The sequence below is a fragment of the Pristiophorus japonicus genome, chromosome 15, assembly GCF_044704955.1.
Source record: "Pristiophorus japonicus isolate sPriJap1 chromosome 15, sPriJap1.hap1, whole genome shotgun sequence".
NCBI classification, from domain to species: Eukaryota; Metazoa; Chordata; class Chondrichthyes; family Pristiophoridae; genus Pristiophorus; species Pristiophorus japonicus.
In genome coordinates this window covers 20,806,620-21,070,058 of record NC_091991.1, presented here as the reverse complement: position 1 = coordinate 21,070,058, position 263,439 = coordinate 20,806,620, and the positions used below count along the sequence as shown (strand labels likewise).

The 263,439-nt window shown below is 45.1% G+C and overlaps 1 protein-coding gene across 1 annotated transcript; it reads left to right on the top strand.

Annotated features, from left to right (window-relative positions):
- Window positions 1–39,977: 39,977 nt before the first annotated feature.
- On the top strand, window positions 39,978–205,378 carry LOC139281421 (thyrotropin-releasing hormone-degrading ectoenzyme-like). The gene is made up of 19 exons (XM_070901585.1): window positions 39,978–40,711; window positions 101,176–101,449; window positions 108,628–108,754; window positions 140,811–140,965; window positions 141,104–141,217; window positions 142,144–142,281; window positions 147,915–147,980; window positions 159,493–159,558; window positions 165,634–165,821; window positions 170,185–170,273; window positions 173,931–174,064; window positions 174,167–174,222; window positions 180,184–180,331; window positions 182,470–182,567; window positions 186,366–186,473; window positions 199,406–199,573; window positions 199,671–199,811; window positions 199,971–200,052; window positions 204,927–205,378. Exons 1-19 carry the CDS (start codon window positions 39,978–39,980, stop codon window positions 205,068–205,070), a joined length of 3,030 nt encoding a protein of 1,009 aa, XP_070757686.1. The 3' UTR covers window positions 205,071–205,378.
- Window positions 205,379–263,439: the final 58,061 nt, after the last annotated feature.

The window sequence follows — 263,439 nt, the reverse complement described above, 5'->3', positions numbered from 1 at the left end:
CTAGTGGTGCTACAGGACCAAGGCAAATTGGTCTGCCGGCCTCATTTGTTTATTAATGGTGAGCTGCAGGTGCCAGTTGCAGCCCCAGAGGCAGTCGGTCAAGGTAGCAATGAAAGTCTTGGGGTGGAGGTGATCGGCGGCGGGGGCGTGAGTGGTGGCTGACAGCGGTCCACAGAGTTAGCGTGGAGCTAGGTGGAGCACTCCTGCTCCACCCGGCTCTACAATAAGTAAAAAACATAAAACTACCTTTTCAGTGGCAGTCTCCCCGTCAGGACTGTTGGTTTGGCTGCCAAGCACCTGAACAAACTGATCGCAGCATGCACGGCATATATTATGGTCAGGCGCTATCTAATTTTGCAAAGTAGGCCTCAAAAAAGGCGTTAAATATGCATGTGCAAAGGGTCTAATGCTTGTTTCAGGCATTCTTCCTGGACGCCTATGAAAGAGCCTTTACCAATATGGCAAGTAGCACAGTGTCACCACGGAATGAATGAGTGCATTAGGCGCCCATTGTACAGCTGTAAAACGGGTGCAACATGATCTAATTTCTAGGCCGAGGGGGTTTACATTGTCCTTTATATTGTCCTTTGCATCCTTGAGCACACTCACAGAATTTTTCATAAATATATATGCAAGGTGATACATATTTTGAGGCTACTTGATGGGATAGAGGTTAGTGCGCGTTATTTCAAGGATAAAGCAGTCCTAATATGTCGCAGGTACTGAAGCTTTGAGCGAGTTATGTCAATCTGGCTAGCTCATGCTGTGAACAGCATATAAAGCCAGTTCCATACAGTCTCTATCTGGACAATGGGTATTTTGTGAATTTTTGGCAAACTGGAAATATGGAACTTTATTTCAGCCTAAGTTTGATTGTGAACTTTTTCAGTAGTGAGCCAAAATAATGGATCCTAGCACCATGGTACAGAAGGCCATTCAAGTTGGGGGAGTAAAAAGGAATGTAGTAGTGGTAGGGGACAGTATCGTTAGGAGGATAGGTACTGTTCTCTGCAGCCTACAGCATGAGTCCCAAAGGCTGTGTTGCCTTTACCAGGGCTAAGGACATTTCCCTGGGGCTGGGAAGGAACTTGGAGTGGGAGGGGAAATATCCAGTTGCCGTGATCCACGTAAGTATCAACGACATACGTAGGACTAAGAACGAGGTTCTGGCTAAGGAAGTATGAGTAGTTAGGGGCTAAATTAAAAAGCAGAACCACAAAGCTAATAATCTCCAGATTACTACCTGAGCCATGAGCAAATTGGCGTATGGTCAATAAGATAAGAGAGTTGAATGCATGGCTCAAAGATTGGTGTGGGAGAAATGGGTTTCAAATCATGGGCACTGGCACCAGTATTGGGGAAAGAGGGAGCTGTTCCGTTGGGATGGGTTTCACTTGAACCGTGCTGGGACAAGTGTCCTGGCGAATTGAATAACTAGAGCTATAAATAGGGCTTGGACAGGTTAGATGCAGGAAGAATGAAGAATGTTCCCGATGTTGGGGAAGTCCAGAACCAGGGGTCACAATCTAAGGATGAGGGGTAAGCCATTTAGGACCGAGATGAGGAGAAACTTCTTCACTCAGAGAGTTGTGAACCTATGGAATTCTCTACCACAGGAAGTTGTTGAGGCCAGTTCATTAGATATATTTAAAAGGGAGTTAGGTGTGGCCCTTACGGCTAAAGAGATCAAGGAGTATGGAGAGAAAGCAGGAATGGAGTATGAAGTTGTATGATCAGCCATGATCATATTGAACAGTGGTGCGGGCTCGAAGGGCCAAATGGCCTACTCCTGCAGTTATTTTCTATATTTCTATGTTTCTATGTTTAAACTAAATAATGGCGGGGAGGGTTAAAGTGAGGGGAAATTTAGAAAGTTAAAGGGAAAGGACAAGGAGTAGTGCAGGGTAGCGATATGGTTACTGATAACCAGAGTGTGACAGGAAGGGACAGGTACAAACATAAAATTGCACCAGCAAATAGGGTCAGAGTAGGGAAAAATGGTAAAAAGACAAAATTAAGGGCTCTTTATCTGAATGCACATGGCAGCACCTAACAAGATAGATGAATTGACGGCACAAATAGTTATAAATGGGTATGATCTGATAGCCATTGTAGAGATGTGGTTGCAAGGTGACCAAGGCTGGGAACTGAATATTCAGGGGTACTTGACATTTCGGAAGGATAGACAGAAAGGAAAAGGGGGTGGGGCAGCTCTGTTTAAAAAAAGGATGAAATCAGTATAGTAGTGAGAAATGATCTTGGCTCGGAAGATTAAGATGTAGAATCAGTTTGGGTGGAGATAAGAAATAGTTACGGAAAGAAGTCACTGGTAGGAGCAGTCTATAGGCCCCCTAACAGTAGCCACACTGTCGGGCAAAGTATAAGTCAAGAAATAACGGGGCTTGTAAGAGAGGTACTGCAATAATTGTGGGTGACTTTAATCTTCATATTTATTGGACCAATCAAATTGGCAAAGGTAGCCTTGAGGATGAGTTCATAGAGTGTATTAGGGACAATTTCTTAGAACAATATGTTGTGGAACCAACCAAGGAACAGGCTATTTTAGATCTGGCAATGTGTAATGAGACAGGATTAATTAATGATCTCATAGTAAAGGATCCTCTAGGGAAGAGTGATCATAACATGATAGAATTTCACGTTCAGTTTGAGGGTGAGAAAGTTGGGGCTAGAAATTGATCAACAGCCGCCACCACCCATTTACTTCCCCAAAAACTGCTAAGATTCTGCAATTAATGCCGGCAGGAAATTGATCAAAAAATGAGAAAAAAAACACATGGCGGGAAAATGGGCATTCCATGAGGATTCTCGGCGATAACCGGGATCCTGATGACATTAAGTCCGAGGCTAGAGTTGGGCCTAGGGAGGGGGGAAAACACAAAAAACATTAAAAAAAAAATAAAACATCGGAAAACATTCAAAGGAACCTTTTTAACTGAATCGCTGCAAAAGAATTTAAAAAAATACATTCACTTACCCTTTTTTTTGCAGGGTTTCATACCTACCGTCAATCGAAGAGCTGCTCTGACTGGCGTTTATTTTTTGAAGAAGTACGGATCACCGCTCCCACCAAACTCGGGCGGGAGCGGTTTCCCCAGCGTTGCCCGCCGGCAGTCTGTTCCCCAGCGGTATTTCGAAACCGCCGGCGTAAGGCCCTGATGAAATTCCCATGGATGAAACACCGCCCAAAACGAGGAAATACCGCCAAGGATCGCGATGGTAGGCTGATCAATTTCTAGCCCCATTGGGTCTGAAATTAGTGTCTGAAACCTGAATAAAGGCAATTACAGAGGTATGAAGACAGAGTTGGCTAAAGTGGACTGGGAAAATAGATTAAAAGGTAAGATGGTAGAAAATCAGTGGCAGACATTTAAGGAGATATTTCATCATTCTGAACAAAGATATATTCCATTGAGAAAGAAAGACTCTATGAAAAGGATAGAAGATCCCTGGCTAACTGAGGAAGTTAAAGATGGTATCAAGTTGAAAGAAAAGGCATACAATGTTGCGAAGATTAGTGGTAGGCCAGAAGATTGCGAACATTTTAGAAACCAGCAAAGGATGACCAAAAAATAATAAAGAGGAAGAAAATAGATATTGAGAGTAAATTAGCAAGAAATATAAAAACAGACAGTAAGAGCTTCTACAAGTATATAAAAAGGATGCGAGTAGCTAGAGTAAATGTTGGACCCTTAGAGGATGAGACTGGGGAATTAATAATGGGAAACAGGGAAATGGCAGAGACTTTGAACAAATATTTTTAATCCATCTCCATGGTAGAAAACACTAAGCATCCCAATAATAATAGAAAATCAGGGGGCAAAAGGGAGTGAGGAAATTAAAACAATCATTATCGCGGGAGAAAAAGTACTAGGCAATATAATGGGACTAAAGGCTGACAAGTCCCCTGGACCTGATGGCCTGCATCTTAGGGTCTTAAAAGAAGTGGCTGCAGAGATAGTGAATGCCTTGGTTGTAATCTACCAACATTCCCTAAATTCTGGAAAAGTCCCAGCGGATTGGAAAACAGCAAATGTAACGCCCCTATTTAAGAAAGGAGGGAGACAGAAAGCAAGAAACAGTTAGCCTAATGTCTGTCATTGGGAAAATGCTGGAATCCATTATTAAGGAAGTAGTAGCAAGATATTTAGAAAATCATAATACAATCAAGCAGAGTCAGCATGGTTTTATGAAAGGGAAATCATGTTTGACAAATTTATTAGAGTTCTTTGATGATGTAACAAGCAGGATGGATAAAGGGGAACCAGCAGATGTAGTGTATTTGGTTTTCCAAAAGGCATTCGATAAGGTGCCACATAAAAGGTTACTGCTCAAGATGAGAGCTCATGGTGTTGGGGGCAATATATTAGCATGGATAGAGGATTGGCTAACCAACAGAAAACAGAGATAAATTTGTCTTTTTCAGGTTGGCAAACTGTAACTAGTGGGGTGCCACAGGGATCAGTGCTGGGGTCTCAACTATTTACGATCTATATTAATGACTTGGATGAGGGGACTGAGTGCAATGTAACCAAATTTGCTGATGATACAAAGATGGGTGGGAAAGCAAGTTGTGAGGAGGACACAAAGAGCTGGATTTTGGGTCTTCTGCCGTCCCTCTTAGCTACCTGGAGGGGCGGCAGTGGCGGCAGAAAGCACTTATGCCCTGGCGACCAGCTTCCAGCGCACCACCAGGACATTCCAGTACAGATGGGGCACGGAGCAATACTGTCCGTAAGTGGCGAGCCAGTGTGCAACGCTGCTGGTTGTGACACGGGCTCGATTTCTGGTTGCCGTCTGACCCTTAGCGTTCCGTAGCGCAACCTGATGGAAACGCTTGTAAAAGCAGGCAGTCCGAGCTGTAGCGGCCACAATGAGGTAAGTAATGCCGACCTCAGGTAAGTGTGATTGTTTAAAACATTTTTTTTTTGCGATTTTCTTTTTTGTGGTGGTGTGAGCTAAGTATTCGGAATGGTTTTGGTGTATTTTTTCAGTTTTTTCCCCCCCCCCGGGAATCTGTTATGGCGCTCCGAGGCTGGCTGTTTAGCTCGGGCTTTTCCCTTTCTCAGCCGGCACAGCGCCCTAAAAGCAGCATGCAACGCTTCCCTTAGCATCCCGCTCCAGACTCCGGGCCCAGCTGATGAATTTTGCAGCGGTCGAGGAAAACTGTTTGCCGGCGCAAAATGTACCACTCCGCCTGGGACACTGCCCCAACTGAGGCGCAATTGAATTTCTCCCCCAATGAGTCTGCAAAGGGACATAGATAGATTAAATGAGTGGACAAAAAATTGGCAAATGGAGTATAACGTGGGAAAATGTGAGGTTATCTACTTTGGTAGGAAGAATAGAAAAGCAAAATATTATTCAAATGGAGAGAATGCTGCAGTACAGAGGGACCTGGGGGTCCTTGTGAATAAAACACAAAAAGTTAGCATGCAAATACAGCAAGTAATTAGGAAGGCAAATGGAATGTTGGCCTTTATTGCTAGGGGATTGGAGTATAAAAGTAGGGAAGTCCTGCTACAACTGTACAGGTTATTGGTAAGACCACACCTGGAGTACTGCATACAGTTTTGGTCTCCTTATTTAAGGAGGGATATACTTGCATTGGAGACAGCTTAGAGAAGGTTCACTAGGTTGATTCGTGGGATGAAGGGGTTGTCTTATGAGGAAAGGTTGAGCAGGTTGAGCATAGTTTCAGAATAAGAGGCTGCCCATTTAAGACGGAGAGAGAATTTCTTCTCTCAGAGAGTCGTGAATCTTTGGAATCCTCTACCCCAGAAAGCTGTGGAAGCTGAGTCACTGAATATATTCATATATAGACAGATTCTTGAACTATAGGGAGTCGAGGGTTATGGGGAACAGGCAGGGAAGTGGAGTTGGGACCAAGATCAGATCAGCCATTATCTTATTAAATGATGGAGCAGACTCGAGGGGCCAAATGGCCTACTCCTGCTCCTATTTCTTATGTTCTTATGTTTGCCAAACTTGTTTTGTATGAAGACAGTGCCCCTTTAACACAAGACAGAGGACAATGGAAGTGCTGACTGGGTTTATATGCCACGTGACTACCAATGGCAACTTGATTATCTAACCTAATAATAGCTAATAGATTCAAAAAACAAAAGAGATTTGAGCTAGAGATTACTGATGCGAGTACAGTCCCCACCATACTGTTTACTCCTGCTCTTATTTTCTTATGTTTTTATGTATATATCAACAGCTTTTCCTACTGCAATGCATTTGCAGACACAGACTAATGTTTAATTTTCTATGTCACAGACTAATGGTTAATTTTCCACATTTGCATTATTTTTACACAAGACAACTGCATACAGGAAGTGCAACATCACATGAGCTGAAGAATAGCTATTTTCTGATATAGGCACTAAAGTGATTAACATACACTGATGTATGAATGTGAATGATAATATATTACAATACAGCACGAAGGACAAACATGTCACAAAGTGTGCAACAATAACAACAACAACTTGCACTTATATAACATCTTTAACGTAAAAAAAACTTCCTATGGTGCTTCATAGAAGCCTAAGGAAAACAGATGCCAAATCAAAGGAGAGATTGCCAGTGGAGTACTCAAATCTTGGTCGATGAGGTGGGTTTTAAGAGGGCCTTAAAAGAGGAGAGTGAGGTAGAGAGCCGGAGGGGTTTAGGGAGGGAATTCCAGAGAGTGAGACCAAGTTGGCTGAAGCGTGACCATTAATGATGGGGCAAAGGGTCGGGAGAATGCATGAAAGGTTAGAGTCAGAGGAATGGAGAGTACAGGACTGGATGAGGTTACAGTGATAGGAAGGGGTGAGGCTAAGGAGGAATTTAAACATAAGGATAAGAATGTTAAGTTTGAGACGGGGGATTAGGAGTCAATATAGAGCAGCCAGATTGGATGTACCGAACGAGTATAAGTTGGTGTGAGACAGCAGAGTTTTGGATGAGTTGACATCTAAGCAGGGCCAAAAATGAAAGGCCAACCAGAACACCATTGATCTATGTCTGCTGTGTGAAATTAACATTTTATTAACAAAAAGTAATATACAATACACCTACGCAGCACACAATTTCAGGATTTATTTCACATTATACAGATATTAATCAGTGGGAGACAGATTCAAGTTTAAACTGCAGAATTAATGTGATTATTCAGTTATTTCGAGGGAACTGTAAAACTGTATGTTCCTGGCTTAATACTCTGAGGTGATGAAATATCTCAAGTGTGAGCTCCACATCTTGGCTGTATCTGGTTATATTTTCAGCCTGCCAATTTCTTTCTCTAAAATATTAACATCCCCCCTGATCACCATGCTACAATTCCTTGCAGCCACTTTTACAGGTCTAACTGGCACGCTATCTACTTGTTGACAGTGAGTTGGCAATCTTTGGCAGCTGCCATTTACTAGTTTGTTTGGCCCTATCAATACTATCTTTTATTTAACTTGCTTCTGCTATTTCTCCTTCTGCCATTAATTCCACTCTGCTGACATTACCCCTGATCAATAATGCTTAATTGAATAGATAGATCTACTTACGCAAAAGAAACTTTTCAATCCTGTTGGTGCCATCACTTGTCATTCTTCTGTACACCGTTGTGTTCTGCGATGCTAATAATGTAAATACTGTTGCTAGCTGTATGGATTATTTATCTACTTGTACAAGTGTAACAGTCTTTCAGCGACTTCAACATCTGGCAGCTGTGGCTCAGTGGGTAACACACTCGCCTCTGAGTCAGAAGGTTATGGGTTTACATCCCACTCCAGGGACTTGAACACAAAAATCTAGGCTGGCAGTGCTGAGGGAGTGCTGTTGGAGGTGCCGTCTTTTGGATGAGACGTTAAACTGAGGTCCCGTCTGCTCTCTCAGGTGGACGTAAAAGATCCTATGACACTATTTCAAAGAAGTGCAGGGGATTTATCCCCGGTGCCCTGGCCAATATTTATCTGTCAATCAACATCACAAAAACAGTTTATCTGGACATTATCACATTGCTATTTGTGGGAGCTTGCTGAGTGCAAATTGGCTGCCGCGTTTCCCACATTACAACAGTGACTACACTTCAAAAGTACTTCATTGACTGTAAAGCGCTTTGAGATGCCTGGTGGTCGTGAAAGGAGCTATATAAATGCAAGTCTTTTTTTTCTTTCTATCAGCTTATCCTGTTTGATCCTTTAAAAAATATATTTACTTGTATTTGCCTTTTAATCTTGAACAGCATTTTTTCTATCCGCTCAGCAATAATAAGCATTTATTCATTTGTATTTATTAATATAAATATCTTAGCACCTTTTCCTGCCAAATCCTGTTTACAAGAATTTCATCCCAATTACCGTATTCATGCTTTGAGCCAACAGCTTAGTTCCCCATCTGGTTATGTGCAGATTTTTGCTTCTTTTTCAGTTCCATTTTTCTGCCAGATGCTTGCCAGCTGTTTTTCAGGCCAAATCCCTCTTGTACATAATCATGTTAATAACCAGTGAAATCAATTATTCTGCTCAATATTTCCGTGCCTTTAAATATAACTGGAAGTGACCCAGATTTTGTCCCCTTTCAAACCTTTCTCATTAAACATATTCACTACATCTTTGCATTCTTTCTTTGGTTCCTTTGCATGTCTGTCCATGATAGCATTTTCCTCACTTGTAATACTAATACTAGATCGATGCACTGCTCCCCTCCATTACCTCTCAGGGTCGATATTCCTGATCTGACACACTGATGGCCCTTTGGGTATTGCGTGCGCTTGCAGTGCTTTAAGCAGACACTACAGTCTCATGTGAGGTCATGTCATTTAAATAATATAACAAGGCTCCTGGTATACAGTCCATTATCTGTTGGAAGCATGCAGGGACCAAGAAGCAGACTAAGCTCTACAAAGGCTGTTCTTCACAAGTAAAGGTCCCTGCTCCTGATGGGGAGAAATGGCTGTAGCAACCACTCCATTAAAATCAAGCAGCTTTGAAGATCCTGCTTCAGAAGGTCCTGCAGTGAAGGCAATAAATCGTCCGGTCCAGAGCAGAGCTCGGGCAACCTGCTGGAGGTAGCTTTTTCTTTGGAATTTGTTCTTAGCTTGTGGGTGACAGTGGCAAGCCCACATTTATTGCCATTCCCTAGTTGCCCTGAGGTAATTGAGAGGGTGTGGTGAATCAAGTATATGACATCATATAACTGAGCCCATGATCAGATCAGCCATGATCTTATCGGATGGCGGAGCAGGCTCGAGGGGCCGAATGGCCAACTCCTGCTCCTATTTCTTCTGTTCTTACGTTCAGCGCAACCAATGCCGCAGGGTTGCATTATCCAGTATGATGTGCATTTGGTGCTGCGCTGAGCTCAATGCCCAGTAATGTGGGGCACCAGTGCCCCAATGCGTATTAATCAACACCAAGGGAACTAACCAGTGCATTGCCAGTTAATGCTACCAGATAAAAAGCTGTATTAATATTAATCCTCAGCTCATTATCAAGCCCTATATTACAAGGGCTCATCTTGCAAAATCATCTCTTGCTATTAACAATACCTCTTTAGCCATATATGCTGCCAACATACTCTCATAACTTATCTCATTATGCTTATTTTGTACATTAATCTCTGTAATATTTATGCTTAACTTGGACTCATCTATCAAGGATTCTAGTATGCAGTACTGTGCACCTGTTAAAGGTTTCTAGTGCAGAATTTCTTTCAGTATGGTATACATAATTCCATTATTGAAACCTCAAAGAGATTCTGACATCCAGACAGGCTGTCCAGTCATTTTACCTCGACTTTGAAGTCAATCATAACCTGCTTGTGGAATTCTACTTTCTTGCTTGTATCAATTAACAACTTTCCAGTCTCTTCCATATCTACACTCTACTGCATCTGCATAAGACTGCGTGTAAATATCTCACATTCCTTACACTTGCCATTTCATTTTCTCATTATTATTTTAATAATTCTTTCCAGTCTTTAAATAAATTTGCACTTTAGATGTACTTTCATTCATTTGGTTTAAATCATCTGGTTTATTTCCCTTAATATTCCTTGTTCAGCTTTTGCTGTGATTGTTTCCTTAAATTCCAATTTTAGTTTCTGTTAAATGCTACTTTTATGATGGAAATCCTTAAATGCTAATATTAGATTCTTACTATTGATTGATAAAAGAGCTGGGCAACTATAAAGTTGCAGTTTGAAAACCTAAACAGTCATTGGAGTCAAAAAGGTTATTTTGATAAATGCTAACGCATATGGTAACCGAGTGGTTATGGTACTACACTAGCAGCCCAGATAATCATATGTGTAATATGTTGTAAAAGTGAATTCAGTATATCTTGTCTTTTGTGAGCTAGCACTCTGCTATGGAAGCTGTCAACAGGTTTACTAATGTCTTTCAGAAAAAGGTCCTGCCACTCCTAACCAGTCTGGCCTACATGTGACTCCCGTCCCACAAACATTTGACTCTTAATGCCTCAGGGGAACTAGAGAAGGGCCACAAATACTGTCTTGCCTGGCAAACGCAGCGATGTGTGGTGTGCTGAGAGTTGCAGCAAATGTCGACAGTTGAAGGCTGAAAGGAGCTGGATGCATAGAAGGCAAGTGCCGCAGTCAGCTTAACCTCGATGGCCAGTGCAGTCCTGCTGATGCTGGTAGGCTGCAGGTCTGCTTTTATGATCTGGCATATCTCACTGATTACGTATTTTCGGAAGTGCAGCCTTCTAACACACAGGTGCAGGTATGGGCGCTTTTCCCTGTAAATCCTTTGGGGGTAAGGCCTCCTCCTCCTCCTCCTCATCAGTCTGCGGCCTCTTTGATTGGGCTCATAATGCTCTTCAATGAACCTTCTTCCAACTCTATTCTGCATCGTATAAGCAGTCAGCAATATTGGCAGAGAAATTACAGGCCCCATTTCTTTTAATGTCCTAAAATGTCCATCGATATCTGTAAATATCCTCAAATAACCATAAATGTCCTTTAAATTAACCACAATGTGCTCAGATTCTCTCAAAAAAAAATCAAAACACCCTTTAAATGTACTCGCAAATAACTTTTAAGCTCTCAATAACTTCTTACAGCCTTTCCTCAAGATCCTCTGATTTTAAAAATGGTGTCCCTACCGCTGGGTTAGGCTCAGATAAGACCCAGGTATTCTGGGCGGTATTTTAGTCCGGCGGTAAAAATGGGCGATTTGATGAATTTACCGGCGGTGGTATTTTTGGGCATTGCACAAAAAATGACGTCAAAATAACTATTAAAAAAATGGGCGGGCGGTATTGTGTTCCGCCGGTGGTAATTGACTGATGAATTTACCACTGGCAATATTTGGGCGGTAAATGGGCAGTAATTTTGAGTTTGGCCGTCATTTCAGTGGTAAACTGTTTTCCAGCAGTAAATGGGTGGAAAGGTGATGAATTTCCAGCCCTGTATGTGCTAAAATATGTGACACACTTTGTGATTTGAGTTAGTATAGCAATCCGCAACTTACTGGGACTCTGCTCTCATATTTTATCCCAACATCTGTCATTTTTACTTCATTATAGTTCTGTTACCTAATACAGAAAAATAAAACAAAGAAAATCAACTGTACCGCACTCTTACACGCAACCTCTTGTAATTCTTTACATAACAGGTAATATTTCCTTGTAATCAACTGTTAATCATTTCTTAATAAGCTAGCAATTATTACATTATAATCATCAGTCCTTCAGTGCCACATAACAATGACACGCAATACAACAATCACCTTCTGCACTGACAAAAAAGCATGCACACAGCAGATGCTGCACTGAAGAAAACTGCACAATGGAATTCATGTTATATATATGACTGTGGCCTTGTAATTACATTGTGTGAATGTGATGCCATCTTTTGTCAGCACAATCAGAAAAAGGCCCAACTTTCAGAAGCTGCAAATGGCGTCCAAACACTCAAAGGGCTAATGTGTGCTGGTTTGTTACAGTGAAGGTACAAGTGACATAGTCCATGACATAGCCTCCCCCGCAACACGGCTCCTCCCCGCCCCCCCCCCACAACCCCGCTCTTATGTTTTTTTTCTCTTTGTCTCCCATGGCAGCTGGTCATTATTCCGCCATTCACACTCTATCTAGACAAACCTTTTTCTAACTTCTGCCATTACCATTTCAATTCAGCCCATCATCCCTTTTGTGTCTCTAATCTCTCCTGCCTTCCACCCTATCACAGTCCTTCCCTTTTGTTCTTTCTTCCCCTCCCCCTTTCAGTGGTCCTTAAGAATCTGTTCTTTTCGAACATTCGCCAGTTCTGACGAAGGGCCGTTGACCTGAAATGTTTTGTTTCTCTCTCCACTGATACTGCCTGACCCGCTGAGATTTCCAGCATTTCTGTTTTTATTTCAGGTTCCAGCATCGCAGTATTTTGCTTTTGTATTAGTCCGTGCTTTTGGTATTTTTCATGGCACTTCCCTCCTGTGATGTTAATTTGTTTAAATGAGTGTTCTTTGTGAATCTAATGATAGTAGGTTAGCAAGTTGACAAGTTTTTTAATTTTATACTGTTTAATACCTCCATTACAAAACAGACAAAGATATTGCATATAAATGCATTAAGTGCTCAGGTGCTCACTATTTGCATAATGAAATTTCAAGGTCTGTGAGTGAAATTGTGGAGTCAAATAATATCTATTAACTGGAGTTTCATTCTCACGGTCATAATGTCATCATCTGGATCCTTTGATCATTTCTCTATTGTGAATCATCGGTGAAGGGCCAAAGCCTATAGCGCAGGACATCATTGTGGTCATAAAAGAAAAGGCTAGGTAAATTTAGAAGTAATATCAGGTGTTATAAAAACAGAAAATGCTGGAAACCTCAGCAAGTCAGGCAGCATCTGTGGAGAGAAACAGAGTTTCTGTGACTAGAAGGCTGTTCCAGTGGGGATCCGCAGGGCTCAGTACTGGGTCCCTTGCTTTTTGTGGTATATATCAATAACTTGGACTTGAATGTAGGGGGTATGATTAAGAAGTTTGGAGATGATACTAAAATTGGCTGTGTGGTTGATAATGAAGAAGAAAGCTGTAGACTGCAGGAAGATATCCATGAAAGGTGGGCAGAACAGTGGCAAATGGAATTAAATCTGGGGAAGTGTGAGGTAATGCATTTGAAGAGGGCTAACAAGGCAAGGGGAATACACATTAAATGGTATGACACTGAGAAGTGCAGAGGAACAAAGGACCTTGGAGTGCATGTCCACAGATCCCTGAAGGTAGCAGGTCAGGTAGATAAGGTGGTTAAGAAGGCATATGGAATACTTGCCCTTATTCGCCGAGACATAGAATACAAGAGCAGGGAGGTTATGCTTAAACTGTATAAAACAGTAGTTAGGCCACAGCTGGAGTACTCTGTGCAGTTCTGGTCACCACATTACAGGAAAGATGTGATTGCACTGGAGAGGGTACAGAGGAGATGTACGAGGATGTTGCCTGGACTGGAGAATTTTAGCTATGAGGAAAGATTGAATAGGCTGGGGTTGCTTTCTTTGTAACAGAGGAGAGACCTTATTGAGGCATATAAAATTATGAGGGGCCTAGATAGAGTAGATAGGACGGACCTATTTTCCTTAGCAGAGGGGTCAACAACCAGGGGGCGTAGATTTAAAGTAGTTGGTAGAAGGTTTAGAGGGGATTTGAGCAAATATGGCTTCACCCAGAGGGGGTCTGGAACTCACTGAAAGGGTGGTAGAGGCAGAAACCCTCACCACATTAAAAAAATACTTGGATGTGCATTTGAAGTGCCGTAACCTACAGGGCTACGGACCAAGAGCTGAAAAGTGGGATTAGGCTGGATAGCTCTTTGTTGGCCGGTGTGGACAAAATGGGCTGAAATGGCCTCCTTCCATACTGTAAACTTCTATGATTAACGTTTCAGGTCTGTGACCATTCGTCAGAACTGGAAATGTTGGAGAAGTAACAGATTTTTAAGGAAGTGCTGGGGCAGTGAAAAGGGGGAGGGGAGGAAAGAACAAAAGAGAAGGTCTGTGATAGGGTGGAAGGCAGGAGAGATTTAAGATACAAAAAGTTAAGAAACAAAAGATGAGTCTAGTTGGGGTGTGAATGGCGGAATCATCATCAGCATGGGAAAGAGATTAAAAAGGGAGCGGGAGAGGTTTGTAAAGAAAAAGGAGGAAAGAGAAAAAAATATGGGCAGAGGTTATGGTCTGAAATTGTTGAACTCGATGTTGAGTCCAGAAGGCTGTAAAGTGTCTAAACGAAAGATGAGGTGCTGTTCTTCGAGCTTGCATTGAGCTTCATTGGAACAGTGTAGGAGGCCGAGGATGGAAATGTCGGAGTGAAAGTGGAGCGGGGAATTAAAGTGACAGGCGACCGGAAGCTCGAGGTCACGCTTACGGACTGAACAAAGGTGCCCTGCAAAGCGGTCACCCAATCTGCGTTTGGTCTCCTCAATGTAGAGGAGACCACATCGTGAGGAGCGAATACAGTATACCAAATTGAAAGATGTACAAGTTTCACCTGGAAGGAGTGTTTGGGGCCCTAGACACTGCGAAGAGAGGAGGTAAAAGGGCAGGTGTTGCATCTCCTGTGCTTGCACGGAAAGGTGCCGTGGGAAGGGGAGGGGGTGCTTGGGGTAACTGTGGAATGGACCAGGGTGTCGCAGAGGGAGCGGTCCCTTCGGAATGCTGAGAGGGGAGGGGAAGATGTGTTTGGTGGTGGAATCACGCTGGAGGTGGCGGAAATGGCGGAGGATGATCCATTGAACGTGGAGGTTGGTGGGGTGAAAGGTGAGGACAAGGGGAACCGTGTCATGGTCTGAGAGAAAGGGGAACAGGTGAGAGCAGAAGTGCAGGAAGCTCAACGCAAGCTCGAGGAACTGCACCTCATCATTTGTTTAGGCACTTTACAGCCTTCTGGACTCAACATCGAGTTCAACAATTTCAGACCATAACCTCTGCCCACATTATTTTTCTCTTTCCTCTTTTTTTTTTTACAAAGCCCCCCCTTTATTTCACTTTCCAATGGCAGTTTATGATGATTCCACCATTCACATCCCATTTAGACTCATCTTTTGTTTCTTAACTTGTCCCATTACCATCTCAGTTATGCCCATCATCCCTTTTGGTCTCTTAAATCTCTTCTGCCTTCCACCCTATCACAGACCTCCCTTTTGTTCTTTCCTCCCCTCCTCCTTTCACTGCCCCTGCACTTCCTTAAAAACCTGTTACATCTCAAACTTTTCCAGTTCTGACGAAGGGTCACAGACCTGAAACGTTAACTCTGTTTCTCTCCACAGATGCTGCCTGACCTGCTGAGATTTCCAGCATTTTCTGTTTTTATTTCAGATTCCAGCATCCGTAGTATTTTGCTTTTCAGGTAATTGCTTTAATCAAGTTTTATGTCTTAGAATCATACAGATCAGAAGGAGGCCCCTTTAGTCCATAGTGCTTGTGCCACCACTTATAAAGAGTTATCCAATTAATCCCACTACCCAGCTCTTTCCTTATAGCCCAGCACTTTTTTCCTTTTCACGTATGTATCCAATTCCTGATTTCTTTAGTCCACTGGCATAAAATATTTATTGCTGTGTATCGTGAACGTGCACTAATATGCTGAAAGTAACTGTAACCCCTTGATTGCCATTTTCCGGTTGGCTGTAAATTGACATAAACATTACAAACAGTGGATTTGATCCCTTTGGAATTTTGCAATAGCTACTTCCATCATCTTGATGCTACCCATCCAGGCCATGCTGGCATGAAACCAGACCATAGACATTTTGAACAGATTCTACAGTTACTGATACAGAATGGGTGTCAATTGTGTTCAGATGTTCTGTAAATCTATGTTAGGGAATACTGAATCTCTACTGGAGGACAACCATTGGTTGCTAGCTCACTGCATGAAATAATGAAAAGGTGCTCATTGCCAGAGCAGTTTATCATATTCTTCTAGCAAATAGTCTACACTGGCAAAACCCCAGTTTTGTTCGGATTGCCTTTTCTACCTTCTATGTTAAAAGCAAAGGTTCTAATAATACACAGATAAAACATTGATTTTTTTTTCCCCCTGGAAACTTTTAAACTTGTCAAACAGACCACAAAATCTGTTTGTCTTTTCTCCATGCCTCTTTAGAATGACCCCTTGAATACAAACAAGATAAATCAATTAAGCTATGTCAAATATAATCTGATTGATCTGCATGTACAAGCCTGCTCCATACTGATAGTTCGAGTTCAGGGTCAACTATCATTTCTCTGATATCTAGTTACAGCTGTGCATACTATCATTGAAAGTTCAATGTATTTATATTACCCAACACATGGGCGGGAATCTTACCGCTGCTAAGAGGGCGGGATCCGAGGCGGGTCGGGTGTCAAAATAAAAATGATTGACAGCAGATCTGGAGCCCGCCGCCACACTTGTTTCCCATGTGTTGCGTCTGTCAGCGCTGAACAGACCCGGCACCAAGTGACAGGGGAGGCAATTTAAATTATTAAGAGGTAGTTAAAAGCCAATTAAATACCATTTTGCCCTTTCAGATCCAAGGGTTTAATTATTTAATTCTCAAAGAGAAGAACTATCACTCATGTGACAATTAAAACTTGATTCTCTCATGACTTCAACATCAACAAATATTAATTTTGGTGCACTATACCTCAGTTAAGACATTTTCCTATTAAAAAAAAAATCTAAAATAACAGCTTCTGTTATAATTACTATCATGATCTATAGAAACAAAGATATTGTACAAGTCAGTGAAATAAATCCCGATATCACTGTTTGTCAGATCATGGGGCACAGTACCACTCGGTCGTATGAGTTGATTGTGAGAGCTTGCTGTCTGTTGATGATTGACATGCTACTCTTACAACAACAAGAAAAGGAAAGGAGTAAACTGTGAAAGGAAACAGCATAAAATCACTGTGAGAAATGTCACACGGAGCTGCACACTGGGGAACATGTTTAAAGCCAATAGTGCACCTGGAATTTAAGATAAAGTTCACCTGTGCTGCAGTACCAACACGTTATCTGTGCAGTCACTGCCCTAGCTTCTGATAAAGCAGCTTATTGTGTAGCAGGGTCACTATGTTTGACAGGAGAATATCTATTCGGTTATTGTCCTTTGATTGGGTGTAAGCACAGTTTGAAGAGGCAGATTTCAGCCAATCCAACATTTTTACAATTTTTCCCACCTCGATAAAGGGTGGCGGAATCTAGGAAGTGAAGGAAAATAGTCAAGTAAAGTGTTTAATCTATGTTGCTTAACTACAAAAAATGATAGATTAGATAGAATTACAAAAATGTTCATGTATTAATAGTAGCAAAAAGAGAATGAGGAAAGAACGAGAGGGACAAGCAGCAGCAGTTATTTTTAACACTACAATTTTCAACTCACACACTGTGATGCTGATCCAATCCTGATGTTCCAACTCAGCGCACATCTCTTTCTTGGTTCCACCCTGCCCCTACACTGTTAGCTCTGGAGACCCCCAAGGATTTATCTTTGGCCCCCTTCCTCTTCCTCATCTATATGACGACATCATTCTGAAGACATGGGGACAACTTCCACATATAAGCTATGACACCCAGTTCTATCTCTCCACCACCTCTCTTGATCACTCTGCTGCCTCTGTGTTGTCAAAACTGTTTGCTCGATATCCAGTCTTGGGTGAGCCACATGTTTTTCCAGTAAAACATTGGAAAAAATCGAAGCCATTTTCTTTCAGCACCGCCACAAACTCTGTACCCGCGACTCCGATTCCATTCACCTCTCCGATGTCTCAGATTGGACTGTTTGCTTCCTTGCCCTCCTTTTGAACCCCAAGCTGAGCTTCTGACCCTATATCCACTCCATCAGAAAAGACCACCGATTTCAACCTCCATAATATCTGCTGCTCAACCATGCCAGTGTCACCCCCAGACTCGACTATTCCAATACCATGCTTGATGGCCTCCTAACTTCCCAGCTCTGTAAACTTTAGCTATCCAGAAGTCTGCTGCAAAACATATCCTATCCCACATCAACTCCCACTCATCCACCATTCCTGATCTTCATTGCCTGCTGGTTTCCCAATGCCGCTACATTAAAATTCTCATCCTCATTGTTTAAATCCCTTCATGGCCTTGCCCCATATTATCTTTGTAACTACAGACCCTCCAGAACTTTCCATTTCTCTGACTCTTGTACACCCTCCCTCCCTTTGTCCTAGCATTGGCGACCTTGCCTTCAACCAATAACAACAACAACTTGTATTTATATAGCGCCTTTAATGTAGTAAAACGTTCCAAGGCGCTTCACAGGAGTGTGAAGAGACAAAAATTTGACACCGAGCCACATAAGAAGAAATTACGGCAGATGAGGGTCAAAGAGGTAGGTTTTATGGAGCGTCTTAAAGGAGGAAAGAGAGGTAGAGAGACGGAGAGCTTTAGGGAGGGAGTTCCAGAGCTTACAATCTAGGCAGCTGAAGGCTCTCACATATGTTGAGAGCATGGAGCCTAGATCCCTCCTTAAGCCCCTCCACCTTCCTCTCCACCTCTTTGAACAAGCTTTTGGTCATCCCTCTATGATCTTCTTCTTTGACTCGGTGTCCATTTTTGTCTGTCTATGACTGTGTGAAGTGCTTTACCAATTTTCTTTTACAGTAAAGGCACTATGTAAATGCATTTTGCTGTTGTTGCTACAATAACAAAGCTACTCACATTCGGGACAGTTTTATTACTGTAACACTAATGCAATACAACCAAAATAAACATATAAAAAAAAAACACTGTGAAAAACGTATAAGTAATATTTCTTCCCTTTTTCCTTATTCTTTCCTCTTCCACATTCAGTCTCCTAATTTTATTGTTTAACTAATTGATGAACTTAATTTTACATTTTATTTAACATCTTGCTTTAAAAAAACATGAAACACTTTATTTACCTGATTTCTGTGCCTCCTGCATTCCATTTAGAGATGGCTCATAGAAATTGGCCTCTGATTGGCCAAAAACCAACTCAGGTTTTAATCAGTCAAGGTTTAGACCATTGATGTGATCAGACGTATCATATACCCAGGTCGCCTTTTCAGACATAGTTTTTCAATGGAAAGTAGTAATTATCTTGTCTCCAGCCAGAGCAAGATAGTTCATTGGCAGTACTCCAAAGGTTAAAATTGTTTTTAAATTGGTTAATTTGTAGTATATTGCAGTTATAAATTGATTCCTGGAATCTCAGTAGGTTTATCACTAATAGTGCTTGTTTCGATGTCACTGCAGCTGAGCCACAAAATATGAAATATATCCTTGTAAAAGACTGTAACCGATGTGTTACCCTTTACACAGTGTAATGCAGAAGATGGGGTGTGGTATAATAAACTGTGATAAATCCCCATTTCTGTCATAAAACAGAGAAGAGTTCAAATTCAAATGTAAAACACTGACTGTTCTGTGACTGTGAAATGCTAAGTTTACCTGTAAACAGCATTGCAGAGTTAAGTTAATCTTTTTTTGCCATAACTGCACCATGGTAGGAGTTATTTCCAAAAATTATGTTTTTGGGGGCAAAATTGGAAGTGCCATAAAACTGCAATGTACATTTGGACATGACAAACAGCCCTGACTCAAGTACTACAATATCAGGCAAAATCACTTTACATCCACTCATGTATTGAGAAACGGCTGATCATATTATGCTTAAATGCACAATTCTGATTCTGATTCAAGTATAGTGAAAATGTTTCACATATTACATGCTCTGCACAAGTCTAGTTTTAAATCTTCATTCAATTTTAAATAAACCAATAGTGCACGATAGAAAGCAGGTCCTTTAAATTAACTATTCTTAAAGACAATCCTAACTATTGAATAGTAATGTGCTTTGGCTTGTTTATATCTCAATTCGAATGCCGAATGCACAATCCAAATGAACAATTCTTGCTAAATACAAATGTACTGATAAGAAAAAAAGATTAAAGTTATTAAAAATCATATTATAGTTAGGATAACATTTGATCACAATTTAATGAAAAAATATGATGCAAAAAATCAAGGGAGGAGAAATTGTGTAGTGCCCTGTTTGGGGCGGTAACTTTTATGGCTATGCGAGGGATTCCGACATAAGCTTCCGGTTTAGCGCTCCAGGAAGGACGTGTGGCGCGCTAAATCAAACCACAGCCCTTCCCATGGAGCGCTAAAGCCGGGAAGAGGCCTGGTAGCGGTGCACAATGTCGAGGGCGGAGTGGCTGGGAACGGAAGCTCCTACCCTCCCTTAAAGGGAAAGGTCATCGCTGCGGGCTCTGCAATGAAATTAGGTCCTTCGTCGCCGACGTCAGCCGCAATCCGTCACGATCAGCTGCAAGCACGCTAACAGAGTGCAGGGCTGATCGATCACGCCTGAAACAAATGCTCAAAAATGGACATTAGGCATTAGAAAAAATTTTTTTTACACGCAAAATAGCGCTCCCCAAGCGCGCAGCCTCCCGAACAACGCCTCCTGCAGCTGTCGGTGTTGTCGCCTGCCGATGCTGCAGGGGGCGGAACCGAGGGGGCAGGGTCCGGGTCCAGGGCGCGACCGGGGCGATGCGCAACATGACAGCATCACAATCTCCGGGCGCAGGAGATCGTGTCGCTAGGGGTTACCGCTGCCGCACCCCTCGACGGGAACTTCGCGGGCATCGGTACTCTCGTTGTACCCGGTCGCAACGATGGTAGTGCCCCATTATCGCATCCCAAAGGCGCTAACTGGAGGCGCAAAGGAGGCGAATTTCTAGGCCAAGATGTCAGAACATTGATTTTGAATGCTTTTGCCTAATTCTGTTCAGTTTACATGAATGTAGTTTTATCTTGCTGTGATTAATAGACTGTTAATCTGTATATGAGATTGTTTAAATAGTTAACTGTTGTGAACCTTTCATAATAACAATATAGTTAGCACTGACAAGTCACATGAGAGTCGTCATCATTCAAAGAGCAAACTGTTACATGTCCTCCACATACATACCTCTTCCTGGCTACCTTGCATGCTTTTAAAAACATCATTCTTTGGATGTAGCTGTCACTGGCAAGGCCAGCATTTATTGTCCATCCCTAATTACCTGGAAAGTTTGAAACAACTGAATGGCTTGTTGGGCTACTTTTTAAAAATTAATTCTCAGAATGTAGGCATTACTTGCCCAGCCTTAGTTACTCTAAGAAGATGGTGGTGAGTCGTCTTCTTGAATCACTGCAGTCCATGTGGTAACGATGATTCCACAGTGATGTTAGGTAGGGAGTGCCAGGATTCTGACCCAGTGACAATGAAGCAGGAGGATGGTGTGTGACTTGGTGGGTGTAAGAGAATTTGAATCTGACATTGAATATGGTTTGCAACTTATACCTTTTACTGTGTTCGACCAAGTTTGACACACTCATTGCTTCTAAGCAGTAGTCATACAGAGAAATAAACACTGCTTTTCCTCTGGTTAGAGGCCTAACCATCACTAAACCTTTCGTTCTCGTCTCTGATCTACGAATTGTGAAGGAATTGTCTTCCAGTGTTAAGTTTATTTCATAGTTTATAGTTTATAGTCAATTAACTAGAGGCATGGCAGGGCAGTTCAGTCCCATGGAGTGCACATCCTGTGGCATGTGGGAAGTCCTGCTTTGCGCAACCAGGACGACCATGTGTGCAGGAGGTGTCTCCAGCTGCAGCAACTTGAGCTCCGCGTTTTGGAGCTTGAGCGGCGGCTGGAGTCACTGCAGTGCATCCGCAAGACTGAGAATTTCATGGATAGCACGTTTCTAGAGGTGGTCACCCCGCAGCTAAAGTGTGTGCGGGCAGGGAGGAAGTGGGTGATCCCCAGACAGAAGAAGAGGACTAGGTAGGTAGGGCAGGAGTCCCATGAGTGCATCTCGCTCTCCAACCAGTATTATGTTCTGAGTATTGGTGAGGGCGATGGTGTCTCTGGGGCGTGCTGCCAGAGCCAAGTCCACGGCGCCACAGGTGGCTCAGCTGCACGGGGAGTGGGGGGGGGTGAGGGGGAGGAAGAAGAATAGGAGCGCAATTGTGGTCGGGGATTCGATTGTCAGGGGAGCAGACAGGCGTTTCTGCGGCCGCAGACTCCAGGATGGTATTGTAGTGTATTTGTTTTTTTTCACTCTACTTTGATTCTTAGACCTCGGAACTTATGGTGGGAGAAGGACAACACGTGACACAAAATGTTAGGCTAAACCCAGTGTTCATTTTATTACGCAACAAAAACCAACTAAAAACTACAGGGCTAGACTGCGAGAGAAATTGACTTAAGACATACAATCACCAGCCCTGGCTGTAGCTCCCGTAGGTTCGTGGTTCTTCTTCTGGCAGTTAACTGCAGCTTCCTTGTTCCTCTGTCTCTTTCTCCTGCTTCTGCTTAGCTGTTGCTTCTGTGTTTCTTCCTGCGTTCTCTGCCCTTCCTCCTTTAGCTGTTGTTTCTTCTGCTCTTCCTCCTGCATCTGTTTAGCTGTGTTCTCTTCCCTTGTTGCCTGTCTTTCTTACCTGTCTGTGTCCGTATATATCCAGGTTTTGAATAAGTTTCCCATTGTGACGAGATTCGATTTAACGATCCATTTAACTGTTTGGTGATGAGGTTGAATTGCTCCTGATTTGTGTGCAAAAGGTATTTCCACATGCTGAAATGCTGTTAGCCCAAAAATGTGCACCTTGTGGAGTGGGGCTGGGGGGTGGGGGGGGGGTCCTTTGTTGTTACAGACTTGATGTCTCCAATGGCTCTTTCCCTACCCTGGTTAATCAAGTTCAGGGCTTCATGTAACATTCTATTGTTGTTATGCATGAAGTCAGTTTCTGGTTCCTGTTCACAGGGTGTTCTTAATTGTCCAGTTTAATTCCAAAGCTTGTATCAATTTTTAGTTCATGGTCTGTGATTTTTTCCCCCTGAAGATTAGTAACCTTACAAAATCCCTACTTTTAATGTCTCTTATAATAAACTTAAGAGGCATTATTCTGGGTGACGTCTTCTTTTTCCACAAGCGTTTCTGGGTGATTGCAGCCTTCAGTCAAATCTCCCCATTACATTTTTTTATATACACAAAACACAATGTTTTTACAATACAGCAGTGTTTCTTACAGCAAAACCATATTTGGCCTTATTCTGACTTCGGTTTATAACGTTTTTATAAACACCAGCCTGGGTTTACTTCAATAAACTTTCCAGATTCCCTTTCCTCGTCCTTTCCTTTATTTTACAGGACAGGACAAGTTGATGCAACACTATTATCAACTGTACAATTACTAATGAATATGATACAATTCAAACTCAGGGAGAGATTTCAATATTAAGTCCCCGATCCCATCGTGGAGGGGCCATATTTCCTCGATTTCTCCCCTTACTTTATCATTCTCCTGGTGTAACGTGTAATAATGTTTGTGGGACAGCTCGATGTTCTTTAATAGTTCAGTCAGATGTTCGGGTAATGGCGGGATATCACATCCAAAACGCGATATGTATTCCTGGAGGTTCGGTAAAGTACCGTTGACTGTGATACTTATGTGTTTGTGGTCTGAAATAGGAATTATCCTTTCTTGTGCTACTTGTGTCTCTACTGGGGTTTGAAACAGAAGGTAGAATCCCTCACTGGACACCAAGTGTACCGGTGTATTCTATACCGACTTTCCCTGGTGGTGACACAAGTCCCGTTTCCCTTATACGCAACCTGTGGCGGGACATGGTCGTGAACCGTCACTTCCATGATGCAGCTTATAGGCTGCCCGTACTTGAATCCACATACCGGTTGGTCGAAAGGGTTCAGATGATAGGGGCACAATATCACATGTGTACCCCCTCTCTGGCATCCCTCCAGACTAGCACCGGTTATTGAGTCTCCCAATTTTACCACATACTGCGGGATTTTATGATGTTTCACATGTATCCCGTTCCGAATTACCCCAATGTTTTCCACTTGGTACACCAGTATGGGACGTTGTGACTGATCCAACACTGGTATTCGAAGCACTATCCCCATTATGGATCGTTTACTTTGACCACAGTTGACCGGGACTGGATACGCTTCAGAGGCGGACTGTAGCTGGCACAAATTCAGGGGGTTGTTATAGACACTCAATGCTTTTAGATGCTTGTTGCTGACCCACAATGGTACGTGGTGTAAGTGGTTTCCCTTAGGTGTTTTCGAAGCATCCCCACCTTACAATAGTTCTAACGCTGGAATTACTGTACTGAACAGATGAATGAGTCAGGGGTGGGTACCTTGGTCCGAGTGCCGACAATGCTTTTATTAAAGTTAAAACACACACCTGCACCCAGTAAAATCACACACACCCTGGTGTGTAAAACAAACAAATGCAGTACAATGCACAGTTTGGCCTGTCTAAACATGCTCCTAATGCGAAATACCCACATCTAAAACACCTCCCCTGAAAACCCCTAAGAATTTGGTTGGAAGAACGCATGATACCCCTTCACACCGTGGCTGTGATCTTAAAAGATGTGTGTGCAGAAATGATGCTCACCGATTCATTGGCTTACTCACTGCTTCTTCCGATGAAAAGATGTCTCTTCTGATTTCTTCTCTCCGTCCCATATGGAGGGTTGGACTCTTGTAGGGACGAAGCAGCGAGGCAAGAGAGAGAGCTGTGACCCACACGGCCACTTTTATATCCCAATACTGTCCGTCTTTTCGAGGCGAGACTTCCTGTGGGTGTGTCTTCTGCTTTTTTCTCAATAAAGTTCCGAGCAGTTTGGGCTTAATGGCTTTCTATTGTTCTGGTATCTCATCCAGGTAATGCCTCGATCACTGATCAGTTCACTTGACGAGTTCACATTGCTTATCAAAACACAATCCACTTGCTCATCATCTGCGATGAATTTCTTTAGCTTGGTCATTATCTTCCCAGAACCCCAGCCCATTATTCTAAGTCCAACATGGAGCAGCACCTGGGCCCCTCCCACAAACAACTTCCAGCTTTTTCTGCGGTGAGAAAAATATTGAAACACAAATCCTTGGGGATTTAAACGCAATGTCCAGATCCTTGGTGATTCAATGCTTACAGCCCTTACAGTGGCCTTGTGTTAAATCCTCTAAATTAATGCGTCCTTCATTTAACAACCTCTGTGCATGACACACACGTCATTCTGAGCAGCCTGATCTGACGCATTTCTACCCTCCTTGATTAAAGCATTGATGGTCTGAGCATTGGCCGTCCCCGTCACAGGTCCTTCTTCAGTTATTCACATATTTATCATCCTTAAATCAATTTAGCTAAGTCAAATTTTTAATTTCACAAAACCCTATGTCCAGCCTTTGTGATAATGTTACTGGAGTTCACACAGCACTGTCCCATCCAGGTCCAAGTCCAGTAACACCTTGAGGTCATTTCCATATTAAAAGGACCTCTCTCGGTAATTGACTGCTTGAAAGAAAAAGAACATCCATTGTGGCTTTTCTGTCAGCCCAATGGGTTAATTCATTAAGCTGATTTTCCCTTTCTGTTACTGAGGAAAAACATCCACTCAAATTCCAAACTTAAAATTTTCTTTAAAATTTTATAAATGCTCCGAATAATTATTAGACACTTGACAAAGTGTTGCTTTCTGCTTGTACAGAGTGTTAACCTTTTTTTGCATTTTAAAAGTTCGACAAACACGCATACTAATGCATGGCACCATGCATACCAGTAATGTATACATGACAATGGTTCTCTCTTTCATGCATAATAGCAGTACACACCCTTTTTCCTCCATTGGTCACAAATTCTGGAATTTGGTCGGAAAATTTTTAGTTTAAAATACCACATATATGTGATTGCCTCATGTCCGGAACGAGAGGTTTTTCACACAATTTAAACCAACCAGAATTCTACTATGGCTGTAATAAAAGTCTGTTTTTTAACAGGTTAATTAACCTCAATAGCTCCAAATTAATTCAAACCAATTTCAAACTAACCAGTGCCAGTTGAAAGAAACGATACAGACACACACATGTAAAGACAAGTTAAAAAGCATCCACTTGCTATTAACTTTACCATTCACACTGAAACATCATACACAATACATTTCATACTGATAGAGAATTCAAGCTCTGCAGCCTGGCTGCAGTTTTTGAGAAAACACAGACCGCATTGCATTAAGTCATCAATCAACTTGACATTTTAGGACCTTTGGGTAGCGAGCCAATTAAAGGTTAAAAGACTATCAAATGAGCCAATAAGGTCAAAGAAGGCGAGTTCTTTTCTGTAAATTGAACCAGGTATAAGTACAGCCATTTTAGCCATGCGGTCTCAGAAGGACAAAGGCCTGGCTTAAAGCCAAGAGCTTGTTGCTGCTGCCAGAATAAAGTTACATTAAAACTACAACCGGAGTTCGTATTTCATTGGAAATTAAGAGATCCAACACATACCTTTTCAAACATCCATAGTAGCAAATTCTATGTTTCAGTTTCTTAGATTCATAGAAATGCTATTCTATTTTTTTCCTTCTCTTAAACAAACGTTTACTACCGTAAACACAATGCTTCCGTGCCATGCTTTGTTCTTCCTTTTGGATCCCGCAGGGTCCTTCTGTTCACCTTGTTTCACCTTTCCCTGAGAACTCTTGCTGTCAGCTTTCAGATTTTTAAATCTGCTTTTGCAGCTACTGAGGATCTGCTTCAAGTTCACATCCCCCAACTCCGGGTTACCCCTCCAAAAATCCGCCCAGTGTCTATTAACATCCAGAGGACTATCAGTGGAGTTATTGGGGCCTATATCCCGGCTCAATGCTGCCAATTCGTCCTGATCACAGTTATTGATCGGTCCCGGTGGTCCCGGAGCTTCGGGAGCCGGCTGACCCTTACTATTCTGCGTCCCATCATTGGGCTCCTTTCTCTCCTCATCCTAATCTACCCCAACTTCCCCCGGTGTCATAAGACAAGCCATACCCCTGGCTCCGGATAATGCTAGGGTCAATTTATAGTTATCTTTTAACTGTTAGCTCTCTCTGCTAATCGGGAATTTTCTTCTCAGAGGACTTGCTCGTTGAACTTAGCCTCGGTAACCTGACACTGTAAATATTCTAAGTGATTCCGTGCTGTTTCTTCCTTCCTACCCTGGTCCTGCCTTTCTTTCTTGGAACTGGCTACCTCGTCTTTTAACCTTTTATTCTCCTCCTCCAGCTTTTCTACCTTTTCTCTTAACAGTTGTGCCTGTTTTTGCAGGCACATGAGCCAAACAGCCTTCTCTTTTGACCCTTTGTGGTTGCTGCTGACTGTCCATTCTGCCGCTTTTTCCTGTGGATCCCCAGAGTGCAGCATTTCCCATGCCCATGGCTTTGAAATGTCCAATTTGTTGCATATATATGCAGCTACCTTAGCCTCCATGGACTTTCTACGATTGCTCTTAGTCGCTGGCTCTACCTGCTGCGATGGGTCAATTTCCAGTGCCTCTGGCTGAGAAATTCACCCTGACTACCTTGGTGTCCCCTGAGACCACCTCGCAGTGACCTGCGGTTACTCAGGCTTCTCTCTTTGGCCACCCTATTTGACCCGAGACTACTCCGGTCTGTCAGAGACTGTTTCTCTCCTGGTCCCCTAGTCGCCTTTGAGTTCACCCTTGATATCACCCTGAGACCTCTGCTCGCAGATTACCTTTTGGCTTCTCTCCATGACTACACCAGTCAACCGGGATTACCCCAGCCTACCCAAGACTGTTTCCTTCCTCTGCTGGCTGCCCTAGCTTCCCCTGAGAAGATAACTTGCACAGACTACCTTAGCCGACCTTAGACATAACCAAGCCTCCCTTGGGGTTCTTGCCCTGGTTTTGTGTCCGTGATTCTATTCCCAATGCCGAGGTCCCTTCGTGGTCGCCATTCTGTAGGGTGTTTGTTTTTTTCACTCTACTCTGATCCTTTGACCTCAGAACTTATAGTGAAAAAAGGACAACACGTGACACAAAATTTTAGGCTTAACCCAGGATTCTCCAGTCCAGGCAACATTCTTGTAAATTTCCTCTGCACTCTTTCCAGCGCAATCACATCTTTCCTGTACTGTGATGAACAGAACTGCACACAGTAATCCGGCTGTGGCCTAACTAGTGTTTTATACAGTTCAAGCATAACCTCCTTGCTCTTGTAAGCATAACCTCCATGCCTCGACTAATAAAGGCAAGTATTCCATATGCCTTCTTAACCACCTTATCTACCTGGCCTGCTACCTTCAGGGATCTGTGGACCTGCACTCCAAGGTCCCTATGTTCCTCTACACTGTTCAATGTTGTACTTGAGAGAAATTGACTTAAGGCATACAATCACCAGCCCTGGCTGTAGCTCCCATAGGTTCGTGGGCCTTATTCTGGCAGTTAACTGCAGCTTCCTTGTTCCTCTGTCGCTTCCTCCTGCTCCTGCTTAGCTGTTGTTTCTGTGTTTCTTCCTGCGTTCTCTGCTCTTCCTCCTTTAGCTGTTGTTTCTTCTACTCTTCCTCCTGCATCTGTTTAGCTGTGTTCTCTTCCCTTGTTGCCTGTTTTTCTTGCCTGTCTGTGCCCGTATATATCCAGGTTTTGAATAAGTTTCCCATTGTGACGAGATTCGTTTTAATGATCCATTTAACTGTTTGAGGATGAGGTTGATTTGCTCCTGATTTGTGTGCAAAAGGTATTTCCATATGCTGAAATGCTGTTAGCCCAAAAATGTTCACCTTGTGGAGTGGGGGTGGGTTCCTTTGTTGTTACAGACTTGATGTCTCCAATGGCTCTTTCTCCACCCTGGTTAATCAAGTTCAGGGCTTCATGTAACATTCTATTGTTGTTATGAATGAAGTCAGTTTTTTTGGTTGCTGTTCACAGGGTGTTCTTAATTGTCCAGTTTAATTCCAAAGCTTGTATCAATTTTTAGTTTATGGTCTGTGTTTTTTTTCCCTGAAGATTAACAACCTTACAATATGTTGCCTTCCTGGTGCCAAGGTCAAGAATGTCACCGAGCAGCTGCAATATATTCAGGGGGGAGAGGGTGAACAGCCAGAGGTCATGGTCCCTATCGGTACCAATGACATAGGTAGAAAGAGGGATGAGGTCCTTCAGGTAGAGTTTACGGAGCTAGGAGAGAGTTTAAAAAGCAAAGGTAGTAATCCCCAGGTTACTGCTGGTGCCACATGCTAGTGAGTACAGAAATAGGAGGATAGAGAAGATGAATGCCTGGATGGAGAGATGATGCAGGTGGGAAGGCTTTAGATTCCTGAGGCATTGGGACCGTTTCTGGGGAGGTGGGACCTGTATAAGCCAAATAGGTTGCACCTCAACAGAGCCGGGACCAGTATCCTCATGGGAGGGTTTGCTAGTGCTGTTTGGGAAGGTTTAAATTAGCTTGGCAGGGGGATGGGAACCGGAAAATAGATTCAGTGGGGAGAGAAGCAAATCTGGAATTGGACAGCAGAAAAGTAGAAAGTGAATTTGGAAGACAGAGGAAACAAGGGCTGGAAAATAGACAACAAGGGAGTTTGACACCACTAAATGATATATACTTCAATGTAAGGAGTATAGGGAATAAGGCAGATGAGCTGAGAACACAGATAGACACTTGGCAGTATGATATTATAGCCATTGCTGAGACATGGCTGAAAGAAGGACAGGTATGGCAGCTCAACATTCCTGGTTGCAGGGTTTTCAGACGGGATAGAGAGGGAGGGGGTAAAAAAGGAGGGGGGGGCGGGGGTTGCAGTATTAATTAAAGAAACAATTACAACTGTGAGAAGGGATGATATGTTATAGGGGTTATCAAACGAGGCCACATGGGTTGAATTGAAGAACAAAACTGGGAGTGTACTATAGACCCCCAAACAGTCAGAGGGAGATAGAAGAACAAATATGTTGGTAAATTGTTGCAAAGTGCAAAAATTATAGAGCTGTAATAATGGGGCATTTCAACTACCCTTATATTAACTGGGAAAAAAGCAGTGTGAATGGTGCAGAGGGTGCAGAATTCCTAAAATGCATTCAGAAGAACTTCTTTAGCCAGTATGTAACAAACCCAACAAGGGAGGAGGGGCGGTTCTGGACTTGGTTTTGGGGAATGAAAAGAGGCAGGTGGAAGGGGTATCAGTGTGAGAGCATTTTAGTGCTAGTGATCATAATTCAGTAAGATTTAGGATAGTTATGGTAAAGGACAAAGGTGGACCAGGAAAAAAATGTTCTCAATTGGGGTAAAGCCAATTTTGCTGAGCTGAGATGGGATGTGGCCAAAGTGGACTGGAAATAGCTACGTGATGGTAAATCAGTGTCAGAGCAGTGGGAGGCATTCAAGGAGGAGATCCTGAGGGTACAGAGCAAGTATGTTCCTTTAAAAAAAAAGTGGGGCTAACAAACCTAGAGCCCCCTGGATGTTAAGGGACATACAGGGTAAGATAAACAAAAAAAGGGAAGCTTATGACAGATTCCGAGAACTCAACACTGCAGAGATTCTAGAGGAGTATAAGTGCAGAGGTGCAATTAAAAAAGATATCAGGAAAGCAAAGAGAGAGCATGAAAGAATGTTGGCAAGTAAAATCAGGGAAAACCCAAAGATGTTTTATAAATACATTAAGAGCAAGAGGATAACTAGAGAAAGAGTGGGGCCTATTAGAGAGCACAAAGGAAATCTGTGTGTGGAGGCAGAAGATGTGGGTATGATTCTTAATGAATACTTTGCATCTGTTTTCACAAAGGAGAAGGGCACTGCAGACTTTTCAATGAGGGAGGAGGAGTGTGAAATATTAGATGAGATAAACATAGTGAGAGAGGAAGTATTAAGGGACTTAGCAGCTTTGAAAGTCGATAAATCCCCAGGCTCAGATGAAATGTATCCCAGGCTGTTAAGAGAAGTAAAAGAGGAAATAGCAGAGGCTCTGACTATCATTTTCCAGTCCTCTCTGGCTATAGGTGTAGTGCCAGAGGATCGGAGGACTACTAATGTTGTACCTTTGTTGAAAAGGGGAGAAAGGGATAGACCGAATAATTACAGGCCAGTCAGCCTGACCTCAGTGGTGGGAAAATTATTGGAAAAAATCCTGAGGGACGGGATAAATCTTCATTTGGAAATACATGGATTAATCAAGGACAGTCAGCACGGATTTGTTCAGGGAAGTTCGTGTCTGACTAACTTGATTGAATTTTTCGAGGAAGTAACCAGTAGGATTGATGAGGGTAGTGTGTATGATGTAGTGTATATGGATTTTAACAAAGATTTTGATAAGTTCCACATGGTAGACTGGTCACGTAAGTAAAAGCCCATGGGCTCCAGGGCAAAGTGGCAAGTTGGATCCAAAATTGGCTCAGAAGCAGGAAGCAAATGGTTGATGGGTGTTTTTGTGACCGGAAGGCTGTATCCAGTGGGGTTCCGCAGGGCTCAGTGCTGGGTCCATTGCTTTTGTGGTATATATCAATGACTTGGACTTGAATGTTGGGAGTATGATTAAGAAGTTTGCAGATGAAACTAAAATAGGCTGTGTGGTTGATAATGAAGAAGAAAGTTGCGGACTGCAGGAAGATATCAATCTACTGGTCAGGTGGCAAATGGAATTCAATCCGGATAAGTGTGAGGTAATGCATTTAGGGAGGTCCAACAAGGCAAAGGAATACACATTAAATGGTACGACACTGAAAAGTGTAGAGAAACAAAGAGATCTTGGAGTACAGGTCCATAAATCCCTAAAGGTAGCAGGCCAGGTAGATAAGGTGGTTAAGGAGGCATATGGAATACTTGCCTTTATTAGTCGAGGCATGGAGATTATGCTTACAAGAGCAAGGAGGTTATGCTTGAACTGTATAAAACACTGTTTCGGCCACAGCTGGAGTAATGTGTGCAGTTCTGGTCACCGCATTACTGGAAAGGGTGCAGAGGAGATTTACAAGAATGTTGCCTGGACTGGAGAATTTTGGCTATGAGGAAAGATTGGAGATGCTGGGTCTGTTTTCTTTGGAACAGAGGAGGCTGAGGGGAGACCTGATTGAGGTCCATAAAATTATGAGGGGCCTGGATAGATAGGACATGTTTCCCTTGGCAGAGGGGTCAACAACCATGGGGCATAGATTTAAAGTAATTGCTGGAGGTTTAGAGGAGATATGAGGGGAAATGTCTTCACCCAGAGGGTGGTGGGAGTCTGGAACTCTGCCTGAAAGGGTGATAGAGGCAGAAAGCCTCACCACATTTAAAAAATATTTGGATGTGCACTTGAATGCCATAACCTACAGGGCTACAGAGCTGGAAAATGGGATTAGGCTGGATAGCTCTTGGTCGGCCGGCGCGGACACGATGGGTCGAAATGGCCTACTTCCGTGCTTGCACTGGAAAGGGTGCAGAGGAGATTTACAAGAATGTTGATGTAAATTTCTATGATTCTATGAAAGCTCAAGATCCTTTTAGGCCTCTAGTCACACACACTGTCCTAGATGATGCATTATGGTACAACAAGTTTGTTGTAAACAAGACCCCCAGAAAAGAGGTAGTTCCTACAAAACACCAGATACCAACTTGTGTACAATTAAGTATGTAACTAATCATAGCAGCAAATGCTGGAAATACTCATCGACCGGAAATGTTAACTCTTTGCCTTTCCCCACAGATGCTGCCTGACCTGCTGAGTGTTTCTATTCTATTCCTATTTCCAGAATCTGCAGTATTTTGCTTATGTAACTCATCATCCAGGCCCCTTTGTTCCATTTCCTATCTCTATCTCGGTCCATTGTATTGAAAAATGAAGTCATCAGGCATGAATCACATATCCTGCAGCTCAGCAGAAAATATACAGCACAGTCAGCTATATTGTACACTGATGCATCCTGGGAATGAACAATTTAACCATTTCATTATTTCTAGCTACAGTACAAATCCACAAGCTATATATAAGCCAAAAGAAAACAAAAACCTCAATCATATAAGATTAAACCAATTTCTAATCTGACATATATACGTATACACGAAAAGGGTATCTTACAACGGGGACTTGGGGTGATGATGTTCCCATGCATCTGCCACTATTGTTCTTCTAGATGCTGTAGGTCACGTGTTTGGGACGTGCTGCTGAAGAAGCCTTGGTGAATTGGTAAGTGCATCTTATAGGTCACTGCAGCCACAGTATGTTGGTGGTGGTGGATGTTTAGGCTAAGTGGATAAAATGCCAATCAAACCGACTGCTTTGTCCTGGATGGCATCGAGCTTTTTGAGTGTTGCTGCAACTGTACCCATCCAGGCACGTGGATATGGCAAGTCAGGAGGCAGACAACACACCACAGAATAAACAGCCTCTGACCTGCTCGAGTAGCCACAATATTTATGTGGTTGTACCAGTTGAGCTTCTGGTCAATGATGACCCTTAGGATGGTGGGGGACTTGGCAATGATAATGTCATTGAATGTGAATGGTAGGTGCTTAGACTCTCTCTTGCCTGGCACTTGTGTGTTGCAAGTATTACTTGCTACTAATCAGCTCAAGCCTGGATGTTGTCCAGATCTTATTGCATGTGGGTATGGACTGCTTCATTACCTGAGGAATTTTGAATGGAGATGCACACTGTGCAATCATCAATAAACAGCCCCACTTCTAAACTTATGATGGAGGGAAGGTCATTGATGAAGCAGCTGAAGCTGGATGGGCCTAGGAACTCCTGCAGTGATTTCCTGGAACTAAGATGATTGGCCTCCAACAACTACCAACCAACTTCAGAGGACAGTTGAGAGCCAACCAGATTGGTGTGGGACTGGAGTCACATTATAGGACAGGTAAGGGCAGCAGGTTTCCTTCCATAAAGGACCTTAGTGAACCAGTTGGGCTTTTATGACAATCTGACAATCAGGGTCGTCTTTCTTGATTATTTTAAGAACGGAATTCAAATTCTCAAACTGCTTTGGTGGGATTTAAACTCACATTCTCTGGATTATTAATTCACTAAGGTAACTACACCACCGTACCCATCCTCTGACTAACTGGAAACGGCATAATGTGTGCACAATACAAAATCATAGTTGGGATAGGGAATATGTGGGATGCGGCCATTCCGATAGATTCCTACTTTTTTGCTTTGCTGGTCCATTTAGAAATCTAAATGTCGGTCCGGTATAATAATCAGTTTTCTTAAGCAGGCATGGATTCTTGAGAGAACAGCAAACACTATTAGCAATGCAAAGCAAAGCTGAATCCCTGGTTACCTGATGCAACATCGAAGACACAGCCTTGAAGAAAATTGCATGGGTTCGAGTAAATATGTTACATTCATCATCATCATCATCATCATCATAAGCAGTCCCTCGAAATCGAGGAAGACTTGCTTCCACTCTAAAAGTGAGTTCTTAGGTGACTGTACAGTCCAACACGGGAATTACAGTCTCTGTCACAGGTGGGACAGACAGTCGTTGAAGGAAAGGGTGGGTGGGACTTCTGCTGCCTGCGCTTGCTTTCTGCATGCTCTCGCCGATGGGACTCGAGGTGCTCAGCCCCCTCCCGGATGCACTTCTTCCACTTAGGGCGGTCTTTGGCCAGGGACTCCCAGGTGTCAGTGGGGATGTTGCATTTTATCAAGGAGGTTTTGAGGGTGTCCTCTGCTCACCTGGGGCTCGCTTGCCATGTTGGAGTTCCGAGTAGAGCGCTTGCTTTGGGAGTCTTGTGTCAGCCATGCGAACAAGGTGGCCTGTCCAGCGGAACTGGTCGAGTGTGGTCAGTGCTTCGATGCAGGGGACGTTGGCCTGGTCGAGGACGCTAACATTGGTGCATCTGTCCTCCCAGGGGATTTGCAGGATCTTGCGGAGACATTGTTGGTGATATTTCTCTAGCGATTTGAGGTGTCTACTGTATATGGTCATACAGGAGGGCGGGTATCACTACAACCCTGAAGACCATGAACTTGGTGGCATATTTGAGGGCCTGATCTTCGAACGCTCCTTTCCTCAGGCGGCCGAAGGCTGTGCTGGCGCACTGGAGGCGGTGTTGAATCTCGGATCCATTACAGACCCAATCCACGCCCGGACCGTGGTCAAGCAGGGCTGTGTCATCGCGCCAACCCTCTTCTCAATCTTCCTCGCTGCAATGCTCCACCTCACACTCAACAAGCTCGCCGCTGGAGTGGAACTAAACTACAGAACCAGTGGGAACCTGTTCAACCTTTGTCGTCTCCAGGCCAGATCCAAGACCACCCCAACCTCTGTCGCCGAGCTACAGTACACGGACGATGCTTGCGTCTGCACACATTCAGAGACTGAACTCCAAGTCATAGTCAACATCTTCACTGAAGCATATGATAGCATGGGCCTTACACTAAACATCCGTAAGACAAAGGTTCTCCACCAACCTGACCCCGCCACACAGCACTGCCCCCCAGTCATCAAGATCCACGTTGTGGCCCTGGACAACGTGGACCACTTTCCATACCTCAGGAGCCTATTATCAACAAGGGCAGACGTTACGTTACTACAGAACTTGCAATATGGAAATGTTTTGCTGAAAGTAGCCCATAGACTGATTAGAAACACACAGTTTAGGAACATAGGAACAACAACATTAACAACTTGTATTTATATAGCGCCTTTAATGTGCTGAAATGTCCCAATGATTCACAGAAGGCACGGCCACCAACAGTTGAACAAGAATAGGCTATTCAGCCCCTCGAGCCTATTCCATCATTCAATGAGATCATGGCTGATCTGCAACCTAACTCCATGGGCTCGATTTTCCCCAAAGCATTTTTTTGGCGTATTGAAGAGGTCCGCCCGTTTTCTTGGGGCCCAAGAATGCCAACAAAAAAAATTCCAAGTTTCCCCGTTTGATTTCTTCATTTTGGCGCAGCCTAACCTGTCCTTTAGTTTTGGGGGCGGAGCTTTAATCTGCGGCAAAAAGATCGGGTTGCCATGGTAACCAGGGACACAATGTGGGCTGAGGCTGCAAAGTGAAACATACAGCCAGCTCCCAACACATTAAAATACATTGCATCAACTTAAAAATATGTTAAAATAGAATGCAGCAACTTATCTCCAATTATTAAAGTCCTCCCCCCTCCCGATGCCGGTGCTGATCTCCGCCCATATCCTAGGTCGAAGGGCCTCCCGGTCCGTTCTCCCAACTAAATGACCTGCAGTCTGCGCCCCCCCGCCCCCCCCCCCCCCCCCCGCCAACCAAGTGACCTACCGGTCCGCTCCACCCCTCCCTCAACCAAGTGACCTGGCGGTCTGCTCCGCCACCCCTAACCCTGGCTGAAGGGCCTCCCGGTCCGCTCCCCCGTCCCTATTCCAGGCCGAATGGTCACCTCCCTCCCGGTCCCCGCACCTAGCTATACCCGAAAGGCTCCCCACCCCACCGCCCTCTCTCCCCCTCTCTCTTACCTCTCCTGCTGCTGCTGTCCGGGCATCGGCTGCACTTATGTGCGCCGATTTCCTTAACTCTCCAAAGGGTTTTTCTGCAGAGGCCACATACACTGGCCTAAGCAGAACTGGAGTAACTCTGAGCTGGCCAAACTTGCTTAAATGGCCACAATTGGCATGGGTGGCAGGTTACGCCCCCTTTGGCTGAAAATAAAATGTATCAAAAAGAAATTATAAGTAACTGAGTTACGCTGGTGCAAATTGATTGGGGAAACTGTGGTTTTTCAACTTAGGCCAAAAAAAGCGGCCTGCTCCAAAAAAACGGCACAAATCACTGGGGAAATTTGAGTCCCATATACCCGCATTCAGCCCATCTCCCTTAAAATGATTGGTTAACAAAAATCTATCAATCTCAGATTTAAAATGAACAATTAATCTAGCATCAATTGCTGTTTGCTGAAGAGCGTTCCAAACTTCTACACACTTTGGGGCTGAAATTCACACCGCCAGAAAGCAGGGGCCAGGCTGCGGAGTCGAGCAGCCGCCAACTTCCGGTCCAATGGCCACCAGTGAAATTCACCTCGGGGATTTTTCTGGCGGTCCCCACTTCCTCCCCACTGCTGCCGACCGTCCTAAGTGCATCATCAAAGGGCGCACCGGCACCTCCTGCACCTCCATGGCACCCCCCCCCCCAGCAAAATTTAGCCGGAAAAATCATCGATCCGCTGCGCGGTGCCCCCGACAGCTTTTTCTATCGGTGCACCTTCCTTTCACTGTGTGAGCACGGCAGTGCGGCGGCCCATCGAGGGGAGGGCGCACTGCCGCGGCCGCCATGGTTTGTTTTTTTTTGCCGGCCGACTTCCCGATCGGCTGGGCAGTTATGGCCCCGGGTTCAGCTGGGCCACCAACAGGCAACCTGGCACCCCCCTCTTGGTTGCCAGGCCGCTGGCCCGACCGAAATCCTCCCTGGTGGCCCGCGCCTGAATAATCGCTGCCTCTCTCCCCTTTAAATGGGGGGAAGAGACATGGCGACGCACACGCGCACTGACATCATCACCGCTCTGCCGCGGACTGACTCCGTCCCGCCCTCACTGACGCCCCTCACCAGCACTTACCGCCGCACGTCCACTCCCATTATGACCGACTTGCGGACCGCTCCCCCAAAAAATCGCCAAAAGAACAGAAAATCGATCAAGAGTCTACCTCGTCGGACGCGAGGGTGAAAACACTTTGAAAATGGTAAGTGCGCCAGGTTTCTGGCGAGGGTGAATTTCTACCCCTTTGTGTGTAGAAGTGTTTCTTAATTTCACTCCTGAAAGGTCTGGCTCTAATGTTTAGACTGTGCCCTCTGGTCCTTGAATCCCCAACCAGCGGAAATAATTTCTCTCTATCTACCCTATCTGTTCCCCTAAATATCCTGAAAACTTCGATCAGATCACCCCTGATAACACTCGATACATTCTCCGTTGTTTTTGGTCAGCAACTTTGATTTATCATATCCCAGCCTTTTAGAGCTCAACATTTAGGTGTGCGAGGTGTGTTATTATACTAAATCATTTTTTGGTCCCGACGGCCGTGCAACTTCCATACGAGACTCTTGCTGCAGCGTGGGAGGAAAGAGTTGTGTCAAACCTTGGGTGTTTAGAGGCAGGACCGCCAGGTGGGGTCACTGGTGATAAACCTCACTCACTGACAGCGAGCCACTGTCAGAGCAGCAAGCAGAGAGAGAGAGTGCAGGAGCCTCGCCGACTAGCTCATACATAACCCGCACACAATTAACCCTTCAACATCCGTGTTGTGCGGAATCAATGCTTACACAGTGGCACATTAAAGAAGCACCAATAAAAGGGGCATCTCACGGACCCCGATTGGACCGTCACTCAACTCTCAGCATGGACCACTGTCACCAGCTCTGCTCTGTATAAGTGAAGGCTGGTGTGTTAGTCCTGTTGCTTTATAATCGTGGGAAACATCGCCACTATTGGCCGATTTGGCCATTTCTGAAGAAATTGCAAGTGTTGACTTGTTTTGGTTGTTTGACACGTTGCATTGAGTCATTTTGGAAGTTTAACAACTCATTTAGCCTTTATTAATGTAAGCGATTTCCGGGAGTGGGGTTGGAGGGAGAGTGTGTGTGTGTGTGTGTGTGTATTTCTCTCAAAATACAACAATTGCAGCCGATTTGTGATTGCAAGGACACATGGGGTGGGCGAGTGAGGCTGGTGACTGAGGGGGAAAGTGCCAATCCTGGCGGTAAATGTGGGGAAGGCTAGCTTGAGGCAGGCAAGTGACGCTGGCGGCTGGTTGAGTAGAGCCGCTGTAACTGCCTGTCAATCGTCCCCGGGCATTCTCCCCGGCACCGGCCAGCGCAGCGGTAACACGGAGCCAACTCCAGCAAAGGCAGGGTAGCGCAGCGAACCGGGAGCTCCCCCGCCTCAACCTGCTGCTCAACATCCAGGAACACATCTGCTCGCAGTCCTGCAGAGATCCCCAGGCAGCAAGGGTGAACGGGTCTGTTTCAGACTTTTTAAAAAAGTGGTGCATATTTTCCAAATATAAATGCATAATTTGCTCAGGGCTGTTTAAATATATGTTCTGGTGTTTGTTAAACAAATGGAAAAATTAATAAAGGGGGGAAGAGGGGTGTGGCCACATAATCTAGCACTGTCGACTGGTGTCAGAATCAGACTTGAGTCAGGACCCAGACAACACAAACGCATTTATCTTGGGACAACATCTCTTGCTTTCTGCTGCTTGCTTTGATTTATCTTGGCTGCTTGGGGAAGAAAGGTCACCGGAACGTGGCTAAACCAGTGTGTTAATCTGCACAGGGCTCTACAGCAGCAAGCAGGTTTTTTTTTAAACTGATTTTTCTTGCTATTATGATCTGTGTTCATGATGTGCTTTTGTGTGCATTTTAATCGGATAAGTTCCCATCGAGAGGGTGGTAGCCGCTCTTTGCAGAATTGCAAGTCGTTAGTATTCGTGCAACCATTTAGTATTTTCTTACAGTGATGCTTGTGGAACACAGTCTGAGAGAGGGCTGCTTGAGCCTGAAGTGAGAATCCATGATTTATTATTAAATGTAAAAATCATGTTGGCAGCAACCTGTGGCAAGACAGTTTGCCAAGACCCGAATATAATCTCTGCAGTTATCAGGGTCTTTTGCCTGATGTCCATACTCTAACTGAATCTCTCTTCTTTAACAGGCAGCAGAGGGAGAGATGTGACAGCGGTTGCTTTGGTGATCTGCACTTTTCTCAGGAGGGTTGTCCAGGGGTGTGGAGGACCATGGAATCTTGGTCATTCACCTTCGAACTTGTCAGCTCACAAAGGATGCTAACACAGTAGAAATAGTGATTTGCCACTGCCCACAGCAACAGCCAGAGCTCTTGCCGAAAGAGTATTCCTCTCCAATACTGAGCTGCAAATTTCTGAAAACATGAGCTTGCAGAAGTTGACAAGTGGAAGGTAATCTGCTGCCTGACAAACAGCCTCTCTTTAAATCGAGCGAATACAATCTCTTTTGCGTTGCAGATTTGCAGACCAATATTAAAGGCACAACCTCCAATGACAGAAGATTGGATTGTTTTCCCATTTGGAGCAAGGATCTGCTCTCCTTCAGTACATCGGAATTAGACTGGCAGCCAAGGAGGCACCTCGTTTACCATTTTCTTTTGTGTATCCTGCGCCTTTCTAAAGACTAGCAGTGGGGAGTGTGATGGCTTTAGAGGATAAACGAGACAAAAGCATGTCTTTCACGCAGATGGTAATAGAAGAGGACTCCCTGAGGAATGGACGGGGGCTGTCTGATCAGTGGGCTGACTCGGTGGTGGTTCGACCCAGGACCACTGAAAGGCACATCACCGTGCACAAAAAACTTGTACTGGGTTTTGCCATTTCCATCCTGGGTCTTATCATCATCACAATCATCGCAGTGCTCCTGAGTGTCAAGTTTGAGGAGTGTGCTAGCGATGGCAGCACCAGGGCAGGGAATGCCACTGTGTATAACGGGGGCAAGTTCAACCAGACTAGAGAGATCCTCGGCAACCCCACTCACAGTAAAACTGCAGGACAGCCATGGGCACAGCTAAGACTGCCCACTTCTGTAAAACCCTATCATTATGATCTGAACATAACCGCTTTCATGGACAACTTTACTTTCTCGGGCGAAGCCAGCATTCAGATACACTGCGTGAACTCTACCAAGTATATCGTGCTGCATGCAGACAAGCTGCCAGTTGAAGGGGCAGAGGTCACTGTTGCAAACAGCTCTGACCATCTCGGGATTAGAAGATACTTCCTATATCCGCAAAACCAAGTTTTAGTGATTATCTTGACCAGGGAGCTGAAGGCACAGAAACGTTACACTGTAAAAATAAAATACAGCTCCAATATAGCAGATGAGCTGCTGGGCTTCTTTCGGAGTTCCTATGTGACAAGTGGAGAGAGAAGGTAAGTTTACCGAAGGTTAAGTAGTTAATTACCATCTTGGCATATTAGAAAATAATAAACATGAGCAAAATATGAACCGAACTGTTGAGCAATTTCAGTGTGCTTTAGCTTATATAAAAAAGTGATTATCGTAACAGATGATTGCAAAATCCCAGAGAACTCAAAGTGCAGATGTAAGATATAAACAGACTCACAATAGCTTTGTGAGATACTGTATAATCTAGAATAGATCTTTAGCATCACACTTTTGCTCAGAGCCACTCGTGAGTTCTGGGTCGTTCAAGATTTGAAAAGGAAATTTTAGATTTATCGATTATCCTAAATAGCACTCCATTGGACTTTGAACTATTACTTTTAAACTATTTAAAGGTTACTTTAATTTGGAATTACTGTTATTAATATAAAGTGTGGTTTAATACTCTTTGTTAGCTGTTAGAAAGAGGCTCTCAACTCTGTGAGTATCTGGGCACCATGTGGAAAACCTCCCAAATTCTGGAGAAGTATTGTGCTTTAGTGGTGTTACACCAACTAGCTCATATCTGGGTCTGTTGTGGACCAATTGATAGCGATTGATTGCTATGACTAGTCAACAACTCCATTATTGTTGTATCATGCGACAACCAGAATGGTAGAAGGTGAACTAGATGGACCTTGATCTTGTCTCGTCTTGCAATTCCGATGTTCCTATGTATAGTTAGTTAACATAGTGCCAGCAGAGGCTGCTGTTACCATGCCTGCTTATATCACTGATGGTGGGAAAGCTGAACTCCATGGATCCCCAGAGTTCTGATTACTGGGCTCAGCCTCCTGAGTAATATTTCTAATGATTGAAAAGAATTAATGTTATAATCGGCTCTTTTCAGATATCAGAAATTGAATCATGATACATTTAAAAAAAAACTTTTAGAAGTAATGAAGTATGCTGTCTACAGGCTGTGAAGTGGAACACATTTGGAGCAACAGCAGCTCCTCCAGATTGTCTTGCTATTGGTGCCAGATTCTAATTTCTCAAAAAGTCAGCAGTATTATAGTGCACATTTGGCATTCGTGTTGGTGTGGACGATCAGGTCACACTAATGTCAAATGGACAGCGTAGCTATAAATTCATAATACTGTCTGAGGCCCATTTACAGCAGTGTGTCACAGAGCTACTATGAATTTTTAGGCAGTGTTAATAGAAAAACATGTTCAATTTTATTGGCATCTGATATGCAGATATAGGGCTCAATTTTCCCCAGTGATTTGTGCTGTTTTTTTGGCGTGCACCACTTTTTTTGGCGTAAGTTTAAAAAATTAAAGTTTCCCCAAGGAATGTGTTAATAATGGAACAAATAATGTAAATGATTCAGTTATATTTCAAAATATATTTTATTCAAAAGTTTAACAAACATATTCTTGTATCAAACTTTAAAGTTTTCACTTAAGATCACTTACAAACTTTAAGATCACTTACTAACTTTTAAACTTGTAAATTTACATAACTTACAAAAAACTTTTAATTTGAGAACAGTTACAATAATAATAATAACAACAACAACAACAGCAGCAGAGAAAGGCTGCACCCATCTCTCCTCCACCTTATTCTAAGACCGCTCGCTGCGCTTTGTCTTGGTGACTCCACCACCCCTGCCTGCAGGCAATGGCGCAGCGTTTCTCGGGTTGGTACCAAGCTTATTCTTTTGAACATCTTGATGGGGAGTGGGGAGGGGGGCAGCCGGTAATGTGGAGTCAGAGGCTGGTCTGGGGATTAGAGTGGAAGTGACAGTTGATTCTGTCAATGGGCGCGAGGTCTGGGTGTGTTCCCTTATTGCTGCAGCTAACTCCAACATTCCCTCCTTCATGTGCCCTGAAAGTGTCTCAACTACCTCCAACATTCCCTCCCTCATGTTCAGCAACAGTTTCTCACCTACCTGTGACATGCCCTCCCTCACGTTGAGCAAAAGTGTGTCAACTACCTGCAACATTCCCTCCCTCATGTTCACTGATCGTGTTTGAACTACCTGCGACATTCCCTCCCTCATGTTCACTGACAGCACATCAGCTACCTGCAACATTCCCTCCCTCATGTGCACCGACATTGTTTCTGCTGACTGAGATATTCCCTCCCTCATGTTCCCGGACAGTGCTCCCATTTTTCATGAGAGTGTTGTTACTTCTCCGACAGTCCCGATACCTTATCACCTACCCCACTGATGGTTTCCCGGAGTGATCGGGTAAGGTCAGTGCTCTCCGCACTCATTGTCATCATGTGAATCACATCTGTTAGATCCTGCACCTCAGGAGAGTGCATCAAGCTCTCCTTTCCCTCCTCACTCTGGGTGTGTCTCGCTGCACCCAACTGGGACCCGCAGCCTCGAATGGTGGGGTCCTGGGTGTGCCTTGCTGCATCCCACTGGGACTCGCAGCCTCAGACGGTGGGAAACTATGGAATGTCCCATCGACACCCAAACCACTACTCAGGGAAGGGGCTAGCACAATGGGCAGCACCTGCACCTCCTCCAAAGTGAGTAGAACAGTGGGGACTTCATCCATCCCCTCCCCCTCCCTCTCACTCCCATGCTCTTGGTCTGGAAGGTGGGATTGGAAGATGTTCTCTTCAGGCTCGTCCTCGTCTGAATCATATTCTGCATTGTCAGGGTTGGCCTCAAGTTCTGCAAAATATAACAGAACAGACAAATGGTTAGCAGCAGAGGAGGGAGCAGGGTGGCATGAGTAGACTCACACAGCGCAGGCAGCAGGCTGATTTGCAGGACCACGATGAATTATAGCACGTTGCATCAACCGAAGGGTAACTGCCGGAGACATCCCCATGAACCGAAGCATGGCTAGCCTGCGTAGTACTTAACATTTAGGAAAGTCAGACTGTGGAATTTGCAGGACTTATCCTCTCTCTCGAGTGAGGACCCAGCTTGTGCAGTGGTGGTTGCTTTTCTCCAGGCAGGACCCAGCAAAGCAGCGACCCTCTCTTCCAAGGATGTCAGTGGCTGCAGATTTGCAGGGCCTCCTCCTGTTTGAATTCTCTCTTGTTTGTTGTGTGCCACTTTCCTCTGCAAGAATGAAAATCTAACTTTTTAGAGAGGGTGTCTTTCTGCTGGGTGGGACATATACAGCTGGTCACATTTACAATTGCAATTGCATTGACAAATGAAAATATTATTTACACTAACTACTTGACCAAGGACCTGCCACTTCTTTTTGCACTGGCCTCCAGACCTCAGGGTCATCATCATAGGCAGTCCCTCGAAATCGAGGAAGACTTGCTTCCACTCTAAAAGTGAATTCTCAGGTGACTGAACAGTCCAATATGGGAATTCCAGTCTCTGTCACGGGTGGGGCAGACAGTGGTTGAAGGAAAGGGTGGGTGGGACTGGTTTGCCGCACGCTCCTTCCGCTACCTGCGCTTGTTTTCTGCATGCTCTTGGCGACGAGACTCGAGGTGCTCAGCGCCCTCCCGGATGCTCTTCCTCTACTTAGGGCGGTCTTTGGCCAGGGACCCCCAGGTGTCGGTGGGGATGTTTCATTTTATCAAGGAGGCTTTGAGGCTGTCCTCGAAACGTTTCCTCTGCCCACCTTGGGCTCGTTTGCCGTGTTGGAGTTGCGAGTAGAGCGCTTGCTTTGGGAGTCTTGTGTCAGGCATGCGAACAATGTGGCCCGCGCAACGGAGCTGGTCGCGTGTGGTCAGTGCTTCAATGCTTGGGATGGTGGCCTGATTGAGGACACTAATATTGGTGCGTCTGTCCTCCCAGGGGATTTGCAGGATCTTGTGGAGACATCATTGGTGGTATTTCTCCAGCGATTTGGGGTATCTACTGTATATGGTCCATGTCTCTGAGCCATACAGGAGGGCAGGCATCATTACAGCCCTGTAGACCATGAGCTTGGTGGCAGATTTGAGGGCCTGATCTTCAAACACTCTTTTCCTCAGGCAGCTGAAGGCTGCGCTGGTGCACTGGAGGCGGCGTTGAACCTCAGCGTTGATGTCTTCCCTTGCTGATAATAGGCTCCCAAGGTATGGAAAGTGGTCCATGTTGTCCAGGGCCGTGCCATGGATCTTGATGATTAGGGGGCAGTGCTGTGTGGCGGGGTCAGGTTGGTGGAGGACCTTTGTCTGACGGATGTTTAGTGTAAGGCCCATGCTTTCGTACACCTCAGTGAAGATGTTGACTATGACTTGGAGTTCAGTGTCTGAATGTACGCAAATGCAAATGTCGTCCGCGTACTGTAGCTCGATGTCAGAGGTTGGGAGAGTGTTGGATCTTGCCTGGAGACGATGAAGATTGAGCAGGTTCCCACTGGTTCTGTAGTTTAGTTCCACTCCAGCGGGGAGCTTGTTGAGTGTGAGGTGGAGCACTGTAGCGAGGAAGATCGAGAAAAGGGCTGGCGCGATGACGCAGCCCTGCTTGACCCTGGTCCGGACGTGGAATGGGTCTGTGATGGATCGGTTAGTCAGGATCACGGTTTGCATGTCGTCGTGGAGCAGGTGGAGGATGTTGATCAACTTTTGGGGGCAGCCGAAATGGAGGAAGACGCTCCATAGTTCCTCGCCATTGACAGTGTCACAGGCCTTTGTAAGGTCAAAGAAGGCCATGAACAAGGGTTGGTGCTGCTCCCTGTATTTTTCTTGCAGCTGTTGCGCCATAAAGATCATGTCCGTTGTATTCGGTAGTGGATGAAATCCGCACTGTGACTCCAGGAGGAGCTGCTCAGCCACAGGGAGAAGACGGTTGAGGAGGATTCTAGCGATGACTTTCCCAGTGGTTGATAACAGGGAGATTCCTCTGTAGTTGCCGCAGTCGGACTTGTCCCCTTTTTAAAAGATGGTCACGATTAATGCATCTCTGAGACCACCCGGCATGCTCTCCTCCTTCCAGATGAGAGAGATGTGGTCATGCATTCGTGCTAATAGTGCACTGGCCTCCAGACCTCGGGGTGGTCACCATTTCACAGTAATCTTGTGCAAGTTGGTTCCAGCGTTTCTTCATTTCTTTGGGTGAACTTTTATGTGACCTCTGTTGGTGTCCAGCTCCTGCCCTCAATCACAGTCACTAGTGCCTCCACTTCATCCTGTAAGAGATTCTTGGTCCTTGCGCCACGTTGCATCTTGTATTGCAGCTCCGATTTTTCCAATGATAATTACATTTCTCACACAGCACTCAAAGTTCTCACACACACAACTGCACGCCTATAGGAATCACGTCAAAAACGTCCCTTTATTCCCGCGCATAATTTTTTCAGTGCAGACATTAGGCTCCACCCCCGGAAGCTACAGGACGGGCTGCGCGGCACCAATTAAAAAAAATAGAGCAGAGAAACTTGCCACATTTATTTTTGGAGCAATTGTGGCCTAGAAAAACAGGTGTAACTCTGGCAATACGCCAAAAACAGCTTTGGGCAAAATTGAGCCCATAAAATCTGCTCTTGCTTCGAATCCAGCAGTGCTGTACAGCAAAGTGTCAGAGCAGAAAGATTGATGGCAGACTACTGGTTACATAAAAAGTATTGAGTTACCCATTTAAATGGTATGCAAATGAATTGTTGCCAAGTCCCAATTTGTTCAGTGACTTGACGCAGGTACAAGTACAGAATAGCCATGTGGTTATGTACAAGTTTTGGTAAATAAATTATCTGTCCATTTCAGAAAAACTCACATAACAAAATTCTATGTTGAGGAGAGGAAGAGAAAATAACTAGTGGAGGTCATGAGTGCAGTTATACTAATTCCTTTCACAAAGATTGCCCTGAGATTGATTCCTGCTCTGATCGACGGGATGAAAGTCTCCTTACTCTGCTGGCAGTAAGGCTTCTGTTTGAAATAGGTTTTGACAACCTCAACACATTTCCATGTGGATTCATACTGTAAAATTGTCCAGAATTTAACACTGATTAGTATTAAAAATATCACATTCTATGTTTAACTCAGATAGACTCTTTGACAAATTGAAAAATTCATACTGGCATTTCAGTGTTTAGTTTAAATAAGAAGCGATAACTGTAATATATAATTGCTTGGACAATGATGCTGAAACACAGAAAATCCCACAGTTAATGTGCATATCTTATTTAATAAATACACTCATCAGAAAGAAACGCTTTGCAAGGTACAATACCTTTTGAGGGAGAGCAGAATCAAGGGAGTTTTACTGTACATCTGATTATCGTACAGCTGAACTGGGAGTATGTGGTATTAATAAGATTTGCCAAAAATTGAAAAAGATTTCCATTCTCTACCCTCTGAGGCAAAGGATATAGCTTCCTGTCCCACTCCAGCATCTGGGGACATTATCTAGGTGGACACATCAATGCAATATCTAAGAAGATACCACTTCTTGAAGAAGAGTGAAGAGTTCTCTCTATGTTCTGGCCAACATTAATCCCTCAACCCACACCACCAAAACACATTAATTGATCACTCATCTTATTTTCTGTTTGTGGGATGTTGCTGTGTGCAAACTGGCTGTAGTGTCTGTCTATAAAACAACAGTGACTACACTTCAAAAAACCACCTCTTTGGTTGTGAAGCACTTTGGGCTGCCCTGAGGAGAACGAAGGCACTGCATAAATGGAACTTCTTTCCCTCAAGTGTGCAACATTGGCTTATATTTTCCTCTTTTCCACAGAATGGGTTATTGACCTACTTTAGTAATGGATGGATGCGCGAGTGTAGTGAAAACAACACTCACCTCTGATTGTTGGGGTATTTCCAAATTTGCCATTGTTAGGAGAAGTGAAGTGAGCAATGAGCACTCGCCTGTAATAATGAAGTGCTCATACTGTACTTGTTAAGCTGGCAAAGTGCCAGGTAGATGATTTAGATGTTTTCGTGAAGCTGTAGAATGCACAAAACTTGATGGCTGAGCAGCAGTGCAGAAGGTCCAAGACGGCCATATGAGGAAGATTAAGTAAAATGTATTTGTTTACAAAAAGAATGAATGAAAATCAAATGAATAAATTATAATCCCGTCCTTTTAGCTATAACTTCATTCATTTCAGAGTGTGAGCTGTTTCAGTGATTAGCTTTGCGGTTGGGTTGATACATTTGTTTGGAGTGGATGACAGCAAGGACTGGGTGGGATCTCCAATGACAGTGTGGTTGGGTTGTGCTATTTATAATAGGAGACATGTTAACAGTTGAGATGTGGCTGCATCCCAGCATCTTGCAGAGGTCTACACTGAGCACTATTTGTTCAAGCTTTGACACCTTGCTTATCCTCAGCATTGCTTACTGACCAGGTGTTAGTAAATAGGTAAACTTCCTTTAACACGCTAAGCAGATCAGTCCAAAACAAAGCAACGGTTTCTGTGCATCACTTCCTGTAACACCTAAGCACAGGATAAAAAATTAATAACCAAAAAATGGCTCATTTCTAACTCGGACCCATGTGTTAAAGTTGGTGCAGAGAAGCAAATATGCCCACTATTTTATCCTGTGGGAAAATCTTTATGTGTAAACATAGACCACATAGCTTTTTGGGATAAGTTCATTCGTAAGTACAAACTACAAATGTCTGTTCTGATAACATGTCTTACTTTCCACTCCTTGTTTTACCTCTGAACATTAATGGTATCTACATAGTGTGTGCTGGGCTCCTTGTTTTTTTGCCCATACTATTTTTGTCTCGTACAGTGGGCAGATTCTGTAGGTCTGATAATACAGCAACAGACACCCCTTTTTATTGAGCACAAAGGTTTGAAGTGTTCAATCTGAGGTGTTCAGTCTACCCAATGCAGCCAGTCAGCGTATAGTGCATTGACAGCAAGGCTCAATAAGGCAACATATTCTGTGCATTTCAGTGCCTATTTGGAAAGGACGTCGAAATGGAAACCTCACCTAAGAAAAATTATTTTTTCCTGAGTGACCTTCCACGAAGGCCACCCAGCTTATCTTTTGTTTTTGTGGACTTGTACCTTGAAGTACAATGTTCTGACAGCGCCATCACGATTGCAATTCCTCCGCCCCCTCACCCCCAAAGAAGTCCTGTCACAGAACTATCAGCCCTTTGTCAGCTGTTGGCTGTGGAAGTCCCACCCTTGTGAATAGAATCATAGAATCATAGAAATTTACAGCGCAGAAGGAGGCCATTTCGGACCATCGTGTCCGTGTTGGCCGACCAAGAGCTATCCAGCCTGATCCCAGTTTCCAGCTCTTGTTCCGTAACCCTGTAGATTACGGCACTTTAAGTGCACAGCCAAGTATTTTTTAAATGTGGTGAGGGTTTCTGCCTCTAGCATCCCTTTCAGGCAGTGAGTTCCAGACCCTCATCACCCTCTGGGTGAAGAAATTTCCCCTCAAGTCCGCTCTAATTACTATAAATCTATGCCGCCCCTAGTTGTTGACCCCTCTGCTAAGGGAAATAGGTCCTTCCTAGCCACTCTATCGAGCACTTGATGTTTTCCCAGCATGTCCTTTGCAACGAGCTGAGAGAAAAATGTAAGTGTAATAATAAGCTGACCTTTCATTATGTGCTGACATCAACTCAGTTTTGGATAGCTGCAATCGATTGCTCCTGGAGAGTGGTCCTGGTGCTGTGCAGAAGGCATCACATCATTGGTCCCTATGTGTAATTATGATCTGTGTTCATTCAAGCTTTTTCTTCCTGTAGTGTGCAGATCATTTTTAAAAGGAGGAATAGAAAACAATTGACTTCCAACCTCCATGGGGGTCAGAGGATTGGCTATTAACGAGATTTTTTCTGGTGGCGAGTTAATAAAACAAAAGTAAACCAAATAGAATAACTTGAATGGTGGAAATCTCAGCGGGTCAGGCAGCATTTTATTTCAGATTCCAGCATCCGCAGTATTTTGCTTTTGTAATAACATGAATGGGGTGCCCTCAATTTCTTCGACTCCTTTTTGTTAGCAGAATTCTAAAGTTGCTAGGGCATGCAAACCAGACATTTGTATGCCATTCCACGTTAGAATAGTGTACACCACGCACAGCGCTAAACAGATTTTCTTCACAGACCTATGTCAGGCATTCCCGGAGGTTCATCAATTCAGCAATCCCTTTTACATGCTAGACAAACGTTGAAATTGTTATTTGCATTTACTGTAACCAAAGTACTTAACTGGACTATTAAAGACATCACTCAATTAAGAACCGTCCCTTTCACTGTAATGGAAAATATTGTGGTTTTAGGTCAGTTCTCTAACAGTAATTACAGTCCCATTGTGCTATTTCACAAATAGCTTGAGGAATGAAATGGCATTAACCGTTACTTTAAAAGCATTAATTTTCACCAGAGATCAGTATATAGAAACATAGAAACATAGAAAATAGGTGCAGGAGTAGGCCATTTGACCCTTCGAGCCTACACCACCATTCAATAAGATCATGGCTGATCATTCCCTCAGTACCCCTTTCCTGCTTTCTCTCCATACCCCTTGATCCTTTTAGCCGTAAGGGCTATACCTAACTCCCTCTTGAATATATCCAATGGACTGGCATCAACAACTCTCTGCGGCAGGGAATTCCACAGGTTAACAACTCTCTGAGTGAAGAAGTTTCTCCTCATCTCAGTCCTAAATGACCTACCCCTTATCCTCAGACTGTGTCCCCTGGTTCTGGACTTCCCCAACATCGGGAACATTCTTCCCGCATCTAACCAGTCCAGTCCGGTCAGAATCTTATATGTTTCTATGAGATCCCCTCTCATCCTTCTAAACTCCAGTGAATAAAGGCCCAATTGATCCAGTCTCTCCTCATATGACAGTCCAGCCATCCCTGGAATCAGTCTGGTGAACTTTTGCAGCATTCCCTCAATAGCAAGAATGTCCTTCCTCAGATTAGGAGATCAAAACTGAACACAATATTCCAGGCGAGGCCTCACTAAGGCCCTGTACAATTGCAATAAGACCTCCCTGCTCCTATACTCAAGTCCCCAAGCTCTGAAGGCCAACATACCATTTGCCTTCTTCACCACCTGCTGTACCTGCATGCCAACTTTCAATGACTGATGAACCATGACACCCAGGTCTCGTTGCACCCTCCCCTTTTCCTAATCTGCCGCCATTCAGATAATATTCCGCCTTCGTCTTTTTGCCCCCAAAATGGATAACCTGACATTTATCCACATTATACTGCATCTGCCATGCATTTGCCCACTCACCTAACCCTGTCCAAGTCACCATGCAGCCTCTTAGCATCCTCCTCACAGCTCACACCACCATCTACTTTAGTGTCATCTGCAAACTTGGAGATATTACACTCAATTCCTTCATCTAAATCGTTTGATGTCTATTGTAAAAAGCTGGGGTCCTAGCACTGAGCCCTGCGGCACTCCACTAGTCACTGCCTGCCATTCTGAAAAGGACCCGTTTATCCCGAATCCCTGCTTCCTGTCTGCCAACCAGTTCTCTATCCACGTCAGCACATTACCCCCAATACCATGCGCTTTGATTTTGCACACCAATCTCTTGTGCGAGACCTTGTCAAAAGCCTTTTGAAAGTCCAATACACCACATCAACTGGTTCTCCCTTGTCAGCTCTGCTAGTTACACCCTCAAAGATTTCAGAAGATTAGTCAAGCATGATTTCCCTTTCATAAATCCATGCTGACTTGGACCGATCCTGTCACTGCTTTCCAAATGCGCTGCTATTTCTTCCTTAATGATTGATTCCAACATTTTCCCCACTACTGATGTCAGGCAAACCGGTCTATAATTACCCGTTTTCTCTCACTCCTTTTTTAAAAAGTGGTGTTACATTGGCTACCCTCCAGTCCATAGGAACTGATCCAGAGTCGATAGACTGTTGGAAAATGACCACCAATGCACCCACTATTTCTAGGGCCACTTCCTTAAGTACTCTGGGATGCAGACTATCAGGCCCCGGGATTTATCAGCCTTCAATCCCATAAATTTCCCGAACACAATTTACCGCCTAATAAGGATATCCTTCAGTTCCTCCTTCTCACCAGACCCACTGTCCCCTAGTACATTCGGAAGGTTATCTGTGTCTTCCTTCGTGAAGACAGAACTGAAGTATTTGTTCAATTGGTCTGCCATTTCTTTGTTCCCCATTATAAATTCACCTGAATCTGACTGCAAGGGACCTAGGTTAGTCTTCACGAATCTTTTTCTCTTCACATATTTATAGAAGCTTTTGGAGTCAGTTTTTATGTTCCTTGCAAGCTTCCTCTCGTACTCTATTTCCCCCCTCTTAATTAAACCCTTAGTCCTTCTCTGTTGAATTCTAAATTTCTCCCAGTCCTCAGGTTTGTTGCTTTTTTAGCGAATTTATATGCCTCTTCCTTGGTTTTAATACTATCCTTAATTTCCCTGGCTAGCCATGGTTGAGCCACCTTCCCAGTTTCATTTTTACTCTAGACAGGGATGTACAGTTGCTGAAGTTCATCCATGTGATCTTTAAATGTTTGCCATTGCTTATCCACCGTCAACCCTTTAAGTGTCCTTTGCCAGTCTATGCTAGCCAATTCACGCCTCATACCTCTTCATCAAGGGGCCTCGCACAACAAGATTGCTAATGAGTCCCTTCTCGTTACACACCACCCAGTCGAGGATGGCCAGCTCTCTAGTTGGTTCCTCGGCATATTGGTTTAGAAAACCATCCCTAATATACTCTAGGAAATCCTCTTCCACCGCATTGCTACCAGTTTGGTTAGCCCAATCGATATGTAGATTAAAGTCGCCTATGATAACTGCTGTACCTTTATTGCACGCATCCCTAATTTCTTGTTTGATGCAGTTCCCAACCTCACAACTACTGTTTGGTGGTCTGTACACAACTCCCACTAGCGTTTTCTGCCCTTTGGTATTCCGTAGCTCCACCCACACCGGTTCCACATCATCCAAGCTAATGTCCTTCCTTACTATTGCATTAATTTCCTCTTTAACCAGCAACGCCACCCCGCCTCCTTTTCCTCTCTGCCTATCCTTCCTAAATGTTGAATACCCCTGGATGTTGAGTTCCCAGCCTTGGTCACCCTGGAGCCATGTCTCCGTGATGCCAATTACATCATATCCATTAACTGCTATCTGCACAGTTAATTTGTCCACCTTATTCTGAATACTCCTTGCATTGAGGCACAGAGCCTTCAAGCTTGTCTTTTTAACACACTTCGCCCCTTTAGAATTTTGCTGTAATGTGGCCGTTTTTGTTTTTGGCTTGGGTTTTTCTGCCCTCCACTTCTACTATTCTCCTTTCTATCTTTTGTTTCTGCCTCCATTTTATTTCCCTCTGTCTCCCTGCATAGGTTCCCATCCCCCTGCCATGTAAGTTTAACTCCTCCCCAACAACACTAGCAAACACTCCCCCGAGGACATTGGTTCCGGTCCTGCCCAGGTACAGACCGTCTGGTTTGTACTGGTCCCACCTCCCCCAGAACCGGCTCCAATGTCCCAGGAATTTGAATCCCTCCGTTCTGCACCTCTCCTCAAACCACGTATTCTTCTGAGCTATCCTGCGATTCTTACTCTGACTAGCACGTGGCACTGGTAACAATCCTGAGATTACTACTTTTGAGGTCCTACTTTTTAATTTAGCTCCTAGCTCCCTAAATTCGTCTCGTAGGACCTCATCCCGTTTTTTACCTATATCGTTGGTACCTATGTGCACCACGACAACTGGCTGTTCACGCTCCCTTTTCAATGTGTCCTGCACCCTCTCCGAGACATCCTTGACCCTTGCAGTAGGGAGGCAACATACCATCCTGGAGTCTCGGTTGCGGCCGCAGAAACGCCTATCTATTCCCCTTACAATTAAATCCCCTATCACTATTGCGCTCCCACTCTTTTTCCTGCCCTCCTGTGCAGCAGAGCCACCCACGGTGCCATGAACTTGGCTGCTGCTGCTCCCTCCTGATGAGTCATCCCCCTCAACAGTACCCAAAGCGGTGTATCTGTTTTGCAGGGGGATGACCGCAGGGGACCTTCCTTGCACTGCTCTTCCTGCTGGTCACCCATTTACTATCTGGCTGAGTACCCTTTACCTGTGGTGAGACCAACTCGCTAAACATGCTATTCACGTCATTCTCAGCATCGTGGATGCTCCAGAGTGAATCCACCCGCAACTCCAGTGCTGTAATGCGGTCCGTCAGGAGCTGGAGGCGGAAACACTTCCCGCACACGTAGTCGTCAGGGACACCGGAAGCGTCCCTGACTTCCCACATAGTATATGGAGCTGTCCTGGATTCAGCTAGTAAATACACTGTTTAATGTAGGATTGAACATCTCAGTGATGTGTTATAAATAATTTATAATATATCATTTCTGTATATAACTACATTAGTAGTGGCTCTATGACTTTATGCAATTTTTCTATGTGTTTTTTTAAAGTAATTGATGGTCATGCAGATGAAAAACAGATGCTCCGTGTAAATTGCAGTTTGCTATATACAGAAACATTTGATGCTGTCATGTTTCAGGATTTTGTTCCAAACATTTTTCCACAGGAGAGATTGGGGGAAAAATCGAGTCACTTTTAAATGTTGATTTCCTAAAAGTAAAGGTTATTCATTTAAATTTGAAACCAAGCACTGAGATGATAGGTGGTTAAAATGCTATGAGCCAAGCTTTGATGTTGTTTCCCCATCAAATACAAAAAGGTAAGCAATTTGTTAGCCTGCATTGGCAGTCAATCAAGAAACACTTGACGCCCACTGTTTTGGGAAGCTCTGGATCTATCCTTTCCGGATAGGAAAAATCAGAGACAGAAAGAGGAGCCTAGATCGAGTGGATAGGACGGACCTATTTCCCTTAGCAGAGGGGTCAACAACCTGGGGGTATAGATTTAAAGTAATTGGGAGGAGGCTTAGAGGGGATTTGAAGGGAAATTTCTTCACCCAGAGGGTGGTGAGGGTCTGGAGCTCACTGCCTGAAAGGGTGGTAGAGGCAGAAACCCTCACCATATTTAAGAAGTACTTGGATGTGCACTTGAAGTGCCGTAACCTACAGGGCTACGGACCTAGAGCTGGAAAGTGCGATTAGGCTGGATTGCTCTTTGTTGGCCGGCGCAGACACGATGGGCTGAAACGGCCTCTTTCGGTGCTGTAAATTCTATAATTCTATGATTTAGGTCGTCAGTCAGGTTTTCAATACAGAAAGCAGCGAGCGTAACTGGTGGTCAGGCTCAGAAGGAGAATGCCGAAGGTCATTTGGGAGTTATTTTGTTCAAGTCAAGTCATGGGGGGAGCGTGGTATGCTCATTATTTTATTTTATTTTGCAAAGACAAGCTGTACTGATTAAAGTATGTGAGTGTGATCATATCTAAATGTTCACTTGCTATGAAATAAAACAGCTTAATGATTCGTATCTGGCCTCATCATACCAAGTTGTTTCTCAGTCAATCTTTGAAGAGATTGAAGAAGCACACTTGCAAAAGATACAGATATCCGGTTCAGATCACCAGAAGCTCTATTGTTACATGCTTGAGTTACACTATTACAAAAGTAGAGACTGTGCAGTGTAAGTTAACTCTGGCACATAGGCGTGGGATCTATGGACAGGAGCGACGGATGCGAGTGAACCAGCAATTTTTGGCATGGTTTTTGTGTCTTCCATTTTGCTTCGGTCTTCACAGTGGAAGACACAAAAACCATGCCAAAAATTGCTGGTCACGGGAATGTGGGAAGGGAGGACCTTGAGACAATCACTATCACTAGGGAGGTAGTGCTGGACAGGCTAATGGGACTCAAGGTAGATAAGTCCCCTGGTCCTGATGAAATGCATCCCAGGGTATTAAAAGAGATGGCAGAAGTTATAGCAGATGCATTCGTTATAATCTACCAAAATTCTCTGGACTCTGGGGAGGTACCAGCGGATTGGAAAGCAGCTAATGTAACGCCTCTGTTTAAAAAAGGGGGCAGACAAAAGGCAGGTAACTATAGGCCGGTTAGTTTAACATCTGCAGTGGGGAAAATGCTTGAAGCTATCATTAAGGAAGAAATAGCGGGACATCTAGAGGTGTACCGATGGATGTGGTGTATTTAGATTTCCAAAAGGCATTCGATAAGGTGCCACACTAAAGGTTACTGCAGAAGATAAAGGTACGCGGAGTCAGAGGAAATGTATTAGCATGGATCGAGAATTGGCTGGCTAACAGAAAGCAGAGAGTCGGGATAAATGGGTCCTTTTCGGGTTGGAAATCGGTGGTTAGTGGTGTGCCACAGGGATCGGTGCTGGGACCACAACTGTTTACAATATACATAGATGACCTGGAAGAGGGGACAGAGTGTAGTGTAACAAAATTTGCAGATGACAAAGATTAGTGGGAAAGCGGGTTGTGTAGAGGACACAGAAAGGCTGCAAAGAGATTTAGATAGGTTAAGTGAATGGGCTAAGGTTTGGCAGATAGAATACAATGTCGGAAAGTGTGAGGTCATCCACCTTGGGAAAAAAAACATTAAAAGGGAATATTATTTGAATGGGGAGAAATTACAACATGCTGCAGTGCAGAGGGACCTGGGGGTCCTTGTGCATGAAACTCTTTTAGAGTCCTTGTGCATGAATCCCAAAAAAAAGTTAGTTTGCAGGTGCAGCAGGTAATCAGGAAGGCGAATGGAATGTTGGCCTTCATTGCGAGAGGGATGGAGTACAAAAGCAAGGAGGTCCTGTTGCAACAGGGTATTGGTGAGGCCGCACCTGGAGTACTGCGTGCAGTTTTGGTCACCTTACTTAAGGAAGGATATACTAGCCTTGGAGGGGGTACAGAGACGATTCACTAGGTTGATTCCGGAGATGAGGGGGTTACCTTATGATGATAGATTGAGTAGACAGGGTCTTTACTCTTTGGAGTTCAGAAGGATGAGGGGTGATCTTATAGAAACATTTAAAATAATGAAAGGGATAGACAAGATAGAGGCAGAGAGGTTGTTTCCACTGGTCGGGGAGACTAGAACTAGGGGGCACAGCCTCAAAATACGGGGGAGCCAATTTAAAACCGAGTTGAGAAGGAATTTCTTCTCCCAGAGGGTTGTGAATCTGTGGAATTCTCTGCCCAAGGAAGCAGTTGAGGCTAGCTCATTGAATGTATTCAAATCACAGATAGATTTTTAACCAATAAAGGAATTAAGGGTTACGGGGAGCGGGCGGGTAAGTGGAGCTGAGTCCACGGCCAGATCAGCCATGATCTTGTTGAATGGCGGAGCAGGCTCGAGGGGCTAGATGGCCTACTCCTGTTCCTAATTCTAATGTTCTTATGTTCTTATGTAGAATATGTCTGTTGAAAGCCCCAAATTTGTAACAGATGCATACATGAGTATTACCCATGCTTATATTTTAATGCAATGGGCGCAGAGGTTCCAACAACATATTCATGTTGTGAGCATAAATACTAGCCAATAAGTATGTAAGAAAAAATCAATTGTTTGATGTTAATGACAACATTACGACACATTCCTGGTTGTGGCGGATTCTGTTCGGCGAGTGATTGGTGCAAAGTCTAGAAGTAGGCTAGTGTTTTTTTTGTATTGACTTAAATAAAAGGAATCTATCCCTAATTCTGCATTATAATAATACAATAGAAGTCTGTTAATGAGAACATCTCCATGACAACTCACCGTTCTTTGTGTCTGAATGCATCCATCGTCTTCATGAACAAGTTAAACACATGATACGATTGTATAAATTGTGTCAAAACACAGCGTCCCATCATTTATGCATGACAAAAATTGCTAATGACAACAAAACAAAACTATATAGACATCCCTAATTAGATCCCCTATTGTGAAAACGGAATATGCATTATAGCTTCTTTCCGTGTCAATAACAAATTGACATTTTCCATTTCAGGACTTCATTAATCATGTGCCTGTGTTCCTTTAGGTCAGTCTATTTATACAGCATGTAAAGTTAATTTGTAAGTCGCAACCATGGACCTGAAATTGCGGTCGGAGGCTTCCCGTGGGCGAATGCCTCCGATCCGCAAGAAAAGTATGCACTTACCTTGTGCCTCCGTATCTTCGGACTCTTGTGGTCCTGGGCTTAGAAGCGTACACCTGCGTAAAGGCCCACGTATCCCAGGGGCGCAGGCGGTTCACAAGCGTCCCTGGGATCATGTGTCCCGGCCCAACCAATCAAAAAGCGGGATTGCCATTATGTTTATGGGGATTCCATTTTGGTACGGAATCCCCATAAGCATAATAGGAATGACATAAAAAACACACTTTCACACAACCTAATTAAAAATAAATCACCACATGTTTAAAATGAATAAGAATACAATTTAATTAAAAATTTAAAACAAAAATTGAATTTTTTGAAAATTTATTAAAATATTTTTAAAGAAAGAATAGAAAGACTTACATTTATATCGTGCCGTTCACGACTATTGGACATCTCAAAATGCTTTACAGCCAATTAAGTACTTTTGAAGTATAGTCATTGTTCTAGGGCCCAATTTTGGCCATGACTTGCGTCAATTTCTTTGGAGTAAGCTGTTTTTTCTGGCGTAAGTTAAAAAATGCCATTTTCCCTCCAAACTTGCTCCAGAGTAAATCAGTTAGGTATGATTTTTTTTTAGTTCAGTTTTTTTTTCAAAAGGGGGCGTTCCCAGACACATACGCCAGTTTTGGCCATTTATGCCACTTTGGCCAGCAAAAACTTACTCCAAATCGACTTCGGTCAGCGTATGTGGCTAGCTCTGAAAAACCTTGCGGGCAGTTAAGAATTTGGCGCAGGTTAGTACATTTAAAGCAGCAAGACTTACAAAGCACTAAACAAACCACAAAAAGTAATAAGCAATCAATCGATAGCAAATAAAAAATAGAAGTCCTACCTTTATGCCAGAATCAAGTTATTTTTTTAAAGTCCCCCCCCTCCCCATCAAAACACTCTTTCTCCCCCCCCAAAAAAAACTCTCCTCCTCCCCCTCCCCCTCCCCGCTCCCGCCAATCATAACACTCAAGCACAACCATCAATAAATAAAAAATAAAACTGAAGTCCTACCTCGCCCGGGAAGTCAGCGGGCCGGCCGGTCGGTGCGGGAAGCCACTCGGCCGGGGATAGGGGCTGCGAGCATCGGGTCCTGCTCACAGCCCACAGGACACGCTGGGAGGGCAGGAGCATGCGCGCAGACGTCACTGCGCATGCGCGCAGCTGCCGGGAGTGCTTTCTGCGCTGGGCTGTTGCTCCGCTCCCCACTTCACAAGCTACGACACGCTGGGACACCGGAGAGTCGGCAGAGCGGGCAGGATGGGGCCCCTTTTTTCCGTCGCCGTTTCCAGCTCGCAAAGTCGCCGCATTTAAGGTAGGTGCGCCGAAAAAAGGGGTTGGGGAAAAATTGGGCCCGTAATGTGGGAAACGCGGCAGCCAACTTGCGCTCAGCAAGCACTCACAAACAGCAATGTGATAATGACCAGATAATCTGTTTTTTTGTTATGTTGATTGAGGGATAAATACTGGTCAGGAGACCGGGGATAACTCTCGGGTCTTCTTCGAAATAGTGCCATGGGATCTTTTACGTCCACCCGATAGAGCAGACAGGACCTCGGTTTAACGAAAGACAGCACCTCCGACAGTGCAGCACTCCCTCAGCACTGCACTGGAGTGTCAGCCTAGGTTTATACGCTCAAGTCTCTGGAGTGGGACTTGAACCCACAACCTTCAGAGTCAGAGGTGAGCGAGTGTGTTATCCACTGAGCCAAAACTGTGGGCCAAAAATGACCTAAACTAATTTTAAAGATTTTTGGATGTTTAAATAATTTAAAAAATATATTTTAATATTTATTTAAACCCTTAAGCTGGTAAAAGAGGGCTCTACGCCTGCTTTTACCTGTTGTAAGAGTTTTGTGGGCATTGGCTGGGCAGTAGTTAGCCCAACTCTCCGCCAGTGAATGTCCATTTCCTGCGCATACAGATAATCTGTCAAGCTGAAACTTGACAGATCGCAAGTTCCGGTTTCTCGCGCAACACATGCGGAAACCCGGAACGTGTGGGGCACTTACGAGTGTACATAGGGATACATAGGATATACGCACAGAAACAGGCCATTCGGCCCAACCAATCTATGCCAGTGTTTATGCTCCACTCGAGCCTCCTCCCGTATTTGCTCATCTAAATCTATCAGCATAACCCTCTATTTCCTTCTCCCTCATATGCTTATCTAACCGCCCCTTAAATGCATCTATACTATTCTCTTCAACCACTCCCTGTGGTAGCGAGTTCCACATTCTCACCACTCTCTGGGTAAAGAAGTTTCTTCTGAATTCCCTATTGAATTTCTTGGTGATAGAGTTTATTCATTGGAGTTTAGAAGGATGAGAGGGGATCTCATAGAAACATATAAAATTCTGACGGGACTGGACAGGTTAGATGCAGGAAGAATGTTCCCGATGTTGGGGAAGTCCAGAACCAGGGGACACAGTCTAAGGATAAGGGGTAGGCCATTTAGGACTGAGATGAAGAGAAACTTCTTCACTCAGAGAGTTGTTAACCTGTGGAATTCCCTGCCGCAGAGAGTTGTTGATGCCAGTTCGTTGGATATATTCAAGAGGGAGTTAGGTATGGCCCTTATGGCTAAAGGGATCAAGGGGTATGGAGAGAAATCGGGAAAGGGGTACTGAGGTGAATGATCAGCGATGATCTTATTGAATGGTGGTGCAGGCTCGAAGGGCCGAATGGCCTATTCCTGCACCTATTTTCTATGTTTCTATGACTATCTTATATTGATGGCCTCTAGTTTTGCTCTTTCCCACAACTAGAAGCCCTCTCGCTGTGACTATCAAAACCTTTCATGATTTTAAAGACCTCTATTACCCCTCAGCCTTCTCTTTTCAAGAGAAAGAGACACCGCCTGTTCATTCTTTCCTGATAGGTGTCCCTTCGCATTTCTATTATCATCCTTGTAAATCTTCTCTGCACCTTCTCCAGTGCCTCTATATTTTTTTAATAATATGTCGACTAGAATTGCACATAGTACTCCAAATGTGGTCTATACAAGGTTTGATACAAGTTTAGCATAACTTCATTGCTTTTCAACTCTATTCCTCTCGAAATAAACCTAGTGCTTGGTTTGCTTTTTTTAATGAGCTTGTTAACCTGTGTCGATACTTTCAGTGATTTGTGTATTTGTACTGAGATCCCTTTGCTCCTTGACCCCATTTAGATTCTTATTTTCCAAATAATAAGTGACATCCCTATTTTTCTTGCCAAAATATAATACCTCACACTTATCGGTGTTGAATTTCATTTGCCAATTATATGACCATTCTGCAAGTTTATTGATGTCCTCCTGTCATTTGTTGCAGTCCTCCTCAGTATTGACTATCCCCCCAATCTGGTGTTATCTGCAAATTTAGAAATTGTATTTTGGAATCCAAATTCTAAATCGTTAATATAAATTGTGAACAACAAGAAAAACAAAGACAAATAAAAGAGAAATAGCTATAAGTGTGGAAATCCTTAACAGTTACAACATTACTGTCAACTGATGTGGATCACACTAGGACTGGCATTGAAAGTGGCTCCAACATGTTCACGTGTCTGAAATGATGTGTCCCAGATTTTCTACTGTTACTAAAACCCAGCATGAAGAAGTAACAAATAAAATTAAAGTTAAAAACTGAGAATGGGGGTGAATATACAAAACAGAAACATAGAAACATCGAAAATAGGTGCAGGAGCAGGCCATTCGGCCCTTCTAGCTTGCACCGCCATTCAATGAGTTCATGGCTGAACATGCAACTTCAGTACCCCATTCCTGCTTTCTCACCATACCCCTTGATCCCCCTAGTAGTAAGGACTTCATCTAACTCCTTTTTGAATATATTTAGTGAATTGGCCTCAACAACTTTCTGTGGTAGAGAATTCCACAGGTTCACCACTCTCTGGGTGAAGAAATTCCTCCTCATCTCGGTCCTAAATGGCTTACCCCTTATCCTTAGACTGTGTCCCCTGGTTCTGGACTTCCCCAACATTGGGAACATTCTTCCTGCATCTAACCTGTCTAACCCCGTCAGAATTTTAAATGTTTCTATGAGGTCCCCTCTCATTCTTCTGAACTCCAGTGAATACAAGCCCAGTTGATCCAGTCTTTCTTGATAGGTCAGTCCCGCCATCCCGGGAATCAGTCTGGTGAACCTTCGCTGCACTCCCTCAATAGCAAGAATGTCCTTCCTCAGGTTAGGAGACCAAAACTGTACACAATACTCCAGGTGTGGCCTCACCATGGCCCTGTACAACTGTAGCAACACCTCCCTGCCCCTGTACTCAAATCCCCTCGCTATGAAGGCCAACATGCCATTTGCTTTCTTAACCGCCTGCTGTACCTGCATGCCAACCTTCAATGACTGATGTACCATGATACCCAGGTCTCTTTGCACCTCCCATTTTCCTAATCTGTCACCATTCAGATAATAGTCTGTCTCTCTGTTTTTACCACCAAAGTGAATAACCTCACATTTATCCACATTATACTTCATTTGCCATGCATTTGCCCACTCACCTAACCTATTCAAGTCGCTCTGCAGCCTCATAGCATCCTCCTCGCAGCTCACACTGCCACCCAACTTAGTGTCATCCGCAAATTTGGAGATACTACATTTAATCCCCTCGTCTAAATCATTAAGTACAATGTAAACAGCTGGGGCCCCAGCACAGAACCTTGCGGTACCCCACTAGTCACTGCCTGCCATTCTGAAAAGTCCCCATTTACTCCTACTCTTTGCTTCCTGTCTGACAACCAGTTCTCAATCCATGTCAGCACACTACCCCCAATCCCAATAGCTCAAGTCTTTTTGCCCTCAGTAGAGGCAAAATGCTGCTATGGATTCTGAAGTCCGTAGGTTCAGTAAGATCTCGATATGAATTCTAGGGTATTGTTTTTCTGTGTGGCTGATCACGTGTCTCAGCTGGCAAAGATAAGCAAATAGGCAGGTTAGATTTACATCCATGGTGCGAATTGCATTAGCATTAGTGAGTCAGAAGCGGTTGCTTCATTTGGCTTGGAAATGGACACTGGGACTGACAGCGGAGTGTTTGATATTGCCTCGAGTGTTGTTTTATACAGTTTAAAGATGGGCCTCTATTAAATATTATTAGTTGGCCAACAGGTAGTGGAAAAATGATATAGGATCAGTCCCTTGAAGCTTTCAGATGAATGTAACTATCAGGGAAAAATATGTGGGAAAATGGTTCCAGTTGAGAAGCTGTAATATATATGAATAATAAACATTATAAGATGCATAATATGTATGATAAAGATGTTATGAAACAGTATGTAGAGCTCAAGAACCAGTGTGAACATTTCGACATATTGCTTTGAGAGGAATTCAGCAGTATAAATTGGTTATTTTCTCTGTTCAGATTGAGAACTAAGTAACAAATGGAATGATAACGGCCTCGCAATTGGGGTTGTTTGCGGCTCCCGTTAAGCGCAAACGACTTTCCGCCAGGGCGTGGCGCAGAAAAACGACTCCCGCTAATTTCTGCGGGGGTTTAGTGGCAGGTGGTGACCGGTATCGCTCCGCTCCGCTGTGCCAGCAATAACAAAGTCATCACCGTGCGCAGCGCCCCGTTGTCGCCCTGGAACAAAAATTGGGGAGTAGCCCCTGAAGCTGCATCGGGCGTTGTTCAGGAATGGGGTACTGAAGTTGCATGTTCAGCCATGAACTCATTGAATGGCGGTGCAGGCTAGAAGGGCCGAATGGCCTACTCCTGCACCTATTTTCTATGTTTCTATGTTTCTATGCCAGCAACAGCTTCAGGGGATGTGAACCGGGCTGCAGACCACTCATGGGGTGATACTTAAATTGGAGGACGTGGCCATTTAATAAAAAAAATCTTCCGAGTTTCTTCTGCGCCCGTTTGGCACTTCAGTCACGGGGTCGGTGCCTCGATCGGTCAGCCCGTTACTCGGCCTGAGTGCCGGGCTGTTGGCACGGCACCCCAGCTCCCCGGTGGTCCAGGGAGGCCCGTTTCCTCACTGCAGAGTTTGCCGCTTGGGCCCTTTCCTTTAATGAAGTGGAGAGCCCCTCCTACGCGGTAGCGCTATACGACCCAATGCGTAGCACTGCGCCCCGCTCCCGACCCGTCTGCCTTACTACCGACCCAGGAAGGAAGTGGAGCATGATATTTTGTGCCCCACTTCCTTTCGGGGGCGGTAACCCCAATTTTTCGAGCGGGGCGGAACTGTTGCGCCTTCCGCAAAATGTCCCGCCTCCCGGATGTTACCCCCCCCCCCCCCCCCACAAACAGGGCGCATCGCAATTTAAACCCCAATGTGTTTAAATATTATCACTAGATAAGTAATCATGCGAATCATTATAAAATGTGTTTTTTTTACCATGGTAAATTACAATGGAAACATGGCAGTTTCATTACCATAATGAGAAGACCACTAGCACATTGCCTTGCACCGCTCGGTGTAGGTCAGAGGAAAAGTTGCTTTACAAGAACTAGGGCAGTACACTATGCAAAGCTTGACATGTTACTCTGCTGCTGAAGTATAGTTACGTGCTTCTTTAAGGCCGCAAGCTGTAATTGCTTTTCCTGGCTCAGATTGATTGGAAACTCATTAGTCGTAACAGATGCTCAGGTTAATTAGAGGTTAGACTTGCTTTTTAATACTGTTTTTTAAACGTGTCAGAGAAATTTGCATTTGTAACAGCATGATGCTTGAGGTGTGACAGACACCTTAGATACAGTGTTTTTATATATACTAGTAGATCCCTCCTGGCATTGTTCACAGTGAATCGCAGGGTACTATGGGGGAGCAATTCGACATGTTAGCACCCCCAGTTAGCACCTGGCAGGGGCGCTAACAGGGCGCTCAGGCAGTAGCGCCGCGGCGGGGCAAATCCCGTGCCGCACGGCAAATCCGTCGGCCTCGTAGCGCCAGCAATAACAGTTAGCGCCTGGGAACTTTTCGCCATGCAGATCGTGACGTCAGTGAGCATGCAGCGCTCGCTTGGCGCCCGATCTGCAAACTTCAGTAGCACCCTCGCCTTACTGCCTCACACCGACAGCGGCAGGCGGGGCGCTACTTAAAGGTAGGTGCCCCAGTACATCCGTTCCAAAGATCAGTTATGAGTGGCAGAGAGCGCCGGGTGTATCTGCAGCCAAATGAAGGCTGCTTAGTCCCCGGAGTGTTGTGGGCCGTCAAAGGACTTTGCATTTCATCCCACAGCATACTGCCGTCCTGCACTCCCTGAATCATTGGGGGCTGGTGTGTAGACTCCAGTGACCCTCCCCTTTGATGGCTGGAAGGCACCTTCGCCAATGCTCACTCCTGATTACACAACACTTTATATTCATTATCGCTTGGAGCCTAACCTACTCATCTACGCCATTAGCATCTGATTTTGCGCTCCCCTGTATTCTTTGAGCGCTGAATGTGAATTTAGTGGGCAGCGAGATTGATTAGTGCCTGGCGCTAAGTTTACAGTTTCTCAAAAGTTACCACCCCAACTGAGGCGATACCGAATTTCTATTGTTTTCTAATAACAAGAAAGTTATAGTATGTGATAGAGCGTAAATAGCAGGGCATGCAATGGCTTCTACTGTAAGTTAGACCTGCCCCTGCACCCTTCAGCTCGAAGCATTTCGCCCACTAAGTTGCTGGAAGTGTGAGGTGATAACTTTGCTTCGAGGGAAACGGGGCATCTGGGACTTGAGTGACTAGGGCAGCCAACAGGGTATCTTCTTAAAAAATCAGATTGAAGGATTGAGAAATTAACAGCGCAAGGACTGAGAAGGAAGTGTAAGTTAGAGTGGGTAAGTTCAGTACCAAATCAAGTACAAAAATAAATAAGGAGATAGAAAGAAAGATTGGAGTAAGAGGGAGAGAAAAAAAAAGACAGAAAGGAGAAGTAAAAAAAAAATTTAATTTAAGTTCTTTTTATATTTTTAAGATCTCCAACAATTAAAACCTGAAGGAATGCGTTTCTTGTAATGGTTAATTTTCAGTCCCAGCGCGATTGATTGGCAGTAGTTAACAGTTATCATGTTGTTAGAAGGTTACTCACGCTTGTGATGCCAAGACTCAATTTTCTGTGGCGAGTTTAGTTTGTATCTACTGCACAAATACAGCAACATTTGGATATTTGCATTTAACTGCGCATTTTCCGCTTGCCTGAAGTTGCTGTACCATTTACACATAAATATAGGCGAGTACCATTTACCTCAGTGTTATTTTGGCAGCACAATCTGGGCCATTATATCGTAAACCCGTTAACCAGTATGATTGAAATCATGGAATGAATAAGTTATTTGCAACTAATTGTGATGTTTTGTGAAATGGATGATGTTGCTGTGATGGATGAATGCTAGGTACACGTGTTAGCATCACACTTCATATGCCACATTTGGAATAAACCAGATTTGTCCAATACATTAATCACGTGTGGCTATTCGGAATCCAGATGTAGCTAATTGCCTTTCTGATTAGGGCATAAGTAATAGACACCGTTGTTGGGCATGTGATCTCAATATTCACATTCCCAAGGCATGTGCATGTGTACTTTAATCTATCTGTTGTTAAAATGGTGAGATAAAAAGTATTGTGTGTGTGCTTTTTGATCGTTGTGGGTGCTTTACTTCTTTCTTCACTGCTTATTGGCTATCTGCAAACATGATGTGCAACATGGGTGAAAACACTGGACTTCAGCACCCTGGAAACACCAACAACACTATATGGAGAGGGGGATGTCATCATGGTCAGCTTGAACTTAACCACTCCAGGCCAGTAGAACAAAGCATGCCAACCAACAATGTGCCGCTCTAACAGGGCTCTTGAAAAAAGAAGGCTGAGGAGTGTCCTAATAGAGGTCTCTAAAATTATGAAAAGTTTTCATTGAGTGGATACAGAGAGAATGTTTCCACTTCATAGAATCATAGAATCCTAGAATCCTAGAAGTTTACAGCACGGAAGAAGGCCATGTCGGCCAACAAGAGGCTATCCAGCCTAATCCCACTTTCCAGCTCTAGGTCCGTAACACTGCAGGTTACGGCACTTCAGGTGCATATCCCAGTACTTTTTAAATGTGGTGAGGGTTTCTGCCTCTACCATTCTTTCAGGCAGTGAGTTTCAGAGCCCCACTACCCTCTGGGTGAAGAAATTTTCCCTCAAATCCCCTCTAAACCGTCTACTTTAAATCTATGCCCCCTGGTTGTTGACCCCTCTGCTAAGGGAAATAGGCCCTTTCTGTCCACTATATCTAGGCCCCTCATAATTTTATACACCTCAAAGAGGTCTTCCCTCAGCCTCCTCTGTTCCAATGAAAACAAATCCAGCCTATCTAATCTGTCCTCGTTGCTTAGATTCTCCACTCTCGGCAACATCCTTGTAAATCTCCGCTGTACCTTCTCCAGTGCAATCACATCCTTCCTGTAATGCGGTGACCAGAATTGCAAGCAGTGCTCCAGCTGTGGCCGAACCAGTCATATTTACAGTTCAAGCATAACCCCCCTGCCCTTGTATTCTAAGCCTCGGCTAATAAAGGCAAGTATTCTGTATGCCTTCTTAACCACCTTATCTACCTGGCCCACTACTTTCAGGGATCTGTGGACATGCATTCGAAGGTCTCAGTATCCTACCATTTAATGTGTATTCCCTTTCCTTGTTAGTCCTCCCCGAGTGCATTACCTCACACTTCTCTGGATTAAATTCCATTTGCCACTGTTCTGCCCACCTGGCCAGTTGATTGACATCTTCCTGCAATCCGCAGCTTCTTCATTATCAACCACACGGCCGATTTTAGTATCATATGCAAACTTCTTAATCATACCTCCTATATTCAAGTCTAGCTCATTGATGTATATCACAAAAAGCAAGGGACCTAGTACTGAGCCCAGCTGAACCCCACTGGAAGCATCCTTCCAGTCGCAAAAACACCCCTTTGGCAGGAGAGCTTGGACACGTGTTATGCTCCTCTTGTAATATGTGGGAAGTCAGGGACACTTCCAGTGTCCCTGGCGACTACATGTGCGGGAAGTGCATCCGCCTGCAGCTCCTAACAGACCGCATTGCGGCACTGGAGCTGCGGGTGGATTTACTCTGGAGCATCCACGATGCGGAGAATGATGTGAATAGCACATTTAGTGAGTTGGTCTTACCGCAGGTAAAGGATACACAGCCAGATAGGGAATGGGTGACCAACAGAAGGTAGTGCAGAGGTCCCCTGTGGTCATCCCCCTGCAAAACATATACACCGCTCTGGGTACTGTTGAGGGGGATGACTCATCAGGGGAGAGCAGCAGCAGCCAAGTTCATGGCACCGTGGCTGGCTCTGCTGCACAGAAGGGCAGGAAAAAGAGTGGGAGAGCTATAGTGGTAGGGGATTCTATTGTAAGGGGAATAGATAGACGTTTTTGCGGCCACAACCGAGACTCCAGGATGGTATGTTGCCTCCCTGGTGCAAGGGTCAAGGATGTCTCGGAGCGGGTGCAGGACACGTTGAAAAGGGAGGGTGAGCAGCCAGTTGTCGTGGTGCATATAGGTACCAACGATATAGGTAAAAAACAGGATGAGGTCCTACGAGATAAATTTAGGGAGCTAGGAGCTAAATTAAACAGTAGGACCTCAAAAGTAGTAATCTCAGGATTGCTACCATGCCACGTGCTAGTCAGAGTAGGAATCGCAGGATAGCTCATATGAATACGTGGCTTGAGGAGAGGTGCAGAAGGGAGGGATTCAAATTCCTGGGACATTGGAACTGGTTCTGGGGGAGGTGGGACCATACAAACCGGACGGTCTGCACCTGGGCAGGACCGGAACCAATGTCCTCGGGGGGGAGTGTTTGCTAGTGTTGTTGGGGAGGAGTTAAACTAATATGGCAGGGGGATGGGCACCTGTGCAGGGAGACAGAGGGAAGTAGAATGGGGGCAAAAGCAAAAGATCGAAAGGAGCAAAGTAAAAGTGAAGGGCAGAGAAAACTAAGGCAAAAAGCAAAAAGGGCCATATTACAGCAAAATTCTAAACGGGCAAAGTGTGTTCGAAAGACAAGCCTGAAGGCTCTGTGCCTCAATGCGAGTAGTATTCGGAATAAGGTGGACGAATTAACTGCGCAGATAGCAGTTAATGGTTATGATGTAATTGGCATCACAGAGACATGGCTCCAGGGTGACCAAAGCTGGGAACTCAACATCCAAGGGTATTCAACATTTAGGAGGGATAGACAAAAAGGAAAAGGAGGCGGGGTGGCATTGCTGGTTAAAGAGGAAATTAATGCAATAGCATGGAAGGACATTAGCCTGGATGATGTGGAATCGGTATGGGTGGAGCTACGGAATACCAAAGGGCAGAAAATGCCAGTGGGAGTTGTGTACAGACCACCAAACAGTAGTAGTGAGGTTGGGAACAGCATCAAACAAAAAATAAGGGATGCGTGCAATAAGGGTATAGCAGTTATCATGGGTGACTTTAATCTACATATTGATTGGGCTAACCAAACTGGTAGCAATGCGGTGGAGGAGGATTTCTGGAGAGTATTAGGGATGATTTTCTAGACCAATATGTCGAGGAGCTAACTAGAGAGCTGGCCATCCTAGACTGGGTGATGTGTAATGAGAAAGGACTAATTAGCAATCTTGTTGTGTGAAGCCACTTAGAAACATAGAAACATAGAAAATAGGTGCAGGAGTAGGCCATTCGGCCCTTCTAGCCTGCACCGCCATTCAATGAATTCATGGCTGAACATGCAACTTCAGTACCCCCTTCCTGCTTTCTCGCCATACCCCTTGATCCCCCTAGTAGTAAGGACTTCATCTAACTCACTTTTGAATATATTTAGTGAATTGGCCTCAACTACTTTCTGTGGTAGAGAATTCCACAGGTTCACCACTCTCTGGATGAAGAAGTTTCTCCTCATCTCGGTCCTAAATGGCTTACCCATTATCCTTAGACTGTGATCCCTGGTTCTGGACTTCCCCAACATTGGGAACATTCTTCCTGCATCTAACCTTTCTAAACCCGTCAGAATTTTAAACGTTTCTATGAGGTCCCCTCTCATTCTTCTGAACTCCAGTGAATACAAGCCCAGTTGATCCAGTCTTTCTTGATAGGTCAGTCCCACCATCCCGGGAATCAGTCTGGTGAATCTTCGCTGCACTCCCTCAATAGCAAGAATGTCCTTCCTCAGGTTAGGAGACCAAAACTGTACACAATACTCTAAGTGTGGCCTCACCAAGGCCCTGTACAACTGTAGCAACACCTCCCTGCCCCTGTACTCAAATGCCCTCGCTATGAAGGCCAACATGCCATTTGCTTTCTTAACCGCCTGCTGTACCTGCATGCCAACCTTCAATGACTGATGTACCATGACACCCAGGTCTCTTTGCACCTCCCCTTTTCCTAATCTGTCACCATTCAGATAATAGTCTGTCTCTCTGTTTTTACCACCAAAGTGGATAACCTCACATTTATCCACATTATACTTCATCTGCCATGCATTTGCCCACTCACCAAACCTATCCAAGTCACTCTGCAACCTCATAGCATCCTCCTCGCAGCTCACACTGCCACCCAACTTAGTGTCATCCGCAAATTTGGAGATACTACATTTAATCCCCTCGTCTAAATCATTAATGTACAATGTAAACAGCTGGGGCCCCAGCACAGAACCTTGCGGTACCCCACTAGTCACTGCCTGCCATTCTGAAAAGTACCCATTTACTCCTACTCTTTGCTTCCTGTCTGACAAACAGTTCTCAATCCACATCAGCACACTACCCCCAATCCTATGTGCTTTAACTTTGCACATTAATCTCTTGTGTGGGACCTTGTCGAAAGCCTTCTGAAAGTCCAAATATACCACACCAACTGGTTCTCCCTTGTCCACTTTACTGGAAACATCCTCAAAAAATTCCAGAAGATTTGTCAAGCATGATTTCCCTTTCACAAATCCATGCTGACTTGGACCTATCATGTCACCTCTTTCCAAATGCGCTGCTATGACATCCTTAATAATTGATTCCATCATTTTACCCACTACTGAGGTCAGGCTGACCGGTCTATAATTCCGTTTTCTCTCTCCCTCCTTTTTTAAAAAGTGGGGTTACATGGCTACCCTCCATTCGATAGGAACTGATCCAGAGTCAATGGAATGTTGGAAAATGACTGTTAATGCATCCGCTATTTCCAAGGCCACCTCCTTAAGTACTCTGGGATGCAGTCCATCAGGCCCTGGGGATTTATCGGCCTTCAATCCCATCAATTTCCCCAACACAATTTCCCGACTAATAAAGATTTCCCTCAGTTCCTCCTCCTTACTAGACCTTCTGACCCCTTTTATATCCGGAGGGTTGTTTGTGTCCTCCTTAGTGAATACCGAACCAAAGTACTTGTTCAATTGGTCTGCCATTTCTTTGTTCCCCGTTATGACTTCCCCTGATTCTGACTGCAGGGGACCTACGTTTGTCTTTACTAACCTTTTTCTCTTTACATACCTATAGAAACTTTTGCAATCCGCCTTAATGTTGCCTGCAAGCTTCTTCTCGTACTCCATTTTCCCTGCCCTAATCAAACCCTTTGTCCTCCTCTGCTGAGTTCTAAATTTCTCCCAGTCCCCGGGTTCGCTGCTATTTCTGGCCAATTTGTATGCCACTTCCTTGGCTTTAATACTATACCTGATTTCCCTTCATAGCCACGGTTGAGCCACCTTCCCTTTTTTATTTTTACGACAGACAGGAATGTACAATTGTTGTAGTTCATCCATGCAGTCTCTAAATGTCTGCCATTGCCCATCCACAGTCAACCCCTTAAGTATCATTCGCCAATCTATCCTAGCCAATTCACGCCTCATACCTTCAAAGTTACCCTCCTTTAAGTTCTGGACCATGGTCTCTGAATTAACTTGGGGAAGAGTGACCATAATATAATAGAATTCTTTATTAAGATGGAGAGTGACACAACTAATTCAGAAACTAGGGTCCTGAACTTAAGGAAAGGAAACTTCGATGGTATGAGGTGTGAATTGGCTAGAATTGACTGTCAAATTATACCTAAAGGGTTGACGGTGGATAGGCAAAGGCAAACATTCAAAGATCACATGGATGAACTTCAACAATTGTACATCCCTGTCTGGTGCAAAAATAAAACGGGGAAAGTGGCTCAACAATGGCTAACAAAGGAAATTAAGGATAGTGTTAAATCCAAGGAAGAGGCATATAAATTGGCCAGAAAAAGCAGCAAACCTGAGAAATTAAAAATTCAGCAGAGGAAGACAAAGGATTTAATTAAGAGGGGGAAAATAGAGTACGAGAGGAAGCTTGCCAGGAACATAAAAACTGACTGCAAAAGCTTTTATAGATACGTGAAGAGAAAAAGATTAGTGAAGGATAGGTCCTTTGCAGTCGGATTCAGGTGAATTTATAATGGGGAACAAAGAAATGGCAGACCAATTGAACAAATACTTTGGTTCTGTCTTCACGAAGGAAGACACAAATAACCTTCCGGAAGTACTAGGGTCTAGTGAGAAGGAGGAACTGAAGGATATCCTTATTAGGCGGGAAATTGTGTTAGGAAAATTGATGGGATTGAAGGCCGATAAATTCCTGGGGCCTGATAGTCTGCATCCCAGAGTACTTAAGGAAGTGGCCCTAGAAATAGTGGGTGCATTGGTGATCATTTTCCAACAGTCTATCGACTCTGGATCAGTTCCTATGGACTGGAGGGTAGCTAACATAACACCACTGTTTAAAAAGGGAGGGAGAGAGAAAACGGGTAATTATAGAACGGTTAGCCTGACATCAGTAGTGGGGAAAATGTTGGAATCAATTATTAAGGATAAATAGCAGCGCATTTGGAAAGCAGTGACAGGATCGGTCCAAGTCAGCATGGATTTATGAAAGGGAAATCATGCTTGACAAATCTTCAGAAATTTTTTGAGGATGTAACTGGTAGAGTGGACAAGGGAGAACCAGTGGATGTGGTGTAGTTGGACTTTCAAAATCAAAGCACATGGTATTGGGGGTAATGTACTGAGGTGGATAGAAAACTGGTTGGCAGACAGGAAGCAGAGAGTCGTGATAAACGGGTCCTTTTCAGAATGGCAGACAGTCACTAGTGGAGTGCCGCAGGGCTCAGTGCTGGGACCCCAGCTCCTTACAATATACTTTAATGATTTTGACGAAGGAATTGAGTGTAATATCTCCAAGTTTGCAGATGACACTAAACTGGGTGGCAGTGTGAGCTGTGAGGAGGACGCCAAGAGGCTGCAGGGTGACTTGGACAGGTTAGGTGAGTGGTCAAATGCATGGCAAATGCAGTATAATGTGGATAAATGTGAGATTATCCAGTTTGGGGACAAAAACACGAAGGCAGAATATTATCTGAATGGCGGCAGATTAGGAAAAGGGGAGGTGCAACGAGACCTGGGTGTCATGGTTCATCAGTCATTGAAAGTTGGTATGCAGGTACAGCAGGCGGTGAAGAAGGCAAACAGCATGTTGGCCTTCATAGCTAGAAGATTTGAGTATCGGAGCAGGGAGGTCTTACTGCCGTTGTACAGGGCCTTGGTGAGGCATCACCCGGAATATTGTGTTCAGTTTTGGTCTCCTAATCTGAGGAAGGACGTTCTTGCTATTGTGGGAGTGCAGCGAAGGTTCACCAGACTGATTCCCGGGATGGCTGGACTGACATATGAGGAGAGACTGGATCAACTGGGCCTTTATACACTGGAGTTTAGAAGGATGAGAGGGGATCTCATAGAAACATATAAGATTCTGACGGGACTGGACAAGTTAGATGCAGGAAGAATGTTCCCGATGTTGGGGAAGTCCAGAACCGGGGACACAGTCTTAGGATAAGGGGCAGGCCATTTAGGACTGAGAAGAGGAGAAACTTGTTCACTCAGAGAGTTGTTGACCTGTGGAATTCCCTGCCGCAGAGAGTTGTTGATGCCAGTTCATTGGATATATTCAAGAGGGCCCTTACGGCTAGGGGGAAATCAAGGGGTATGGAGAGAAAGCAGGAAAGGGGTACTGAGGGAATGATTCGCCATTATCTTATTGAATGGTGGTGCAGGCTCGAAGGGCCGAATGGCCTACTCCTGCACCTATTTTCTATGTTTCTATGTTGTGTTTCTATGTTTGCTTCCTGCTCCTGAACCCATTTTGGATCCAACTTGCCATTTTGTCCTGGATCGCATGGCTTTTACCTTTGTTACCAGTCTACCATGTGGGACCTTATTAAAAGCTGTGCTAAAATCCATATACACTGCATCATATGCTTTGCCTTCATCGACCTTCCTGGTTACCTCCTCGAAAAATTCAATCAAGTTAGTCAGACACGACCTTCCCTTAACAAATCCATGACGACTGTCCTTGATTAATCTGTGTCTTTCTAAGTGAAGATTTATCCTGTCCTTCAGGATTCCTTCCAATAATTTTTCCTCCACTGAGGTTCGGCTGACTGTCCTGTAATCACTTGTGGGGAAGAGCATAACTAGAGGCTATCAATATAAGCTAGTCACTAAGAAATCCAATAGGGAATTCAGAAGAAATGTTTTTACCCAAAGAGTGGTGCGAATGTGGAACTCGCTGCCACAGGGAGTGGTTGAAGCCAATGCTATGGGTGGATTTAAGGGGAGGCTAGACAAGCATAAGAGGGAGAAGGGAATAGAGGGTTATGCTGATAGATTTAGATGAGGAAAGACGGGACGAGGTTCGAGGGGAGCATAAATCCCGGCATGGACTCGTTGAGCCGAGTAGCCTGTTTCTGTGCTGTATATCTTACGTAATCCCGTGTAATTCATTGCCAGAAATGTAATTCATTTGCTCGTCATGGCACAGGGCAAGCAGTATCCCACCACATTCTGGATGGGGAGCAATGCATCTCGTGTGAGTCATCATTCTCAAGAAACACTCTGAGGGAATTGAAGTACTGTTCACAGTGACTGGACAAAAATCGAGCAGCTACACTAAGATGTGCTGTGTGTGATACATTCATACTTAGTATTAGGAAAAGGGGAGGTGCAACGAGACCTGGGTGTCATGGTACATCAGTCATTGAAGGTTGGCATGCAGGTACAGCAGGCGGTTAAGAAAGCAAATGGCATGTTGGCCTTCATAGCGAGGGCATTTGAGTACAGCGGCAGGGAGGTGTTGCTACAGTTGGTGAGGCCACACCTGGAGTATTGTGCACAGTTTTGGTCTCCTAACTTGAGGAAGGACATATTTGCTATTGAGGGAGTGCAGCGAAGGTTCACCAGACTGATTCCCGGGATGGCGGGACTGATATATCAAGAAAGACTGGATCAACTGGGCTTGTATTCACTGGAGTTCAGAAGAATGAGAGGAGATCTCATAGAAACGTTTAAAATTCTGACGGGTTTAGACAGGTTAGATGCAGGAAGAATGTTCCCAACGTTGGGGAAGTCCAGAACCAGGGGTCACAGTCTAAGGATAAGGAGTAAGCCATTTAGGACCGAGATGAGGAGAAACTTCTTCACCCAGAGAGTGGTGAACCTGTGGAATTCTCTACCACAGAAAGTTGTTGAGGCCAATTCACTAAATATATTCAAAAAGGAGTTAGATGTAGTCCTTACTACTAAGGGGATCAAGGGGTATGGCGAGAAAGCAAGAATGGGGTACTGAAGTTGCATGTTCAGCCATGAACTCATTGAATGGCGGTGCAGGCTCGAAGGGCCGAATGGCCTACTCCTGCACCTATTTTCTATGTTTCTATACCAGAGTTTAAAACTTTGGTGAACGAGATAGAGTGAAAAGTTCACACTGAATGGTGGTAGATGTTAGTTAAAATAAGTATACAATTTAGATAGGTTTCTTTCGGAAGATAATATTTTGGGATGGTGTATTTGAGATATAAAATACGGTACGTGCAGCATGTTCCAGAGAAACTGGTGACTTTGATGCTATGGTTCGCAAATCTTTTCAGCACCGGCGGGTTTACCTCGCCCTATGCCCGAGTCTGTTGTAGACTAATTGATAGAGATCGACTGCCCTGAATTGTCGTCAGTTCATTATCATTGTATCATGTGACTACCAGAAGGCAGAAGGCAAACTGGATGGTCATTTTCCCTCCCGCATTTCCCATGTTCCTGTGTTCCAAAAGAAATCTTCCCAAGTGCATTTGCAATGGTGCTACACCAGGGCATCTTGAGGAATTCTTATCCCAATATTCTACCCTTGCTATCCCCAAGTTCTGGTCACATAAATTCAGACACTCTTCCTTTCGTAAAGCTTTGAAACACCTGCTCTAGCTTCTTTAATTTGGCTGAAACATCTATTATTATAAATATAATATTGGTTTAATTGTGGGAGCTTACTTCATATTCCATCCTGTACGTTTTGGACGAATGTGCATGGATGTTTCGTTGTACACTTAAGAGAAGTGCACTGTATCTTCAATGAAGTAAACAGGTCACTTTTCAAAAACTGTGTGAACAAACTATATTCGTATGAAGGTTACAATGATAGTTTCAAGGGGAACATCAAATGTAAAGTACTTCTCAGAAAAACAGTGTGAGAGGAGATACTCCTACTCTTGCCTGTCAACAAGCATCTGTATTGAAGTCTACCTTTTCAGTTCCTGTTAGCTGGAAAAGACTCGGGCCACGAAGTTCCTCGGACCCGCTCCTGCTCTGTCACCATATCTTCGGTGTAGGTGTGGTGGGATCCCGTTTACATGTATGAGCTTAGGTCCCGCTGCACCTCCGGTGAAGTTACGGGGGCAGAGCAGGAGCAGCTCCAAGGAATTTCCTGGCCTCCATCAGGTGGCCTACCTCGTGGACCCGCTCTCAACTGATTGCTACTACCGCCAGTGGGACTCCATACTCTTCCCAGTTTTAAGTTCTGATCTTGGCAGAATAATGCCAATAAAACCATTGAAACAAAAAGCAAAAATGTTAGAAATACACTATCATCATAGGCGGTCCCTCGGATGACTTGCTTCCACATGGGTTCACAGATTTTTCAATGAAGGACCCAGTATTCCAGTCCTGAACTCCAGTTGAAGGGGTGACAGATGCCTGTGCGTGGATTTTTTCAACATGTGGTGACTGTTGTACATTAGCCACCACACAGGCTTGACAGAGCTAGGCCTTTATCCAGTGGCAAGGGTTAACCAGGACGACTGGAGACCTGCTCTGCTGCACGGACCTAGTGCGCCCACATATTGCAGTGTGGGCTGGGCCCGTGCTGCCCCTGGGCCCTCGACTCTTCTGGACCCCGTACCCTCATTTGCCGCACCTCTGCCATGATCTTTTGCCGCTCCTCCGCCACAAACATTCTCGGCACCGCATATTCCTCATATACTGACCTATTGTCCACCCATCAATCACAGCAGCAACCCCCCGCGCCCGCTCACAGGGGCAAATATTAGAAATGTTAGAAATACACAGCAGAGCCGTCAACATGTAACGAGGGTTTACAGCAAGAATCTTCTGTTGTTCTTCCGAATGCTGATAATCTGGCTGTGCATTTCTAGCATTTTCTGTTATTTCCATTTGGTAACATTCCCAGTTTTTCTTTTCTCCTCTATTATTACAAAGTTCATTAATGGCCAACTTCTTCTCACAGATTTCTAGAGGGAGTTAATTTGTATTGTAAGTACTTCCCTCCAGAATAATATGCTGCTTTAAGATGGCTGCATTTTCATGACTAAATTTGCAAAGTATTATTGTAGAAATTGTTTTACTTTTATAAATCATTAATATCTAATCAATTGGCTTGCAGTCTGCAATTCTCCAACCAAAATGTGTTGGCTCCGAAATGATAAATGCCCAGTAGTTAGAAACATAGAAACATAGATAATAGGTGCAGGAGTAGGCCATTTGGCCCTTCGAGCCTGCACCACCATTCAATAAGATCATGGCTGATCATTCACCTCAGTACCCCTTTCCCGCTTTCTCTCCATACCCCTTGATCCCCTTAGCCGTAAGGGCCATATCTAACTCCCTCTTGAATATATCCAATGAACTGGCATCAACAATTCTCTGCAGCAGGGAATTCCACAGGTTAACAACTCTCTGAGTGAACAAGTTTCTCCTCATCTCAGTCCTAAATGGCTTACCCCTTATTCTTAGACTATGTCTCCTGGTTCTGGACTTCCCCAACATCGGGAACATTCTTCCTGCATCTAACCTGTCCAGTCCCATCAGAATTTTATATGTTTCTATGAGATCCCCCCTCATTCTTCTAAACTCCAGTGAATATAAGCCTAGTCGATCCAGTCTCTCCTCATATGTCAGTCCTGCTATCCGGGAATCAATCTGGTGAACCTTCGCTGCACTCCCTCAATAGCAAGAACGTCCTGCCTCAGATTAGGAGACCAAAACTGAACACAATATTCCAGGTGAGGCCTCACCAAAGCCCTGTACAACTGCAGTAAGACCTCCCTGCTCCTATACTCAAATCCCCTAGCTATGAAGGCCAACATGCCATTTGCCTTCTTTACCGCCTGCTGTACCTGCATGCCAACTTTCAATGACTGATGAACCATGACACCCAGGTCTTGTTGTACCTCCCCTTTTCCTAATCTACCGCCATTCAGATAATATTCTGCCTTCGTGTTTTAGCCCCCAAACTGGATAACCTAACATTTATCCCACATTATACTGCATTTGCCATGCATTTGCCCACTCACCTAACCTGTCCAAATCACCCTGCAGCCTCTTAGCATCCTCCTCACAGCTCACACCACCACCCAGTTTAGTGTCATAGTGTCGGGTTATAATATATTCGGGCCATTTTGGCTGCAAATTATTTCATAAGCTTGCAAGGATTATGATGTGCTTATCAATCTTTCCGTGCAAAGGCCTTAATGCTAGATAACGTGGAGCCCAGTGGGAAATAACATCAATGCTGTGATCTCAATTCAGGCTTTAGGTGAAGTTTATGGGTTGTGATCGACTGATAATCACGCCAAGGTGTTCAGTACAGAACTGTTTTTATTCATGACATATTTTCATGCTTTTTGCTGGGCGACCCCAACTTTGAACATTGCGGACTTCTATCCTGAGGTGAGGTGCCCAAAACTGAATGCAGTACTCCAGTTGGGCTCAGACCAAGGCTCTGTACAACTGAAGCATCACTTCCTCCCTATTGTCTACCAGTCCCCTTGAGATAAAGGCCAACATTCCATTAGCCATTTTAATTACTTTTTGTACCGGTGCATTAGCTCTTAATGAATTGTATACTTGGACACCCTAATCCCTTTGCACCGCCACAGTTCTTAATCCTTCGTCGCCAAGAGAATACTTTATTTGTACTGTATTTGTTGCTTTTTAATTCTTTGTTCAAATTCCCAGTGTTGTTTTGATAATTAATCACAGATAAACTCAGCAAATTAGCTGCCCAATTAGCATCCCTAAACATTTTCTGTTCTTGACTTGTAAATGAGATATTCCCTGCTCCTTGAATTCATTGCAGCCAATATTTCTTTGCTGGCTTGTCTCTGCTTTTCTGCCTCTTTCTTTCGCCCTCTGTCAAAATACAAACATTAAGAAATCCTGAAACAGCCCTTCAGGACACTAGGGTAAATAAGTCAAAACAGCGATTGTTGAGGGTAAATCAGACTACTTGGTCATCTCAATTTAGGGTTTTTTGATAATTGTACAAATACTAATTAATTCACCATTTCTTAAATAGATTTGAAAAGGAAGTCTGACAGGAAAATTACACATATTGGGCCCAAGTTTCGAGCCGCGCCTAGAACGGCGCAGTCCCGACCTGGATGCCCGTTTTTCGCGCCACAAAGTGCGCCTAAAAAAAACCTCCAGATTCTCCACCTTCCTGCAGGTCCTCTGGCCCTCGGCGCAGCGCAGCAGGAGCTGTAGGGGGCGGAGCCAGGTCCCTGCGCTGAAAACAGTGCCGGGACCTCTGCACATGCGCGCTACAGTGGCCGCGCAAGTGCAGTAGCTCCAGGCGCCCGAAACTGTGTGGGAGGGGCCCGAAGCACGCAGCCCCTAGCCCTGGCCCAATGGCCTCACTGGGGCTGCATGAATAAGGCTCCTCCCACGGCCAGCTCCTGCTTCCTCCTGACCCGACTCGACTCCCGCTCCCCCCCCGCCCCCCCGGACTGGATCCGACCTGACCTCCCTCCCGCCGACCTGACCTCCCTCTCCCTCCCTCCCCCCGACCCGAACCGACCTCCCTCCTACCACCCCCCCGACCCGACCCAATGCCACCTACCTGTAAATCTGGTGCTGGGGACGGGCCCTGCCCGAAGCCTCGGGCCCGGCCCGTTCAGCCTCCCTCCCCCTTCTCCTTTCCCCCCCCCCCCATCTCCTTTCCCTCCCCCATCTCCTTTCCCCCCCCATCTCCTTTCCCCCATCTCCATTCCCCCCCATCTCCTTTCCCCCCCCATCTCCTTTCCCCCCCATCTCCTTTCCCCCCCCATCTCCCCCCCTTCTCCCCCCTCCCCCTTCTCCCCCATCCCTCCCCCTTCTCCCCTTTCCCTCCCTCTGCTGCCCCCCTCTCACCCTCTACCTCCCTCCTCCCCCTCCCCTCGTTGTCAGAAACACAGACACTGACAGACAGAGAATGAGAGACACACAGACAGACAGACAGAGAGATAGAGACACTGACAGAGACACACTGAGGGGGGCATCCCAGCACACTGTTGGAGGGCTCCCGGTGCTGCAGTCGGTAAGTAGAAAATGTTTTATTTATTGATTTAAAAAAAAAAATTATTTCTTATTAATTTTTTTTGATTGATTTATTGGTTGATTTATTGATGTATTTATCATTTATTATTGATGATGGCTCTTTATTTGTAAAACTGAAGTGTTTAATGTTTGTAAACTTCCCTTTAAACCCTCCCTCCCCCATTCCCTACGCCTGATTTGTAACCTACGCCTGATTTTCTAAAGTGTAGACAAGGTTTTTTCGAGCGTACAAAAATCTTCACTTACTCCATTCTAAGTTAGTTTGGAGTAAGTTTTCACTGCCGAAACTTTGAAAACAGGCGTAAGTGGCCGGACACGCCCCCTTTTGAAAAAAAAATTCTGTTCCAAAGTGAAACTGTTCTAACTGACTAGAACTGGAGCAAACTAAATGACGAGAATTCCGATTTCTAAGATACTCCGTTCTACACCAGTTGCTCCTAAAAATCAGGAGCAAATCATGTGGAAACTTGGGGCCAATATTGGGGCCAAGTTTCGGCCTGAGTTGCTCCTATTTTTTTGAAGCAGCTGGTTTAGAATGGCTTGGCTCAGTTGTAGCATTCTCACTTTTTAGTCAGAAGGTTTAAGTCCCACTTCGGAAACCTGAGCATATAATCTAGGCTGACACGCCATTTCTGTACTGAGGCAATGGTGCATTGTTAGAGATGGTGTCTTTCAGATGAGACGTTTAACTGAGGCCCTGTCTCAGGTGGCCGTAATAGACCCATGACACTATTTTGAAGAAGAGCAGGATAGTTCTCCCAATCCTGACCAATATTTATCCTTCAACCAATATTCACAAAAAACCCCAAAGATTATCTGGTTAGTATGTCATTTCTGTTGGTGGGATCTTGCATGTGCAAACTGGTTGCCGTGTTTCCTACATTAAAACAGTCATCATCATCATAGGCAGTCCCTCGGAATCGAGGAAGACTTGCTTCCACTCCTCAAGTGAGTCCTTTGGTGGCTGAACAGTCCAATACGAGAGCCACAGACTCTGTCACAGGTGGGACAGACATTCGTCGGGGGAAGGGATGGGTGGGACTGGATTGCCGCTCGCTCCTTCCGCTGCCTGCACCTGACCTCTTCATGCTCTCGGCATTGAAATTCAAAGAGCTCAACGCCCTCCCGGATGTACTTTCTCCACCTTAGGCGGTCTTCGGCCAGGGACTCCCAGGTGTCCGTGATGATGTCGCACTTTACCAGGGAGGCTTTGAGGGTGTCCTTGTAACGTTTCCGTTGCCCACCTTTGGCCCGTTTGCCGTGAAGGAGCTCCGCATAGAACAATTGCTTAGGGAGCCTCGTGTCTGGCATGCGAACTATGTGGCCTGCCCAGCGAAGCTGATCGCGTGTGGTCAGTGCTTCAATGATAAGGATGTTAGCCTGGTCGAGGACTCTGATGTTGGATCGCTTGTCCTCCCAGGGGCTTTGCAGGATCATGCGGAGACATCGTTGGTGATATATCTCCAACGACTTGAGGTGTCTTCTGTACATCGTCCATGCCTCAGACCCATACAGGAGGGCGGGTATTACTACAGCCCTGTAGACCATGAGCTTGGTGGTAGATTTGAGGGCCTGGTCTTCAAACACTCTTTTCCTCAGGCGGCTAAAAGTTGTACTGGCGCACTGGAGGCAATGTTGAATCTCTGAATCAATGTCTGCCCTTGTTGATAAAAGGCTCCCGAGGTCTGGGAAGTGGTCCACGTTGTTGTGGGCAGCGCCGTGAATCTTGGTGATTAGAGGGCAGTGCTGTGCGGCGAGGACAGGCTGGTGGAGGGCCTTTGTCTTACAGATGTTAAGCGTAAGGCCCATGCTTTCATATGCCTCAGTGAATACATCGACTATATCTTGGAGTTCAGCCTCAGAATGTGCGCAGATGCAGGCGTCATCCGCGTACTGCAGCTCAACGACAGAGGTTGGGGTGATCTTGGACCTGGCTTGGAGGCAGCGCAGGTTAAACAGCTTCCCACTGGTTCTGTCGATTAGTTCCACTCCAGCGGGGAGCTTGTTGCCTGTGAGGTGGAGCATGGCAGCGAGGAAGATTGAGAAGAGGGTTGGAGCGATGACGCAGCCCTGTTTGACCCCGGTCCGGATGTGGATTAGGTCTGTAATGGAACCGCTGGTAAGGATCACGGCCTGCATGTCGTCGTGCAGCAGGCGAAGGATGTCGACAAACTTTTGGGGGCATCCAAAACGGAGGAGTATGCTCCATAAGCCCTCATGGTCGACAGTGTCAAAGGCCTTTGTAAGATCGAAACAGACCATGTATAAGGGCTGGCGCTGCTCCCTGCATTTTTCCTGAAGCTGTCACGCTGCAAAGGTCATGTCAGTTGTGCCCTGTAGGAGATGAAATCCGCACTGTGATTCCGGGAGGAGCTCCTCGGCCACAGGGAGAAGACGATTGAGGAGAAATCTAGCGACAACCTTCCCAGCGGCTGATAGCCGGGAGATTCCCCTGTAGTTGTCGCAGTCGGACTTCGGCTAGGCTAAAAACAGTGAATACATTTCAAAAGTGCTTCATTGGCTGTAAAGATTTTTGCGAGGTCCTGAGGTCATGAAAGGTGCTGTATACTTCTTCCTTTCTCTTTGTTTTTTGCTTTACACGTTATATTGAACAGACAGTGTGTCAATATTTGCAGGGTGCCCTTCGGGAGCGTGTTAATATTTGAAGGTCATCAGGCGCAATGCTCCCTTGAATTTCTTTTTGGCCCGCATGGCCCCTTTAACAGGCTGCGTGGCCCCTTTAACGGGCTGCGTGACCCCTTTAACAGGCTGCGTGGCCCCTTTAAAATTCCGGGTATACTGGGTTTTTCTATTTAACAGTCGGCTCACCGGCTGTGTGGAACCTTCAGAGAGAGACTTGGCCGCACAGCTTAAAGGGACTATTGGTCAGGAGTGTGTCAGTATTTGCAGGGGGTCCTTGGGAATCTGTTAATATTTGAAAGGGGTGGTCAGGAGTGTGCCACTATTGGCAGAGGGGGTCCTCAGGAGCGTACCAGTGTTTGTCGACAGAAACGTTTGAAACCACCGTTCTCAACTGTGCCATGCTGTGTTGAGGAATCCAACTGAAAGGCATTGTAGATTTTCAGTACCAGGAGAGCTCCATTTTTTCTTATTCTTACAGTTCATTTTATGGGAATTATGACATTGTTTTTGTTCTGGAGCTGTAGCATATAAAGCCGGAATTGTCCGGGGTGTCAGCGGGCAGGATCGGGTTGGGTGGGGAAGTGGGTTTTTTGACAATGGGTCGGGTCTCCACTTTCAGTCCGCCGCAATGCGCCTTTCTCAATGTCGGGTCTGTCAGCGCTGAGCAGACCTGACAGGCAGCAGCGAGCGACCCAATTAAACTCATTATAATGCCATAACCAGATCATTAACAGGATTTTTAAACTTACCTTTCCACTTTAACTCCATGGCCACGGGAACCATGCTGTTTGGGGACCACATCTGCCAATCTGAGGTGGGAGTTCAGTGGCCATTGCTCCAGCTGATTATTTGACAGCTTCAAATGTACAGTAAAATCTCGCACCTTCCTCAGCCATCAACTGTTTCTCAGTCAATTTTGAGCACAGATTCTGCTGGCTTTCCACTCTCTATCCGCTCTTAGCTCATTGGAAGAACTCTCTCAGCATTGTCAGAATGCTCCTGTCATCTCAATTTCACCTGCCATCTATTCCATCAAAATGGGTGCCCTTTGCACTGTCTCACCTTGGCCCTCAGAATCCCACCACGATCAGACCCAACACCAACATCACCAGGCATACCAGCAGCACCAAAACAACGCCAGCCTTCTCTGCAATCACCTGATGCTGCACAGTACACAGGGCATCAGCACCCGACCACATTGCTGCCCGGGAGGCCAGGGATAGCCTCACCATGGCCAGATTTACTTCACTTGATGCTGTACACCCTGGCTGCCACATGATGCGCCAAGTTGGCATCACCCCAAAACCAACACCATAACGCATCCTTACAATGTCCAAGCCATTCCTTTCACACTCACCACCATTGTGGGGGGTGGTTGGGGGGGGGGGGGGGGTTCAGTTATGTCACTGCAGCTCACTAAGCCATTTCCAAAGGTGCACACAAATCTGTCCAAGAACGCAACGTTTTGAAAATAAAGGTTTCAATGTTTGACAGCACATTACCAGAAACTTTACATAAACATTGGTTGAAACACCCAAGTGGCTACCCTTGTGTGTTGTTCGTTGGTATGATTGCACTAGGAATGAGGTTGAGTGTGAAGGGTGGCTCGTGAGGTGGGCTGTGATAAAAGAGAGAGGGGGATGGGTGGAGGTGCAAGGTAAGTTAGTGTGAGTAAGGATGTGCAGGAGTAGGGTAGGGAAGGCAGAGTGATGGGGCTGTGATGAGGGGCACAGGAGGATGAAGGCTTTGCAGTAACATTTCGTGATCTACTGAGATCATTGAAAGGTTTGTACCACTGCAGCCAGGTCCTCCTGACGACATCCCTGCTTGTGTCCTCCTGTGCAATGTGCAACCAGACTGTGTTGGTCTCCTGGGGAGGTATCTTCTGCCCATGGGTGCGCTGATTCCCTCCATAAGTATATGGGGGGAGTCATGGGAGAGCCTGGGTGCAGCCCTGCACCTCTGTGTTATTGTCAGTGTTTGCAGTATCTCAATGCTGTAGAACACTGACAGCACAAATGTCAAAATAAAGTTGGCCATGGTCTCTTTAAGGAAACTGGCTGCTGATGCGTCATGAAGTGATGTCACCAGACCCGATTCCACTAATTGGACTGGTGAATGAGCTGGACGGGCTTAACAACCTCTATCAAGGGAAAGTCATTTTGGGCAGGGGGATGGAGCCAGCAGTGGGGTCGGGACCTGCCACCGATGTCGCCCGCCCCAGACCCGCTGAGGTGAGCAAATTCCCGGCCCAAGTTTTACTTAAAATGTAGATTCAGAAGTAAAGCACACTGGTATGAAAGAACACAATTATTTTTAATAAATCAAAGGTTTCAAAAATCAGAGGGGCAAGGGGATTTCAGCGAAATTTCAGCCACATCATATTTTTTATATTAATTCTCTGGATGTGCGCGTTGCTGGCAAGGCTGCATTTTTTGCACGTCATCAGTTGCCCTACAGAAGGTGGTGGTGAACCTACTTCTTGAACCTCTGAGCAGAAAATAATATTGCTGTCAGTCTTTGAATGACCTGGACTGTGGACTTTGCAAATTGAAAGGAAGCCTGATTGACTGCAGAGAAGTGTTTGCACTGTGATCTGCGTCAATGGGAACTTTTCCCTGGTGGTTTTCATACGACTTTTTAAAATCACAGGCACAGCATGGCAAAACCTTTGTACGTTGAAATGTACCATTTTTGAAAATAAGGTTAAAGGGGAACTGTTTTCCACTCAATTGCCACATCATCTGTGTGTCTTCGTCAGTTCTTGCTGCTCCAATTCATGCTCTAAAGTAAATAATATTACTTAACTTTCTAGTGCTCGTCTCATACAATGAATTTGGGAGCGTAATGTCTGCCAGTTATTTTGAGTCGGCAATGTTTAACAAACAGAAATGTGTTGAAAAGCTGGATAATCAAGACTTTCTTTGCTGGCATAGCATGAACGATGAATGTTGTTGACAGCACTGGGAGATCTCTCTGCTCTTCGAGTACTGCTGAGGGATCTTTGATGTTCACCTGAAGTGGCAGACAGAATCTTGGTTTAATGTCTCATTTGTAAGGACTGAACTCATAGTTAGTGGCAGGCAAAAAGCACATGCTTTGTGCAGAACACCTGTGACAAAAGCAGAGTGTTTGATATAAGAACATAAGAATTAGGAGCAGGTGTAGACCCTTCAAGCCTGCTGCACCATTCAATAATTTCATGGCTGACCTTCGACCTCAACTCCACTTTCCCGCCCGATCCCCATAATCCCTTGATTTCCCTAGAGTAAAAATCTATCGACCTCAGCCTTGAGTATACTCAACGACTCAGCATCCACATCCCTTTGGGCAGAGCATTCCAAAGATTTCCAAATCTCTGAGTGAAGAAATTCCTCCTCATCTCAGTCTTAAATGTCTGACCCCTTATTCTGAGGCAATGTCCCCCAGTTCTAGACTCTCCAGCCAGGGGAAACAAACTCTCAGCATCTACCCTGTCAATCCCCCTCAATATCTTGCATGTTTCAATGAGATCATCTCTCATTCTTCTGAACTCCAGAGAGTACAGGCCCAATCTATTCAATCTCTCCTCAGAGGAAAACCCTCTCATCCCAGAGATCAGTCCCGTGTACCTTCGTTGCACCGCCTCTTATGAGTATGTCCTTCCTCAGATAAGGAAATCAAAACTGCACCAAAGCCCTGTACAATTGTAGTAGGATTTCCTTACTCTTGTACTCCAACCTACTTGCAATAAAGGCCAACATGCCATTTGCCATCCTAAGTGCTTACTGTAGCTGCATGCTAACTTTCTGGGGAAGCAATTGGGGTAGTTTGCACCTCCCATTAGAGTCCCCAGGGGGCGCTAACGGGGCGCAAATGACTTTTCGCTCCGGCATGACGCCGCTAAGGACTTCCCGCTAAATTCCGTGTAAGCTGAGCGTCGGTGGTAACCGGTAGCGTCCCGCTCCGCTGCACTGGCGATGACGATATCATCACCATGTGCAGCACCTCGTTTTTGCCCTGGAACATAAATTGGCCCACATCCCTTGAAGCTCCGGGTGATGACAGCGACAGCTTCAGGAGATGTGAACGGGGCGGCAGAAGGCTTTCAGGTTAAAGGGGAAGGTCAGTAAAAAATGTGCCGCAGAACTTGTCGCGACCCGTTGCTGCTTTGAACATGGTCCCATGCCGCGATCTGGCCGCCCTGCAATCCGTTTGAGTGCCAGGCTGGTAGCATGGCACCCCGCTCCCCGGTGGTCCAGCTAGGGCCCCACAGAATTGGCAGCTTGGCCCTCCCCTTTAATGAAGGGGAGAGCCCCTCCTACATAGCAACGCTACGCGGCCCAGTGCATAGCGCTGCCTCGCGGATGTTCCCGCCCCCCCCCCCCCCCCAAACTGGGCAAATGGAATTTTTCAGCCTCTGTGTTTTCTACATGAGGACACCTAAATCTCCCTGAACACCAACATATAGTTGTTTCTCACCATTTGAAAAAATATTGGAGCGGGAATGGCGGCACTTACGGGTACGTACGAGTTGCGCATGCGCCCATAGGGACCCCGCAAATTCTGGGTTTAGGCATGCGCAGAAACCCGGAACTTGGGATCTGTCAAGAATCCTCTTAACAGCTCGCATGCATCCGAAAGAAAAGAGCCTCCGCAGGCGGACCTTCTGCCTAGCGAATGCCCTTGAAACTCTTAGGCCTGTTTTAACAGCATACAAGTTTAAAAAGATGGAAAAATAACATTTTATCATGCATTTAATCATAAGGTATATTTATTTTTAGCCCTGTTAAAACATATAGGGGCCGTAATTCGATAGTTTACGCCACCCGTTAGTGCAAGGGAGGGCCACTAATGGGCTGCTAATGGGTCGCTAATGGGCCGCTAATGGGCCGCTAATGGCCGCTAATGGGCCACTAAGCACCGACTGCCATAGCCGCGTGCTGTCCTCGCCTCCCGAAAACTTCAATGGAGTGATGGGGGCGGCGTTAAGCGGTAGCGCTGCACATTCTAGCGCCACCCACGTGCTGACATCATCGAGCATGGAACGCACCCTGGACGGCGCCGCGGCGGCATTATTGAATTGGATCGCCTGCTTTACCGGCTGGCGCTGTTCCCGACAGGGAAAGCAGTCGGTACACCGGGGATCCCGAGCCGATATTGTCCGGAGAGCAAGGTAAGTTGTGAAATGAAATTTATTTAACTTTGATTCATTTATGGCAGCAATGGGGAAGTGTGGGTGTAGGTCATTGAACATTTTTTTTCTCATCTTCCGGCATCCGGCATCCTAGCGGCAGAAAATTGAGTGGGACTCCTGAGCTACTGCCCCATTGGCGCCTGAGGACGAGTGTGGAACACCCCTCTTAGCGCTCCACTCTTCTCTGGGGAAAACAACTGAATTTCGTAGTTTGAGGCGGTAAACACCACCCGGTGCTAACGTTAGCGGCTAGGCAGTGTCACCACCTCACTGCGGGCGGCAGCGAATTTCCATCCCTTAATTTTATTTTTCAAAAAATAAAATTTTTGTTTAAAATATTTAATTAAATGATATTTTAATTAATTTTAAATATGTAATTTTTAAACATTTATTTCATGTATTTTTTAAGTGCCCTCCATTTATACTTATGGGTGTTCTGTAAAAGTGTGAATGAGGATTCCTGTTATTGGTTGGATAAGCCCATGTGATCCTCGGAGCGTTTGTGAATCACATGCGCCCCTGGGACATGTGTGCCTCCAAGCAAGCCTACACCTGCAGGCCCAGGTGCGCAAGTTGCAGAACCTCCTGGACCTCTAGGTAAATCCGTAGATTTTTTGCAGTTTGGGAGCATCTGCCTGCGGGAAGCCTCCGACTTCAAATTTTGGACCAATGTGTTTTTCTATTCTTTCATCCAAATTGAATAACCTCACATTTCCCCACATTATACTCCATCTGCCACCTTATTGCCCACTCACTTAACCTGTCTATATCCCTTTGCAGGAGCTTTGGCTGCGATAACCCCAACCTCAGCGGGTCCAGTGTGGTGGGGTCAGTGGCAGGTCACGACCTCACTGCTGGCTCCAGCCCGCTCTGTGAAATTATGTTCCCGTGAATGCCCAGCGCGTTTCCCGGTCAGTTGAGGGAAGCGGGTCTGATGATGTCATTTGATGGTACGTCATCAGCCAGATTCCTTAAAGGGACCATGTCCAAATTTAGTTTGACAGTTGTGCTACCGGTGTTCTACAGCATTGAGGTGCTGCAAACACTGACAAGCACTGCACCCAGGCTCTCCCATGACTCTCTCATGATTCCCTCCATATGCAGCCTGGCTGCACATTGCACAGCAGGACACAAGCAGAGATGCCGCCAGGAGGACCAGGCTGCAGTGACACAAACTTTTCGATAATCTCAGTGGATCACGAAATGTTACTGCAAAGCCACACTCAACCTCCTCCTGCTGTGCCTCTCATCACACCCCCATCACTCTGCCTTCCCTACCCTACTCCGGCACATCCTTACTCACACCAACTTACTTTGCACCTGCACCCATCCCTCTCTATCTACATTATCAGTTCCCCATCTCATTAGCCACCCCTCACATTCGCCCTCATCCTGGTGCAATCATACCAACTAACAACACACAAGGGTAGACACTTAGGTCTTTTAGCCAATGATCATGTAAAGTTTCTGTTAATCTGCTGTCAAATATTAAATCCTTTATTTTCAACACTTTGTGTTTTTGGACAGATCTGTGTGCACCTTTGGAAGTGGTTTAGTGAGTTGCAATGAATGGTGAGAAATAATGGTACCCCCCGCAATGGTGATGAATGTGAAAGGAATGGCTTGGGCATTGTAAGGATGCTTTATGGTGCTGGTGTGGGGTGATGCCAACCTGGTGCATCATGTGGCAGCCAGGGTGTTACAGCATCAACTGAAGTAAATCTGGCCATGGTGAGGCCATCCCTGGCCTCCGCAGCAGCAATGTGGTCAGGTGCTGATGCCCTGTGTCCTGTGCAGCATCAGTTGATTGCGGAGAAGGTTGGTGTTGATGTTGGTGCTGCTGGTGTGCTTGGTACTGCTGGTGTTGGGGCTGATCATGGTGGGATTCTGAGGACCAAGGTGTGATAGTTTCAAGGGCACCGATATTAATGTAATAGAAACATAGAAACATACAGCGCAGAAGGAGGCCATTCTGGCCAATCATGTCCACGCCGGCCAACAAAGAGCCACACGGCCCTTGGTCAGCAGCCCTAAAGGTTACATATAAACTATGGACAATGATGGAAAGGCAAAGAGCACCCAGCCCAACCAATCCGCACCACAACTGCGACACCCTTTAGATGGCAGGTGAACTTGAGATGACAGAAGCGATCTGTCAATGGTGAGAGAGGTTGTTCCAATGAGATGACCTGCATAAAACTTAATCTGCCTTCCAAATGCAGGAAGCAACAACTTTTAATATTGGGAAGTGAACAGCTGTGACTTCATTGCTGTGGGAGCTTTTATGGCACATTTGCAGCTGTCAGGTATAGAAATGAATTCATGGTCACACAACTCCCGAAGTGATCCTGCGGACAACCTGGTAAAATGGTAAGATGAGCTCAAAATACTGTTGAAAGGGCTGTTAACCAGGTCATAATGACCTGACTTACCTCCCCCGTCGCTGCGCGTCGGGTCTGTTCAGGCCTGACAGACCCGACACCTGGGAAATTCACCATCCATCAGAGACAGTCCCTTGGAATCGAGGAAGACTTGCTTCTACTCTAAAAGTGAGTTCTCAGTTGACTGAAGAGTCCAATATGGGAATTACAGTCTCTGTCGCAGGTGGGACAGACAGTGGTTGAAGGAAAGGGTGGGTGGGGAGTCTGGTTTGCCGCACGCTCATTCCGCTCTCTGCGCTTGATTTCTGCATGTTCTTGGCGACGAGACTCGAGGTGCTCAGCGCCTTCCCGGGTGCTCTTCCTCCACTTAGGGCGATCTTTGGCCAGGGACCTCCCAGATGCTGGTGGGGATGTTCTGGGAAAGTAGCGTTCCCGACTCGCTATCAAAAAATGTTGTTTCCCAGCAAACCCGCCACCTAACGTACCGGCTGACACCCTCTCCCCCCACAAATTCCCCCCTTTGTTTCCTCATCACAGTTTACTTCCCCATCTAGCTTTGTATCGTTAGAAAACTTGAATACATTGCACTCGGTCCCCTCATCTATGTCATTAGTATAGATTGTGAATAGCTGGGGCCCCAGCACTGATCCTTGCGACACCCCACTAGTTACAGCCCGCCAACCCGAAAATGACCATTTATCCCTACTCTCTGTTTTATGCCCATTAACCAATCGTCTATCCCTTATTTAAGGAGGGATATACTTGCATTGGAGGCAGCTCAGAGAAAGTTCACGAGGTTGATTCCTGAGTTGAAGGGGTTGCCTTATGAAGAAAGGTTGAGCAGATTGGGCCTATACTCATCGGAGTTTCGAAGAATGAGAGGTGATCTTATTGAAACATATAAGATTCTGAGGGGGCTTGACAGGTTGGATGCAGAGAGGATGTTTCCTCTCGTGGGGGAATCTAGAACTAGGGGGCATAGTCTCAGAATAAGGGGTCGCCCATTTAAAATGGAAATGAGGAGGAATTTCTTCCCTAAGAGGGTTGTGAATCTTTGGAATTCTCTACCCCAGAGAGCTGTGGAGGCTGAGTCATTAAATAATTTTAAACTGGAGATCGACAGATTTTTGAAGGATAAGGGAGTCAAGGGTTATGGGGAGCGGGCAGGGATGTGGAATCGAGGCCAGGATCAGATCAGCCACAATCTTATTGAATGGCAGAGCAGGCTTGAGGGGCCAGATGGCCTCCTCCCTGTTCCTATTTCTTATGTTCTGATATATGCATGCTAATATATTGTCCTTAACCCCATGAGCCCTTATCTTGCAGAGCAACCTTTTACGTGGCACCTTATCGAATGCCTTTTGGAAATCCAAATATACTACATCCACTAACCCTGCTAGTTACATCTCAAAAAACTCTAATAAATTTGTTAAACACGATTTCCCTTTCATAAAACCACGTTGACTTTGCCTAATCATATTATCATTTTCTAAGTGCCCTTTTATCACTTCCTTGATAATGGATTCCAGCATTTTCCCGATGACTGATGTCAGGCTATCTAGTCTATAGTTCCCCGTTTTCTCTCTCCCTCCTTTCTTGAATAGCAGGGTTACGTTTGCTTCCAATCCGCTGGGACCGTTCCAGATTCTAGGGAATTTTGGAAGGTAACAACCAGGGCACCCACTATCTATGCAGCTACCTCTTTTAGAACCATGTTTATGAAACCACATTTATTTTATGAAACACATTTTTTCAGTATATAAATCCTGCATCTGGCTTATTCTAGATATCACGCACCAGTTGTCACACGTTAAATGTTGGACTTTATTACAGATACAAAACAATCTTTGAAAAAGAGAAAATCAATTCACTAAACTAGAGCCTGAAATTTACAAGCAGTTTGCTGACCTTTTATTCATCAAGATTTTTATTGGCGGCAGAGTTTGAAAGATGTATGTTGTTAACAGCACTGGGAAATCCCTCTGCACTTTGAGTAATGCTGGTCAGCTGAAGTGGCAGAACAGACCTCGGTTTAATATCTCGTTTGAGTGACAGAGCTGATGGTTTGTGACAGGCCAATATGTTATCCAGTATGTTAGTCACTAGCCACATGTGGCTAATTGGGAATCCAGATGTGGATAACTGTCTTGTTGATTAGTAATGGACAATATCAGGCATGTGATCTCAATATGCATTCGCATGGCATTTGCATGCATTCTTTAACCTTTTTGTGCGTTTGTTGATAAAATGGGAAGACAAAAAGCAGAACATCTGAACGTTTTATGATTATTGTGTGTGCTTTACTTCCTTGGTTGCTGCTTATTGGTTATTTGCTAAAGTGGTGTCTAACATGGGTGAAAACACTGGACTTCAGCACCATGGAAATGGCAGCAACACTGTATGGAGAGGGGAGCTGTCATCACTGCTACACTCATAATAAAGGATGAAACTGAGTACTGTGTACAATGAGCAAGTGTGACCTTAGCTCCTTTAATAAGACTCCAGAGTGCAGGTACCTCGTGGGTGGCCTGCTTATGTACCGTGCTCCCAAGGGATGCTGGGATCCCTTGGGACTCCAACAGGTATGCCCTCTGGTGGTCAGGTGTTAAACAGGTTACAAGGGGTTAAATACATAACATCACTCCCCCGTGAAGTCAACAATACACTTATTTACAAGGTGAGACGATCTGCGACTTTTCGCTCCCTTGTCGATCGTCTCGGTACAAATGCGGGTGTGGGTGAGTTGGTTACTTCTTCACTGGGCTGTTGGGCAGCCGGCCTTGCCGGGCTGCTGGGGATGCTGAGTTCGGCTTCGTGGTCAACCATGATGTCGGTTGCCACTTGTGTGTATGTTGGAGGGTCAAAGTTGGTGGTGTCTTCTTCAGGTTGTTCGTAGCTGTTGGTGAACCACAATTTGATTTGGTCCAAATGTTTTCTGTACGTTTGTCCGTTGGCCAATTTGATCTGAAACACCCTACTGTGACCATGCAAGCGAACCATTTGGGACCATGTCCATAATTGAGCACAAACATAGGATCATTGATCTCAATATCGCATGACAAATTTGCGCCGTCATGGTACACACTTTGTTGATGCTGCTTGCCCTCCACGTGATCATGGAGATCAGGGTGGACAAGAGAGAGCCTTGTTTTTAGCGCCCTTTTCATGAGCAGCTCGGCTGGGGGAACGCCAATGAGTGAGTGGGGTCTGGTGCGGTAACTGAGCAGCACTCGGTACAGCCAGGTCTGCAGGGAGCCTTCCGGCACACGTTTCAAGCTTTGCTTGATGGTCTGAACTGCCCGTTCTGCCTGGCCATTGGATGCGGGCTTGAATGGGACAGATGTGACGTGTTTGATCCCATTGCGGGTCATGAATTCCTTGAATTCAGCACTGCTGAAGCATGGTCCATTGTCGCTGATTGGACATCAGGCAAGCCATGCGTGGCAAACATGGCTTGTAGGCTTTCAATGGTGGCCGTGGACGTGCTTACAGACAACATCGCACATTCAATCCATTTTGAGTAAGCGTCCACGACAACCAAAAACATTTTGCCGAGAAATGGGCCCGCATAGTCCACGTGGATCCTTGACCACGGTTTGGAGGGCCATGGCCACAAACTTAGCGGTGCCTCTCTGGGTGCATTGCACAGCTGAGAGAAAGTGTTGCACTGGCGCACGCATGACTCTAAATCTGAGTCGATGTCACGCCACCACACATGGGATATGGCTATGTCTTTCATCATTACAATGCCTGGGTGGGTGCTGTGTAGTTCACATATAAACGTATCTCTGCCTTTCTTGGGCAAGACCAGGTGATTGCCCCACAACAGACAGTCCGCCTGCAGGGACATTTCGCCTTTGCGCCTGTGGAACGGCTTAATCGCCTCTTGCATCTCTGCTGGGACACTGGACCAGCTCCCATGGAGGACACAGTTTTTTTACCAAGGACAGTAAAGGATCCTGGCTGGTCCAGGTCCTGATCTGGTGGGCCGTAACGGGTGACTTCTCGTTCTCAAATGCCTCCATGACCATGAGCAAGTCCGCTGGCTGTGCCATTTCCACCCCGGTGGTGGGCAGTGACAGCCGACTGAGAGCATCTGTGCAGTTCTCTATGCCCGGTCTGTGGTGGATTACATAGTTGTATGCCGACAGCGTGAGCGCTCATCTTTGGATGAGGGCAGAGGCATTGGTGTTAATCCCTTTGCTCTCAGAGAACAGCGATATGAGCGACTTGTGGTCAGTTTCAAGCTCAAACTTGAGGCCAACTAAGTACTGGTGCATTTTTTTTACCCCGTAAATGAATGCCAGAGCCTCTTTTAAATCATGCTGTAGGTCCTTTTGGCCTTGGACAAACTCCTGGACGCATAAGCGACCGGTTGCAAGATCCTCGATTCGTTAGCCTGTTGTAACACACACCCGACTCCATATGACGACGCATCGCAAGCTAACACTAATCTTTTGCAAGGGTTATACAGGACAAGCAGTTTGTTTGAACACAACAGATTTCTGGCTTTCTTAAAGTCAGCCTCTTGTGAATTCCCCCATACCCAGTCACCTCCCTTGCACAGTAGCGCATGTAGGGGTTCTAGCAGGGTGCTTAACCCAGGTAGGAAATGACCAAAATAGTTAAGGAGTCCCAGGAACGATTGCAGCTCCGTCATGTTCTGTGGTCTCGTCGCGTTCATGATGGCCTCCGTCTTGGCGTCGGTGGGTCTGATGCCATCTGACGCGATTCTTCTTCTCAAGAACTCGACCTCCTGTGCCAGGAAAACACACTTTGAGCATTTCAACCTGAGCCCCACAAGATCCAACCGACTAAGAACCTCTTCCAGATTCTTCAAGTGCTCAATGGTGTCCCGACCTGTAACCAGTATGTCGTCCTGGAAAACCACGGTGTGAGGAACTGACTTTAGCATGCTCTCCATTGGAAGATTGCCGCGGCCGACCAAATCCCGAACGGGCACCGGTTATAGATGAATAGACCTTTGTGCGTGTTAATGCAGGTGAGGCCTTTCAAAGATTCCTCCAGCTCCTGCATCATGTAGGCCGAAGTCAGGTCCAGCTTGGCGAATGTCTTCCCTCCAGCCAGGTTCGCGAATAGGTCGTCTACCTTGGGTAGCGGGTACTGGTCCTGTAGCGAAAAACGGTTAATCGTTACTTTATAGTCCCCACAAATTCTAACCGTGCCTTTCTCTTTAAGTACCGGGACAATCGGACTAGCCCACTTGTTGAATTCCACCGGCGTGATGATGCCTTCTCGTTGCTGCCTGTCCAGCTCAATTTCCACTTTCTCGCGCATCATGTAGGGTACCACCCGTGCCTTGTGGTGGATGGGTTGCGTAACGGGAACCAAATGGATTTGCACTTTCACCTCTGAGAAGCTTCCAATGCCTGGCTCAAACAACGATGGGAACTTGCTCAGAACCTGGGCACATGAGGCGTTGTCGACGGACGAGAGCACTCGGATGTCGTCCCAGTTCCAGCGGATTTTTCTCAGCCAGCTTCTGCCAAACAATGTGGGGCCATCCCTTGGCACAATCCACAGCAGGAGTTCATGTACAGCTCTGTCGTAGGAGACTTTGACTTCTGCAATGCCAATTACAGGGATTAGTTCCTTGGTGTAAGTCCTTAATTTGGTGTGAATGGGGCTGAGCTTGGGCCTATGTGCCTTTTTGTCCCACAGCCTGTCGATGGCCTTTTTACTCATTATGGATTGACTTGCACCCATGTCCAGTTCCATAGATACTGGAATACCGTTCAGTTCAACTTTCAACATTATTAGTGGACATTTCGTGGTGAATGTGTGTACCCCGTACACGTCTGCCTCCTCGGTATAAGTCTCCAAGTTCAGCCTGATCCACAGTGGATCGATCTTCCTCTGCAACGTGGTGGTTTGCAGGGTTTGCAGCTCGCCTGTACATTCACTGGAGGTGTTACATTGTTCTGCAATCTTTGCACGCACAGTGCTTAAAGCGGCATTGATGGGGCTGACAATCACCTCCACAGTGTCAACAATGTGTTAACTGCTCGCATTAATGATTGATGGCGGACTCTGGGTCATCTGAGGTCGGGCAGCAGCAGTGTACGTTCTGCCGTGTATATTTCTGCTCGAAACTGACGTTACTTTATGCACAGTACTGGCCGAAACTTCGTTACTCTGCAAAATCCTGTTTGGTGTTGTTGCTGGTGGACATAAATGCCTGGGCTATCGTTATGGCTTTACTTAGATTCGGAGTTTCAACTGTCAACAGTTTGTGAAGGATTGTCTCATGGCTAATGCCCAGTACAAAAAGGTCTCTAAGCATTTGTTCGAGGAATCCCTCAAACTCACAATGTCCTGCGAGGCGCCTTAGTTCGGCAACATAGCTCGCCACTTCCTGGCCCTCCGATCGTTGACACGTGTAGAACCGATATCTCGCCATCAAAATGCTTTCCTTAGGATTTAGGTGCTCCCGGACCAGCGTACACAATTCTTCATAGGATTTCTCTGTTGGTTTTGCCGGAGCTAGGAGATTCTTCATGAGGCCATAGCATGTTGCCCCAAACAGACAGTTAGGAGGATCACCCTTCGTTTGGTAGCTTTCTCATTCCCTTCCAGCTCGTTGGCCATGAAGTATTGGTCGAGTCTCTCCACGAAGGCCTCCCAATCGTTCCCTTTGAGAACTTCTCCAGGATACGAACTGTTCTTTGCATTTTCACGCGGTTGTTCGTTACCTTGTCGCCAATTGGTACACTCATAATAAAGGATGAAACTGAGTACTGTGTACAATGAGCAAGTGTGACCTTAGCTCCTTTAATAAGACTCCAGAGTGCAGGTACCTCGTGGGTGGCCTGCTTATATACTGTGCTCCCAAGGGATGCTGGGATCCCTTGGGACTCCAACAGGTAGGCCCTCTGGTGGTAATGTAATACAGATTACAAGAGGTTAAATACATAACAACCACGGTCAGCTCGACCAATTGAAATAACCACTCCAGGTGAGCAGAAGAAATCAAACCCAGCCAATAACAAGTACCACCAACAGGCCTCGTCATTACAAAGGACAAGCAGCATCCAGTTGTGCTTTTGATGGAGAGCAGGGGTGAGTCAGGCACGTCTCGTTGTGCGAGTCAAGATCTCACCAATCGCGCTGAGGGAGTGAAAGTACTGCTCACAAGGGCTAGACAAGAACCTAGAAACTATACTAAAATGTGCTGTGTCTGATAAGTTCATTGCAGAATTCCAAATGTTGGTGGAATCGACTGCAAAATTTTGCATGAATGGTGTTAGATGTTTGTTAAGTCAGTATACACAGATGAAGTACATTAACCTCTATCGTGTGAATGTGTAAAGCATTTTCTATTATTATTGATGCATGTGGCTAAAATAGTGTTGCCGTAGTCACACCTGTGGCTAGTTAGTGATTTCTATTGGACAACACTGCTCTAACTGACCTCTGCTTTAATTCATTTCCAGCTACTATCAACTGAATTCCCACAAGGAGTACATGAGAAGTTGGCTTAAAGGGGCTGAAATTCCCTATCGCCCAAGTTGAGGGCTGCAACCTCTCCCGGGCCAGACATTCTGTGCCCGGCGCAGAAGTCCTGCTCCAGAAGCAAAATTTGGGTTACTGTCCTTCACATGAAGTGGAGCGCAATGTGAAGTGCACTCCACTTCCTTTTGGGGCAGGACCAGGGGCGCTGGCCGGGCTGGCCAGGCGCATCGCGGCCTCTCCACGGAGCGCTGACGTGTTTCACACCCCCCCCCCCCCCCACCCCTTGCGTTAAACCGGACGAATGCTGCGAGCTCTGCAGGCCCTTTTGAAGGCCTCCACTGGGCCACCAGGACTAAGGAGTGCCATGGCCACAGGCCGGCACCAACACGGAGTGTCGGGCTGCACGATCACGGCCCAGACCCCGCGAACGGAGCGGCGAACGGCCCGACCGGTAAGGGGGCGGGGTAAATAAAAGATTGCGCGCAGCACACCACACCTCCCCTGTAAGCTTTGCCCCGCGATGGGTGACTGGCCCAGGTCGCGACTTGCGAGGCTGGCGCGGGCATTGCCCACGATGGCCTCGCGGCGCGCTGGCCAGTTTTCGCCACAGGGCGGAAAGGGGTCACCGCGCACAACGATGACGTAATCGGCGGAGGCACGGAGGCTCGGGGCACTACCAGAGGGGCGCGGCACTAATGCATCCGCGCCTCTATTAACTCCCATGCAATTTTGCGGAAGTAGCTTTCGCCTCCCCCTTCCCCCTCCCCGCCGGGTGAGCTCGTTAGCGCTCCCCAGAAGTGTTAACGGGAGGCACACTACAGGGGCATCTTGGCCCCAAAGATTGAAGCCAGGCTAACAGCTTAACATCACAACTGAATGCTCTGCTCTTGGAGTACCCATGAACAACATTGCAGGAAAATTAAGAAATATATATATATATATATATATACAGGCAACTCTCGATTATCCGGGTCCCTCGGGGATTGGGCTATGCCTGGTAAATGATTGCTCCGTTAGAGCGGGTTGACATTATAAAGTTACAACTTCACTGAATAAATACTGTGCAATCAGCTACACACGGTAACAAGGCAGTTAAGTATGGACATTACCAGCATGCATGCAGGTGGCCTCGAGGAGGAAATTGTTTAGCTCCGGGGTTCCGGAGCGCGCTGTCTTCCCGGGCCAAAAGGACTCCGAATGCACCGGCCCGATGCCTTCCCAGGCCGAAAGGTCTCCGACGTCAGCGGCGGCCGCGAGAGACAGCGGCCGCAGCAACGCGCGCACACGGAATTTTAAATGCCGTTTCCCGCTGCATCCGTGTGCGGATAGTCGAGAGTTGCCTGTATAGGCATCATTTTAAAGCTGCAGTCCAAGTGATTCCTTGGAATCTATATTGGAAACCACCGATTTGCTTGTCTGAGCCAGTGCTTTGTAGCCTTATGTGCTGATTCCCATTTCAACCAACCAGAGAGATGTCATAAACAAACACTTTGACCTCAGAAGGCTGGGGAACCTCAGTCCACACCTTTTCGGAGTAGATAACAATAGTTACATTCCAATGGTCTAGCCATTTAGAAGAAACCGTTTCATCATCGAAAGGGGCTACTTTACCTCAAAGAAAGGACATCCATATATAATTCAGGAACAGCCTCACAGAGTCCCTCTTACCTATTGTGTAGAGGCACTTGGCGAGGGGTGGGAGTGGGGGGGGGGGGTTTAAAATGAACTCTGAGGGTATTCCCCCACACAACTTCTATCAGAAATGGTTATTCAGAAGCTGCTGAAAAGGATCACAAGGATTTCAGACCTTTCTATTTAATTTGGAAGTGTTTAATGCATCGTGTAAGTCTGGCTACTCTATTTGAAATATCGAGATTTTTCTTCCCCATTTTGATGTGTTATTTAACGAGCAAATAAATCTTTCCATGTAGTTTGTAGTTTTAGCCTGAACACATTGGCCTGACAGCATACTAATATTGTCCCTTTGGAAGAGGCAGAAGAATGTGATGCCATATTTTCGCGGGATCAGTATTAGAGGATGCGAAACCTCGTGGCATGTATAAGGGCATGGATTTGTTGAGGACACTTGGTCTGCTTATGGAAGCTGTCTTTCAGTTGGAGAACCACACACAATCTACTTATAGCAGTGTGGATGATCAAATTAGAGGTGGTAATGCAAGGTAGATGGGGTCAGTGGCTGACAGAAGAGCAGGTAAAATTCCCAGATTGTGCGTTGCCTGTGAACAGTGGAGAGTGAATCAATGCTCGTACATATGAAGAATTATTTTGAAGTTGAAGCTACCAGGATAATGACTGTAATGTAAAGAAATAACTATATTTAACTCAATAGACTGTGTTGAGAATTTGCAATTCGTTTCAATTCCAAGGCTCTAAGGAGGTCATAAAGAACTCTATGTTCTGCCAGCAGCAAGACAAGTACTCAATAATGTAAACAGAAACCTAGACAAGATGATTGTTTGTGGGACTATTGTCAAAACTAATAGACCAAGCCTTTGAAAAAAGTGCTTTTCTTCAATTAAATTCAAGATATCTCTATAAATCTTGGCTCATTATAGTACAGGTTGAACCTCCCTTATCCAGAACTCCCTTATCCGGAACCACCCCTCGTCCAGAACCATTCCCGGCCACCTGGTGGCGCATGCGCAGAACTCCGACATGAAAAATTGAACAAATTGGAGTCCTTCCTCACTGCCGACTCCCGCAGTCGCTGGCCTGACCCCGCAATCCACTGCCCCCCACCCCCCATGATCTCTCTGCCGCACTCCCAGCCCCAAGCTGGCCAGCGCCGATACCCCCTTGCTCAGTAGCTGTACCATCTAATTTAATGTGTCCACTCCTTGTCCGGAAAAATCCTTTATCCAGAACAGGCCCAGGTCCCAAGGGTTCCGGACAAGGGAGGTACTGCAATGCACTGCAAGTTTACTTGAGCCAGATATTCAAAGAGTATTCACATTTTCAGGTTTGGAAATGGTCCATTTTTAATGATTTAGTCTTGATAAGCTTTGAGTTTCAGTGCACCATTAGGACTCCCAAAACTCTCTTCAGAACTCTGATTAGAGTGTTAAATCAGCCTCTTTCCGAGTGCATATTTTTCATGCCATGTAAGTCAGTTTGTTTGTGATCTCTGACTCTAGAATCTGAACCTTTGACAATCTCTGTAGTCAATGCAATCTTTTAAAATAATTCTCAGCTTAATAGTACTTTTAAATCCTACACAAGGTACCTAATGAACTTCTTCCACTTTCTTCCAGGTACCTTGCAGTGACACAGTTTTCTCCTACACATGCCCGTAAGACCTTTCCATGCTTTGATGAACCGGTATACAAAGCAACATTTAAAATTGCCATCAAGCACCAAGAGACTTACTTGGCACTGTCGAACATGCCCGTTAATGCCACAATTCGCGAGGAAGAAGGATGGGTCACTGAGCAATTTGCAGAAACACCTCGAATGTCCACGTATTATCTGGCCTGGGCAATTTGCAACTTCACCTATAAGGAGACAGTTACCGACAGCGGCATTACTGTAAGTTCGCGTTTGCGCACCGACACTAGCATTGCAATAGAATTAGCATCGCCATAAAATGTCACAAAATGTCGTGGTATTTAGAGAGTAAAAGAAAAATTGACAAATGCTGAAAATCTGAAATAAAAGCACAAATAGGAAAAATATCCAGCATCGAAAAAGAAGAAAGGATTATATTTCATGGAGTTTGGGGCCGAAATTCAGTAACGCCCCGTTTGGTAACTGAGATGAGCCCAGTGAGGAAGTCCCGCCCCGGCCACGAAATTGGGGTTACCGGTCCCGTGAGGAAATGGAGCGCAATGTCACACGCTCCACTTCCTCTCGCGGGCAGGACCGGGGCGCTAAGCGTGGGAATTTTCCAGCGCTACGCGGAGCACTGGCGGGAGCACAGCGCCCTCCCCTTCCTTTAAAGGGGAGGGCACGTTGCGAGCTCTGCAATGGGGTGAGGGGCCACCACTTCTCCACCGGACGAGCGGGGTGCCGTGGCAGCTGCCCAGCACAGAAGTGGAGTGCTGGGCTGCAACATCGCGGCACGGAACCAATGAACTCAGCCATTGAGGAAAAAATGGCGCCACGCACCTCCCGTTTAATTTTCGCCCCGCGAGCGGAGGGCAGCGCGGTTCGCAACCCGCGAGGTTGGTGCGGACATTGCCCCGTGGCAGCCTCACGGGGCGCGACTGAAGTTCCGCTCCGGGGCAATAACGGGTGGCTGCGCACGCCGATGATGTCATCGGGACGCTGGTACAGCGTCCCGGGGCGTTACCGGTGGGAGTGGGGTGCTGCCGGTTTGCGGCTCCACTACCTTCCATGGAATTTCGCGATAGCGACTCCGTGCCCTGGGCGAGAAATTACCTGTGCGTTGTAGCGCCCCCCGGAGGCACCAACAGGAGGCGCAAACGATGAGAATTTCTCCCCCTTTGACCAAGGGTCTCCACTCAATCCACTGGCTTACTTATTCTCTTTTCAGCTGCTGATGAACCTGCTCTGTATTTCTATTTGTTACTGTCTTTCAGCTTAGTTTACTGTTGTTAATTTGTTATCAATTGTCGTTACTTGGAAAGAAAAAAAATCCCACATTGCGTCATTGGCCGGCTTTGATCTAATTTTATTTATTTTTTAGTCCCTTACACTTTTCTGATGTTTTGATGTTTGGGAGTTATGAATATTGGTCCTGAATTTCCTTGGACCTGCTCCTTCAGTGTACGTGTGGCAGAGTGAGCGATGCTGAGATCTGCCGCTCTACCCCACCAGAGCATTCAGGGTCAGGGCGGGGTCACCACATCGGTGGACAGGCGTTTCTGTCAGTATTGACGCATTGGGTGGCTGGGAAGTAGCTGCTTGAGGCTGCTGGCGAGCTCCACCTACAAGTGCTGACGGACCTGCAAATCGCCTTTATAGGAGGGCCAATCAGAGCGGGGACACACTGCGTTTCCAGGATGCCAGTAACTTGAGGGAGATACCAGTGGGCCCCACTTCTGCCCCTTGGCTGACCTGCATGCCTGGCTGTAGAAAGGCCAGGGCCAAGGAAGATCGGCTCAGTCCCCATTGACGTTAAGGACGTGTTCGAAGTGGATGGAAGTTTTGCTCCAGGTCACTGTACAAATGTGGAGGTTCTGTTCTTGTGAGTGGAGACCCAATGTTTCTGGACACCACAGATTTCCTTTCTCCGTTGGGCTCCTTGTGCCTAACTTTTTTCCAGGTATCTGCTGGTGAGTTCGAGGGCCTTTGCGCCCATTATGTATCTATCTATATAAGCATCTTGTGTAAAGCACATGTCTGTGGAGTGTCACATCTCAACGTTGTCATCATACCTCAAAGATTTCACACCTCAGTGTATGTATACTTAAGGCAAAAAACTAGAGAATGGCAGAAATTAAGACATAAACTAATGATACTGATTGACTGAAATATCCTATGGACTTAATGCAAGGTAATTATAAACCATTTCCGATCCCTAGATAGGTAGGAAAAGCTACCAATCAGTAACGAGCAATGACCATACAATCTCCCAATCAAATAATTCACATTTTAGTTCTAAGATCTGGAACCAGCAACTACCACAGAATGAGTCAATAAAATCACTCAAGCTATTTTTTTCAGACTGTGTTCCATTGCTTTTTTTTCATCAGGTCAGTCTGTAGCATGATTTAAAAAAAAACTAATGCTTTAAACACAAGAGCAGCGGTGTCCCTACAGAGTTCTAAAGCTATTTTAACATTCTAATTTCAATGGGATGGGGGATTGCAGCAACTTGATTAAAACACGGAGCAAAGTTGTGTAGACCAATCACTCACAAATATAAATTTTCATTTTCTATACAACAGGCAGATAAAAAATATATAGGAACACTCTGGGACCTAAAAGGGAAAGATTCTTTTTGGCATTTTCCTGCCTTAATTTTTTTGGCCCCCTGTCTTTCTGTGACTGACCAGTATGAGCAGCACAGGAACGGCCTGGGCTAAGTCTTTCTCCGAGCTCCCCTCTGGGTGGGGGAAATGCCCAGCAACTATTCCGCACACCTGCAATGGCACAGCTGGGATTGGAACGTTACCAAGGGAAAGATTTGCTTGGCAAGAGTTGTAGCGAAACAGTCAATCTTTTATGAGGAATTGGGTATTGATTTTGCTACATCTTTGCACAGAGGAAATGTTCCCACTACGTGAGGAATACAGTGGACGTGAACCGTATAGAGAATCATAGGAAGAGCAGCATGCAACTCAGCTTGAGCATTTTTCTGTGCTTGTAATCTGAATGGTTTGTTCCCTTCAGATGTAGCTGTGATACTGCACAGTACATTTAAAAAAAATAACATGGAAGTATCGTAATAGAAACATAGAAACAGAGAAAATAAGTGCAGGAGCAGGTCATTCGGCCCTTCGCGTCTGCACCACCATTCAATAAAATCATGGCTGATCATTCCCTCAGTACCCCTTTCCTGCTTTCTCTCCATACCCCTTGATCCCTTTAGCGGTAAGGGCCATATCTAACTCCCTCTTGAATATATCCAATGAACTGGCATCAACAACTCTCTGCGGTAGGGAATTCCACAGGTTAACAACTCTCTGAGTGAAGAAGTTTCTCCTCATCTCAGTCCTAAATGGCTTACCCCTTATCCTTAGATTGTGACCCCTGGTTCTGGACTTCCCCAACATCGGGAACATTCTTCCTGCATCTAATCTGTCTAGTTCCGTCAGAATTTCATATGTTTCTATGAGATCCCCTCTCATCCTTCTAAACTCCAGTGAATACAGGCCTAGTCGATCCAGTCTCTCCTCATATGTCAGTCCTACCATCCCGGGAATCAGTCTTGTGAACCTTCGCTGCACTCCCTCAATAGCAAGAACGTCCTTCCTCAGATTAGGAGACCAAAACTGAACACAATATTCCAGGTGAGGCCTCACCAAGGTCCTGTACAACTGCAGTAAGACCTCCCTGCTCCTATACTCAAATCCCCTAGCTATGAAGGCCAACATACCATTTGCCTTCTTCACCACCTGCTGTACCTGCATGCCAACTTTCAATGATTGATGAACCATGACACCCAGGTCTCGTTGCACCCTCCCCTTTTCCTAATCTGCCGCCATTCAGATAATATTCTGCCTTCGTGTTTTTGCCACCAAAGTGGATAACCTCACATTTATCCACAATATACTGCATCTGCCACTAGTTTGCGCACTCACCTAACCTGTCCAAGTCACCCTGCAGCCTTTTAGCATCCTCCTCACAGCTCACACCGCCACCCAGCTTAGTGTCATCAGCAAACTTGGAGATATTACACTCAATTCCTTCATCCAAATCATTAATATATATTGTAAATAGCTGGAGTCCCAGCACTGAGCCCTGTGGCACCCCACTAGTCACTGCCTGCCATTATGAAAAGGACCCATTTATCCCGATTCTCTGCTTCCTGTCTGCCAACCAGTTCGCTATCCACATCAGTACATTACCCCCAATACCATGTGCTTTAATTTTGCACACCAATCTCTTGTGTGAGACCTTGTCAAAAGCCTTTTGAAAGTCCAAATACACCACATCCACTGGTTCTCCCTTGTCCACTCTACTAGTTACATCCTCAAAAAATTCTAGAAGATCTGTCAAGCAGGATTTCCCTTTCATAAATCCATGCTGACTTGGACTGATCCTGTCACTGCTTTCCAAATGCGCTGCTATTTCATCTTTAATAATTGATTCCAACATTTTCCCCACTACTGATGTCAGGCTAACCGGTCTATAATTACCCGTTTTCTCTCTCCCTCTTTTCTTAAAAAGTGTTGTTACATTAGCTACCCTCCAGTCCATAGGAACTGATCTAGAGTCGATAGACCGTTGGAAAATGATCACCAATGCATCCATTATTTCTCGGGATACTTCCTTAAGTACTCTGGGATGCAGGCTATCAGGCCCCGGGGATTTATCGGCCTTCAATCCCATCAACTTCCCGAACACAATTTCCTGCCTATTAAGGATTTCCTTCAGTTCCGCTTTCTCACTAGATCCTTGGTCCCTTAGTATTTCCGGAAGGTTATTTGTGTCTTCCTTTGTGAAGACAGAACCAAAGTATTTGTTTAACTGGTCCGCCATTTCTTTGTTCCCCATTATAAATTTACCTGAATCTGACTGCAAGGGACCTACGTTTGTTTTCACTAATCTTTTTCTCTTCACATATCTATAGAAGCTTTTGCAGTCGGCTTTTATGTTCCCAACAAGCTTCCTCTCATACTCTGTTTTCCCCCTCCAACTAAATCCTTTGTCCTCCTCTGCTGTATTATAAATTTCTCCCAGTCCTCAGGTTTGCTGCTTTTTCTGGCCAATTTATATGCCTCTTCCTTGGCTTTAACACTATCCTTAAGTTCCCTTGTTAGCCACGGTTGAGCCACCTTCCCCGTTTTATTTTTACTCCATACAGGGATGTACAATTGTTGAAGTTCATCCATGTGATCTTTAAATATTTGCCATTGCCTATCCACGGTCAACCCTTTAAGTATCACTCGCCAGTCTATTCTCGCCAATTCACGTCTCATACCATCGAAGTTACCTTTCCTTAAGTTCAAGACCCTAGTCTCTGAATTAACTGTGTCACTCTCCATCTTAATAAAGAATTGTACCATATTATGGTCACTCTTCCCCAAGGGGCCTTGCACAACAAGATTGCTAATTAGTCCTTTCTCATTACACATCACCGAGTCTAGGATGGCCAGCCCTCTAGTTGGCTCCTCGAGTGTGGCAGTTTATTAGAAATCTACAAAAACTATTTTAAGATTTTTCAACTCAACTTTGGTGGAAATTGGAATTTATTTAGATAGGTCTATTAAGATGAACAGATTGGGCAATAGAAAAATATCACTCACATGGCACAAAATGGCAGGAGCTACACTTTAGCAAAAATATTCAATATTTTCCCTTGGTGACAATTTGTTCAGTAAAATCCATTGACTGAAAGAACTCTGCACTTGATCTACCCTGGTGAAGATTTAAGGTTTTGGATAAGCTCCGCTTCTGTTTCTGATACTAAGAGCAGTTATGTTGTTCAGTTCAGTGACACAGTAGTGTTAGTGTAACCTCATGTATGCTATTCTGCCTTATGTATAAGATATCCGGCTTCATACCCTATCTTGGACTATCTATCAGTCCTACGGAATATGCTTGTACTTCTTGAAACAACAACTGTGCAGCCAAATATTTTATCTTTAAAAAACAACATGGACTATACAAAAGCAAAATACTGCGGATGCTGGAAATCTGAAATAAAAACAAAATATTCTGGAAATACTCAGCAGGTCAGGCAGCATCTGTGGAGAGAGAAACAGAGTTAACATTTCAGGTCTGAACTGTTCTGACGAAGGGTCATTGACCTGAAACGTTAACTCTGCACAGATCCAACGCGGACTATATTTAGAATCCTTTCTTGCTGTGGAAATTTTTTTAAGTATTTATATTCCATAAAAATTTCCAATCTGAGGAGAAAAGGACAGCTGTATTCTGGTTTTATTTCTGCTATTTTCCCTGACATCAACAGGACAAGAAACCCAGTTTTTCTGGTGTTCAACTCACTTGACCATTTTTTCACCAATGCTCCCGCTCCACAGTTCATGCTACCTCTCTATCTCTGGTGCTGGAACAATCTGCTCATGGCACAAAAACATATTTTTGTTTTTATTGCTGCCCTTTAAGAAATAGGATGTGCACTGCTGCATGCAGAGTTTCTAAACACACATTCAGATAAAGCTAGTGTGCAGCAATTAGGTACTGGTAAGGATGCTGAGCTATTTTAATGGCTTTATAATATAATTGTCTGAATTTTCTGAGGTGATTGTAGAGGATAGTTTAATTGCAAACTTATTGAGAAATTCTGCAAGCTGCTCAATAAATATTGCATTAGAATTTAACAATACTGAATGGCTGACTTTGAGTTTATAGTATTAAAAATAAAACATTTCTACAGCGCATCTTCTAATAGAATGTATTAATAAACAAGTGGTAGTATACTGAAGAGGTTGGTCTGTATTCCTCAAGGTTCTTCCTAACTCTACCCAGGCTTCATGTGTTTTTCAATGTTGGATAAAGTTGTGAAATATTCAAACATACTGACAATACATACAATCCAGACTGACTGTTTGATATTTAGTGCAATGATTAGACACCACTGCCACAGTTCTGAATGAACCTTTAGGGTGGAAGAACAAATTCTGAATCAAGCTTGAGTTATGCCACGACCATTAGGTCAAACACAATACCATTTCCCTAATTCAACAGCAAATTACTGTTGTCCTATTTAAACTTCCAATCAATTTCTCATCTTTGTATTTTCACCAGTGCAATACTAGTTGGCAGTAGTGCAATTTTCTCCTTTCAGTTTATAGTACACTGTTTAATTTGAACTTGAAGCACTAGATGATAACCAGACCAGTTAACCAGACATTGGACAGACTTGCACTGCACTGACTCGATGTCAATATCCTGCTATCTCAAGTATTCACCTACATCATTCCATCTACGTATGTCTGTTTTACTGTGTATGGATGGATTAAGTCAACCTCGTTCGAGGGACCACCTATGATGATGATGATGGATGGATGGATAAGGAATGGTTTCATGTGGATTTGCATTTAGTTAGATTCAAATATTACTACAATACGACTGTTCTGAGTAATTTTACTAACTGATGTACTTCTCTTAAGGTGAGACTGTATGCCAGGCCGGATGCTATTCAACGAGGATCTGGAGACTATGCTTTAAATATAACAAAGAGGCTGCTGGAATTTTATGAAGATTACTTTAATGTCAGCTACTCTCTACCAAAATTAGGTAAGTTGTATAATTAAAAGGTTTTACATTTATGATACTAGAATTCGTAAAATGTATGTCTTTTAAAAGGCACGCTGTCACCAACTAAAAACCTCCAGCAAATATTCTTTCACCTGTAGTGATGCAAATCTGACTGGAATGTGTAACTGTATTACACAAATGTTATGATAGCACTTACGCAGTGTGTCATTCTGATGATGTTTAAATCTCCTGTCTTTCCAAGTGCCCAGAATCATCACAGGCAGTCCCTCGAAATCGAGGAAGACTTGCTTCCACTCTAAAAATAAGTTCTTAGGTGACTGAACAGTCCAATATGGGAATTACAGTCTCTGTCACAGGTGGGACAGACAGTGGTTGAAGGAAAGGGTGGGTGGGACAGGTTTGCTGCACGCTCCTTCCGCTGCCCGTGCCTGGTTTCTGCATGCTCTCAGCGATGAGACTCGAGGTGCTCAGCGCCCTCCCGGATGCACTTCCTCCACTTAAGGTGGTCTTTGGCCAGGGACTCCCAGGTGTCAGTGGGCAGAATATTCTCCCCTTGACAGGAGATTAGAGCTACAACAATTTATTCACTGATAGACCGTATGAATCTACAGATTGCTGGCCTCATATTTTTTCTGGGAAATTCATCTGTTTCTGTATTGAAGGTTTCTAATGAATGTATCTTTTGTAAAGTACTAAATCTTTTTAACCTTCAATTTTTTTCTTTGGAAGCTAGGGGAGAATTGTTATAGTTTTTGAGTGGTGCAGAATTACCCATTTGTCGATGGGTATTATGTTGTTGCAGCAATTGATAAGATACATGTATTTGTCTTTCATTACTTGAGAGAGAATTGAAAGAAAAGAGCGCAAGAGAATGCGAGTAGAAGAAGACAGCAAGAGATCGGGGAGTGAAAGAGAAAGAAGTAAAGGAGGATGAGGGAATGAGAGGTGAAAGAGGAAAGCCAGAAGTGAAAAAGAGAACACAAAGTGAAGCGAGAGAGTGAGAAGTAAAGGAAGGAAAGCGAGAAATGAGGAAAAGTGAGAAATGGAAGAGAGCGAGGAATATAAGAGAGCAAGGAAAAGTGAAGGAAAAAAATAAGTAGTGGTTGAGGAGAGAGCAAAGGAAGTAGAAACTTAGAAACGGGGTAGGCCGCTTGGAAAGAAAAAAAGAAATTGCATTTATATAGCGCCTTTCATGATTGCAGGAACCCTCAAAAGCACTTCCCAGCCAATGAAGTGTTTCTGAAGTGTATGACACTGTTATAAGTATTATAATGCAATACTAAGATGTCAGCCTTAATAGTTCGTCGAAATGTTAACAGTTGAAATACGATGTTCATAAATTGTTTAACTATTTCCTGTTGCAAATATATAAGGAAGAAAGAATCATTAGATAGTGGGATTTTATATTGTCCTTGGTACATCAAGCTCATGTGTACATATGCATGCTTGATAAATAGCTTAGGCAAGCTGAGGCTGAAAATAATGCAATATTGGGACATCAGGTTATTGTTTAAATGTAAGAACGTAAGACAAAGTAGCAGAATGCAGCAGCTCTTTTGTAAGCTCGCATGGTACACATACATGAGATGTCAACCACACTCGCCCTTTGCAATTGAGAGTGCGCAAAAGTTTTCAGATGATGAAATCTAGTTAAGCATTTGGATCTTCAAGCACATGAACTACAAATAGACTATTTCCCTTGCTTTATTTTCTGTTTCTTGCAAAAACAGTAACTCTGTTCCATTTGTTCAATTTAATGAATAGTCTAGTATAACATAAATCTGAGGTCATTGTGCATGCCAGTTAACTATTATAGGAGCATTATCATCTGTTTGGGTGCTTTTTCTGCACATACAGTTCCTGGAACAAATGGTAACCATCTGCACCACAGATTCCATCATATTTACCAGGAAAGCGTGAACCTTTGTGAAGCATTTTTTTTGATTAAATGCATTTATTTTGGAAACTTTAAAAAATATTTTTAATATTATTGTGCATAATAGTCTAAAGACTGAAGCAATTTCTGTTGTGGTAGACAATGGAGCAATAAAGTCAATAGCTAATGCCATCAAATATTGACGGATGCAAATATGCAGGAAGAATGTTCCCGATGTTGGGGAAGTCCAGAACCAGGGGTCACAGTCTAAGGATAAGGGGTAAGCCATTTAGGACCGAGATGAGGAGAAACTTCTTCACCCAGAGAGTTGTGGGCATGTGGAATTCTCTGCCACAGAAAGTTGTTGGGGTCACTTCATTAGATATATTCAAAAGGGAGTTAGATGTGGCCCTCATGGCTAAAGGGATCAAGGGGTATGGAGAGAGAGCAGGAATGGGGTACTGAGGTTAAATGATCAGCCATGATCATATTGAATGGTGGTGCAGGCTCGAAGTGCCGAATGGCCTGCTCCTGCACCTATTTTCTATGTTTCTATACTTCTATGAAATCAATAATTACATGCACCTTTCAACTTTTTGAATCAAAAGGAGTGGAAAATAACTATGGGAGCAAATTTCCAAGGTTCAGTATGTGTTACAAAATCCTAAATGTGTAAATAAATAATGTGTTTGCAATTTTGCTATAAATAGAGAACAGTGGAAATCTTCCCCCGACATACACAATTACGATACTAGATATTACTATTGGACATTTTGGGAGCTCTGACCATTTTTGTTTCATATTTTGAACCGTTTCCTCTCCTTATAAATCACCTTTCCCTCACGGGTGACATTAGTTTATTTTTCCTGCGGTTTCAATGTGTCATTATGCACCACGGGAGAAGTTTATTAAACTTATATTATTCTGTCAGTGTAATATTAGATTTTATGTTGAAGAAATTACATTTTGGACATCTGCCTGCTGGAGAAAGAATATGATGAAACTTGTTGCCGAGGCACAGGCACCATGGCCCAATTTCTTTTGATGGATCGAAGATTGATGTATGTTATTATTTCAGCTAAAAGTTACCATTGGTTAATTAATTAAATTCACCCACGTGACAGGGTCAGTTTCAAATATCTTAATTGGCAAAAGCTTGTTACTGTGGACTGCCTATTCCCTGGTGGAGCTGATGGCCAGACCAGCGACTCCCAGCTTTCTGCCAACGTTGCTTTTGAATTTGCTGCAAAAAATATACTAGAGTAATCAAGGCTTGCTCAATTTCTCCCTCCCTGAGAGGAAATATCTGACCTTTGTTCAGCTCATCCTTCCGATTGCATGGTCCAGATCAGAAACTCACCAAGTGAGGAATCACATCACAGATCTTTGTGACCCATTTGGTGCAGAGTTCTGGCACCTCACGGATAATGCCATTGTTCTACTGAATCAACATAAACCCTCACAATTTTGTTGGCCTAATTTGAAATTAAATCCATGATATAAGTAGCTTTTTGTGCTAAACTTATCACATGGAACACAATGTTACCGTCTAAATGCTTGGTGCCCAAATTATGGCCCATGGGTCACATGAGACTACAAGCCATGGCTGTTTGGCCCATCAAGCCCTGGCAGCTCATTCTCTATTTGGGAATTTAATTCTGAATTTGAAGGTTCCTCCTCTTTGAATTTTGCAGGAGGCTTGGGAAGTTTTTGTAAAATGCATACATCCTAAATCGGAACATCAATATTTGTTAGCTTGAGATATCTGCAAGGTAATGGGATCATTCAGTTGAGATTTATAGATGGACTAAAGACCTTGAAATTACTCAATGAAACAAAAAGCCACTGGAACTACACGAACCTGACAGGTGCATGTGATTACTGATGCTCCCTTTAAATAACATCCCTGCAGCCGGCTTCCTGGTGCTGCACCCCAGCTCTCCCTATTGGTGTTTACTCCAGGTGGTGAGGTAAGTGACTAAAAGCAATTTGGGAAATTGAGCGCTCAGTGAGCATTGCACACTCACTGATATCACGACCTCCTTGGCGTTGAGGTCCCCAGCGATAGCTTTTACAGGCAGTGCTACGGGGGGGCGCGGAGCTCAATTTGGTGTGTGGTGCTGGATTCGCCTTGCCTTGTTGGTTCTGGTTTCAAAGCTGCATTAGCGCCACCTACTGTCGCCATGGGTGACGCTAAGGGGACAAATTTTTCCCCCATTATGACTTATCACCCCACGATGCACAATTCTAATACAGCATGAATAATGGCCTTGTGGCATCAAGTTACCGAATGCCCATATATCCTCACAAACTTGTCTACAGTGAGAATTCTTTTGGCTGATATAGGATAGCATCAGTGTTAGTAACAGAGATTTTCTTGCCCAGACTGCCCACATTACTAACTAAAACAGGGAAGATAAGACAAAAATGAAGACATAGACAAAACAATGTATTTACAATATACATATTTTTTTAATATACTGGAGCAGGTAGTGAAATAGGGATTAATTCAGGTCTGACTATCTGCTTTTTGCTGCTTTTGGTTGATGAGATTTGAGATGTAGATGTTCTTAATATCTTCAATATAAGCACATTAGCCAGCAAATTATGCAGATCTATTTAAGGTGGTGGAATTGTGGTGGAGCAAGACTTCTGCCTACAGCTTTAACTTACAGCTGACCAGGTGCCAACTCCTGAGGAGTGAAAGTAGTTTAATAAGAAGCTAATATGAAGAAGTGAACCTGTAAAAATTAACTCCACAATGAGCCATTTTAAACAATTCCCAACTCTCCATGCAACTCATAGTGTAATTCATACCCATTGCACAATCTTCTCACTGAGTTCCAACAAATTTCTCAAATTGCTTTTGGAATTTTATTTTCATACTCCATTTTTTGCTCAGTAGGCGAATGTTTCTAATGCCCAAAATAAGTGTTTGAACAATATTTTATAAAAAATTCACAATTACACATTTTACAATACATGATTAAGTTCACCTACTAAATTGTCTTTTGTATCTTTTGATGCCTTTATTCAAGATTTTGCTTGAAGGCCTCAGCCTCTCCCAAAAGCCTGGATTGAATGGGGGAGATTTTTTTCTTCACAGCTGGGCAGTATTCTAGTGGGGTCGGTCGGTGCGCAGTCTTTATAGGACCAGCCTGATTTTCAATTCATTGAAATGAATGCTGCGGAGGGGGTCTTAGAGTCCTGAATTGTCGACTAACTGACTTTTGTTTCTCTACAGATGCTGCCTGAGTATTTCCAACTTTTTCTTAGTTTTGCTTTCAGATTTCCAGCTTCTGCAGCATTTTGCTTTTTGCGGTAGAGTTGGGGCGCTGGGGTGATAGGAAAAGGAGAGAGTGGAAGGGTGAAGGGGACATGATAGTGGCGAGGTGTGGGGTTAGCACAAGTGATTGGCGGAGGGAAGTACTGAGAAGGGAGCTGTCACATTTCGCACACAACACTACCCCAAGTGCACCCTCCATACCACCCCAAAAAGAAATGAAAAAGGCAGGCAGAGAACATAGAAATGGAGAGAAGCACAAGAGACTAGAAAGTCAGACATGAAACAGAAAAGGAGAGCAAACAGCAACACAGAGCCATCAGAGAGATTCTAAGAGAGTGATCATATTCTCTGACTTACCATGTGCAACATCGTGGCAGATCAATAAATAAATGATAACTTACTCTGAAATACACTTTCATTAGAAAAAATTCTGAGGGACAGGATAAATCTTCATTTAGAAAGACACGGATTAATCAAGGACAGTCAGCACGGATTTGTTAAGGGAAGGTCGTGTCTGACTAACTTGATTTAATTTTTTGAGGAGGTAACAAGGAGGGTCGATGAGGGTATTGTGTTTGATGTAATCTATATGGATTTTAGCAAAGCTTTTGATTATGTCCCAAATGGCAGACTGGTCATAAAAGTAAAAGCCCATGGGATCCAAGGCAAAATAACAAGTTGGATCCAAAATTGGCTCAGAGGCAGGAAGCAAAGCGTAAAGGTTGATGGGTGTTTTTGTGACTGGAAGGCTATTTCCAGTGGGGTTCCACAGGGCTCAGTGCTAAATCCCTTTCTTTTGTGGTATATGTCAATAATTTAGACTTGAATATAGGGGGTATGATTATGAAGTTTGCAGATGATACAAAAATTGGCTGTGTGGTTGATAATGAAGAAGAAAGCTGTAGACTGTTGGAAGATATCAATGAACTGGTCAGGTGGACAGAACAGTGGCAAATAGAATTCAATCATGCGAAGTGTGAGATAATGCATTTGGGGAGGGCTAACAAGGCAAGGGAATACACAATAAATGGTAGGACACTGAGATCTGTAGAGGAACAAAGGAACCTTGGAGTGCTAGTGCACAGATCCCTTAAGGTAGCAGGCCAGGTCAATAAAGTGGTTAAGAAGGCATACGGAATACTTGCCTTTATTAGCTGAGGCATAGAATACAAGAGCAAGGAGGTTATGCTTGAACTGAATAAAACACTAGTTTGGCTACAGCTAGAGTACTGTGTGCAGTTCTGGTCACCACATTAGAGGAAAAACGTGATTGCACTGGAGAGGGTACAGAGCAGATTTACGAGGATGTTGCCTGGACTGGAGAATTTAACTATGAGGAAAGATTGGATAGGCTGGGGTTGTTTTCTTTGGAACAGAGGAGGCTGAGGGGAGATCTTATTGAGGTTTATAAAATTATGAGGGACCTAGATAGAATAGATAGGAAGGACCTATTTCCTTTAGCAGAGGGATCAACAACTGGGGAGCATAGATTTAAAGTAATTGGCCGGAGGTTTAGAGGGGATTTGAGGGGAAATGTTTTCACCCAGAGGGTGGTGGGGGTCTGGAACTCACTGCCTAAAAGGGTGGTAGAGTCAGAAACCCTCACCACATTTAAAAAGTACTTGAATGTGCACGTGAAGTGCCGTAACCTACAAGGCTATGGAACAAGAGCTGGAAGGTGGGATTAGACTGGTTAGCTCTTTGTCGGCCGGCACGGACGCGATGGGTCGAAATGGCCTCCTTCCGTGCTATACATTTCTATGATTCTATGATTATTCTTTAAATAAAATCGATCTTGCTTGGAAACAGCTCTGTCTTGTTTCTGATGACAGCATGAAACATTTTGTACATTTTTAATATTCCTTTTAGCTGTCAGAAAGCTTTTGATTGCTAATCTGCATTGCCTTGGTAACGAGAATGGTTCATATTGTACTGCATTAGTTTTTATTTTATTCCTTGCATTGTGATTTGGATGCCCCACAGAGCACAGCTTTGATTATCACTCATGATGTAGATTAATGGGACTCCCTTGTGCTTCAAGCACTTATGAGCTATATAGACCCATTTCCAAGCTGCAGTGTAATCTGTGCGCTCCATGGGATATTTTATGCTGGCTTGTTTACATGTTTGATAGCATTCTGGCTGTAGATGAAATTACCCTCTAGGGTAAAACGCACTTTCAAAGCAAATGAATAAACTTGAGAGCACAGAGCGTCATTACACAGTTTGCCTCACAGTTGCATTTCTATTAATTACTTAATATTTGAACGAGTTCTACAGATCTGGAGGTTTGGGAAAGGCAAAGTTAATTATTGACTAAATTAAGGTGCAGATTAAATTAAACTATCCACATTTTATACTCGTTTGAACATTTCTGCTCACAGTCGTGACTAGGGGAAGATATACCCAGCTGTACATGAACAGATAGTAGAGTACATTATTATAGACAGACCACACTGCTAATTCACTAAGCACAATCATGAGGGGTCTAGACAGAGTAGATCGAGAGAAACTGTTTCCATTGGTGGAAGGATCGAGAACCAGAGGACATAGATTTAAGGTGATTGGCAGAAGAACCAAAGGCGACGTGAGGGAAAACTTTTTTACGCAGCATGGAAATTATGATGAACCTGTATAAAATACTGGTTTGGCCTCAACTGGAGTATTGTGTCCAATTCTGGGCACCACACTTTAGGAAGGATGTGAAGAGGCTTCAGAAAAAATTTACAAGAACGATTTCAGGGATGAGGGACTTCATTTACACGGATAGACTGGAGAAGCTGGGGTTGTTCTCCTTAGAGCAAAGAAAGATGAGAGGAGATTTGATAGAGGTGTTCAAAATCATGAGGGGTCTGGACAGAGTAGATCGAGAGAAACTGTTCCCATTGGTGGAAGGGTCGAGAACCAGAGGACACAGATTTAAGGTGATTGGCAAAAGAACCAAAGGCAACATGAGGAAAAACTGTTTTACGCAGCGAGTGGTTAGGGTCTGGATTGCACTGTCTGAAAGGGTGGTGGAGGCAGATACAATTGTGGCTTTCAAAAGGGAATTGGATAAGTACCTTAAGGAAAACCATTTGCAGGGCTACGGGGAAAGTGTGGAGGAGTGGGACTAAGTGCTCTTGCAGAGAGCCGACATGGGCTCGACCGGCCGAATGGCCTCCTTCTGTAATGGAAATGCTTCCAATGCATTTACATGACTAAAGATATTCAGTAACTGTTATATCTATAGTCAGCTTGTCTCAGTTTTTCCTTAATTTTTTTCTCACTCAATAATTAAAAGGATATTATCATCCCAAAGGGGTTGGGTGAGGTCAATGTGTTCAGGAGAGCCAGGAACACCTTGATGTAAACAAACAGAGCTTATTTTACAATATTTAATGCTGCATAACCTGAAGTATTACTTCTAATATTTTGATCTATATTTTTTTCCAGACATTAAATGGGTAGCAGCAGATATGATTAGTGATATAGCAACGTGATCATATCATGCATTATCTCTGGGCAGTCCTCTCTTTATAACCATGGTAAAGTGCATTGGTTAAGAACATAAGAACATAAGAATTAGGAGCAGGAGTAGGCCATTCGGCCCCTTGAGCCTGCTCCGCCATTCAATAAGGCCATGGCTGATCTACCTCAACTCCACTTTCTTGCACTATCCCCATATCCCTTGATTTCTTCAATATCCATAAATCTATCAATCTCTGTCCTGAATATACTCAACGACTGAGCCTCCACAGCCCTCTGGGATAGAGAATTCTAAAGATTCACCATCCTCTGAGTGGCAAAATTTCTCTTCATAGTCCTAAATGGCTGACACGTTATTCTGAGACTGTGACCCCTGGTTCTAGACATCCTAGCCAGGGGATCCTCCCTGCATCTATCCCTGTCAAGCTCTGTAAGAATGTTGTATGTTTCAATGAGATCATCTCCCATTCTTCTAAACTCTAGAGAATATAGGCCTAGTTACTCAATCTCTTCTCATAGGACAATCCCCCCATCCCAGGAACCAGTCTAGTGAACCTTCGTTGCACTCCCTCTACGGCAAGTATATCCTTCCTTAGGTAAGGAGCCCAAAACTGCAAAATACTCCAGGTGTAGTCTCACCAGGGCCCTGTATAATTGCAGTAAGACGTCTTTACTCTTGTACTCAAATCCTCTTGTAATAAAGGCCTACACACCATTTGCTTTTGCACTTGCTTGCTGTATCTGCATGTTAACTTTCAGTAATTCGTGTACAAGGAGACCCAGGTCCTTCTGAACAACAACATTTCCCAATCTCTCACCATTTAAAAACGACTCTGCTTTTCTATTTTCCCACCTAAGTGGATAACTTCACATTTCTCCACATTATATTCCATTTGTCATGTTCTTGCCCACTCACTTAACCTGTCTATATCCCCTTGAAGACACTTTGCATCCTCCTCACAACTTACATTCCCACCTAGCTTTGTATCATCAGCAAATGTGGATATACTACATTTGGTCCCCTCATCCAAATCATTGGTGTAGATTGTGAATAGCTGGGGTTGATACTTTAGCCCCTTTAAGGAGACTGAAGGGAACATCAGCAATTTTTCACTGTGTTCCGTGTCCATATAGTTCACTAAAACATTGCTTATTCATATTCATAAAATAATAATTTCTAACATTGAATTCCCAGAGGCTGCTTTTTCTGCTTTTCCATTCATTTTAAGGTGATAAATTGAGTTGACTTTTGCCCTTTACTGTAAATTGTCCAGCTCAAGGATGCTGTGGAAATTTGGGCGATGCTGTTCAAGCAGACAATTAGTACTGTCTCAGTAAAATTCCTTGATACCGATGCTATTTGGAGTCAGATTATAAATCTCGTGGGAGTTCACTTTACTGATCACTGGCTGTAAAATGTGTTAGAGATGCCAGAAGTGTAGTTTGACCCTTATGAAATCTGATCCTGCTTCTGAGCAGAATAATAAAGAATAATACTCCAGTTCTTACAGCTGTGAACTTATGCTTGTTTGTTAATGCGTAACAAATAATGATATTTTACTGACTATTTTACAAGGCCAGCTGAAGTGATGATGATTCTGCTAGATTGACGTATGCACCAAAGATTGTTTTTGCATTACGCCTGTAGCAAATGACCTGATTTCATATGCTAAAGAGCGTTTTCACCAGCAAAACACCAAAGGCAATATCCAGATCTAATATTTACTGATTGAGATTTTCCGTCTGACTTGTCCTAGCAACGTTTGCTCTGAAGTGACTATACGCGCTCATCTGTAAAGTTGTAGTTCCATTCCCCCTCTCAGCTTCAGACCTCCCACTGCCCTTACTGCCCTCTGTGCCTCTGCTCCATTCGCTCACCTGTCCCACTGCGGTTGTTTGTTATTGATGCTGAGATTCAGCATTGCTCTTTTTCCCTCTTCCTCCAATGAGAGAAAACAAGGGAATCATTGATCGTGGCTATCCCGGCCCGCACAGATTGGTGAAAAGGCTCTATTGACTACATGGGTATCATACTTTTATCAGAGCCTCTGATTCATAATTTTCGAGGCCTAGGTGGATAGGGATTTCACTGAGATTGAATTAGAGAAAACAATTGAAAGACAAGTTTAGTGCTTGTAATGTATTTTATCCCAGAAGGCCTTGCACAAAAACCAAGGACATGGCACCTTCTTTGCCAAGTCTGCTAATCAGAATGGCCGGAGAGGCTGTTCATTAGATCGATCATTTCTGAACCACTAGACTCTCAGCTGCCATATCACTGTGCCAATAGGGGTCATTTCAGGCCGCCTTCAGGCCTGAAATAGGCGCCATGCAATCGGAGTGCCACCCCAATCAGGATGCCTGAAGCTGGCTCAAAATTGGGCCTTGGGCCTTATTAACATTATTTGGGTAAGCTGCCAATGCCTGTGTTGTTCTACAGGTTTAATCTTGCTCTGGCTTTTCTAGCTAGGTCTGCAGTTTTTAAAGATAAGCACACAAGCACAAGCTGCCCCCTTTAACCTGATTCCATGCCATACCCTTATTTGGGTCTTAAGTGTACTTTTTACTTAAGTGTGCTTTTTACTCAAGTGTACTTTTTACCCCCTTACAATATGTTTATGGAGGGAGTCATAGAACGCAGTGGGCGGAAGAAACCTCCCCAGGACACCAGCGCAGCCTGGTTGCACATTGCACAGAGGGCACAAGCAGGGATGTCGCCAGGAGGAGCTGGCACAAACCTTTCAATTGTCTCAATAGGTCACAAAAAGTTACTACAAAATCACACTCAACCTCATCCTGCTGTGCCACTCATCACATCACCATCACTCTGCCTTCCTTACCCTACTCCTGCACATCCTTACTCACACCAACTTACCTTGCACCTCCACCCATCCCTCTCTCTCTATCTACATTATCAGTTCCCCATCTCATTAGCCACCCCTCACACTCGCCCTCATCCTACTGCAATCATACCAACTAACAACACACAAGGGTAGGCACTTGAGTCTTTTAGCCAAGGCTCATGTGAAGTTTCTGTTAATGTGTTGTCAAACATTGAAATCTTTATTTTCAACACTTTGCCTTCTTGGACAGATTTGTGTGCACCTTTGGAAATGGCTTAGTGAGTGCAGTGAATGGTGAGACATAATGGTACCCCCTGCAATGGTGATGAGTGTGAAAGGAATGGCTCGGGCATTGTAGGGATGCTTTATGGTGTTGGTTTGGATGGTGCTAACCTGGCACATCATGTGACAGCCAGGGTGTACAGCGTCAAGTGAAGTAAATCTGGCCATGGTAAGGCCATCCGTGGCCTCCCGGGCAGCAGCGTGGTCGGGTGCTGATGCCCTGTGTCCTGTGCAGGATTAGATGATTGTGGAGAAGGTTGGTGTTGTTGTTGGTGCTGCTGGTGTGCCTGGTGATGGTGTTGGGGCTGATTGTGATGGGATTCTGAGGACCAAGGTGAGATTTGTCCAAAGGCACCGATGCTGCTGGAATAGATGGCAGGTGATGTTTAGATGACAGAAGCGATCTGTCAGTGGTGAGAGAGGTTGTTCCAAAGAGGTGACAGTGGGCAGAGAGTATTCTCCAAACACTTCCAACCTTCCTAAAGCTGAAAAGTTTATTCCAAATCCTGAAGGCGCCAGCTTCTAACATTGGAAAGTGAGCAGCTGTGAAATGGTAGCTTTAATACCAGTTTTGCAGCTGCCACCTATTCTAGGCAACGGAGAGTTGTTGAAATCCCGACCTACTTACCTGACATGATCCCCGTGCGACACAAACCTCCAGAAATAGTTGGAAAAATGGTTAGTAGCTGATAAAATGCTGCTTGAATAACTTTAAACAGCTTCTTAAGTATTTCAATTGCCTGACCTGGCGCTTAGTGCTGGGACTGCCGAGCGCGGGCAGAGCTGCCACTTGGGAAACTTACCAGGAGGCAGGTTCAGAGCGGGATATTGCCCCGCTGTCAATCTTTTAGATTATCACAACGGACCTGCCTCCAAATCCGCCCTCTGAGTGCCGACAACATCCAGCCCTGAGCTTGTGAGAATTCCCCTGAAGTTAGCACAGTGGTTATGTTACCGTTCTAGTAATCCAGAGGCCTGGACCAATGATCCGGAGACATAGTAGCTGAGGAATTTAAATTCAGTTAAATAAATTTGGAATTGAAAAAAACTAGTATCAGTAAAGGTGATCATCAAACTACCGGATTGTCGTAAAAATCCATCTGGTTCACTAATGTCCTTCAGGGAAGGAAATCTGCCACCCTTATGTTGTCTGGCCTATATGTGACTCCAGACACACAGCAATGTGGTTGACTCTTAACTGCCCTCTGAAATGGCCCAGCACGCCTTCCTGAGGGCAAATAGGAACTGGCAATAAATGCCGGCCTCGCCGGCGATGCCCACATCCCGTGAATTAATTTTTTTTAAAGCAGGAGGAGGCAAGAGGTAGGAACAGCACGGAGGATAAGGGCCAGGAACGGCACAGGCCGGGGAGGCAGCTGAAGCTGTACTGAGCTTGGTCCATGGAGACTGTGCTGAAAACACGGACTATCTGAGTGAGGAGTGAACTGTTGGTGTCGTCAGGGGTCTGAATCTGCGATTGTTCAGGGGGTGAACTCTTAATGTCAACTGAAGCCACCAGGAGAAGCAGCGAGATGTATGTGTGCTCAAGCACGAATAACCAGACAGAAGAGCTGACTCGAGCTAAGGCTGAGGTAGATAGATTTTTGGACTCTAAGGAAATCAAGGGATATGGGCAGCAGACAGGAAAGTGGAGTTGAGGTCGAAGATCAGCCATGATATTATTAAATGGCGGAGCAGGCTTAAGGGGCCAAACTGCCTACTCCTGCTCCTATTTCTTAAGTTCTTAAGTTCTTACTGCTGTGATAATTGGGACTGGATGCATGGTGAAATACTGCCTTTTACAATAAATAATACTCATCCTTAAATTTCTGGTCATAACTTCTCCTGAATACTTACTTGGCAGATTAAGCATTACGATATAGGAAAGACTGTTATAGAACCAGCTAGAGGATTGTGGCATTGTTGCTGTTTGTACGTGCAGACATACTTTCAAAACTATCGATTGTAATGAATGGATGTTTGAATGTACAGTGAAAATATCTGTGAAATGCTGCCAGCACAAACAGTATGTTTGGGGACCAAAATAAAACAGGCTGCACGTAACCGTGCCCAGCTGAGGCACTTGAAACCATTAATTCTGCTACTACCTCACAGAAAGCCACTTTTATTTCCACACGTGCTCTTGATGTTTTCCATGTTGCCTCTGATCACAATAACACTTCCATGTACAACTCTAATTTGTTTGTCAAACTCCAAACAGTGATTGTGTATCGAGTTGCAGATGAATTCATTTCTGCCGTTCAGCAGTGAGCAGCGTTTATTTTAATTGGCTGTCTCGGGGACAGAGAGAGCTTGTGGTGTTCCAATTAGGTAATAAGAATGGTTACCGAGTGGCATTTCAGTGGAAAATATGAATAGATTGTCACTTAATAAATATCATCGATGCAAGCACTCGCAAAGGTCAAGCATTAGAGCTTCAGTTTGATCACTGGGATTGGTTTTCAAATGAGGGCTGAACATTTAATAAATTTGCATTAATGTTGATTACAGTGGTAGAGTGGTTTGATATTTTATATTGGAGTGAAAAACAACTAATTCGTCTGTGAGTAGTACTATATTCATTAGAATGTGATGTATTTTGTGCTTAAAAGCTTTAAATGGGAATATTTCTTAGAGGAATCATAGAAACATAGAAACATAGAAAATAGGTGCAGGAGTAGGCCATTCGGCCCTTCGAGCCTGCACCGCCATTCAATGAGTTCATGGCTGAACATGCAACTTCAGTACCCCATTCTTGCTTTCTCGCCATGCCCCTTGATCCCCCTAGTAGTAAGGACTACATCTAACTCCTTTTTGAATATATTTAGTGAATTGGCCTCAACAACTTTCTGTGGTAGAGAATTCTACAGGTTCACCACTCTTTGGGTGAAGAAGTTTCTCCTCATCTCGGTCATAAATGGCTTACCCCTTATCCTTAGACTGTGACCCCTGGTTCTGGACTTCCCCAACATTGGGAACATTCTTCCTGCATCTAACCTGTCTAAACCCATCAGAATTTTAAACGTTTCTATGAGATCCCCTCTCATTCTTCTGAACTCCACTGAATACAAGCCCAGTTGATCCAGTCTTTCTTGATAGGTCAGTCCCACCATCCCGGGAATCAGTCTGGTGAACCTTCGCTGCACTCCCTCAATAGCAAGAATGTCCTTCCTCAAGTTAGGAGACCAAAACTGTACACAATACTCCAGGTGTGGCCTCACCAAGGCCCTGTACAACTGTAGTAACACCTCCCTGCCCCTGTACTCAAATCCCCTTGCTATGAAGGCCAACATGCCATTTGCTTTCTTAACTGCCTGCTGTACCTGCATGCCAACCTTCAATGACTGATGTACCATGACACCCAGGTCTCGTTGCACCTTCCCTTTTCCTAATCTGTCACCATTCAGATAATAGTCTGTCTCTCTGTTTTTACCACCAAAGTGGATAACCTCACATTTATCCACATTATACTTCATCTGCCATGCATTTGCCCGCTCACCTAACCTATCCAAGTCACTCTGCAGCCTCATAGCATCCTCCTCGCAGCTCACACTGCCACCCAACTTAGTGTCATCCGCAAATTTGGAGATACTACATTTAATCCCCTTGTCTAAATCATTAATGTACAATGTAAACAGCTGAGGCCCCAGCACAGAACCTTGTGGTACCCCACTAGTCACTGCCTGCTATTCTGAAAAGTACCCATTTACTCCTACTCTTTGCTTCCTGTCTGCCAACCAGTTCTCAATCCATGCCAGCACACTACCCCCAATCCCATGTGCTTTAACTTTGCACATTAATCTCTTGTGTGGGACCTTGTCGAAAGCCTTCTGAAAGTCCAAATACACCACATCAACTGGTTCTCCCTTGTCCACTCTACTGGAAACATTCTCAAAAAATTCCAGAAGATTTGTCAAGCATGATTTCCCTTTCACAAATCCATGCTGACTTGGACCTATCATGTCACCTCTTTCCAAATGCGCTGCTATGACATCCTTAATAATTGATTCCATCATTTTACCCACTACCGATGTCAGGCTTCCATGTTTTCTCTCTCCCTCCTTTTTTAAAAAGTGGGGTTACATTGGCTACCCTCCACTCCATAGGAACTGATCCAGAGCCAATGGAATGTTAGACGTTTATGGCACAGAAGGAGGCCATTTGGCCCATTGTGTCTGTGCCGGTCGAAAAAGAGCTATCCAGCCTTATCCCACTTTCTAAGCCTGCTGATTATTGACCTCTCTGCTAACGGAAGCAGAGGCGAGGTGGTAGGTAATCAGAAGCTAAAGCATTGATTGCATGTAGCTGAAGGGAAAATCCTCGTGCAATCCTTCCTGAGCTTAGAAATGCAGTGTGCTGTGTGACTGAGGCTTACAGACCAGGGAACAGGTTTAATCCTGGTTCTGTGCTGAGATAATTGTGAGAGGTGTTTAGGGGCGGTGGGGGCACTATTGTTGGCCTCGGTGTCCCCTAGCCTGAGTCCTGATCTCTGTCAATTGATCCCTTGCTGGAAAGTGCGCATGTGGGCATCAAGTACAAATTCGTAGAGGATCGTGATGTCCCTCCCCATGGTTCAGTAGGCTGGCCGCACTCACTGTCTATTAAGAATGATCATCCAATTCCGGCCTCTTGCGTATCCACGATATTACTTGCTCCACCATTGGCTGGCGTGCTTTCAGCTGCCTTGCCTCTAAGCTCTAGACTTCCCTCCCTAAACCTCTCCGCCTCGCTACCTCTCTCCTCCATTAAGATGCTCCATAAACCTACCTCTTTGACCAAGCTTTTGGTCATCTGCCCTAATATTCCCATATGTGGTTTGCTGTCAAATTTTGTTTGATAATCGCTCCTGTGGAGAGCCTCGGGATGTTTTACGATGTTAAAGGCGCTATATAAATGCAAGTTGTTGAACTGGAAAGTTACTTTCCCCTATAATTACTGTAGCATGAGCCACTTAATTTTGGGGGGGGGGGGGAGTTGGGGAAAAGAAGAACACATTGCAGAGAGCTCTGTGAACTGTTAGAACATGGAATTGGGCCTGTAGTTGAAAAATGAAAAATTATGCAGAGCTAGGGGGAAAGAGTGGGGGAGTGGGACGAATTGGATAGCTCTTTCAAACAGGCACCATGGGCCGAATGGCTTCCTCCTGCGCTGCAAGATTGATATTGCTGCCTTCAAAAGGATGGAAATAGCGTCTGAGCTTCTCATTTCTCAGATTTCAAAATGTCGACATTTCCATGAAATCAGCAAGGAGGTGGCTTTGAACGCAATAGATGCTGATCTCGTTACGTTGGCTCAAACAGAAATGCAGGCAGCATATCCATATACAGAGTGGCACATTGGAGCTGATTGTGTCGCCTGATAGACTTTGTAGCTGTGATACTCTGACTATAATTGGCATTGGCATCTGCAAAGACCGCAGCAGCAAATTTAGAATCAGCTTCAGTGCTCGCTGTTAATATCAGGGTTTATGGGATGAAAGCCCTGATATTAAAAGTGAACAAGATGCAAATTACAGTTCAGCTGCACCTTGACTGATGCACAATGGACCTAGAGCACTAAGTTGTCCAATGCATCAGTAACATTAAGACATTTTATTTTGCATGCACTGCCTTTCCAGTTTGTGAAATAAAAGATGAAAATATTGGTGAGGAGGGGGCGTGAATGGTGGGGTGGTGACTGTAAAGTCCTGACCCTGCAGTACAGACTTACATGAGGCACATGCTGAAGTCAAGGTCACTCAGGACCTGCACCTTTATTTCACAGCTCTGGATTGCCACACTTGCCTGAGACCTGCCTTGAGATACCTGTGTGGGACAGGTATGCAGTTTCTCCTGCAAGTGCACCCCTGGTGGTAAAGGTTGCTTGTGGTTACAGGTCATATCTAATTATAGTCATGTATAGCATGGTAAGATACAGTTATATACAGTGGTGTGAGATACATGGCATCACCCTACCCCAAGGTCTTATTGTCTTTATAGATTCTGTCTCTCAGGTGGTCTACGCTCTCGCGTGGAGCGTCTTAGTTGTGGTTCAGTTGTTTGCCTTGGTGCCTGTTTTTCTTTTGGTGTGATTGCTGGTATCTCGCCTGGGCTGTCTGTTTCGTTCACTATGATTGCTGGTATCTCGCCTGGGCTGTCTGTTGAGACTGCCCTTTCCTCAGGTTGTTCCCTCTGTCTGTCCACCAGCTGTGGTGTGAGTTCCACATTGTAGTCTGCCTCTGGTTCTGCAGTGTTGTTGGTGAATCTACTTTTTACTTGGTCTACATGCCTCCGGCAGGTTTGTCCATTGTCCATTTGTACAACCAGTAGCCTGTTTCCTTCCTTGTCTGTTACTGTCCCTGCAAACCATTTGGGACCCCTGCCATAGTTTAGCACAAACACTTTGTCCCCTATCTCATTCCACCTCCCCCTCGAATTTCGGTCATGGTACTCAGTTAGCTTCCGGCGCTTTGCCTCAACAATTTCATGCATGTCTGGGAGGATTAACGAGACCCTAGTCTTTAAGGTCCGTTTCATCAATAGTTGCGTGGGGGAAACCCCAGACAACGAATGTGGACGAGATCTGTATGCCAGCAGCAGTCGTGACAGGCGGCTCTGCAGCGTGGGACCTTGGATTTTAAGCATGCCTTGTTTAATGATTTGCACTGCTCGCTCCGCCTGGCCATTGGAGGCCGGCTTGAACGGTGCCGTCTTAACGTGATTTATGCCATGCCAACTATACAATCTTGGAATTCTGCGCTGGTGACCAATATGTCAGGAATTCCGTGCGTTGCAAACATGGTTCTAAGGCTCTCCGCAGTGGTGGAGGTGGTGCTCAAGTTTAAAATGGTGCACTCGATCCACTTTGAAAATGCATCGACGACTACGAGGAACATTTTGCCCATGAATGGGCCCACATAGTCTACGTGCACCCGCGACCACGGTTTGGTGGGCCAGGGCCAGGGGCTCAAGGGGGCCTCCCTGGGGTCATTACTGAGTTGGGCACAAATGGTGCACCGTCGGACGCAGAGCTCCAAGTCCGCGTCAATGCCAGGCCACCAGACGTGGGATCTGGCTATGGCCTTCATGAGAACGATCCCCGGGTGCTCGTGGTGGAGCTCCCAGACAAACGCCTCTCTGCCTCGCAAAGACATGACTACTCAGCTGCCCCACATCAGGCAGTCTGCCTGTCGTGATAGTTCATGCATGCGTCTATGGAAAGGTTTGATCTCCTCGGGGCAGGCATCGCGAGCCTCTGCCCAGTCACCAGTTAAAACACATCTTTTGACTAAGGATAACGTGGGGTCGCTGGTCGTCCAGGCTCTGATTTGGCGAGCTGTCATGGGCGAACCTGTGGACTCAAAGGCATTGATTGCCATGACCATCTCACAGTCCTGTTCATCGGACCCTTCCATGGTCGCCAGGGGTAGCCTGCTAAGCGCGTCGGCACAGTTGTCTGTGCCTGGTCTGTGCCTTATTGTGTAGTCGTAAGACGCCAGCATGAGGGCCCACCATTGAATGCGCGCCGAGGCGTTGGCGTTTATTGCCTTGCTCTCGGATAGCAGGGTCGCGAGAGGTTTTTGGTCGGTTTCTAACACGAACTTGGCCCCGAAAAGGTACTGGTGCATCTTTTTGACACCATACACGCATGCGAGCGCCTCTTTCTCCACCATTCCGTACCCGCGCACCGCCCGCGAAAGTGACCTGGAGGCATAAGCAATGGATTGTAATTTACCCGCACCATTGACATGCTGTAAAACGCACCCGACCCCGTATGCTGATGCATCACATGTAAGAACTAGCTTTTTACCTGGGTCAAAAAAAGTCAAAACACTGTTGGAACATAGAAGGTTGCGTGCCTTATTGAAGGCGCGTTCTTGGGCGTCCCCCCAAAACCAATCGCACCCCTTTCTGAGTAGCATGTGGAGAGGCTCCAGCAGCGTGCTCAAGTTCTGCATAAAGTTCCCAAAGTAATTGAGAAGCCCGAGAAAGACGCGCCGTTCTGAGACATTCCGGGGACTGGGTGCCAGACGAATTGCTTCGGTTTTGGATTCTGTCAGTGGCAATCCTTCTGCCCAAAAATTCAACCTTGGGCGCGAGAAACAGACACTTGGATTTCTTAACTCTGAGGCCTACCTGATCCAATCGCTTTAGTAACTTCCTCCAAATTGCCGAGATGGGAGTCGGTGTTCCTGCCCGTGATGAGTATGTCGTCTTGAAACACAACCATCCCCGGGATGGACTTGAGCAGACTCTCCATGTTGCACTGGAATATAGCAGCTGCCGACCTGATGCCGAATGCCGATTGTACATGAAAAGACCTTGATGTGTGTTGATGGTGGTGAGTAGCTTAGACTCTTCGGTCAGTTCTTGCGTCATATACGCAGATGTGAGATCTACTTTTGAGAAAAGTTTTCCTCCAGCCAATGTGGCAAATAAGTCCTCCGCTCTGGGCAGCGGGTATTGGTCCTGTAGGGAGACTCTGTTTATGGTAGATTTGTAATCCCCACAGATTCGTACGGATCCATCAGGCTTCATGACTGGGACGATGGGACTTGCCCAGTCGCTAAATTCCACGGGTGAGATAATGCCTTCCCGCAGAAGCCGGTCCAGTTCATGTTCAATCTTTTCCCTCATCACATAGGGCACAGCTCTAGCCTTGTGATGGACCAGTCTAGCATCCTGTGTGATGTAGATTTTAACTTTAGCCCCTTTGAAGGTGCCCACACCTGGCTGAAAGAGATGTTCAAATCGACTTAGAACTGTTGAGCAGGAGGTCCGTTCCTCTGATGACATGGCATGAACATCATCCCATTTCCAATTTAGTTTTGCCAGCCAGCTTCTCCCGAACAATGCTGGGAGATCTCCAGGGACAACCCACAGGGGAAATCGGTTCACCGTCCCTTTGTGTGTGACTGAGAGCATGGCACTGCCAAGGACTGGGACGATTTCTTTGGTATAGGTCCTTAGTTTGGTGTCGACCCTTGTGAGTTTTGGTCTGTTGCTTTTGTGCGGCCACAGCTGTTCAAATTGTTGGACGCTCTTGAGAGATTGACTTGCTCCCGTGTCCAGTTCCATGTTGACAGGTATCCCGTTGAGTAGGACCCTCATCATTATTGGAGGCGTTTTGTTGTAAGAACAGTGGACATTGATCATGTTAACCCGCTGTACCTCGGTGTCCCGGGCACTGTCCCCACCGTCTTCTGGTCCGCTTTCCGAACCTTCCGATTCGTATACCAGCCGAGCTGCTGTTTTTCTGCACATGCGGGCCAGATGCCCTGTATAGTCGCAGTTTCTGCAAACGGCATGCTGAAATCGACACCCCCTTGATGAGTGCCTTCCCCCACATCTCCAGCACAGACCACTTCCATTGTTTCTGAAGGATGAGCTGCGTCTGGCCGATCTCTCTTCAGCTTCTCTCAGTTTGTAGTTGATTGCTCGCATTGTGGGTTGATGAGGCGTGAACGGCCGTTCATGTGGCCCTTGATGGCTTCTGGTGCTACTGCCTGCTGTTGAAGGCCTGCTCTCCTGCCTTTGTCTGTGTGTGGGGGTAGCGGCTTGTTTCACGCTGTGAACCTCTTGTTCCGATGTTTCGTTAGTTGTCGTACCCGAGGTATAGATCAACCTCGTTTCTTCTTCTCCTGCCAAGAATGTCTGTGCGACCAGTGCTGCTGCCTCTCGGGTCAAGTTCTTGGTCTCTATGAGCTTTTGGAATATGCCTGCATGGCCTATTCCTTCAATAAAAAAGTCTCTCAGTACTTCTCTCCTTAGTTCGTCGGAGAACTCACATAAACTAGCCAGCCTCCGAAGTTCCGTCACGAAGTCGGGTATGCTCTGGCCCGCACAGCGTTTGTAGTTGTAGAACCTGTGTCTGGCCATGTGTAGGCTGCTTGCTGGCTTCAGGTGGTCTCTTACCAGTGTGCCAAACTCTTCAAACGACTTGCTTGCTAGTTTCTCGGGTGCCAGCAGGTCCTTCGTTAAGGCGTATGTTTTTGAGCCACAGCTGGTCAAGAGATGGGCTCTTCTCTTGTCCACCTTATCGTCGCCTAACCAGTTTTTGGTTACAAAGCTTTGCTGGAGCCTTTCTATAAAGTCCTCCCAATTATCTCCAGCATTGTATTTCTCATCTGAGCCGTTGGTAGCCATTCTGTGGACTCTGTGATCCCGTAGCTCGTCGCCACTGTAAAGTCCTGACCCTGCAGTACAGACTTACACGAGGCACATGCTGAAGTCAAGGTCACTCAGGACCTGCACCTTTATTTCACAGCTCTGGAATGCCACACTTGCCTGAGACCTGCCTTTATATACCTGTGTGGAACAGGTATGCAGTGTCTCCTGCACGTGCACCCCTGGTGGTAAAGTATGCTTGTGGTTACAGGTCATATCTAGTTACAGTCATGTATAGCATGGTAAGATACAGTTATATACAGTGGTGTGAGACACATGACAGTGGTGGGAGGTGGGGGTGGGGGGGTGGGGGTGGGGATAAGGAGAGCAGACTTTGAACTTAACGTTGCTGTAAGCATCCATTCCTGGTGCCTTGGACGGAGCTACTGACATTGCGAAAAAAAAATTTAAAGTCACCAAGTCCATGAACCCAATATCTGAATACTTGAAATCGTGAAAGTAAACACGCTGCCATTTTGAAATGATAAAATACATTTTAAAAAGTAGCAAATGCACTGAGGAGTCATGGTGCCCAGCCAGCGCAATGCTGTAGCCCATCCAAAGAGAGCCGATGGCTGTTATGCATGAATGCTGTTACATTTGCTTTGCATAAGATACCTTTAGGCTGTTTACTCCAATGACAGTTTCTTGAGAGTTTGCCATGGCCAAACTTTGCTAGCAAATTTTAACGCTTAAATACATTGCAGTTGCACAGTGTATACTTAAAGATGTCTTCTACCCAGTTGCATCTTACTGAGAAATAATGACCTTTCAGTTTATTTTCCAGTTGACATGGCAACCATTGTTGCATTCATTGATTCATCTATACTTAGCTGCCTGTTTATAAAGGCTGACTTACAGCACTATGGATTAACTACCCAAATTACTGCAGTCAGAAGACCAAATCTACAAACTAATTTGCTTCCAATGCTACATATATAACTAGGAGTTTTTGAATTCATTATTGGGGTAATTTTGCGAGCCTGTGTGGGGCCTTGCTAGACAGGAGCTCAGGCTGCTTAACCAACCCCCGAGTGTATTTGACTTATCTCTGTCCAGTGAGGCTCTATGCCATAAATGGAACCTTTGCAAAATGTCCCCTTCCATGTAAGCGATGTGTAAAGATATCTGGTAGAATTTTCTACTTCGGCGGGGGTGTGTTGGATCGACCGTCCATTACGCACACTGACCGATCAACTCAATGGAAAGGAAAATTATGCAAGGTGTATAACGGCAGCCGATCTGATAGCGCCCGTTTTATATCCCGCTGAAGTTGAAAATTCACCATACTTTCTGGAAATCAGCATGTCTGCCTTTTTTATCATTCGTTCCTGGAATGTGGGCGTCGCTGGCAAGGCCAGCATTTACTGCCTGTCCCTAATTGCCCTTGAGAAGATGGTGGTGAGCCGCTTTCTTGAACCGCTGCAGTCCGTGTGGTGAAGGTACTCCCACAGTGCTGTGAGGGAGGGAGTTCCAGGTTTTTTACCCAGCGACGGTGAAGGCATGGCGATTATATGGTTGTTTTTGATCTAATATAAATGAATACACAATGGTCCTGAAAACAGACCACTAAATACTGGCATAGAAACGCCTAGCGCAGTCATCGGTAATCCCTCTCTGCTGTTTTAGCAGGGGGCATTAGCCTGTTTAAAAGGCATTATTTAATGGGGGAGAAATTCGGGAGCATCCTGTTTGGGGTGCTAACTTTTAAATGTTGAAAAGATTAGCAGCAGGCGCAAATCCTTTTCAACTTAAAAAAAATTCGGGGTTTGCACTCCGGGAAAGACATGGAGCGCAAAATCAACATCCTTCCTGGAGCGCAAAGGATGCAAGCGGGGCGGTAGGTGAGCAGCACTGAACACTGGGCCGTGCAGCACTGCTGCGTTCGGAGGCTCCTCCCCTCCCTTAAAGGGACGGGCCATCGCTGCGGGCTCTGCAAGGGAAACACGTGCCTGGTCCCTAACAGCAGCCAGGATCCGGCCCGATCAGCCCAATGCACTGCAGCAGAGTGCCAGGCTGGTCGATCGCTGGCAAAGACATCTCTTTAAAGAGCAAAGAGCAACAGCAGTTTTGAATCTTTTTCACACACCTCGGCCACCCTGTCTTTAAGCATCGCGCCCGAAGAGCTCGGCCTCCCGATCAACGGCCTCCTGCAGTTGACGGTGTTTTCGCCTGGCGATGCTGCAGGGGGTGGAACCGAAATTCGGGTCCGGGGCGCTAGCGGGACGATGCGCTCAGCGATGAACATCACGAGCTCTGGGCGAAGGAGATCAGCGTGCAACGTCATACCGCCACCGCAAACCTCCTGCCGAATTTAGCGACAGTCGTTCATTGCGCCGCGCCTGGTCGGTAAGTGGTTAGCGCCCCGTTATCGCTCCCCGGAGGCAAGAATGGGCGGCACTAAGGAGGCCAATTTCTAGGCCAATAAATGTCTCTACTAAAATAACGGAGAGAGAAATTTCAGACGAATGTGAATAAAGTTCATACATTATATCCCACAATATAATTTCAGATACAGGTCATTTCTTTAAACTGTAATTCTAATTTTGTCCTCCGCCCCAATGCCTGTCTCATTTTCTGACATCATTACAGATGAACGATGAAAGCACCTGCCCTATTTCCTGTCATTATCGCTCATTTATGCTGAATATCATACCAGTACAAAACTGGTTAGCTACTACCCTGAGCTCCCAGTGGTCAAGCTGTCTTTACTTTAAACAGCAACATTCACCACATAGTGCCAGCGAGATCGACGACTTCTTAACACTGTGACTGCCCTTTCTGACAACTAGCTTACTTAACTCTGGTTGCTAATCTACCGCTAGTACAAGGTGCTCCCTGAGTGAGATGATGAGCGGTGGATGGCTGGGATGGAATGCCCTGGAGCTTGAGATTTCTTTCATCTGGGGGAAGGGCTATCTCAGGGGAATCAGCGTCTATCAGCCTATCTTTTGCAATGCGAGTGGGGCCAGAGCCATGTCCGAAATTCCCTCATGTACAGGGAGATGGCTCAACACCACTCTCCAGAGAAATAGAGACATATGTGCCCACTCCTTGCAGCCTACTGGTGCTGGGCACAGGCTCAGGTTAGCTACTGGTCGGTTTCACTGTAGACTGAATAATTCCAACCAGGTCTTGGAAGCCTTGTGAATGTGTGGTATGCAGGCTGCATTTCAAGGCATTTGTTACATAAGAACATAAGAAATAGGAGCAGGAGTAGGCCATTTGGCCCCTCGAGCCTGCTCTGCCATTTAATAAGATCATGGCTGATCTGATCATGGGCTCAGCTCCACTTCCCTGCCCGCTCCCCATAACCCTTCACTCCCTTATTCAAACATTGGCAGCTGCCACGCTGGATGCCACCAGTGTCCTGAGAACTGTTCTTGGCGTCTTGACGCTGCAGAAATCTCCTGAGTTTTCACAGTCTCCAGGCTTTTCTGTAGGTCGTGGGAAACTTCCTACAATGTCTTGCGGAGGCGGATGGAGGAACTTTACCATTTGTCCATCATTTCAACCATCAGCATGGAAGCCCTCCCTATTGCCTGCACATGGCATTGTTGCTCCTTAATCATTGGCCTTCTGAAGTCTATGCCCCTGGAATCTGGGTCCCTAGGCTCCTCAGCTGAGGGCAGTCATTTTTCCAGCACCGATGGAGAAACAGTACTTGCCATCTTTTCCATTCCCCAGCTACTCATGTTCCCGAGTGTTCAGTGCCTCACCCGATGAAAACCCAGCTACTACCTCGCAAGTGGGTGCCTGTGCTGGTGTTTGTGCAGTAAGGTGCCATGATGAAGTTGTTGAGGAAGGGGTAGCAGGTTCCTCAGTGGTAGTGCCTGGGTGGTCATCATTGTGACCGGCCTTTTCCTGCAAGGACCCCTTTGTGGTGTCAAATGCGGAAGAGCTCCTTTTGCTGCACAATCAGTGACACTTCCCCTTGAAGAATTCGCAGCTGAGCATAAGGGATTGGCAATGCTTTGAGAAAAGACATAAAACTATGAGGAACATTTTCTAGCTTGTACCAATCTACTTTGCTACCCTGCCACCAACTCCACCCTCTCCCAGAGGCTCACCTGTCTGATTTATAGTGCTTCCTCGTCATGTGGTGCAGTTTTCAATCTTTTGACTAAAAGATAATATTAAATGTATGAGGGTGATGGCACTTTCCTCAATATGAGCCCATGTATCCCATGATGCTAAGATGTGGATGTGCATTTTCTCTTCAGCAATTGTCCTCCTGGCAAGATTTGTGAGTTGCCATGAATTTGTCAGTCAATTACCGCCAGCGGTAAACAATACCGGCTGCCCATTTTTTGATAGTTATTTTGACGGCATTTTTCGTGCAAGGCCCAAATACCGCCCAAAAATATCGTCGGCGGTAAATTCATCAAATCACCCATTTTTACCGCCGGACTAATGTACCGCCCAGAATACCTGGGTCTTACCTGATCCTAACCCAGCGGTAGGGACACCATTTTTAAAATCAGAGGATCTTGAGGAAAAGCTGTTAGAAATTATTGAGAGCTTAAAAGTTATCTGTGAGCACATTTAAAGGGAGTTTTGAATTTTTTTGAGAGAATCTGAGTACATTGTGGTTAATTTAAAGGACATTAATGATTATTTGAGGACATTTATGGATACTTAAGGACATTTCAGGACATTAAAAGGAATGGGACCTGTAATTTTTTTGCCAATATTGCTGACTACTTATACGATGCAGAATAGAGCTGGAAACAGAGTTTTGAAGAGCATTATAAGCCCAATCAAAGAGGTCGCAGGCTTATGAGGAGAAGGAGGCCTTAACCTCAAAGAATTTACATGGGAGAAGTGCTTATACCTGCCCCTGTCCGATACACAGTGCGTTAGAAGGCTGCGCTTTGAAAAAGAGTTGATCAATGAGATATGCCAGCTCATAAATGCAGACCTGCAGCCTAGCAGTCGAGGTGAAGGTGATTGCGGCATTTGCCTCCTATGCATCCGGCTCCTTTCAGGCATCAGCTGGCGACATATGCTGCATCTCACAGCATCATCATTATCATCATAGGCAGTCCCTCGAAATCGAGGAAGACTTGCTTCCACTCTAAAAGTGAGTTCTTAGGTGACTGTACAGTCCAATACAGGAATTACAGTCTCTGTCGCAGGTGGGACAGTCAGTGGTTGAAGGAAAGGGTGGGTGGGGAGTCTGGTTTGCCACACGCTCCTTCCGCTGTCTGTGTTTGGTTTCTGCACGCTCTCGGCGACGAGACTCGAGGTGCTCAGTGCCCTCCCCGGATTCTCTTCCCCCACTTTGAACGGTCTTGGGCCAGGGATTCTCAGGTGCCGGTGGGGACGTTACACTTCATCAAGGAGGCTTTGAGGGTGTCCTTGAAACATTTCCTCTGCCCTCCTGGGGCTCGCTTGCCGTGTCGAGGCTCCGAGAAGAGCGCTTGCTTTGGGAGTCTCGTGTCGGGCACGCGGACGATGTGGCCCGCCCAACGGAGCTGGTCGAGTGTGGTCAGTGCTTCGATGCTGGGGATGTTGGCCTGGTCAAGAACACTGACGTTGGTGCGTCTGTCCTCCCAGTGGATTTGCAGGATCTTGCGGAGGTAGCACTGGTGTGTACTGTATATGGTCCACGTCTCTGAGCCATACAGGAGGGTGGATATCACTACTGCCCTGTAGACCGTAACCTTGGAGCCAAATTTGAGGTCCTGGCCTTTTTAAACACTCTCTTCCTCAGGTGACCAAAGGCTAGGCTGGCGCATTGGAGGCGGTGTTGGACCTCATCGTCGACGTCTGCCCTTGCTGATAATAGGTTCCCGAGAAGCCGGGGAGAGGTGCACCGACGTGCAACGATGCGGATTGCGTTTGTGTTGTACTTTCGGCACTATCCTGATCCGTACGCCGCACCCAGAATACCGACACGTCAAACCTGATGGTACAGCCCTGCCTGCAGCGGTAAGCAGCGGTAAGTATGAAAACCTGTAAAATAGGTAAGTTGAAGTTTTCTTTAAAGCGATTCGATAGATAAGAGACTTGTAAATATTTTTGGAATGTTTTTTGGAATTTTTTTATTGTTTCCCCCCCGCCCCCCCCCCCCCCCCCCGCCCAAGCCTCTCTTGCAGCGCTCTGGGCCCTGGACTAAGTTTGGCGAAACTCGGGGTTTTCCGGCGTGAATCCTCGTGCCATGCCCCCTTACTGATGACGTCGACCTAAAACCTGAAAGTCCGCGCTAAAAACAGTAGCGCAGCGAAAATGGTAAGTTTCACCATTTTCGCCGAAAAACCGCGAAAGCCCTAAAATCCGGCCGCATATTTGTTTTGAACCTAAAATCTTGTCAAGAAAAGCCCACTCATTCAGCTCTTCTCACGTCACATAAGTTGATGTGGAAATCTGTCTCTCCCCAAAAAGCTGTTGAGGTGAAGCCAATTGAAAATTTCAAAACTTAGATTGATAGAATTTTGTTAGGCCAGCGTATTAAGCAATGTTGCACAGCCATGCAGTGATCTACAGGTCCCGCGCAGGCCGTTCAACAGTGTTATAATGGATAAAAACACACATGAATGGGGCCATGCAGCCCCTTAAGGAGGTTGAGAGGAGACCTCATTGAGGTGTACAAAATATTGAGGGGCCTGGACATAGTGGATAGTAAGGGCCTATTTCCATTGGTGGAAGGGTCTATTACGAGGGGGCATAGTTTTAAGGTGGTTGGTGGAAGGTTTAGAGGGGATTTGATGGGGGGGGGACCTTCTTTACACAGAGGGTTGTGGTGATCTGGAACTCGCTGCCTGGAAGAGTGGTGGATGCAGAAACCCTCACCACTTGAAGTGCAGTAACCTGCAGGGTTACGGACCTAGAGCTGGTAATTGGGATTAGACTGGATGACCTTTTGTTGGACGGCGCAGGGAATAGAATACGGCCAGGGTGATCTCCTGGACTAGTTTCGATCATCTGGATGGGTTGGAGAGGAATTTCCCCAGATTTTTGGCCTGGGTTTTTATCTGGCTTTTGCCTCTCCCAGGAGATCACGTGGCTTCGGTTGGGGTGGAGGGTAGAATGTTTCAGTATAAGGAGTGTAGCAGTTGTGTGAGGCAGACTGGTTGGGCTGGGTGCTCTTTGCCTTTGCGTCATTGTTCATAGGTTTATATGTAACCTTTAGGGCTGCTGACCGAGGGCCGTGCGGCTCTATGTCAGCCAGCACCGACGCGATGAGCCGGAATGGCCTCCTTCTGCGCTGTAAATTTCTATGTTTCTATGTTAAAGGGGTCGCGCACCCAAAAAAAATTAGCGGGAACATTGGCATTAAGTGTTATGGAGCCAAGGTAGGTAGATAGAGTTAAGATACAGATCAGCCATGATCTAATTTTATGGTGGAAGAGGCTCGAGGAGCCGTATGACTCATTCCTGTTCCTATGTTTCAAAAAGACCTGAACACTAAATGAGTGAATGAGCAGAATGTAACTTTTAAAATGTTCTACTTTCTGATGTTCTATGAATAAAAATAGCGAAACAGATGTTTTGAACTTTTTATTCACAAAATAGCATCTGAAGTGTGCAAGAAAGAAAGAAAATGCAGCAAGCAATTGGAAAGTCTGTAGATAAGAAAAAGCTTATTTACTTTCCTAACATTTTTCATGTATTATTTGTGACATTTTAATAACTGTCATGTCAACCAATTGCATTTTTAATTTATCTTTGACTTCAGCACTGAGTCGTACCGTGACTATATTGGAGTATGTGGGTGGATTAGCAAATTGCCTTAGCAATCAGAACACTTGCTGAAACAAAGTGCATCTAGGAGGCACCCACACAGCGTATGGGCTTAAAATTCCTCTTTTTATGAAAAATAGGCGATTGCCTGTTTTATCTCCATAATTGTGGCCTGCTGATGAAATTGCAGGAGTATATGGATATGGTGTTTGCAAATTATGGGGTTTCATACCCATGAAAGAGTTCCAACAATGAATTGCCAATGTACAATATTGTATGCTCACAAAATGCACAGGATATATTGCTATATTCCTGATGTAACAGCCTTTCCTGTGTCTAACTGCCTGGTAATAAATTTTCTCGGCAAGATTTCACTTTGGTGATGTGAAGTTGAAGTGTATTGATAGATCTGTATTGCCTGGAAATCCCTACTATCACTAAACACTTGTGCACAAGTATGTTTGCAGATGTGGGACCTTTACTTCCAGCATTTGATTTCACAGGAAACTGAAACCTGCTGTGGAGTGGTGGAAGAGTACCAATACCTTATTCCCACAATTCTTCACAAGTTGAGATCCTTATCTCGGTCATGCTTCTATGAGGTGGAGCAAACCAGAAGCACTTTTCCACGGGGGAAAGACAAACGACACAAAGCTATGTGCAGATAAGCGAGGCCATTTGACTCATGAAGGTCACTCTCCCATAGAAACCTATCATATCCTTTCCCCTACCATCATAGCATCTATCTGCTTCTTAAAAAAACTCCAGTATTTTGATGGCCTCCACTGCTGTAACCAAAAGTCTATTCGTGGTGTTCATCACTCTATGTGAAGAAGTGCTTCCTGACCCTTGCCCTGAGGCTGCCTGTTTGCAGTTTGTACCTATGTCCCTTTGTCGTACAGTCATAGGTAAACTTGCAATAGTGCTCAGGATTAACATTCTGTATTCTAATTAGCATCTTATATACCTCCATAAGGTCCTTCTCATTCAGCTACTTTCAAGGCTGAAGAGTCGGGAGGGGGGGTGGGAGGCGGGGAGGGGATGAGGATGGGGTGCGTTTTAACCAAACTTGTTGGTCAGGAAATCCACGGGATCGGGTGGAATACCAGTTTTACACCCAGTGCAATATTATTCTCAGTGTCAGCTGGGGCTCAGTGGGTAGCACACTCGCCTCTGAGTCAGAAGGTTGTGGGTTCATGTCCCATTCCAGGGACTTGAGCACATAAATCTAGGCTGACACTCCAGTGCAGTACCGAGGGAGTGCTGCACTGTTGGAGGTGTCGTCTTTCAGATGAGATGTTAAGCTAAGGCCCCGTCTGCTCTCTCAGGTGGATGTAATAGATTCTATGGCACTATTTCGAAGAAGAGCAGGGGAATTATCCCCTGTGTCCTGGCCAATATTTATCCCTCAATCAACATAACAAAAAACAGATTATCTGGTCATTATCACATTGCTGTTTGTGGGAGCTTGCTGTGCGCAAATTGGCTGCTGCGTTTCACACATTACAACAGTGACTACACTTCAAAAAGTACTTAGTTGACTGTAAAGTGCTTTGAGACATCCGGTAGTCGTGAAAGGCGCTATAGAAGTCTAAGTCTATCTTTTTCTCCACTAACATCTAGAGAATAAAATCGAGCAGGGTGTAAAACCAGTGTTGCAAACGATTCCTTTGGCTTCCTGATGGGCAAGTTAGGTTACAATTAGCATATGAGGGAGAAGGGAATAGAGGGTTATGCTGATAGTGTTAGATGAGGAATGGCAGGAGGAGGCTCGAGTGAAGCATAAACACCAGCATGGACTGGTTGGGCCGAATAGCCTGTTCCTGTGCCGTATATTCTTTAAAAATTGCCGCCCAAGGTCCTTCTCACTTGAAAATCAGAGCAAAGTGATCATCTGATAACTCTCGTGCACCTCCCAGTAAATGGTTTCATAATCGAGTTGGCAGAGGTTTGGGAGTGGTGTTAGGTATGTGGCACAGATAAACTCAAGGGCAAAGGGAAGAAAGCAACCTTAGAAAAGGGAATCCTCAAAATAGATTCTGTAAATGGGCATTGACTTTCGAAAAGAAGGGCGAGAAAAGACTATGAGGCCCATCGGTGATCACCCTATCCATTGGACGATACACCTGCACATATCTGGCCATTATCACATTGCTGTTTGTGGCAGCTTGCTGTGCGCAAATTGGTGGCCGCATTTCCCGCATTACAACAATGACTACACTCCATTGGCTGTAAAGCACTTTGAGATGTCCGGTGGTCGTGAAAGGCAATATATAAATGCAAGTCTTTCTTTTATATCGCTCATCCCAACTACCAGTCATGCTAACGCCTGGGAGAGGCGTTGGCAGAAAGCTAATAGTGTATGTTAATATAATACATAGTAATGTACTGGAAACAGCTTTTTAGAAAACAGACATAAATATTCCTTGGAATAAAGTGGTACAAATGAGGAAGAAAAAAACAAATTGCTTGTATTCTTTTGTGACAGATCTGTTAGCGGTGCCTAAATACCCATATGCCGCGATGGAAAACTGGGGACTGAGTGTGTTTGTGGAGCAAAGTATTTTGCTGGATCCCGGAGTATCGTCCATTCTCTATCTACTGGATGTCACCATGGTTGTCGTACATGAAATCTGCCACCAGGTATAAAAGCCGAGTCAAAATAAGAATGGTTTACCATTTTGTAATCTCAATTCTAAGCGTTCTTTCCAACCTTATGGAAGTTTTGGGGCATTCCGGTTGCTCTGTTTTTATACCTGAATTGTCTTCATTTATTCTCAGTGGTTCGGTGACCTTGTGACTCCTATTTGGTGGGAAGATGTATGGTTAAAGGAGGGATTTGCTCACTATTTTGAATATGTTGGTACTGATTACCTTTACCCAGACTTTAATATGGTAAGTTCATAGCCCATGTTTTTGCAGACTATCTACAGTTCATTACACAGCTCACTAACTAGCTATGTTTCTGTCAGAATCAGAAGCACTCTATTTATAACAATGCTCTAAGGTATAATTTAGTGTACACATAAGTGCTAGTGCCTATTATACTATAATTATTTGAACCATCAAGTGTGAAATTTTATTAGGGAAGACATCCCATTAATGTGCTTATTTTTGTAATAAAATTGTTCAAAGGATGCATGATTAAGTCTTTGATTCCCTAGACAACATTTCAGTATTAATCGTTATCATAAGACCTGTACTTTCAGCTTGCAGTTAAAAGTTTTTAAAAAGTGTTGTCTTTTCATGCTTCCTTATACAAATATTTGATAGGCCATGTTTATAAAGTTTGCAGTAGATATTTTACTTGCTGTCCTGGCATAAAACCGGGGCTGCGGATCAGTTGCCTGTTATAGAAACAGCTCGATTTTTATTTGCATTGATTTCAATGGACTTCCATCCAAGAATATCAGGCAATAGATGTTGTTGGCTTTTTGCAGCCTACACTGCTTTTATCTTGATCGATATCCATACACCTTTTTTAAAAAACATTTCTGCAATAAGATTTGGAATCCTCCCCTCAGTGTTCAAAGTGCGTTTCCTGCTCATTAAAAGCATTTTAAATTTTGCTTTTGCACCCTAAGCAAATGGAAAGAAGATCATTGTGTAGATCGTGTTAATGAAGGTACTTGCTTGACCATGTAACGAATTTATGTACTTGTGATTCGCTATCAGTATTTGTTGCCAGCTTTTGAAACTTTGCTGTTTTTATTTTAGCAATTTAAGTACTTGTGATAAGGGATCTTAATGTGTTTTTAAGCGCTGATGAGGCTTGTTCGATTGGTTGAAAATCCACGGAGATTTGATCTTGAATATTTCAGGAGAAACAGCGATTCCTGACAGATGACCTTCATGAGGTGATGCTACTTGATGGTCTGGCGAGCTCGCACCCAATATCCCAGGAGGTCCTGCAAGCAACAGACATTGACAGAGTCTTTGACTGGATTGCATACAAGAAGGTGCTGTGGCTGACAGCTGTTTGAACACCAGAAGAGCAATTAAGCAATTTCCTGAAACTAGAGTGTAATATCTCATATGGAGCTGAAATTGCCTTTTCTAATTGTCAAAACATAGCTTTACACTAATGTGTACTCCTGAGTTTCTGTTTAATGGGCTCTATGGATGGAGGCAAGGAATACAGCGGCTAGGAAGTTGTGCTCAACCTATATGGGGCACTGGTTCGGCCCCAGCTGGAGTATTGTGCCGAATTCTGGACACCACACTTCAGGGAGGACGTGAAAGCTTTGAAGAGGGTATACCGGAGAGTTACTGGAGTGGTTCCAGGGATGAGGGATTGCAGTTACGTGGCTAGAATGGAGAAGCGGGGCTGTTTTCCTTAGAACAGAGAAGGCTAAAAGGAGATTTGATAGAGGCGTTTAAAAGCATGAAGGGTTTGGGTAGAGTAAATAGTTTCCAATGGCTGAAGGGTCGATAATCAGAGGGTGCAGATTTAAGGTGGTTGGCAGGAGAACCAGAGGCGACGCGAGGAAAAACCTTTTTAGGCAACGAGTGGTTAGGATTTGGAATGCAGTGCCTGATAGGGTGGTGGACACAGCTTCAGTAGTAGCCTTCAATAGGGAATTGGATGCATACTTGAAGGAGAAAAAATTGTTGGGATATGAGGAAAGAGCAGGGGAGTGGGACTAACTGGATTGCTCTTTGAAGGAGCCGTGCAGACATGATGGGCCGAATGGCCTCCTTCTGTGCAGCACTGTTCTGTGATTCTATGAAGTCGGTGTTCAGCAACAAACATCGGTGAATGAAAGTTAGTTTCAACTGAAGCAAGATATGGTGAAAAAGAAGCAGAAATAGTGGGGTAGAAATTGGTATGCGTTTTGCCTGTTTTCTGAGTGCAAAATGGCCGCCACGAAGTCGGATTTTGCAGCGCGACATCCTGTGCCACAACAGTGCCGGAAGTGTGGCAAAGCCACATTGGTTTGGGTACTAATTAGGCATCTCTGACGGCCACCTGAAACAAATACTGGCCTCATTACTATATGCTAACAAGGGTCCTGCGTGTGAATCAAGACCTCTTTGGGAAATTGGTGTCCGCAGACGCCTGAGACGTCACTCCCTTAACCCGTCCAGCAAATTATGGTGGGAACAGACAGGAAGCAGCCTTCAGAAGTGCTATTTAAAGGAACATAGGAACAGGAGTAGGCCATTCCACCCCTCAAGCCTGCTCCGCCATTCAATTAGATCATGGTTGATCTGCAAGGGGTCTTCATCTCCACTAGATTACTGCATATAGTTTTGGTTTCCATATTTAAGAAAGGATATATTTGCTTTGGAGGCAGTTCAGAGAAGGTTCACTTGGTTGATTCCAGAGATGAGAGGGTTGACTTATAAGGAAACATTGAGTAGGTTGGGCCTCTACTCATTGAAATTCCTAAGATTATGAGGGGGCTTAACAAGGTGGATCCAGAGAGGATGTTTCCACTGATAGGGGAAACTCGAACCAGGGGGCAGAATCTTAGAATAAGGGGCCGCCCATTTAAAACTGAGATGAGGAGGACTTTCTTCTCTCAGCGCGTTGTAAATCTGTGGAATTCGCTGCCTCAGAGAGGTGTGGAAGCTGGGTCATTGAATAAATTTAAGACAGAGATAGACAGTTTCTTAACCAATAAGGGAATAAGGGGTTATGCGGAGCAGGCAGGGAAGTGGACCTGAGTCCATGATCGGATCAGCCAAGATCGTATTAAATGGTGGAGCAGGCTCGAGGGGGCGTATGGCCTACTCCTGCTCCTATTTACGTTCTTATGTTAAGGGAGGTCTGTGGCTGGTCATATTAGGCCTCTAGTGTGCTTTTGGGCCAGGTTTTTGGCTGCTTTGGCAAAAACTTGTTTGTCTGTGGAATACTTTGGAAAAGAGAGTTTATCTTTTTTAGGATATTTGCTTATTTGCAATTGCTGAACATGGGAATGCTGCTGGGCTTATCCTCGAGGCTTCCAAATCAGGAGGAAGTGCAGCAGTAAGGAAGGCAGCCAAAGTCAGCAAGAGTAGAGGCTGCAAAAAGAGGGAGAAGGAGACCTTACAACATATGGAACGTCAGAAATAGAACGTTGTATCTGAACCTCGCAGTGCTGTAGGTGGGTGTGCTTCAACAGAGAGAAGCCACTTACTTTGAAGTGAGAATTGGAGCCCAACACTCGTGGCAGTGAAGGGTAGCACGGCTCTTATTCTTTATGCCTCCAGCTCCTTCCAAACTGCTTCTGTTGACATCAGGAATATCAGTCAGTTTGCCGGGCACACGGTGATCCAGCAGATTCCTGATGCATTGTTTCTTGAGGCGTCAACAGCTCATTAGCTTCCCCATGGAGGCTGACAAGCATAGAAACATAGAAACATAGAAAATAGGTGCAGGAGTAGGCCATTTGGCCCTTCTAGCCTGCACCGCCATTCAATGAGTTCATGGCTGAACATGCAACCTCAGTACCCCATTCCTACTTTCTCGCCATACCCCTTGATCCCCCTAGTAGTAAGGACTTCATCTAACTCCTTTTTGAATATATTTAGTGAATTGGCCTCAACAACTTTCTGTGGTAGAGAATTCCACAGGTTCACCACTCTCTGGGTGAAGAAGTTTCTCCTCATCTCGGTCCTAAATGGCTTACGCCTTATCCTTAGACTGTGACCCCTGGTTCTAGACTTCCCCAACATTGGGAACATTCTTCCTGCATCTAACCTGTCTAAACCCATCAGAATTTTAAATGTTTCTATGAGGTCCCCTCTCATTCTTCTGAACTCCAGTGAATACAAGCCCAGTTGATCCAGTCTTTGTTGATAGGTCAGTCCCGCCATCCCGGGAATCAGTCTGGTGAACCTTCGCTGCACTCCCTCAATAGCAAGAATGTCCTTCCTCAGGTTAGGAGACCAAAACTGCACACAATACTCCAGGTGTGGCCTCACCAAGGCCCTGTACAACTGTAGCAACACCTCCCTGCCCCTGTACTCGAATCCCCTCGCTATGAAGGCCAACATGCCATTTGCTTTCTTAACCGCCTGCTGTACCTGCATGCTAACCTTCAATGACTGATGTACCATGACACCCAGGTCTCGTTGCAACTCCCCTTTTCCTAAACTGTCACCATTTAGATAATAGTCTGTCTCTCTGTTTTTACCACCAAAGTGGATAACCTCACATTTATCCACATTATACTTAATCTGCCATGCATTTGCCCACTCACCTAACCTATTCAAGTCATTGCAGCCTCATAGCATCCTCCTCGCAGCTCACACTGCCACCCAACTTAGTGTCATCCGCAAATTTGGAGTAGCTACATTTAATCCCCTCGTCTAAATCATTAATGCACAATGTAAACAGCTGGGGCCCCAGCACAGAACCTTGCGGCACCCCACTAGTCACTGCCTGCCATTCTGAAAAGTACCCATTTACTCCTACTCGTTGCTTCCTGTCTGACAACCAGTTCTCAATCCACGTCAGCACAATACCCCCAATCCCATGTGCTTTAACTTTGCACATTAATCTCTTGTGTGGGACCTTGTCGAAAGCCTTCTGAAAGTCCAAACACATCACATCAACTGGTTATCCCTTGTCCACTTTACTGGAAACATCCTCAAAGAATTCCAGAAGATTTGTCAAGGATGATTTCCCTTTCACAAATCCATGCTGACTTGGACCTATCATGTCACCTCTTTCCAAATGCGCTGCTATGACATCCTTAATAATTGATTCCATCATTTTACCCACTACCGATGTCAGGCTGACCGGTCTATAATTCCCTGTTTTCTCTCTCCCTCCTTTTTTAAAAAGTGGGGTTACATTGGCTACCCTCCACTCCATAGGAACTGATCCAGAGTCAATGGAATGTTGGAAAATGACTGTCAATGCATCCGCTATTTCCAAGGCCACCTTCTTGAGTACTCTGGGATGCAGACCATCAGGCCCTGGGGATTTATCGGCCTTCAATCCCATCAATTTCCCCAACACAATTCCCGACTAATAAGGACTTCCCTCAGTTCCTCCTTCTTACTTGACCTTCTGACCCCTTTTATTTCCGGAAGGTTGTTTGTGTCAACTTAGTGAATACCGAACCAAAGTACTTGTTCAATTGGTCTGCCATTTCTTTGTTCCCAGTTATGACTTCCCCTGATTCTGACTGCAGGGGACCTACGATGGTCTTTACTAACCTTTTTCTCTTTACATATCTATAGAAGCTTTTGCAGTCCATTTTAATGTTCGCTGCAAGCTTCTTTTCATACTCCATTTTCCCTGCCCTAATCAAACCCTTTGTCCTCCTCTGCTGAGTTCTAAATTTCTCCCAGTCCCCGGGTTCGCTGCTATTTCTGGCCAATTTGTATGCCACTTCCTTGGCTTTAATACTATCCCTGATTTCCCTTGATAGCCACGGTTGAGCCACCTTCCCTTTTTTATTTTTACGCCAGACAGGGATGTACAATTGTTGTAGTTCATCCATGCGGTCTCTAAATGTCTGCCATTGCCCATCCACTATCAACCCCTTAAGTATCATTCGCCAATCTATCCTAGCCAATTCACGCCTCATACCTTCAAAGTTACTCTTCTTTAAGTTCTGGACCATGGTCTCTGAATTAACTGTTTCCTTCGCCATCCTAATGTCGAATTCCACCATATTATGGTCACTCTTCCCCAAGGGGCCTCGCACAACGAGATTGCTAATTAATCCTCTCTCATTACACATCACCCAGTCTAAGATGGCCTCCCCCAAGTTGGTTCCTCGACATATTGGTCTAGATAACCATCCCTTATGCACTCCAGGAAATCCTCCTCCACCGTATTGCTTCCAGTTTGGTTAGCCCAATCTATATGCATATTAAAGTCACCCATGATAACTGCTGCACCTTTATTGCATGCACCCCTAATTTCCTGTTTGATGCCCTCCCCAACATCACTACTACTGTTTGGAGGTCTGTACACAACTCCCACTAGCGTTTTTTGCCCTTTGGTATTCCGTAGCTCCACCCATACCGATTCCACATCATCCAAGCTAATGTCTTTCCTTACAATTGCATTAATTTCCTCTTTAACCAGCAATGCCACCCCGCCTCCTTTTCCTTTCTGTCTATCCTTCCTAAATGTTGAATACCCCTGGATGTTGAGTTCCCAGCCTTGGTCACCCTGGAACCATGTCTCCGTGATGCCAATCACATCGTATCCGTTAACTGCTATCTGCACAGTTAATTCGTCCACCTTATTCCGAATACTCCTCGCATTGAGGCACAGAGCCTTTTTAATACACTTTGGCCCTTTAGAATTTTGCTGTAAAGTGGCCCTTTTTGTTTTTTGCCTTGGGTTTCTCTGCCCGCCCCTTTTACTCATCTCCTTTCTGACTTTTGCTTCTATCTCCATTTTGCTTCCCTCTGTCTCCCTGCATTGGTTCCCATCATGGGTGGTCCAAGAACAAATTGAATTTTACATTAAAAGAGGTCAGAAGAAAATATTAAAGGACATGCATGTTCATCGTGTGACCAGCAGTTGTATTCCATTAAAAGAATACAGGTGTATAAAAACATAAGTGAGGTGATTGCTGTTTAGAGTCTTGCTGGCAGGTAATTTATTTTAATGACAATAATCTTTCATTTTAATTCTTAGGGTGCCGCATTGATTCGAATGGTGGCTAACTTTATGGGACAGAATATATTTCAAATTGGATTACAGGTGGGTAGAAGTCATGAAAAGGAAGTATCTTGTATATATGGTCACGTATGATCATTTTACAATGTTGTGTATACTTTTCTGATGTAAGTGTGTGTTGTGCACAGTTCCTGATGAAAGCATGATAGAACCTCAAAAATGCAAATAACCTAGCTTTGGAGTGTGTTGGTAACGTTTAAGAGTTTGTCATTTTTAAAGAACAGACAAACCATTCAGCTTTTAAGAATTATTTATTGCAGATGGTACAGACATTACTTAACACAAAAGCAAAATATTGCAGATGCTGGAATCTGAAATAAAAACAGAAAATTCTGGAAATCTCAGCGGGTCAGGCAGCATCTGTGGAGAGAAACAGATGAAGGGTCATCGACCTGAAACGTTAACTCTGTTACTCTATACAGATGTTGCCTGACCCGCTGAGATTTCCAGCATTTTCTGCAGACATTATTTAAATCGGACTGACTGCTGCCAACGTGTTAAAAATCAATTCAACTTTAAATTTTTATTTTCTTCAGTTCGCCAGCAGATCACTTTCCCCCGACGCATCAGTGTTAACTTTCTCCCTTGGCGCAGTTCGGCAACAGCGATGTCTTTTTCCCACCCCCTTCCCTCCTTTCTCTCTTGGCTCAGTTTGGCAGTGCATAATTGTTCACTCAACTTCTAATTTTTACTTTCTTCTCCTGACGTGGCTCAGTTCGGTAGCAGCGATCAAACTTTTAATTTTTATTTTCTTCAGTTCGGCTGCAGCGATCTCTTCTCTCCACTCCCTCCCCTCCTTTCTCTCTCACCCACTCATGGAAAGTCCGGTGAGAACAACCACAAAACCAATAAAACTGCGCATGAGCAACAATTTACTTCGTTGCCAGCAGTTGCGTCCTATTTAAATTCGCTGCACGTACTACAGTCCAATATACTTTTACCATTGAAGGGCAGTACCTGTCCAGAAGTGAGGTACAATAAATAACATGCAAAATGGTACGTTTATTAAATACATGGTGCATTTGACTGACTGCCATTTCTTAACTTTAGACGTCATGTATATGAGGCTGTTTGTTAAAATGCAACAGAATATGATATAACTTATAATCTAACTGGAGACATTTTTTGTAGGGTTTCTCCCACCATATGAAGATATTCCAGCTTTGTATTTTTAGACTTTTACCCTGTGGAACTCTTGTGTGGGGTCTTAGTAATACACGATAACAGTTGATTGTTTTTTTGTTAAAAGGCTGCCTTCTGCAGCCACTCCGAGAGTCCCTCTTTTTGTTCAGTTGGTATTAACCCATTGTAGAGAAAGGTGTGTGGGAGAAAAGAATGGCCCGGATTTTGCAGTGCTAATCATGGTGAAACTGTCAGCGTTCACCGTCACCACCCCTTTGAACTTGACCGTAATTTCAGGATTTAGCGCCTGCAAAGATAAACACGGAAATCCTGAAGTTGAAGACAGTCATTCCCTGCTCCGCTAAAGGCTGCGTTGTGGAACTCCCTAGACTGTGGGAGATGCACTTTGAGCCTTGGTTCCATTAGGAGGTGAAATATGCTATTTGAACCAGTAACAGTTATTTACTGGTAAAATGCTTGCGAACTGGTGATAAAGATGGTAGTAATAATTTGCTGAAGAGGGATTTCTGGGTGTGTTGGAAACTTGGCTGACCAATTAAAAAAGATTCCGGGGTTGGTCAGCAGATTTACTGCCGTATCCAAGCCAGTGGAATTAGGCCAACGCTCACACTGCCTAGTCTTAAAAAAGAGAGAGGAACTCATCTCTTAGATACAACTGGAAACACTCTCTATGTGGGAATGCTCAAGCCATGTGTTCAAACAGCATTCAATGCCTGTGCATTTTCTAACAACCTTTGAAAGACTATGGAAAGAAATTAAGAGACATTTACTGTTGTAGTCCTGTTCTTGTACAGTCGTACAGTTCCTTGGTAATGCAGTACGTAGTTTGGAGTACATAATTGTATCTAAATCGAAATGTGAGCCGAAAGCTTTATCATATTAAAATGTATTTTAGTCAGCCAAGTTTCTGATACCCACCACCATTTTTAAGAATCTCCAAACCAAATTACTGAGGAATTTCATTACGCAGAGTTTCAAATTTCTGTTATGAAGTTAAACCCTTTGGCACAGGTTATCATGAAAATGGCAGAATGCACTGATCTTACCTAAGCCAAGAAAATTCAGTCACAGGTTGATAAGAGCCTAGGCTTAGAAACCCCCAGGTGTATGTAGAGGTATTGCTGGAGATGAAATAGCTACTCAGTGCACCAGTGAGCGCCTCGATGCTTGTAGGGTTATTTGGTGCCAAAAAGTGATGATCTCATACCCTATGACAGGTCTATCCCTCAATGAGCTGGCTGGCTAGTTAATTTTCAGTGTCTTGGAATACTGCACATCTGCCAGGCTCAGATACAGGACTACCAAGCTAGCTACAGATCGTTGACTAATCTGAGGAAGGACGTTCTTGGTATTGAGGGAGTGCAGCGAAGGTTCACCAGACTGATTCCCGGGATGGCAGGCCTAACATATGAGGAGAGACTGGATCAACTGGGCCTGTATTCACTGGAGTTTAGAAGGATGAGAGGGGATGTCATAGAAACATATAAAACTCTGATGGGACTGGACAGGTTAGATGCGGGAAGAATGTTCCCGATGTTGGGGGAGTCCAGAACCAGGAGACACAGTCTAAGGATAAGGGGTAGGCCATTTAGGACTGAGATGAGGAGAAACTTCTTCACTCAGAGAGTTGTTAACCTGTGGAATTCCCTGACACAGAGAGTTGTTGATGCCAGTTCATTGGATATATTCAACAGGGAGTTGGATATGACCCTTACAGCTAAGGGGATCAAGGGGTATGGAGAGAAAGCAGGAAAGTGGTACTGAGGTGAATGATCAGCCATGATCTTATTGAATGGTGGTGCAGGCTCGAAGGGCCGGATGGCCTACTCCTGCACCTATTTTCTGTGTTTCTATGTTTCTAACTTCCAATCTCCTATTTCTCGACATGTCCTCTTGGAGTCAACTCAAGACCCAAGACAGCTCAACCCTTAAAAAGAACACTGGTTATCTTCCCTTCAAACTTGGAACATTTGACCGTATATTTATAAAGCATGACCTCCAGCTAATGCCTTCTGGCAGCTGCGGGCACTGCATGATCCAATGGATCGGCCCAATCCCTTTCACCCTTGGGACCGAGGTTTGAATCCAGCCCAGGCAGATGGAATGAAATGAGTCTAGGCAGCCCCCAGTAGTAAACATTGGCACAGGTTATCACGGAAATGGCAGATTCCTTCAGAAGGCATCAGGTTATTTGGTGTGGGAAATTGAAAAATTATCTGGTGCACACAAATGTTCTTTTGACCTTTTGAGTAAAATACGTTGCTGATGTAGAGGAGAAGGAAATTAGGATTTAAAAAAAATTCACAGGATTGGGCGTCGCTGGCAAGGTCAGGATTTATTGCCCATTCCTAATTGCCCTTGAGAAAGTGATGGTGAGCCGCCTTCTTGAACCGCTGCAGTCTGTGAAAGTACTCCCACAGTGCTCTTAGGGAGGGATTTCCAGGACCTTGAACCAGCCACAATGAAGGAATGATGACATATTTCTGAGTCAGGATTGGGTGTGACTTGAAGGGGAACTTGGAGGTGGTGGTGTTCCCATGCGCCTGCTACCCTTGTCCTTCTAGGTGGTAGAGGTTGCGGTTTTGGGAGGTGCTGTGGAAAAAGCCTTGACGAGTTAGAAACATAGAAACATAGAAAATAGGTGCAGGAGTAGGCCATTCGGCCCTTCGAGCCTGCACCGCCATTCAATGAGTTCATGGCTGAACATGCAACTTCAGTACCCCATTCCTGCTTTCTCGCCATACCCCTTGATTCCCCCTAGTAGTAAGGACTACAGTTGCTGCAATGCATTTTGTAGATGGCACACAGTGCAACCACAGTGCGCCGGTGGTGGAGGGAGTGAATGTTTAAGATGGTGGATGGGGTGTCAACCAAGTGGCTGCTTTGTTCTGGATGTTGTCGAGCTTCTTGAGTGTTGTTGGAGCTGCACTCATCCAAGCAGTGGAGAGTACTTCATCAAACTCCTGACTTGTGCCTTGTAGATGGTGGATAGGCTTTGGGGAGTCAGGAGGTGAGTCATTTGCCACAGAATACCCAGCTTCTGACCTCTTGCTACCACAGTTAATGGTGACGCCCAGGATGTGGGGTATTCGACAATGGTAATGCCATTCAATGTCAAAGGGAGGTGGTTAGACTTTCTCTTGTTGGAGATGATCATTTCCTGATACTTACCAATTATCAGCCCAAGCCTGAATGTTGCCCAGGTCTTACTACATGCAGGCACGGACTGCTTCATTATCTGAAGAGTTGCGAATGGAACTGAACACTGTGCAATCATCAGCCAACATCCCCACTTCTGACTTATGATGGAGGGAAGGTCATTGATAAAGCACCTGAAGATGGTTGGGCCAAGGACACTGCCCTGTGGAACTCCTGCAGCGATATCCTCGGGCTGAAATGATTGGCCTCCAACAAACACAACCATCTTCCTTTGTGCTAGATATGGCTCTAGCCAGTGGAGAGTTCACCCCCTGATTCTCATTGACTTCAATTTTACTAGGGCTCCTTGATGCCACACTTGGGCAAATGGTGCATTGATATCAAGGGCGGTCACTCTCACCTCACCTCTAGAATTCAGCTCTTTTGTCCATGTTTGGACCAAGGCTGTAATGAGGTCTAGAGCCGAGTGGTCCTGGCGGAACCTAAACTGAGCATCAGTGAGCAGGTTATTGGAATAAGTGACGCTTGTTAGCAATGTTGACAACACCTTCCATCACTTTGCTGATGAGTGAAAGTAGACTGATGGGGCAATAATTGGCTAAATTGGATTTATCCTACTTTTTGTGGACGGGACATACCTGGGTAATATTTCACTTTTGTCGGATAGATGCTAGTGTTTTAGCTGTACTGGAACAGCTTGGCGAGAGGCGCGGCTAGTTCTGGAGCACACATCTTCAGCACTGCAGCTGGGATGTTGTTGGAGCCCATAGCCTTTGCTGTATCCAGTGTGCTCAGCTGTTTCTTGATATCACGTGGATTGAATCGAATTGGCTGAAGACTGGCATCTGTGATGGTGGTGACCTCAGGAGGAGGCCAAGATGGATCATTCACTTGGCACTTCTGGCTGAAGATGGTTGTAAACGCTTCAGCCTTGCCTGTTGCACTCGCTGGGTTCTGACATCATTGAGGGTGGGGATGTTCATGGAGCCTCCTCCCATTAGTTGTTTAAATTAATAAATGTGAGGTTATCGACTTTGGTGGCAAAAACATGAAGGCAAAATATTATCTGAATGGCGGCGGATTAAGAAAAGGGGAGGTGCAACGAGACCTGGGTGTCATGGTATATCAGTCATTGAAAGTTGGCATGCTGGTACAGCAGGCGGTGAAGAAGGCAAATGGCATGTTGGCCTTCATAGCTAGGGGATTTGAGTATAGGAGCAGGGAGGTCTTACTGCAGTTGTACAGGGCCTTGTGAGGCCTCACCTGGAATATTGTGTTCAGTTTTGCTCTCCTAATCTGAGGAAGGACATTATTGCTATTGAGGGAGTGCAACGAAGGTTCACCAGACCTGATTCCCGGGATGGCAGGACTGACATATGAGGAGAGACTGGATCGACTGGGCCTGTATTCACTGGAGTTTAGAAGAATGAGAGGGGATCTCATAGAAACATATAACATTCTGACGGGACTGGACAGGTTAGATGCAGGAAGAATGTTCCTGATGTTGGGAACCAGGGGTCACAGTCTAAGGATAAGGGGTAAGCCATTTAGGACCGAGATGAGGAGAAACTTCTTCACTCAAAGAGTTGTTAACCTGTGGAATTAACTATTGCAGAGAGTTGTTGATGCCAGTTCATTAGATATGTTCAAGAGAGAGTTAGATATGGCCCTGATGGCTAAAGGGATCAAGGGGTATGGAGAAACATAGAAACATAGAAACATAGAAAATAGGTGCAGGAGTAGGCCATTCGGCCCTTCTAGCCTGCACCGCCATTCAATGAGTTCATGGCTGAACATGCAACTTCAGTACCCCATTCCTGCTTTCTCACCATACCCCTTGATTCCCCTAGTAGTAAGGACTTCATCTAACTCCTTTTTGAATATATTTAGTGAATTGGCCTCAACAACTTTCTGTGGTAGAGAATTCCAAAGGTTCACCACTCTCTGGGTGAAGAAATTCCTCCTCATCTCGGTCCTAAATGGCTTCCCCCTTATCCTTAGACTGTGTCCCCTGGTTCTGGACTTCCCCAACATTGGGAACATTCTTCCTGCATCTAACCTGTCTAACCCCGTCAGAATTTTAAACGTTTCTATGAGGTCCCCTCTCATTCTTCTGAACTCCAGTGAATACAAGCCCAGTTGATCCAGTCTTTCTTGATAGGTCAGTCCCGCCATCCCGGGAATCAGTCTGGTGAACCTTCGCTGCACTCCCTCAATAGCAAGAATGTCCTTCCTCAGGTTAGGAGACCAAAACTGTACACAATACTCCAGGTGTGGCCTCACCAAGGCCCTGTACAATTGTAGCAACACCTCCCTGCCCTTGTACTCAAATCCCCTCGCTATGAAGGCCAACATGCCATTTTCTTTCTTAACCGCCTGCTGTACCTGCATGCCAACCTTCAATGACTGATGTACCATGACACCCAGGTCTCTTTGCACCTGTCCTTTTCCTAATCTGTCACCATTCAGATAATAGTCTGTCTCTCTGTTTTTACCACCAAAGTGGATAACCTCACATTTATCCACATTATACTTCATCTGCCATGCATTTGCCCACTCACCTAACCTATCCAAGTCGCTCTGCAGCCTCATAGAATCCTCCTTGCAGCTCACACTGCCACCCAACTTAGTGTCATCCGCAAATTTGGAGATACTACATTTAATCCCCTCGTCTAAATCATTAATGTACAGTGTAAACAGCTGGGGCCCCAGCACAGAACCTTGCGGTACCCCACTAGTCACTGCCTGCCATTCTGAAAAGTCCCCATTTACTCCTACTCTTTGCTTCCTGTCTGACAACCAGTTCTCAATCCATGTCAGCACACTACCCCCAATCCCATGTGCTTTAACTTTGCACATTAATCTCTTGTGTGGGAGAGAAAGCAGGAAAGGGCTACTGAGGTGAATGATCAGTCATAATCTTATTGAATTTTGGTGCAGGCTCGAAGGGCCGAATGGCCTACTCCTACACCTATTTTCTATGTTTCTATGTTTCTATGTTTCTATGTTGCTATGTTGCTATGTTTCTATGTTTCTATGTTACTATGTTACTATGTTACTATGTTTCTATGTTACTATGTTACTATGTTTCTATGTTACTATGTTTCTATGTTACTATGTTTCTATGTTACTATGTTACTATGTTACTATGTTTCTATGTTTTTAAATCTAGCCCAAAAGATGATCTTTCCCACTTTACATTAACATAAATTATGTGCAAAACACAGCCCACAGAGCATTTTCCTCTCAGTCTGGTTTACTGACTTGGCTCTGGTTTATTTGATTCAGCTGGTGATGGACACCCAAAGTGGAAAAGAAATTAAATATAATTCATAATTAACTTTGATAAACTTTGCCCTTGACTGGTGCTCTGGCTAGACCAAGTACTGCACCAATGTGCTCAGATGATTACTTCAAGTACTTCGTGTTCTGCAGCTATTCGGAATCAATCAAGTATTTTACATTCGCAAGCTAAAGATTGCTGAATGCTGTTGATAGCACACAATGTTTAACATTATTCTGTCTAATTCATTCTGAGCATAACTTATGAATTGTTAATCTTTCCCTAACGTGTAACAATCAGTGGAAATAAATTGCTGCTCACCTGCGGTGTAATTATAATAGTGGAGAGCAATTAGTTTCTTCTTCTAGCTCCACAGGGATTGTCTTAAAAAATGTTTTTAACACAATGTGCCTCAGCATAAGGCCAAACACACGTGGAACAACTGAGCTGTTAATTAAAATGCATTAATGAATATATTATATACATAATAAAGATGAGTGTCAAATTAAATTAAGGAACTGTAACTATGCATTGTTGCAGTTCGGGCTTTCTCCCAACAATTTTATCTTGTGCTCAAGGCAAACAGGCATTTCTGAGAAGCAGACCAAGTCTTCTCTGAACTGAAACCTGTGCTCTTAAACCTGCTGTGTCTAGAATAACGTGCACAGGATCAACATTTACCCCATTTATTGTGACATTGGGTACCGGATTCGCATGGGTTGTCCATATTCAATTTGAAAGGTGGAAAAAACCCACATTAATAGACCAAGGTGTATCATCATCATAGGCAGTCCCTCTGAATCGAGGGAGACTTGCTTCCACTCTTAACATGAGTTCTTAGGTGGCTGTACAGTCCAATACGAGAACCACAGTCTCTGTCACAGGTGGGACAGATAGTCGTTGAGGGAAGGGGTGGGTGGGACTGGTTTGCCACACGCTCTTTCCGCTGCTTGCGCTTGGTTTCAGCATGCTTTCGGCGATGAGACTCGAGGAGCTCAGCGCCCTCCCGGATGGACTTTCCCCACTTAGGGCGGTCTTTGGCCAAGGACTCCCAGGTGTCAGTGGGGATGTTGCCCTTTATCAGGGAGGCTTTGAGGGTGTCCTTGTAATGTTTCTGCTGCCCACCTTTGACTCGTTTGCCGTGAAGGAGTTCCGAGTAGAGCGCTTGCTTTGGGAGTCTCGTGTTTGGCATGCGAACTATGTGGCCTGCCCAGTGGAGCTGATCGAGTGTGGTCAGTGCTTCAATGCTGTGGACGTTGGCCTGGTCGAGGACGCTTACAAATCCTCTGGTCGAGGATGCGTCTGTCCTCCCAGGGGATTTGTAAGATCTTGCAGAGACATCGTTGGTGGTATTTCTCCAGCGACTTGAGGTGTCCACTGCACATGGTCCATATTTCTGAGTCATACAGGAGGGCGGGTATTACTACAACCCTATAGACCATGAGCTTGGCGACAGTTTTGAGGGCCTGGTCTTCAAACACTCTTTTCCTCAGGCGGCCGAAGGCTGCACTGGCGCACTGGAGGTGGTGTTGGATCTCTCGTCAATGCCTGCCCTTGTTGATAGGAGGCTCCTGAGATAAGGGAACTGGTCCACGTTGTCCAAGGTGTATAGGCTGAAACTAGTAGTCATATTTATTTACAAGTGTTATATAATACGCAGAAGCATTAAGACTGAGATAATAAAAGTACAATTCTTCAAATGCTAAAAATAGATTCAGCCCACCTTACCCATTTTAGAACATATTTCTCATACAGCTGGATAAGGCAAAGAACATTTTGGATGAAGCAGGTCTTCACAGTGCAAGATTGCATGTGGATGGTGCAAATGACCAATGGAACTAAATAATGAGAAGTCTCCAGTATATATTTCAGACCAAAGGCCATGGCTGTCAATTAACCTGGATCAAGGACATAATGGAGCATACGATTGTATAGAATGGCTAAGGAGAAGGTGTCCACCTACATTAGGTTTTTTACATTACAACAGTGACTACATTTCAGAAGTCTTTATTGGCTGTAAAGTGCTTTGGAGTGTCCTGAGGTGCTATATAAATCCAAGTTTGTTCTTTTGTTCTTTCTTTCATTCTCACGTGGTCCTTCTACTCAGGACCTAATAATGTTTTGACCAAATACAACATAATTAGCAATGAATATGTGGCCTTTGTATCCTGACTCGTTTCTAGATCAAATAAGCTGACCTGGTCCTGTAGAGAACTCATCTCCAGGCCTCTATTTTAAAATTGATAAAGGAAAATCAGCTTCCATTTTGACTCTAGTTATTTTAGAACTGTATGACAGAAAATACAGAAATCTCTCTTTTTTTCACATGTCTAATACAGGAGGATACAATACATTACATGGGAGAGCTTACCACGAGGTTTAAGCAATTTATATTCTGCAACTGTTATGGTTTGGTAAAGTTTAATAATTCACCATTACCCAGCATTTATACTGTCAACGTTTTTAATCAATATTAGCTGACATCACAATTTCACGTTCATGGCAAACTGTGACATTGTTGGGGAAGCGAGGGTAGTGACCTTCGAAATGCACTCATGAAGATTTCCTCCAGTTGGAATTTATAGCAATACCATCGACACCTTTGTGAATGGGTTTACACTGTTGTCGCACACAGCCAACAGGAAAATTCTTGCGTAAGGGTAAACTCACCGATTGCATTATTCCAGATGGCAGTGATGCCTGAAGGGAGAAAAAGAAAAAAGACTTGAATTTATATAGCGCCTTTCACGACCACCGGACGTCTCAAAGCGCTTTACAGCCAATTGTAGTCACTGTTGTAATGTGGGAAGGTAGAATTTATTCCCAGTCATTTAGGAGAAACAAACTGGGAGGTTTCCTGCTGCCAGCGCCCATGGAGGCTGGTGTTGAAAGTTGGACCTAACTTATTTCAACAAGGCCCAGGAGTCAAAATGGCCTGAGCCTGACACGTGCCCAACTGGCTCCACCCCAGTTCAAATCGGGGCTAGGGTGTTCACCCTGGTAGTAACATACTGCTAGGTACACTGTTGCCTTTCCTTTGTACTGGTGACTGTTATGTCTTGAATAAAGAGTCAGACTAGATGCTGCAAGGTCAAAGTAAGGTGTGACCATAGTCCTTTATTACAGGTCTCCAGAGTGTCTCTCCAGCCTATGAGGCCTCCTTATATACAGGTACTCCCAAGGGATTGTGGGATCCCTTGGGATTCCAGGGGATAAGCCCTCTGGTGGTTAGACATGGTATTTACAGGTTTACATACATAACAGTGACCATCATGGATGTGAAAGGAACAATGCACTCTTCTACCACACCAACTAACAAACTATGAATAACCAATTAAAACTTCCAGTAGAACGGACTTTTCTTTGGCTCTATTGTGTTGTACATTCTGCGGAATTCCGCTCTTCACAGTACTCTTTGCCTTTGAAGCCGTCGCATAAATCATTTAATTAGCTGCAAAGCCACGAGAAATGTGAAACTGACAGGATTGCAGGTAACTCAGGATTGGCCAGATCGCCAACGTTAACTTTGAGAAAGAAAGGCTTGCATTTATATAGCGCCTTTCACAATCACATGACATTCCAAAGTGCTTTACAGCCAATGAAGTAATTTTGGAGTGTAATCACTGTTGTAATGTAGGAAATGTGACAGCCAATTTCCACACAGCAAGCTCCCACAAACAGCAGTGTGATAATGACCAGATAATCTGTTTTGTTTTAAGACAACATGGATAAGTATTGCTCCCAGTGCGAGATTTCACGTGGAAGAATTTCAGTGTTTCAGTGTCAAGAAATATGATTATTTGACTTCATAGTTTTGAAGTATTTGTGGCCACAAGTAAAGTGCCTGTGGTGCAGAACCTAACATAATTTCAATTTTCTGGTAGGGTGAATTATTTGTCCAGCCGTGGATCAAGGGTCTTCTCAATTCAGATTTTTCTTTGCCCAATCTAGGATTTTTTGACTGCACACATGTATGGTAATGCAGGAAGAAATGACCTATGGAACAAACTTTCAGAGGTAACCCTTTTTTTATGTGTTATGGTTTGTGGGATTAATCTGAACTGAAGTGTTAAAGTGCCAACATTGTATTGAATTTTGCGTGTGTTATATCCTGCTATTTATGTTAATATGGGAACATTGATACTAATCACCACAAGCTCCTTTGGCATTATTTATTGGCTAATACATAGACTAGCACGCGCTACAATGTAGGAATACATCAAAAGGCTCAAGCACTTTATCAGCAGCATCTGAACCCTAGCATGCAATTAGTCTTTGAATCACCCTCTAACCTTGGCCATTCTACACACCATACACAATTTGAGTTAGTCGCGAAAAGTTTTTAAAAAATCATTCTAGCAGAGTTTTTATTGCAGTGATGGGGGTCATGATGAGTTGCAAAATATGGTGGCATCTTGGATTTGCAGCATGTGATTTGAAATGTAGTACCATTGAATCATGTAATCACTGCATGCTACAGGAGAGAAGTATATATATATATATATATATAGGATTCAGATTTGAAGTTTGAATATAGGGTGACATCTTGTGCTGCAAGTACGTGTAAGTTATATGAGTTACGTAATGACAGGTTATTTTGCAAGGTTCAGCATAATCCTGATATGTATTTTATGATACATGTAACTTTAATTCTGCAGACTTCATTCAATGGCCCTGAAATTGCAGTCGGAGGCTTCCTGCGCACGAATGCCTCTGAACCGCAAGTAAATTCTGTACTTACCTGATGGCCCCGGACCTACGAAGACTCACGATCCTGGGCCTGCAGGCATACACCTGTGTAAAGGCCCACGTATCCCAGGGGCACAGGTGATTCGCAAGCGTCCCTGGGATCACCTGGGCCGGCACAAATGTTCAGAATCCCATAAACATGATAGGAATCACCCTAAAATACATTTTCACATAACCCAAATAAAAATAAATCATCACATGTTTAAAATCAATGAAAATACAATTTAATTAAAGATTTACAACAAAAATATAATTTTTTGAAAAATAAATGTAAACATTTTTAAATGGGCCAAAAATAACCTAAAATAATTTTAAAGATCTTTCAGCGTTTAAATTAGTTAAAAACTGTTATTTTAATTTTTATTTAAACCCTTACACTGGTAAAATAAGGCCTTACACCTGCTTTAACCAGCTGTAAGAGTTTTGTGTGCACTCGCTGAGCAAATAGCCCCAACTCTGTGCCAGTGAACCTCCATTTCGTATGGAATGTCAAGCTGAAACTTGACGAATTCGCAAGCTGTAGGTTTTCACACATGCACATCGCATGCGGTAACCCAGAACTTACAGGCCATTATTTCTAAAATCATAGAATATGTTCATCTCGTACTTTTTTGTGGCAGTTGAATGATTTTCAAATTAAATTTCATGGTAGCTATGTGATGGGATCCGATGTTGTTGCAGTGTTAGCTCCTTGTTCTGTGTTCTGTTGCTGATTGATACCTATTTAGGTGAGGAACTACATTTATCAATGGGTATTATGGTTAACATTGTTAACTAATTAAGATAAAGGGCCCAACAGTGCAGAACTGAGGGGGACAGGGCAGTAAGGGGACATTCAAAGTGGTAAGAGAGGAATAGGTGAGAAGTTAGGGTAAAGAGAGAGTGCTGTGCATGCATGTGTATCTGGCAGTGATGTGTGACTAACAAACTATTGTCATTGCAAAAATGCAAAGTATGCTGTACAACTAATAATACTGAACTAAAAGGTATGTGATTTTGGTGTATATAAGAACATAAGAACATAAGAATTAGGAACAGGAGTAGACCATCTAGCCCCATTCAAATAATATTCCCTTTTACTGTTTTTTTTCCCAAGGTGGATGACCTCATATTTTCCGACATTGTATTCCATCTGCCAAACCTTAGCCCATTCGCTTAACCTATCCAAATCTCTTTGCAGGCTCTGTGTCCTCTACACAACCGCTTTCCCACTAACCTTAGTGTCATCTGCAAATTTTGTTACACTACACTCTGTCCCCTCTTCCAGGTCATCTATGTATATTGTAAACAGTTGTGGTCCCAGCACCGATCCCTATGGCACACCACTAACCACCGATTTCCAACCGGAAAAGGACCCTTTATCCCGACTCTCTGCTTTCTGTTAGCCAGCCAATTCTCTATCCATGCTAATACATTTCCTCTGACTCCGCGTACTTTTATCTTCTGCAGTAACCTTTTGTGTGGCACCTTATCGTATGCCTTTTGGAGATCTAAATACACCACATCCATCGGTACACTCTATCCACCATGCTCGTTATATCCTCAAAGAATTCCAGTAAATTAGTTAAACATGATTTCCCCTTCATGAATCCATGTTGCGTCTGCTTGATTGCACTATTCCTATCTAGATGTCCCACTATTTCTTCCTTAATGATAGCTTCAAACATTTTCCCCACTACAGATGTTAAACCAACCGGCCGATAGTTACCTGCCTTTTGTCTGCCCCCTTTTTTAAACAGAGGCATTACATTAGCTGCTTTCCAATCCGATGGTACCTCCCCAGAGTCCAGAGAATTTTGGTAGATTATAACGAATGCATCTGCTATAACTTCCGCCATCTCTTTTAATACCCTGGGATGCTTTTCATCAGGACCAGGGGACTTGTCTACCTTGAGATCCATTAGCCTGTCCAGCACTACCCCTCTAGTGATAGTGATTATCTCAAGCAATTTTTGGCATGGTTTTTGTGTCTTCCACTGTGAAGACCGAAGCAAAATAGTTGTTTAAGGCCTCAGCCATTTCCACATTTCCCATTATTAAATCCCCCTTCTCATCTTCTAACAATATAATTCAATTAGACACTCAGTATAGACTATCTCCATACATAATCAAACCACAATATCACAAACTATGATAGCTAACCATTTGTCTTAAACTGATTACATTGGTACTAAAGTTTCAAAAGTCATCTGAAACCTTAGAACAATAAAAAAAAATCATAGGAAACACCTTCTAGCTGTTCCTTACAAGTTTAATTACTTTTAACAGCATAGTATAGTATTAGGCAGTCCCTCGTATCGAGGATGACTTGCTTCCACATCAAAAAGGGATGAGTTCATAGGTGTTTCAATGAGGGACCTGACAATCTAGGTCCCGAACTACATACTAAAGGGTGGAAGGTGCCTGTGCATGGATTCTTTTAACGTGGGGTCGCCGTTGCAGACCAGCCACTACACGGGCTTGACAGAGCTAGGTCTTGATCCAGTGGCGAGGGTTAACCAAGACGACTGGAGACCAAGCTCTGCTGCACGGACGTACTGTGCACGCATGCTCCTACTATCCATAGATCGCAGTGTGGGCTGGCCCGTGCTGCCCCGGGCCCTCGCCTCTCCTGTGCTCTGAATCCTCGCCTCTCCTGGGACCTGATCACGATGCTCCTGGGCCCCGGTTTCTCACTGCTCCTCCGCCCCGATGAAAAGTGGAGTAGTCAGAAACAGGACATCAATTTGTCTCCTCTTATCTTGCAGACATCAAATATCAACACTGTTATTTGAAATGTCAAAATATTAAACACCAGCCTCGTTGAACATCAGCAGAAACAAATGCCAACTAACAGAATATATACATTAAGTAGCGGAAAAGTATGCCTTTGGTAAAAATGCATTTTAAAATTAAACTCAAACTAAGCTTTGGGCGATCATAGTTGAAAAATCATGGGCTTGTAGACCTCGATTTTCTATCCGTTTTTTAAAGAAAAACAAGGCTTGTGGGCACGCAGCTTCCTGACCCATGCTTCCTGTGTTGGGAATGTTGATTGGGATATCAGTTTACTTGCTTATTTGCTAGAGATGCACTTTGGTGAGGTGAAAGTAAAACACCTCACTTGCTTAGTCAATATGAATAGTCTACATCCTGCTCTACCTGTGGTCTTCCATCACCTCATTTTGCATGTCGCCCCATAACCTCTGGTCCTTCGAGACATGCTGTCCCTCCTTTCCCTTCCATATTAGAAGTATTTAATTCCTTCAATTTTAATGGTTTGGTTTAACTTCAAGCTACAACCGCAGGCATGTGGAAAGTTCATATTGTTGAGATAAAAATGAAATCCCACATATTGGGCCCAAGTTTCGGGCCGCGCCTAGAACGGCGCAGCCCCGACCTGGACGCCCGTTTTTCGCGCCACAAAGTGCGCCTGAAAAAAACGTCCAGATTCTCCGGCTCCCTGCTGGTCCTCTGGCCCTCAGCGCAGCGCAGCAGGAGCTGTAGGGGGCGGAGCTAGGTCCCTGCGCTGAAAACAGTGCCGGGACCTCTGCACATGCGCGCTACAGTGGGCGCACAAGTGCAGTAGCTCCAGGCGCCCAAAACTGTGTGGGAGGGGCCCGAAGCATGCAGCCCCTAGCCCTGGCCGAATGGCCTCACTGGGGCTGCGTGCATAAGGCTGCCTCCCACGCCCAGCTCCTGCTTCCTCCGGACCGGACCCGACCTGACTTGACTTGACTCCCGCTCCCACCCCCCCCCAACGGACCGCCCCCCCCGGCCCAACCTCTGCTTCCCCCGCTCCCGACCTTCCCCCCCCTTCCCGACCGACCTCCGCTCCCGACCGATCTCCTCCCAACCCCCGACCGATCTCCCCCCCCCCCCGACCGATCTCCGCCCCCCCCCCCCCGACCGACACCCCCCCTCCCCTCCGCCCCGATCCGCGCTCCACCCGATCTGCGCTCCCGACCCCACCCCGGACCCCGGACCCGACGCCACCTACCTGTCAATCCGGTAAGTCTAAGCTCGAAGTCTTGGGCCTGGCCGGGCCCGGCCCGTTCAGCCTCCCTCTCCTTTCTTTCTCTCTCTCTCTCTCTCCCTTCTCTCTCCCTCCCTATCTTCCCCCTTTCTCTCCCCCCTTCCCCTCCCTCCCTTCTCTTCCCCCCTCCCCTCCCTCCCTCCCTTCTCTCACCCCCCGTCCTCCCTCCCTCCCTCCTTTCTCATCCCTCCTCCCCTCCCTGCCTTCTCACCCCCCACCTCCCTTCTCACCCCCCCCTCCCTCCCTTCTCAACCCTCTCCCCTCCCTCCCCTCACCCCCCTCCCCTCCCTCACTTGTCACCTCCCTCCCCGCACACCCCCTCTTCCCCACTCCACCACCCCTCCTCCCCCCCTCCCCATCCTCCCCCTCCCCTTCACCCCTCGCTGTCAGAAACACAGACACTGAAAGACAGAGAGTGAGAGACACACCCAGACAGACAGACAGAGAGATAGAGACACTGACAGAGACACACTGGGCTGGGGGGGGGGGGGGGGGGGCACATCCCAGCACGCTGTTGGAGGGCTCCTGGTGCTGCAGTCAGTAAGTAGAAAATGTTTTATTTATTGATTAAAAAAAAATTATTTCTTATTAATTTTTTTTGATTGGTTTATTGGTTGATTTATTGATGTTTTTATCATTTATTATTGATGATGGCTCTTTATTTGTAAAACTGAAGTGTTTAATGTTTGTAAACTTCCCTTTAAACCCCCCCCCCTACGCCTGATTTGTAACCTACGCCTGATTTTCTAAAGTGTAGACAAGGTTTTTTCGAGCGTACAAAAATCTTCACTTACTCCATTCTAAGTTAGTTTGGAGTAAGTTTTCACTGCCGAAACTTTGAAAACAGGCGTAAGTGGCCGGACACGCCCCCTTTTGAAAAAAAAAATTCTGTTCCAAAGTGAAACTGTTCTAACATGACTAGAACTGGAGCAAACTAAATGCCGAGAATTTGAATTTCTAAGATACTCCGTTCTGCCCCAGTTGCTCCAAAAAATCAGGAGCAACTGAGACCGAAACTTGGGTCCATTGAGCAGTCAGTAACTTTTGAACTATATTTATGCCGTTAGTATAAGCTGCATCCTGTAAGACATATTCAAATACAATCCAGTCATAACTCCTTATCAATAATGCATAATTTACTGGTTGATTAGAGCATCAATAAAATATGAGCGATTCCTTATTGTACTGCAGTCAGCCAAGTGGAAAGTATAGAGACTGTCCAAGCCCGATTGTAATGGGTATTGAATGACCTGTTGCTGCTGTTGTGATTACCTTTAGCTGAAAACATCTGTGATGCTTCAAATGCTATTATTTTTGCCTTTATATAGACATTGAAGAAAATTGGGAAAAATATCAACATCAAAGAAGTTATGGACCGTTGGACATTACAGATGGGCTATCCCGTTGTCACCATTGTTCGGAATGAGAGCAGTGCTGATATTTTAACAATCAGCCAAGAACATTTCATCTATGATCTCACTACAAAATCTATGAATCCAGCTTTCTCAAATAACAGGTAATAATGTTAGTTCCATTTTATGTGAACGGAGAGTTAGAAAGAGAACAGGACATGCAATGTAAAAGCTGATACTGATATTCATACAATATACACAATACAAATTGCTATTGGGAGATGATCGGGGACGAATTTAACCCTACTCGCTCAGCAGAAACCTGGTCGGTGGACAGTTAACATTGCCCTGGCTCTCACCTGTCCAAAAGCTGCCATGATCGCAACATCTGCAGTTTTAACCTGCTCTCCTGAGCAGGCATCAAGGACATGTGCCTGGAGTCAACAGGGCCCTTGTTTAAATATGCATGTTGCGGCCCAATTACATCATTGAGACCCGAATGTAATTTTAACTCAGGCCTGAGTGGGGAATCCATCTGGAGTTAAAATCAGGGCCAATTGTGTCCATTGGGCCCAAATTTCCCCCTCCGGTTTTTTCGGTGGACTTAACTGAGGTGCGCCGACTTTCTGCTCCAAAAACAGCGCCGAAAATGTAGCTCCGTATTCTCCCTGCTCCTTGGACTGTCCTAGGCCTTGGCGTGGCGTGGCATCTTTCCTTAAAACTTTGTAAGTCATAATGCTTTAGGTGCAGATCTTTTCCGCTTCCTTCTATTTTTTATTTGTTATTGAATTCTTTTTGTGCTTTGTTTAGTGCTTTGTAAGTCTTGGAGCTTCAGAATGTACCAACCTGCGCTGATTTCTTAACTCTCCGCAAGGGTTTTCTGTGCGGCCACAAGTGGCCACATACGCTGGCCTAAGTTAGTTTGGAGCAACTATTAGCTGTCCAAACTGGCTTAAATGGCCAAAATGGGCGTAGGTGGCTGAAAAAAAAACTAAACGAAAAAAAATCCTAACTAACTCACTTACACTGGCGCAAATTAAATGTGCAGAATGGGGATTTTTAAGATACTCCAGAAAAATCAAATTGCTCCAAAAAAAAACAGAGCAACTCCTGGGGCAATTTGGGCCCATTATGTGGATGCTGCATTTCCCCAAATTGCTGGACAAATAAATATTGACTTTTCCATCACCACTTTGTCTCACTCTCGGGTATTACCTCTTCTGATATGGTGGAAATACAATGTGTTTAATTTACACCACAATGTGCAAGAACTGACAATAAGACAAAACAAGTCGCACAAAAAGTGTTATTCATTAGCTTTGACCTGCGTGTATTTGATGTCTGAAAAGAGTTCAATACTTCATGCATTCTGTGTCAGTAAACTATTATTTACACTTACAGTTCAGTTATTATTTTACGAGCTGATAATGTGTTGCATTTGACACTTACTTGTGTTTTTGTACAGCTGTAAAATCCACAGTAAGATCACAAATTACTTCGCGTAGTGATGGAATTCAGAAATGAATTGCAATTTTAGTTTTTGGAATAGTGTGTCATGATCCTCAGCAAGGAGCAAACACGTGATATCAACTTGAATAAAAGAACCAAAACATTATTAAGCAAACCACAGCTCTCACCTTAAGTGACAATTGTGTAGTATTCCAAATTCATCTGGGCTCCTGAAGTGAGTTTGCATTAGAAAGTAACATGGGCACTGATCAAATTTAAAACATAGGACTGGATTTTCGACTTTGCTGATTTTGGGGCAGTAATGGCGGTGGGGCGGTAAAGTTTGCGCCCAGGAACAGTTTGCGCCTCAGTCAGCAAAATTGGGCAGCTAGCCCCTGAGTGTGGAGCGGAGCGCGAAGGGTGGCATTGCACACCTCTCTTAGGGCGCTAGGCCGGATAATGGGATAATTCCAAGCTAAGCAGCCGGTCCGGGAGCACTCTAAGAGAGGCCTGGGGAGAAAAGAAACTTGAAAAAAAACCTATCAACAACATTCCCAATCCATTGCCTAAGCCACCGCAACATAAATTGCAAAAAAAAAAGAAGACTCTATCGCACTTTCCTGAGGTGGACATTACTTACCTCATTGCAGCCGGTATAGGTTGGACCGCCCGTTTTTACAGACGGTCACAGCGGGGTGCGCTGGGGGCTGTACGGGTTGGGTGGGAATCAAATAGCGAGTCGGTGTCACAACCAGGGGCTCTGCACACCGACTCGCTTCCTCCGGGCGGTAATGCTCCGCGCCCCGGCAAAACTGGCCCCGAAGACCCCGTGGGGCGCTGGGAGCTGGTCGCCCGCCCGGAAGAGCTCACCACTGCCGCCCCTCCGGGGGCGAGAACAGAGGCAGCCACCACCGGAACATCCAGCCCAAGTTTTCTAAAGCTAGGACCACCAGGATTTAGAGTACATGTGGATTTACCACATGATGATATCCCCTACAGTATCTTCAGTTGATTTTGTTACACAGCAAACCGATGTTCCCTTTAAGCTGCATGGCTCTGCAGTGCGCTGAAGGTCCTGTGCAGCGGTGAGCTGGCTTTTAAATAGAAAAAACGCTCATGTGCGGCATTTCGATAACTGGGCCGCACGGGTCAAAAAAACATTAGAGGGAACATTGCAGCTAACACTCAAGGACAAAGCGCCTCATTTGAAAGGTGTGATCAAATTAGGTGCATTTTATCTGATAGGTGCTTGAAAGTATTTTTTCTGTTTGTTTCGCACTTCATATTTATATAGCAGATCTTAGGGCAGAAATTAGAGAGTAGTGGTGAACGGCTGTTTTTCAGACTGGAGGAAGGTGATGATCCCCAGGGGTCGGTACTAGGACCACTGCTTTTCTTGATGTATTGTCATCATAGGCTGTCCCTCGAAACGAGGATGACTTGCTTCCACGCCAAAAAAGGATGAGTTCACAGGTGTTTCGAATGAAGGACCCGAACTACATCCTGAAGGGCAGAAGATGCCTGTGCGTGGATTTTTTTTAACGTGGGGTGGCCGTTGCACACCAGCCCCCACACGGGCTTGACAGAGCTAGGTCTTGGTCCAGTGGCAAGGATTACTCAAGACGACTGGAGACCTGCTCTGCTGCACGGACCTAGTGCGCACACACATCGCAGTGTGGGCTGGTCCATGCTGGCCCTGGGCCCCTGGGCCCTGAACTCACGCCACTCCTGGGCCCCGATCACATCCCTCCACAGTCTCTCATCGCTCCTGCTGTACCTGCCCACGCTCCAATCACTGAGCTGGACCTTGATGACGTCACTCTTCGCTGCCGTCGCCCTCCTGCACCAGCTCGCACTGCTCCCTGAAGTGGCATGCCTCCACGCTGCTCCCAGGACCTCCACGCTGCTCCTGGGCCGCTCACCTCCGTTCCTTTTATGGCCCCGACCTGCCACTCGTGTTCTCACGCAGGTCGGGGGCTCCACGCTGAAGGTATACAGTGGTGATCCCCAGGGGGTCGGTACTAGGACCACTGCTTTTCTTGATGTAGATTAATGACTTGGATATGGGTGTGCAGGGTGCAATTTCACAATTTGTAGATAACACAACACTTGGAAGTATAGCAAGAGGTCATAGACAGGCTGGTGGAATGGGCGGATTAAATTTAACGCAGAAAAGTGCGAAGTGACACATTTTGGTAGAAAGAGTGAGGAGAGGCTATATAAACTAAAGGGTACAATCCTAAAGGGGTGCATGAACAGAGAGACCTAAAGGTATATGTGCACAAATCGTTGAAGGTGGCAGGGCAGGTTGAGAAAGCAGTTAAAAAAGCTTACAAGATCCTGGGCTTCATGAATAGAGGTATAGTGTACAAACTTATGATGAACCTGGTTCGGCCTCAGCTGGAGTATTGTGTCCAATTCTGGGCACCGCACTTTAGGAAGGATATGAAGGCTTTGGAGAGGTGTAGAAAAGATTTACAAGAATGATTCCAGGGATGAGGAACTTCAGTTACATGGATAAAGTAAAGAAGCTGGGGTTGTTCTCCTTAGAGCAGAGAAGATTGAGAGGAGATTTGATAGGGGCATTCAAAATCATGGATCTAGACAGAATAGAGAGAAACTGTTCCCATTGGTAGACGGGTCGAGAACCAGAGGACACAGATTTAAGGTGATTGGCAAAAGAACCAAAGATGACAAAAGAAAAAACGTTTTTACACAGCGAGTGGTTTGGATCTGGAATGCACTGCCCGAAAGGGTGGTGGAGGCAGATTCGATCACCGCTTTCAAAAGGGAGTTGGATAAGTACCTGAAAGAAAAAAATTGCAGGGCTACAGGGTAATGGCGGGGGAGTGGGACTAACTGAGGTGCTCTTGCAGAGAGCCGGCACGGGCTCGACGGGCCGAATGGCCTTCTTCCATGTTGTAACCATTCTATGATTCAATGATAATTATTGTTAGTGCTGCTATTGTGTGAAGATAATGCCTCCATACATAGTGGAATTTGGTGTGAGTGGGTTAAGTGTTTGTACAATAACATTGCTGTCAGTACTTTCTACCCTCTTGTGTTTTATTTTTCCAGCTATTTGTGGGAAATTCCCCTAACTGTTGCTGTAGGAAACCTAAGCCATATCTCATCAGAGACAATGATTTGGATCAATAATAAAACAGGTACTGCCACAATTTATCAATATATTATTCAAATATATAAATCTGGTTTTTGAACTTACAAAATTTCTGGCTAACATTTTGCAAATCCATGTTAAGGAATTTTGATCTTGAAATGATGCACTAACATGTACTGTATATTCTCTTTGGTGTTTGACTTACTGATACGTTACAAATTATGCATTGTCTCCGAATCCTCATATGATCTTTTTCTTCACCATGTTTCTCTGGTGGTGTGAAGCTGTAAAATCTAAGGGAGAAGAATTCATTTTTGCCAGCAAAGTTGCCAGTGATACCGGCAACTGCTATTAACGGCTGATGGAATTGACTGCAATGCTAATCGAGTGAAATTGGTCTGGGAGGCACGGAGATTAAAACATAAGAAATAGGAGCAGGATTGGGCCATTTGGCCCCTCGAGCCTGCTCTGCCATTCAATAAGGTCATGGCTGATCTGATCATGGACTCAGCTCCACTTCCCTGCCCGCTCCCCATAACCCTTTACTCCCTTATTGCTCAAAAATCTATCTCCGCCTTAAATATATTCAATGACCCAGCCTCCACAGCTCTCTGGGACAGAGAATTCCACAGATTTACAACCCTCTGAGAGAAAAAAAATTCTCCTCGTCTCAGTTTTAAATGAGTGGTCCCCTTATCCTGAGACCCCTGAGTTTTCATTTCCCTTATGAATGAAATATCCTCTCTGCATCCACCTTGTCTAGCCCCCTCATTATCTTATAAGTTTCAATAAGATTACCTCTCATTCTTCTGAACTCAAATGTGTATAGGATCAACCTACTCAACCTATCTTCATGTCAACCCCCTCATCTCCGGAATCAACCGAGTGAACCTTCTCTGAACTGCCTCCAATGCAAATATATCCTTTTATATTCTATCCCCCTCGCAATAAAGGACAACATTCCATTTGCCTTCCTAATTACTTGCTATACCTGTATACTAACTTTTTGTGTTTCATGCACAAGGACTCCCAGGTTCCGCTGTACTGCAGCACTTTGCAATTTTCCTCCATTTAAATTATAAGATAGGTGGCACAGCACTCACCTTCCATGAAACGGCGTCCTGGTGGTGTTGCTGGATGGATTCGGGACGAAGTTCCTGTCCAGGTCCGGCGTTGCAGCTTCCCATAGCCTCTGTGAGTGAAGCTATGGAGCTTGCAAGGAATTGTGGGCAATGAAGAGGTCTGAGAGTTAAAGGGGCCATGCACACTGAAGCAATACAAATGAAAATGCAGTGAATCAATACATTTTTCAGCCCTTTCTGCCTTTTAAAAAATATTCAACATTTAAAATTAGTTCCAAATGTGAATATCCAGCTGTTAAAATTGAATTACCTTCCTGACCTCAACAAATGGAAAAAACTGCATCAGCACCAACACAAATGGCTCAGCAAGCTAGGGAAGGGGCACTGAGGGTCTCGCATGCAGCACTGCAGCTTTGTGCAGGGGGTCAATACTGTAAGATAGGCCCTCTACCCACAGGGGCCAGGAGGCCCTCCAGAAAGAACGATGTGAGACCACATCACCGAGGCCAGCAGTGTTGCCCCCACCACCTGGCTCCAGTGCCCAAAGCAGCTTCATGACCTCAGACCATTGGTCAAGATCAGTGAATGCATCTTCAAAAGCCGTCTCCTACCAACTGCACCACTTGTCTCACACACTGTTCAATGCATGACCCCCCACCCCTAATCACTCACCTACCAGCAATCTGTACCAATGACGAGGCACATCTCCCATTCCTCACCTCACCTCACCCCCTTGGAGGAGACAGTGCAGGCCATTCTTGGCAGGGGCATGACTGAAAGGATACAAGATGCTGGTATCCTCATACGTTATCCTCCTTCTGGCATGCACCTCTAGGCTTCCCGCCGCACAACTCCAACCTTGTGCCTTCCTCATTTCACACACCCAAGAAATGCAGCCTACCCAGCTAGTGGGTCAACAAGAAAAGGCAGCCTGCCCAGTCAGTGGGATGATTCCATCCCAGATATTTCGGCCACAGAGGGGCTTTCTGGGATGCATCCTTCCGTCTTATTCCTCCTCTTCTGCGTCTTCCTCTTCCTTCTGCCAGTGGATGCTGAAATGTGAAATTACAGCATAAAATGCTGGAATACTCAGTTCGTCAGGCAGCATGTCAGCCTAAGACGTGAACTCTGGTTTTCTATCCATAGATGTTGCGTGACCTGCTGAGTATTCATAACATGTTCTATCTTCTCAAAAGCCTTCATTTACCATCTGAGCCCTTGCAAGCACCCAGCAGCTCTCCCTACACACTTAAAAAAACTTTTCACATCTACTGCAGAAAGCCACCACTGCAATAACATTTACAAAAAACAGTCCAAACCCTTACATTCAAACTTACCTGAATGATGTGTGTGCATCTTTAAGAGCTGCAGACATTGCCATTGTTAGCCTGTTTGCATTCCAGGTTAACCTTGCGTGCTTCGGATCCAGCGCCAAATTCAGTATTAGGATCGACGCTCGTGTCGGTGATGTTAAGTTGTCGTTGCATGCTGATTGACATCACCACGCCGCCATTTTTTTCCCCGGGCGCTGCCAGTTACCGGCAGCGCAAAGGGCATGAACAATATGGCGGCCACCGTGGGACGCGCCACCAGTTGCCAAAAGAGCGGCGGCTGATATTTTAGCGGCATTTCATGGTGCTACAGAGTGTTTGTAAGGAGATGAATTTCTAGACCTCAGTGTCTTTAATATAAATATATTGGCATCGGATTGTGATCTGTTGTGTTCGTTAAAATGATTATGAAATAGAATTAAGGCTATGTATTAATCAAACTGATTTACTTTGTGTTGAAAGCAAGTAAGATTTAAAAGAGTTTGTTTAATCCCTAGAGTTAAATTGACCCCATTATTGCTGATGAGCTACTATAGTCAATTGTTCGAGATGTCAGCTGTTCGATAATTCCTTTTGACAGAAAGCTAGGATAACGGAGTAGATTTTAACCTCTGGCCCACCAGGAACGGTGCGGGTGGGGATGGGTTAAGATGGTGAGAGGTGGAGCACGGCAATACCGATCCATACACCTGCCACTATTTAAACCTACCTGGGAACAAGTAGGGGAGGTCCTACTTAACATTGGAAAGGTATGGCCTGCATGGGGCCAACCCCAACAGTCGAACCACGATGGGGGTCGCAGAGTGATCGGAAAAGGCCAAGGTAAGTTTAAAATGTTTGAACTATTCTGTAGAATCCTTGGGGGGTCAAGAGGAGCAGGATTGCTTCCCTGGGCCCTACGAGAAATCCTTGCCTACCCAGCCTCAGCTTTGCCTCTCCCTCCGTTATCGGCTGCCAAGGCCTCGCCTCAGCACTGACTTTATGCTGAGAACTATTCCCTTGGGTGCCCAGCATCCTTGGGCTTCCAACTTGATTGTTGCGCCTGGCCGGCAACTTTGACCTCAGTGCCGATGGTGTGAGGAGGGAGAATGTCTTCCTTTCTTCAAATGAGGCCTGCGAGTTCGAATGGCCAAGGCCTCATGCTGAGCCACCCCACGGGGGTTCCTGCCCACCTTTCTTTCTTTCATAGTAAGAAGTACCAGGATAGCAGCAACCATTCTGTATCAAATGGAAGATATCTGACTGCTAACTTTGAATGAACTAACCTTTAGTTTTCTTTCTATTTGACAGAGCATCACAGAATCAGCTTCTTGGATAAAAATAATTGGCTTTTAGGAAACCTTAATCAGACTGGCTACTTTAGGGTTAACTATGATTTGAGGAACTGGAGGTTGTTAATTGAACAGCTCATGATCAATCCTGAGGTAAATAAGTTGCAAGTATTCTGGTGTTAGTTATACTGTTTTAAACACATCTGGTGTGTGTCTCAGTGCTAAGTAGCTTCTTCTTTTGGTTGACCCTGACAGGTGATCTCAGTTGGCAACCGAGCAGGTCTGATCGATGATGCTTTCAATCTCGCCAGGTATATTTTGTGTTTAATATAAAACTAGCAATTCAGTAAATCTCTGCAGCTGTAGACACTAATCTAACACTCCCCATGTACAAGGAAAACATCTGAGTCTGAAAGTACTGGTAATGGGGGCGGGGAAGCATTGTTGTTGCTTTATGTACTCTATAACGCAAGTTGCTCGTACTCTGCAGTAATGTTACCTTTCGCGCAGCTCTCTCGACCTCCTGCACAGCTGGCTCACTGGCTGTTCAATGCGGAAAACCACGCGTGCGTGGTATTTTTAAATTGGCTGCGCACCCAAAAAAAAATTAACGGGAACATTGTTCAGTAGTACTAGGATTTAAACCAAACTGGGGGAGAAATTGGGCTGGTTTGCACCTCCCGTTAGTGCCTGCGGGGGGCAGTAATGGGGTGCTCAGACTTACCAACTGGGCGCGGCGCAATCACCGACGCCCGCAAACTTCGCTGGCGGTTTTGCGCTGGCGCTAACACTTACCGCCTCGCCCTGTTGCGGCCCGTCGATCGTGACGTCATCCGGTGCGCAGCGTCCTGTTACTGCCCCGCATGTGATATTCGCTCCCGCCCCCTGCAGCATCGCCAGGCGTCAACAACGGCAACTGCACGGGGCGTTATCACCTCGGCTGGCCGCTTGGGGAGTGCTAATTAAAGGCTATCAGGTAGCGCAAAATGTATTTGTCTCCCCATTCTTGGGGCTGCTATGGATGTAGCGCAGTTCCTGTGGCCCAACACAGAAGTCATGAAAACTCAGTCACCCACCCCAGCATTGGCCCTTCCCTTTACGGGAGGGAAAGAGCCTGTACAGCTGGCAGCGCTGCACTGAACCTTGCTCAGCGCTCTGCCGATAGCGTCCCTCTCAGTCCCTTTAGCGCTATAAGGGAAGTGATAGCGTTTGATTTAGTGCTCCACTTCCCTCTTGGAGCGCGAAAGAGGAAGTTCCCGGCAGTTGCAAAGCCTTTACGCCCGCCGTTAATTTTTGCGCTCCCTGAAAAGTTATCGCCCCCAACGGGACGCGACGCAATTTCTAGCCCATTGAATTATGGGTTTGTTGTAAGGATCGTGTAGTGTCTTTTTGTCTGTGTATTGTCTATGTCTTTAAATGCTACCATTATTTCAAGCGATAGAGGCCTGTGCTTCTCCTGGCACATAAAACTCAATTTCAGATGTGCCGATCCATCTTTCAGTTGCATATTCAATACTATTGATACTTGAGCCTTTAGCGACTAATTAGGTGAACATTTCTCTGCACATGCACATAAATCATTACACTCCTGTGGATTATTAAAGCTATCGGATGTTTGGGTTTGTAACACAACTTTTGCGCTAGGGTTACACCTTGTACGCATTAGGTCATGAGTGTTGCATACAGTATCTCTATCAGTCTTTAGCTTTTTTTGTTTGTCTATCATTGTTTTTTTCCATGCTGCTGTACAATTAGTGAGCCAAAGATTTGCTGGAATGACATTTAGCAGGCTGCCATCTCAAGATCAGGTTTTTTGGTAACTAAATCTCGGGGTCTTGCTGAATTTCAATGGGCAGATCAAAATCTAATATTGATTCAAGTGGTAAATTAAACTAATAATGGGTTATATTACAGTACGCATAGTTCAGTATTATCCCTTGGAGTACTGCCATCACATAGTCATAAATCAGAAGATTACAGTTTAATTATGTTATTATCTCTGTGCATTTGTCTAAAATCACTTTGCAACCCTGAAGTTATGCCATGTGATATTGGTGTAGGAATATATAATGCATTCATCTGAAGTTCCTCTGTGCTATTTTAGGTGCTAACCCAATTTCAAATGATTGTGTTGAGCGTTCCTGCATTAGTATCCCATGGCATCATTTCAGGGCCTCTTCGACTGGTCGCTGCCCATTTACAAACCCATTTATCAATCTTGGAAAGACTTTGCCAAGAAAACAGGTTTAGTTCTCAGCCTTTTCACTTTGGGATTTGTTGTGCACACTCCCTTCCCCCTTTTAAAAAAAAATGCAGAGTTCAATGACAATATAAAATAGGCATGATGAAGGGAGTTGGTTATAGATTTAGTAAACAGTATCTAGTGACTGTCCTCCGAGAAAGGATTTAGTCACTTACGCTGGTAGCATCTTGTCAGTTTACTTGGCTTTCACTGGCCCCAAGTTTCCACATGATTTGCTCCTGATTGTTAGGAGCAACTGGTGTAGAACGGAGTATCTTAGAAATCAAAATTCTCGTCATTTAGTTTGCTCCAGTTCTAGTCAGTTAGAACAGTTTCACTTTGGAACAGAATTTTTTTTTGAAAAGGGGGCGTGGCCAGCCACTTACGCCTGATTTCAAAGTTTCGTGAGTGAAAACTTACTCCAAACTAACTTAGAATGGAGTAAGTGAAGATTTTTGTACGCTTGAAAAAACCTTGTCTACACTTTAGAAAATCAGGCGTAAGTTACAAATCAGGCGTAGGGAATGGGGGGGAGGGGGGGGGGTTTAAAGGGAAGTTTACAAACATTAAACACTTCAGTTTTACAAATAAAGAGCCATCATCAATAATAAATGATAAATACATCAATAAATCAACCAATAAATCAATCAAAAAAAATTTATAAGAAATAATTTTAAAAAAATCAATAAATAAAACATTTTCTACTTACCGACTGCAGCACCGGGAGCCCTCCAACAGCGTGCTGAGGTGCCCCCCTCAGTGTGTCTCTGTCAGTGTCTCTATCTCTCTGTCTGTCTGTGTGTCTCTCATTCTCTGTCTGTCAGTGTCTGTGTTTCTGACAGCGAGGGGAGGGGGGGAGCAGAGGGAGGGAAGGGGGAGGGATGGGGAGGGATGGGGAGAAAGGGGAGGGATGGGAAGGGATGGGGAGAAGGGGAAGGAGGGAGGGGGGAGAAGGGGATAAAGGGGAGAAAGGGGAGAAAGGAGATGGTGGGGGGGGAAGGAGATGGCGGGGGGGAAGGAGATTGGTGGGGAAGGAGATTGGGGGGGGGAAGGAGATTGGGGTGGGGTGGGGGGGGGGAAGGAGAAGGGGGAGGGAGGCTGAACGGGCCGGGCACGAGACTTCGGGCAGGGCCCGTCCCCAGCACCAGATTTACAGGTAGGTGGCGTTGGGTCGGGCCGGGGGGAGCGCGGGTCGGGGGGGTGGTGGGAGGGAGGTCGGTTCGGTTCAGGTCAGGGGGAGGGAGAGAGAGGGAGGTCAGGTCGGGGGGAGGGAGATCAGGTCGGGGGGAGGGAGGTCAGGTCGGGTCCGGTCCGGGGGCGGGGGGAAGCGGGAGTAGGGTCGGTGTTGGTGTCGGGTCCGGTCCGGAGGCGGGGGCGGGGAGGGGAGCGGGAGTCGGGTCGGGTCCGGGGGCGGGGGGGAAGCGGGAGTCAGGTCGGTGTCAGGTCCGGTCCGGAGGCAGGAAGCGGGAGTCGAGTCGGGTCGGGAGGAAGCAGGAGCTGGGCGTGGGAGGCAGCCTTATGCATGCAGCCCCAGTGAGACCATTCGGCCAGGGCTAGGGGCTGCGTGCTTCGGGCCCCTCCCACACAGTTTTGGGCGCCTGGAGCTACTGAACATGCGCGCCCACTGTAGCGCGCATGTGCAGAGGTCCCGGCACTGTTTTCAGCGCAGGGACCTGGCTCCGCCCCCTTCAGCTCCTGCTGCGCTGCGCCAAGGGCCAGAGGACCTGCAGGGAGGTGGAGCATCTGGAGGTTTTTTTTAGGCGCACTTTGTGGCGCGAAAAACGGGCGTCCAGGTCGGGACTGCGCCGTTCTAGGCGCGGCTCGAAACTTGGGCCTATTATGTGTGCGCTTCCAGTCAAGGGTCTTTATAGGATGACCGGTACCATCACTTAGCTTTGTGGGCTGTTTGCAATCACTGAGTCCTGTTTGTGTCAGATCTCTTGTTTTAATTATACCCATGTCAAGATGCTCTTGGGAATTAACTTATTACTACCCTCAAGGCTTGCTAATGGCCAATCTGACAGCAATTAGTTCATATGTTATTGATTGCGTGTGTTGCAATATTTGGTTCCAGAAATGGCGAGCTCTTCTATTATCTATTAGATGTAACCACAGTCTATTCACTACATGCCTTGTGTATGCACTAGGAAGAGTAGAGTTCTGGAAAGCAGGAGTCCAAGGGGGAGGTTTTCTACGTTGGCACCAAACAGGCGCAATATTGGCGGTGCGTCCATAGTGCCTGTCCAATGTGGCAGTCGGGTCGGGCCTCATTAACATATCTTTGCTAAGCTGCGGCAGTTAAGGCTTCTTCGACAGCACCTCCCAAACCCAAGACCTCTATCACCTAGAAGGACAAGGGCAGCAGGCGCATGGAAACACCATCACCTCCAAGTTCGACACCGTCCTGACTTGGAAGTATATCGCTGTTCCTTTATCTTCGCTGGGTCAAATCCTGGAACTCCCTCCCTAACAGCACTGTGGGAGTACCTTCACCACACAGAATGCAGCGGTTCAAGATGGCAGCTCACCACCACCTTCTCAAGGGCAATTAGGGATGGGCAATAAATGCTGGCCTTGCCAGAGACGCCCACGTCCCTGGAACGAATTATTTTTTAAAGAGGTGCTATGCCGGCTTCCTGTGTCGGAAAATCACTGGCCATTGCAAGCAGCGGGCTGTGGGGTAAGGTCGGTTGGAGGTAGAGCGGGTGGCGATGCGGACTGAGAATGGGCCAGCAGCTGCTGCTCCTCCTGGCCCTACAAAAATCTTCATTTTTTTTACCTTTTTGGCGGGGCCTCCAGCTTTCTCTTTAAGGACTGCCCACTAGGCCTCTCAGTGCCTGGGGAGAGTGGTACTGGCCTGTGCTGTGCATACTCTGCCCGTTCCTTCAAGCAAATTACAGTCAGGGTCATATAACAGGGGCAGGATTGCATATTTAAACAGATCCTCCCTGTTTTGAGCAAGAGTGCTGGGTGTCCATTTAGAGGCCAGTACGAAAATTGATTCAGGCAGGAAAATGGGTGCACAGCATCCCCATTAGATTTTCCTCTGCCGAATATCCAAATTAGTAATTGGATTGTCCTCTCAGCTTTCTGATCAAAGAATCATAGAAATTTACAGCACATTAGGAGGCTATTTCGGCCCAATGTGTCCACGCCAGCCGACAAAGAGCTATCCAGCCTAATCTCACTTCCCAGTGCTAGGTCCGTAGCCTTGCAGGTTACAGCACTTCAGGTGCACATCCAAGTACTTTTTAAATGTGATGAAGGTTTTTGCCTCTACCACCCTTTCAGGCAGTGAGTTCTAGACCCCCACCACCTTCTGGGTGAAAAAATGTCCCCTCAAATCCCCTCTAAACCTTCGACCAATTAATTAAAATCTATGCCCCCTGGTTGTTGACCCCCCCGCTAAGGGAAATAGGTCCTTCCTATCCACTCTTTCTAGGCCCCTCATAATTTTCTACACCTCAATGAGGTCTCCCCTCAGCTTCCTCTGTTCCAAAGAAAACAAACCCTGTCTATCCAATCTTTCCTCATAGCTAAAATTCTCCAGTCCAGGCAACATCCTCGTACATCTCCTCTGTACCCTCTCTAGCACAATCGCATCCTTCCTGTATTTGGTGACCAGAACTGCACGCAGTACTCTAGCTGTGGCCTAACTAGTGTTTTATACAGTTCAAGCATAACCTCCCTGCTCTTGTATTCTATGCCTCAGCTAATGCTTGTTGGTGAAGCTTGTTGTCCAGGCAGTAAAGATGAAAAGTTACCCCAGAGTATGTATTAGTGCGAGACAGAAAAAGTGTGTATGCGAGAAGCACAAAAGATACACTGGGTGACATTGCAGTTTGAAGTGATTCGAGTCTGATGGTTTTTTCTAATTTAATTAGATTGTTGTTATCCTACCTTTTCTGTATGGGAACCTTTTGAAACATAAAGTTGTTTAATACAGTCAGTAAACTTAGAAATGCAATGGTTAAGATTTTTATTAGTACTTTCATATTTGTCTGTGATTAATCTTCTGTGTTTGCCGTAGAGCTGGTTATTTACCGCAGAATATTCCCCTGGAGATTATACGATACCTTTATAAGGAGAAAGAGTTTCTTCCATGGCATGCTGCAAGTAATGTACTGCTTTACCTTGACAAGTTGGTGGATCGGAACAAGGAGTACAACATTTTTAGTGTAAGATTTAATGTTCAATTTTAAGATTCAGATATTAATAGAAAAATATCTGCAATGTAGTAAGAAATTGTTAGCACTAGTACTGAAAGATGATTAAAAAGTGACAGTAAATGCTAATTATAATTTGGACTACTTTGGTTTATTAATGACTGAGCTAATTAAAATTTAACTTGAAAATGTACATCCACAATAGATATTTTTAAACCGGTTATTGGGATATGGAATACACAGCTATTAAAGCTGAGCCAATTATGATATTAAAGAGAAAATTAGTTAAATATTTGAAGGAAAATATTAAATGTTTTGGAGAATTAGCAGGAAATGGGATTAGCGTAGATAACTCTGATGTGGAGCTAGCACAGAATTGGGCATTGATGGGTCAAATGGTCTTCATCTGTGCTGAACTCTCTCTGATCATATTGAGAAATTATGCCAAGAAATGAAACTTAAATTTTTTTTTTAAATGTGTTCTTGTACAGTGCTCTAGAAATCCACTCGCCTGTCTTCTAACTGCAATTTAGTTTGATTTGTACTTTTTACTATTATCTTAGCAAATAAGCACATCGTCCCTTTTCTGCAAGGTATGTATGAAAAAGGCTGTCAATAGGAACTAATCAAGTAACAGTAACAGTGAAGTGATGGGTCATGTTACATATTTGTAACACTATGTTAAACTAGTTGGTCCTCTCTTAAATAAGGTCCTATGTCTATCTGTTTTCCCCTTTATTAGACCTCACACCAAATTAGACTGCCCGTGATTTTTTTTTTTGTTAGTTCTGACTACAGAAAGTGGGGTGAAATTGTCTTCAGGTTTATTCCCCATGCAGGGCTTCACCAGTAAGCCTGCCAAAAAAATCAACTACTTCCACAAATTATTTTTTTGGCAGGCTTACTAGGTACAAATAAATAGGGTCATCCCAACAATAATGGATGTGGATGTTTTTAGGTGGTCTGAAATGAGGTCACAAATTACCTATTGACCCCAGTCATTGTGGGTTACATCTTCAATACCTGGTTCATTAACTCCAGTTTGTCTCAGCAGCTGCAGTATAGAAGGACAGTTTTTAAACTGTGCGAACCCATTTTAACTTAGAAAGCACCATTTGAATATCTCATTTTCAAACCCATTCTGCGGAAAAATGGTCAAAAACGCCTGAAAAGTTACAGGCCCAAAACTGCTCGTGGCCAGCTGAGTAGAACTCCTGATTACCTATTCTTATGTACGAATAAAGAATCTGACTGGATACTGTGAGCTCAAAGTAAAGTGTGACCATAGTCTTTTATTGCAGGTCTCCAGAGTGCCTCTCCAGCCTGTGAGGCCTCCTTAAGTACAGGTGCTCCCAAGGGATTGTGGGATCCCTTGGCACTCCAGGGGATGAGCCCTCTGGTGGCTACACAGGTTTACATATATAACACCTATGCCCAACGACACAGACCCTGTCCCAAATCGCAGGTAGAGGCTTGTCTGGATACTCTGGGTGGGTGGCCCACAGCTATTGGGGGACATTGACAGTGCTCAGAATCCCAGAAGATCAGAGCGGCACAGTGCTGGTCCGAGGGTGGAAGCGAGGCTGATTGGATAATTGGGCTTCTACTTAATGTGAGCGTTTGGGCCTTTCCTGGGGCCTCAGCTGTTCGGAGTTACCCTGAGGGCATATTAGTGAGTATTGGGCAGAATTCCCAGGGTAGCCCAGGAACTCTCTTACACACTCCCACTTGATATAAGATTTGCGCATATCTCCCTCCCCCCTCCGGAAAACAGGTCACCAAAAAATACTGGGCTGAATCCTGGTAGAATGAGCTTTTGCTCCAATTTCCAGCCCCTGTCTAGGAGTTTTTCTGGGCTTTGCGCCTTGGCCCTGATCAAACTTTCAGGACTTGAATATATTCTACAAGTATATATTCATTTGACAGGTATAAAAACGTGACCAATATTAGGTTGTAAGAATTGGACGGCAGACAAGAGGATTTGTCAAGATCTGCTTTCTAGTCCAAGAGTGTGCCATTGTCAAAATGTAATAGAACTATGGGTGAAGCAACAGTATTCATAGCTTAACATATTACTAATGTTAGATCAGTTCTGAAATTATATTGATGAAAACCTACAAGTCTTCTCATCCTGTTTTTTCTCCCTTTAGCAATATATTCTGCAGCAAGTTACACCAACATACAACCTACTGGGATGGCCAGAAGATGCAGCAAACAGTTCAGTTGTTCAAGCATCATACCAGACTGAGTTAAATCATTTACTTTGTCAAGTTTTTAAAAACTGATTATAAATATATTGGCTTTTCAGCAATTTGGTAAATATTGGGGCATGTTACAACTAGGGTCTCATTCTGGTCACATTAACAGTGCCATGCTGGTCAATCATTTTTCAATGCTGTTGGAAGGACAGTGTCTACACCTGTCACTGTTGAACTATAACTGATCAATGCCTGAAAACTGTCGATTATTGGTGGTTGAGTCTGAAAACGGAATCAGAGAATCGTAGAAGTTTATGGCACAGAAGGAGGTCATTCGTCCCATCAAGTCCGTGCCGGCCGAAAAAGAGCTACCCAGCCCAATCCCACTTTGCCTTTTTCAGTCGCAGACCTACCCGGTCCAGTCTGCGTAGCACCTCCTCCAGGTTGTGGAGGTGTTCTTCAGGATCGCGACCCGTGATGAGGATGTCGTCTTGAAAAACCACCGTCCTTGGAATCAACTTGAGGAGACTTTCCATGTATCGTTGAAAGATCGCGGCGGCCGAGCGAATCCCGAAAGGATATCTGTTGTACTCAAACAACCACTTGCCAGCTCCTGGGTCATGTAAGCTGAGGTCAGGTCCAATTTTGAAAAAAGTTTGCCACCGGATAGTGTCGCAAAGAGGTCCTCCACTCTCGGTAGCGGGTACTGGTCTTGGAGTAACACCCAATTGATGGTGGCCTTGTAATCACCACATCTCCTGACCAACCCATCCGCCTTGAGCACCGGCACAATCGGGCTCGCCCAGTCACTGAATTCGACTGGCGAGATGATGCCTTCCCTCAGCAGGCGGTCCAATTTGCCTTCTATCTTTTCCTGAATCACGTATGGCACCGCTCTGGCCTTGTAGTGTACTGGCCTGGCGTCCGGGTTTATGTGAATCACTACCTTGGTCCCCATGAAAGTGCCAATGCCGGGTTGAAATAGTGAGTCAAATTTGTCCACGACCTGTGAGCATGATATTCGCTCCACAGAAGAAATTGCATTGACATCGCCCCATTTCCAGTTCATGACAGCAAGCCAACTCCTCCCCAGTAGTGCGGGACCGTCCCCCAGGACAATCCAGAGTGGCAACCTGTTCTCTGAATCTTTGTGGGTCACGACTACCGTGGCGCTGCCTAGCACCAGAATAACTCCTTTGTATATGTCTGTAGCTGTGTGTGAATCGGCAATAATTTTGGCCTCCTGGCCTTGGACGCCCACAACTTGTCAACTGTTTGATACTCATCAGGGACTGGCTGGCCCCCGTGCCCAGCTCCATTGATTTTAGGATGCCATTGAGGAGCACTTTCATCATTATCGGTGGCGTCCTGGTGTATGAACTGTATATGTGCTCCACATGAACTCGCTGAACTTCAGCTTCCAGTGATTTCCCCCAGTGCCCATTTGGCCTCGTAGGGCTTACATCGGGCCCGTCCTCCTCGTACATCAACCTAGTTGCAGGCTTCCTGCACATACGCGCCAAGTGACCGCTGATGTTTCAATTTCTGCAGGTATATTGCTGATACCTGCAAGCTCTGGCTGTGTGTTTGCCTCCACACCTCCAACATGAGCCGTTGTTGGAAACAAAAGGTCCATTACCAGTCGATCATCTCTGACTGTCTCTGTAACTGTTCTTAAACGCACCATTGACGGGTGTTGATGGCCCCATTACTGGCCGCATTGTCCCTTGCGATGGCATGAATCGCTGTTAAGCTAGCCCTTGTCTCTGTTGAATTCCACCTTTAGATTCGACTACATGCTCGGGCATTTCCGATTGCCCCTGTCTGCCTGGATAACTGTGTGCCACGTTAACAATGTTGACTCCCTGTCCATTTGCTGCATTTAAACCAAGATTTTTGTCAAACATCATTCTGGTCTCTTCCTCCCCTGAGATAAATGTCTGGGCCATCAAAGCTGCCGTTTCCAGGGTCAAGTCTTTGGTCTCAATCAGTTTCCTGAAAACCCCAGTGTGCCCGATGCCCCCAATAAAAAAATGTCTCGCAGCATCTCCGCTCTGCATGCATCTGTGAACTTACAAAGGCTCACCAGTCACTGAAGGTCTGCCACGAAGTCTGGAACGCTTTGCCCTTCTCGCCGCCGGTGCGTGTAAAACCGGTGTCTCGCCATGTGCATGCTGCTCGCCGGTTTAAAGTGTTCCCCGATCAACTTACTGAGCTCTTCAAAAGTCTTGTCCACTGGCTTCTCTGGCGCTAGAAGATCCTTCATCAGGGAGTACGTCCTGGATCCACAAACTGTCAGGAGATGAGCCCTGCGTTTGTCGGCCGAATCCTGTCCCAGCCATTTCTTAGTAACAAAACTTTGCTGTAGTCTCTCAATAAAATCGTCCCAATCATCACCAACACAGTACATCTCGTCTGTGCTGCTAGTGGCCATGCTCGCGTGGTTTAAATCCCAGTTTCTCATCGCCAATAATATGTCCTTACTATACAGTACAAATGCACATGAGGCCCATACTAGAGAGAAGGTCACTCTGTGACCAGCAACCTTTATTCCAGCACTGAAGTTGAGAAGATGGGTGGAGCTTCCCCTTTTATACCTGAAAGTCCAGGTTAGGAGTGTCTCCCACAAGTTCACCATCTAGTGGTCAGTGTTCTCACGGTGTACAATTTAGGTCAGTTTATACATGGATTACAGTGACAGTTGAATACATGACAGAATGTACGTGAAATTGTGGCAGCTGTGATGTTATCTCATGAATGGTCAGAGTGACGGAAAAAAAAAACAATTGAAAATCCAATGCATATTTTAGAATTAAGATTTTGGATCAAATTGAAAGTTAAACGTTTATAAAACCCGATAACTTTGGGTAACTATCAGTGAATAATACAGCATAGTTAACATTAGGACTGATTTTCGTTCTGTTTTCAGGTGGCAATGAGATAGTGGTGCAAAGAAAATGGGAATGCAGAATTTACTGCACTGTCCCTGCTGACATCTCGGTTGCCACCATTTTGGTGGGGCCCTTGCTTAGTGGCCTGCAGTAAACAGGCAGGCACCTCATTAATGCTCCTCCAGGCCCCACAAAAATCCATCCCTGTACAAGCCTGACCTTTCTCGCCCCACCTCCCCTTTTAACCTACCTGCACTGGCGCAGGGGTGGGCTCTGCAGTGGAGCCATTGGATAGTTTGGGTCCACCAATCAGAGAGCTGCCTATGAGGCTTTGCCGTGAAAATTAATCAGACATTGGACCGACTCCAGCGGGGGGGGGGGGGGGGGGGAAAGCAAGTCGGATCGGTTACATGAAAACCTACCACATTCTCTTAAAACAGTCATTGAAACTCAAAGGATTGTGAGCGTTTTTAGATCCTACATGAATGAATTGAATGGCTGTGATGGTCTGCCTAGAATCTTTCCTTGGTGGTTCTTCGGCACTAATTTAGGATCAGTAAAGTTTCTGTAAAAGTAACATAAGTTTTTGCGATGGTGTATCATTCTACTAGGGGCTACAACTTTGCAATATAAAGCTTATTGGAAAAGTTATATTTTAACTGTGTTTTGCATGAATCAACTTTAAACTTTGCTAACAGAATTCATATCAGGTCTTAAAATAAGTACCTTGTGATTTGCGGTGTGTTAATGACAGCAAGGGCTTACAATAAAGACATTGCAGGAATATGTTTGGCAGCAAAAATTGATGTTTCCATGGCAAGAGTAATTCTACCGTTGGGGAAACTTCAAGATCTGTGTCTAACATAAGGCTCAGCTGTCCATCAACAAACCATCAGCACTTTGCTTTGCATCGGGCGGAACACTTTTTCACTGGCGATTTGTTTTCTTTTCAAACAGGGAGCTGCGTCGGAAGGTTATTATCTTGGCCTGTAAATTTGGTATTGGCCTCTGCCACGAGAAGGCCACGTCGCTTCTTTCCGAATGGATGGCAGCCGATCTTAACAGGTGCCCGTCTAAAAGTTGAGATTATCTCCCTCGTGTGAAACAAACACATCTACAAATGCCTTTGTACAGAATACTTACTGTTGTCAAAGTGTGAAATGTCAAACCAAAAATCAATTGTGTTTCGACGGAAAATATCGTTTAAATCATCATTGTATTCCAAATCTAAGCTTTGTTCATCGAAATGGGCAATAAGAGTGAAATAAGTAGGAGTTAAGATGAACTAAATATCAAGGGTTTCATTAGTTATTTGAAATCTAAGGTTGTATTACTGCCTTTAACTCTAGTATCTATTATCAAAATTTATTAAATTGCCATTTCATTTTTTAAGACTAAAAATTCCAATTCATTTAGTAATTCATTTAACAATGGTGAGATATCAGATCCGTGTGGAATGAATTTAAAAAAAGATTTGTGCCAAGCAAATACATGACAATCATGTGACTGATCGAAGATTGTGACAAGGTTATATTCAACAAAGAGGCAGCAAGTCATTCAATATGTTGGAGGTAATTTTGACTTTGGGCGCCAGTGTAAAACCGGTGATAATCGATTCAGCCGCCCGTTATACATCCCTCCCGACTTTCATTTCCATTGAAGTTAATGTATATCGGGCAGCTGATCCAATATCGCCCGTTTTACACTATCGCCCAAGGTCAACCTTACACCTGTTGAGTATATTAGAGAGATATGTAGCTGTGTTTTAGAAACAGCATATTTATAGCAAGGTTTGAAATATTATAGAGAAAACCTAATTCAAAAGAAAGGAATTTCTATATTTAGAATTTACACATATCACACTTTTTAGGTAAAATTGCTCTAATTTCACTAATCTTAATACGTTTTACACAGAAAACTGCTGAAATGTTATTCAGTGCATTGAAAACTTGACCACGTCAAGGCCTGTCAATCTCGATGGCATCACAGTTGTGATTGGTTAAAACTGTATTGGTCATCAATCATCTGGCTGAAATGATCCATGCGCACAAACCACAGGCCTAACAACACAGCGCTTGTCAGGCCTCCTGTTTATTATTCTAACATAATGACATTGTATTTAGAAGTATGGTTGGTGTATACTAAAATTCTGTATTTTAAAGAGTCTTTTCAATGTTGTGCTACAAACAATGACAATAGCAGAGTCATGTTAGAATTCAAACTAAACTGTAGCCTCTGCCATAGCACTATAACTTAATATTTTTGAGTAAACGCATTGGTCATAGCAATGGTCAGAGTCTTGAAAGCTGGCATGATTTACAGGACCACCCAGAAATGGCTAAACTCATTTCAATTTGTACCTTCCTCAGCTGTAAGTAAATACTGACTTTCGGGGTTATTCCTGGGCTGTTCTTCAATGAATATTTCCAGAGATTTAATTCTACTCAGCAGTCAAAATGTGGAGCGAAAGTCACTCTTGTGGCATATAATATGTATGGTTGCTGGTTGATTCAATTCCCAATCTGAAGTTTGAACTTTGTGCACAAAACACAAAATGAAGCATTTCTATCAATCAAATGCAGAGGTGTATGTATGTGTATTAAACTGGGTTTTAGCTTGAATAGCATTCTCTCAACATAAGACCAAGAACCAAATGAAGTTTGTTGGTTGCTTCAGCCTGATTGCCTGATGTTTTCAGTTTTGAGTTCATTAAGTTTTGTTGTGTGCTGAAACTTGAAAATATTCACTTGTCTCCTTTTTTCTCCCTCTTCTCTTTGGGCTCAAAATTGGCCAGGAGTTGCTCCGTTTTTTTTTGGAGCAACTTGATTTTTCTGGAGTATTTTAAAAATCCTCATTCTGCACATTCATTTTGCGCCAGTGTAAGTGGGTTAGTTAGGATTTTTTTTAGTTTTGTTTTTTTTTCTCAAAAGGGGGCGTTACCAGCCACCTACGCCCATTTTGGCCATTTAGACCACTTTGGACAGCTAATAGTTGCTCCAAACTAACTTAGGCCAGCGTATGTGGCCACTTGTGGCCGCACAGAAAACCCTTGCGGAGAGTTAAGAAATCAGCGCAGGTAGGTACATCTGCGACCATTCGGCTAGAGATAGGGGCGGGATGAGAAGCAAAGCACAACAATGTTCAAGAAGCATAAAAACATTCAAGAAGAACTAAAAAATAAAACTAAGTCCTACCTTCTTATCAAAACTCGGCCCGAGAAGTCAGCGGGCCGGCGGTGCGGGAGGCCACTTGGCCGAGGATAGTTGCAGGACGACGGGGAGAGCACAGGTCGCCGACATTCAAGCAGAAAATGACTTCTAAGATAAACTGCCAACCTGCCAAAGGAGACATGGAACCTCTACTTCCACTGGTATTTCACTGACTCTCTGACGGACTCTCTGACTCTCTCTCTCTCTCTCTCTCTGACTCTCTCTCTCTCTCTCTCTGACAGACTCTCTGACTGACTCGCTCTCTCTGACTCTCTCTCTCTCGCTCTGACTATTCCAGCGATTCTAGCCCGGTGCAGGTTGTGAGGCCACTCGGTCTGGGATAGGGGCGGGATGTACGGGTCCCAGGCTGCAGAGGAGCTACTGCACATGCGCGAAACCTCCAGTGCGCATGCGGAGAGCTGCCGGCACTGTTTTTCGCGCAGGGCCCTAGCTCCACCCCCTAATCGACAGATCACGCCGCGCCAAGCCATGGGAGAGGCCACAGAGTGGCCAGAATCCAGAGACATCTTTTCGGCGCCGTTTTCAGGCCACAAAGTTGGTGCATCTCAGGTGAGTGCGCCGAAAAAATGGGTAGGCCAATTTTGAGCCATTTGTTTCCGTCCTCTTCAAACCCCGCTCCTTGCCTTTCTACTGCACCACAATGCAATCATTGAATGGACAGCCAGGCAAAATGTTGCCAGGCTTTTTGTTTGACAATGCCACTGTAAACTAGATTGTTAAATTTACTCACTGTACAATTTTATCTCATTTTCTGTTTGGCATCTCCCTCATATGGCCTTGATGAAATTGCAAAGCTCTTACGTAGGGAATTGCAGGAATGTACACTTTGTACTCACCTCCGTAACATCACCCGTCTCTGCCCTTGCCTCAGCTCATCCACTGCCGAAGCCCTCATCCATGCCTTTGTTGCCCCTATATTCCAATGCATTCCTGGCTGGCCTCCCATATTTTACCCTACGTAAACTAGAGGTGATCCAAAACTTGGTTGCCCATGTCCTAACTCGCACTAAGTCCTGCTCACCCATCAACCCTGTGCTCTCTGACCTACATTGGCTTCCGGTTATGCAACGCTCGATTTCAAAATTCTCATCCTTGTTTTCAAATTCCTCCATGGCCTCGCCCCTCCCTATCTCTGTAATCTCCTCCAGCCCACAACCCCCCCCGAGATGTCCGCGCTCCTCTAATTCTGCCCTCTTGAGCATCACTGATTGTAATCGCTCAACCATTGGTGGCCGTGCCTTCTGTTGCCTAGGCCCTAAGCTCTGGAATTCCCTCCCTAAACCTCTCCACCTCTCTCTCCTCCTTCAAGACGTTCCTTAAAACTTACCTCTTTGATCAAGCTTTTGGTCACCTGCCCTCATTTTTCCTTATTCGGTGTCAAATTTTTTATCTCATAATACTCCTGTGAAGCGCCTTGAGATGTCGCACTAAATTTCAGGTGCTATATAAATACAAGTTGTTGGCGTTGTTGTTTGTTGAACACATTATTTATTACCCAAAGACTGCAGTGAAGAATGCAACTTTTTTGTGACCGAACAGACCATTGCTATATTAGGATATAACCCTGATGTGAACCGTGGGCACCTTGGGGTGATCTGCTGTTAAAATCAAAGTTAAAACTGAAAATGTTGAAAATACTGAACAGGTCAGGCAGCATCTGTGGAGCGAGTTAGTGTTTCAGGTCGATGTCCCTTCGCCAGTTCTGAAACATTAACTCTGTTTCTCTCTCCCCAGATGCTGCCTGAGCTGCTGAGTATTTCTAGCATTTTCTGTTTTTATTTCAGATTTCCAGCACCTGCAGTATTTTGCTTTTGAATAAATCAAAGTTGTTGTTACAGAACCACAACAAGCAACTTGCATTTCCATAGCGCCTTTAACGTTAATAAAAAAACTCCCCACGGTGTTTTACGGAGGAGAAATGGATGCTGAGTAGTTGTGGCAAAAGTAGAAGAGATGATCCAAAGTATGGTCAAAAAGATAAATGATGAGGAGGAATTAAAGATGGGGACAGTAATAGCAAAGTGGGGAGATATAGGTAAAGGAGTTCCAGAACAGAGATGGCAAAAAATCTCTGCCACTGGCAATTGTAAAGTCCTGTCCCCTCAGTACAGAGTCACACGAGGCATGTAGTGAAGTCAAGGTCACTCTGGACCTGCACCTTTATTTCACAGCTCTGGAATGCTGCACTTGCCTGAGACCTGTCCTTATATACCTGTCTCTTGCAAGTGCACCCCTGGTGGTAAGGTATGCTGGTGGTTACAGGTCATATTACAGTCATGTATAGCATGTTAGGATACAGTTATATATAATAATGTAAGATACATGACAGCAATTGAGCAGAGGATAGTGGAGATGTAGAGGAGGGCAGAATTAGAGGACTGCAGGATACAGGCTGGGATGTAGGGTTGGAAGAGGCTGCAGAAGTATGGTAGGCTGAGACTATGGAGTTGGGTTTGGAAATTTGGGATTTGGAATTTAAGCAAATGAGAATGGGGATTTGGAACTTGAAGCTTTGGATGAGTGGCGAGCAGGGCAGCATGCGTGTAGTGGAGTTTTGGATGGGTTGGAAATTGTGTATCATGAACTTCAGGAGGGTGTTCAAAGTGTCAAGTCTGGAGATGACAAAGGTGTTGATAGGTTTCAGTGAGAGTGAGGTAAAAGTGGAGCAACCTTCCAAACAGGCTTTCTATTGTAAATAAAATTAAGTCATGTATGAACTCGTATTTATATAGCAGCTTAATCAATGCTCGAGACATTGCAAAGTGCTCGACAGCCAATGAATTACCTTTGAAGTGCAGCCACTGTTATGCAGGCAGAGTGTTGCTTTTGGTGGGTTGAGTACATTTACAGATTATTCGGTTTATGCTGGTGACAATCTTTGCCTCAAACGGGTATTGTAAATTATTGAGAAGTTATCCGATTAAAAAGCTGCAGCTGAGAGCTGAGAAATAAACAGCTTTCTTTGCCACTAACTCTGTATTTACACTGAACGATGTTAGCTTCACCAGACTAAAGCTGGTGCCTTGATCTCATCGTGAACTAAAAACAATAGTGACGCCACAAATGAAGGATCAGTTTTGAAAACTTGCCGACTGTTGAACACATGCTGCAAATTCCTTTTGAAAACTTAAAATTGCCAAATAGTTACATGGAGACTTTTCTTTCTGATAGTGGCACAGAGTTTTGCATCTACAAACTGGTGCTTTAGCATCATAGAAAGTCAAACCAATCATCATTTTTTGTAAAAAGGGATCAGAAGCAAGAATTCTGTGATAGAAAAATACAATTGGTTATTATAATTGATCTGTGACTTAATTAACATAAGCCATTGAAAATGGGAATTGTACTACAGAGAGAAGCAATAGAAATTGGGTCAATGTAAACGTTTCTAAAAGCATTTGTCCTGGTAATAATTTTTTCTTCTAAATATTCCGTGATCGTTGTGGTGTGAGGTGGGGTAATTGAGAAAATCGGGCCACAATATCCTGCCAATTCCCTGAGATTGTACCAATGGTTGCTACAGATGTGAAGCAAACTCCATTTTGGAAAGGGAAGTGTTTCCAAAAGTCATTTAATACTGTCAGGAATGATTGCTCTAATGAGAGATACACAGATGATATTATCAGTCTGAGCTTCCAAGGGAGAGGTTTTCCTTCCAGCCGTGAGAGTCAGAAATCCAGATGTAGCTGCCCACGAAGATTCCACCTTTAAAATAAATGGTTAAGAAATTGTGGTCAGTGTGTGCCCGGATTTCTGATCTGTGGTGAAGTTTTTCCATTGCTGGAGTGGACGCATAATAAAATTAACCCCATTACATAGAGGCATGTGTTGAAATCGATATTGTCGCACGTTGTCCTAAGAATCTGAGAAAGTCTGAATATTGTATTTGCTGGGTTTCAGTCTGATTTGTTTTCATTCAGTTGTCCTTCGGTGCTCCTATCAGCAATTTGTTGTCCAATAACATTGCTATTCTTTTCAACAGAACATCATTCTGGATATAGAAAATCATTTGAGAGGACATTTACAGGCAGACTTTTAGCCCTGTTTGTAATTAGAAATCCTATATTTCAACAACAAAGCAGAGCTCACTATTGGACTTTTCTCTTTATTTTATTTCTCTAACTCTAATATTGTGGGGAGTGAAATTGCCCACCTATTGCAACCTGTATCACTGCTACCCGTTTGTTCAGGTTTATGCAGTTAGTAGTCATCTTGGATGTAATCTCAGCTGTGCTGAATTGGTTGATCTCAGCCAGGCCATGGTACAAACACTGCAGTTGGTCTTGCACTAGGACGAGGAAAATCAGCCAGGGATTACAGATTGATACCTAGCGTCCCTTGCTGGAAATGCACGAGTGAATATTGTATAAATGAAGCTGTGTTGGGCAGTAATGCACGCCTACGATCAAATATCCCGCCAGCACTCACTTGTATGGTTTGTTTGAACAAGGTATTGGAGAGCAACGGCTGCACAAAAGAGTCAATGCCATCAGAAAGACTTATTCACGGCCATCAGTCGTCTCAAAGCGCTTTACAGCCAATGAAGTACTTTTGGAGTGTAGCACTGTTGTAATGTGGGAAACGCGGCAGCCAATTTGTGCACAGCAAGCTCCCACCACAGCAATGTGATAATGACCAGATAATCTGTTTTGGTTTCGTTGATTGAGGGATAAATATTGGCCACGACACGGAGGATAACTCCCCTGCTCTTCTTCGAAATAATGCCATAGGATCTTTTACGTCCACCTGAGATGGCAGACAGGGCCTCGGTTTAACATCTCATCTGAAAGACGGTACCTCTGACCGGGCAGTACGCCCTCTGTACTGCACTGGAGTGTCAGCCTAGATTTAAGAATGTTGCCCACTGAGCCACAGCTGTCAGGAGAGGAAGGGAGTAGGGATTTAAAAAAAAAAACTGCTATTAAACAAACACCATCAAAAGTATAATTAAGGATTACAAAAAGTCATCGACCTGAAACGTTAACCCTGTTCTCTCTCCACAGATGCTGCCTGACCTGCTGAGTATTTCCAGCATTTTCTGTTTTTATTTCAGATTTCCAGTATCCGCAGTATTTGGCCTTTGTATAATTAAGGATATAAGGCCTTTATAAACTGCAGTCTTTAACCCAGAGCTAACAACAGGTTTGGATTGATAATATTAGGATATATCTTCTATCTGGATAATCAGCTGTAAGTTGAGCAGTAATGATTCTTGTGTAAAGTACAATCATTAAAATCTGTAAGACTAACAATGACTCAGTTTGCAGGGCATTGTATTAATAAAGCTCCAGTCTAAAATATTCTACCGAGCCAATAATTATTTTGTTGAAAAGCCTTTAGAATGAATTAATGATTAAGCAAATACAGTTTTTTAATACTTAAACATACCATTTTACAGAAATATAGTAAACCATGTTTCTGATGATTGTTCCAGTATCAAGCACTGACTGTTCTTCTGAACACTCTTTTGATTCTTCAGTTCTTAGTTGTAATAGATAATGTCTTTGCCTGAAGATTGTAGAAGTAGCCAAGAGAATATTTATATTGATGTTCATTTTCGGATTTCAGATATCAAAGCAAACTCTTGGTTTATTTTCTAATCCTCAGGAAACATCTTATTTCTAGAGATCGCAACTTTAAATATGGTATAATACGGATGATCCTTAAAGGGGGGAAGATTTAACTCCCTCTACCCGGCAGAAACCAGGCATTACACGAGCTAAAACCAGAGCCGCAAACTTACTGCTGGTCTTAATTTTTTAATAAATTGGAGCTCCTATATGTAGGAGCAATGTTCCTGTTAAGAGGTCCCTTGTAGCCTGCTCACTGGCTTTTAAATGGAAAAATTGCACGTGTGGAATTTTGAATGTTAAAGGGACCGTGCACCCAAAAATAAATTAGTGGGAACACTGTATAGGACCCCAAAGCCATTTCTACACCATACTGGGCAGAGCGACTGCCATTGACACTCGCTAAGTAGAACTTGTTGGCCAAAGAGAGTGGTTAACCTGTGGAATTCTCTACCACAGAAAGTTGTTGAGGCCAGTTCATTAGATATATTCAAAAGGGAGTTAGATATGGCCCTTACGGCCAAAGGCATTAAGGGGTATGGAGAGAAAGCAGGAAAGGGGTACTGAGGTTGAATGATCAGCCATGATCTTATTGAATGGCGGTGCAGGCTCGAAGGGCCGAATAGCCTGCTCCTGCACCTAATTTCTGTGTTTCTATAAAAAACAGTGAGGTGCTCAAAGGGAAGTTAAAAATTATATTATGGTCATGAGGAGCAGGATGGCTCCTCCAGGCCTTACTGCGATCGTGGCCTTGCCTTGTCTGCAGGCCACATGATATTGCGCCGGCTCGAATCCAGCAAATTGCATCAGGACACCCAGATCTATTTAAATGAGGCCTGGCTCTTTAAATGGTCCAGCCCTCCCGATTCACACCCCGGACGCTCAGCCCGCGTGTTCTGCCAACCATCCACTCAAATGATAACATACCCCCTTTAAAGGCATTTTTAGTTATAGAGTAATTGTGATGTCAAATACTTGTGTGAGAAAATTTCAGTGAAAATAAATTTCATAGTTTGATGGCTAGTTTCAGCCGGTGGGGTATTTTGATAATTATCTGGCAAAGTGTGTACATTTGCTGCTCAAACATGAATGCTGCATGTTTCAATGTTCAGCATCATAATTTGCGCTTAGCAACAGGTTAAGACGTCCAATCAGATGCTTGTGATAAATTTGAATAATTTAAACTAATTTACGATGAGCAGGGATGAAGTATTTGATTAGAAGTGTGGCTCTGTCGTGGTTAAGTTGCTGCACTAGTAATCCAGAGAATGTGTATTCAAATCCTGCTGTGGAACTTGAGAATTTGAATTCAGTTTTTTACTGATGCCAGCATTTTATTAAAGAGCACATGAAGCTGTTGCATTGCCATAAAAACCCATAAAAATTTCAGTGAAAATAAACCGCATAGCTTGATGGCTAGTTTCAGCCGGTGGGGCATTTTGATAATTATCTGGCAATAAGTGCGTACATTTGCTGCTCAACCGTGAATGCTGCATGTTCACTAATGCCCTTTAGGAAAGGAAAGCAGTGGCCTTTACCTGGTCTGGCCTATATGAAACTCTAGTCTCACGCCAATGTGCCGACACTTAATTGCCCTTTGAAGTGGCCTAATAGGCCATTCATTTATATTAAACAACTACAAATACAGCATTTCAAGAAGGTTCACCATCACCTTCTCAGGGCAACTTGGGATGGATAATAAATACTGGCCCTGCCAGCGATAACCACATTCAGAGAATGAATTTTTAAAAAAAACGAATGAATGTGAAGTATCTGAGGAAGGAAAATGTGGACACAAATTCAAGTGGAAAGACACCTCGGTATTTGTGAAGCTGAATTGTTTTTACACATTCCCATCAAAGAATCAACCAAATATAAAGCATCTTTGGTACAAAGTATGCTCTATCAATCACAGCAGCATGACAAGAAGGCACGTTAAACCAACAAATTTGCACAATATGTATGGAGTGCAACGGATTGCTGTAAATACAACAATGGCCTCCAAAAAGTATCCAGATGAAAACTGAATATAATTAATCATGATCCGCGTCACAACAAAGAAGCTTCAAACCCCCCCCAAAGATTTGTTGGCCCAAAAAGATGGTTGGAAAACCGTTCAGTCTGGTAAGTGGAAAATAGAATTAACTTGAAAGCAAGGCTCATCACATTTAAAAAAAAAAATCTGTTTGTTAACAACAGTTCGTGAATTTATGAAATCACATGAAGGAAGTCCAGTGTCCATACTCATCTGTTGAATTGTGTAAATTGATGTGCGTCTCTCCACCACCTGCATCAATCTGTCTTCATGTTCAGTCCAAAGTCATTTCTGGAACAATGCCTTTATGTCTTCATAGATGAGCCACCATCCAGGTCTACTGTGTGCTGAAACAATGACCATTTTGGAGGACAGCGACGGAAGAAGATAAGGCAGTGATAACCAGCAAAGCCACTGAAGAGATGCCATGATGTTTGACAACTGGGTCTTGTACTGTGCTGATGAGTGGTGGAAGGACCATACTCCTTACAGCACTAAGCTATCACCATTCAAAGCACCATCAGGCTTTTCTGCAGGGCTTCTGGGGCCCAGCATCCAGTTCTTGGGCTAATATTGCTCATGGACAATCCTTCGACTAATAGTCCTACCAAAGCTTGGCGGCCACTGTCAATAACTCTATAAAAAGAACAGAACATGGATTAAAATGCGTTATGATACCATATTCTTTTTCATTTCTCACTCTATTGTTACATGTGTTGTTCAGTAGTGAACAGAACTACTCTGTTAATTGCAACACTGCACAAGTGTCTCTTAAAATAAATCCTAATCATCCACAAATAGTGCATTAGGTTGTAGTGATGGCAACTGCACTGGAATGTACATTGGTTTTACAGAAGAAATAAAAATTAAGTTAACCTGATTTATTCAATTGATCCTTAAAGTTTATCTCACTTTTATCTGCAGTGGTTCCATGCCAGTTTTATATCTCATTTCAGAAGTAGAGTTGACTTCTGCCTGTCAGCAGTAATAAAGGCTAGTCTAAATGTGATATAGAGCATTGGTGGAGTACAACACTTTACATTTAGCAGACCATGTGACAGTTAATTAGATCCAATCCCTGCTCCCTAATAATTGGCTTAAATTATATTTTTAGTGCACCAGTCTAAAATATTCACCGCTATGTTAAACCTACATCAGAACACACAAGCTGGCATTAATACGTCACTTTAATACCATTTACTGCATGATAGAAATTTAATATGAAACATAACAAGAATCTGCAAAACTGAAAAAAGTATGCATGGTGTGTTAAATAGTTAGCAATTCAAGGCTATTCAGCACAGTGTGATGAAAACTTATTCGTGATTAAATGCGATAGGTCGTACCTTCAACTCAGTCAGATGTTGGGACTGTCCCTTTGACTCACCACAAGGGTGATTGCTAATTGCAGTTCTCCTTGTACATGCACATTGCTTATGATGATGTAGCGCGAAGTATTCTACTCATTTATTACTAAAAGACTATGTGGATCCTCATCATTTCTGAATTAAAAAAAGACACTGCCACCATTTCCCACATTACAACAGTGACTATATTTCAAAAATACTTCATTGGCTGTAAAATGCTTTGAGATGTCCGGTGGTCGTGAAAGGCATTATATAAATCCAAGTCTTTCTTTCTTTCCATTTCTTACCATCTAAGATCTGATTGAGAAATCTCCCTTTCTCCCTAGAGGATCCACTGAGATGATGGATCGACGCTCTATATGTACGACAGACTCAAAGAGATAGGTTCGAAACAATTCATTCTGGCAAAAGCAGGGGAAGGTCTGTTCTTAGTTGCCCAAGACAGACTCATCAAAAACCCAAAAGTCTCTGGCCTTTATACAGATTTAGTGGGCCGGTCTATAATGAATCTTTTGAAGTGACAGTGATCGAGAACGCTACCTGTGACAGTAACACAGATGTCTCTACAATCTTTGAAATGACAATTTAACTGCCACAAATAACACACGTGTAAGGCAAAAACAAATAACGGAATTTGTTACCGCATTTGGTTCGGTCAAAGAAAACATTCAATTCACAAAAGCACAGAAACATTTGTTAACATGAAAGACGAGAACTTCGTTCTATCACAGCACAGAATTATTTGTTAACACATTTGTTAACATGAAAGGTGGGAATTCAGTTCAATCTCAGCACAGAAACATTAGTTTAAAACACTTGTTAACCCTTAGCAGACTGTTTGCTGTGTGAGCTGATCCCTTCATCTTCCCGAGCATTTGGTTCCCCTCTTGACTTCTTTGAATGCGTTATCTCTGCCTCTTGGAATGTGTTTATTTCTACAGGTTTGATTTTATGGGCTCTTCTCAGCATACTCCACATTCTTTAAGAGTTAAACACATAAACTGTTCCATGCATTCCTCCACAATCTAAGATTCATTTTCCTATCATAGTTTTACATATCATTCCGCTAATTCCTTAACCGACAACATTTTCCATCCAGCAAAATAAAATGGCAGACTCTCTAGTTGCTCGGCATAGTGATCCAGTATCAGAATCTGGGGTAGGAGGACATGCAGCTGTCACTCTACCAATCATGCAGTTGGTGGAATGTTATTTAAATCCCATACTTTTCAGGCAAAAACCAGAAACTATAGAGTAGTTAAAAACCAACTATTTCGAGTAAAGGAAAACAGTTTAAAGGGTCTAATTTAGGCCCAAATTAAAGCATGCTGTTTCTTTGGGGAAAAAAGTCTTTAATATCCTTCCACCAGTTAATTAATTTATAATACATTTACTGGCATCAATACCCCCAGCAGAATTAATAATAGCCAGTTCCATTAAGGTAACCGGAACATGGAATGCAGAAATCCACTTCAAAGATTAAATCACTATTTTTTTTTAAGCTTCAATTTATTTTTTAATATGTTGTGTATGGCACAGAACAGTAACCTGCAAATCAGGAGTTCAAGGCAGTTATATAAACCTTGAGGTTCACTTAGACTGTCATCATGCTATTTAAATGTATTTGTATAAATTGTATTTTACTCATGAACCATTATTATTATGCATGCGTTAGTAGTACATAAGCTCAATTGCCCTGGTATCAGTAGCAATTGTTCGAAGCAGCAATTCAATGCTCAAGATATATCGAACATGATACTGTAAAATACTAACTCTTTGTACTGATACATTACAGAATACCCCCAAATGTTAGAGACATAGTCTACTGCACTGGGATTGCACTCATGGACGACAATGTGTGGGAGTTTATCTGGAGCAAATACCAATCCTCAACTGCAGTTTCGGAGAAGAAAATTCTACTGGAGGCTTTAGCATGCAGCAAAAATACGTTTTTGCTGAACAGGTTAATCAGCCATTAAACTGTGTTAAACCAGAAAGTCTTAATGTCTTTTTCAAAATGAAAATATTTTAACGCCGATATAACGGATTTGTCTTTTCAGGCTTCTTAACCTGTCGCTAAACTCCCAATTAGTTCCTGATCAGAATACCATAGATGTTATAATTCATGTGGCTAAATATCCAAATGGACGAGATTTAGCTTGGAAATTTTTCCAGGATAAGTGGGCCACTTTTAATGCAAGGTAAATGAAGCAAAATTATTTAGTGGAATCATTCACTGGAAATATTCAGTAATATCACAAGCAAATAGACTTTTTTTTAATTGAAAATGGAGCCAAAATAAAATGCCTGATTTAGGCAGTGAGCATATGTTATTAATTAATATTTATAATTTTTTACAGATATGGAGAAGCTTTGTTTATGAACTCCAGACTCATTAAAGGTGTGACAGAGTTCCTCAGTACAGAAGCTGAACTTAATGAGGTAAATAGTTCCAACACACTTGTTAGAACTTGATTTTGGTTATCGCTCTTAAGAATACGATATTCAACAAAAGAACAGAACAAGTCATATCAAAAGCTCACCTTTGCACTATTCATATTGATCCCAAAACTGTAACAATAAATTGCCTGCATTCTATTTATTTTAGAGTAATTGATATAATACATCAGAGGGAGAAAATCTTCAAACAACGAAGTTGGAGTTGAAATCCATTTAGGTCCGTTTTTGAACCTCAAATGGGTGCTGCACATCCCAACCGAGAAGTCCAAGGCCGGTCCAACATTGGACCTCGGGTTCGCTGGTCTTACTTTGATGATATGCCTGTTGCACCCACAGGCAGCTCGGCCATTTTAAGAAATTTAATATTGAAGCAACTCGATGTAATATCAGGCTTTGTGTCATCTATGTTGGCCCAAAAGTTAAGTCCTGGCAGAGGAGGTGGAGTGGTACTGGTTGGGTGAAAACGGGGCGATTGGGATACTATGGAGATGGAGGAATTCTGTCGTTCCACAGCAACAATTTTTAATTAAAAAAACACATATCTGCCCCCTAAGGAAACCTTAGCAGAGTAGGCCCAGTACATGCTCTGCTTATCCCTATCCAAGTTCCTTAACCCAGGCCTTATCTCCCGCATTTACATATGTAAAGTGTTTAACGCCTGTTTTGGGCAACCGACAGGGACTCCTAAAATATCGCCTGATCCTGTATCGGGTCAGAAGTCTTTCATGTGTACTTTGGGTGCAGGATGTTGGTCCTCGAAATTGGGTCTTCTGGTGCCTGCAAAATTGGTGCAACTAGGTCCAATTTCTATCCTGTTGACTTCATCAAACAATTCCTAATTACAAATTTAGATTGCAAATGTGCAAGGTCATGGCAGATCTATAGTTACAGAGATTTGTCAAGAGCACATGTCATTATGACAACATAATTACCACCCACAGATTCAAGGTTAAATTACCTGATTATATCATATTTTGTAAACAAACAATATTAGAAATCCCTTATTAAGGCTTCCTCTCATTTTAGTTTTCTCCAAGGCTTCTCATTGAGTACACAGGAGGGAGTCGAGAGAGGGAGCTATCTGCATATCATCATCATAGGCGGTTCCTCGAAGTGAGGATGACTTGCTCCCACACCAAAAGAGGGATGAGTTCACAGATGTTTCAATGAAGGACCCAATATTCCAGATCCTGCACTATATCCTGAAGGGTGGAAGATGCCTGTGCACCAGCCACCACACGGGCTTGACAGAGCTAGGTCTTGGTCCAGTGGCAAGGGTTAACCAAGTTGACTGGAGACCAGCTCTGCTGCACAGACCTAGCGCACATACATATCGCAGTGTGGGCTGGTCCGTGCTGCCCCTGGGCCCCTGGTCCCAAACTCACGCTTTTACCAGGCGTAAGACTTTTAAGGACACTCGCTGGGCGGGAGTTGGGCAACTAGCCTGAATCTCCGTCCGCAAAGGCCCTTATCCCGGGGATGCGTGTAATCTAACAAAATAAATTTTGACAGATTGTAAGTGCCAGGTTGAGGTGCATGCGTTTCGCACATTGTACGCACCCGGAGAGATCGCAGTTTTGTGACTTCTAAGTTCTACAGGGCAGAATAAAAATCATTTTTAAGATTTATTTTGTTTAAGAAATAATTTTAAAAATCCATCTTGAATTATAAGATTTTGAAATCCTCTCCTTAGACTGAGAGAGCTTTGAAACGTGTTGCATTATATATGTTTACTGAGCCTGATTCACATGAGAACTCTTATGCTGTGATATTGAGTGACCAGTAAAAAGTAATCTGGTACATGGTGCAAAAAGTGATCTTTTTAACAGAAGAAAATGAAGCTCGTAGCAAAATAATTATAGCTTAGAAACTCTATGTGGAACATATGCATTTATTTTGTATTTTATTTACTTTAAGCATAATCTACCATTTGTTTTTGTTGCTCTGTTCCTTCACGATAAATGTGGCCTCTCAATGGCCCCAAGTTTCCACATGATTTGCTCCTGATTTTTAGGAGCAACTTGTGTAGAACGGAGTATCTTAGAAATCGGAATTCTCCACATTTAGTTTGCTCCAGTTCTAGTCAGATAGAACAGTTTCACTTTGGAACAGAATTTTTTTTTCAAAAGGGGGCGTGTCCGGCCACTGACGTCTGATTTCAAAGTTTTGTGAGTGAAAACGTACTCCAAACTAATTTAGAATGGAGTAAGTGAAGATTTTTGTACGCTTGAAAAAACCTTGTCTATACTTTAAAAAATCAGGCGCAGGTTACAAATTAGGCGTAGGGAACGAGGTGGGGAGGGGGGGGGAAGGGAAGTCATTAAATTCGACAATCAATCCTTAGTTATACTTATACAAATATTATACAAATAAATCCAACCTGAATAAAAATTTATAAGCAAAAAAAAGATTAAATAAACCATGTTCCTACCTGTGTGAAAGTGCTTCAGGCAGGCCTTTCAGGCAGCGGTGTGGCGTCAGTGTCTCGACGGCAGCGGCAGCAAGCAGCCTTCGAGCTGAGCTGCGGTGCTTGAGGCAGGCCTTCATTCACCGCGAAGATGCAGCACCCGGACGGACTTGAGGCCATTCGGCCATGGGATTGCAGCGGCATCAGTGGCTGGTCGGGAGCCGAAGAATGAACACAGGATACACGCAGCTGCAGATTTAAAATTATATAGGCCGTTCGGCCACGCTTATGGGGCGGCGTCAGTGGCTCGAAGGCAGCCGAAGAATCAGGAGCGGACGTGAGGCCATTCGGCCATGGGATTGCAGCGGCGTCAGTGGCTGGCCGGGAGCCGAAGAAAGAACAGCAGCAGCCTTCGAGCTCTGAGGGGGACTGAGGCCATTTGGACAGGGAGAGGCAGCCACATTGACATCTTTATATTTAAATTTGCAGAATGGGTGCTGCATTGTCAACACCACATAGTATGCAATGGTTTGCTTCCTCATGCAAGAAATTCTTTGTTCTTGGTGGACGTTGATCCATTGCAAAGTTGAATTGGCACTTTTATTTCTCCAAACACACAGTCCTTAATTCTGCAAGTTTAGCAGTGAAAAGCTGAACTCACTGATTTCAGCAGGTGATTTATTCAGCAGTGCTGCTAAAAGCACTCCCTCACACACAGAAATATCAAGAAAATTAAAATACAAGCCTTTGCAGGGGTCCAAGAAACAAATCTTCACTTTTTCTGCAGTACTTTTACTTACCCCTCCTACTTACAAAATCGGCGCGAGTGGTAGGCTCCGCCCTCTGTGCGCCGCGCCAAGCAGACATCGAGCTCGAGAATACCGCACTTTTTTTCCGGCGCCGTTTTCGGCGCGAAAAACAGGCGCCCAGCTCTGAGGGGCGCCTTTTTCGCCGCGTGTGGAAACTTGGGGCCAATATGCTTGCGACGTGAATTTGATCAGTCGGAGCAGAAGTCCGCCAGAGTGATTCAAGTAATTCAGACGTTTCATGCAATTGAACTGTTAATTGCTCTTATGTCACTGGAACATAGCAGATTTACAACATTTCAAACAGTTAAAACAAATTGAATTGGGAAAGCAGCTAAACAAGCCGGTTGAAGCTGCCTCGTTGTAGCAGCAAACTATTTCTTAATTGGTGTTATAGCAGAAAACAGTCATTCATTGAGAAGCTGCAGTCTCAACTCCAGAAAGCAAAGGAGGCCATTTTCAAATGCCGCCGACTGCATATCTCGTCTGTAGTTGACAATCAGCGAGGGCTTCTCACCTGCCCCAGCTCTGCTTGATGCAGTTCTCAAGCGGGCCTGTAAATGGGTGACCAGCAAGCCCACTTGTTTTGGGGAAACGGACGGCAGCACCTCCCAAACCTGCGACCTCTATCACCGAGAAAGACGAGGGCAGCAGGCGCATGGGAACACCACCACCTCCACGTTCCCCTCCAAGTGGCACACCATCCTGGCTTGGAAGTATACCGCCGTTCCTCCATCGTTGCTGGGTCAAAATCCTGGAACTCCCTCCCCAACAGCACTGTGGGAGTACCTTCACCCACATGGACTGCAGCGGTTCCACCCTCTTCTCAAAGGCAATTAGAGATGGGCAATAAATGCTGGCCTGCCAGCGACGTCTACATCCCATGAACGAATAAAAAAAAAATCGATATATATATACACACAAATTGAGGTCCAACGTTGGTTCCGAGACACGTTTTGCAATTTTCAGGCACAAACAGACAGAGTATGCCGTGTCTGTGCCGTTTTACCAGGTGGTGAGCAGCCTAACCATGGTCCTTCAAGGGATCGCTGGAGGCTGCTCAAGAAAAGGCCCAGAACATTTTCTGGTAAAATTTTTTTGACGTTCCTCCTGGTTCCACAAGAAGTAGTGCAGTCCACTGCTGACCCTTGCTCGAACCTCTCTGGGATTGGCTGCCTCGCTCAGGCACGAACTGCCACCAGCTCAACGTGGCTAAGCCTGTAATTGGAGAGTTGCAGCGGGGGAGGGGGGGGGGGGCCACCGACATTCAAATGAGACCCGAACCTCAAAATGGTGTGAGGCGCCCGATGCCAGCTTCAGGCAGGTGGCTCCACTTGCCCGAATCTGGCATCGGGCGCCTCCCACCATTTTGAGGTTCTCCCCCCATTTCGGGTAGAGGTCGAAAACCCCCCCCCCCCCTCCCGCCCCCTGCAATTATGTTTTACAGGGCATCACATCTTAGACAGGTACAGTTCAAATTAACTTTGCAAAGTAAAAGCAAACTGAAAAGGTAGAATTGTTGGTGCTTTTTATTTAATCAATCTGGTCTGTAAAAGGCATCATTCATTACAAGCTGGGCTCGTTTACCACAGCAAGCTTTTTTGCAGTTCCAAGCTACTCATAAAATGCTTTCAATTTTGCAGCTAAAGGACTTTATAAAGAACCTCGGCGAGGGAACAGATGCGTCGTTCTCACAAGCCATTGAAATTGTGCAAGCAAATGTTCGATGGCACGGTCTCTTTGAAGAAGAGCTGTTCCAATGGCTCAGGAAATCCCTGAACAGTTAATTTGTAACACTTCTAAATATTTATAGCATGACGTATTTTGACGCATTTGTATTATTTTAAAAATTCTCTACTTTTGTGAGAAAGGGGAAAAAGAGCTGCACTGCAGATTTTGCACTGGTTAATTTTCTGCAGATTGCAACATTCCTTCTGGGAGGAGGATAAAAAACGATCCACTTAAAAAATTAGACATGACTTAATGGGACAAAGAATGTTTTTACAACTAGTGCATGTTAGTAACAGTCAGTGGAGAAAAGTATGGATTGAGATGTATTTTATGCATGATTGTTTTTTCCCTTCCGTATTCCAGCATGCCAGCTTTCAAAATTTTCCATTTTGTGTATTTGCAATGTTCTCGTACCGAAAAATGGTAATATTATGCAAATGTTTTCAAGCACAATGACTGTTAAGGACAATCAATATGGAAATTGGACAATGTAATGCAGCCTACAGAAATACGCAGATGTGCTTAAAACCATGATAATTGAATGTTAAACCCAGTTTAAACACAGTACAATTTGAGAAGCATTCCACAGAATACTGAGAGAAATAAAAAGAAAACTTGAATTTAGCCCATTTCATGTTAATATTGTGGATTTTCTAATTGAAAACCTATAGCATATGTATTTTAAACTGAAAAATATGGAATTTTAACTCTGTAATAAAATTTTGTACAGTAACCTATAATACATTGCTGTTTGGGTTTTTAGAAAAATACTTTTTTCACCCCACTGCCCTTCACACTGGTATAAGTTTCCAAACAGAGCTGACAGCCTTTGGAACTTCTCCCAAATCACTATTACATAAGAACATAAGAAATAGGAGCAGGAGTACGCTATTTGGCCCCTCGGGCTGATCTGATCTTGTCCTCAACTGATGGGATTGAAGGCCGATAAATCCCCAGGGCCTGATAGGCTGCATCCCAGAGTACTTAAGGAAGTGGCCCTAGAAATAGTGGATGCATTGGTGATCATTTTCCAACATTCTATTGACGCTGGATCAGTTCCTATGGACTGGAGGGTAGCTAATGTAACACTACTTTTTAAAAAAGGAGGGAGAGAAAACAGGGAATTATAGACCGGTTAGCCTGACATCGGTGGTGGGGAAAATGTTGGAATCAATTATTAAAGATGAAATAGCAGAGCATTTGGAAAGCAGTGACAGGATTGGTCCAAGTCAGGATGGATTTATGAAAGGGAAATCATGCTTGACAAATCTTCTAGAATTTTTTGAAGATGTAACTAGTAGAGTGGACAAGGGAGAGCCAGTGGATGTGGTGTATTTGGACTTTCAAAAGGCTTTTGACAAGGTCCCACACAAGAGATTAGGGTGCAAAATTAAAGCACATGGTATTGGGGGTAATGTATTGTCGTGGATAGAGAACTGGTTGGCAGGCAGGAAGCAGAGAGTCTGAATAAATGGGTCCTTTTCAGAATGGCAGGCAGTGACTAGTGGGTTGCCACAGGGTTCAGTGCTGGGACCCCAGCTATTTACAATATACACCAATGATTTAGATGAAGGAATTGCATGTAATATCTCCAAGTTTGCAGATGACACTAAGCTGGGTGGCAGTGTGAGCTGTGAGGAGGATGCTAAGAGGCTGCAGGGTGACTTGGACAGGTTAGATGATTGGGCAAATGCATGGCAGATGCAGTATAATGTGGATAAATGTGAGGTTATCCACTTTGGTGACAAAAACAGGAAGACAGAATATTATCTGAATGGTGACAGATTAGGAAAAGGGGAGGTGCAATGAGACCTGGGTGTCATGGTACATCAGTCATTGAAAGTTGGCAAGCAGGTGCAGCAGGCGGTGAAGAAGGCAAATGCCATGTTGGCCTTCATAGCTAGAAGATTTGAATATAGGAGCAGGGAGATCTTACTGCAGTTGTACAGAGCCTTGGTGAGGCCACACCTTGAATACTGTGTTCAGTTTTGTTCTCCTCATCTGAGGAAGGACATAAGAACATAAGAACATAAGAATTAGGAACAGGAGTAGGCCATCTCGCCCCTCGAGACTGCTCCGCCATTCAACAAGATCATGGCTGATCTGGCCGTGGACTCAGACGTTCTTGCTATTGAGGGAGTGCAGTGAAGGTTCACCAGACTGATTCCTAAGATGGCAGGACTGATGTGAGGAGAGACTGGATCGACTGGGCTTGTATTCAGTGGCGTGTATGATCATATTCCCATTCTAGTTCAGCCCAATCATGTTCCAATCCAATATTCACATCTGCAAACTGCCAGACAGAATTATTGGATCGTAACGTGTGGTGGGAATATTTTTTTTTAAACTGAAAATGCTGGAAATCTGAAGTAAAAAATGCTGGAAAATACAACATGTCAGTCAGCATCTATAAAGAGAAAAGACAGATTAACATAACAAGGGTGTATACCTTGCATTAAAACACAGCAGTGAAATTCCTGGCCCGTTCCCCTGCCCGAACCCAGGGATACTGAAGCCATTTGTAGCACCCTTCACTATGGTTGAAATCAGCTCACGCAGCAAAGACCAACAGGTAGAAGCTTCCTATTAATTGGGCGTAAAATGTGTGCAACGCTGACAAATGTAGCAGGAACAGCTCGCTCCAAACCTATGTGTGTGTTTTGACCATTGCAAAACTCGTCAGGCCCATTTTCTTTAGGCAACCTGCCCTACTCAGAAAGGTGAATCTTTAAAAATAAAACGTCCTCTGGAGCCAGGAGAAGCAGATGATTCTACACTAATCACGATCATCGCAGCGCACCCCCACCCTTCCCCGGTGGCCCGCTCTAACTAATCTTCAGGGACTTACCTGCGGACCACTGCTGCTGAGGCAAGTGGCCCAACGTTCGGGCCTCATTTCAAGCCTGTCTCGGGCCTCCTACTTGCCAGTGCAGAGTCATGCCTGGACCCAGAAACGGGCCCAGGCAAATTTCTACTCCCAACTCTTGAAATTTCTACTCCCAACCCTGGTCTGTCAGACTCACTGAATAAATTCGTTGAGACAGAACTAAAGTGAGATTTTGATTGGACTGGTGTGCATGTTAAGAAGCTGTATAAAATTGTTACATGAATTTCGTTTTCTGGCGATAGAGAGCAGTAGAAAATGAGAAAACTGCATTTCATTTGTAACTATTGACATTATCCAGTTCCATGCACCGCTTTGAATGTGAAGAGGAAAAAGAATTAAAAACCCACGAGATAATTTAGCATGGAGAAAATGAGTAAGAGTTCTGAGTTTTGACAATTCACCCTGATACTCTGCTCTATTTCTTTTGAAGATTATTTGAGAGCTGAATATGTTTTAATTGTTTTCTCAACACATTTAGATGATATGAATTTTCCTGTGCTTTATTCACTCAAATGGTTAATAAATAACAAACTTATGATTGAATTTAACTGCAGCGGCTATCATTATGTGAGTTTTGTTCACATTCGGTATTTGACGGCTCCTGGTAAAGCTATACTTACTGTCACGTAGTTGAAATCTAGATCGATATCACACAAAGAATGTAATCAAAGCGCAGATTAATAACCTAACACACTCTTTCACCGGGGAGCTGTGAAACAATGAACAACCAAACATTTTAATTGCTGTGTTGCTGTGAATTCTCAGCATTGTATCAATCTCCATCTATTATGCCACGGTAGGCATTATGAAGTAAAGGGTATCTTAATCAGTTACATATGCACAAACACAGCTGAATAGCAAATGTCTTGGGAGGATGCTGACCCCATGTGGCCTTCGGAATTGCCTTGAAAGATATGATAACGGAGACAGAAAAACCTGCATCTTGAATTAACTATGTGTTGACTTCAATGGGAAGGAAAATCAGACGGGGTGTATAACGGGCGAGTGATCCATTACCGCCCGTTTAGCACCCCACCAAAGTTAAACTTCACCCTCTAAAGGTCAGGAAACAGGTTTGAGGATATTCAATTTAATTTCAGTTTAATTGGTCCAGGCACCACACATATCTAAATCCCCTAAAAAGATCTGTGGTGTTATATGAGGGAGTCGAGACAGATTTCGTGGTCATGTGATGCTCCGTTAGGGGCCGAAGGGATAATCGGACCAGGGCACACAGATGTAATTCAGTTCCCCTTCTCAAGTCATATTTTGAGTCTTTATTTTGATATAATATTTTGATCTTAAATTGACTTGAAAGATATGAAACCATATTGTTTGTTCTGAAATCGCAAAACTTACAGCAATTTGGGAAGTAGAGCTGGTTGAATCTTAAGAGATTCTCTGCACTAGAAGCTACGGAGCTGGAGACACAAAATTGAGGCACAGGTACAGTACAACACGTTTGCAGCCAGTGCCCATTATGAATGTGGGCATAGCAATTTATAATTGGAAAAGTTGCCACAGAAGCTTATGCAAACATAAAGATTTGTAATGGCCCTGAATTTGCGGTTGGAGGCTTCCTGCGAGTGGATGCCTCCGACCAGCAAAAAAAATCTATGAATTTACCTGATGGTCCCGGAGGTTCGGAGACTTGCGGTACTGGGCCTCTACATGGGCCGGCCCAACCAATGAAAGAAGGGGATCTCCATTCATTCCTATATGGATTCTGTATGTACGGAAACCGCTTAAGTATGAAGAGGAATACCCCCAAAATACAAGTGCACGTCAAATCACTTAAAAAAAAATCACATATTTAAAATTAATCAAAGTGGCATTTAATTAAATATTTAAAACAAAAACTTAATAATTGAAAAATAAACGTACATATTTTAAAGGGGCTAAAAATAAAAATACCTTATTTCACAGGTTTTAAGATGTATAAATTATTAAAAAAAAAAATTTCTGTTCTTTAAAAGTCTTACGCTGATAAAAGCAGGCCTTACGCAGGCATATGAATTTCACGGACATTCGTTGGGCAGGAGTTGGGCAGATAGTCCATACTCTCCGCCCGCGGAGGCCCTTTTCCCGGGGATGTGGAGGATCTGCCAAGAAAATTCTTGACAGGTCACAAGTTCTGGGTTTTGGCGCATGCACTTGGTATGCTTAAACCCGGAACTTGCATGGCCCCTATGGGCTCGTACGCACCCTTAGGAGCTGCAAATGATGGGCCAGTGTATTACTAGTCAATATTCTATGGCGTGGTACATGGAGAGTCAAGTCCAAGGGGTAGATTTTAACTCGGAATGGGTTTGTGGCAGGAAACAGCTCTGGCAAGCTGATGTCCCGCTTGGCAGAGGCAGCAGGAGGCCACAGCGATTCTACCTGCCAGGCCTCATTTAGCATCCGCTGGTCCTCCTCCTGCCTGGAATCGATGAGACGAGGGCAAGAGCAGCTGCCGGCAGGTGGAGATCATAGAATGATAGAAATTTACAGCACAGGAGGACATTCGGCCCATTGTATCTGTGCCGACCGAAAAAGAGCTATCCAGCCTAATCCCGCTTTCCAGCCCTTGGTCCTTAGCTCTGTAGGTTACGGCACTTCAAGTGCATACCAAATACTTTTTAAATGTGAGGAGGGTTTCTGCCTCTACCACCCTTTCAGACAGTGAGTTCCAGACCCCCACCCCACCCTCTGGGTGAAAAAAGTTCTCCTCAACTCCCCTCTAATCCTTCTACCAATTACTTTAAATCTATGCCCTACTGACATAATAGGACCCCAATTTCCATAAATAAACGAGACTCCCGTCTGCTTTAGATGCATGCCTCATCTGCCTGCGAGACCTTGCAGGTTAACATCGCAAACAGCTGGAAATGATTGGGACCTAAGCAGTATGAATGCTGCTCGTTTTTAACTGCCCACCTTGAATAACAGCTAATGCCTGCAGATAGATCTGTTTCATTCGTGGCCTTGCTTGATTAAGCACTTCTAAGTAAGTGGGTGCAATTCCTGTCTTCACTAATTTTCGCGAAAAAAACAGCGATGGCGTACGAAATAGAATTTCTGTATTTGTACTCTTTTTCATTATGATAAACATTTTCTTTATGATCAACATTGAGATCATGCAATAGTTAAATTAACGTATGTTTTTTTTTTAAAAGATCTTCCCCATATCCTGCCTCTGTACCCTGTCTGATTTTAGACCTGGTTAAAGGTGACAATCCAGGATTCATCTGATGTTTGAAGATTTCCTCTATATTAAATTTCTGCCAGGCAAAAACAGGCTTGAATGTGTATTGAAGGAAAACACAGGAATTTAGCTGACAACCGTATCAATATAAAGCTTGTAAGGTTTTCTGACTTCAAGCTCCAAATTAAATGTCAAACTCCCATGCATATAAATCCATTCTTTCCTTGGCTGCAAGACTTTTTTGCATTTATTTCTATTGAATATACATAAAACGTATGGTGCTCATGCAAATTTATTTTGTCCTCAAACATCTCTGTAGTTTACATGTGCAAATATTCTAATAACTATTATCAAAAAAGAAACATTTATATAGTGCCTGCCATGACTTCAGGACATTTCAAAGTGCTTTACAGTCAAGTGTAGTCACTGTTGTAAAGTAGGAAATGCGGCAGCCAATTTGCACAAAGCAAGCTCCCACAAACAGCAATGTAAAAATGACCAGATAATCAGCTGCATTGATATTGGTTGAAAGACCTAAAAAGAAAGACTTACATTTATATAGAGCCTTTCCCGACCACCAGATGTCTCAAAGTGCTTTACAGCCACAGAGTTGAGGGATAAACATTGGCCAGGACACCGGGCAGAACTCCCCTATTCTTCAAAATAGTGCCAATGGGATCTTTTACGTCCACCTGAGAGTGCAGCCAAGACCTCGAGTTAACGTTTCATCTGAAAGACGACATCTCCGACAGTGCAGCACTCTCTTGGGACTGCATTGGAGTGCCAGCTAGATTTTGTGCTCAAGACTCGAGAGTGGGACTTGAATCCACAACCTTCTGACTCTGGCATCATTTCTTTGCAGTGCTAGACTGTTTCAAATTGCTATTTCTTACAAGGCACCATGATTTACTTAGGATTGCAACTATACAACAGAAGACATTTGATGCAGAATGGCATCTTCCACCTCCCCCCACCCCGAGATCTAAGAACATAAGAAAATACCATTTGGTCTATCAAGCTTCATAAGGAAATCAAAGCTCCTTCTACTGCCTCAGGTGGCAACTTTGAATCCTTGTTCTCAGTGAGAGAGAACCTGTGTGGATCGTCACTCAATGGGAGCACAGATCAGGGAACTGGAGGGCAGAGGCCAGTGTGCCCATGCCTGACTCTCTGATCTGTACACCCATCAAGTTAGGCTCCACACCAAGACTGGTGTCTCACAAAACTCAGCTTTAGGTGTATCTTACACAAAGACACCAAAGCAATCCAAGGTATCTGATTCAGTTTTAGAGGTCATTCCTTACTGCTGCTTGAAAGATGAATGTGACCACCAGATTGCAGTCAAATAGATTCTCCTTAAGTAATCGGTCCTGAATCAGTCAATATTTATACTTCCGTTTCCTCCATTTGTTGAGGAAAAAATACAAAAATCAATTCCTTCAAAAAAAATGTCTTTAAAAGTGCTTCAGCGTTTGGAAATATACCGTTAAATCCATCCTTATTACTGTAAGGTGTTTGAATGCGATAATCAAACTTGTTTTTAGATAGTTTCCCAATACAAATCATAGTATATATGCTTTAAAAAATGGAGAATTTTGTTCTCATGAAGGATATTAGCATTGGGAAGTTGTCGTTTTGCGTACCAAGTGTTAGCATTAAGCTGTCCCTGAGCCATGTATTGCACTATAACGGCAGAGTAAAGCTTCCTCATATTATTCCTCTGCATTCTATTTTTAGGCAGGCATTAACCATTTAAAATAAATGCCAACCTAAAAATAACAGAAAAATGTAATACAAGTGCATTAAGTGCTCATATTTGCCAATCATAAAGAATATTCTTCAGTATAATACTGCGAAGAGTAACGTTCTTACAGTAGTGCGACCTTTTCCATTTCCACAACAGCCATTTTGTGGCTTCTTTGACTGAGGATGCCAATTAGCACTGCACCTGGGGCAGTTTTGTGCTGTGGGCCTAGTAGGAACTGATTTTGAGACTGATTTAATGTTACATAGTTTTCTGACAGCCAACAAGCACAGAAGCCTTTCACACCATCAGTTTGGGCAGAATTCAAACCCAGGTACCAGAGATGAACCATTGTACCACTCAATCCCCTCAAGAATTACTTTGAGCTGACATACTATTTTGTCCTGGAATGTGGCTCTGAGCTTGACAGCGATGCTATATCTCTATGTGCACAAACTCAAAATCTTGCTGTACAATGCCTGACTAATACAACTGGAAGAGTTCCAAATTGAACAGAAAATGCCAAAATACCACCCGAGATGGGATGCTACACCGACTGAACTCCATCTGTTCCATGCTGGAACAGGCTTGCAGAGACAGACTTTGTTTTATATTTTTAACCAGTCTCTTGGCAAAGTAGGTCTTGTTCTTGGCACTTCAGCAAAAACAAAATGAAATCAGTAGGCATGGCGCTGTAAAATAGAAGGGACAATAAAATAAGGTATTTCAACAAAAGAAACCATCAACTATAACAATTGTCAGGTAGGGTTGCCAACTCTGGTTGGAGGCATTCCTGGAGGTTTGATCATGTGATGTTCTGACCACGTGATATCTGACTATGTGACATCTGGTCATGTGGTATCTGATCACAGGACATCCTCCAATCACATCGGCATTAGCTTATAGAAGTTGGGTCCCCTGCAGTTGACTATCTCTACTCGTGGCAACAGCTGTTGTATGAGAAGTTCAGAGAAACAGGAAACCACCAAGAGCAGGTGAAGGGGGAAAACCGAGGGTGGGGAAGTGATTCGCAACGGGGAACCAGAGGTGGGGAGAAAGTTTGATTCCACCAATAACTAATAATTCACTGAAATTGCACTGATAACTGAAAGTAATACTGGTAACACTCAGATTTCCCTCATAGCCAACTGTAATACAATAACTCATTGATAGTCAATAGACAACAGATGTAATTGATGTCACACCCCAACATCCTACCTGTAACTAGTAATAATCCTATAGGAGAAGTATCACCAACGTTGCCTCTGCAAAATTCTGCAAATCCATTGGCAGGATAGGCATACCAATATCAGTATTCTCTCTCAGGCCAACATCCCCATCATCGAAGCATTGATCACACTCAATCAGCTCCGATGGGCAGGCCACGTAGTCTGCATGCCTGATACAAGGCTCCCTTGTAACGTTTCCTCTGGCCACCTTTGGCTCGTTTGCTGTGAAGGAGTTCCAAGTAGAGCACTTGCTTTGGGAGTCTCGTATCTGGCATGCGAACAATGTGGCCTGCCCAGCGGAACTGGTCAAGTCTGGTCAGCGCTTCAATGCTGGGGATGTTGGCCTGGTCGAGGATGCTAATGTTCAAAGCCTCCCTGATAAAGTGCAACATCCCCATTGACACCTGGGAGTCCCTGGCCAAAGACCGCCCAAAGTGGAGGAAGTGCATCTGGGAGGGTGCTGAGCACTTTGAGTCTCATCGCCGAGAGCATGCAGAAATCAAGCGCAGGCAGCAGAAAGAGCATACGGCAAACCAGTCCCACCCACCCCTTCATTCAACGACTGTCTGTCCCACCTGTGACAGAGTCTGTGCTTCTCATATTGGACTGTTCAGCCACCTAAGAACTAATTTTAAGAATGGAAGCAAGTCTTCCTTGATTCCGAGGGACTGCCTATGATGACGATGACAAGGCTCCCAAAACAGGCACTGCACTCCAAGCTCCGTCATGGCAAACGAGCCTCAGGTGGGCAGAGAAATCGTGTCAAGGACACCCTCAAAGCCTCCCTGAAGAAATGTAACATCTCCACCAACTCTTGGGAATCCCTGACCCATGACCGCTCAAAGTGGAAAAGAAGCATTCAGGAAGGCCTCAAATACTTTGAGTCTCTTCATCTCTGCATGCGTTAGTCAAGTACAAACAGCGGAAGGAGCGTACGACAAACCAAGCACCCGACCCTCCCATCCCTTCAACCACCTGGCCCACCTGTGACAGTCTGTTCGGTCCTGCATTGGACTCATCAGCCACCTCAGAACCCATGTTAGTGTGGAAGCAAGTCATCCTCGACTCTGAGGGACCGCCTAAGAAGAGCAGAATATCCCGCTGAGACCCTGCAAATACAGAAAGAAGTAGCATTCACACAAGGTGCGTTCAGACTCCCCGCTCGATGCCCCTTTCACCAGACCCCCATCTCTCTCTCTCCCTATGTCCTTGGACTCTGGTTTGGGCTTGAGTTCTGTGTGAAGGTGACAACTCTGAACTGGCAGCCTCAGTCAGAGCTGCTTTGTACTTGGACTTCACACGCCCCCAGCCCCTGTGGCGGTGATATCACCAGAGGTGAGAAATGACACCACACAGTGCAGCCTAGTGCAACTGACACCTTGGATGAAGTCCGAAGGGAATCATCATCATCATCATAGGCAGTCCCTTGAATTGCGGATGACTTGCTTCCACGTCAAAAAGTTCACAGGTGTTTCAATGAAGGACCTAAAATTCGAGGTCCCGAACTACATGTTGAAGGGTGGAAGATGCCTGTGCATGGATTTTTTTAACGTGTGATGGTCATTGCACACCAGCCACCACACGGGCTTGACAGAGCACCACACGGGCTTGACAGAGCTAGGTCTTGGTCCAGTGGCAAGGATTAACCAAGACGACTGGAGACCAGCTCTGCTGCACGGACCTAGTGTGCACACGTATCGCAGTGTGGGCTGGCCCGTGCTGCCCCTGGGCCCTCGGCTCTTCTGGGCCCCGAACGCGCGCCTCTCCTGGGCCCCGAACGCGCGCCTCTCCCGATCACATCCCTCTTACATTCTCTCACCGCTCCTTCGCCCTGACCTCGCCAAAGGGGGAGCTGGAGCAATGGCCCACACTTCATTCACCCTGCACAGGGGCAGATTGGGCAAGCCCACTGTAAGGATAAATACACACCGGGAATTGGCTCGGGGTCTGGGAGGTGGGGGTTCCCCCAATCGGCTGCCGCAACCTCGGCAGAAGTCACAGTTCATCTGGGGGTTTGCATTGATCACCACACCCCCGCCCCCCCCCCCCCCAAGTTACGGCAGCCAATCGGGAGAATCCCCGAGGAAATTGCCGGTGACAGTCACATGTCCGCTCGCCATCAACTTATTTAAGCAAACAGTATTTCAACTGGTGCCAAATTGTTAATGTTTTATAAGAACTATCTATTCTTTCACTGGGATTGGAGGCGATCGGTATTAATCAGATTGGTTGGACATGGGGCTGGAGGCTGTCAGAACCAATCGTCAGATGTTACTTTCTCCCATCGTTACATTTCTGAGATGAGCTGGCAGCTTGTGACAGTTGGTACTTTTATTTGTAATTTGTCCTCCAAGAAGTTGGAAAAGCAAATAAACTGCTGAAATGCAACTTTTCAAATATATTTTATTTTCCTCCAAGGAGCTTTTGGGGAGATGGCCAGCTGCTGCTGTCCAATGTGAATGTTCGTTTTCTTTAGGTTGGTTGCAGCTTATTTGACAGAAGGAAGATGTTCCCTGCTGTGTATACATCAACTGATTTTATTTCAGCATTCTTGTCACTGTATTTTTGCAATCAGTGTAACTATTTGTACTGCACTTTCTATGACCCCCCCACCTCGCCCCCAGCCCCGAATCATTCCCTCCACATGGTACCGAGAAGCAGGATCTGAGGCCCTGACTCTCTTCGCCCGCTCAGGCCCCGGCCCCACCCCTCCTACTCCAACTCCCCCCCACTCCCCCGCCAGACTCTCTCCCCCCCCCCCCCCACCCATCGACTCTCTCTCCCCTCCCCCCCGCCCCCGACTCTCTCCCTCCCGGATTCTCCCCGGCCCCCCCCAGGCTCTCCCCCCAGGCTCTCCTCCCAGGCTCTCCCCCCTGGACTCTCCCCCCCCCCCCAACTCTTTCCACCTCCCCAGACTCTCTCCCCCGCTGGACTCTCTCTCCCTGGGACTCTTTCCACCAGGACTCTCTCTCCCTCGGACACTCTCTCCCCCACACTCTCTCCCCCAGACTCTCTCTCCCCCAGAGTCTCTCTCCCCCAGACGCTCTCTCTCCCCCAGACTCTCTCCACCCCCAGACTCTCTCCACCCCCAGACTCTCTCTCCCCCAGACTCTCTCTCCCCCAGACTCTCTCTCCCCCAGACTCTCTCTCCCCCAGTCTCTCTCCCCCACCAGACTCTCTTACCCCCTCGGACTCTCTCTCCCCCAGACTCTCTCTCCCTGGGATTCTCTCCCCCTGGACTCTCTCTCCCCCTGGACTCTCTCTCCCCCAGACTCTCTCCCCCGCCGGGACTCTTCCCCCCCCCGGACTCTCTCCCTTCCCAGGCTCTCTTCCCCCCCACCCCCAGATCTCTCTCTCCCCCAGACTCTCTCTCCCCCTGGACTCTCTCTCCCCCGGACTCTCTCCCTTCCCAGGCTCTCTTCCCCCCCACCCCCAGATCTCTCTCTCCCTGGGATTCTCTCCCCCCTGGACTCTCTTTCCCCCGCTGGACTCTTCCCCCCCCCCCCCCCCACCCTGGACTCTCTCCTCCCCAGGCTTTCTGCCCCCCTCCCCCCGGATTCTCTCTTTTCCTCGGACTCTCTCCTGCCGGACTCTCTCCCCCCTGGACTCTCTCTCCTCCGGACTCTTTCGCCCTCGGACTCTCCTCCCCCCCTCCCCCCCACCCTGACACTGTCTCTCCCTCTGCCGGACTCTCTCCCCTTCCCCTGGACTCTCTCTCCCTCCCCTGGACTCTCTCGCCTCCCCGACTCTCCCTCCCGGACTCTCTCTCCCTCTCTCTCCCTGGGGGTGAGAGAGAGACTGGGGGGAGAGAGAGAGACTGGGGGGCGGGGCGGGGGCGGGGGGGGAAGAGAGAAAGATAGAGACTGGGGTAGAGAGAGAGAGAGAGAGTGGGGTAGAGAGAGAGAGAGACTGTGGGAGAGAGAGAGAAAGGCTTGGGGAGAGAGACAGAGAGAGAGAGAGAGTCTGGGGGAAAGAGACAGAAAGGCTGGAGGGAGAGAGAGAGAGAGAGAGAGAGAGGCTGGGGGAGAGAGACAGAAAGGCTGGCGGGAGAGAGAGGGAGAGGTTTGGGGAGAGAGAGAGGGAGTGGGAGAGAGAGACAGAGAGAGGCTGGGGGAGAGAGAGGATAGGAGAGAGACTGGTGGTGGAGAGACACGGGGGAGGGGGATCGGAGGGGAGAGAGGGTACTCAGGGAAGATGGATCACGTTCTTCCAACCCCCTACAAGGGACATCGTTGAAGTGGATGAAATCCAGAAGCCACAACACTGTTACTGTTCACTTCATACCCAATAAACCTGTCAACAATCTGTACACAATGCCTGCCCCATCTATAATGGTGGTGTTGGGGGTGGAGTGTGGGGGGTGGGGGTGCGGGGTAAGGCACTTTGCCCAAGTTATGAGTGACTTTGCAAATTGCAATTTAAGCCATTCTGACTTCAGACCTCAGACAGGATAGAGCTCCTCCATCCCAGCACAGGCTCCTAACAACCCCAGCCCAAGTTCATACCCCCCAGCCAAAGTTCATGCCTCCCCAGCCTAAGTTCCTTATCCCCCCCCCCCCCCCACCGCCCCAGCCCAAGTTCCTTACCCCCCCAGCCCAAGTTCCTTACCCCCCCAGCCCAAGTTCCTGACACCCTCAACCCACGTTCCTGACTCCATCCCAGCCCAAGTTCCCCCCCGGCCCGGCATAGATGGGGCATTGTGTGTGGGTCATGGATTTATTGGTTATGAAGTGAATAGTGACAGTGTCGTGACTTTCGGATTTGATCCACTCCAATGATGTCCCTTGTCATACATGCACCGAGCTTTCTGAGAAATCAGGTTTGGGTGTAAAGGGGATTGGAAGAACATGATCCGTCTTCTTTGAATTCACTTTCTCTCCTCCGATCCCCTCTCTCGCTTCCCCTCTCTCCCCTAGCCTCTGTTTCTCTCCCCCCCCCCCCGTCTCTCTCTCTCCCCCACAGTCTCTCTCTCTCTCTCTCCCTCCAGTCTCTCTCTCTCCCCCACAGTCTCTCTCTCTCCCGCCAGTCTCTTTCTCTCTCTCTCCCTCCAGTCTCTCCCTCTCCCCCACAGTCTCTCTCTCTCCCCCCCAGTCTCTCTCTCCCCCCAGTCTCTCTCTCTCCCCCACAGTCTCTCTCTCTCTCTCCCCACCCCCAATCTCTCTCTCTCTCTCCCCCCGGTCTCTCTCTCTTCCCCCCTCCAGTCTCTCTCTCTCTCCCCCCAGTTTCTCTCTCCCCCCACAGTCTCTCTCTCCCCCCCCCACAGTCTCTCTTCCCACAGTCTCTCTCTCTCCCCCACAGTCTCTCTCTCTCTCCCCCCCCAGTCTCTCTCTCTCTCTCCCCAGTCTCTCTTCTCCCACACAGTCTCTCTCTCTCTCCACCCCCCCAGTCTCTCTCTCTCTCCCCCCAGTCTCTCTCTTTCCTCCCCTAGTCTCGCTCTCTCCCTCCCCAGTCTCTCTTCTCTCACACAGTCTCTCTCTCTCTCTCCACCTCTACCACTCTCTCTCCCCTCCACAGTCTATCTCTCTCCCCCTCAGTCTCTCTCTCCCCCACAGTCTCTCTCTCTCTCTCTCTCTCCCCCAGTCTCTCTCTCTCTTTCCCCATCTCTCTCTTCCCCCCCCCCAGTCTCTCTCTCTCCTTCACAGTCTATCTCTCCCCCCCCCGTCTCTCTCTCTCCCCCTCCAGTCTCTCTCTCACTCTTCCCACAGTCTCTCTCTCTCTCTCCCCCAGTCTCTCCCCCCCCCTCACAGTCTCTCTCTCCCCCCCACCCCTGGAATCTCTCTCTCTCTCCCCTACAATCTCTCTCTTGCTCACTCTCCCCCCAGTCTCTCTCACTTTCCCCCAGTCTCTCTCTCACTTTCGCCAGTCTCTTTCTCCCCCCCTCCCCCCAGTCTCTCTCACTCTCTCCCCAGTTTCTCTCTCCCACTACCTCTGATGTTTCCTCTCCACAGAAGGCGCGAAAATGTTCCAAATAATCCAAAAGGTGGAAGCAAAGATTGGTGTGGGAGAAATGGGTTTCAATTCACGGGGCACTGGCACTAGTACTGGGATAATAGGGAGTTGTTCCGTTGGGACGGGCTTCACTTGAACGAAGTTGGGGCCAGTGTCCTGGCAAATCGAATAACTAAGGCTGTAGATAGTGCTTTAAACCAAATAGTGGGGGGGAGGGATCCGGTGAGCAGAAATTTAAAAAGTCAACGAGAAAGGAGAAGGCAAAAGTGCAGGGTAGCAATAGGGGTAATGATAACCAGAGTCTGTCAGGAAGGGACGGAGTCTATAAGCCTAAGAATGCATCAGAAAGTGGGGTCAGAGTAGGGAAAAATGGTAAAAAGACAAAATTAAAAGCTCTTTATCTGAATGCATGCAGCATTCATAACAAGATAGATGAGTTGACGGCACAAATAGGAATAAATGGGTATAATCTGATTGCCATTACAGAGACATGGTTGCAAGGTGACCAAAGCTGGGAACTGAATATTCAGGGGTATTTGACATTTCGGAAGGATAGGCAGAAAAAAAAAGGGAGGTGCGGTAGCTCTGTTAATAATAGATGAGATCAGTGCAGTAGTGAGAAATGATATTGGCTCAGAAGATCATGATGTAGAATCAGTTTGGGTGGAGATAAGAAATAATAAGGGAAAGAAGTCACTGGTGGGAGTGGTCTACAGGCCCCCTAACATTAGCTACACTGAAGGACAGAGTATAAATCAAGAAATGATGGAGGCTTGTAAGAAAGATACGGCAACTATCACGGGCAATTTTACGCTTCATATTGCTTGGACGAATCAATTTGGCAAAGGTAGCCTTGAGGAAGAGTTCATAGAGTGTATGCGGGATGGTTTCTTGGAACAATACGTTGTGGAACCAACCAGGGAGCAGAATATTTTAGATCTGGTACTGTGTAATGAGTCTGGATTAAGTAATGATCTTGTAGTGAAGGATCCTCTTGGGAAGAGTGATCATAGCCTGATAGAATTTCAAATTCAGTTTGAGGGTGAGGAAGCTAGGACTCAAACTAGTGTCCTGAATTTAAATAAAGGCAATTACAAAGGCATGAATGCACAGTTGGTTAAAGTTGACTGGGAAAAGAGAATAAAGAGTAAGATGGTAGAAAAGCAGTAGCAAAAATTTAAGGAGATATTTCATAATGACCAGCAAAGATATACTCCAGTGAGAAAGAAAGACTCTTAGAGAAGGATAAACCATCCCTGGCTAATTAAGAAAGTAAAGGATTGTATCAAATTGAAAACAAAGGCAGACAATGTTGCGAAGAATAGTGGAAGACCAGAGGATTGGGAAATTTTTAGAAACCAGCAAAGGATGACTAAAAAAATTATAAAGAGAGAGAAGATAGATTACCAGAGTAAACTAGCAAGAAATGTAAAAACAGATAATAAGAGCTTCTACAGATATAGAAAAAGGAAGAGAGTAGCTAAAGTAAACATTGGTCCCTTAGAGGATGAGATTGAGGAAATAATAATGGGAAACAGAGAAATGGCAGAGACTTTGAACAAATATTTTGTATCGGTCTTCATGATAGAAGACACTAAATGTATCCCAATAATTGATAATCAAGGCACTATTGGGGGAGGTGAACTTAAAACAATCACTATCACTGGAGAAAAATACTATGCAAACTAATAGGACTAAAGGTGGACAAGTCCCCTGGACCTAATGGCTTGCATCCTAGGGTCTTAAAAGAAGTGGCTACCAAAATTCCCTGGATTCTGGAGAGGTCCCAGCGGATTGGAAAACCGCAAATGTAACGTCCCTATTTAAGAAAGGAGGGAGACAGAAAGCAGGAAAATATAGACCAATTAGCCTAACATCTGTCATTGGGAAAATGTTGGAGTCCATTATTAAGGAAGTAGTAGCAGGACATTTAGAAAATTATAATGCAGTCAAGCAGAGTCAGCATGGTTTTATGAAAGGGAAATCATGATTGACAAATTTGCTGGAGTTCTTTGAGGATGTAAAGCGCAGGGTGGATAAAGGGGAACCAGTAGATGTGGTGTATTTGGATTTCCAGAAGGCATTCAATAGGTGCCACATAAAAGATTACTGCACAAGATAAGAACTCATGGGGTTGGAGGTAATATATTAGCATGGATAGAGGATTGGCTAACTAACAGAAAATGGAGAGTCGGTATAAATGGGTCATTTTCAGGTTGGGCAAACTGTAACGAATGGGGTGCCACAGGGATCAGTGCTGGGGCCTCAAACTAGGGTGGGGGTCCTTGTACATGAAACACAAAATATTAGCATGCAGGTACAGCAAATAATTAGGAAGGCAAATGGAATGTTGGCCTTTATTGTATAAAAGTAGGGAAGTCTTGCTACATCTGTACAGGGTGTTGATGAGACCACATCTGGAGTACAGCATACAGCATTGGTCTCCTTATTTAAGGAAGGATCATCATAGGCAGTCCCTTGAAATCGAGGAAGATTTGCTTCCACTATAAAAGTGAGTTCTCAGGTGACTAAACAGTCCAATATGGGAACTACAGTCTCTGTCACAGGTGGGACAAACAGTCGTTGTCACATGCTCCATCCGCTGCCTGCGCTTGTTTTCTGCATGCTCTCGGCGACAAGACTCAAGATGCTCAGCGCCCTCCCGATGCTCTTCCTCCACTTAGGATGGTCTTTGGCCAGGGACTCTCAGGTGTTGGTGGGGATGTTGCACTTAATCAAGGAGGCTTTGAGGGTGTCCATGAAATGTTTCATCTGTCCACCTGGGGCTTGCTTGCCATGTAGGAGTTCCGAGTAGAGCGCTTGCTTTGGGAGTCTTGTGTCGGGCATGCAAACAATGTGGCTTGCCCAACGGAGCTGGTCGAGTGTGGTCAGTGCTTCGTTGCTGGGGGTGTTGGCCTAATCGAGAACACTGATGTTGGTGTGTCTGTTCTCCCTGGGGATTTGCAGGATCTTGCAGAGACATAGTTGGTGGTAATTCTCCAGCGATCTGAGGTGTGTACTGTATATGGTCCACATGTCTGAACCATACAGGAGGGCGGGTATCACTACAGCCCTGTAGACCATAAGCTTGTTGCCAGATTTGAGAGCCTGATATACTTGCATTGGAGGCATTTCAGAGAAGGTTCACGAGATTAATTCCTGAGATGAAGGGGTTGTCATATGAAGAAAGGTTGAGCAGGTTGGGCCTATATCGTTGGAATTTAGAAGACTGAGTTGATCTTATTGAAACGTATAAGATTCTGAGGGGACTTGACAGTGTAGATGCAGAGAGGATGTTTCCCCTCATGGAGGAAATCTAGAACTATGGGCATAGTTTCAGAATAAGTGGTCGCCCATTTAAAATAGAGATGAGGAGGAATTTCTTCTCTCAGAGGGTCGTCAATCTTTGAAATTCTCTACCTCAGAGAGCAGCAGAGGCTGGGTAATTAAATTTATTTAAGATAGAGATAGACAGATTTCTGAATGATAAGGAAGTCAACGGTTATGGAGAAAGGTCAGGGAAGTGGAGATGAGGCCAAGATCAGATCAGCCAGGATCTTCTTGAATGACAGAGCAGACTCAAGGGGCCAAATGGCCTACTCCTGCTCTTATTTCTTATGTTCTTATATTCTTATGTAAGCAGCTCCAAGCAACAGCTCCACAAGGCTGTCTCTCTGTCTCGCACCCCACTTCTGACTTCCAGCTTCCTCATACGTCGCACTGCGCATGCACGACCGAATTGAGGGCCCATGCTCAAAAAGGTGGTGCAGTCCAATGAGCGCATGCGCAGAAGGACTCGGAAAAACCTAGTGCAAATAGTAACGCTGTTCCTTTAATCATCTTGAACACCTCAATTAGATCTATACTCAAGGGAAGTATTGTAAAGTAACTAGAAAGAGCCCACACTATCCATATTAGAGCAATAAATATCTGTGGGGAAATGTGAGGAGTGATATCAATCAATAATATAATAGGCCATAATGGCCAGACTATAATCAATTTTCTGAGAATACAAAATTCAGCTCTCTGTGTCGGTTTCTGTAAAACATTTTATTTTTGTTTTAATGATTGTACTATGTAATGATTTAAGCATTTCTGATAGCCATTTGAGCACCATCGGCTGCAATTACTGTCAGTGAGAAGGCAGATTAAGGCTTCAAGTATGCATAATGACACTTTGCTATTTTAACACGTGTTAACCTGTTTATTTTAGGTGGGTTAACAATGGCTTTAAAATAGCATATCATTTAAATGGGAAGAAAGTATACACTCAATGGAAAGACACGAAGGTCTATGGATGGATAAAGAGGCCTTGGAAATGTGAGTGCTGGCAGATAAAGCCATAAAAAATACAATAGCATCTGGGGTTTTATAAATAGGAACATTGAGTACAAAAACAAAGATGTTATGATAAACTTGTACAAAGCAATGGTTAGGCCTCAGTTGGAGTAATGTGTGCAGTTTTGGGCACCTTATTATATCTAACCTTGTTGGGTATACCTACAGCTTAAGTTACAATGCCTTTGTAACTATTTGTTTTCACAGGGTGGTTCTGGATTTGCCAGCTTTTTTGAAGTTGTTGGTCAGCTTTTGCTAATCTTTTCTAGGTTGGTCATGTCTTTAATTGTGTCCTGTTGTTATCTATAATACAGCATGGTTATTTCAAAATGCTTTTATAACTTCTAATCCAAACTTTTTTTTAAACATAGCATTTTGCTATACTGTCTTTCCTAAATTCTGTAACATTGTCAAACTATCAAAGACATTGCGTATAATGTATAACTAACTAAACTCTTGCCAGTAGCAGTCTTTTCAGACAGATCCCTTTACACCAAGAGTTCCATGCTGAATAATCTAGCATACTTTTATTACAATTTGGTTAACCACCTTGCAAGAATCAGAATTAATTTAATTATTAATAGTTTGCAATGCATTTTTATTGATATATTGTCACTCTTGCTGCAGAGGAACCTTTCAGCAATTGTGACACTATTGAAATTGTCCTATGATGGGACTGGTTCTGAGATGAAACATTCAAAATGGAAGGATTGTCACTGAGTAATTAACTGCTTTGGGTGAGGACTTTTTTTATCAGCAATGGATCAATCAGCCTCAATTCAAGTATTTAATCTGGTTTCATTCAGTGCCTCAATGCCATTGAACTCTGACCTAGATCAAAATTTCCTTGAAATATGTTAATAGGAATCATACAAATTTGTAGTGCAATGCAAGAGTGGCAATGTTATTGTTATAAAAGGCAAGACAAAATTATTACTGCTTGCCTTTCCTGCTTTGTCAGCTGTGGCTCAGTGGGTAGCACACTCGCCTCTGAGTCAGAAGGTTGTGGGTTCAAGCTCCACTCCAGGGACTTGAGCACAAAATTCTCGGCTGACAATCCAGTGCAGTGCTGAGGGAGCACTGCACTGTTGGAGTGCCATCTTTTAGCTGAGTCGTTAACTCAAGTGGATATAAAAGATCCCATGGGACTATTTCTAAGAAGAGCAGGGGAGTTATCCCCAGTGTCCTGGCCAATATTTGTCCCTCAATCAACATAACAAAAAAATATTATCTGGTCATTATCACAATGCTGTTTGTGGGAGCTTGCTGTGCGCAAATTAACTGCCGGGTTTCCTACATTACAACAGTGACTACACTCCAAAATTGGCTGTAAAGCACTTTGAGACATCTGGTGGTCGTGAAAGGCACTATAGAAATGCAAGTATTTACTTATTTCTATAAAAGTTGAAGGTAATCATTTTCAAAGTTATAAAGTCCCACAAAAAAATGAGATAAATGATTAAGTAATATTTTTTCAAACAGGCAAATAGGCCACAGTTTAACATCTCATCAACACCTAAAAACAGATAATCTGGTCATTTATTTCATTGCTGTTATGGGACCTTGCTGTGTGCAAATTGGCTACTGCATTTCCTACATTCGTACAGTAACTATACTTAAATACTTCATTGGCTGTAAAGCGCATTGGTTTGTACTGAGGTCCTGAAAGATGCTATATAAATGCAAGTTCTTTTTTTTGTTTACCTACCAGAAATAACAGAAACTTGTAATTCAAAGGAGACAGCAAATGATTCAGGATCCAGTATGGAAAATGGGGACTTAAGAACTCATTAACCCAATTAAGATCCTTTTAAGTTACAAATTTGATTCACTTTATATCTCTTGGCATCCTAATTATGAATAATTAAAATTCAATATCAATGCTTTGTTTGAATACAGAAGCACCAAAATGAATACCAGTTGGATTTTATAGACAATTATGATTTGGTATGCCATTGGAGATTTAGAAATATTGTGTGAAATGTTTTTTTTCCAATTATCAAGAAACCATAATCATAAACTCGTAAATCCTACTTAACATTATTTTAATATGTGTTAGACCCATTATCAGGGAGTGGTGTAAGCTTTTAGCCAGAATGGATCCTATTTATCACTAAATTCAAACTGAAGGAACCTCCTGATCAAATAATATTGTACTATTATCCCAGTTCTTAGATAATTGTGTTAATCCATAACAACAGATTTGAACTCATCATTATAGGCAGTCCCTTGAGTCGAGGATGTCTTGCTTCCATGCCAAAAAGTTCACAGGTGCTTCAATGAAGGACCTAATATTCCAGATCCCGAACTAAATCTTGGAGGGTGGAAGATGCCTGTGCGTGGATTTTTTTAACATGGTGGCCGTTGCACACCAGCCACCACAGGGGCTTGACAGAGCTGGGTCTTGGTCCAGTAGCAAGGGTTATCCAAGACGACTGGAGACCAGCTCTGCTGCACGGACCTAGTGCGCACACGTATCGCAGTGTGGGCTGGCCCATGCTGTCCCTGGGTCCTCGCCTCTTCTGGGCTCCGAACTCACGCCTCTCCTTGGCCCCGATCACGTCCCTCTACAATCTCTCGCTGCTCCTTCGCCCCGACCTCGCCGATCCTGCAGTACCTGCCCACGCTCCAATCAGCAACTTGGATCTTGGTGATGTCCAATCTAGTCGCCCTCTTCACTGCCGTCGCTCTCCTGCTCCAGCACGTGCTGCTCCCTGGAGTGGTATGCTGCCACGCTACTCCTTCCACTCCCCGGCCTGCTCCGATGGTGCTCGCAGGCCAGGGGCCGCACAGACTGCTGGGCCAGGCTGCTACACTGCTCCTTCCACTCCCCGGCCTGCTCCCATGGTGCTCGCAGGCCAGGGGCCGCACAGACTGCTGGGCCAGGCTGCCACACTGCTCCTTCTGCTCTCCGGCCTGCTCCGATTTGAACTAGACTTAACTATATATCCTCTTTGTGTGGGTATTAACTGAGTGGGGCTTCTGGCTTTAAATCTCAGAATATATATTCATACCCTATACCATTTATAGCTTTGTGTAGCAAATAAATTGCATATGCAATTTGACGTAGTGTATTCTGTAACAAAAGTAAGTTGCCTGCTAGAAATACGTTTATATCACTAACCTGCACTATTAAAATAGAATATTATTTTCAAAGCCTAATGGCGGAAAATTACAAATCAATCTGAGATTTACTTTAAGAACAGGCATCCACAGCTTTCAGTGTACTTAAGGCAAAGCGCTACTTTTATTCTTCAGTCTTCTCAACTTTTCTTTCCACCGCATGTTATTTGGCATTTATTAATAAATATGAAATCTGAAAGGCTGAAAGACAGCTCAAAATATTCCAAATTCTTTAGTCTCTTGAGTAACATAACATGTATAATGCATTGCAAGCTGCTGGCTGATTTTTTTTGTATCCAAATATTGCAGATGTTTTGATGACCAAACTTCCCTGTTATAATGTGATGAGATGTTACTGCTTAGAAATTCAATCCAGGCATGACCATTGAATGATAATTCTTTTATTTTAACTATTTCCAAAATAGCATTTGGTTGAAATTTGAGCTTTGAGATTATTTGCAGTTCGCAAAAATAAAAAAAGGAAGTATTTCATATTTTAGTTTGAATGGAAAAGGCAGGATAACTCCAGCAGTATCTATAACCTTCTTCATACTGCAAGAGAAATATAATCATAGAATGACACAGTACAGAAGGGGGCCATTCAGCCCATCATGGCTGTGCCGGCTCTTTTGTCGAGCTATCTAATAAATCTCAATCCCCTTCTCTTTCCTCACAGCCCTGTAAATTTTGTCCAAAGCAATTGATTCAGTATTTTATACCATATATCTGCATAAAAGTTGAGAGATAAAAACATAAGATGCTGGAAATACTCAGCAGGTCAAGCAGCATCTGTGGAGAGAGGAACAGAGTTAACATCTCAGGTGGAGACCTTTTGTCAGCACTGGAATAAGTTAGAGATTTTAAGCATGTACAGAGGCAGGGAAAGGGAGAACAGAGGAAAGAACAAAAGGGAAAGTCTGTGATAGGGTGGAAGACAGGAGCGATTAAATGACAAAAGGGATGATGGTGCAAGGCAAAAGAAGATGGTAATGGGTCAGGTAAAGAAATAAAAGATGGGTCTAGAGGAGGTGTAAAAGGGAATATCAGAACCATCAGCAACAGCTCCCATCCAAACATTGTTGAGTCTGGAAGGCTGTAAAGTGCCTAATAGAAAGATGAGTTGCTGTTCCTCGAGCTTACGTTGAGCTTCATTGGAACCATGTAGGAGGCCGAGGATGGAGAGGTCAGAGTGGGAGTGAGACGGAGAATTATACTGACAGGTGACCGGAAGCTCAGAGGTCACACTTACGGGCTGAATGGAGGAAATTGAAGGAAGTACACGAAAATTGCTGTTTCACCGGAAAGGAGTGTTTGGGGCCCTGGGACAGTGTGAAGGGAGGAGGTAAAAGGGCAGGTGCTGCATCTCCTGCACTTGCACGGGAAGGTGCCGTGGGAAGAGGAGGGAGTGTTGGGAGTGATAGAGGATTGGAGCGGGGTGTTGTGGAGGGAACTGTCCCTTCGGAATGCTGAAAGGAGGGGAGGGGAAGATGTGTTTGGTGATGGGATCAAGCTGGAAATGGCGTAGGATGATCTGTTGATTGTGAAGGCTAATGGGGTGGAAGGTGAGGACAAGGGGAACCCTATCATGGTTCTAGGAGGGAGGAGAAGGGGTGAGAGCAGAGGTATAGGAAATGGAATGGACATGGTCTAGGGTCCTGTCAATCACAGTGGAGGGGAATCTTCGGTTGAGGAAAAAGGAGGCATTGGTATGGAAGGTGGAATTGTTCGAAAAGATGTGGTGGAGACAGAGAAACTGGGAGAATGGAATAGAGTCCTTATAAGGAGGGGATGGGAGGAAATTGAGAGTTCATCTCACTTCAAGGTATTGAAAAGCAGAAAGAAAGGCATCAAGTCACCTTCCAATTTACAAACTTTCCTGCAAACAGCAACTAAATTCTGATTTACTTCATGCTGTGTTCAGTCACAGACATAGGCTTTGTAACCTTAAAGGGACTATTGCAACAGAATAATACATCATACTTTACATGTATCTTGTTCTTATAAAACGGCATAAGCAACCATAGAATCATCGAATGTTACAGCAGTAAGTGAGGCCATTTGGCCCATATCATCTGTGTATCACTGGGCACACTAGGGCTGTGGTTTAGGTGCCTGGATAGGACTTTAATATAACCCACAGAGAGTATCACGCATCATCGTAGCGCACTGCGTGTTTCACAACCTCGCAATACAAAGAGGGATATTCGTTATCTGACGAGGAAGTTTTGGGTAAAAGCGAGGAAGGAGCAGAAGAAGGAGGGCTATTGCGACCAGTGATACCAGACATAATGTGGTATCTCAGTGTTTCAGTTAACTTGTTCATTCCCCTGAAATGTTAAACATCATCATCATAGGCAGTCCCTCGGAATTGAGGAAGATTTGCTTCCACTCTTAGCATAAGTTCTTAGGTAGCTGTACAGTCCAATACGAGAACCACAGTTTCTGTCACAGGTGGGACAGATAGTCGTTGAGGGAAAGGGTGGGCAGGGAGCCTGGTTTGCCGCACGCTCCTTCCGCTGCCTGCGCTTGATTTTTGCATGCTCTCGGCGACGATACAACCCACTCTGTATTGACAGTCTTTGCTGCCTCCTTCAACCCTGCAATAAAATGGATTTGAAACAATTGACCAACTTATCTATCTGAGGCATGCTGACAATGCAGACTCATAAGTTGCTATGAAAGCATACCGCAGACAAAAATGCCAAATGTGAAAAGGGATATTCTTTAACGTGAAACACAATGATTGCCCTGAACTAATCTCTCATTCAAATGCCAAGTTTAAGTGTCTTATCTTCAGTAATGGTTTCCTAACTGTCTACGAGGTGCTCCCCAGTGGCTTCACCATAGTTGATGGAAGGCTACTGTTGCTCATGTGAGAACCCTTGAGATGCTGATGGTGAGTGACACCTGGGAGTTCAAGTCTGAGCGAACCCGGCTGCAGACTGTATTGTTTATATGTTGCTGCTAGTCTGGGCCAGCTGAGTTTCTGGCACTGATCTGTGGGAGAGCAGACCTGAGGAGATCAGTGATGCCATTACAGCCCCTCTCAATATGGTCCACCAGTCTCTCCAAGGTGGGGCATATGTTTGAGCCAAAAGTCTAGACGACAACATCTTGAGCTGCAAAAAGCTGGTGACACAGACGCCTGGTGTGAGGCTCCGGCTGCAGCACCTATGGAGGTTGCCACACACTCCATGGAAGATTGCAGACTGTTGATACCTTCCGAAAGTATGTCACACAAGCTGGAAGCCGACTCCTTCAAACTTTCAGATGTGGTATGGCAACTCCTGGGCAGACTTTACAATACGTCACCCCTGTGTGCTGAAAGGAGTTTTCTTTTGAATGCTGGGCTCCTGACGTCATCAGCTCTGCCTTCCTTAGCAGAACTTTCCCTCCGGCGAGCCATCTCCTGGGTTGTCCTTTCCACTAGTCCCTGCTCCTCCTCACTTGTACTGGGTGCTTCACCAAGTGCAGACTCCTCTAACACACTGTCCAACCCATCCAAGATGCCAATCTCAGTGGTGGTGCTTAGGAGAAAAGAAAGAAAGACTTGCATTTATATAGCACCTTTCATGACCACCGGATGTCTCAAAGTGCTTTACAGCCAATGAAGTACTTTTGGAGTCTAGTCACTGTTGTAATGTGGGAAATGTGGCAGTCAACTTGTGCACAGCAAGCTCTCACAAACAGCAATGTGATAATGACCAGATAATCTATTTTAGTGATGCTGATTGAGGGATAAATATTGGCCAGGACACCGAGGATAACTCCCCTGCTCTTCTTCGAAATATTGCCATGGGATCTTTTACGACCACCTAAGCGAACAGACGGGGCCTCGGTTTAGCGTCTCATCGAAAGACGGCACTTCCAACAGTGCAGCACTCCCTCAGCACTGCACTGGAGTGTCAGCCTAGATATTTTTTTACGTGCTCAAATCCCTGGAGTGTGACTTGAATCCACAACCTGCTGACTCCGAGGCGAGTGTGCTATCTACTGAGCCACAGCTGACACTTTGGGATGGAATGCATGACGACGCACCTTCCAGGCAATAGTCCTCCTCCAAATCCTCCTCATGAGGGTCCAGGTGCTGAGAAGAATCTAGAGAAAGGGTTAGCATAGCACCAATAGGCCAGCCAGTCGCAGAGGTCAGACGTAACAATGCAGTATAATGTTGCCAAGTTAGTTGAACCTACAATTGTTTGAGGTAAATGAAAGGGGACAAGTAATAGGCAGACACCCAGCTCAATTAACCTCCCAGCTCGCCATTTCTGAAACTTTGCATTGTCGCTAAATCAATGATGTGTCGGTCTGCCAGCTCTATGCCGGTCAGGGTCTGGATGTGGCATGGTTCTCCTCTGGTCTTGCTCCTCTGCCTAGTGTTGTGAGCCGTTTTGTCATACAGACGGAGAGCTAGAGCATTATCAGTTAATGGCTATTGAGAAGGAATGTGCATATCTGGGGCGTCTTCATGTAATGCATAAACTGAGAGTGAGAAGAAGCAAATTTCAAACAGGATGTGGAGGTGTTCAATGGGAAGCAAGCGGCTGGAGTGTGGTGAGGAAGGAGTCATCAAAGGAATTTCGTAATCCACAATTGCTGCCTTGTGAGAATGCTGTCCGTGGCTATTATAAAGGCAGCAAGAGGTGAGTCTGTGCTTGGAGTAAGCACAAGAGGTGATATAATATCATCGGCAGTCCCTTGGAATTGAGGAAGACTTGCTTCCACTGTAAAAATGAGTCCTTAGGTGGCTGAACAGTCTAATACGAGAACCACAGTCCCTGTCGCAGGTGGGACAGATGGTTGTTGAGGATAAGGGAGGGTGGGACTGGTTTGCCGCACGCTCTTTCCGCTGCCTGCGCTTGATTTCTGCATGCTTTCGGCGATGAGACTCGAGGTGCTCAGCGCCCTCCCGGATGCACTTCCTCCACTTAGGGCGGTCTTTGGCCAGGGACTCTCAGGTGTCAGTGGGGATGCTGCATTTTATCAGGGAGGCTTTGAGGGTGTCCCTGTAACGTTTCCTCTGCCCACCTTCGGCTCATTTGCCATGAAGGAGTTCCACAAGTAATATGAACTTGTGATTGGTGGAGAAGGACAGGGAAGTGTTTGGGATTCTGGGGAAGGGAGAAAGGACAGTTGCCAGGTGTTATGCAGCGAGATGGAGAAATGAAGAGCTGTTCTCGTGCTTGCTGCTCATTCAAGTCATTGACTATTTCCTGCAATGAATCCAGGTCCTGGGTGTGATACTCGTGGAACTAACCATCTCTGCCACCCCTCTCCAGACCTGCTGCATATTAGCTTTTGGATCCTTCTTCCCTTTCCTACATTTCAGCAGTGACTACACTTCAAAATTACTTCATTGGCTATGAAGCGCTTTGGGGCATCCGGTGGTCGTGAAAGGCGCTATGTAAATGTACGTCGATTTTTTCTTTTAAAGAGAATGTTCCTCCTTGCCCTCACCTCTTCCTAGGAGGCATCGGCGAAAACTGGGGCAGCCTTGCAACTCATTTCTTCCTTGCAGCAGTTTCAGAAACAAATCTGCCAGAAGTGATGCAACCTCCCCTTTAAGAGGCGCATGCATGGTTTAGATAAACCTCTGGATGGCGACTCGAAATCCTACCCTGAAATTGAGAGGGCCGCCCATTCCAGATGCAATTGCCCAGCAATCAGACGCAAATGAGGCCCGGGAGCTAAAACCGACTGGGCTTCACACTGATGACATTGGATGGGTTTGACTCTTGCCTGCCCGAAATCCGCCCCCATTTAAAATTCCCCCTACAGAAACTGTTCAACATTCTTGTTAGACGGGTTCTGAAAATGATCTCAAACTCACGATGAGCATTTTCAATTTCATGAATTCCCCAATGTTTACAGATGAAAATATGCGGTCTGTGCGTCAGCTATTCCTCCTCAATATACCCTTTAACCCTGCTTTTTTTAATGTAGGCTGTAACATGATTTTTAAGTAATTAAGTTAAGCTAGACAAGTAAATGACCAGCCATGATCTTATTGAATGGCACAGCAGATGCGAGGGGCCTTATGGCCCACTGCTGCTCCTATTGCTTATGTTTTTATAAACTTAAATGTATCTACTGGAAAATGTTTAAAAATCAATCAGGAAGGTGCCCTGACAGAAGACGTGACGACATGTTTAACAATTCAATTGATGGAAACTGAGCAGTTTTTGGGAGGTGAAGTTTGTAACTAATACCCTTTTGTGTAGTATGCATATTATAAAGAATGTTTACTTGTAAAAAACAAATACACAAAATGCCTAAGGCAAAGATTAAAAAGATAAGCAAATTCATTAATAAAGGCTATTTAGTTCCAGACATTATCAAGGAAAGAGACCCTGATCACTAATGCAAAGGATTGTTTTGCTGCCGTTTGCTTATTTGCACATTTCATTCAGTTCTTGCCTATGGCAGTTCATCTATGATTAGCTCTCCAGTAAATCAGACAGCCATATCCTACATGCAGCAATCTTATTAATCATCCTGACATCTATAAAAGTCTGCCAGAATCAAACATCATTCGGGCTTCTGATTGTTCAATCCAGCCCAACAAAAACGAAGGAAGGATGTGCTGGATATTTGCATCGGTAAAATGCATAAATAAAAATATATATTTTACTAACATCTATGTGTATTGAATTTTACTAAAGATTAGCCATAAAATATACAGCAAAGAAGTTAAAATGTAACAATACATAGATAAATGTTTCAACCTCTGAGAGCTATAATTTTTGTTACAATTTGATTTTTCAATGTAATTTTCCAATTCACTAAAATGCATTCATATTGGGCCATAAATTGCGGCCTCTCCAGGTGCATACGATGTGACCTCGCGATTCTCGGCGGGTGATGCGCACGTGTCGAGTAACCGGCATTTGCAAATGGTCAAAACTTCTTTTGACAGATTCCACGCATCGCTGGGAGAAGAGCCTTCGCATGCAGAGATTCAGGCTATTTGCCCAATTCCTGCCCAGTGAATGTCCTTTTATCTGGTAAACGGGTACGGCCTGCTTTTAGGGTTTTGAAAGATAGAAAAATTAAATTTTATCACTCATTTTTATATTATAAACCCTGTCCATTAAGGTAAGTTTATTTTTACCCCTATTTAAAAAATTCAAAAAAATAACTTTCTGTCTAAAATATTTAACTAAATTCAATTACAATTAATTTTAAATATGTGAAGTGTTTTTTTTTAATTTATTGTGTCGTGTTTCTGTGTTTTGGGGGGTATTCTCTTTGATTGTAATGGTAGCTCGTACAAATAGAATTCACCATGATTATCAAAGTGCTGCAGTACAGCGGGACCTGGAACACACAAGGTTAGTATGCAGGTACAGCAAGTGATCAGGAAGGCCAATGGAATCTTGGCCTTTATTGCAAAGGGGATGGAATATAAAAGCAGGGAAGTCTTGCCACAGTTATACAAGGTATTGGTGAGGCCACACCTGGAATACTGCGTGCAGTTTTGGTTTCATATTTACGAAAGGATACACTTGCTGTGGAGGCAGTTCAGAGAAGATTCACTAGGTTGATTCTGGACATGAGTGGGTTGACATGAGGAAAGGTTGAGTCGGTTGGGCCTCTACTCATTGGAATTCAGAAGAATGAGAGGTGATCTTATCAAAACGTATAGGATTATGAGGGGGCTTGACAAGGTGGATGCAGAGAGGATGTTTCCACTGATAGGGGAGACTAGAACTTGAGGGCATAACCTTAGAATAAGGGGCTGCCCATTTTAAACTGAGATGAGAAGAAATTTCTTCTCTCAGAGGGTTGTAAATCTGTGGAATTCGCTGCCTCAGAGAGCTGTGGAAGCTGGGACATTGAATAAATTTAAGACAGAAAGAGACAATTTCTTAAACGATAAGGGGATAAGGGTTTATGGGGAGCGGGCGGGGAAGTGGACCTGAGTCCATGATCGGATCAGCCATGATCTTATTAAATGGCGGAGCAGGCTCGAGGGGCCATATGGCCTACTGCTGCTCTTATTTCTTATGTTCTTATGTTCTTATGTTCATTGGTGGTCCAGGCCCATGTGATCCCAGGTTGTACGTGCATTCCTGGGATGCGTGGGCCCAGACGCTGGACTGCGAATGGAGGCCTCGGACTGCAAGTGTACATTCCTCCGGGACCATCAGGTACTACCGTAAAAATGTTTTCGGTCACAGGCAATTTCTGGGCCATAAATCCCTAAATAGGCCCTAACCCTTTCTATTCACAAATTGGTTAACTCGTGCTTAGGCTGACATTTTATTTTCTTCGAAAACATAGCAATTATCATAAAATATCTCATTGTGAGGGAGTAAATGTCTGCTTGCATATTAAAATCAATAGCAATTTCTTATGTACTACAAAGCAATTCTTACTGCTTGCCTCGGAGTGTATTTTCTCCCCTGTCTGTAAAAGAGGCTTTAGTTTAAAATTGCATTTGCAATTATACATAACTTTTGCCCATCAGGCAGTGCTGGAGTCCGTTAATCAAATCTGATGGAACTGACTGCAAAATATTTTCCTCTCCCAAAGCTCTCTGACATACTTTCACAATTTCGCCCTGCTATTTCTTCTTTTTTTGACAAGCTCAACCAGACGTAGTTCGCAGGTTTTTATCATCATTCTCCAAGACACCTCTTCCTTCAGACTTCGCCTTTAACCCTTTGTGAAGGGCCACATTTTTCAGTATTAGACTCTTTACACTCGTAACATTTGTAATCTATAGAGACCATTACAATTGCTCAAAGTCTCCTTTTATATATATGTGAGAAGTTTTGAGCAGTTTACTGCATGTAGATCAAAAGTGCAGGTGTAAAATGTATTTCAAAAGATTTCATGGCCTAGAAATTTGTTGCTCCACCACCAAAAAGTTAAGTTTGTTTAAAAGAAAATACTTACCTGAATGTGGAGCTGGGATGAGCAGGTGGGAAGTGGCATGAAACACGTTCACTCTGATGCTGGTTGGACCTTGACTCTGGATTCAGGCTGTAGTTATTCTATTTTGGTGTGAAGCAAAACAGCTTTGCACCAAAACTTGTGTAGTGTAAATGCACTCTTCGAGACTGTTGCAGCAAGAACTTAACCACCTCAAATTTGTAGACATTAATCGTAGCCTAGTTAAGAGCTGTTCCATCCAATAAAAGCTAAGTTGCAGGATATAGACTTGAAACTACACTAAATATTTTTGGATGAATGCTTAACTGTTCATTTTATGGGCAACAGACAAAAGGATTTAGTGCGAGGCCAAGATTTCACATGCTAATATCAAGCAGTATATTTTCAAAATAATTGAGACTAGTAACAAAGAAAATATCATTATAAGAAGTAAAATGGTTTGTTGTAATTAAAGGGTCACAGCTTCATCTGTAGTTTGATAGCATAAAAATAAAAAACTGAGAGAAGAGAAGGGATCCTTCCATATTTGTTGCCTCTACATAACTTCAAGTTCAGAGAGCAACACCATTGCTTTATTGGCCATAAAGCACTTTGAGACATTCTGAGGTCATGAAAGGCGATTTCTAAATGCAATTCCTTCCTTCTCTCTTTCTCTCACTCGCTCACACCCTCCTTCCCTCTTTCACTCCTTCACTCCTTCCCTCCTTCCCTTCTTTACTTCTTCACTCCTTCCTTTACAGAAGCAGGCCATTCGGCCCAACAAGTCCATGTCAGTGTTTATGCTCTACATGAGCCACCTCTAACCCTATCAACATATCCCTCTATTCCTTTTTCCTTCATGTGCTTATCTAGCTTATCCTTAAATGCATCCATGCTATTCACATCAACTACTTCCTGGGGTAGCGAGTTACACATTCTAACCAGTCTCTGGATAAAGAAGTTTCTCCTGAATTCCCTACTGGATTTCATAGAATCATAGAATCATAGAAATCTACAGCGTGGAAGCAGGCCATTTCGGGCCATCGTATCCGCACCGGCCAACAAGAGCCTATCCAGCCTAATCCTATTTTCCAACTCTAGATCCGTAGCCCTGCAGGTTACAGCACTTCAAGTGCATATCCAAGTACTTTTTAAATGTGGTGAGGGTTTCTGCCGCTACCATCCTTTCAGGAAATGAGCTCCAGACCCCCACAGCCTTCTGGGTGAAGAAATTACTCCTCAAATCCCCTCTAAACCTTCTACCAATTACTTTAAATTTATGACCCCTGGTTGTGGACCTCTCTGTTAAGGGAAATAGACCCTTTCTATCGACTATATCTAGGCCCCTCTAATTTTATACACCTCAATGAGGTCTCCCCTCAGCCTCCTCTGTGCTAAGGAAAACAAACCCAGCCTATCCAATCTGTCCTCATAGCTGAGATTCTCCACTCCCAGCAACATCCTCGTAAAGCTCCACTGTACCCTTTCCAGTGCAATCACATCTTCCTGTAATGCAGTGACCAGAACTGCACGCAGTACTCTAGCTGTGGTCTAACTAGTGTTTTAAACAGTTCAAGCATAACCCCCCTGCTCTTGCATTCTATGCCTCGGCTAATAAAGACAAGCATTCCGTTTGTCTTCTTAACCAACTTATCTACCTGGCCTGCTACCTTCAGGGATCTGTGGACATGCACTCCAAGTTCCCTTTGTTCCTCTACACCTCTCAGTGTCCTACCATTTAATGTGTATTCTCTTTCCTTGTTAGCCCTCTGTTAGTGAAAATAAATTCACATAGACTCTGGTAAGGTAAGAGAGACAACTTTATTGCTAACAGAGCTCTGGGAGAAGAGTTGAGATCCCGCGACCTGTGAAGCACCTTCTCCCCGAGTGCCTGGTGCCGTGGGGTTATAAGCAGCTTACGGAGGGCGGAATACAATCATTTAAATTCATTTACATACAACCAATCAATCCATATGGCAACGCAATTCATTTACATACAACCAATCATATTGTTGCACAACTTTTTAGTCCTAGTGAAATCTGATAGCATGGCGTGAGTTTGGGGCCCTTCCTCTTTATAGTTATTCTGTTGCAAAGCTTTCTATGAAACAGTAGCCTGCACCTGGCCATGAGTCACTTGTTGCTGCAGAGTTCATATCAGCGGACAGCAGATAGGCTTCTTGGTACAAAGTTCATTTAGTGGCAAGGCAGATAGTTGGCTTACCCCATCATGCTTTGCTATGTCTGAAAATCCACTCCAACACCCTCCCCAAATGCAGTACTTCACATTTCTCCGGATTAAATTCCATTTGCCACTCTTCTGCCTACCTGACCAGTTGATTGATATCTTCCTGCAGACTATAGCTTTCTTCTTCATTATCAACCACACAGCCAATTTTAGTATCATTTGCAAACTTCTTAATCATACCCCCTATATTCAAGTCTAGATCATTGATGTATACCACAAAAAGCAAGGGACCCAGTACTGAGTCCTGCGGAACCCTACTGGAAACAGCCTTCCAGTCACAAGAACACCCATCAACAATTACCCTCTGCTTCCTGCCTTTGAGCCAATTTTGGATCCAACTTGCCACTTTGCCCTGGATCCCATGGCCTTTTACTTCCGTGACCAGTCTGCCGTGTGGGACCTTATCAAAAGATTTGTTGAAATCCATATACACTACATCAAATGCACTACCCTCATTGACCCTCCTTGTTACCTCCTCAAAAAATTCAATCAAGTTAGTCAGATATGACCTTCCTTTATTTATTAGTGATTACCTTATATTTATGGCCCTTAGTTCTGATCTCGCTTGCAAGAAAAAACATGTTCTCAACATCTACCTTATCAACCATTTCATAATCTTGAAGACCTCTATCAGTCTTCTCCTTTCTAGCCTGTTCAATATTTTCTGTTTGTTATAACCTCTCAGTTCTGGTATCATTCAAGTAAATCTTTTTTGCATCTTCTCCAGTGCCATTATATCCTTTTATAATGTGGAGACCAGAAGTGTTCCGAATACTCCAAGTGTGGTCTAACCATGATCTATACAAGTTTATTAAAACTTCTCTGCTTTTCAATTCTATCCCTCTAAAAATGAACACCAGTGCTTTGTTTGCTTTTTTCTGGCCTTATTAACCTGCACTGCTACTTTGTGATTTGTGTATCTGTACCTCTGATCCCTCTGTTCCTTTACCCGATTTAGATACGTATTTTCCAAGGAGTATGTAGCCTCCTTATTCTTCCCATTAGAATGTACTACCTCATACTTATCTATATTGAAGTTCATTTGCCAATTACACAGCCATTCTGTAATTTTATTAATGTCTTCCTATATTTGGTTGCAGTCCTCTTCTGTATTAATTACAGTGCCATCCACAATTTTTGAAATTGTGCTTTTGATTCCCGAGTCCAAATCATTTATGTAAATGGTGAACAACAGTGACGCCAGCACCAGCATCGACCTCGGCACCAACTATGGGCATGACAACGGCACACCCAGCCCAGTCAACCCTGAAAAGTCCTTCTCACCAACATCTGGACTTGTACCAAAATTGGGAGAGCTGTCCCACAGACTAATCAAGCAACAGACATAATCATACTCACAGAAAAATACCTTTCAGCCAATGTCCCAGGCTCCTCCATCACCAGACCCACCAGTGGCGGCACAGTGGTATACAATCGGGAGGGATTGGCCCTGGGAGTGCTCAACATTGACTCCGGACCCCATGAAGTCTCATGGCTTCAAGTCAAGCATGGGCAAGGAAACCTCCTGCTGATTACCACCTACTGCCCTCCCTCAGCTGATGAATCAGTACTCCTCCACGTTGAACACCACTTGGAAGAAGCACTGAGAATAGCAAGAACACAGAATGTACTCTGGGTGGGGGACTTCAATGTTCATCATAAAAAGTGGCTCAGTAGCACCACTACTGACCGAGCTGGCTAAGTCCTGAAGGACTTGGCTGCCAGATTGGGCCGGCAGCAGGTGGTAAAAGAATCAACATGAGGGAAAAACCTACTTGACTGCATCCTCACCAATCTACCTGCCACAGATGCATCTGTCCATGACAGCATTGGTAGCAGCGACCACCACGCAGTCCTGCTGTGTTGTGTGGCACTACCACCGTGCTAAATGGGATAGATTCAGAACAGGTCCAGCAGCTCAAAACTGGGCATCCATGAAGCACTGTGGGCCATTAGCAGCAGCAGAATTGTATCCACCACAATCTGTAACCTCATGGCCTGGCATATCCCTCACTCTACCATTACCATCAAGCCAGGGGACCAACCCTGGTTCAATGACGAGTGTAGAAGAGCAGGCCTGGAGCAGCACCAGGTGTATCTAAAAATGAGGTGCCAACCTGGGGAAGCTGCAACACAGGACTACATGCATGCTTAAAAGCGGAAGCAACATGCTGTAGATAAGGCTAAGCGATCCCACAACCAACGGATCAGATTAAAGCTCTGTAGTCCTGCCACATTCACGTCATGAAATGATGGTGGACCATTAAACAACTAATAGGAGGAGGAGGCTCCATGAATATCCCCAGCCCCAGCACGTGAGTGCAAAAGGCAAGGCTGAAGTGTTTACAACCATTTTCAGTCACAAGTGCTGAGTGGATGATCCATATTGGCCTCCTCCTGAGGTTCTCACCATCACAGAAGCCAGTCTTCAGCCATTTCGGTTCACTCCACATGGTATCAAGATAAGGCTGAGTGCACTGGATACAGCAAAGGCTATGGGCCCCGACATCATCCCGGCTGTCATGCTGGAGACGTGTGCTCCAGAACTAGCCGCGCCTTTAACCAAGCTGTTCCAGTACAGCTACAACACTGGCATCTATCCGACAACATGAAAAGCTGCCCAGGTATGTCCTGTCCACAAAAGGCAGGACAAATCCAATCTGACCAATTACCGCCCCATCAGACTACTCTCAATCATCAGCAAAGTGATGGAAGGTGTCATCAACAGTGCTATCAAGCGGCATTTACTCACCAATATCCTGCTCACCGATGCCCAGTTTGGGTTTCACCAGGACCACTTAGCCCTAAACCTCATTACAGCCTTGGTCCAAACATGGACAAAAGAGCTGAATTCCAGAGGTGAGGTGAGGGTGACTGCCCTTGACATCAAGGCAGCATTTGACCGAGTGTTTGAAGTCAATGGGAATCATGGGGGAAAACTCTCCACTGCCTAGAGTCATACCTAACACAAAGGAAGATGGTTGTGGTGGTTGGAGATCAATCATCACAGACCCAGGACTTCGCTTCAGGAGTTCCTCAGGGCAGTGTACTAAGTCCAACCATCTTCAGTTACTTCATCAATGACCTATCCTCCATTATAAGATCAGAAATGGGGATGTTCGCTGATGATTGCACAGTGTTCAGTTCCATTCGCAACTCCTGAGATAATGGAGCAGTCCATGCTGCATGCAGCAAGATCTGGATTGGGCTGATAATTAACAAGTAACTATCTCCAATAAGTGAGAGTCTAACCACTGCCCCTTGACATTCAACGGCATTACCATCGCTGAATCCCTCACCATCAACATCTGGGGGTCACCATTGACCAGAAACTTAACTGGGCTAGCCATATAAACACTGTAGCAACAAAAGCAGTTCAGAAGATGGGTATTCTGTGGTGGGTGTCTCACCTCCTGACTCCCCAAAGCTTTCCACCATCTACAAGACACAAGTCAGGAGTGTGATGAAACACTCTCCACTTACCTGGATGAGCGCCGCTCCAACAACACTCAAGAAGCTTGACACTATCCAGGACAAAGCAGCCCGCTTAATTGGCAGCCCAACCACCACCTTAAACATTCACTCCCTCCATCACTGATGTACCGTGGCTGCAGTGTGTACCATCTACAAGATGCACTGCAGCAACTCATCAAGGCTTCTTCGGCAGCACCTCCCAAACCCGTAACCTATACCACCTAGCAGGACAAGGGCAGCAGGCGCATGAGAACACCACCACCTTCAAGTTCCCCTCCAAGTCACACACCATCCTGACTTGGAATTATATCGCCATTCCTTCATCGTCGCCTGGTCAAAATCCTGGAGCTCCCTCCCTAACAGCACTGTGGGAGTAATTTCACCACACGGACTGCAGCGGTTCAAGGTGGCGGCTCACCATCACCTGCTCAAGGGTGATTAGGGATAGACGATAAATGCTGGCCTTACCCGCGACGCCCACATCCCAGGAACACATTTTTAAAAAATTGGTCTATAGTTCCCTGGACTTGTTTTGTCTCTCTTTTTATATATAGGAATCACATTAGCTGTCTGCCAGTCCTCTGGCACTATTCCCTTTTCTAATTAATTTTTATATATATTTAACCGTGCCTCTGCTATCTCTTCCCTAACTTCTTCCAATATGTGCAGATACATTCCATTGGGACCAAGGATTTCATCTTGTTTAAGTTTGATTAGTTTATCAATTATCTCTGCCCTTTCTATCTTAAATGTTTTTATATCCTTTTTGATATCTTCTAATGTGTCTGTAGAATACTTCACAATTTCTTTTATATTCCTTAAAAAAATAATTTTGTAGTTTCTCTTTGCCTTCCTAATTGTTTTTTAAAAACTTATTTCCTAACCTTTTCGTATTTCCTTTTGTCATCCTCTCCTTTGTTTGCGATGTACTTAGTGTATGCCTCTTTCTTTCGTTTTTTTATTCACCCATGGTGTGTCATTACTGGCTAGTTTGTTATTGCTTTTTAGTGGGATATATGACTCTATTGATCACCATTTTAAATGTTTCCCACTGCTGTTTTATTTCTTTGTTTGTCTGTAAATTTTTCCAGTTTATTTTCCCTTGTTCCATTCTCATCCCCATAAAGTCAGCTTTTTTCCAATTTATTACTTTGGTTTTCGTCTTACTTCTGTCCTTCTCAATCTTTATCTTAAATCTTATTATGTTGTGATTGCCGAGATGTTCCCCTACACTTGCATAGACTTCATAGAATATACATCAGAGAAACAGGCCATTCGGCCCAACCAGTCCATGCCGACGTTTATGCTCCATTTGAGCCTCCTCCCATCAGTTCTCAGCTAACTTTATCAGCATAACCCTTCATTTTATTCCCTCTCATATGCTTATCTGGCTTCCCCTTAAATGCATCTATACTATTCGCCTCAACTACTCCCTGTGGTAGCGAGTTCCACATTCTCACCACTCTCTGGGTGAAGAAGTTTCTTCTGAATTTCCTATTTGTTATCTTGGTGCCTGTCTTATATTAATGGCCTCTAGTTCTCTTACCTGTTCTGTTTCATTTCCCATTAAATCCAGCAGTGCTCCCTCTCATGGACTTTTTATAGACTGGGTAAGAAAGTAGTCCTGTTCTCATTGTAAAAACTCCATTCCCTCTACCCCTTTTGCTACCTCTTCTTGCCAGTTTATTTGGGGGTAGTTAAAATCTCATATGATTATTATTCTACGTACTTTACTTATTGCATGCATTTGCTTACATATTTCTTCCTCTAACTCCTTTCCACTATTAGGTGGTTTGTAGTACACCCCTATTAGCGTGATCAATCTTTTCCCATCTTTTATCTCAATCCATATGGATTCTGTTTCTAATCTGCTGTTAGTAATTCCCTTTTTTCTATTGCCATTATGTTCTCTCGAATTGGTAGAGCTACCCCACCAGCCTCTTTTTCCTTCCCTATCCTTTCTGATTATGTTATAATCTGCAATATCTAGTTACCAGTTCTGACGAAAGGCCATCGACCGGAAATGTTAACTCCACAGATGCTGTTTGACCTGCTGAGTATTTCCAGCATTTTCTGTTTTAATTTTATATTTAGTTGTCCGTCCTGTTCTTTATGTATCCATGTTTCAATGATTCCTATTACATCTGGCTCCTTACTATGAATTAATGCCTCCATTTCCCCCTCGTGTGAGCTTAGACAGAGAGTTTTAGCTTAGAAGAGGCAATTTGATCATAGCAGAAGAGGGCATTTAAGCAGTAAGTAGATTAACCTATATGAGTATTTGTAATAAATGATGGAATACTTTCTTTCGTTCCTTCATTCCTTCTTTTCTTTTCCTTTCTTTCTCTGTAAAGAGCGACTTACATCAACCCGCGATTATATTTACAGTAAAAATAAACCAAAAAATGAAAGACATCCTAACGGGGACCAAACAACAAAGATTCTAAATATGTCTTATGCTACTGTGCACCTCCCAGTACTAGATAACCACAAAATACCCAATATTCAATAATGGTATGCTGGAAACATTTATAATTGGGTAGCACATGCTATTCAGGAGGAAAAGGTCACTTGCTAAAGTTAATGAGAACCTCACAATCCAGGCCTGCTGGGTCTCATAACAAGTAATTGATCTCCAACATTTCTAATTATGGAGGCACAGCTAGTGTCAGTCATTAGTTTAACTGCCTCAAAAGTGCCTTGATTAGGTGACCCTGTGAGTAGTAGTGTCTTTATGGATTTATGCTTTCTGAAACAGGGCAATTAATATATATATAGCACACATAGTCTACACTTTCCACTAATTACCAGTAGTAATGCTTAACTCCAAAATGGTCAATTGATCTTACTATTTGGAGCAAAATTTTGCAATTTACAATGACAAATTACAGCTTTAATTACTGGTGGTAGTTAGTCTGAAATGGAATTAATATTGCCGAATCATTATAATAATTCTCATCGATCACACATCATTTAAGGTAGTAAGAAGGAATTGTGCGGATCAAGGGCAATAGCATGGGCAAGGATAAGAACAAGATGATAGTATCATGTGAATTTGTCAGGCTGTGGTGTCCGCTTATGATCTCTGATTGTGTAGCCTGCTGAACCTCTTGTCCAGTTTTATGTGAGCAATGGTCACTTGGGTAACAGGCTGCTGCCATCTGTGCAACTGTATTCCAGTTTAAGTGCAATGGGGGAAGGCGATTAAATCAAAGGGAAAATTAGAGAGAAAAGAGAAACTGAGGCAGGGGACAGATTTATAGAAAATATATACTGAACGTCTCTGATCGTTTACTCAGCACCCCGGTAAAAATAGATAATGCGTGTTACTGCTAAGTTTAATGACCAAAAAATTGAAGATTTGAGTTCCAAGAATCTATAACTTGCACACAGTGGTTATACCTGAGATGCCCTTTTCACCATATGATGTGTTGCTAAAACGGCCATTGCTCCTAACCTGAGTTTGAGTTATTCTCGTAGTGGTTATATAATAGTAGATAAATAAGTAGATTAACCCATCTATATAAAATGAAGGAAAACTTCCTAGCATTCCCCAACCCCTCACGCCAGATTGGATTGAGAGTAAAGATACTATACCGAGCCATATAGATCAAGAAAGTCTTTGCTTCAATGCTTAGTGTATGCATTATCAGGTTAATTGTTGGGACATTACAATTGGTCTGAGTGTCACTGAGTTAGAAATGAGTTGAGCCATCAGGCAGAATAGTGAGCAAAATTGCTTGGCAGGAAAAAGAGTGGGAGAGCGATAGTGATAGGGGATTCAATTGTAAGGGGAATAGATAGGCATTTCTGCGGCCGCTCCGAGACTCCAGGATGGTATGTTGCCTCCCTGGTGCAAGGGTCAAGGATGTCTCGGAGCGGGTGCAGGTTATTCTGAAAAGGGAGGGTGAACAGCCAGTTGTTGTGGTGCACATTGGTACCGACGATATAGGTAAAAAAAGGGATGAGGACTTACGAGACGAATTTAAGGAGCTAGGAGCTAAATTAAAAAGTAGCAACTCAAAAGTAATAATCTCGGGATTGCTACCAGTGCCACGTGCTAGTCAGAGTAGGAATCGCAGGATAGCTCAGATGAATACGTGGCTTGAGCAGTGGTGCAGCAGGGAGGGATTCAAATTCCTGGGGCATTGGAACCGGTTCTGGGGGAGGTGGGACCAGTACAAACCAGACGGTCTGCACCTGGGCAGGACCGGAACCAATGTCCTAGGGGGAAGTGTTTGCTAGTGCTGTTGGGGAGGAGTTAAACTAATATGGCAGGCGGATGGGAACCGATGCAGGAAGACAGAGGGAAACAAAATGTAGACAGAAGCAAAAGACAGAAAGGAGATGAGTAAAAGTGGAGGGCAGAGAAACCCAAGGCCAAAAACAAAAAGGGCCAATGTACAGCAAAATTTTAAAGGGTCAAAGTGTAATAAAAAGGCAAGCCTGAAAGCTCGGTGCCTCAATGCGAAGAGTATTCGGAACCGAGGAGAGGGCTCTGAGCTAGTTAGAGTGGGTGAGAGCTCAGATGAACAGGACACCAAGAAAGAATATAAAAGGCAGGAGGCAACAGAGCAGAGTAGCACTGGGGTAAGTGTAAACCACAAGGTGATAGGAAGTAACAATATGTATGAATATAAATGGGCTGCAGGAGGGGTCAAAACTAAAAATCACGGTTTAAAATCTAGTATTAAAACACTCTACCTAAACGCACGCAGCATTCGAAATAAAGTAAATGAGTTGACGGCACAAATCATTACAAATGTGTATGATTTGGTGGCCATTATAGAAACGTGGTTGCAGGGTGGCCAAGACTGGGAATTAAACATACAGGGATATCTGACAATTCGGAAAGATAGACAAGAAGGGAAAGGAGGTGGGGTAGCTCTGTTAATAAAGGATGATATCAGGGCAGTTGTGAGAGACGATATTGGCTCTAATGAACAAAATGTTGAATCATTGTGGGTGGAGATTAGAGATAGTAAGAGGAAAAAGTCACTGGTTGGCGTAGTTTATAGGCCCCCAAATAGTAACTTCGCGGTGGGGCGGACAATAATCAAGGGAATAATGGAGGCATGTGAAAAAGGAATGGCAGTAATCATGGGGGATTTTAACCTACATATCGATTGGTCAAATCAAATCGCACGGGGTAGCCTTGAGGAGGAATTCATAGAATGCATACGGGATTGTTTCTTAGAACAGTATGTTACAGAACCTACAAGGGAGCAAGCTATCTTAGATCTGGTCCTGTGTAATGAGACAGGAATAATAAAAGATCCTCTCGGAATGAGTGATCACAGTATGGTTGAATTTGTAATACAGATTGAGGGTGAGGAAGTAGTGTCTCAAACGAGCGTACTATGCTTAAACAAAGGGGACTACAGTGGGATGAGGACAGAGTTGGCTAAAGTAGACTGGGAACACACATTAAACGGTGGCACAATTGAGGAACAGTGGAGGACTTTTAAGGAGCTCTTTCATAGTGCTCAACAAAAATATATTCCAGTGAAAAAGAAGGGCGCTAAGAGAAGGGATAACCAGCCGTGGATAACCAAGGAAATAAAGGAGAGTATCAAATTAAAAACCAATGCGTATAAGGTGGCCAAGGTTAGTGGAAATTAGAAGATTGGGAAAATTTTAAATGACAGCAAAGAATGACGAAGAAAGCAATAAAGAAAGGAAAGATAGATTACGAAAGTAAACTTGCGCAAAACATAAAAACAGATAGTAAAAGCTTTTACCAATATATAAAACGGAAAAGAGTGACTAAAATAAATGTTCGTCCCTTAGAAGATGAGAAGGGGGAATTTAATAATGGGAAATGTGGAAATGGCTGAGACCTTAAACAATTATTTTGCTTCGGTCTTCACAGTGGAAGACACAAAAACCATGCCAAAAATTGCTGGTCACGGGAATGTGGGAAGGGAGGACCTTGAGACAATCACTATCACTCGGGAGGTAGTGCTGGACAGGCTAATGGGACTCAAGGTAGACAAGTCCCCTGGTCCTGATGGAATGCATCCCAGGGTATTAAAAGAGATGGCGGAAGTTATAGCAGATGCATTCGTTATAATCTACCAAAATTCTCTGGACTTTGGGGAGGTACCAGCGGATTGGAAAGCAGCTAATGTAACGCCTCTGTTTATAAAAGGGGCAGACAAAAGGCAGATAACTGTAGGCTGGTTAGGTTAACATCTGTAGTGGGGAAAATGCTTGAAGCTATCATTAAGGAAGAAATAGCGGGACATCTAGATAGGAATAGTGCAATCAAGCAGACGCAACATGGATTCATGAAGGGGAAATCATGTTTAACTAATTTACAGAAATTCTTTGAGGATATAACGAGCATGGTGGATAGAGGTGTACCGATGGATGTGGTGTATTTAGATTTCCAAAAGGCTTTTGATAAGGTGCCACACAAAAGGTTACTGCAGAAGATAAAGGTACACGGAGTCAGAGGAAATGTATTAGCATGGATCGAGAATTGGCTGGCTAACAAAAAGCAGAGAGTCGGGATAAATGGGTCCTTTTCGGGTTGGAAATCAGTGGTTAGTGGTGTGCCACAGGGATCGATGCTGGGACCACAACTGTTTACAATATACATAGATGACCTGGAAGAGGGGACAGAGTGTAGTGTAACAAAATTTGCAGATGACACAAAGATTCGTGGGAAAATGGGTTGTGTAGAGGACACAGAGAGGCTGCAAAGAGATTTAGATAGGTTAAGCGAATGGGCTAAGGTTTGGCAGATTGAATACAATGTCGGTCATCCACCTTGGGAAAAAAAACAGTAAAAGGAAATATTATCTGAATGGGGAGAAATTACAACATGCTGCGGTGCAGAGGGACCTGGGGGTCCTTGTGCATGAAACTCTTTTGGAGTTTACCTGTAACACATAAACATTAAATGGTGCCACCCGACCTGGATGACACACCAGATATTTACAAGGCACTTTTTTTCTTTTTTTTGTGGTTTTTTTTTGTGTTTTTCTTTTTTTTGGTTTTTATTTTGGGGCGCTAAAATCAAATTTTTTCCAGTGCCCCCTATAAAAGGGGAGGGGGACACTAAAAGCACCGGCAATTAAAACAAATTAAACTTTAAAACGTAATATCAAATTAAAATTTGGTTGCCGGGCGTGATGATGCACTCCAGTCCCTCCGGTGCCCACCTCTCGCGGAAGGCCGCGAGCGTACCGGTGGACACCGCGTGCTCCATCTCCAGGGACACCCTGGCTCGGATGTAAGAGCGGAAGAGAGGCAGGCAGTCAGGTTGAACGACCCCCTCGACCGCCCGCTGCCTGGACCGGCTGATGGCACCCTTGGCCGTGCCCAGGAGCAGTCCTACGAGGAGGCCTTCGGACCTACCCGCTCCCCTCCGCACAGGGTGCCCAAAGATCAGGAGAGTGGGACTGAAGTGCAGCCAGAATTTCAGGAGCAGCCCCTTCAAATAATAAAACAGGGGCTGCAACCTCGTGCATTCCATAAAAACATGGAACACGGACTCTTCCAGACCGCAGAAATTGCAGGCGGCCTGGGAGTCCGTGAACCGGCTTAAAAATTTGTTGCACGGTACTGCTCCGTGCACCACCCTCCAGGCCAAGTCCCCGATGAATAGTGGGAGGACTCCCGCATAGAGTGCCCTCCATCGGGGACCCCCGCATCCTCCGGACGGCAAGATGGTACGCCATGGCGTGTCCGGATGGCCGGCGAGGATGGCAAAGTTGAGAGTGTGCAGGAGCAGCCCGTACAGGAAACCCCTCCGCGCAGAACTGAAAGGCACGGAGGGGATTTCCCCGAGGCGGCTCAAGTTGTGAGGCGCCGGCCCCTGAGGGAGGTTCCGGGGTTTGGCGCCAATGAGAAATTCCGTCCGGACGGGGGTCAGTTCGGACGGGATCTCCCCACGTGCTTGAGCCTCCTCGATGCACCTAACAGAATCAGGGCCCAAAGCTGTTTTTAGCGACTCGATGGCTTCGGCCGCGTGGCGGACGTCGGCTGAATTTAGGCGCCACGCCAGCGTGCCTGGCGCCATCCAGCCCGCTCCTCCGCCATCGAGCAGGTCCCTGACCCTGGTCACCTCACCAGCCACAGCCCTCTCTTCCGACCGCCACATAAAACCTCGGCCTTGGAGGTACGGATTCCCGAGCAGCGGTTCCTGCAGGACAGCCGCCACTCCAGCCGGCGGAGAGCTGCGCTTGGTGGAGACTTTGTTCCAGACCCTGATGAGGTCCCTGTAAAAGACAGGCAGCTCCCGGAGGGCGGTCCTGACACCCCCCAAGTTCACAAACAGGAGCTGCGTATCGTAGTTGAGGTCGCGCTGCTGGCGGAAGAAATACGTCGCCAAAGCGCACCACCTAGGAGGGGGCTCGACGTAAAGGTATCTCTGCAGGGTCTGAAGACGGAAAGTCGCGAGCTGGGTGCTGACGCACACCAACGACTGACCGCCCTCCTCAAGCGGGAGACTCAAGACCGCGGCAGAGACCCAGTGCTTCCTGTTGTTCCAGAAGAAGTCCACCAGCTTCTTATGTATCTTGGCGACAAACGCAGGGGGAGGGGTCAAAGTGACCAGCCAGTACCACAACATTGCGGCCACCAGCTGGTTTATGACTAGCGCCCGACCCCTGTAGGACAGCACTCGGAGCAGTCCTGTCCAGCGCCCTAGGCGAGCGGCGACCTTGGCCTCCAGCTCCTGCCAGTTCGCCGGCCAGGCTCCCTCGTCGGGGCTAAGGTAGACTCCCAGATAGAGGAGATGGGTAGTGCTCCAGGCAAAAGGCCTGAGCTCCTCCGGCAGGGAGTCCACCCGCCACTGACCCACCAGGAGTCCGGAACATTTCTCCCAGTCGATTCTGGTGGAGGATGCGGCCGAGTAAATCTCTTGGCACTCACGCATCCTCCGCAGGTCAGCGGGATCCTCTACCGCGAGGAGCACGTCATCGGCGTAAGCCGAGAGGACGACCTCCACGCCCGGCCCTTGCAGAGCCAGTCCCGTCAACCTCGTCCGCAAGAGGCGCAGGAAAGGCTCCACGCAGATGGCATATAACTGGGGGGACATGGGGCATCCCTGGCGCACCCCTCTCCTAAAGCGAAGGGGCGTCGTCAAGGACCCGTTAACCTTAATCAGACACTCCGCGGCGGCGTACAAAAGTCGGATCCGGGCGACGAAATGCGTCCCGAACCTGAAAGCGCGCAGAGTTCCGAGCAGATAGTCGTGATCCACCCTGTCGAACGCCTTCTCTTGGTCGAGAGATAGGAAGGCGACCGACAGACCAGGCTCCTGGGAATGATGGATGAGGTCCCGGACCAGATGGATGTTATCGTGGATTGTCCGGTCCGGGACCGTGTAGGACTGGTCGGGGTGGATCATGTGGTCTAGCACGGTGCCAAGGCGAGCAGACATCGCCCTGGCGAAGATTTTGTAGTCCGTGCTGAGGAGGGAGACCAGGCGCCAGTTCTTAAGGAGGCGGAGATCGCCCTTCTTAGGCAGCAGGACGATGACTGCCCTGCGCCAAGAGAGGGGCATCTCCCCGGTCGCCAGACTTTCCCCCAGGACCCGCGCGTAGTCGCTCCCCAGGACGTCCCAGAACGCCCTGTGGAACTCCACGGTCAACCCGTCCAGCCCGGGGATTTTCCCCTCGAGAGCCGGTCGAGGGCACCGGTCAGCTCCGCCAGGCTTAGCGGAGCTTCCAAATTTTCGGCGCCCTCCGAGCTGACCTTCGGCAGGTCCTCCCACAAAACTCTACGCGCTTCCTCGCTGGACGGATCCGGAGAGAACAGAGCCCCGTAATATTCACGGGCCCTGTTGTTGACGCCTTCCGGATCCGAGACGAGAGAGCCATCGTCGGCCAGCAGCGTCAAGAGCTGCTTACGGACACTCTGCCTTTTTTCCAGCGAGTAGAAGAAGGGGGAGCCGTGGTCTAGATCCCGCAGGAACCGGATCCGCGACCTCACGAATGCGCCTCGGGACCCGACGAGCTGCAGGTCCTTCAGCGCGGCCTTCTTCGCTTCGTACACCGTCCGCAGGGCCGGGTCGTGGACGACTTGACCGAGACGGGGTTCCAGGTCGAGCACCTCTTTTTCTAGGCGCCCGACCCTGGCCGCCCGCCTCTTGGCCGACCCCCTCGCATACTCTTGACAGAAGACGCGGACATGAGCCTTGCCCACGTCCCACCATAGCCTCAAGGAGGGGAAGCCCCCCTGCTTTCTTCTCCAGTCGGACCAGAATCGACGGAACGAGTCCTGGAACCGCATGTCCTCCAGCAGCCGGTTGTTAAAGTGCCAGTACGCGGACACCGTCCTCGCGCGGAGCGAAGCGAGCTCCGCCCACACCAGGTGGTGGTCCGAACACGGCACCGGCCGCATGGAGGCCGCCGGGACGCAGGAAACGTACGCCCGAGACACGTAAAGGTGGTCGACTCTGGACCATCCTACTCCAGGCCTCACCCAAGTAAAGGCGCTGGAGTTGGGGTGGAGATTTCGCCAGACGTCCACCAAGTCGAAGGACCCGACCAGGTTCCTCAACTTCTCCATCGCCGTCATGCACTGCGGGGCACCGGAGCGGTCCCTCGCCTCGAGGGTGCAGTTAAAATCCCCCCCGAGGACAATGCAGTCGCCGACGTCGACGGAGCCAAGAAGAGCGGACACCTCTTCAAAGAAGCGCATTTGCTGCGGGCCGGGCTGAGGGGCGTACACGTTCACGAGATCGAGCGGCACGTCCCCCAGGTGAACCGTTACGTGCAGCAAGCGGCCTGGCACGGGCTCCTCGACCCCCAAGATCTCCGGCTGAAAATGCGGGCCCAGCAAGATGGCCACCCCACTAGAAATGGCGGTGAGGTGGCTCATGCGGACCTCTCCTTGCCATTCCAGGAGCCACGTGGCTTCGTCTCCCGGAACGGTGTGGGTTTCTTGCAGGAAGCACACCGCATATTTCCCCTCCCACAGGAGCGAAAAATTGTCAAATCTACGGCGTGCCCCTCTGCCGCCGTTGATGTTGAGGCTGGCTATGGTTATCTTCATGGCAAAAGCATAGTGCAACCTCTACCTTAACCTATTGTGGGGGAGGGAGCGGAGTCTTTTGTTGAACTCCGCTCCCTCCGCAGCCCAGCGAGGAGTCCCTTGAGCTCGCGCAGCTCAAGGTGTTGCGCCTTTGTCAAGGGCCCGCCCGCGGCCAAGGTTTTAGCGGCGGTGCGGGCGGACCCCTTGATCAGCTCTGGCTCGGACCATTTTTCCAGGGCCAGTCGGGCTTGGTCGCAGCGACCCCGGCTCTGGGCCAAAAAGTCCCGGAGTTCCTTTGTAGGAATGAGGAGGGCCTCAGCGGCGGCCGCGAGCAGATCCACCGCCTCCCTGGCGGTGGTCTCTAGTTCTTCTCCCGCGTCCCCCACCAAGTCCCCGTCCTCCTCCGGGAGGTGGCCGCCAGCAGCCGGCCCATCGACCGCGCAAGGTACGGCAAATGACCCGGCCGCTCCAACCGGCCCTGGCACTGCCCCGATCCCACCCCCAGGATCGTCGGCAGAGGAGTCCCCACTGGGCTCTTTTAAAAATGGTGCTGGGTCGGGAAATGACAGCGGAAGGGGTTCCCCCTCCGCCCCAGGAACCGGGGAACAAGGAGAGACCCGGCCATAGGAAATCCCCAGGCCCTCCAAGTGCTCCAGCTCCAAAGTAGGGGGCGAGGGTGGGTGTTCCTCCCCCTCCCCGCTGCCACCCCCCGGCCCAGCATGTACAGTTTCATTAAAATTCTTAATTTCGGTTTCTGCCGGGTCGAGCAAATCCCGGGGGAAGTTGGATATTGGCTGGGCGGGCTCAGGTTCGGCCTTTTCGGCCCCGCCCGCCTCAGTCCCCGGGACGCCCGGCCCGGCGGCAATGCATTCCTCCGCGATCCCCACGCCCCCCACGACAGGCAGATCTTCCACGCCATCCCCGGGAGGCAGAGGCTGGGCAGCCTCGACTGTCTCACCCTCCCCGGGGACAGACTCCTCCCGCCTACGGCGCCGCTTGGGGGCGCTGGTGGGGGACGCGGGACACGCGGCGGGCACCGACTCCTCCGCGGAGGGATGTTGTTCCCCCTCCGCCTCAACGGAGCGGCGCCTCCTTTTGTTGCTGGGGGTGCGCTGAGGCAGGGAGACCTCCATGTCTGCCGAGGCCTCCCGCTCCACCCCCTCCTTTTCCTTTTCTTGCCCGTGCCCAGGCCCCTCTGTGGTGTTGTTCAAGGGCTCGGGCACGGGCTCAGGGCACCCCGCGCTCGCCGGTGACTTGGTTGGGCCGAGCGCGGTGGTCAAACTTTCTGGCGCACTGAGGGGACCCGCCTCTAGATGTTTCGCCTTGTTCCGTGCCTTCTTTCCGGTCGGACGCTCTCCCTCCCCCCCGCCGGAGGCCCTGAAAACAAAGGCCTCCGACGATGCCCACGCACCTACGGCTCCCGGCACGTGGACGCAACTAGGGGGAGGGGTGGCGGCGGCGCCAGCCTTGGCCGCCTTCGGTGGTTTGGCGGCCTTGGAGGCGGGGCAGTTCTTACGAACACGCCCCACCTCCCTTCAGGCATGGCACCGCACGCCATCTGACGTCCAGAAGACGCAGTAGGCAGTCCCCTCGTGCACCACATTAAAATACCCCTCCGTCGTGTCCTCCCATGCCAGCAGGACAAAGAGCTGGCGGCGGAAGGAGAACACGTGGCGCAGGCTGTTCTCCCTGAGGCCGAGCGGTATGGGGTTGATCCCCGACCTTACCTCCCCCAGTTGGTGTAGGTGAGGGAGGAGGAGCTCAGCGGGAACAAAGGGCGGGACGTTCGACACGATGACCCTCTGCGCGGTGGCCTCGAGAGGATCCACCGGCAGGAACGTCCCGCCCACCGTGAGCCCCTTTTCGAGGGCCAGGGACACCGCCCGCTCCGACCCCAGGAAGAACACGGCCTTCCCAGACATCTTGGAGGCTGTGACAATGGCCGAGGGGCCGACTACCCCAGCCATCGCCCGCACGCACTCCTCGATGCTCATTGTGGGGTGAGTGTAGCTCTTGACCCTGTGTTTTTTTGTGATGAGTCTGAATGGTGGCAGGGCAGCGGGTGGCGCAGGAGGTGCCGTGGAAGCGGTTGCCACCTGCGCATATGTCCTTGCTGGCCCTGCCACCGGCGTGGATGGGGTCGCCATCACGGGGTCCCTTTAAGGGCCACACCCACCCCAAAGTCACAGGCCTTAATGGTCTTTATTGGCCTCTTATCTAAAGACTGAGCAGAGGAGCTCTTAACGAGGCACACCTCTCCCCTAGTTGGCAATTGGGGAGGGGCCTTGCTCCCTCTGCTCAGTTGTTTTAATTGTTTTTAAAAAATTAGGAGGAAGGGCTCTCAGAGAGAGAGGGGAGAGACAGAGAGAGAGAGATAGAGAAAGGGGGTGCGGGAATGAGGGAGGCTGCGAGGGCAGGTCTCCCCTCACAGCGATGGGTGGGTGTTTTTCTTGGGGTGCACTCCCCAGATGGCAAAAAAACACAAACACAGTCTTTGGGTTGGTCTTCGGGTGGGGGGAAAAGATGTCTTCACCTGGGGCAGCTCGAGCCACCAGGCACACACTCCTAACGATGTTTAAATGGGTGATTAAGAAAATCTTCAGCCTGGTAGCTCCAGCTATCCCAGGCTAGGCAATGGGGGGGGGGTGGGGGGGTTCAATTGTGTGTGGGGCCTAGTTGTAAGCAAGGCCCCCACACACACTTCCACACACACACACCCCTCCTTGTGCATGAATCCCAAAAAAGTTAGTTTGCAGGTGCAGCAGGTAATCAGGAAGGCGAATGGAATGTTGGCCTTCATTGCAAGAGAGATGGAGTACAAAAGCAGGGAGGTCCTGCTGTAACTGTACAGGGTATTGGTGAGGCCGCACCTGGAGTACTGTGTGCAGTTTTGGTCACCTTACTTAAGGAAGGATATACTAGCTTTGGAGGGGGTACAGAGACGATTCACTTGGCTGATTCTGGAGATGAGGGGGTTACCTACCTTATGATGATAGATTGAGTAGACTGGGTCTTTACTCATTGGAGTTCAGAAGGATGAGGGGTGATCTTATAGAAACATTTAAAATAATGAAAAGGATAGACAAGATAGAGGCAGAGAGGTTGTTTCTACTGGTTGGGGAGACTAGAACTAGGGGGCACAGCCTCAAAATACGGGGGAGCCAATTTAAAACCGAGTTGAGAAGGAATTTCTTCTCCAAGAGGGTTGTGAATCTGTGGAATTCTCTGCCCAGGGAAGCAGTTGAGGCTAGCTCATTAAATGTATTCAAATCACAGATAGATAGATTTTTAACCAATAAGGGAATTAAGGGTTATGGGGAGCGGGCGGGTAAGTGGAGCTGAGTCCACGGCCAGATCAGCCATGATCTTGTTGAATGGCGGAGCAGGCTCGAGGGGCTAGATGGCCTACTCCTGTTCCTAATTCTTGTGTTCTTATGTTCTATGTTCAATTACCAGATTGTAGAGTTACATGGAGCAATTGCAGGGTATTATCTAACTGAGTGAAGCAGATCTTGATAGCAGTTTGTAGTGCTGCTATGGCAATCTTGTACTAGAATGTAAAAATCAGCCAGCTTTCTGTGTACCAGTCATCACTGTATTCCCCCACTGTATAATGTGCGTGTGCTGACCTTGGATGAGAAGATAATCTGCTCAAGTGCCCTCTTCTCCCATGATCAAATTTCCTCTCCTACTATGTCTCGGCTTACAGAAGAAAGTTGGTCACTTAGATTAAATAGTGGCTACAAAACCACAGCCCAGCTTGAGCCACTGCAAAAAAAAACGATATAATGTTCTAACTGTACAGAAAGCACCTTAAGCTTAACTTGTTCTTGCCCTGTTTGTTCAGTTTTACTCTGGCTTGTAATCAATTATATGCATCCTTTCATTCTGGATAAACAAGGCAAAAGAATATTTTGAGAACATCCACTTGTTTATGCCAGTTCTATGGAACAATCCTGTATGCAATTTCTGTATTCTAAAAGTGACAGATACAGATTTACAGTCCCAATAATGAAATGTTCCAAATCTAAGATGATGAATAAAGAATTCTATCTGTATTCCTGGAATAGTTCTGCATGTTTTTTCATGTATTGGATTGAAAAGACTGCAAAATCAATGGCTGATCCCTGATACCCCAACTACAAAGAACCAAGGGCTAAAACCTCCACTTTATTTGCATGCTTAACGCCCACTTAACGCCCATTTTACCGCTGAAATGACGTATAGCGCCCAGATATTGCCCATTTAGCCACAAAATGGAAACTGACGAGCATTTCTCGGAACTTATCGGCGAGCGTTACTTTCCCCATGTGCTTAACGCCGGGAAAAAATAATACCGCCCGCCCACTTTTTTGGGGCGGAATCAACAGAATGGTTGAAATCAACGCCCATAATATCGCCCAGCGTTACTTTCCGCACTGATATAATGCCGAGATTCAATAATACCGCCCGCCCACTTTTTTTTGTCGTAAAGAGCATATTTACTGAAACAAGCGGCCATAAGATCGCCCAGCATCATTTTCACCACATCGCACACGTATCACCCACAATATCGCTCGCCCAAAAAACCGCCCAGAAAAGATGGAACTAACCGGAACTAATCACAGCGTTATGGACGCCATGTTATACATCACACGTCGCATCCTTTAAAAGGCTGCTGTGCTTCAACCTCGGCGGAGTTCGGATGTACTCTGCAGGTCGTTGGAGTTGATGTGAACATCTCTACAAACATCTTGACCATACTGTGACCAATTGGAATTGAATAGGTGTCTTCATCGGGACATTCCTTGTTTGTGACCTATCGGTGGAAAACGGAGAGCTACTGCAATGGGGCCTGTTCTTTCTCTCCCTCTCTTGGTGACCAATTACATGTAGCAGACTCAAGAACGCCGAAGGTACGCTCCACAGCATTATGTGCCCAATGTAAGACGTGCCAGACTGATGAGGACCAGACGTTACACCCCTCACAAGTACAGGCAGAAGCATTCTTACCTCGACATGCCCGACACCACCTGCCTTCGGAGACTGCGCTTCCACAAAGAGGTTATCACTGAGGTATGCCAGCTGATGAGGGCAGATCTGCAGCCTACCAGCACCATCAGTACTGCACTGTCCATTGAGGTCAAAGTCACCACGGCACTATTGTTCTATGCCTCGGGTTCTTTTCAGGCCACAGCTGCCGACATTTGAGGACTTTCTCAGCAAACCACACATTGCTGCATTAGACAGGTCACTGAAGCCCTGTACAGATGCAGGAGGGACTTGATCAGCTTCCCTATGACCAAGGAGGCAGAGAGTGAGAGGGCTCTAGGATTCTCCAGAATTGCAAACTTCCCCAAGGTGCAGGGAGCAATAGACTGTACGCACATCGCGATGCGGACACCTTTTCAGGATGCAGAGGTTTTCAGGAACTGCAAGGAATTCCACTCCCTGAATGTCCAAGTGGTTGTTGACCACCAGCAAATTATACTGGCAGTGAATGCTAAATTTCCGGGCAGCATCCATGATGTTCACATCCCGCGTGAGAGCACTGTATCTGACTTGTTTAACAATGAGCCACAAGGTCAATGTTGGATGCTTGGTGACAAAGGATATGGCCTCACCACCTGGCTGATGACCCCCCTGCGTGACACCCACACCGAAGCCGAGAGGTGATACAACGAGAGCCACAGAGCTACTCGCAATATCGTGGAGAAAACCATTGGAGTGCTGAAGCAGCGCTTTATATGCCTGGACCACTCGGGAGGCGAGCTCCAATACCACCCTGAGCAGGTAGCTCAGTTTGTGGTGGTGTGCTCCATGCTGCACAACTTGGCTATCAGGAGGGGACAAGAATTGCCTGATGAGTCTGACAGTCCACCTCACCAGAGAGAGGAAGGGGAGGAGCCGGACGCTGACATCAGCCCAGACAATCAGGCTGACGCTGAAACCATGCCCCCGCCCCCTTGTAGACTGCATGAAAGGGCCCATGGTGGCATGATAGCTGCAAGAGCCTTACTTCAGCAGCTCATCAGTGATCGCTTTGCCTGAAAGAACGTTGTGATATTTACAAGGCTGACACACTGCTGGGTGTGCAGGTGATACATCAATGGTGGGCATCACTTTGGTGACAGTTAAAGTTTAAGTTGATTGAAGTTAAGTGTAATTATAACCTTTCATATTGAGGAATCACCAGTGTGTAATGGTGCAGCTATCTGAGCCAATGCACAACAAGGTTTAGTTAAATAAAAAACATTTAAACCGAACATTAGTCTGAAATCATCAGTAGTTCTGTACAAACCAACACTTCCCCCCAACACCACCACCGCTTCTCCTCCCCACCTCTACTCCTTCCTCTCCTGACTCCAAGCTGACTGGCCGAGGAGCTCCTCAGGCGATGCTTCATTGGGGGTGGGGGGGAGGCGAGGGGAATGACGGCCAAACCGCTGCTTGGACGGATACGGGAGAGGACGGTCCCAAGGTGGGAACGTGCTCCGAGCCAGAAACAAGATGTTGCTGCTGGCTCTCGTGTGGTTGGCAATGGGGGTGTGGCACCTTGGGGTGCAGTGCCGCGCTCCGGGACCACTGGGAGCCCTCTGCCACCAGTGTTCCTGGCTACCAGCTCCAGGGCCTCCTCCATCCCTTCCATGTTATGTCTTATTTGTTGGACAAAAACTCCAACTATGTTCTTGGTGCTTAGTAGGCTTTTTGCTGCTGGTGAATCTCCCTCGTGCCTCCCACAACAGCCAAACAAGCACACACCACACCCACACACGCCTTCAGTCCCTCTGAGTTCCCTCTCTCTCTGTCTCCTCTTCTGCGCATGTCATGATGACCCTTGACCTCCTGAATTGCGGGAATCGAGCGTTGCCATGCCGTTGCTAAGGACGGCCACACTTTACGGCAGAAGGTCAAAAAGATTTAACGCTATCACCCATTTCATATCGCTTGCAGTAATGCCCATTTTCAAAAATGCTTTGAGAATGGGCGAGAAGCCGGCGATCTGAAAACCCTTTTTTACCGCCCACACTGGAAGTAACTCAATTTTTGGGCGATAAGCACAAAAGTGGAAAATCTAGCCCGAGTTGTTTTAATCCATATATTTACTATCTTGTCAGTTAATATTGCAGTGTTAGTGATATAGAGCTGGTCTCCAGTTAGGCTTGGGTAATCCTTGCCACTGGACCAAGACCTAGCTCTGTCAAGCCCGTGTGGTGGCTGGTGTGCAACGGTCACCACACGTTAAAAAAAATCCACGCACAGGCATCTTCCACCCTTTAGGATATAGTTCGGGATCTGGAATATTTGGTCCTTCGTTTAAACACCTGTGAACTCATCCCTTTTTGGCGTGGAAGCAAGTCATCCTCGCTTCGAGGGACTGCCTATGATGATGAGTGATGTTTACCTCTTGTTGGGCAGGCGCTCTTGCTCAAACACTCTTAGCAAACAACCTGCACATTGGAATGCCAACTTCAGCTGCCAATTTGTGCAAAAATTCACCCAAATGGCAGCTTGTGGATTTTGAATAAATTTCAGGGATCGCATCAAAGGGGTGATGTAGTTTTTAGGAAAGGCATTGCTGGTTGGTGAGAGAATGGGAAACAGCAAAGATCTTCATAGTTGCTTGTTCATCCTCAGAGTAGGAAAAGATTCAGGATATAAACACACAAAAAATAACTTGCTTAAAGTAAATAAAAAAGTAGGCATTTGCTATCTTTTTGCTGTAGAATTTAATTTTGGTCCATGCTGGACCATTGATGACATTGATTTACATACATTAAATAATCTTTCAGTTCGTTACGCAGATTCTGCGTTGTGAATAGGAATCTTGTAGCAGGGAATAAGAAATATTTTAACGCCACAAAATACTTTTTATTTAAACACGAAGCAAAAAATGTATTACTGAGAGAGTATTAACTTTGAAAGTGTACGTTCAAGTACGTTATTCTTAAGTCTGCATGGGCTGGAATTTTCACGGCATCTCCGCCCGATCTCTCGGCGGTATTGGTCGGTTTGGGTGGAAAACCACCCGGCGGAAATTCCCACAAAGAGTTCCAATGGCGGTTTCGAAATACCGCTGGGGAGCAGACCGCCGGCGTACACCGCCAAAAAAAAACCGCTGCCACTCAAATTTGGGCTCAGCGGTGGCCCGTAGCTAAGATCGATAAAACCGCCCACGAAAAGCAGCTGGAGCTAGGCGGCAGATAAGTAGCCTGCAAAAAAGGTAAGTTAAAGGGTTTTCAATAATTATTTTAAAATTCTTTTATGGTGATTAAGTTGAAAAGGGACCTGAGAATGTTTTCTGATTTTTTATTTCATGCTTTTTGGAAAAAATATTTTTTGTGTTTTCCCCCCTCCTAGGCCCAACCCGCAGCCTCGGTCTAAATTTGAGTAATTACCACCCATTTTGCTTAAGAACCGCCCAGGATCGCGTTTTCCACCGAGAATCGGGGTGTAAGGTCCATTTTTTCCGCCGGGCGGAATTTTTTTTCCTTTCTTTGTAGAATTTTTCGCCAGCGGTAAGTTTAAAATCTTAACGGTCTTTTGGGCGGCAATCCGCCGCTGGTGGATTTCTTGGAAATTCCAGCCCTATCAATAGTAGCCACAGATGCAATATATTGCTTCCAAAAACAAGCTAATATTGCTTCGAATTGTTATGAATTTCTTGAGCTTTAAAATTTAATGCAGTTATAAATGACAGCAAAGTCTCTATTCCAAATCCCCCAGGTTCACCTGAAGAAATGATTGATCTTGCTGGGTTGAAAGGATGATTACCACAATTTATTTTTTGTCTGAAAATGATTACACAATTGGCATGTATTTAATGCAGACAACTAAAGCACTGTTAAAATTTCACTCGGGGTAATACCCACGAGGGTTGTAAGAACCCCTAATATGATTTTTATCCAACATATTCTCGTCAGGTAAAAGAAGTAGTTTGAACTAGATTGTTTTCACTAATGCTGTTTTTTTTTGCCGCCATTAATATTTCATTCTGAATTCTTTGAGTTGCAGGACTGCTTCGATATTCTAGTCTAACGTCTGTGGTTATATTCCGTGCTAGCTCACTTTCTTCTCAGTTATAGGTCCATATAAATTATGTAGCTGTATCTAAAAATACATATTAAAAAAAACATTTTGAATAAATTGTGGAATTTCATAACATATTTATTACATAGTCATTAATCTTTCTAACTTTATAATAAATTTCAAGCCGTTTACATTTATGGTCAAAATGTGCATGGAAATATTTTTTGCTGGGAGTGGCGGCCTCTGTAATGCAACTATTTTGCTGAGAGAAGGTGATCAATAGACTGAGGGGATGAAGTTCGTCTCAGACGGTAACACAAAATGGGCGATGGCGAATGATGCTAATTAAGAGGTTGCCAACAGCTCTTAAAATGATCTCTGGTTGACTTGCGCCCATTGCTCCGAAGCTGAGTTTGAGTTATTCTATCTCTGTGGTAGGCAAATATGTTGGTGAGCATTATAGTTGCAATATGTGGAGGTAGATTTTGGTCTTGGCCCATTTTCCAGCCCAGTCTTGGTGCTGCGTGACCAGGGCACGGCCAAACCGATGGGAACTTGGTTCTCAGGACCCACTGGCATGCGAAGAGATCAATGTCTGGCCCCCCTGCTTCACAAGCAGTCCCAGGAGGGAGGATTGGAACAGGCTATGGGGGTGGATGGGGGAGGGAGAAGCGGCGATGATTGCAACTTCTGTCTAGTCAGGGGAGTCTTGATCCTCCTTGCTCCATTGGAACATTTTTTTTCAAGAGAAAAGAAAAGAACATCTTTCGTTGGCTGCCTTTGGGGCTGCTGAATGATCCCTGAGCGCAACAGGCTCAATGCCTACCCCACTCAACACTGACTAATTTCTGGGTGGGGTCATTCCAAAAGCGTTAGGCCTCTTCAATGTGTAAATTAGGGCCCTATCACCTGTTATAGGTGTCCGCCCAGGATGCCTAAAAACTAAACGAATTTAGCAGTGGGCCTAATGCCTTTAAGAATATCTATTTTGGGCTCAGAAACAAAATCTTTTCAATTTTTTATTGTGAAAACAGCTATTTGATATATGACATGTTCATAATAAAAACCTTTCTTCTTCAGAATTTTAAACATAAGTGTTTCATTACCAATCGTGAAGTTGGACTGCTTGTCTCATGGTTGTATATCATGAGCTATGCTGAGATATATAAATTCTGTCAATATATAGGAGGTATGATAGTTAACTACTTATTCCTGATTTTTTGAGCCTATGTTGAGGACTAACTAAGAGTGTATCATGTTAAGCAGCAGCAAATTATTAAACAGATAGATGTTCATTTCATCTATTGGGATTATATTGATCAGTTTGGTCAAAACATTACATGACATTTAATTGGAACTTTTTGATTAAGT

What these genes read in the sequence shown, in the direction of transcription:
- LOC139281421 (XM_070901585.1), top strand. Translation starts at nt 39,978, where the DNA reads ATGGCTTTAGAGGATAAACGAGACAAAAGCATGTCTTTCACGCAGATG. An exon ending in TACATGAAATCTGCCACCAG is followed by an intron (nt 140,966 to 141,103) that starts GTATAAAAGCCG and finishes ATTTATTCTCAG; the next exon opens with TGGTTCGGTGACCTTGTGAC. An exon ending in CCAGCTTTCTCAAATAACAG is followed by an intron (nt 165,822 to 170,184) that starts GTAATAATGTTA and finishes TTATTTTTCCAG; the next exon opens with CTATTTGTGGGAAATTCCCC.